The sequence below is a fragment of the Pseudonaja textilis genome, chromosome 11 (genome assembly GCF_049901715.1).
Source record: "Pseudonaja textilis isolate UNSWEBS1 chromosome 11, rPseTex1.2, whole genome shotgun sequence".
In the NCBI taxonomy this organism is placed as follows: Eukaryota; Metazoa; Chordata; class Lepidosauria; order Squamata; family Elapidae; genus Pseudonaja; species Pseudonaja textilis.
Genome location: NC_142000.1, coordinates 6,800,733 through 7,078,023, shown reverse-complemented (window position 1 = coordinate 7,078,023; position 277,291 = coordinate 6,800,733). Strand labels below are relative to the sequence as shown.

At 42.2% G+C, this 277,291-nt stretch overlaps 2 protein-coding genes and 1 long non-coding RNA gene across 5 annotated transcripts; all 3 read left to right on the top strand.

Moving 5' to 3' along the window:
- Nucleotides 1–27,142: 27,142 nt before the first annotated feature.
- On the top strand, nt 27,143–32,454 carry LOC148124825 (uncharacterized). The gene is made up of 2 exons (XR_015744943.1): nt 27,143–27,542; nt 32,268–32,454. It is a non-coding gene; the product is annotated as an uncharacterized LOC148124825 (long non-coding RNA).
- A 4,646-nt stretch (nt 32,455–37,100) lies between these two features.
- Nucleotides 37,101–88,623, top strand: GAN (gigaxonin). 2 transcript variants are annotated; one of them, XM_087940551.1, is made up of 11 exons: nt 37,101–37,402; nt 48,220–48,334; nt 50,077–50,427; nt 52,741–52,958; nt 53,989–54,110; nt 56,276–56,388; nt 56,518–56,667; nt 60,547–60,683; nt 61,842–61,970; nt 65,450–65,559; nt 88,232–88,623. In XM_087940551.1, the coding sequence occupies exons 1-11, from the start codon at nt 37,227–37,229 to the stop codon at nt 88,282–88,284; spliced, it is 1,674 nt and encodes a 557-aa protein (XP_087796677.1). In that variant the 5' UTR covers nt 37,101–37,226; the 3' UTR covers nt 88,285–88,623. The 2 variants fall into 2 exon arrangements, with proteins under 2 accessions (XP_087796677.1, XP_026569926.1); XM_026714141.2 differs by lacking the exon at nt 88,232–88,623 and adding an exon at nt 68,045–69,130.
- A 9,828-nt stretch (nt 88,624–98,451) lies between these two features.
- On the top strand, nt 98,452–264,804 carry CMIP (c-Maf inducing protein). 2 transcript variants are annotated; one of them, XM_026714138.2, is made up of 21 exons: nt 98,452–99,249; nt 191,728–191,853; nt 203,179–203,229; nt 227,078–227,239; nt 229,298–229,339; nt 230,926–230,988; nt 232,013–232,093; nt 237,877–237,980; nt 239,513–239,617; nt 241,376–241,729; nt 242,920–242,985; nt 246,929–246,955; nt 247,958–248,006; nt 249,878–249,985; nt 251,119–251,235; nt 252,588–252,728; nt 254,922–254,969; nt 256,898–257,044; nt 257,931–258,036; nt 260,211–260,281; nt 261,798–264,804. In XM_026714138.2, the coding sequence occupies exons 1-21, from the start codon at nt 98,947–98,949 to the stop codon at nt 261,849–261,851; spliced, it is 2,325 nt and encodes a 774-aa protein (XP_026569923.1). In that variant the 5' UTR covers nt 98,452–98,946; the 3' UTR covers nt 261,852–264,804. The 2 variants fall into 2 exon arrangements, with proteins under 2 accessions (XP_026569923.1, XP_087796675.1); XM_087940549.1 differs by lacking the exon at nt 98,452–99,249 and adding an exon at nt 151,545–151,599.
- The last annotated feature ends 12,487 nt before the right edge of the window (nt 264,805–277,291 follow it).

The following is a 277,291-nucleotide window of genomic DNA, read 5'->3' as shown; positions in this document are numbered from 1 at the left end:
CGGGTTAGTAAGTTTATTTGTGGAAATCCAACACCAGTTAATGGCACCTGTTTGTGAGGGCCTGACCTAAGCATTTATATGCTGGTATTATTTACTACTATCTCTATCCTGGTTTTTATGTTTATGCCAAAGGCTGAATACTGGAGACAAAATACTTGGCTGTATATATGATTGTCTGGACCAGGTTGATCTTGATCTGAGATCAAGATTTAGATCTGGCTTTGGATAAGACTGAAAGTCAACTGTTGAATTTTCAGAAATTCTTTTAATTGCATTTGTTTCTTTTAACCATTCCAGTTATCTGTCAAACCATTTCAATTTTGCTATTATCAATTTTGTTACTATTCTTCTCATCTTTCCTATTATCTTCTATTGATATCTTAAAATTTATCACTTTGCTGTTTGTATGTACGTGGAGAGCTTATGTTTGTATGTACAGTCTATGTTTGTACGTACACAGAGAGTTTATGCACTAGAGACAAATTCCTTGGGTATCCAATCCAATCCAATCTTTATTTGACCAATAAAGAATTCTGTATTATTTTCTTCCAATCCATCCAACTGTATCTATAGAACATATTCAGCCACATTAGTCACATTAGTCACTAACCTAGTAATTATGGGCACCCAATGAGCTGAGTTTATTTAGTTTTAATTTTAATTAATAGAAATAACCTCTCCTCTCCATATTCCATGCAGAAGGCCTATAGTTATAGCTGCCTTTTGCAAGATTGTGCTTTCTATATTGGAATAAACATCTGGAGCCATGTTGGGGATTAACACTTGTAATTAACACTTCAGGTGGAAAAAACAAGAACTCCCAAATTTTCGCTAGACCAACAGTCAAGTAAACAACACCCCAATCAAGAAGAAACTGCCAAAGAAGCCAAGAGTAAACAGCCCAGAGGTGGTATTCAGCAAGTTCCTACCAGTTCTGGAGATTTGGTAGTGGAAATTTTGAGTTCGGAGAACCAGTAAATACCACCTCTGACTGGAGTTTTTACAGTATCCTTCCCCTGCCACGCCCACCAAGCCACGCCCATAGAACTGGTAGTAAAAAAAAATGAATCCCATCACTGAAATAGCCCAACCTTCTAAGACCACTCCCACCAACACTGATAGGGCAAGCCACGAGAACAAGGGTCTCTAATCCCAGGTCCGTGTACCTGCACCGGGCTGTGACATACCAGAAACAGGGCCGTGGAAACAAGCGAAGCCCCATCACACAAAACCAAGCTCCCTCCGGTCTCTTGTGCCCTAAAGGTTGGGGGCTACTGCACTAGAATAACAACTGACAGCAAACCACACTCTATACTAGCACTGATGACATTACCTAGTTTGAGTAATGAAAGGTCTGCAAGAAAACAACAAAGCTCAGAGACCACCAAGAGCCCCTCAAAACCTTTGCTACCCTATATTAGTCTTCATCCCATCTGTTCTAGCTTTATTTCCAAGTCATAAATGATGGTTTAAAGACCAGAATGGGCTGATTATGTACACTCAGCCAAGGCAGAACAAAACGGATCTATTTATGGTTCTGAGTAGCTCATAAAGTCCTCTCAAATTCACCTTATTTTGTATTTACGAAAATACCTCTATTTGTAAAAAACCTTAGGCTGGAATAGAAAGAATTAAAATTAAATCAATTTTTCAGAAGAAACCAAATACGCGAAGACTACTACTCAGGATTGGTATGTTTTCATTCTTTCGGTTGGTTCATTTGGGCAATGTCAGTTTGTTATTGACATCATTGCCTTTCCTTTGGCATTTTTTACTAGCAGGGGATGATTTACATCGGTTCCAGGACTGATTTCAGCAAACGCTCCTTTTCTCTAAGGAAGACTCCAAGGTTTCTGTTTGAAGCCAGGATGAAAAGTAGGCCACTGAGACAAGGAGGCCTGTGGAACAGGTTTTACCCAATTTCTTGGAATGGCCTCGGTTGAGGGCCATAAACAGCTTCAGGATCCGCCTGGGGCAGGAACCTCATGTGATGTTTCCTCTCTTGGTTTATCTCCGAACTTTGCCATAGATTAAAATGCTTGGAAAAGCCTGAGCTTGGCTCTTGGCTTCAACATCTTTCCAAGAGTTTTCTTCACCATGTTTTTCCCCCAGAAAATATATTTTCTGCCTGAAATGGTTTAAGTGATGCAACCTCTGCTTTTGTTGTAGAGTGCTTGGAAAACTCGGAAATATGTGATCTAAGATACAATCCAAGCTGTTATCAGAGCAACAGTTTGAAAAAAACACCCATCCACAATGGAAATATTCAAGAGTAGCCCAGAGCTATTGGATGAGCTGGTCTTTGTCCCTCAACCTCTATAAAAATGGCAAGATTTAAGTTTAGGATATCTGGACTAAGTATTGTGAATTTTCTGCAACTGCTAATTATGGCATTCTTATTTGGTTCTCTGTGTACATAATTATTTACTTGATCATTTCCTTTAAAATCCCATACCCTCTATTTAAATTTTGTGTGTCTACCCTAAATATGATTGTTTACAATTTACAGGGTAGCTCATAAGGATTCGCTAGTGGTTATACCATGCTCTTCCAAGAACTCTTGGCAAAGCAAGTTCACTTTGACCAAAACATGAAATGTTTACTGCTCAGGGTTTGGAAATGTTTGCAGGTCTGTTTTATTGGCCCTAACAAATAGAGTTTCCCTTTTGTTTGTACTGAAACAATCGTTGTGATCAAAGAACCAAAGCAATGTGGCTCAGCTTTTCAATAGCAACAGGAACATGTGGCCTAAACCCACAAGGATTTGGGAGTCAAACTCCAGGTTATTTTAAACTCATAGCTAATTATTGACTTGCTGGCCTTCTGTGACGAGCAAGACTGCCCATGTAAAATCACTGCTGCATTGTATCTAACCCTTGGTCTGAAGATAAGTCCTGCATTGTCTCGTCCTAATGAAGATCAAATGGGGGAAGAAGAAGAAGGAAAACGGAGATTTTTCTGCTGGAAAATATATTTGTGTAAGCAAATTAAACAGAGAAATGGCAAGTTCTGATTTTACAAACAAGTTCTTTGTGTAGATGCTTCTAAATTTTTATGATTCGGTTACAGAACCAGGAAAAAAATATCTTTGCTACTCATTCTGCTTCTGTGTTGGATTACATATGTTTTTTTAGCTCAATCCCCCAGATGACTATTGTTTACATTTACTAGCAAGAACTAGTCTGGTAATTGACAATTAACTATTGTGAGTGCTCCCACAATTTTATAGAAAAGATTGGACAACGATTTGTCTGAAATGGTGTAGGGTCTCCTGGTTAAGCAAGGGGTTGGATTAGAACAGGGGTTGCCAACCTTTTGGACCTCAGGGACCACCAAACTCATAATTTTAAATCCCGTGGACCAGAGACCCTGGGAAAATCCCCCCCAAAAAGTCTGCAGGAAAATTCCCCACCCTGTTTTCCTACCGATCGATCATTCTTTATTTGGGATTGCAGGAAACTGTCTTCAGCTCCATTCTCGGGGGGAGAGAGAGAGAGACTTTTGGCTTCATGCAAGGAAAGCAGCAGAAGTCTTTCTTTCTCTCCCCCAAACTGTGCCAGAATGGCACAGCCTCTTGAAGTAGGATGCCTTGCAGGATCCCAAAGACTCATTTCTGGTGGAGTTTGGGGGAGAAAAAGAAAGGCTTTTGCTGCTTTCTTTGCATGCAGCCAAAAGCAGAAGAAGAAGAAAGGAGAAAGAAGCAGCCCGGTGGCCAGGCGAGGCACCTGGGGTGAGTGGGGCAAGTTCCCTCCTCCGCCCTTTCCTCTCTCCCTTCACTGCCTCGTGTTGTTCGCAATGCAAGCGATGCAAGCCTTGTGTTCCCGCGTAGCCTGGATTAATTGCTTTGGGGGGTGCTTTGGGGGCAACATTTCTCTGAGGACCACCCCAATTTTCTCACAGATCACCAGTGGCCCCTGGCCCACTGGTTGGCAACCACTGAACTAGAAGACTTCCAAGGACCCTTCCAACTTGGTTTTGTATTCTGGTTATTTGGATGTCTTGGTCACTACTCAAGTATATAAAATTATTCCCACCCACCCCCATTCTTAAGTAAATTACATATTGGACTGGGTGTTGTGGCCAGGTTTTGCCGTTTGACATAGACAATTCTATCACTTTGACGTTGAATGAACTTCTTTCTGTTTCTCAGGTAGCCTGCTCTGATGCTTACCTTCCTGTATATTAGATCTAACTCTACTATTATGGATTTTTAAAACTGTTTCTAAACTGAGGATGGGATGTGTAGATAGCGTCATTAATGCATTGAACAAAAATTTGGGCAAACTCTGGGAGGCACTGGAGGACAGGGGACGCTGGCATGCTATGGTCCATGGAGTCATGAAGAGTCACGCTTAGCAACCGAACCACAACACACACAAAAATACAAGTTTCATAAAGCTGTACCATCATAGCCCATTTCACATTCATGATATTGCCTTACCTGTTTTGCACCATTGACCTTCCTGATGACGTCCTTCCCCCTCTCCCATTTTAAACACGTTCCCCAGGAGTAGAATGAGGTTCACCATCTTAGGATGAAGATGCCATTATATCATGGCTCGGGCCTAGCTGAGTTTTGAACCAAGGACTTTCCAATCCTATAAAAAGGGCCACCTGTTATACAAGGTTGGTAGGGTGGGACTCTTTTAACAAAGGTGTCTGATGCAAGTTGAAAGCATTTATGGTTTCGAAGCTGCCCTGTCCTGGCTTATTTTACATTGTCATTGAAAGGGTGGGATTTATTTACCTAGATTTCAGCCTTTTACCCGTCTAACAAGTTTAAGCCTGCCATGCTGCGATGTTTGTCATGCTTTCAAAAATACTGATTTATGAATGCTTTGAATGTCTATGGAGATTCTCAGTAACCCAGGTCATAGTAGTCTCAAAGGTGTGTGTGTTTGTTTTTTTCTTTTTTTTCTTTCAAAAGGCAACTGGACTGTTTTTATTTTATTTGAGGAAGAATAGGAAGACGTTTCTCTTCCTACCCAAGAAGCTTCATCAGTTAAAATTGGATGGTGGGGGGATGGAAGGGTAGGTTGTGACAGTATGAGGTGGGTGGGAAGGAAAGGATTGTATTTCTTTGCGGTCATCTGATCATTAGCTCTCTCTCTGAGGGCTTTTGAGGCCACTTGGAGGTTTATCTGTGTCCTCAGGGTCACCTGAATCAGAGTTCAAATGAGGTGGAATAGCAATAGCAATAGATTTATATACCGTTTTATAGTGCTTTACAACCCTCTCTAAGCCCTCTTGCCTCCAACAATCTGGGTCCTCATTTTATCGACCTTGGAAGGGTGGAAGGCTGAGTCAACCTTGAGTCGGTCAGGATCAAACTGTTGGCAGTGTGGGCAAAGTCAGCCTGCAGTACCGGGTGAATAGATGGGTGGATGGATGGATGGATGGATGGATGGATGGAAGGAAGGAAGGAAGGAAGGAAGGAAAATAGCTATAGCCCCTTGACTTATATACCACTTTACAGTGCTTTTACAACCCTGTCTAAGCATTTTACAGAGTCAGCCTCTTGCCCCCAACAATCTGGATCCTCATTTTACCTACCTCAGAAGGATGGAAGGCTAAGTCAGCCTTGAGCCTGGTGAGATTTGAACTGCTAAACCACAGGCAGACAGCTGTCAGCAGAAGTTACCTGCAGTACTGCACTTTACCACTGCGCCGAGAATCCTCTGCAATATAGACAGGAGATAGGTGTGTCTTAATCCCTCCCTCTCTGTTGAGAGGAGGCTGCTCAGTGTTGACATAAATGGCCTCTTTTACCCTTCTTTCAAACCAATAATCTTCTCTATCCAAAATGTGGACATTGCTTCTCTTCAAAAGAGTGACCTTTGTCTTTCAAGTGCAGATGGACTGCTGAATCTTCTCCTGGTAGATTTGTTCTCCTAGGTTGTGCCATGCATTTGTGAAATGATAGTTTTGTTTCTCCAATATATAGATCTGCATGAGCTGTGCAGCAGTGGTGGGATTCAATTTTTTTTACTACAGGTTCTGTGGGCGTGGCTTGGTGGGCGTGGCAGGGGAAGGATACTGTAAAATCTCCAGTCAGAGGTGGAATTTGCCAGTTTTCTGAACTACTCAAAATTTCTGATACCGGTTCTCCAGAACTGGTCAGAACCTGCTGAATACCCACCTCTGGAGCAGCGGTGGTACAGTGATTAGAGTGCAGTACTGCAGGTTACTTCTGCTGACTACCAGCTGCCTGCAATTTGGCAGTTTAAATCTCACCAGGCTCAAGGTTGACTCAGCTTTTCCATCCTTCCAAGGTGGATAAAATGAGGAGCCAGATTGCTGGGGGCAATATGCTGACTCTGTATACCGCATAGAGAGAGCTGTAAAGCACTGTAAAGCAGCGTATAAGTCTAAGTGCCATTGCTATTGCATACGTCTCAGTGCATTGTACTGCGTCTATCATATTGCTCAGTTTGTGCCTGGGTCTTTTATCCATAAAACGTAATGTAGCTTGGAATGAATTTGCAGAAATTGCACTGATCGGCTCCTCCTCTCCCATTTTTCTCCTTTCCAGATTGAGCAGTTTTAAGAGTTCAGGAGGCATTTTCAAGAAAACAAATGCAATTTTCTGCTTCTCCTACTATGCTTTTAGTCTTGACATTAACAGAAGCTTTCCAGATCAGTGTAGAGTCAGTAAGTCATTGTAAACAAATAGCAGCTATACAAAAGCAATGCAGAACTGGGGGGAAAGGCCCTAACTAACTAAAGTTAGAGGCAGACTACAGTCTGTGAGACTCAAAAGCAGCATAATAGAGGCCTTGTTTATGATGTACCTTATTTGTTATATTACTCACTGGCGCAACAAGCTTGGCAGGTTTGTTATAGGGTTCTGCAAAATCTGACTCTATTGACTGAGTGCTCCGGTGAAATAAGAATTGAGAAGATGTGCAATGACGATCTTACATAATTCTGTATGTGCCAGGGATTTGCATGTGCAGATCAACAACTCAGTTATGTTGAGTTTGAGTTACTTGTGTGTACAGGCTAACAGATAGTCTCTTTCAGGCAGGAGGTAGACAGGCTGTGGACAAGAACATCAACTTTGTGTTGATAGGTTAAGTTAAACCCAGGCAATTTGTAATCCTGTGGTACCCCGTAAGGCTGAAAATTACCATTCTATTTTTCAGATATTAGATGGTTTTATAGGTGGGAATAAGAGCAGTTTTCCTCGGGGCAGGTGGAGCTGCTGCTCTCCATTTTGCCAAGCCAAACATGATTTTTTTCTATAAAAAAAAAATAGCCATACTATCTCTTCCAATGATGATGATGCATCTCTGGCAACCTGCTACAGATGGTCAGAAGGATGGGAGTCTAAGCTTCAGCTGTTGCTTCTCCAGCATTATCCAGTTCTTGCTTAATGGCTTGTTCAGCAACCATGACTTGGAGGGGGAAGGACGGATGGAAGAAGTCAAAATATTAGGATTATGTGGGGTCCTTGTGCTCTCTGAGCTTAGTTTTTTTTTCTTGCAGATGTTTCATTACCCAACTAGTTAACATCATCAGTGCTAGAAAGGAATGGAACTTCTAGCATTGATGGAGTGACCTAGTTAGGTAATGAAACGTTTGCAAAAAAGCAACCAAGCTCACAGAGCACCAAAGGACCCTGCAGTTTAACCCTGAGCAACAAATAAACTCTTGCATTATTAGATTTATGTTAAAGTTGATCAGTAGCTTTCAGGCCAGGAGTTATGTATGGCCCAAATAATATCTCGAATCATGCCAGTGATCAATTAGAATTAATGACCTGCTCTGTCTCTGGTGGCTTACTACTGGGAGGAACAAAGGGGGGGTTGCAATTCAGAGGGGGAGTTGATGACCCTGAGAAAATAGGACTTGGAACCGAAAAGAAATTTGCCTATTCTTAAATAAGAGACAACATGGTGGAACAAACTTAGGGCTGCAATTTGCAATCCAAACTTTTGGCTGTGTATAGTTTTAAACCTGAATATCTGAAGGACCTCATCATGGGGATAAGCCTGGAAACTGGAAATATTAATCAGGAGTCCAGCTTTGCTGAAGACATGTTTCTTGTACTCTAAGCTATATGAAGATACTCGTAGCCCACATCACCCTAAGCCAGGGGTGTCAAACTCAAGAGTCCATGAGGTGCTTAGATCTGGCCCATGCAGCTGCCCTGGAAACAGGGAACCGGTCCACAGTGCCTCTGCAAAAATGGAGCTTGGGAGGGTTGCATGCAGATCTCCCAGGCCCTGTTTTTTGCTACAACGGCCTCCTGCCAACTGTTTTTCCTTCCAGAGGGCTGCAGGAGGCTGTTATGGCTGAAACAGAGGCTTGGAGGGCACGCACAGCCCAACCTAAGTTCCATTTTCGCTTGCAGAGGGATGCAGGAGGCTGTCACGGTTGAAAACAGAGATCGCGGGCCCGTTTTCACCCGCAGAATGCTTGGGCCACCACAAGCGCCCCCAACAAGAGTGATACCAAGCTGGCCACACGCACCCTGGCTACACCCACCCTGGACCCTAAGGTCAAACACAACCCTGGTGCATCCTCAATGAAATAGAGTCTGACACCTCTGTGATGACCCAAAGGGGCGTGGCACAAAGGCAACACAGTCAAATAAGCAAGAAGAGTCCCTTTATTATCTCCAACTTTGCCCCCAATGTCCAGGTTACCTTCAGTTGGAGAAAAACTCTCCCAGGAACAGCCTTTAACTGGAGAAAATTCAGTCCAAAAACAAAGTACATACAAACTGCAACTAAAAATCCAAACAAACAAAGCTGCAGTAATTAACTTGACAGGGCAGGAGAAGGAACTGCAAACTTGAAAGCACAGCAAAACAAACACAGTTGGGAAGACGCCTGGAACGCAGATAAGCCTCCACACCACCAGATAAATTCACGATTTGCTCCCAACAGCTTGCTGCAGGCAGCTTCCCTTTTTAAAACACTGTTCCCAGCTGCAACTAATGAAGGGAATCAGGGCCCTTTCCTCCCCCGTAAGTGATGCAGTTCACGTTGCTCCCTTCTCCGTTCCTCCCTGTGTGCCCTAGGATGAAGAGGGAGTGGGCCTGGGTCTTCCTCCGAATTCCCTCTCCCTTGCTCTACCTCTTCCCTGCTCTGCCCATCCAGACTTTGCCCTTCCCCAGTTTCTTCCACAGCAAACGGAGCTGCACTCCCCTTCCCTGTCAGCTGTTTGCCCCTCCTCCGAATCAGATTCTGACAGGGGCATGACACCCTGCCCTAAGCTATCAATCACTGTTTGTGTTCTATATTAACATACTCCAAATGTTGAAATCTGATTGGTCCACATGGACCGCTTTCCGATTGGTCCACTGAACAGCCGTGATTGGCTTTCTAAGAATCAACCACGATTGGCAGAGCTGATCGCAGGAGATTCAAGGCCCTGTCATTGGCCGGCGAGCCACGAGCAATCCCTATATGAAGGGCTGCCACGGCTCCAAGATTTTGTACAGGTCTTAACTTAAAATAAAGAGCTTGAAGTTCACTGGTCTCGCGTCTCCTCTGTACCCGATCTAACAGTTTGCAAACTCTGGTGGTGGCTACATACTCAAACCAGGCACAGCAATCTTGATGAGGTTTTAGTATAAAGTCAGCATGCATTTGTAATTATACCATCTGGGTTTAGATTACAGCCTCTGTTATCAGCTGATGTGAAAAACCCACCTGTTATTAGCATCGTTGGAAGATAATTTCTGCTGGATTTTTATTGACTAACTTGCTGTCAAGCTTCCTTTGGAAACAGTTGTCAACCAAACATGCAGGCATCACTGTTTGCTAAGTGATAAAGCCAGTCAAAGAACCAAGCAAAGCTACTACTGGTCTTTAGATCTCTTGGTTATCTTCAAAGAGTCTGTACTGGAAATTAAATTGAGCCCTTGAGATGAAGAGATTTATCAAAGGAAAGATGCAGAATCAGCATATTCTACGTTTCAAGATTGGCCACCTGTTTCGTTTTTTTTTTTTTTAAGGTTTGGCAGAGCTACAGAAGTCAAAAGAAGATACAAGTGGTATGATTGGGACTTAATTTAGAAGATGCATTTTAATTGATTTAATAACTACTTTTCAACCTATTGATGGATATCTTTACATTAGGATACATTACCTCAACACAGGTGTGTTCTTAATTGCAAATATGTTGATGGCATCTTGAGATCTTCCACAATTTTAGTATTATTTTAACATGTTGGAAGATCTCAAGATGCCATCTACGTAGTTAGAACAAATAAAGCACCCATGTGAAGTTTCTATTAATATGAACATTATTTTAAAATTGGGGGAAAAACCCCAGAGGTGAAAAAATTGTTGTTTTTACATGGCTGTTTTCACAATGGCCCTCAGGAGCTCAAAAATACGATAAAGTGCCATAGTCCTGGCAATGTTAATGGACAAAACCCTGGTTTTTAGATGCCTTGGATGTTGTAAAATGACAACAAATTGATAGTTTAATTATCATTCCTTGCAGGGAGAAATTTTTGAAAGTTCTGTGTATCTCAGCTGGGAGAAAAGGTGTTTTTTCTTGCTCATTGTAAACTTCAAGATATTTTAGGTCAGGCCAGCTGGCAGTAGTTAGAATATTATTGCAGAATCACAACAGAAGCTTAAGGAAATCAAAAATATCATTTCATTTTTCTCTATTTTCAGCAAAATGACCATCAAAAGTTTTCAGTTTTTTAAAAAAGGATCTTATTGTTTGTCCCTGAACAGGCTTCAGTGCCATTTTATAATGTACTGCGTTGGTAAAATCCATACAGAATATGCCTCCCGTTTTGCCATGATATAAAATATATGTCTCTAAAAAGAATGCAGAGAAGAAAAACAAAGATGATTAGAGGACTGGAGGTTGCTGGAATTGGGTATGTGTAGTCTAATGAAAAGAAGGACTAGGGCTGACATAATAGCAGTATCCCAATATTTGAGACGGAAGAGATGGTCAACCTATTTTCCAAAACACCTGAAGGCAGGACAAGAAGCGATGGATGGAAACTAATCAGAGAGAGATCCAAGCTAGAACTAAGTAGAAATTTCCAAAAATTAACCAATGGAACAGCTTGTGTGATGACCCAGAGTGTCACACAAAAGTAACAAAATCCAAAATGTAAATAAGTGTCCTTTAATGCCTCCAACTTGGCCCCACTGTTCAATAATTCTCAATTGGAGATAAAACATACTCAAAAACAGTCTTCAAAAGAAAGCAGTACAGTCCAAACTTAATGAGCAAATAGAGGTGAAATAAAAAAAACAAACTACAATGAAGAAATTTCCACAACGGACTAGGATAAGTAATTACCAACTTCAAGGAGATAACAAGGCACAGACTGTTGGAAGGACACCAACCAAGACAACTTCACCTCAAAATAAAACACACTTTGCTTCTGGCAACACTGTGTTGTAACAGTCTCTCTTATATACTATTCTCCCAAGTTGCCACCAATGAGGGGGATCATGGCCACTTCCTCTCTCATAAGCCAAGTTGTTTCTTTCTCCATTCCTCCCTGTGTGTCCTAGGCTACAGAGGGGATAGGCCTGATTCTTCTTCTGACTGCCCAGTGGCCTCTGCCCCCCTTCCCCCAGCCTCCTCCACAACCTCCGGAGCCACCCCTCCATTCCCTGCCAGCTGTTCCTCCTCTCCCTCAGAGTCCGACTCTACCAAGGGCATAACAGCTTGTGTCCAGAAGTTGTGAGTGCTCTGTCACTGGAGGTTTTTAAGGAGAGATTGGACAGCCATTTTTCTGAGGTTCTTTTGTCTGAACATGAGATTGGACTGGAAGATCTTCAAATTCCCTTCCAGCTTGTTATTCTGTTAAGTAGCTAATTGGAACTTCCAGCTCCTGATGGGCATTGACAAGATGTCATAGAGTAGGGCTGTCAAACTTGCAGCCCACAGGCTGGATGTGTCACACGCTGGACACGCCCATGCCAGTTTAGTGAAGGGGGGAGAAGTCCCGATATTTTACATGACGTATTGTCATGACATGAGTTTGACACCCCTGTCATAGAGTGTCTATACAGCAAGGTGTATAGATGGAAAACACCATTTTAATAGCACAACAGCTACAGAATCTAACTTGCCTTCACAGATGAAGCAGAGGTGACATCTCAAGAACACAACAGTAGGCGGTGTGGCATTTTTGTGCTGTTGACATGAGGGGAAAGTCCTGAATCTGTTTATAGGCCAGGCCACGTTCTTAGTTCAGGATGTGCATAATCTTTGCACACCTGTGACTGTTCCTTCTTAGTAGCGTGGGTTGGAGGTGTTGCCATCTTTACATTTCATCTTTAGACGTGTGTCACTTTCTTTTGTCACCAAGTCCTGTTGCATCAATTTACCACAACTGTGTCTTAATCTCCTCCTGAAAAAAAAAAGAAAAATTGGGAGGTGTTCCTCAGATCTTCTGTTTTATCTCAGCTATAAAAATTATTTGGGCGATGTAAGTTAGACTATGAAGAGTAAGAATGTCTAAGATTTAGGCAAGAGAAAGTAGGTGGTTTCCTCAATTATAGCTGACGCAGCATAGGACTTTTTAAATAATCCTTTGTAATGCCTTTCTCAAAAAAGGAAGAGCACATGTATAACATTAAGTACCAACCAATAGCACCATCTTTGTATATGAGCCCTTTAGGTATTTTTTTTAGAAAATGCAAAAATGTATTTGGTCAGAAGTTGGTCTGTTGTTTGGAAGTGCACAAAGTGCAGTGGTGGGATTCAAAAATGTTTACTACTGGTTCTCTGGGTGTGGCTTGGTGGGCGAGGCTTGGTGGGTGTGGCAAGGAAAGGATACTGCAAAATCTCCATTCCCTCCCCACTCCAGGGGGAAGGTGGTAACTACTCAAAATATCTCTTACCGGTTCTCCAGAACTGGTCGGAACCTGCTGAAGACCACCTCTGGCGTGAACTTGCTTCCAGTGAAAAATACAGAAGTAAAATGGAAAATATAAGGGACATCTTGAGAGGAGGAGGTGGTGGTGTGCCCCCTCATCTGGATATTTATTTGGTGATCACTCAGGAGTCCTCCAAGCACAGCTATTTTGGATAAAAACAATATGCAATCAGGACAACCGTCTCCAGTCAAATCAAGTTTATTACAGCCTCGAAGACCAAAGACCAGAACAAATAATTCTTTTGATTTGATTCATCTCCAGTCTCAATTGTCCCACCCAGTGTGGCCATGGTCATCCAAGGAAAAAAACCCTGGTTCTTCTACTCCACATCCATGAAGCGAGTGGGGCTGAAGCATAGAGCCACTGTTGCTAGTCCTTGTGGTACAACCACAGCTGGGGCCAGAATCTCCATTGCTAAGCAAGGGAGATGTTATATGAATCATGTCCGATTTTACAGCCTTTTTTGACGGTTGTTAAATGAATCATTGCAGTTAAGTGAGTGACTCCAGCTTCCCCTGTTGACTTTGCTTGTTGTATATGAGTGGGAATCATATTAAGAGCAACTGTGTTCTTTTCGCTGATGATGTAAAGCTGTTCAATACCACAGACAATACTACTGCCCTTCAAAAAGATCTTGACTATGTATCAGAATGGTCAAACAAATGCCAACTTCAAATTTCAACAAATAAACACTCTGTCTTACATATTGGCAAAAATAATAATAATCAGGAAATAAAATACAAGCTGAATAGTCAAGATCTTGTTGATGATCCAAACTCTGTCAAGGATCTTGGAGTACTCATCTCTAATGATCTAAGTGTTAGAGCCCACTGTAACTACATAGCCAAAAAGGCATTAAGAGTTGTTAACCTAATCCTACATAGCTTTTTCTCTGGTAACATCACACTTCTAAACTAGAGCATAGAAAACATTTGCTAGACCAATACTCGAATACAGCTCATCAGTCTGGAACCCACATTACGTATCTGATATTAGCACAGTTGAGAAAGTCCAGAAATATTTCACAAGAAGAGTTCTCCACTCCTCTACTCGTTGTAGAATACCTTATGCCACCAGACTTGAAATTCCAGACCTAGAAAACCTTGAATTACGCCGTCTTCGGTCTGATCTGAGTATGGTATATAAAATCATACATTGCAATGTCCTACCTGTCAATGAATACTTCAGCTTCAACCATAACAACACAAGAGCACACAATAGATACAAACTCAAGGTTAACTGCACCAAACTTGATTGCAGGAAATACGACTTCAGCAACAGAGTGGTCAATGTCTGGAATACTCTACCTGACTCTGTAGTTTCTTCCCCAAACCCCCAAAACTTTAACCTTAGACTGTCTACTATTGACCTCACCCCTTTCCTAAGAGGTCTGTAAAGGGTGTGCATAAGTGCACTAACGTGCCTACCGTCCCTGTCCTATTGTTTCTTTTATTTTTCTTATATGTACCCATTTCATGTATTCATGACTATGTATATACTTATACTTATTATCTTGTAAACAATTGACAAATCAAATAAGTAAATAAATAAAAAAAAGATCACAAATGGTGATCCCAGGATGTTGCAACTGTCATAAATTCACGCTGGTTGCCAAGAGCCCAAATTTTGATCACATGACCATGGGAATGCTGCGATGGTTGTGAAGTGCAAGGACTGGTTGTAGGTCACTTTTTTCGGTGCCATTGTAACTTCGGTGATAAACAAATAGTTGTAAGTGAAGGAATTGCCTGTTCTTTTGAGCATCAATGCATTGAGGTAAGGCTTGTTCTCGCCTTGATTTCATTTAGGGAGATGCTCAAAACTGAGTGGTATAACATGTAGAATTGATCCTCTTTAGTTGGGTGAATGAATGAATGTTTTTGTTCTTAAATAATTATTTTGTTTCTTAGCGTGTCATCTGTACAACACCGTTAATTGTTGGAAATATTTGGGGATTTGGTAACTGCAAATTGAATAAATATTCTAAGACTGTCCACCAAACCACGGGCATAGCCTTGCTCCGATGGGATTGGCCTCTCCAATGGGATCCTGTTGGTCAAGGAATTTTGGCTGGCAGAATCAAGGAGAAGAAGCCCTTCCCTGTCCTCTGGAACACCTTGCCTGCCGAGATGAGATCTCTCTCCACCTTTCTGGTCTTCTAGAAGGGCCTTAAAACCTGGTTCTGCTAGTTGGCTTGGGACCATGATGGGATGTCCTACGTTGGAGGTGGTTGGTTAAATGAGAGTCAAAAGTCCCTCCAATACCATCCATGTACTTGGTTTTAAAATTGTGCTTCATTGTTTACTTTAATGCTTTAATGTATTTTACGTTTTATGCCATTGTAAGTTACTCAGAATGTCTTTGAATAGAGAGATGGGTGACACATACATTTAATAAATAAACAAGCAAACAAATAAATAAATAGGGTTTCCTCTTCCACAAACAACAATAGCTGGGTCATAGATCCCAAATTACATTATGATTTAGGGTAACATATGAAGTGGTGTGGAAGTATTATTAACTCATTTAGTTGCTTTCATCTTGTGTCTGAATGATCTGCAAATGTCTTTTGGTTAATTAGAATTTTTAGGACTGAGCTTTTAACCAGTCAAATATTCTAGATATAATTGCTATCTATTCCTGCAGTGTGTTTAATTAAATAAAGTAGTAAATCAAAATGTCACACTATGCGAAAGATACAAACTTGACATGGATGTATGAAATAATAAAAGCATACTCATCTCAATTATGTTGAGATAAGGGTAAATATAATTTACCAACATAACATTTTGTGTATAAGAAAAGTGGGCGGTCCAGAGAAATCAAGATTTGTTTCTATCAAAAGTTACCTGCATAGAATAACTAAGGGTGCAATCAATTTTGCAATGCGATATGGGCCAGGACAACAGAAGAAAACATGGTGCTGCCCTAAACAATAATTGTTTACATCACTGGGATTTAGTAAATCTCACTGAGCTGACATATAATTAGAGCTAAACTCAAGCAACCAATAAATTCATCACAATCCATGAAAATTTCTCGTTTGTTCTAAATTGGATCTCTCTTTAACAATCTCTTCCCGCTTGCTTCCTATTCTGCCGTCAGGTGCTTTGGATTCTGCCTTCTATCACATTCCCTCAGATATTGGAAGACAGCTCTCATACCACCCCGGTCCATCTCTTCATTAGACTAGACATACCCAATACCCACAACCATTCATCCTATGATTTAGGCTCCACACCAAGGAAGAAACTTTTTTTAAAAAATCATTTTAGTTTAGTTCAGATTTATATCCTGTTTTTCCTCCAAAGCTCTAAGTTCTTCCATGATTCTAGAACAATTCACTTCTAAGCTGCACTGAGGGGAAGAGTTAAAATAAAAAGCATATAATGGCATCCTGTCGTTGAACTCAAATGCCCCATAAACAGTCTTCAATCAGAAACACTTAAAACCAACAGTTGTTTGATGAAGTATCTTTTCAAAAGTGTTGTGGCAGCCAAATTGCTTCTCTTGTGGCCAGAAGTCAACAACTACCCTCAACAACATACAGGAATTGGAGAGGCTTAATAGGTAATCTTGAGCAAGTGTGTTCATCCAGCCTTTGCACAACACTTTATGTAATCAACACAGATGATCACAAAACTGTGTGCAATCAACCAAGCAACCCATATCTTTATATGATCTGTCAGAATTTCAATCAGCATTATCTGTTTATTGTTTTGGTGCTTAACTTCCTAAATCTGATAACCAAAGTGAAACATTAAAAATATTGAAATACTTTTAATGTATGTGTAGCAAACATTTATCAACAGACTTTTATTTAAAAAAATTGTGTTTCATTATGGGACCTCACATTCCCTCAACTCTGTTGTTGTCCTAAAAAGAATTGTTAATTATCATTTCAAATTCAGCAGGATTTTAATTTATTTCCAATGCTATTTTGTTCTTATGATATTTCTAACAAATTTGTTTTCTTTCAACTGGACCTACCTATGTTCAGGAATGCCAAGTATCAGTTCAATTGGATTACAGTCTCAAGAATACATAATATTTGGCTGATTTAACAGAAGTGAGATGGATCAGTTTTCTCCATTTCAATAAACAACCTGCTCAAGTAAAATTCTCATTTAAATACAAGCTTTGCATCTAGTAAATCTGACAATTAGCAGTGGCCAACCAATTTTGATTTGACCCAGAATAAACTAAAAAGTCTCTCACATGATATTCTTTAAGGCAAGTAAGTCAAAATATTTCAATAAAACTACAGTACTCTTCAAAAGGGACGAAGTGGCTCAGTGGCTAAGACGCTGAGCTTGTCGATCAGAAGGAGCAACCGTTAGAATCCCTAGCACCACGGAAAAGAGTGAGCTCCCATTACTTGTCCCAGCTTCTGCCAACCTAGCAGTTCGAAAGCATGTAAAAAATGCAAAAAATAAGGACCACTTTGGTGGGGAGGTAACAGTGTTCTGTGCGCTTTGGCATTTAGTCATGCCAGCCACATGACCACGGAGAAGTCTTCAGACAGCGCTGGCTCTTTGGCTTTGTAACGGAGATGAGCACCGCCCCCTAGAGTCAGAAACGACTAGCACGTATGTATGAGGGGAACCTTTACCTTTACCTTATAGTACTCTTCATTGAAACAGTCATGTTATATATACTGGTAGTCCTTGACATATGACCACAACTGGGCCAGAATTTCCAAGTCATTGCAGTCATCATGTGCCTGGACCTGATTTTATGACGAAGTTGAGCCACTATGTTCATCCAAATGCAATTACGTGAGAGAGGGGACTGTTACAATCGTTGCAAGTGCGAATTTAGATTATGATTTTTGTGGGGAGGCCATTTTAGCTTTGGGCCATAGTTAAATGAAGTTATAAGTCAAGGACTATTTGTATTTTAAGATGTCTAATCCAGCAAGCAGCTGAAAACACAATACTTGGTAAGACGGGAATGCCTAATTAAAGATCAAAGATACTCGTATAATTTTTGCAGTCGCATGGTAAAGTTCAGAAGCAAAGTTATATTGGATAGGTTAGAGTAGCATGCTGTATTCACCAGTATCATCATTGCCTATCTGTTACCAATGAATGGACCCACTGAAATTCATTGCATTTCTATTGCAAGTAAATTGGTTTTTTTTTAAATAAAAAAAATCAGTGGGTTTATCCTAAGTTTTGATTCACAGGAATTAAACCACGATGTAGGTTACCTGTTGCATGGATCTATTTACAATGGTTAAAGTTTAGAAAGGTTTGCTAAAGTAATCTAAGGATGACTCTGATTCATATTAAATGTTTGTTTATTTTGAATGTTGCTTGCTGTATGAGGCCAACTGCCATGCTTTATAAAGCTTCTTTTTATAGCTCATTGCGATATAAAAACCTCTTTTATGACTCTGTCTGAATTCAGCTAATATTTTGATATCATCCTATCCTACAGAGAGAAATCAAACCTGGTTTTCCTTTGACAAGGAACTTGATATAATGCGATTATAATCAGCATGTCATAGCTTAATCCTTCCATTGGATTTTAATTTTGCTTTGTGTTCTGCTTCATCTAGAACATAGATGGTTTTTGACTTAATGCTTGAAGGGAAAGTGTCTGAACTGCTGTCATGTTTATCAATTTAGATTTGCCTAGAATTCTGGGAGTTGAAGTCCACAAGCCTTAAACTTGCCAAGTTTGAAGACCCTTGATCTAGGTTTACCACAAGCCTTCCTGTTTTTTTTAGATCAGCCTCCTCAACTTGATCATCTCCAGATGTTTGGGAGTAGAAGTCCTTCAACCAGTTCGGTCAGGCTGGTTGGGGTTATAGGAGCTGCATACACTTGAAAGGCACCAGATTTGCCTTTGAGATGATCAGCCAACGTAGAATCAACTCTGTCTCTGGTCAACACATGCTCGGTTATGTTTTTAAAGCTTGACCATGGTAACATTGATGAAAACCATCCTTAAACACCACGTTCATTAAACTTGAAGGTTATCAATGGCAACATATGGGGTAGGCTTCCTCATTGCCTAAGCTCTACTTTGTTTAGATATAGTTTTGAATTTTAGAAAACTAGATTTGTATAACTCTAATAAAAGTAAACCATAAACAAAGGACGCATATACCTTTTTTTTCCAGGTCAACTATCTTTGGCCTTTGAGAAGGGGAATGGTTGATGTACTTCAAAAAGTAGATGGGGCTGGATAAATAAGTAAGCAAGCTCAGGAATAAATATACATTTGATTTAACATTAATTAAGGTGGTATTAATTTCACTGAACGTGCTTTCCCACATGTTTAATCATTTCCTTCTTTCATCATTAGAATCAGTTTGCTGGAAACTTCTTCAGTGTTTCTCAAACTTGGGCCACTTTTAAGATTTGTGAGCTCAACTCTTGAGTGGGAAATTCTGGATTTTGAAGCCCGCACAACTTAAAGTGTGAGAAACACTCTTCAACAAAGTTAATCTCACATGTGCTATATAGTAGTATACTGTGGAAAATTACAATGTCAGCTCTCAGCCCAACCTTATTAACATAAACTGATTCAATGCAAGATCCTGTTTTAGGATTATGTTTATCCTGAAGAAAATCCCAGCAACAATCTGAGTCATGTCAAAATGCCTTTATTTCAGGAACACCCTTGTTTCTCCTGGACATTTATGTCTGACCATCTTGATTCGGATCAGTTTGGGCACCTTGTTTCCATTTCCATTGCCCTCTCCTAAGTTTCAGGGCCGAATGCTTAAGCTTCAAAGGATGTGACTCAGGATGTGGCTTGAATTCAAATCAATGAAACCTTCTCCAGAAGTTGTACCAGACACCAATATCCTGGAAGAAATTGACTGCAGATTATAATCAGGGTGAAGTTGGCAATGCATTGTCACTTGTATAAAAGGGTGTAGGTGTGTTTGTGAAGCAAGGCAAGGCTCTCTAATTTCCCTGTTGGGTTAATCTGTTTAACCCCACATCTGTGCTATTGTGATGACTGAGCTGGAGTCAGCCAGTAACACAGCCATTAACCTGCATGAATAAAACAGGAAGATTTGATTCTCCTCCTGACCCAAATACCAGCCTGCCTTCCCATTAGAAGTAATTTTATGTGTGATGTTTTTCTGCTCTGCTCTGCTCTGCTTTGCTCTGCTCTGCTCTGCTTTGCTCTGCTCTGCAAAAACAAAAGCACAACCATCAACCCTTCCCACGTGCGATGCCGGTGGACATTGGCTCTGTTTTGTGGGTAATGATAAACTGGAATTCTTGGCCCTGCTGGCTAAAACTTTGCAAAACGATAACAATGTATTGGTCATCCTTCCAAATTTTTCCCCTGCTTTCTTCACCCAGAAATTTGGGGACATGGAAAAGCAAAGTGTATTTTATTGCAGTTACGGTCTTGTTCATGTCAGAAAACATGCCAGTTACTTCCTACTGTATCCAGTGATAGGATCTGAACAGAGAAGCCACTGGGGGAAAAAAAAAAAGGTTGAGAAACGTTGCTATGAAGTGTGAAAGTCTGAATTCAATTCCCATAGTCACCAAAGCGGTAGTAACACTGGTTGAATCCCACCCCTGCCTAGATGACTGAGAATCTTCATAGAAGAGTAGAAGTTCTAAGCATATCTACCTAGTAGGAAGAATAGGGCTTATGACCATGATGGCAAACTATGACACGCGTGCTACAAGTGGCATTCAGAGCCATTTGTGCCGGCATGCAAGCCTCAGGCAAACTTACCTCCCTGCGCATGTTTACACCTCCCAGCTGATTTTTAACCCGTTTGAGGCCTTTTTCGGCCTTCCAGAGGCTTGAGGAAAGCCTCTGCAGCCTTTGCAGGCTGAAAAATAGACCCGTTTCACCACTTCTTGTATTTCCGGAAATACCGGAAGTGATGAAATGGGCCCATTTTTAGGCCTGCAAAGGCTGCAAAGGCTTTCTTCAAGCCTCTGGGAAGCCGAAAAAGGCCTCAAACAGGCCGAAAAACAGCTGGGAGGTGCAGTGCAGGTAAGGGGTGGTGTGGGGGGAGATTGCATGCCCATGCGTAGGGGGCATGGGGGGGCATGCGGATTGTCTTCTGGGTGCTGGCACAATTTTTGGCACAGGAGCCCAAAAAGGTTAGCCACCACTGGCTTATGACATTTGAAGCATCCATAGATTTTAACCTCGGGAAAAGAATTTTCTGTTAAACACTCCCTTTTTGCAAACAGCTCAATGTCCAATGATCTCCTCAGATTTCACCCTGACTTATACAGGATAAACCAGGCAAGCCAAGATACCTGCTGTTTATACGTTCTCAGAAGTTAAAGCCATTGAACTCAATGGGCCATATTCCAGAGGAGGCAGCCCCATCTTCAGCTGGGACGGGGCTAGATTTCCCTGCAGTCTATTTGTGTCCTTGTGTGTGAATGACTGAATTGTGTGTGTACCTATGCAAATGGAGGAGGAATTAATTTTGCAAATGGGATATTAATTTGGAGAGCCAATTTGAGTCAGTTGTCATTAAAGCAATTAATATTAATTTATGTGTTTCTTGTGGCACTACCCTTTACTGGAATGTAGCCTCTGGCCAGTGCATCTATACATACATAGAATCCATTTGTGCAACTTTGCTTGTCACATGCACACAATTTTCGGAAAACAAAACAAAAAAAATCTCCTGTATTGTTTTCTGTGGGAATTAGCCAATGTAGTTAATAAGGCAGAAAAACATTATATAGAGTACATGTATGTGTTTTTTTAAAAATAAACAACCTTATTTTATTAGTCTAATATTGCAGGGAGAATTTATTTTCAATTCACCTTCCTTTGGGATAAATAGAGATTTGGTAACTGTTATGTCCTGAGAACTCTAGGAGTTCTCACTCAGGTCCACTCACTTTGAGTGGGCGTTCTTCCCCTTTCCTCATTGGCTGTTTCTCCCCAGCAGCCAGCTATATAAGCAGGCTGCGGGGTCCAACCAGTCGCTGATTGCTGCGAGCCAGTTCCTGGCATGGCAAGCACGGTCAGCCCTTTATTGTTATAATAAAGTATTGTTGCACTCATGCTCTGGTTCAGCCTCTCATTGCTCAAACTTAACACTGGCGACGAGGATGGGATGGCTACCAGAAGCACCATGCAACCGCTGAGTCACTAGCCGCCGATCCGCAGCCCAGAGAGAGCAATCGCCGGCGGCGAGAGAAAACGCTGATCCGCAGCCAGAGAGAGCGGTCAGCCAACAAAAAGAGCAAACAAAAAGAGCAAACGCTGATCCGCTGACAGAGAAAGCGGCCAGCAAGCGATAAGAAGCGACGCTGATCCGCAGCCAGAGAGAGCGGTCAGAATCGAGAGTTAGAAGCGTCTGTAGCCGCTTGTTAGCCCAGCTACAGGGAAAGTGAAGCGCTGCGAGCCGCAGCCGCTCAGTATCAGGCGCGAAATTCAAGCGGTTGTCATTTGAATTTCAAACCTAAAAGGTACAGCACAGCGCTGTAGCCAGTCACTGACGCCCACTCAGGCGCGAATCCAAACGCCATCAACGGCTAACAGCCTAACGTGGTTAACCCAGAGAGAAAAGAGAGGATTGCAAACAGCCTCTCCTGAGCTGAAATCACTTGCCCACCACGGGCACTAAAACATTGTCTGCTGCCCCAGAGAGATTTTTTCCTCAGGTTGTTCAACCAGTCCCAGCACCATGAGTTCCAATCCAGTCTTCCCGGCGTTCAAACCAGACGAGGAGAAGTGGGAATCGTATAAGAACCGCTTTAATCATTATATCGATGCAGTTGGCCTGGCGGATGCGGGGAGCATCGGAAAAATCGTATTTCCTAATCTACTGCGGAGCCACCGTCTACAATACTGCCGCAGCGCTCGTGGCTCCTCGTGAGTTGAAAAACGTTCCGTGGTCTGAGTTACTTGAAATTCTCACTAACCACTATTCCCCAGGCCCTCACAGATTGCCAGGAGATTCACCTTCCGTATGAGGAAGCAATCGAGCAAGGAGACCATCAATCAATATATGGCCGCTCTCAGAACAGCAGCACTGCATTGTGGGTTTGGAACCTACCTGGAGGACATGCTCCTTGATCAATTAGTCTGCGGGGTCAAGGACCTCCACCTGCAAAGGCGCCTTCTCGCAAAAAAGACCTCAACCTCGCACAAGCAGTCGAGGAAGCCTTGGCAGCTGAGCTGGCAACAAACTCAGCCACCGAAATCCAGGGCCCAAGTGCCAAGCTGACATCACTTCCAGTCCACTCCGAGGAGGTGGTAGCAGAGGAAACCATCAGTGATGAAAACGAAGTCCACCGCCTATCCAACGACAAATGGCCGCAGGTAGGAGCCAAACAAGAAAACATCGGTCCACCCAAGCACATCACCCTGTGCCTAGCCTGTGGGGGATCTCATCAGAGGGCCACCTGCAAGTTTAAAGGAGCCACCTGCAATAACTGCCATAAAGGGGACACATCGCGAGAGTCTGCCAAGCCCCCAAAGCTCAGCAAAAAGGCACCCTCCTCGCACTCGGGACCACAGAGGCAAGTATTGAACTGTCGCACACATCACCTTGCCAAGCACACTTGCCACACTGTTAGTAAAATTTCTCTTTCCGTCTCCCTAGAAGGTAAACCGTGCCGCATGGAGGTTGACACAGGGTCAGCGCTCTCAATTATCTCGTGGAACACCCTTAAGAGGCTCCAACCAAGCCTATCCACTAGCCGGCTCCAGAGATGCCAGTTTGGCCTGAAGGACTACCAGGGGAAGACCATTCCTGTAATCGGCAGAGGCAAGTTTCTTGTCAGTTTTAAAGCTTTTAAAGGTCACCTACCTCTAGTGGTAGTTAACGGCAATCTACCCACCTTATTGGGGCTCGATTGGTTTCCCCATCTCAGCCTAGGGCTAACAGGAGTCCATGCTGTCTCAACCTCAGACACTGACTCCTTATTCGCTGATTACTCAGATGTATTCAGCGAAGAGCTGGGGTGTTATAACGGTACCCCATCTCATTCTCAGTTGACCCCAAGCAGTCCCAATCAGGCTAAAACCGCGTAGGGTCCCATTTGCTATTCGGCCAAAACTAGATGCAGAATTGGATAAACTATTAAAACAAGGGGTCATTGAGCCAACAGATTTCGCCAAGTGGGAGACGCCCATTGTCACACCCTCAAAAAGACGGTAGCCTGAGAATTTGCTCGGACTACAAGGCGACAATCAATAAATTTCTACAAGTTAGCGCTTATCCTGTGCCCGTCATCCAGCACTTATTACACACATTCGAACCAGGCAGCATTTTTGCTAAATTGGACATGTCTCAAGCATATCAACAGTTCCCTGTAGATAACCAAACAGCGGAACTCCAGACAATTGTCACTCACAGGGGTGCCTTCCGATGCAAGCGTCTCCAATTTGGCGTAAGTGTTGCCCGGTATTTTCAATCCCTCATGGAGCGGATTTTGCAGGGCCTCCTGGTGTAGTACCCTACTTCGACGACATCTTAGTCTCGGCCAGGGACAGACCCCAACTCTTCCAAAGAGTTCGAGCTGTGTTAGAGAGGTTCAGACAGCATGGCCTCAAGTTGAAAAAAAGAAAAATGTGCCATTGCCACTAGACAGGTGGACTTTCTGGGTTATAAAATTGACGCCTCTGGCATTCACCCCCTGGAGTCCAAGGTTAAGGCAATCCACGAGGCACCCACTCCAACCTCCAAAACTGAACTACAGGCGTTCTTGGGCTATTGAACTTTTACACATCCTTTATGCCCCATAAAGCATCAGTAGCTGAACCCCTACACAGATTACTGGATAAAAAGTCACCGTGGCACTGGGGGCACAAGGAAGACCATGCCTTTAACGCCGTCAAATCACTACTCACGTCAGAGGCGGTACTTATTCAATTCGACCCTAACCTCCCTTTGGTACTGGCAGCAGACGCCTCCCCTTTTGGAATTGGGGCGGTACTAAGTCACAGGCTTCCCAATGGCGCCGAGGCTCCCATCACCTTTTTCTCAAGGACGCTCTCTGCTACGGAGCGCAATTACAGCCAGATCGATAAGGAAGCCCTAGCAGTTGTTGCAGCCGTGAAAAAATTTCACGAATTCCTTTTGGCCATTTTTTCGAGCTGGTCACAGACCACAAACCCCTCCTGGGCCTCCTAGCCGGGACAAGCAGACCCCTCAAGTCCTCTCCCCTAGGATGACAAGGTGGACTCTCTTTCTAGCAGCCTACTCCTACAGACTTATACACCGCCCGGGTAAAACACTGTCCCACGCGGACGCCCTCAGTCGCTGCCCCTTACCTGCCCCGCTGAAGACCCTGCTCCTGTCCACGCTATTTTCGAGATCACCCAGTTGGACCTACCCATCACTGCCCTGGACATTGCTGCTAAAACCAAGACAGACCGAACACTCGCCCAGGTGCTCGACTGGGTGAGGAGGGTGGCCGGGTGGCAATGTTGATAACAAATTCACATCTTTAAGACTCGCATGCAGGAATTGTCAAGTCTGCAGGGCTGTCTACTATGGGGCACTCGAGTGGTCATCCCGGCCTCACTGCGTACCCGAGTTCTGGAAGCATTGCACGAGGGACATCCTGGCATCGTGAGAATGAAGGCGTTAGCACGCAGCTACGTGTGGTGGCCGGGTCTCAGACGAGGACATTGTCAATTGGGTAAGTTCCTGCAACATTTGCCAGGAATCCCGTCCTGCTCCCCCATTGCCACCCCTACTAGATGGGAAAACGCCAGCGCTCCTTGGTCCAGAATTCACATCGACCTAGCGGGCCCTCTGCATGGGAAGATGTTCCTGGTGGTTGTGGACGCCTATTCCAAATGGATTGACGTAGCACAGCTATCCACGACCACCACACTAGCAATCACCAACGTGTTAACACGCCTGTTCGTTACGCACAGGCTACCCGACTCCATTGTCTCCGATAATGGCCCACAGTTCGCATCGACTGAGTTCAGCCGCTTCGCTGCCAACCTGGGTATCCGCCACATTTTCACAGCGCCATTTCACCCTGCCAGTAACGGGTTGGCTGAAAGGGCCGTCAGGACCACTAAGGAAGCCCTGGCAAGGTTCAACAAGGATGACTGGCACCACAAACTCGCGGTTCCTGATGAGCCAGCACTCAACTCCTTGTTCAGTCACCAATAAGTCCCCAGCTGAGCTCCTGATGGGCAGGCGTCTGAGGACTGTATTGGACAGACTACACCCACAATACTGCCTGGCTCTCCCCTCGCTTCCTCATCGGGGTTAGACATTTTATCTTACAGGAGCCAGTTTTCGCGAGGAACTTCGCTGGAGACCCCTGTGGATCCCGGGTGAGATCGTAGCCATCACCGGGCCGCAGTCGATCGGGTCAGACTGGAGGATGGCGCGTCTGGAGAAGGCACATAGACCAACTGCGCAGATGCCTCAGCACCATCGCCAGCAGGGACCCAGAGGCACTAGGCGAGGGGAGGCTTCATCCTCAGCCTCACATCCACATCACGCCCGGCGATCAGTTCACACCTACAGCCGGTTCCGAAAGCCCGAACACAGACAGCGGCGCCCAGACAGTTGGCCAGCCCGATCCAGCCTTCGAGAGTACATCCCCAGCGATCAACCCTACGAGCCCGGGGCAGGCCCAAACCGAGGGGCACACTGGTGACACTTTGCCGACTCTGCCTTCCCAGGCAGACCCCGGACGGACAGACGATGTTCCAGAGCTACGCCGCCCGGGCGCCAACATAAACCTCCTGCCTACCTCAAAGACTATGCATGTTCGCATCTGGGGGAAGGGTGTTATGTCCTGAGAACTCTAGGAGTTCTCACTCAGGTCCACTCACTTTGAGTGGGCGTTCTTCCCCTTTCCTCATTGGCTGGTTCTCCCCAGCAGCCAGCTATATAAGCAGGCTGCGGGGTCCAACCAGTCGCTGATTGCTGCGATCCAGTTCCTGGCATGGCAAGCACGGTCAGCCCTTTATTGTTATAATAAAGTATTGTTGCACTCATGCTCTGGTTCAGCCTCTCATTGCTCAAACTTAACAGTAACCAAGATGGATTTTCTATTGCAGTGTTTTTCAAACTTGGCAAGTGGAACCATAGCTGGCTGGGGAATCCTGGGAGTTGAAGTCCACCTATCTTCAAGTTATCATGTTTGAAAAGCACACCTCTGCTGTGTTTAAAATTGGGGATAAGGTTGGAAAAGGTTAAGGAGGATGAGCTTGCTCTTCTGTTTTTCCCGTTGGGACAAGAGCCAGAAGACAGATGGGAAAAGGGAGGTGGTGCCATTTCTTGTTTTAATTTCAGCAGGTGGCTTTCAACTTTTCTGCGTTCAAGCCTGCCCTTCCTGGTTTTGTCTGTTACATCATCTGCTGTTTTGTTGACCTGAAGAGGCTGTTTGCGGAAATGGAGTCATTGTTTGCAAGGCTAAACCAAAAGGACATTTCTCCTCTGTGCCGTATCCATACGCAGATGGCAGCAAAATTAAGCCAATTACTCCTCTTGAAATAATTGAGTTGCTTAATTGGTTGGTTTTCACATGATTTTAGAGTTAAAGAGCATTTCCTTTGGCTACGAAGCCGCTGTAAGAACAGGCAAAAAGTGCTGAGGGCCTTCTTCCAGCACGTTCTCAGCAACCAAGAAAGATACTATAAATCCTTTTTTCACCCCTTCGGATCAGCTGGAAATAGACTATCCTGAAAGTCTGTGTTGGCACAAACACAGTCAACCTGGTGAGTGAGTGAACCCATGTTTCTGGGTTATGCTATATAACAGTGACCTCTAACCAAGCTTTCCAGATTCTAGACTGACTGGATCTATAAAAGATCATAACAGTTGGATTCCGAGCAATAGGGAAATACGCCACCTATGGTTGGACTTAGGCATAGTGCAGGTGTGGGATGCTATTGGTTTGGTCCGGTTCTATAGAACCGGTAGCTCTGAAGAACAGCAGACACCGAACGGGTTCGTTGTGGCAACTTTTTGGTCATCTGTTTTTCCCATTCGCCTGCCCAGGCTCTTGGCTGTCCTTTATTTCCTGCTTTTTCAACCTCAACTGCTTTGCGCGGCACAGCTGAGGTTGAAAAAGCAGGAAAGAAGAGGATTAACCTCAAACTATCCACTATTGACCTCACCCCATTCCTAAGAAATCTGTAAGGGGCGTGCATAAATGCACCATCGTGCCTCCCGTCCCTGTCCCCATTTATTTGTAGCTATTTCCTGTATTCTTACTCATGTTTATTCTTATACCTCTTATCTTGTAAGCCATTGACAAATCAAATAAATAAAAATAAAATAAATAGAATGTTCCTTGCATATGGTTAGCAGATTTCATCTATTGGAGCTGACCTTGAGAATTGTATACCTGTCCTTTAATCAGAATGTGTAAAAACCCATATAAATAGTTCTTGCTTTTGTGATGGACCCATTTTGTTTTTACCACCCTTGGTTCATCGTTCCAACTCCTAGTTCTGCTCAGCTAACCTCTTGACCTCCCAGCCTGGGAGACCTTTCCAGGAGACCAATCAAGTTGGGGATAGTCTAATCTTGGGTGGCATGGTATTCCGAAAGGCCTGGGTCCAGCTAGATGACACTTTTTAATAGATCATGGACCCCAGATATGCCCCTTTTGCCAGATTGGATCAATCTATTATTATGATTGGTCACATAGTCAACTAGATGTTTTGATGGGATTTAGCATTTTTGTCCGCATTATTGAGTCCTTCCCAAAGACCTTAGATAGGCAGACGTTGCTGTTTGATGGTATCAAAGCTATCATTGCTTGACCAATAGACTGATGGGAGGTTTTTTTCCTTCAATATTTTTGTTGTTGTTACTTGCAAAGTCATGTCCAACCCATTGCGACCCCATGGACAACATTCCTCCAGGCCTTCCTGTCCTCTACCATCTTCTGGAGTCCATTTAAGCTCACGCCGACTGCTCCAGTGACTCTATCCAGCCACCTCATTCTCTGCCTTCCCCTTCTTCTTCTATTGCCCTCAATCGTTCCCAGCATTAGGTCCTTCTCTAGTGAGTCCTTCCTTCAATATGGATGAGGTTAAAACGGCAGTCCAGTTGTTTCAGGATTGCACCCAAGGCGTTATTATTATTAGTACCACCTTTGCTTTCTTTTGCCACAGTCATTCCACTCCTGTTCGGAGATCTTTGTATTTTATGATTTTCTCCATTTCTTTTTCTTCTATTCCACTTTCTCCAGGTACTGCCACGACCACGAAGCAGATTTCTCTGTCTTTCTTATTGACAATTGATAAGTCGTATTTATTTAATTGCACAGTCAGCCAGATGTCCAGATTGGATTTGGCATTTTTGTCCTCCCATTGGTTCCTTCCCAGGAACCTGAGGTAGACAGATGTGGATGTTTAACGAAGTTACAGATATCATTGTAGGATGTAAACTGTCCAAGTAAAGCTAATGACAAGTTTTTGATTGAAGATTTTTTTTACAAAGTAAAACAACGCAAGTTTAATGAAAAAAACTAAATAAAAGTGATAAAAGGAAAGAAATGAAAATAAAAACACACACAAAGCAAAAGAAAGAAAAAAGATACAAAGAAGTGGTCCTAAGTTTACAGCAGGTTAAATCTATATATATATATATAAGCGAAATGCCCTTCACGCATCATCACAAAATCTCCAGAACCGTAAACCCTACAGACTTGAAATTTAGCACGTATGTTCCTCTTGGCTTCTAAGCACTCGCTAAAAAAGGATTTTTCAAAATGACCATCAGAGCATTAGTATTTCGTATATTATTATTATTAACACGCTCTGATGCTAAGGAGTTCTACTCTCCCTCCCCACCTGAAAAGAAATCTCTTCCAAATGCAAAACAAGCAGAGGAGTTTCGGTTTCAGTTTTAGTTTCATAGCACCAAGCAGCTTTAGTACAGAACAGTTCAGCTAAGCCACGCCCAGGCTCCTTGCTGTCTCCTTCTTGCTCACACAGCAAATACTGTTTCGGTTTCCATACAGCCTTCAACTCTCTCACACACTGACAGGACACTAGCCAGTTGAATACCGATGGATGCTCGTAGGCAGAATTTTTTTCTCCTTATTTTCCTTCCCAAAAACTAAGCCCGACCATGTAGTTTTGTAGCGAAGCACAGTATTGAGCTAGTACATTTATATTTTATCCCTTCTCACTCTAAGGTTATATCTTGACTCCCTTTTTGCCCAATAGTCTACTCTTTCTAATTACCAAACTCATCGATCATGAGTTATTTCTTGTGTATGTGTCTTCTTCAGCCCGAAGTCCATAAAGACACTGAGCTGAGTTCATTCTTAAAACGAATAGCCACAAGGACTGTGGCTGTTTACAAAGCCCCAAATTTTGTCTTCTGCACTGGATGGCAACAAGTCACAGACTTTGTAATATTGCTTATGGATCCTACACGAGGCCCAGAGGCACTCCAGGAGACAAAATCATTGTTGATTACTGGTGCTTTACTTTGCAACATGGCACTTCCCTGTGTATTAATTAAAAAAGAATACTAGAATTTGTGCCAAGGGAGGTACGTACAAAAATACATTGGGCTCCCTATCCTTCGTCTAGACAATAATCAACACATAGAACAGTGTTTCTCAACCTTGAGCAAACTTTAAGGTGTGTGAACTTCAATTCCCAGAATTCCCTAGCCAGTCCAGGCTGGCTGGAGAATTCTGGGAGTTGAAGTCCACACAGCTTTCAAGTTTGCTCAAGGTTGAGAAACACTGGCTTAGAATGATGTGGCCAACCATACTTTTTACAGAAATGGGTCATGCGACAAATAATTGCAACATCAAAAAAAAATCAGCTTCTGTGTAGCAAATCTGGGCACATTGGACTGAATTCCAGCCATCTTTCACCATCGCTTTCTCTCTTCTCTTCTTGCTGCTGTTCAAAATAACTTCACAGAGTAAACCAGGAAGTGACCAGAGCAACAACAAAATGGTTTTATCAACCTACAGGCAGTCCTTGACCAATGACTACAATGGCGAGCAGTATTGCCACTGCTAAGCAAGACAGTTGTTAGTCACAGCCAATTTTAGGATGTTTTTCCCCACCATTGACTTTACTTGTTGGAAACTGGCAGGGAAAAGTCACAGATAATAATCACGTGACCCTAGGATGCTGCAACTGTTTGTAAATACAGATGCCTGAATTTTGAGCCCGTGACTACAGGGACTACGACAGTCATAAGTGCAAGGATCAGTTGTAAGTCACTTTTTTCAGCAACATCATAACTTTGAAGGTTCATTCAACAAATGATTGTAAGCTAAGGACCACCTATATGCTACTGAACTATGACTGCTGCTTAGGTCTTCATCTTTGCTGTTTATGGCATTTCACTGCCAAAAGAACAACAGGATAATACAGTTATCTTGAAGGGTTCTTGGAGGTTTTCTAGTCCAACCCCCCTGCTCAAGCAGATCTTACATCCAGGGGTGGGATTCTACCAGTTCGCACCTATTCACTAGAACCGGTTGTTAACATTCTAAGCAGTTTGGAGAACCGGTTGTTAGAAGAAATTACTGGTCTAATCCTGTAATGAAGACAGGAAGGAAACATTCTGGTGTTGCTTGCAGAAACTGCCTCTCCGTTAACCCTTATTACATTCTTGGCAGGACTAGACTTCCTGTCTCAGGAACATCTCTGGAGTTTTATTCCCCCTCCTTTGCTGGTACTTTGCTTGTGTGGAGTGACCATTCAAAGTTACAACGGCACTGAAAAAAGTGACTTATGACCATTTTTCATGCTTACGACTGTTGCAGCACCCCACAGTCATGAGAGGCCAGGCGAGGAGATGCATGCCTCGATGTGAGGGATATTGAATTGGCCACACCCAACCAATAACATGACCCCCAAGCCATGTCCACCCAGTCACATGACCCCCAAGCCATGCCCACCACCTAAGCCACGCCCACAGAACCGGTTGTTAAAATTTTTGAATCCCACCCCTGCTTATATCATTCCAGACAAATGGCTGTCCTGTGTCTACTTAAAAACCTCCAGTGTTGGAGCACCCACAACTTCTGGAGGCGAGCTGTTCCACTGATTAATTGTTCTCACTACTGGAAAATTTCTCCTTTAATTCTAGGTTGGATCTCTCTTTGATAAGTGTGTCTTCAAACCCCTACTGGATGGCGAGGTTTGGCTCTGCTCTCTGACAGCAGAAAGACTCAAATCTGCACTCGTTCGGATCTCTTGTTTCTCTTCTAATCCATGTAGTATGGAAATATCCAGATATATTCCACCAGCTGAACACTCTTTTTCCACACCAAGGCAACCTTTCCAGTTTGGGCAGCTCTTTATTAAAGCGAGCAGCTCAAATCCAAGCTAAGTGCTTGAGTATAGCTTTAAGTCAAATCAACATGTAACGCTTGTGCCTGAAGCAGGGGCGCAGAATGGATTACCAAATCTTATTTCTCTTTCCTTTCTTCCCAACTTGTTATTTTCCAGGCTGGCCTTACCATTAGACAGAGAAGAGGATGAATCTGTAACCATTGCTGATGAAGGTGGCGAGGGAGAGAACAGGTGGAAAGGCAGAATGCCCCTCCCCAGGAATTCTCTCTAAATTCTTGGACTATTCCCATTTTCTTGAATAAAGGTGTGTCAAAAAATAAAGATGGTGCCCACGATAATGCTCCACCCTGGTGTTTGCTTATTGCTAGTCCTAGGTTGCATCATCTGGTTCTTTTCTTCCAAAATACCACAAAATCTAGAGCAATGTTTCCCAATGTTTACCATTTTAAAATGGGTCGACTTTAACTCCCAGAATACTTCAGCCAACGACGCTGTCTGGGATATTCTGGGATTTGAAGTCCAGACATCTTAAAATGACTAAGGTTGGGGAAAAACAAACACTGCTTTAATATCGGACCATTATAAAGAATTAATCTATTCTATTCTTGGTCACAAATGGAACTATTGGGGGAAAAAAAATCTCAGGCTAAGAATTTGGCAGAAGGACTAGGAATGGTTCTCACCTTGCACCAAGCCATGAAGTTGGGCTTCTTGTGGTTGAACCATTCAGTGGCGCAGTGTTTACAGTGCTGTATTGCAGGCCACTTCTGCTGACTACCGGCTGCCTGCAATTTGGCAGTTCAAATCCCTCCAGGCTCAAGGTTGATTCAGCCTTTCCATCCTTCCGAGGTGGGTAAAATAAGGAAAATTGTTGGGGGCAAGAGGCCGCCTCTGTAAACCGCCTAGAGCGGGCTGTAAAGCACTGTAAAGTGATATATAAGTTTATGTGCTATTGCTATTGTTGGTAAGTTACGGTAGGAAACTGTAAGTGGTAAATCATAGCTGAATTCACCCAGTGTGCTAAGCTTCACCCATTCTGGCATAATACAAGTGAGCCTCGTCTGACTCAGCAGTTTATTATAGCAGTGGGATGTGGGAGAAGTTGTCAGCCTATCTGATGAAGCCACAACTGGACACCTGGAGGAGGATGTGGAGGTGGTATTAGATCAATTGTGAATTCCCCCTTTGATGCTGAAAACAATTTCTAAGCCAAGCATTGAATCAGACATTCCTTTGTAATTCGAGATTCACTAGAACGTACCTCAAATAGACACTAATAACACAGAGAAGAAAGGCTACAGAGTCTTGCTTCTGGGCAGAGAAGCCAAGATAAAGTCACATGTGCCATGATATCATCATGCAAATTGTGTGATGGTTGACAACCTTTGCATAATTTATGTCCTCTGCAATTATTCCATGCCTACGATACACTTTCCCCTGTTCACTATAGACGCCTGTGTTTTCAAATAGTGTTGATCAACAGACCTTGTAGTTTTAGCTTCACAAATATCACAAGCCACTTTGTCACCTCCAAAATTGTTTTTGTCCTAATATTATTTTCTACAAGGCTCCGGGTGGCCGAGGTTTTCCAAAGAAGCCATTCTTAAAATTAATTCTTGTTTTGTAAAAGCTTGATAACTGGTCACAAATTTATGTAGAAGGTTTACCATGATCTATATTAAGATAATATAGATAAAATAAAATAAAAATCTAAGCCAAAGCCATAAAAGCATGAGGGGGAAAAGACAAGGAAAAGTAGGATTGAAAAAATAAATCTAGAAAAAGAAAGGCAACTCTGCAATCTCTCAAAATTGTTCAAGATTTAGCAGTCCAGAAATGGGCTATATTCTGAAAATTAGGCTTATCTCTCCGGCTTTAGTTTAAATTAATGTTTTATTTTCAAACACTGTTTCAAACACTTTCAAACACAGTTGGCTGGAGAATTCTGGGAATTAAAATCTACACATCTTTAAGTTGCCACGTTTGAAAAAGACTAGTTGAAATTCAATAGTGGATTTTATGCAATGTTTTTTTTCCAGATAGCTTCTGTGTTTTGGTAATGGTTTTATTGTATGACACCTGAAGTCAATCTAGAGTTGGAAAGCCTTACATGTTTAATAAAATAAATACATTTATGATGTCAGCTTTGTTTGGGCTTGGAAAGTAAACATGTGTGCACCTTATGAGAGGCCATTGGCAAATCCAGGGCGTAAATTAGAAGTTGGAGTCAAAAAAACTTCTGGAGAAGAGAATCCTGGCCAACTATCATCATATTGTTGCCAAGAATTGATTGTGTGCTTGTTTGGCTAGAACTAAAGACCACATGGGGAAATGGGGGCTCCTTCCAAATGACAAAGATATTTATTGCAAATATGGCACTATTCCAACAACTATCCATCTTTTACAATGTCCCCTGGGACAAATACCCACACACACAATGACTTGCAGATCAGAAATATCCCTTTCATCAGTGTGACCCAGCTTTGGGATAGAACTATATAAATTTATGTTTTTATTAAAGTTTTTTAATTTTTTTTAAATTTAAATCAATACTTTCCCCCTTTCTAGTTCCTGCATTTATGACACGAGAGAAGACTGCTAAGAAAATCACACCATCCATATAAGCACCAAACTCAAGGATGGTTTTCTCTTTTTTAATCACACTGTTGTTTTTTTCTTTTTTCTTTTAAATAGCCAGTCTTCTTTTGCATTTATTTTAGAATAATTGATTTATTGTTGACAATTTTATTTAAGGACATTCTGTCCGTTCACTTCTAAACCACTCTCGGCTCTTCCAAAAATAAAGAGTCTTATCAAACTAAAATTAGAGAGAATAAAATAGAAAGTTGAAAGAATGGCATACAAATAACCCTAACTGGCTTGGTGGAATCCTGTTTTAGAGGGCTAATTAGTAGATCCCCATCTATGATTGGTTCTTTTTATCTGCCTGAATATTAATGTTTTAACTTTAAGGTCCCAATGCTTTGGTGTTTTTAATCTTTTAATTGTTTTAATATGTTACCATAGCACCGTAAACCACCCAGGAACTTGATAGTGAGATGGATGTTATACAAATTTAATGAATGAATATAACAAAAGCTTTGCTGCAAATTACCAGAAATTGTAGCCAAGTTTATTCCATAAAACAAAAAAAGTCCATGAGTAGCCAATACTTTTCTTAGGAGCAACAAACTTGTTTAGGACCTCTCTCTATTTTCATCAAATAAGAGAAGGGGAAAAGCAATAAAAGATTGGAAGTTTCTGCTATCAGGAAGAGAACAGATTGGCTTAAACAGACTGGCGTTGACTCAGCCAGATGTCATTCAGCTTTTGATGTTTCATCAGGTAGGTGACTGAACATAACAAACATGACTCCTGAAAAGATCTGGAACTTTCCAAACCCAACTAATCTGACCCCAATAAAAGCATTGCCCAATTCTGGATATTGGATGCTTCTCAAGAATACAAATCTGGAAACTTTAGTATCTTATAGGCTGATTATTGTCTGTTGCAATAGTCTGATGCAACTATGCTACCAAAGACTTTTGTGACACTTAGCGATAACAGATTTCTGGACATTTTGTGGAGTGCATGGTGTAATGGTGCTCATTCTGATTTTTGTGGAGACATTTGCAAACATCGATGCTGTCCAAGGCTGTCCTTGGATTAAATGTTCTACATATTAGAATAAATCCGAATGAGGAACAACTCCTGAAAACTCTTCAACTGTTTAATTTGGGCTTAGTGTTGTGACGTATTATTTTCTTCTCGGCCTGTGGTCAAAAGAGTCTTCCCAAAAGTCCTTGCTGTAAGTTAAGTGGCGGTGAAATGCCCATCTTCATGGGCAGAACTCCTGAAGAATAAAAAGTTAAAGGTGTCCCCATCATAGGGCACTGTGCTCATCTCCATTTCTTAGCCAAGGGAGTCAACATTGTCCAAAGACAATGTCCATTGCCAATGTAGCCATCACGGTTATTCCCCAAAGGCACACAGAATACTGTTACCTACCCTTTGAAGTGCTACCTATTTATCTGTTCACATTTTGCTTGCTTGCTTTTTTGGGGTGGGTCAGCCTTTTTTTTTGTTGTTGTTTGCACTCTTTTTTGAACTATTACCATGTGGCAGACGGTACAGGACAATAAAAGCAAGGACAAATAGGCTGAAAAACAGCTTCTGTCCCAGAGCAGTAGCTGTTGAATTCTACCATATAGTGCAATATCAATGCAATATCAGGGGTTTCCAATTCAATTATAAAGAATGCGATGGATGTGCTTGTGTTTTTATTGTTATAGTTTTAATGTAGACTGAAGATGGCATTTAATTTCATTGTAGGAGGTGCAATGCCAATAAAGTAAACTTTCGAACTTGCTAGGTGAGCAGGAATGACCGCGGGATCTTAAAACCCAGGCTGTCCGATCTCCAGCTGACAAAATCAGGATCTTTGCAACATCCCCCTTGAGAAGAATAACCTTCTCAAAAACTCCAACTCTGGGCATTTTTTTAGCCTGAAAAATCCACATTTGGTGCGATTTATCACACCTGTCTCTGCGCACAGAACACCACTGCTCCTTTGCACATTGTCAAATCTTCCTTAATTGGGTGTCCTCCAGAGGAAGTAAAGCCCTAAAACCAGAGACCCTATTTTTTTGGCTGGGAAGCTTGGGAACTGTAGTCCCCATTTGGAAGGCTGGGCTGGAAACTCAACGCGGCAGCCCCTGCCTTCCTTCTGAGCATGTCCAGAAAGCCAGGCCCTTCCAGTCATTATAAACAACGCGAAAGGCGGAAAAGTCACGCCAGCCTCCCGCCTCCCGGCTGGGAACTACGGGCATTGTAGTCAGGGAAAGCGGCTTCTCCCTCCCCCCCCCCGCAGCCGCTCAGCACGTGCTAGGCGCGGCGGGAGCTCCGCCCCCGCGAGGGCGGGGCGCGCCCCCCCCCTCGCGGGGGCGGTGTCACCCTCGCGGCGCCGCCCCCGGGTGGGCGTGACCGTCGCGCAGAGATGAGGTCAGGCGGCGCCGGCGCGGCGCGGCAGGAGGATGGTAGTTCCCGGCCGGCGGTGAGGTCGAGTCGAGTGGAGTCGAGTCGCGGCGGGGTCGTTGGAGCAGCGGCGAGGCCGCCATGTCGAGCGGGGCGCCGGGCAGCTCCGTCTCCGACCCGCAGCACGCGGCGCGGCTGCTGCGGGCGTTGAGCTCCTTCCGGCAGGAGGGCCGCTTCTGCGACGCCAACCTGGTTCTGGACGGGCAGGAGATCCCGGTGCAGACCAACATCCTGGCCGCCGCCAGCCCCTACGTGCGGTGAGCGGAGCCCGGGCCCGGCGGGGAGCGGACCCTCCCGGTGGTTGCCGTTGCTGCTTCTATGGGCGGCGGGGTGGTGGTGGGGCGCTTGGTCTGTTTCCCCTGTGTTGTTTCTCTGGGTCGTATAACATCTGCGGGATTTGGGTTTGTTTTGCCACGTTTATGTCGTGTCAAGGTGACCCTTTGAGAGCTGAAGGCAGCGGGATCTCCTTTTAATGCCCGCCGATGAGTGTCCATTCAAAGTGACAATAAAGTTGATCCATCTCTCTCTATTTCTCTATCATCTATTTCTCTTTCTCTATCAATCATCTATCTCCACTTATATCTGTCTATAATAGCTATCAATTTATCATTTTTATTCTCCATCTCTACGAATGGAATTCTTTTATTAAATAATTTTTATTAATTTTATTTTTATTTTTTCATTGTAAAACATCACGGTTATCAACAACGTTCTTGGCCTCTAGACATGATTTTGATTTAAATATCCTAATACGTTATATTGCGTTTATCTACTATTAAATAATATCTGTAGCTATAATTACTATTCTTATATCTTTATATAGTTTACAGAATTTTATTTCTACTTTCTTAAGGGTTGTTTCAATTAACATTTTTGTCTCCCTTCTTGGTTCTGTTTTTTTTAGCCATTTATGCCAATTGTTCCAAATTGTAAAAGAATTCAGAGAGGAATAGAATTCTTTATTGGCCTTGTTGATTGGACATGCAGGGAATTTGTCTTTGGGGCAGAAGCTCTCAGTGTATATAAAGAAAAAATGAAATACATTCGCCAAGAATCATCAGGTGCAACACTTAATAATAGTCATAGGGTACAATAAACAAATCATACTAGGAAACTGAATATAAATCGTTAGGATACAAGCAATAAGGTTACAGTCATACAATCACAAGTGGGAGGAGATGGGTGAAAGGATGGATGGGAGGATTAATAATAATAGTAATGCAGACTTTGTAAATAGTTTGACAGGGTTGAGGGAATTTGTTTAGCAGCGTGATGGTGTTCATTCTCATTTCCTATCTATATTTTTCCTCACAAAAATGGGGTATCACCTCTTGGTTGTGGTGTGGGGCAGCAACTGGAAGGTCCCCTGAACTGTTGCAGAGCCCCTTCCTCTGAAGGACCCCTTCTCAACTTCTGCCTTTCCTAGACAGGTAGATTGCAGCTCCCAGAATTGCCCCTTCCATCTTGATGGAAGTCTTTGCAATAATGCAAATTATTGCTAAATACATGCATTTAGTCCCTAACTAAATAAAGCCTTCTGGACATCTGGGCTGAGGTTGAGAAATGGGACTTTTAAGCCTGTCTCTCCTTGGTTTGTCTCTTCCGTGCACTGCATTGCCTGGGTTTTCTGTCAGGAGTTGAAGGTAGCTTGTCTCCCTTGTTTCCTGCCACAACAACCCTGTGAGGGAGGCCTGTTGGGCTTAGAGAAGGTTAAAAGCCTAAAGTCTGCCACCGAGTTTCTAATATTTTAGAAGTCAGATTTCCAGCACTTTAACCAGCATCGCACACTGGCTGTCACAGAATGTGATGAAAGGCTGTTTGTTTTTTGCTCCTCCTGCAAAATGGGATATTATTGCATATATTTTTCCATAATTTTTTCCCCATAACCAGAAGATATGAAATATAGGACCAAAAATACAGTAAAATCAGGCAGAGTTAGAAGATAATGAATATGGGAGCAATAGGGTTAGGGTTATGTATAAAACGTTCACTGGCTCATTTGTTTAATATTAAATCTAGCTATATAGGCCATCTATTGCTCTATCTTCTCAGTTGTAATTCAATAAGCTATTTTAGTTACAATGATAATTGTACAATGTGCCTAAATTCTTAATATTCTAGTCATGCTATATTCTATAGTCTTAGAGGATTAAATGGAAGTGAGTTTGATTTTTTATTTATAAGTCATCTATAGCAGCCTATCTTATACACTAATCCTAGGTGACTCACCACAGAGTCAATAAACAATGACATAAAAACATGTCATTCCCTTCTCACCACGGTATCGTGCCAAACCTTGTTCCATTTCCACTGGCTCATCCCCATCAGGATATCTTGATGCAGATGTAACCCAGTGTGCTGAGAGGTTCAGAAATCTAGTCTTTTATGGCTGATCCCAAATTCAGTTCCCAAGAATCCACCATTCAAGATGAATGCAAATTACCCAGTGGAGTAGCTGGTTCTTACACCTAGCAGAATGTGTGTAAGAACCAAATAGCCAACTAGGCTGCCTGGAGCTCCTTGATAGTGGATTAAATAGCCATACGTTAAATTAGTAGCAAAGATGATGCAAGGGACAGGGCAAACCTTTTGTTTCTTTGTGATAGCCTCTTACAAATCCCTATCTAGCTTGTGATAGCCATAAAGAGATGTTGCAGGGATGCCAGTGGAAAAATCAGTATTATTTTTATCATTCAGATTACCTACACACACACAGACACACAGACACAAACACACACACACACATTTTCTGTAGGAGCTTGTGTTTGTTTAAATTCATTTAGGTTTGTGGGATGAGAGTTTTCCGTTAAATCGGCATGATTTTTAAGGGTGCCAGAAGAGTAGCATCATAATACATTACCGGTAAACAGGCCAATCAGATATGTTTGAGAAACTCCCTGAGTGACTTGTTGGTAAATGAGAAGCAGGATTAAATGATCTTGCTTCACGCCCTCCCACAGGATTTGCGGTGTTTCCAGTTGGTCAGTAAAGCCACCGGTGGTTAGAGAGGCTGTGCCAGGATTTAGTTTTCCAGTTCAGATAATCTTTTGTAACTATTATAAAAGGGTTGAGAGAGGCCCAGCGAAGAAGCCTTCAACTCCCTCCTAACAGGATTGGCATGATCTGGGTGTCAACAGAACGGCATTTGGGCAGGAGGATCCTGGAGAAGTCCTCCTCTTTGTGGAACATCCCTTTCATCTAGTTGTGATCCAGTTATCCTTTTAGGACAGATGGCTTCAGGGTGCAGCATTAATGTTGAAATCCAGGGATCAGTTAAAAGTTAGCCATTATTGGACATGGAGTGGAATAATCCTGTGGCCTGCTTAGGCAGGCTATTCAGATATGCTGAGTAAGCTTTGGCTGAACTGGCAGCCTTACAGCAGGCCTTGGATTCTGTGTTTTTTTTTTTTTAAACAAGTTCCTGCCTGTGATTGTGAAAGAGTTGCATGGCTTCTTGACAATTGTTGACAACATTTTTCCATGACTTGCCTGCTAGGTGGTGCCTGGCTTTGCATATAACCTTCACTTGTTGAACTGTATGCTGAACAAGCCAGAACTGCTTGGCTTACTCACACCGCTAAACTATATAAGAAATAATTTTGAAAGTAGGGTGGCTGAATCTATGCTTTCACAGATTTTTAAACCCAGCAAATAAGACAATCATTTTTGATGCTGGTGTAGCCTTTATATAATGTCTTAAATAATTTGCCTAAACTAGGAAGTTGTCTCTGAGCATGTGCGGAATCTCCTCCTCCCTGTAATGCTGCCCTGTCTCTTCTCACTGAAAAATTAAGCCTATTAATGCATCAGTTCTTCAACTAAGGAACTTAGTGAACTCGATGAGAAAGTATGAAGTCATGTCAGGGGAAAGAGATTGTTGAAATTAGCTTTCAGTTCATTTTGTATCTTAGCTTCTAATATGGAACTGATAGTTGCTCACCTGGCCATCTCTGTAGGACCGTTCATCCAGGCCTGATTAACATCAAGAAAATGTTTATCTTGTGTGCCTTCAAACCATGAGATCAGACTAGCTCTAAGAACAACCAGATGAGAAGTCTCATATTGCTTAATTTAAAATTTGTAGCAAAGGTAAAATTATGTATGAGCAACCACATTATGGATTCTGAGGTTTTCTTTTTCTGTTCTTTTGATTTCTTTTTTACTTCTTGCTTGCCCAGCTAGTTACCAACCCCCCTTCTTTTCCTTTGTCCTGCCATTTCCTACTTCTGTACATACTTATTTCTCCAGCACAAGAAAGGCAATACCATAGATTAAAAAGTGTAAACAAACCTCTGGCTGCTCTCAGATTGATAATAGGAGATTCCTATGTTGATCTCTTTTCATGGGCAACCCTTCTGTTAATTGTTGGAGTCTCTTAAAACCAGTCCTTTCCTTGTGCTGTGAACAGAAGGAAATTGCTGGCTTCCTCTTTAAGACAGGTAGGATGAAGTTTAGAATATGCCTCTTGCATCTGGATGAATGGGTGGGGTGGTGGGAAAATTACTGACAAAATCAGATGTATCATTCATGCAAAAAGACGGGGAGCGCCTGTTGTTTACCAAGACTTCAGTGGGTAATATTGGTAATTACAGCTATCAGCTCCTTTGTGAAAATCAAAAAGGTATTCTTCATGGTGAAGAAGAGCGATGAAACTGCTGACTGTCAGGTAATTAAAGAGGCCTTTCTTGGAGGATTTATGGTCTAGAAAGCATGGTAACACTGGGAATAGAGAATGGCAGTAAGCAACTGAGACGGATTTCACAATTGATTACATAAATATTTCTCAGATATGAAGCTGAAGATGTGTCACATATAATTTAAACAGTGTAGTTCTTTTTCCCTTCCTCTAGTCTAAATACATTATTTAAATATGCATTTTAAATCAAGCAACAGAACACTTCAGTCTAAAAGATGCCTGGGTATTTCAAGGTCCTTATTGTAGGATACAATTAGAGTTTTCATAATGTTGTGACACCCTTGGAAAGAGAGCGGTGATTTATTATACTATTTCTTCCATGTGAAGACCTGGTTCTCCACTGTGTAGGATAAGTTCAAAAATCAAGGTAACTTGGAATAACGTGAGATTTTTACAAGCACTGTAATAAATATGTTAAACAGCGGTACAGCTGTCATTTTCCCACCTGGCGATATGTAGATTAATCCTTTTTTTATTAGTTTCTATATAAAATATGCTGAGATATGTGTGTGTGCATACATACATACAAAAAAAACTGCTTAAGAGCTCTGACATGGATTGTCAGCCATAGTTACAATTCAGATGTTTTTAACATCTGTTTTCATGTAGTGTTACATGTCTTGTAAATAGCTGAACTAGTTTTATCATTTTAGCATATAGTTTAGGTCCATTGGATCTTTTTTATATAGTTTAGGTCCATTGGATCTTTTTTATATCCTTGGAACAGGAAGTCTTTAATGGATGGAATGTTTTCAATAATATGAATATTCACATACATTTAATCCATAACAGGTAAAACAAAGAGTTTAGAGGGTAAAATACAGAGTTTGGAGATAGATGCAAACATATATTTCTATCTGTCCTTGAAGATTAACAGTAGATGAAAAATAATTCATTTCTGTATGGAGATGAGAGTGCATGGAACTGACTCATACAATTTTATCAGATGAAAGGTAATTAGAGAAAGAGTGAGAGTGTAGATCTTCATTATTATTATTAAGACTGAATATACTTTCTTCTAAGCTGCTATCTAAGCTACCACTGGTCATGTGGGCATAGTATCCAAATCCTCAATCTTGAATGAATAGAGTAGAAATGGTATTTACAAGCCATTCCACCATTTCTATTTTCTTTCCTGCAGTTGCTATTTCCCTTGAAAAGATATAGCAAATAATTGCAGAGTTGTTCTTTTTTTTTTTTTAGCTCCTAAACATTGTGGGGTTGTTGATGGGTAGAATTAATCTGAAGTCCCCTGTAGCCAACCCTAGATTTGGACTCTTTTTGCTTACATCCCCAAAAGAAAAATCTGAGAACTCAGAACTTAGAATTCAGGAGGTGATTCATTTTTATTCATCTTCCCATCCAATAGTATGTTGGGAATAAAACATGATGATATCACTGGGCTTAGAACGCTTGACTGTCTCTCCTTGTCCATCAACAAGGGATAGCTCTGCAAAACACAACAAAACTTTGATGGGAAGGGAGCAGCAAAGCAAAGAGAGATCGAGCTTGAATTTGGGGCCAGGTGGGATAAAAAGGAAAAACGCTAGGAATAATTCCCACAGGACATTTCTGTCGGAGAGAAAATTGGGCAACAATGCCCCATGGCAGCTTCTCATCTTCTCCTTTCTGGTCACCCGAACCAGAATGGAACTGCAGTTAAGAAGGTTGGAGGAAACTTCAGAAGCCATGCATGCTATCCTAGTTTGCTTACTTTGTGTCCTGCAACATGATTATGTATTTACAATATAGAATATTTGCATACCATCCATGTTAACAACAACAACAAAAATTTACCCTAAGTTCATTTAGATACTATGTTACTGACTTATATGCTGTGTTTGTTTTAATATTTTAAAATCCTCCTTTTGTTACTTTGTAAGTAACTCAGGGAAGCAAATGTACATAATGCTCCTTCTGGCCTCCTGTTTTCCCTGCAATATCAACCCTGTGAAATGGGTTGAGCTGAGAGAGTGACTGGCCCAAAGTCACCCTGGCCAAGGTTCAGTAGTTGACTTACATACACTTTGGAAACCAAGAGAAGAACAGTGCTCCAGATTTCGTTCTGAAAATGGTTTCCCCAAGTAAAGCATGTTCTCAAAGTTACAATGTGTGCATGAGTCCAAAAAGATAAATAAATTATCAGAGAAAGCAAACCAAAACATAGACTTACCATATTTTTCCCGAGTATAAGATGTACTCTTCCCCCCCCCCCCCGAAAAGTGGTGGAAATGTCTGTGCGGTGCGTGTTATACAACAAATGTTGCCAAAGCCCCGCCCACCCACCTGCCTCCACCCTTCAGCCTCTGACTCCCAGCAATTGGCCTCCTTGCAGCAAACAGCCTGATGACTTCAGCACAGCCCGATGAGCACAAGCAGCTGATTGTTGGATCGGCCTCCCAATGATCAGCTGTTTCAGGCTGCAGGGATTGCCATCGCCTATTGCTGCCTCTGCACACCCCATTTTTGGCCTCCACATCCTGTTTTTGGCCACCGCGCGCCCCATTTTCTGCCCATTCCGGGTGGGAAGAACCTGAACAAGTGGAAAACGGGGTGCACGGAGGCCAAAGATGGGGCACAGAGAAGTGGCAATAGGCGATGGCAATCCCTGCAGCCCGAAACAGCTGATCCAACTGACAATCAGCTGCTTGCACTGATCAGGCTGGTCTGAAGCTGAACAGGCTGTTTGCTGCAAGGAGGCAAATTGGTGGGAGGCAGAGGCAGGTTTCTTTCCTCCTCAAAAGCTTGGTGCGTCTTATACTTCAGAGTGTCTTATACTCCAAAAAATACGGTATGTTAAATCTTCCATGTGTGTCTATTGTATATACAAGAGCTGGGTGTTATGTAGTAATTAAGCTGCCAGACCAAATGCAAAGAGGCCCATCTTCTAATCCTCCCCAGGCACAGAAAGTAGCTGGGTGACTTTGGGCTAAGTGCTAACTCTCAGCTGCAGACTGGGAAGTTGAAAAAACATCTATCTACCAACATCTGTCTGTCTGTGGACCAGTATAACTTTCCATAAAGAGGCCTTCACCCTGCAGCTGGTTCAGTTTGGGCTGGTGCACATACAACATTTCATAAATGCAATATGTCTTGCCAGAAATAGGGAGCGTATACCCAGCTATCTTGTGTTGCTACTTCATCTCCTGTTCAGCTGCTATCTCCTAATAGGGATTTTACATCCCCGTTTTCTTACCTCTAAATCAGCTTTGAAGTTCACATAGAAGTTACTTTCCAAGAGAAGATTCTCCTCTGGCAGGCCTTTTAAGAGAACTGGTCCAGTTTTTAGGATACCGCTGACCTACTAATGCACTTAGGAGAGAATATGTGAGCGGATAGGGAAACAGAAATAGTTCATGAAGTTTAAGTATAAATATTGTAGTAGCTCCTTCTGCAAATGGAAGGGTAGAGTCCCTTTGGTTTTTTACACAGAGTGTTTGTTTTTGTTTTAAGTGGTTCTTGTGTAGAGCACCTGAAAAGAAAACATACAACCATAACTTTCAGAAAATTGGCAGTGGGAACAGGGTGTGGTTAAAGCTTACCATATATCTTTTAATTTGTGCTGCCAAAGGGCCTAAGGTATGACATGCAGAAAAAATAATAAACCTTTGTTTGTTTTGTGGGGGACAGGAACTGATCTTAGGGTGGCATGTCTGTTTCAGGGTCTCAACTCTGTAAGATAAAGCCCCCTAAAATGCACTTTAATGAAATCAAATTAGAAAAACAAGGGGATAACATTACAGCTATAGAATGAAAACACACCACATTAAAGCCGCCTTACATATTACATAATTAAGCAAGACTTCATTGGGGTGAACATGGGGAAATCATTCTGGCAGCCCACAAATTTTCATGTAGGATTTAGCTGGGGAAAAAAAAAATACAACTGCTGTGTTGCTTTGGATCAGTAGCTGTAGGTGAGATTTAGGAAGTAATGAAATCCATACGGTTGCTTCCACAGGGCAAAGAGGCTATATGCGCCTCTTTAAACACTGATTCACCCCAGACACATCTCCAGGGAATTATAAAAGGCTGGAAGAATGCATAAGCAGGGAGGAGCATAGACCCTTGGTTCTCCCTGAAGCCCTTTTCCCATTTGAGGATCTTTGCTTTGATGTCAGTTCCCTTCCAGTATGTGGGGGGAAGAGGAAAACAAATAAGGAAGAGCACCTTCCTTCTTATCTACATAATGAGTAACTCGGGGGCAGAGAGACTCAAGGAACTTTCCATTATGTTATGTCTTGAATTTAATAAAATGAGTGCTGGATTGAAACTTCCGTAAACCTGAACAAAAGCTCGCTCTCCCTCCCTCCCTCTCTCTGTCTCTCTCTTCCTGTCTGTCTGTCTGTCTCTCTCTCTTCCTGTCTCTCTCCCTCTCTCTCTCTTGGTCTCTCCCTCCCTCCCTTTCCCCCCCTTGGTCTCTTGGTCTCTCCCTCCTCTGTGTCTCTCTCCCTGTCTCTGTCTCCCCCCACCCTCTCTCTCTTCCTGTCTCTCTCTCTCTCTCCCTCTCTCTCTCTTGGTCTCTCCCTCCTCTGTGTCTCTCTCCCTGTCTCTGTCTTCCTGTCTTTCTCTCTTTCTCCCTCCCTCTCTCGCCCTTCTTGGTCTCTCTCTCTTTCTATCCCCCTGTCTCTCTCTCTGTGTCTGCTATCCATATCAGCAGTGATCCTGACTTTGACTACAGGGAAGGGATTGGAATCAGGCGTTTGCTGGAAAAAAAAAAATTCCCCTTTTCTGCCACCTTTAATAAAAGCTTAATGCTGACTCAGGATTCTGAGAAAGGTGTCCTGAGTTAGATTTGCTGTGTGGTTTCTGTAGATTAAACTCTTTGTGTTTTATGTTTCTCAGTGAATCCGCTATAGATTCATCTACCTGTGCACACAAGTAGATAAATGCATATACAGTACACAAAGAGATAAATTGTCTAAACAAACCTTTTAGCAGCTTACAGCTCTGTATATATAATCAAGTCACCAAATAGTTAACAAGCTGATACATGGGTGCAATAAAAGTCGGAGGTTGAAAGAGGGCCGTTATTGATGGCGAGCAAGCCTTTAAATTCCATTAAACTGATGTCACTGGATGGATTTACGGCTCTCCCTCCGCATCCTGCATAACTGATGCTCAGTGATTTTTTTATGCTTAGGAGCTTATTGCATATCTCATGCATGTAAATGTATACCTCGAAACAAGTCCTGGGAATAGCTATGTTAATCTGCATTTTATTTCTAATAACTTCTCACCAAGGATTCACTTCTAGTTGATAGTTGAGAATCTCTGCAGAGTTTCTAATTGCAAGTTTCTTCGCTGTGTGTAAGTTCAAGTTTTTAAGTGGAAAATTACATAGACTGAATCAGAAAGCTGAACCAGAAAAGGCTAGTCTGTATAAAATACTCATAAGAACTGCTGTGTAACGCGTCCTTTGTAATCTTGCCCACAAAAGCTGTTTCCTGGCTGTGTGTGTGTGCATGTATGTGGCAAAGAGAACAATTCTGCTGGGGCTCCCATCAGGAAGGATTACATGTGCCTGCCCAATCACCCAGGCTTCAAGTCAGCTAGTTGGTTTGCAGGAAGAGATTTTCCCACATGCTGACATGTTTTGCGGAGCATCCTTTTCTTTCAATGAAGGCCACAGCAAAGTTATGTCGAGATTTCATTGACAAGACAGAACAAACAGCATGGCCTTTTGACCAATTCTTAACAGAGACATGACTATGACATTAACCTTGTCTAGCTTAAGTAGTGGCTCTCAAGACCAGACCCAGTCAGTGTCCAGGGTTTCATATGAATCTAGCTGTCAAATAATTCAAATTTTGCTTGATTGATTCTGTTGTTTCTGCCATTGTAATATTTAACAATAGCTTCTACTATTCTTGCGATTCTGACAAATTGAGAGTCCCTGAAGTTTAAAATTTAAACTTTCTTTAATTATGTGGTTTAATTGGACAATTCATGCAATTCCTGATAAAGGGCCACAACGTGTCACCCGGGCCTTGTTTTGCAGTCACAGACTGACTTATATTTGTTGCATTTGGAAAAATGTATCCTTACATAATTTGGAATTATTCTGTACAAATGTTCAGGTATCCATATGGACCTGACAAATGTACAACTTATCTGAGATTTGAGAAATAAAATGAAAAAGAGTGGGGGGTTTTTTTTCATTTAGTGGAGTACTAAAATGCCACGAGACAGCACTGAACATCATGAAGTGTTAACTTAGTTCTAAGGATTTTCTACTTGTGTATTGGAATTTTTGAGAACAACCACAGAAGATTATATAATTGGAAACACTCTGGAGGCTGTTTCTCATGTGTAATTTTGTGAGATGTTTGCCCTCTTCGTGTTGCTTTTTTAAAACTTAAAGTCTGTCTTTTACAGAACAAAGCTGAACTATAACTCTCCCAAGGATGATGGATCTGTGTATAAAATTGAACTTGAAGGGATATCTGTGGATACCATGAAAGAGATTCTGGACTACATCTTCAGTGGCCAGGTATGTGTTACCAATACTATTCCTCCATATATCTTCAGGAATATTGTGTATGCACATATGTGTATCCGGTCACAATTCTGTCCATGTCTGCTCAAAAGTTAGTCTACAGCTGAGTAAGTTAAATCTCTTAGGAAATATGTTCATAAAGCAGAAATATTTCACAATGAATCCTGGCCAGTTTCTGATGGATCTCCTGGTGGATCACTGAAAACTTTGTGAAGCTAAAGTAGACTTGGCCCCAATTTGTCAAATAAATACTCCTTTCGTTCTTAAGCATCAGTATGATCGTTCAAAGAGATCATGCTTTTATCTGTTGAATTCTGCATATACTCTAGCATCCGTTAAGAAAATGCAGCTGGAGGAAATTGGAAGCCCAAGTGGGGAATCTCACTTCTACAACAGCCAACCAAACACTTTGCCGAAAGTTGCAAACCCTATGGGACACCTGCTATGTGTTCTGTGACTCTGAAAGCCAACTTAGAAATAGAATAACAGAGTTGGATGGGACCTTGGAGGTCTTCTAGTCCAACCCCCTGCTTAGGCAGGAAACCCTACACCACTTCAGACAAGTGTTTATCCAACCTCTTCTTTAAAACTTCCAGTGTTGGAGCATTTACAACTAACTTCTGGAGACAAGTTGTTCCACTAATTAATTGTTCTAACTGTCAGGAAATTTCTCCTTAGGTCTTAGTTACGTCTCTCCTTGATTAGTTTGCACCCATTGCTTCTTGTCCTGCCCTCAGGTGCTTTGGAGAATAGCTTGATTCCCTCTTCTTTGTGGCAGCCCCTGAGATATTGGAACATTGCTATCATGTCTCCCCTAATTATTCTCTTCATTAAACTAGACATACCCAGTTCCTGCAACTGTTCTTCCTATGTTTTAGCCTCCAGTCCCCTAATCATTTTCGTTGCTCTTCTCTGCGCCTGTATTTCATGACCTAGCCAGTAAAAATGTGGGTCTACTGGAGAAGAAGAAAGTCTATGGGTCTTGCTACAACAGGTTCACATGTCCTTTTGTATTTTTCTAGCACTCCACTTTTACCTGTTTATTAATCTAAAAGTAAACCTGGAAAAATCAGCTAGGTCAGTGATAGCGAACCTTTTTGTTGTGATGTGCCGAAAGCACACTCCTGCCGGCACCCTCAATGCAGTGCGCTCCGCGCATACGTGTGCAACACCCCTGTCCTGTCCCCTTACCTGCATTGTGTATGCGTGCGCCTCCCAGTTGATTTTTGGCGCATTTGAGTCCGTTTTCGCCCTCCCAGAGGCTCAAGGGAAGCCTCGGCAGCCTCGGGAGGCCAAAAAATGAGGCTTCCAGAAATACCGGAATTGCCCGTTTTCAGTCTCCAGAGAGCCTCTGGAACCTAGGGGAGGCTGTTTTTGCCCTATCGGAGACTCAGGGGAAGCCTTTGGAGCCTTGGGAGGCTGAAAACAGGCCCGTTTTGGCACTTCCGGTATTTCTGGAAGGCCAATTTTTCAGCCTCCCAAGGCTCCAAAGGCTTCCCTCAAGCCTCCAATAGGGCGAAAACAGCCTCAAATGGGCCAAAAATCAGCTGGGAGGTGCGCACATGCGCAGTGCAGGTAAGTTTGGCTGGGGCTCACACAAATGGCTCTGCATGCCACCTGTGGCACACGTGTGATAGGTTCGCCATCACGGAGTTAGGTGCTTATGTAGGAAGCTATCTGGCATTTGACTCAAGCCTTCGTCATAACCGGCCGCACTTTTCTGCCTTGACCCCTAGATCAAGCTAAGCGAAGACACCATCCAGGATGTGGTACAAGCTGCTGACCTGTTGCTGCTTACCGACCTAAAGAAGCTGTGTTGTGAGTTTCTGGAAGGTTGCATTGCTGCGGAAAACTGCATTGGCATTCGGGACTTTGCGCTACACTACTGCCTACTCCACGTTCACTACCTGGCCTCGGAGTACCTTGAAACACACTTCCGGGACGTCAGCAGCACGGAAGAGTTCCTAGAACTCACTCCTCAGAGACTCAAAGAAGTGCTGTCTTTGGAGAAGTTGAACGTTGGGGATGAAAAACATATTTTTGAAGCAGTCATTCGGTGGATTTCCCACGATCCTGAATTAAGAAAGGTACAGGGCTCTTAAAAGTTACCTTTAAGAGGTTTGGATAAAACATACAACATTTGCTCCTGTTGGTTTATTTGGATGCTTCTAATGTGGGGTGTTTGGCTCCCTGTTTTGGAACATGGTCAAGTCATGTTTGCTCGGCTTTGAGTTTCCTTGCTCTTGTAGTTCCGTGGTCGCCAACCGGTAGGCCGGGGGCCACTGGTGGTCCATGAGAAGACTTTGGTGGTCCGCAGAGAAATGTCACCCCCAAAGCAATTAGTCCAGGCTGAGCAGGGACACAAGGCTGCGCTGCCCACATGGCCCATGGGAACACAAGGCATGCGTCGCTTGCATTGTGAACCACATGAAGTAGTGAGGGGAGGGGGGAAAGGCCTCAGTGGGAGAACTTGCCCCACTCACCCCACGTGCCTGGTTTGGCCACCAGGCTGTTTCTTTCCGCTTCTTTCTTCTTCTGCTTTTGGCTGCACGCAAGGAAAGCAGCAAAAGTCTTTCTTTTTCTGCCCCAAACTCCGCCAGGTCTTTGGGACCCTTCAAGGCATCCTGGTCCAAGAGGCTGCGCCATTCTGGCAGAGTTTGGGGGAAAGAAAGAAAGACTTCTGCTGCTTTCCTTGCATGAAGCCAAAAGTCTCTCTCTCTCTCTCCCCCTGAGAACAGAGCTGGAGATGGTATTCTGTGATCCCGAATAAAAGAATGATTGATCGGTAGGAAAATGGGGTGGGGAATTTTCCTGCAGAAGGTTTTTTTTGGATTTTCCCAGCGTCTCTGGTCCGGGAGATTTAAAATTATGAGTTTGGTGGTCACTGAGGTCCAAAAGGTTAGCGACCCCTGCTGTACTTCATACATCATCCTATACAGGTAGTCGACCTATGAACAGAATTGAGCCCAAAATTTCTGTTGCCAAGCGAGACATTTGTGAAGTGAGGCTTGCCCCATTCTGCGACCTTTCTTGCCACAGTCATTAAGTGAATCACTGCAGTTGTGACGTTAGCAGCACAGTGGTTAAGTAAATCTGAGGTCTCCATTGACTTTTCTTGTCAGAAGATTGCAAAAAGGTGATCACATAACCCTGGGACACTCTTAACCGTTATAAGTATGAGTCAGCTGCCAAGCGTCTGAATTTTGATCATGTGACCATGGGGAAGCTGCAGTGGTTGTAAGTGTGAAAAACAGGTGTAAGTCACTTTTTTCAGTGCCATTGTATCTTTGAACTGTCACTAAAACGAACTGTTTTTAAGTTGAGGACTACCTGACCTCCAGGATGTCAGCAGGCTTTATTCACTCACTGTCCAATATATCTTCTTAGCTACAAAACCAAGACTCTTATCTAAAGACTGAACACTAGGAATACAAGAAAGCTGAATTTTGTCATAAAGTCATATTCTCCAGATTAGCAGGATCTGAGATTTTTACAACCATTCAACTCATAAATAGACTCTACTATTTCTTGTCTTCTTTCTTTTTTTTTCTTTTGGCACATCCCTGCCCCCGTTGTCTCCATTCTGTTCTGACCAAGGCTTCCCGAGACTGTAATTAAGCCCACGCTTAGTCCAAACAACTCTTGCTTTATTTCAACACTGGGAATTATGTTCATTCCCAGCCAGTAATGAGTCCCAAACAATCCCTCGAGATAAGCACCCACCTTTCTCTCCTTTGAATTGTTGCCAACAACTAAGGGCCAAATTAACTATAAAAAAACAACCGAAGTTCAAAGTCCACACAGAGCTTCCAGATTTAATCCGAACAGAGCAAATGACTTTGCTTCCTGCAAAGGTTTCTCTACCTTTGCACCTCTTTTAACTCCTTTAGGAGAGGGGCAATCACCTCCAATCCTTACTCCCGAGTCGCCTCTTTTGTCTCCGCTGCTCCTCTAGCAGCTCTGCGCACACACACACTGGGAACAGGCTCCCCTTGTTCCTCTGCCTTGCTGCTGCCAGACTCTGGAGGCTCCAGAGTCAGCACGCCACTCCCAGATGGTCCTGGCCCCATCTCTGCATTGGATGCAGGTCCTCTCCAGACTCCTGGACTGTTCCCTGTTCTTCCCCGTTGCCCGATTCCGCTGCCATCTGCACAGGCTGCTGGCAAACGACAACACATTCATTACAAGAGTTAGTAGTTGGAACCATTTGTTCTCTACTTTGGACAAGGCCCCCGCTTTGGCCTACAATTGCTAAAACTTGGTGTAGAATTTCCTACCATTTTGAGATAGCTCGAAGTTGCCTCTCTTCCTGCGAAAGTCTAATTAACAGGAAATTTTAAGCGCAAACTTTAAAGCTCGGGATCATTTTGTGAACTTCCGTCATCTTTGTGGCTCTCCAGGTTCATATGAAGGATGTTATGTCGGCTGTGTGGGTCACTGGATTGGACTCTACTTACTTGCGTGAACAAATGATGAATGAGCCATTGGTTCGGGAGATTGTCAAAGAATGTAACAACATTCCACTCACCCCACCCCAGCAAGAAGAGGCGATGCTGGCTTCTTTTAAACCCCGAGGATACTCGGAGTGCATCGTGACTGTCGGGGGCGAAGAAAGAGTGTAAGTCATTCAGGGAAGCGGCTGTGGGTCTCATTGGCAAGGGAAGGAGTCAGAAAGACATAAGAAGACATAAATTTGACATAAAGGTCAAACACTCCATCAAAGAAAGGTTTGACATCGATGTAGCAGAGAATAAGCAGATCTTAAGGGTTGCATGGTTGGGTTGTCGCTGAGCTGACCTTACTTTTCCTGCAAAAATGTTTCATTATCAAGCTAAGTCCATCATCGGGTAGACTACTGATGTTTCACCTGGCTTGGTAACCAAACATCTGCAAGAAGAAAAGCAAGGCTGGAAAAGAGCAAGAACCCAATGAGCTTGAGAATTATGGGTTGTTTTGAGACACTTATCACTGAACGCGGGGTTAGCTCCATGTCTACCGTCAAGCCAAAGTCTGGGAAAGTCTTGGCAGCTGCCGGTCAAGCTGACTCGTCTCGCCTTTTATATTGAAATAATGTTTAGAAATGGTGAAATGCCACGTTGTAGCCAAAGTGTCCATATTTTACTTCCAGAAAAGCTTTTGGGTCTAAACCTTTGTAGAAAACTATAAAGGATCATTTGTTGCAGCCTGAATTGGTTCCTTGCTGGGTTATATTTAATGATCAAGATGCATTAGGTGAATTGTAATCTACCATATCCTCCCCCACCCCCCCAAAAATGGTTAATTTTCTAACCAAAATGATAAGGTGGAATAATTTCATATCAAAATAACTGAGTTCTTCTCCTGGATTTTCTTTCTCTATTCCCTCCATCCCAAAATAAAAGTGTTGTGTTCTGATTGAGATTTGTTTTATAGCCAGGAATCAATTATAATTTCCCCCCCTCCAATATATATATATAAAGCTTTATTTGGGAGTGGTTTATCTCAGCTTCTTACTGTCTTTCCCAGTACTGATTAATTTGTGAATCGTATTGGAGGCCAAGTCTTTCTGAAATATTTAAGAGAGAGAGAGAGAGAGCATTTTTAAAATTGTTTAACAATGAATTGTCCAATAAAGATGAGTTAATTTCTGCTTTTTTCTTTCTATTCAGCTCCAGGAAGCCTTCAGCTGCAGTGCGATGCATGTGCCCTTTGTATGACCGTCACAGACAATTATGGATAGAGCTGGCTCCTATGAGTACACCCAGGATAAACCACAGTGTACTTTCTGCAGGTAGGAAATATGGTCCCCTCCTTCCCTTGAATGAAAAAGGGTACAAAAGTTTTAAATATTTGCAGAGTCAAATAATCTTTTAGCTACTGTCAATCAGATCCTGGGCAAGTATTAACCTGTGAATAATTAACTTATCTCTCGTTTAGAGGAAAAACCATAGAGGGAGGGAGGGAGGGAGGAGGAAATGTTAGTTTTGCCAGACACATGTGGTATATCAAATAAATATTTGATGAGGTGACCAGTTTTTGACTAAGAAATACAAGCCACTGTTCAAAAGAGATCAGTGGAAAATGTTATGTATTTATAGCTTTTCTGAAGTTTATCTATCCTTTTGCTATTGCATTCTAACAGGTATGATAGGTTTTCACCAAAATACATTTTTTTGCTTCCATTTCCTCTAGCAGCCTCTCCAGAGGGTGCATACTTGTGGAAGTTAGAACAGGCAAGATTGTAGACGCAGCATCACAATTGGATTCCTGACATTTTGTATGCACATATGATGTAGGTGCAAGTATAAAAAAGGTTGCGGCTTAGAATTGCAATATTGTGGACTGTCTGGCCATTTTGGAGATGCTGTCATTTCCCACTCAGACATTGTATACAAGGAAGTGCTATAAACATGTACATCCTGGTCTTAGAGGAACTCAGTCACATTGTATATATTTTACCATTTTTTTAAATTCTTCGTTGACTATGAATATAGTCAGAATACAGAATAACAAGAGTTGGAAGGGACCTTGGAGGTCTTCTAGTCCAACCCCCTGCTCAAGCAGGAGACCCTAGACCCATTTCAGAAAAATGACTGTCCAGTCTCTTCTTAAAAGCCTCCAGTGATGGAACTCCCACAATTTCTGAAGGCCACTGTTCCACTGGTTAATTATTGTAACTATCAAGAAATTTCTCCTTAATTCTAGGTTGAATCTTTTCTTGATTAATTTCCATCCATTGCTTCTTATCCCACTCTCAGGTACTTTGGAGAATAGGTTAACCCCCTCTTCTTTGCGGCAGCCCCTCAGTTGCAACACTGCTATCTTGTCATTGTCTTTTTCACTAGACTTAGACATACCCAATTATTGCAACTGTTCTTCGTATGTTTTGTAGCCTCCAGTCCCCTAATCATCTTTGTTGCTCTTCTCTGCACTCTTTCTAGAATCTAAATGTCTTTTTAATAACACACACTTTCTTTCCTGCCTTTTTTATATGTAACTCAAGACAGCCAATATCCCTAATACTCCTTGTTCCTCCTATTTTCCTCTGGAGTCGCCCAGCCAGCATTCATGCCTAAGGGAGGCTTAGAACTGAGTTTACTAGGCCAGCTCATCATTACTACACTAAACTGGTTCTTTTACTCTTTTGATGTAATCCTTTTGTCCTTGTACATTTTCTTTACTGCTTAACAGAAACTTGTTAAACATCTTAGAGCCAGTAATTAGATATATATATTATATCCAACCATAGTTTTCTTAACTACGTTTAACAAACTACAGTGGCTGTGTTCACAAAACATACTAAGCCAAACTCAAGAAGATAAATAAATAGTTTAGTCTGATGTTCATTCAGGTGCCCACTACACCTGCTGGGTTATTATTCACTCATGCCTATTGAAATAGTTGCAGATGTAGTCCAGCATACCAATTTTCACGCTCCTGAGAAGATCTGGGCCGAAATGTTCTGGAATGGTGCAACTTGGTTAGGCTGTAAAGTCGGGCTCACTTCTCACACCTATCGTGGTTTGGCTGGGCAGGAATCTTATTGCCAGCTAGGAAGAAGAGCACCTGAAGATAGGACAAGAAGTAATGGGTGGAATCTTACCAAGAGAAATTCAACTTAGAATTAAGGAGAAATTTTCTGTCAGTGAGAACAATTAATTAGTGGAATGACTCACCTCTAAGAGGTTGTAAGTGCTTCATCACTGGTGGTTTTTCAGAAGAGATTGCTCAGCCATTTGTTTCCTGCTGAGCAAGGGGGGTAGGACGAGGAGGTATTTCTTCCAGTTCTGTTATTAAAACCTGAAGATGTAGCCCTTTCATTAGTTTCTGTGATTTAATTCCAACGCTTCTTTCTCTCCCCAGTTGTTGATCGTTCTGATAAAATGCATGTTATAGCTTGATGTGCCACCATTCTGACCTGTGTTTTGAAATATCTCTTTATGGCTTGTTTCTCAGAGGGGTTCCTGTTTGTCCTGGGAGGTCAGGATGAAAACAAAACTACCCTGAATTCGGGCGAAAAGTACGACCCAGATGCAAATACGTGGAGCCCCTTGCCACCGATGACCGAGGTAGCTTGCAGTTTCTACGAACGGTGTACCGTAGCTGCTTAGGCACTCATGTCGCTTGTGTTGGAGCCTAACAAAATTTGCGGAAGTGTATGATTAAGAGTTGGTTCTTACCCCTCGTATTTCCAATAGGCCCGGCACAATTTTGGTCTGGTCGAGATTGATGGGGTGCTGTACGTTTTGGGAGGTGAGGATGGAGAACAGGTGCTCACTTCCATGGAGTCCTACGACATTTACAACAGGACGTGGACAAAGCAACCGGACTTAACAATGATTCGGAAGGTAAGAGGCAGGAAAAAGGAAAAAGCAAGCTGGTTGTATTTCTTTCTGAAATTACTGTATTGTATCTCTCTTTTTTTTCCCCCACTCCTTTTTTCTATGTGTTTTTTTAAATAAAAGAATATTACCAATTGTAAGTGTGAAACAATAAGCTCTGTTTTCCTCAGTTTCCCTTTCTGTGCCGTTCCCCAATCCTCAAGAAAAAAAAAAAGATGCACTTGAATTAAGAGGTTTTAAATTTCTTTGGGGCTTAGTGCCAAATTTCTCTTAAAAGAGACCACAAGGTACTCGTTGCCATTACACAGATTGAAAACCGAATGAAGAAATTGCTTCTGCAGGAATTACAGTATCTAATAAACAAGGGACAAGAGAAGGTAAGTGAGGAAGAAATAAAGGAAAATTAAGCACTGATTTAGGAATTTATAAGTCAGTCATAAAGTTTCCCAGAGTTGTTGTGAGTTGGCTGTCCCCAGAAATACACAAATCCTTAAAGTTGTCTTGCTACAACTTTAGTTCAGCGGCTAGCAATACCAATTGGGGTTTGGTCTCAATCAGGCTCCTCGAATAGAGCAACCTATGGCCATCTAGATGTTATTGGATTTCAATACATCTCACCCATAACCACTAATATTCAAAGATGAAAGTTGACTCAACCTTCCAAGGTCAGTAAAAATGAGGACCCAGATTGTTGGGGGCAATAGGCTGACTCTGCAAGTTGTTTACAGAGGGCTGTAAAAGCACTGTGAAGTGGTATATAAGTCTAAATCCTATTACTGTGATGAGAATAGTTCTCTAGTTGTGTTTTCAAAGGTCTGCAGATTCTCAATTCCTGACAGGACAATTCTCATTCACTTGTCTCAGAAACCCCAGAACTTTCCCTGACTTTACACTGTAAAACTGTGCATATTGGCATCATGTGATGGACTCAGAATAACTAGTATTTTTTTCTTAGCAACCCTTTGAGCTAGCTAGCTGATGGCTTGTCTGTGAGAATCAAGTCAGTGTTGACTCCTGGACTGGTTCCTGCAGTTTTCTTGGCAAGGTTGCAGAAGTGATTTGTTGATGTAGTTGCTGCAGCTGCCAATAGGATTTACACCACGTATTAATATTGTAAAAGGATGTTTCGGTTGTTGGTCGTGGTGCTGAAAACAGTGGGGCCAGATCTTCAGATAACTTCTAGGTAGTTCCTGCTTCAGAAGATGGACTTTCTAAGCAATTTATGCCGTCGCTTATATCGAGATGGTTATCCAAAGCCCAACAGGAGAAATAATTTCAGTATTCAATATTTCAGTATAAATCAAAGGTCCCCAAACTTGACAATTTTAAGACTTATGGACATAGCTGGCTGGAGAATTCTGGTCCACAAGTCTTAGAGTTGCCAAGTTTGGGAACCCCTGATCTAAACAGCCATGTGAGGTTTTATAACATCTTTTGAAAAGCTTCATATGGAAGATCACATCCACAGCCAGTTAGAAAAAAATAAAAAAAATATATTTTGTTCACTTCATGTTGTTCTTCCCTGTTCCTCAACCTCAAAACCAGATCTATGTGCTTCTCAGAAGTGCTTTTAAAAAGTCAGTGAAGATTCTCAGTCTTCCAAGTAAACATAGCTGGAAGTTGAGGCGTGGCAGCTGGACCCCTCTCCCTTTTGGTTTGAAATGTTTCACTGCTTATCTGAGTCGCTTCTTCAGTCAAGAGTGAACTAAAGAAGCTACTTGCATAAGCAGCAGAAGGTTTCAAGCCAAAATTGGGGGGAAAAAAAATCCAGTTGCCAAGACTCAACTTCTGAACTACTTTTAAAAAGCCGCGAAAAGGGCAGTGACACCAAAGAAGCATTCAGGCTCTTAAGAAATGGCCCCATTGCAATTGCAACAAAAAGGTCATCTCAAAAGCTCCTTTGGTGGTTATAGAAGAATCCTTACACATTGATACTAAGATGGATTCCCAGAGAGTAAGCTTCCTCACTGACCACCCTGTCATGTTCTCTCAACAGACAGACAGACACTCTCATGCGTCATCACAAAATCTCCAGAACCGTAAAGCCTACAGACTTGAAATTTGGCACGTATGCTCCTCTTGGTTTCTATGTGCTCACTAAGAAAGGATTTTTGGAAATGACCATTGGAGCATTAGTATTTCCTATATTATTATTAACACGCTCTGATGCTAAGGAGTTCTACTCCCCCTCCCCACCTGAAAAGAAATCTGTCCCAAATGCAAAACACAAACAGAGGAGAGGAGTTTCAATTTCAGTTTCACAGCACCAAGCAGCTTTAGTGCAGAACAGTTGAGTTAAGCCATGCCCAGTATCCTTGCTGTCTCCTCCTTGCTCACACAGCAAATACTGCATCAGTTTCCAAACAGCCCTCAACTCTCTCATACACTGACACTGACGCTAGCCAGATGACTACCGATGGATGCTGGTAGGCAGAGCCAGAAATCCCCCCCCTCCATTTTCCTCCCCCAAAACTAACCCCGACCACATAGTTTCATGGCGAAGCACGAGTACCCAGCAGTCTCATATAAAAAAAACCCAAAACTTTAAAAATTGGGGGAAAAAACTGTATGCAAGGGCTGTCTCCCAAAAGGTAGTCAGGCCAAGAAATCCACTTGATTTCATTGATATTTTAAATTAAACAGTGTCCCTGTTAATGATTCCTGTCTCAAGCCTTTACTAGCCTTGTCCTGCAAAACTTTAAAGCTTTATCTTGGCAACCCATTCTGAAGACCTTTTGAGGCAGCACTTGAGGTCTCTCAATTCAAGGAACTTTGGTTGTTCCCTTTGAATATAAAATGTCTTTAACAGTCAAAAGCAGGAAGTTGAATTGTTCTGGAAAGCTTGAGTGGAGCGTGATGAAGGGGTAATTAAATAACTTTTAATGCTGAGCCGGACCAAGTCTTGCTGACTTTGATGGGCTCCACAGATTGTTACCATCTCTTCAAATATGCAATCTTGGTCTCTATCATCTTGTATCACTCTTAATAAAATAATGTGGGAGGAAAAAAAAGAAGTAATAGAAAGGCCCTTTTTTAATTGGTTGGTTGTCTCAAGATATACTGTTTGAACGGTTTAGGGAATTCTAATTCTTTAGGAGGAAACACCCGCTTGTTTCTTTTATCCAAGCAACACCTGCCTGTTGCTTTCATGTATTTAAAGCAGAAATACTACTTCTACCTCCCTTGCAGGTTTGACAATTGGTTTATGGCACCTTTTTGTCTGATTTCTGCCAACTTGGCTTCAAGGAGGCCTCAGAGTCAGATACAATCAATCCAAAGATCAAGACTGTTCAAAACATTAAAAGATTTTCATTACAAGGAATAAAATTCTGGTCATAATTTAGCATGGTTACGTTCTTTTATGTTGATCACAAGATAATTTTTTCTGCAGTTCTCTTCCCTTTCCACTTCTCCTTCCTGTTCCTCTTCCCGCTCTCTTCTTCCCCCTCCTCCTCTTCCTCCTCCACCTTCCTCTTTTCATGGTATGGGAAGGTAAAATCTTTTGTGAATCTAGCATAATACAAGATGCAAGCGTTAAGGTACAAGTTGCCATTAGAACTGATTAAGAAGAGAAACAATCCTTAAACTCGTGTAGAGAAAAGTTGAATCTCATTAGAGCCATCCTGTTGGAATTGCCTTCCTACGTTCCAAATAGGGATCCAAATTTTAAAGCACTCCGTCTTCTGGACTCTTGTTTTTATTTTGAATTGTATCAGGCATGGGATCTTCTTTTAACCATTGGTCGATTAATGCACGAGGGGACTTCCCCTTTTAAGAGTTCATCATTTGTGTTACTGTTGTGTCGCTGCCTTTCGTCGGGACATTGTGGTGGATCGACTCACGCCTTGCTCTGTGTAACAGATGTTGTGCATTTTCACTTTTAAGATTGGTTGCTATGCAGCTATGAAGAAGAAGATCTATGCGATGGGCGGGGGTTCCTATGGAAAGCTCTTTGAGTCTGTGGAATGTTACGACCCGAGGACTCAGCAGTGGACAGCCATCTGCCCACTGAAAGAGAGGAGGTGAGTGAGATACTAAGATTTATTGGGTGGCGCAGTGGTTAGAATGCAGTACTGCAGGCTACCTCTGCTGACTGCCGGCTGCCTGCAATTTGGCAGTTCAAATCTCACCAGGCTCAGCCTTCCTTCCTTCCGAGGTCGGTAAATGAGGACAATATGCTGACTCTGTAAACTGTTTAGTGAGGGCTGTAAAAGCAATGTGAAGTGGTATATAAGTGTATTGCTATTAAGATTTACTGCCAGATGACTAGATCCATCCACCATTTCCCTACTCTCACAAGCTGTTCAATGTTTCACGGACTAAACCTGGAATCTTCTTTATCAATCTTAGATTTAAGCATTAACCTGGCCGTCATAGGTGCTGAAATTTTTGTTCAGGTGAGAAAGAAGTCTGTTGCAGGTGACCTTAGCAAAAGGTATTTTCACCTCTGGCCAGGCAATAGACTAGCCGCCTGCATTTCTTTTCAGACTATGGAGAGGGAATGAGTGGTATCTAGGCTCTTTGGCTAGGATTTATTTTTGTTCTTTTCCTTTTTAAAAGCCACGTTTCCACGTTTTTTAAAAAAGTAAAGGTTTCCATTCACTCTAATTACTGAATTGTTTTCTTTACCTGCTCTAAGTAATTGTACATAATGATGTTGTTTTAGAGAACAATGAATCCGTTAGCAATTTACATGCACTCAAATGTAAATGGGTCCCTGTTTTGTGGGAAGTAGGATGGGAAAGCCTCTTCTACTGTTTTTAAAGGCTGCCAATGAGTAGAATTAAAGTGTTCGGCCTCTAATGGAAATTGACTTCCATGCCATTGTGAAAGTGTATAAATTAATCCATGGCCAGAAACCTTCTTAACGGACATAAAGAAGAATGGATAGCCTGTTTAGTGAGATTCCTTAAAGTCCTTTGTTTGTGAGATGGTCAGCCATAATAATTTAGCAAAGAAAGAAAGACAATGATGAGCTAGCATCCCCAATAAGCAAAGGATTCTTATCCTTTGAGACTTCACTTGAGCTGTGCAGGGGAATAAGAGGCAGGAATACTAAGGCAGTAGCTTACTCCCAAGAAACATACCTACCTAGGCTAAGACAACATGGGAAGGGGTTAGTAACATGTATGCTGAGTTAATGTACATGCTTACATGTCTCATCTTCCACTATTTTTCAGGTTTGGGGCTGTGGCGTGTGGCGTGGCTTCAGAGCTCTATGTCTTTGGTGGAGTGAGAAGCCGTGATGACAATCAAACCAGTGAGATGGTGACGTGCAAATCGGAATTCTACCACGATGAATTTAAAAGGTAAATCTTTGCTCTCTAACGGAGCCTCATCAACTCTACAATCAGTTGGCTGTTGCCTTGTGTGACCCTTGGCAACTTCACTGAAGAGCATTTATAAGAGCTGCACCTGGGGAATTCTCAACTGCTCTCCCTCTAGCCAATAAAGTCGACTTTGATTGATTATCTCTGCAGATAATCCTTCTCAGTCTTGTCACTTGGTATCTTCGGTTGGCTTGAAACCTGGATCTTGGGGGGAGGGGGTGGGCAAATCATTGCTAAAGCTCTTTCCCTTCAAAGGAAATGCATCTTGCGGCATTCGTGAGTACATTTGAGTGCAGCCTGCCCTTGTAGATAGAAAGTGGGCAGGAGTGTCAATATAGACCAACCGGCTCAATTTTTGGCCTGAATCTACAATGATTTATACATCGCACGGTTTCCAATGCTTACTTCTATAGGGTTGTGCAAAATATTATTCAGTAGCTTCCCAGAACAGCAATCAATCAAATCTTTATTCGGTTGTAGACCAGCATGTAGAATACAGAAATCAGAGTTAATTAAAATGAAATGTAAAAGAAATGTGCAGATAAACAGAGAGATGAATGGGTGGGTGGGTGGATGGATATTCTAAACTAAGGATAGATAGATAGATAGATAGATAGATAGATAGATAGATAGATAGATAGATAGATAGATAGATAGATAGATAGATAGATAGATAGATAGATAGATAGATAGATAGATAGATAGATAGATCGGTCGATAGATAGGTAGGTAGGTAGGTAGGTAGGTAGATAGATAGGTAGATAGATAGATTGATTCTAAACTAAGAAGGATTGAAGTTAATCCTACAGCATAAAGGGCAGAATGTTGAGGAATACATAACTGTAGACAGAGCATGAAGCATGGAAGCTGCTGCAACCTTTGGAGGGCTCATCGCCACTTTGAAAGGTATCCCTAATTTTCTGAGGATGCAAGGACAAGCCTTCTTCTGCATCAGCCAGGTTAAGAAGCAAACCCCACAGGGATCCCTGGAATGCCACCACATTATTGTAAGAACAGTGTTCTTCAACTTGGCTACTTTGTGGATTTCAACTCCCAGAATTCCCCAGCCATGTGGTGAGGTGTAATAGCAGAATCGTAGCCCATCCATGTTTCTTTATGCCCCACCTTATACTGAATAACATCAATGCACAGTTTATTTTGAATGCTTCCTCATCTCCCCTTTTACTTTGGAACACTGCAACCTCCCTATTGCCTTCTGTTTGAGACCCTGTGGTCAGGTCTAAATTCTTTTACACCCTTGAACATGTCACGAGAAATGAAGGTGCGCATCAACACACCCCTGAAGACAGCCAGAGACAGTCTTCAAAGCAGCCAGGTCTCTGCTGCTTTCTATGCTTCTAGAGGAATGCATATCACTTGCTCTAATGCCTTGTGCAAAGAGCTCTTCTGAGTTCTTTGCGCAACCCCTAGTAGGCACAACCCCTGACATGATAAATATTGAATATGGGAGTAGTGGCACTATAAGCATGTAACTGTAGCTTTTTTCTGCTTTGTGTATGTTTGTGATCATTCAGGTAGTGCTTGACTTACAACAGTTCGTTCAGAGACCATTTGAAGTTAGCAATGACGCTTGAAAAAGAGACTTACGACCCTTTCCCCCACTTAACAACCGTTGCAGCAACTCCATGGTCAGATGAGCAATTGACTCACATTTATGACAATTGCATTGTCCCAGGGTCACCTTTTGTGACCTTCTGACAGGCAAAGTCAACGGAGAAACCAGTCACTTAACAACCGTGTTACTAACTTAGCAATGATTCACTTAAGAACCCTGGCAGGAAAGCTAGCAAAACAGGGCAAAACTCACTTCATAAATGCCTCAACTAACAACAGAAATTTTGGGCTCGGTTGTGGTTGCAACTCAAGCGCTACCTGTTATCTGCAGTGCAATATGTCTTATGCTGCTGTTTACCAGAAGAGGGTGCTGTTGGAGTATAAAAAAGGCTGTGAAGGGTTTCAGGAAATGGCTTCTAAGCTTATTAGAAGGGATCTATTCCTGTTGGTTGCCGTGGATTGTTCAGTCGACTTTTTGTGTTGTGACTCTTGTGCTTCACAGTACAGTCGTTGAATTCCACACTTTTGTGTGTGTGTGTCCTTGTGTGTGTAAAACTCCTTAAACTCTGCACCAGGACCATACATTTTCTTCCTTCACAGCGCAGGGTCCCAAATTGAAATATTGAAGAATTGATCTTTGCTGCCTGAAATTGGGGGAGCAGAGAATCGAACCCCTCGCAGTTCCCACCCTTTTAGTTCAAGGCTTGAAATATTCAGGTCCAGACCAACAGAGGCGACAGACGGTGCCAACAAGAACTGCTTCCCATAAAATATATAGCAGCAACAAATAACAATTTGCAGTCATCTGATACCGATCCAAATTCTCGGCCTGGGGTGGTAAGGCCCACCCTAGCTCATGATTGGTCTGGCCTTTGGATGAATATTCTGTTCTTCAAAAGAATCGTATTCAGGCTCTGTAGATACAGCTAGTTCTCTAATTACAGCCATATGTTTAGCAACCACTCAAAGTTAAAATTTGGAAGATCAAAATTTGGACGCTTGGCAGCCAACATGTATTTATCGACGGTTGCCTTGTCCTGGGGTCATAATGATCACCATTTGCAACGAATACACTCATCAAGAATCATAAGAATACAACGCTTAGTGATGTATTCTCAGTTAATCACAACACTTAGTGAATAATAACGGCACGATTCACTTAACAGCTGTGCCCAAAATGTCATAAAGTGGGGGCAAAACTCAACTGCCTTGCTTAGCGAGGTTAAGTTGGGACTCCAATGTGATCGTAAGCCGAGATCTACCCGTAATTGTGGTAAGAAAATAACAACAGCGAATGAAAAAGTAAGGAAAACAAATAACACACCATTCTTGTATTAAACTGCCTTCGTGCTGCTACTGCCAAGCTTGGTCTAGCCCTGTTTATTGTACCTGACGGGGATTCTTTGAGATTCAAACTAGAAGTATTTCCCGGAGATGCTTCCTGGAATACTTAGATGCCAAGTTGAACGCCAAACCCTCTGTGTACAGAACTTGTATTCTGTCACTGATTCACCCAGCATATGAATGTCGGCAGCTATTAAATAAAAAGTCAAGCGCAGCATTGACCAAAACAGGAAGCCTGTCATCTATTTCCGGTGCTTTCGGCTACAAATTCTATAAAAGCCACGCCCACCTGCTTCTGCAGCGTGAAATGACTTTTCCTGCAACACAGAGCATGGCATTTCGAGAATATTGAGAATATCTGAGGACGGGATAGGTCACCTCGGAGGGAAGTATGGCATCAGTTTTAAAATCCTTCAGAGGATTTTAGTGCACTGCGGAAAAGCCATTTGCAAATACATGCTTTCTTTCTAGATCTTTCTTTAAAGACTACTGATTAATGAACAAATTTTCACCCCCTAAAATGTTGCCTTTCTATGCAGATGGATCTATCTGAGCGATCAGAATTTATGCATCCCAGCCAGTTCCTCATTTGTGTACGGAGCTGTGCCCATTGGTGCCAGCATATATGTGATTGGCGATCTGGATACAGGTTAGTGGCTATAAACCACATGATTGTTGTTTTTCTAATGAAACATCGCATTGCTACAAGATAGGCTTGTCAAACTTCTCATCTTGTTTGTTTATTTATTTATCAAGTTTAGAAACTGCCCGTCTTCCTCATAGAGTAACTCTGGGTGGTGTTCAAATAAGACATAAAAACAGTATAAATATTATAACACAAGGCAGATTTAATACAAATATAAAATGTTTAAAATTCAGAATTAAAAAGCGTGGGGGGTGCTTGAGTTTAGTAACACTGCTGGATATGTGAAAAACAAATATTTTCTTGTTTAAAAATGTGAGTTTCTCTTCTGCAATCAAGCTGCAAATATATCCTGGGTCACAAGAAGGTTGTTACTACCCCGACTACTCTGTTTAAGCATCCTTTGGAAAGCTACACTGATCTATGGGTGCTGTCTTTAATATGTTAAATATTCCCCCTTTACAACCAAGTTGGTATATTTTCGTTGGAGACATTACAGTAAGCCACAATCTCATTCACCTGTTCTGGGCTTAGCATACCCATTATGGTTTATATGATATGATAGTGAAGCCACTATGGTTCATTCAGCCATCCCTATCTTCTATAAAACACACACACACACACACAACACAGAGAGAGAGAAAGAGCGCACATTGTGTGTAAATTTACCTTTTGGTAAAGTTAAAGCAAGGAAGCGAATGAAGAAATGTTTAAAATATTTCTATCCTAATGTTTCATCCTGTTGTGGCCTTTCTGGTAATGCACCAAAACTGCTCAATCCGGTTGAAAGCAATATGATTTGGGTTATCAAAAAGCTAAACCAAACCGCTAAAGGAGTTCTTTGTGGAGGAGGAAGCCATGACAGTTCTTGGAAACCAAGCAAAGTCTTTACTTGAGCTTCATTCTGGAAGGAGACAACTAAACGAAAGCTCTTACCCTGATAATCTCATTTGTATCAATTATAGAAGCTGGACCTGCCATTGGACTGGCATACTTTTTTTATGTTCATTATCCTTGTTGGTCCATATCGATTTGCATTCTCAGAGCAGGTATTTCTGCCAATGGATGATGGGTTTCTGGCATTCTTCTTCTGGCTCTTGGCCCAGATTGCTAACAGACTCTTAAAAACCTTTCCCGGAGTCCATGCTGCCTTTACTGAATCATGCAGTGCGTGTTTCTCTTTATCTTCATAAACAGGCTCGTTAGGAATGATGTCATCAAACAGCGCCTCCTAGTCTTCCATTACTAACCATGCAATTTGGCATCTTCCCCAAAAACTGATGCTTCAGATGCTTCAACACCAGTCATTTCACAAGAGACCAAGCATTTCACATCCTGTTCCTTAATTATTCTCTAAACTTTTAAACAGTTTAAAAGCTAATAACATAATTACCAGAGTAACAAGAGTTGGAAGGGACCTTGGAGGTCTTCTAGTCCAGCCCTCTGCTCAAGCAGGAGACCCCGTACGCTTATGAATACTTCACTTGGTAGGAGTTTTTTTTGACTTGCATTTACTTTTATTCAGGCGTCATTACAAAACAAAAATACAGAAAAGAAACAAGAGAACTGAGAGAAGTGCAAAGGAAGACAAATACCGACTTGTGATGTTTTTCAGTACAGTAAAGTACACACACACACACACAAATACAACCTCCACCTTTTGCTTTGACAACATTTCAAGCCATTTCTACAAAAACAAAATCATTCTAATCAGCAAAACCTAAAATCAAAGTTTCATTTTTTTTTTCCCCCCACTTCGAACAAAAAGTCCAGAAGTGGCTTCCAAGCAAAAAACAAAACTCGATAAATTGTCTTTAATTGAAACCGTTCTGCCATCTCCACTAACCCCCATCCACTCTTCCATTGTGAGATTTTAGTGTGTTTTTCCATCTTTGTGCACATAAGATTCTTGCCGGTGTCTCACAGTCCATTTGGTTATAAACTGCTCCCCTTTTTCAAATGTCATTACCTCTTAACGATTACTTCCTTCTGGTGCATAAGTGTTATGACAAATAAAATATTTTTTTTTTAAAAAAAAAAAGCCAAGTTATTTTACAAATGAATAGAATAGCATTCTTTATTGGCCAAGCGCGATTGGGACACACACAAAAAATTTGTCTCTGATGCATAAGCTCTCAGTGTACATACAATCAACAAAGTGATAGGTCATAAATCCTACTTACAATCATTACTGATAAGATACAACAAGCAGTGACAAATCAATACCCATAGGAGAAGGTTTTAGGAAAGATGAGAAAAATGAGAAGATGAGCAGGATAATAGCAATACAGCCTACACACATGTGTAAATAGACAGCGCTGTGGGAATTAGGTGTTCAGCAATGTGACTCATTAATTCCATCGATGGCTTCCTTTTCTAAAAGATGTCAAATGCTTCCTTTGCTACATGCCTTGCTTTTGAATTTGGCTTGGCTTTTTCGTTTTCAAAGTGGCTTCTCCGACTTCCCAAACTAACCTTGCCGTTCGATTAGGTACCAGTTACGATTACGTTCGGGAATTCCGAAGAAGCACCGGGACGTGGCACCCAACGAAACCCCTCTTCCCGTCCTACCTCCGCCACACCGGATGTGCCGCTTTGCGCATCGCCAACTGCAAACTCTTCCGCCTCCAACTCCAGCAGGGGCTGCTCCTCTCCCTCCGCGCCCGCGTCCCTTCTCCTTGACCGTCCCTTCACGCAGCAGCCTGGACGAAGAGCGTCCGAGGAAAGCCCATTGTGTACGGATAACCACTTTCTATAAATGGAGAAGCCCGACATCCTGCAAGCAGACATTTTAAACCATATACTCGGCTTTGGTATGATAACCGTTCTAACTTTTTCTTTCATTGCTCAAACGCTTCGGCCTCGGCTTGTCTCTGGAGGGGCTCACGGTAGGAAAATGAGAGGCAACGAGAAGGCCTGTTACTTACCCATGTTAAGCCCTGTGGCTGGGCTTTCCCTGGGCGTCCAGCGAAGAACAATAGTGTAAAAAGAAAACTTGCGGATGATGGGGCAGCATCTGCAGGATGTGTTTTCACCAAGGGGGAATGGTTGTGAATAGGGAAGCCTGGCTGGCACACAATATACTGAATGAAAATATTTATCTCTCTCTCTCTCTCTCTGTGATGCCAAAAGAGACTTTAAAAGATCCACTGGGAGGAGGAGAAAACGGGCACGTCAACTATTAATTTTCACAGCTTTCTTTGCAATTTGGAGGCCTCTGCCCGAAAAGACAGACTGACATATAAAGCCATCGTTCACACTTTTTTTATTCCTAGGAATTTTTTTTTTAAAACAAAATGGACTAAACTCTCAAACCAAGCTCAGTGTTGTGCCGTTAAAAAAAGGGGGGAACTAGATATATATATATAATCTTTTTTATTATTTGTGGTTCACTCTTGCACTGTTGTGGACTTCAAGGAGCGGATCTCAGTTAATGAGATGGGTGGTGGTGAATTTCAGAAGTGCCATACATTATTAGGAATGGGGCAGAGAGTGCATATTTGGGTTCGGGTTAGGATTTAGAATATTTCCAAACGTTAGGAATAAAAAGATGCTGCAAAGAGTTAAAAAAAAAAAATATTCCTAAACAGTTATATTATGGACTAAAGGCGCATTTTTTAAAAAATCTTCTTTTAAAGTGGGAGAGGGAGCAGTGAAATTATTAATACATTTCAGACACTGTCTGGAGAATTATATAGGGGTCCAACATTGGTGTAAAAAATACCTCTTTCTAAGAAAATTGCGCTGAATATTGTTACAGTGAAGGTTTTATTTTTATTTTCCATTTTATAAGTTTATTTTTGATCATACATATTATTTAATTAGACTACAGATGATTTGCTAGCCACAATACTGTTTACCTTTCTACTTCAGCGTTATTTTGTTACCTTGTTAATGAAGCTCTATAAATGAAAAGCAAAAAAAAAAAAAAAGGCGGGGGGATCCAGACCGTTGAAATATTCCACGTTCTTGTGCTGTAGATTCTGAAAAGGCGTCGTTACGACAATGGGATTGTTTTCCCATTGTACGTGTGTGCTCCATAATGCATATTGTTGGGCCAGGTGTTTACAGTAATCCAGTGGAATTTCTGTGGATGTTTTAGAGCACATCTCAGGGCTGCCAGATGTTCCTGAAATACAGCTTCCCATCATCCTTCCTGACAGAAGCTCGAGGCTTCGGCACTTGTGGTTCCAGAATGTGCAGATCCCCATTCCTCTACATTCTGGAGAAGGAATGTAGACCTCCAGGTTTGTGGGCTTTTCCCCACCTGATCTTAGAAAGTCCATATTTTGACAGGAAGGCTGTCATCGGTACACAACAGTGAGACTATAACACCTGGGGTCAAAAGGATCACATCCTAAAACACATTTTAAAGTTTTGTTTTTGTTGCGAGAAAAGATCTGCTATGCATTCCTTCGTAGGTCTACTCACAGATCTACAACAATCCAATTGTTGAGGGCTTGTTTTCACATCAGAAGCACATGCTTAACATGTTCTCCGTGTGTTCGCAGGATCTTCCTCCTCCTTTAAAAAGTCAACTCATGCAAACATTTAGATTAAAGATGCGTACTTAGGTCACAGTGGCTGCAAATATTGTTCCAAGTTTTGCTTTTTTTCGACGTCAGAAGTATTTTGGAAGGTTTGAGAAGCTGCTCCTTGGAGCTCTCCTCCTCGTCCTACAGCAGGTGAGTCCAACCTTGGTAACTTTAAGGTTCGTGCTGGGAATTCTGGGAGTTGTTTCTAATCCACGAGTCTTAAAAGTTGCCAAGGTTGGATTCCCCTGTGCTCAAGTTTTCTAATGGATCTCTCTGTCTTAGTGGAATAGGGGTCCTTTTTTTCCCTAGTCAGCTATTTCCTTTCCTTAACAATCTCCACCCACTTTACCTGGCGATTTAATGCAAAGGGCACTCTTCAAGGCTTCCATTGAGTTGCTTCTGGCTCTCTTGACCTAAACAGTTGAAGTAAACAATACCCCAATCAAGGAACTGCCAAATAAAAGAACAGTAAACAGCCCGACCAAAGAACCTCTGAGATCAGCCTCACCCACACTTGACAGGGAAAGCCACCAGAATATAACTTGAGAGGGACCACTACTCCCTACTAGCACTGATGATGTTGCTTAGTTGGGTCATGAAACGTCTGCGAGGAAACAGCCAAGCTCAGAGAGCACCAAGGACCTCTCCTTTCAACCCTGAGTTACAAATATCCCCTTTTATCTCTTGATCTTCTAATATCCCAAACCTAGAGAACCATCCAGTTGGATCTTCCTTAATTGTCTTTCCGTGGGATTCCCACCAGACTGATTCCATTCTGATGGGAGCAAAATAAGAACAGTGGATTGGAAAGCATAAATGAGAAAAAGAAAAGGAGAAGCATTTGTCACCTGATAAGTTTGCAGAAATTAGCTAAGTGTTGGCACTCATCGACATGGTGTTCTGTTTCTTCTTCTTCTTTTATTGGCAGTTTCTCTTTTTGGATGGGAAATGTGTGCTTTCAAGTCCACAATTTTAAAATTTATTTTTATAGTCTCCCCTCCATTGGAAGTCCTCCTTAAGAGCACACCGATAAGTTAGTTTTTTATTATTATTCCTTTAATTCAAAGCTCTCGTCTCTTTTCCCCATACAAGCTCTGTCCTAATTCTTGCAAGCGATTGTTGCTCAGGTGTACCTATAAAATGCCAGACCAGACCACTGTCTTCAGAAGTCAGACTCCTTACTTTCTTGGTTTCCCTGAGAATTCAAAGAGCTTGGATTTCATTTCAAAATATTAAATGCAAGTTCCTCGCTAACCAAACAAGCATAGTAAGGAGATGTGCAATTGCAGGGTGTTTTCCTTTTTCTTTTTCTCTTAGAAGCCAGCTTTTGAGTTTTTGCAGGAGAGGTAATTTACAATGCTTAAGCTGCAGTAAAATAACTTAATAATAGCACCGCACTAAGGAGTACAGAGGGCTGGTTGGGAAGAAGTTGAAATACGACTGATAGTTGCTTACAAGAGTAAATAAAGGGCATCCCAAAATGAATTAAATTGGATCCTTTCTAGGAGCTAAACGTCTTTTCATAGAAAACATTCTTTCGGACAAATATATTCAGTTAATCTGATTCATTTGCTGGCCTTGGCTAACATTGCCATTCATAGAGAAAGGTTATGTCATGATTCAGTGTGACTCCCATCAGTCTGTAAGATTACTTTCCTGACTTGTGGTCTTGGGGCCAAATTAGATACCAGTCAATCTGCGTCTCAAAATCACTTTGCTGCTGCCTCACCTTTATACAGCAGCGTTTCCAGGATGATTTAAAAGGAAGAGATTCCCCTCCTTCTCCCAAAATCAATTCTGTATCTGTGTTTCTGCCGGGGAGAAGTAAAGAAAATTAGAAAGGAAAGAAAATTAGAAAATTAGAAGAAGAAAATTAGAAAGGAAAGTTTTCTCCTCAATACTACTTTATAAATGTTTGCTTTGAGAGTTTAGTTTTAACTCTCTGAAAGTCCTGTTTATTATTATTTTGTTGTTGTTGTTCTTTTTTAAAAAAAAAAAATAGTCCATTGTGTATAGCCCAGAATAATATTCCCACACCTGTAAAGTACTGTAATCATATGCCTAAGCTACCGCGAGTAACATGGAGAGCAGCTGTTCATATTTTATTTCAGGGTGTATTGCAATTCACATATTTGACAACACAACTTGCCACTGTTTGTCCACCTTTGGCAAACTGCTTTTTAGAGTTTGGAAAGATTAACGAGGCCTTTTGAAACCGGCTCTCAATGTCTGGTTTACGGTAGTCAAACATTAATTTTGTTTTTAAAAAAACAAGCATTAATGGTGGCGAGAAACACCTCCCTTATTCTGGTTGTGTTTTAGCTCTGAATGATTAAAACAGCATCGCTAGGTGCAAACGCACAGATTTGTTTCTGTAACGTATCTTCTCTCTTCCATAGTTACCTCAATAGTTTTCAAAAATCACAGAGCTGGTGTTTGTCATGCATAAGGCACTTTGCAATAACAAAAACTTGCAGTGAGTGCCAACCTTTTTTTTTCTTTTGTTCTTTTTCAGCGCAGGTGCTGCTAAACTCATCAAAGGGCAGGGGATAGTACAATATTGAGGTCTACTGTAAAACTGTTTAAATGACAGCAGTGTACACTCTTCTCGTTTGTCTTAATTCTGAGTCTAAAATCGCCGCGGACGACAACACAGCCTGGGCAGCCCTGTTCCTTTGCTATAACAGGGCCATCCTTGGAAATGAATAAGGAGTTTAAACTGTCCCTTTCTTATTTCAACAGGCTCTTAGGGCAGGTCAAACGGCATAAGGCTTAGGAAAGATTGCGTCCACGCTCTTAGAATTGCCTCTGCTTAGGAAGGACAACCATTCATGCAATTAGTAATTGGCTGGCTTGGTTCTTAGGAACTGTGTCACAGTTCCCGTTACAAATGGTGGCAGAGAACAGCAGCCCAGAATGACCCAACTGTCAGTACATATATTGCTTGCTGTATTAATCGTTTTTATTCGATTAACAGATGGTTCAATCTCAGGCTGAGAAACTCTTTACGCCTGAGTGTCCCTAAGGACACCAGAATTGGAGATAAGATGCAGTTGGTATGTTATAACCCGTGTGTATCTTTTATTAGCTTCCCTTTCTCCATTTTCACCCCACTTTCAAAGCTTTACGGCTAAAACGGCATTTTTTCCAATGTTTCCGCAGTACTTCTGTATAGACTTGCAACAATATCCACCTCCTTACCTGTGGAAGGATAGCTTTAAAGGCACATCTGTTGAGCCAGCCCTGAGATTTCCCTTGGGATGTTTCATCCTTCTGGTTTAAAATCTGAATGTATCAAATTCTGTTCTCATTTAAGGTCAGAAACATATGTACTGTATTCTGAATGTGAAACTGGCAAAACCAATCTAACGTTACTGCCTTTCTCTTTGTTTTTCCTGAATGGTTCTAGTAGCTCTCCATTACTGTTTATTCCCAATTCAGCACTTAAGACTTGGGTTCTTCCTAATTTCAGCTCTTTGAAACAAGTTTATGAGCTACCAAATTCTGCTACTGTAGAATAAGTTTGAAGTTTCTTTGAGGTCAGGTTTTTTTTTTGTTTGAAGTCTAGTCACTTACTATATGATAAAGAAAATAAGTATTGAACCTGTTAGAATTAATTAAACCACCGAAGTGCCTAATGAATAGTAGGGGGTTCCCCAAGTCAGTGGAGATAAAAATGTCTTCATTGAACTGGAATATAATTGGATTAATTCAATGTATTAGAAATTAGTTTTAATCCTTAAAAGTCCATATTTATTATTGCCATCTTGGATCAGAGAGAATTGTCTACCAACTAATGAAATACAGTAAAAAAAAAACAGTTTGTAAAAAAAGTAGGAAAACAAGAAATTTGACGATTGACTATTATTTTAATTTGTCCCTGGTCATCTGGATGCTAATTCCGTCGTGCAGTCTTTAGCATATAACCCTTTTAGAGAAAGAAAATTACACATTACACAATCAGTTGATTTGAAAACTGATTGAGTATAAATGTAAAACATAGCTTCTATTTTTATGTTCTCGCTAAAGGTTCACAGCTCCCTCTTAAGAAAATATTTTGCTTTTAAGTATGTACAAGCTATAAGTTACAATAGGTATCGGTCTACCACTTTTAATATTACTAATGTTGTTGTAACTGTGCTGTAAGCCTGAGGACATAGATTGAAAACCATGTTGTAAAGAACGACATCTTGACAAAACCAATTCTCTTTGGGATTTAAATATTCCACCAAGTCAGAAGGACCTAATTAGTCACAAAAGTAACTAATTAGCGAACAGAAAAACACGCCAAACCTCTGACCCAGAGTGTTCGGTCTCAGCTATAACAATATCAATGGACTGTGAGGTTTTTTTTCCCCTTGAATTTAAAGTTAACTATGGGAAAAAAAGACACACACACACACACACACACACACACACACACACCTCCAAAAGCATGTAGATTAAAAAGGAAATTTCCATCCGTTTGCTTTTCAGGAAAAGAAGAATCATCAGCACAACTGCAAAGCTAAACTTTGCTTGTTGTGTTTAGTGTCGTTATTTCGTGTTTTGTTCTGCTTGACACTGGGAGCCCTTAATCATCATGGTCATTAAATGCTTCATGTCGTTAAAGCAAATCTGGCTTCCCCCCCCACCCCACCCCAGACTTTGCTTGTTGGAAGCCCCCCTGGAAAGGGCGTAAAACAGAAGTCATGGGACACACACACACACCTGGACACTGATGCATGCTAGTTGCCAAGCGCCCCAAATTTTGCTCACGTGACAGAGAAGGCCAGCCGTAAGTCACTCTTTCCAGCACCATCCTAACTTTAAACGGACATTAAATGAATAGTCATTAAGCTGAGAACTGCCCGTGGTTTATCCCTTAGATTTGGGCTCCCAGTTGGCCCGCTGTCAGGAAGGCCATCAGAAGCGGTGGCCTTTTTGTTCGTTGGGCAACCGCCTCCTTTCCTCCCTCTTGGCCTTCCTTTCCATCAGAACCTCAGCACGTTTTTCAGGTTCCTAATTGCTCCATTCTGATTTCTACCCCAGGAGTAGATTTTATGTCAAATTCAACTCAATATGCCTCCCCCGTTTTTATCAGAACCCGCTACAGGCAAAGCGATTGCAAGAATATGTATTCTGCAACGAAGAAGTGAGTCAATGATTGATGCCTTTCTGCAGCTTCTTTGGCAGACTTGTGTTTGCCTCCACAACTATGCAACCATGGACAGACAGGGTGCTGTTTGGGAAAGGTCTACATAGGAGAGAGGCCAGAATTCCTGGACCGTCTCTTGACTCCTTGCGCTAATTGACCAACTCTCTATGCATATACGAAAGCAGTCAGTGGTGCTTGCATCGTTCCGTTTATTTCTTGCTGCCTATTGTCAAACTCCAGCATCTGATCAAAAAAACCCACTCTTCAAAGAGGGTTAATTTTTATTTATTTAGGCCAGAGGTCTCCAGACGTGGCAACTTTTAAGTTTTGTGGGTTTCAATTCCCAGAATTCTTCAGTCAGCCATGAATTCTGAGAGCTGTTTTACAAATTTTAAACGTTGCCAAGTTTGAAGAGCCCTGACTTAGGCTATTATGACTTTAAAAGGTTTAAAGCTAGGGGGGGAAAAAAGAGGCAGACTAGCTACTTTTTCTGTGTGTAAAAGGTTCTGGTGAGCTTGCTTGCACCATAACTTTTGGGTCAGTCTCCCATGCTGTTGGTCACGTTCATCGATTTTTCCACACAGCGATGGTGAAATGCATTTAATTCTTTCTTAAATTAAAAACTGCACCTGGAGTAATGTGTGCGCATCTGTGATTTGTCCAAATAAATGGGAAGGTGCTGCTTTTAACTGGGTTGTGGAGATACTGCTTTTAATGGGGCTCAAATGCATCTGATCTGAATTGCATTCACAGCCACCTTTAGGAAGGCTCAAGATAAACTGTTTTGTTTTGTTTTGTTTTGTTTTGAAATTAAACGCGAAATGAATTCAGGGCTAGATTTTTAAGCAGTGTATCAACAACGTTTCTCATACTTCCAACATAGCCACAGTGTTTTATTAATAGAATCACATGTTTATTTAAGGAAACATACAATTTTTATACTTTCTCCAAGGGGCCTTTCTTAGAGAAAGCACAGAATATCGATTAGCTTGGTGTAAACAGTGTAATCGCAGAGGGTTTTGTACTCCGGCGTTTATATGTGTTTTTCAAAAAACAATAGTGCTTTTTGGCAAGACCCATGCAGGTATAATGGGCAAAAAAAAAAAAAAAAGGAAAACACAACTATTTTCCAACGCTACAAGCTTTGCCTGGATTGTTGCCTGTTGTGGTCGAGCCTTTTACTCATCCGTTCTGGAGAGTTAATAGCATCAGACTTCTGTGTGAGATATTTTTCCCATTGGGAAAGAGAGATTCATAGCCTAGCCATCTACAAAAGAAAGCAACTGTTAACCGTTCTATCTCTGACTCATCTTCATGGGAAAAGACACTTTCCACCCATTGGAAGTTTTACAGTTGAACTGCTGAATTTCAGAAGATTTTATTTCTCTTATTTGTGTAGCAGTAGATGTTGTTCTAATTGTTAACTGTTAACATGAAATATCCCGAGTCATTATTGACACGGGAATCAGAAACAGAATCAGAACTGGTACACAAAGTGTTAAAGAAAAAAAAATACCACGTACACTGTACATATCGTCTCTTAATTTGTGCACAGTTTAAGTGGGCTTGTGAATTCCACTAGGTTGCTGAAATTGGAAGCCAGATAATCAGATTAACATAGGAATCCGACTGAAACGTGATTTTAAAACACATTGTGCAAATTTACCTGAGATTACTTACTCAGTGCCATGAGAGAGTTCACGATATTAAGACCTGCAAGATTGCCAATAATAAAATACCCTTGTATTCACAGTCTTCTGTAAAACACATGGGACATGCTGAGTTTACTAACTAGACCTCCAAAATCGCTTTTGCATTATAAACTTGGTCAACCGGATTTGTTCAGATGTCATATTTTACCTTAAAGAGAGTTCAGCATGTACTGTTTTGTCATTGAGGTGGTGGGATTAATTTTTATCGACTCGTTTTACATGGTGAGGTAAAGCCTGAGTCGGTTGGAATCAGGCAGCCTCCAAATTCAAATAAATGAAATAAGCCAACCCATCTCCATCCCTTTAAGCTCATTTATAACATCAAGCAGATGTTGCCCAAACGTCAATCCAAGCTAACGCCTAACCATGTTGGCGGGAAATTGTGTTACTCGAAGCAAATCCTGAGGTGGAAGGTATAATCTTGTCTATTTTGATTATCTGCGCTTTCCTAAGATTGAGATTGAAGCTTCCCTCCCTCAATTTTTCCAGTCTTTCATTTTTAAATTTAAGGTACCCAAGACTATATCTAGTGTTGGACTTGGGGAACATCTGTACACAAAATAGAACCATGTGAAAAAAAACATTTCATCAAACCTGTTGGTAGAAAGCTGCAATGTTGTTTCCTTTTTCTATTTATTGTTTATCCTTTGCACTTTAAGTGTCAATCCGTGCTGTTGTATATTTGTTTTTCCCCCTTCTCCATTCCTAGAGTATTACTCTCCACTCACTAATCCTCCATGTGTTGTTGTTTTTTTTGCAAATTTTGTGTTACAGAAACAGAGGTCTCTTTGACTCCCATTTATGGCATCTGAACAAATTTAATACTTGATGTGCAGTATACTTGTTTATCTGTGTTTTAGCATTAAGGGATCCCAGATCTCTTCCTAGTTTGGCATAGATTTTGATTTTAGGAACAGTTAAAAAGCTTGTTTGATTGCCCTGCATGCTAACTTCTGTGGTTGTATTTGAAGAAAAAAAAAGTGCAATTTGAGTAGCACTTTGTGATGGATGAGTGAAAACTGGGCTTTGCAATAAAACAATTGTTATTAATATGTATTAACTTGTGTTCTCAGTGCTCTTTGTATTTCTTTTCCAAGTGTTTAATAGTGGTTGTTAATTTAAAAAGGGGGCAAACTCTGAGAAATCACATTGAATTTTTATTTATTAATTGGTCAAGCAATGGTCTATGGACATTAGAGAAGGTAATAAATCTTAAGGGCTGTCAATTGCATGATTGACAGCACAGAGGAAATGGCCTGATACCATCTTTTCACTTCGCAGAGTAAAGATAGATTCTCTTCAGCCACATAATGTGCTTTCTTTCCTCTCACTTTAAAAGAAAAAAACGAAGCTGAAAAAACAAACGGATAAGCAAATTGGTCCAAGAATTTGGAGTGGGAGTGAGAAATTCCATACTTTAAATCACATTGAAATCTCCCCATTGTGAGAATTGCCAAAGAGAAGAAGTTTGGGTTCTAGATACCTTCCACTGGCATCTCTGCTCTTCATACCTTCTTTAATGTATCCACACTCCAAAGATTTGAGTCTCTCTTCACTTGCAGAAGAGCATAGAACTCACGTGTCCAAATTGGAGCATTCAACTGTCAGACCACTTTAGGATGCTTTAGGATGATTTCACATGCCTTAAGCCTGCCCTTTTCGTGGAAAACGTTGTGTACGGGCAGTTTAAGAACTCCTCTTTCTTTCTCTCATGGGTGTCCTTTTGAAGTTTACATGTTACAAAACGGAGTACAAAAATGGTTCTTGGATTTTAGTGGTACTTTGTTTACATGTTCAATATGATGTTGGGTACATAAAAGGGTGTTTGTGTTTGTTTTAATTTAAAGCACATGCATTGTGTTCTACGGACTTCGTGGCCACAGTGCAAACGCTGGCAAAATACTGTACTAAGGATAACTGAAAGTCTGTTGCCTTTTTTTTTTTTTTTAATGTAGTTTGAATTGACCGGGTTTTATAAAATGTAAGAAAAAGTCTTGTATTTTGGTCTGAAATGTGTGCTGTCGTTTTACTTTGCTGTATGTAATTGGAGGTTTCTTGAAAACTTGAACTCTTTTATAGAAGGATGCAGACCAAACCTGAACTGTCTTACAGATGGTTAATGAACTAACCAAATAAACACTTTATGGTTGCATACATATGCTGTCTCTGGCATGGACGCTTTTCTTATATTTATTTGCTAATAAAAGGGTGGCATGGAAACTAAATAGGGAGTGGAGATAAATGGGATGTTTACAACAGCCTGCCCGATTGTGACTACAAGCAACAGGAGTAATTGAGTGTAGAGATAATCACCATCTCTGTTGTTAAAGGTCAGTCCAGTATTCTCCAAGTGGTAGTTTAGAGCTCAGAAAGTAACCTGTTTCTCAGTCTCCTAAATCAACTGGGCCCTGGTTGTTACCACTTGCTGTGCCAACAGAGGAGAATGTACATATGGCTCAGGGTTGAAATGGTTGTTTTCTTGCAGACGTTTCATCCACCCAGTGAAACATCCACTAGCCCTGATGATGTTACTTAGTTTGGGCAATGAGACGTCTGCAAGAAAACAGCCAAGCTCCGACAGCAGCAAGGACTCACTGTCCTCCACTGCCTTCTACCACTGATGATGTTACCTAGTTTGAGTAGTGAAACATCTACAAAGAAACCAACCAAGCTCCGACAGCAACAAGGACCCCTCAGTTGCTGTGCCTTAAACTCTTAACATTTATTTGCTTCTGAGTTAACTCTCTTGGTTGAACTCAAGTCACCATAGCTATGCAACCGTGGTTTCGTATGCCACTATTCAACAAAATATGCAAACCAATCCAGATTGGTACTACTTGAATGAAACTTTCAGGGAGCAAAGGCAGCCAGGCCTGGCTATGATATATAATACTCAACCCCCTATACAGGTAGTCCTTGACTTGGAATCATTCATTTAGTGAAAACTAAAGTCGTAAGTCGTTTTTTGTAACTTTGGAAGTTACAACAGCCCTGAAAAAAATGACTTACAACCAGTGGTGGGATTCAGATTTTTGTTACTACCAGTTCTGTGGGCGTGGCTTGGTGGGTGTGGCAGGGGAAGGATACTACAAAATTTCCATTCCCTCCCCCTCCTGGGGGAAGGTTATCACCGGTTCTCCAAACTACTCAAAATTTCCGCTTCCGGTTCTCCAGAACTGATCAGAACCTGCTGAATGCCATCTCTGCTTATACGACTGTTTCCACTCTTATAACCGTTGCAGCGTTCCTGTGATCACATGATTGGAATTTGGACACTTGGGCAACTGGCATGCATTTATGACGGTTGCAGTGTCCTGAAGGTCATGTGATCATCTTTTTGTGATCTGACAAGCAAAGTCGATAAGGAGGCCAGATTCACTTAAGAACCATGTTACTAATTTAATAACTGCAGCAATTCACGTTAACTCTGGCAAGAAAATTGTAAAATGGGGCAAAACACCGCTGTACGGCTGTCTTGTTTTACAACCAAGAAGTTTTGGACTCAGTTGTGGTCTTAAGTCCAGGACTTACCCACACATTAATTGTATCTTTAAAAAAAAAAACTGCAATCGGTTGACAGCTCTAATTCAAAATCTTAACACAAGCTTTTTCACGAGCGGAGGAGACAGGAAAAAAACCTTCTGCATCTACAAAAGGGTTTATTGGAAGGTAAGGACAAGTTTTATTTTTATCCGCTCAGGTACACATTATCAGAAGAAATGACTGAATTGTGAATACACTTTTCGGAAAAGGGTCAGACTCTGGCCCTGACCGTTGGGAGAGACGACTAGGAACTAGCTTTTACCCAAATCTGAAATCCTTACTATTGCAACTTCCTCACTCTAGTCCAGAAGGGCAGATTTTACCAGAACAAAATCTTTAGTTAGGGAGTTTTTCCTGTTTTTCTCTCTCTCTTAAACACGCACGTTAACCGTTTGCAACCATTTAATACAGGGGTCCTCAAACTTGGCCACTTTAATTCTGGGAGTTGAAATCCGCAAGTCTTAAAAGCGGCCAAGTTTGGAGACCTCTGAGCTAAGAATAGTTTGTATGTATTGGGAGCCAGAAGGAATTTTGAAAGGATGAGTTTAGCTTTCCTAAGGTTCTTCGCTCCATGATTTAGAGCCTTGGCAACTTTAAGACTTGTGGACTTCAGCTCCCAGAATTCCCCAGCCAGAATGCAGTTGAAGTCCGTAAGTCTTAAAGTTTCCAAGATTGGACACTCCTGATATAGAACTTTTCAGCCACTGATTTTTAATGAACATTCAGAACTAATCTAGATATATTTTCTTGGTAGTGAAAACCGTAAAGCCCAAGGCAGTCTTACTACCATTGTATTCTTTAATCCAAAATTAACCAAGATAAAAAAAGCATATATTTTTTTATTGCTCAAGCCTATAGACAAGAATCTAGTCAGCTAAAATTCAATGCTAAATTGGCGCCAGCTAAGAGTCAACAGAATTCAGGAGGGGTTGGACTTCGACCTTTGTGACAATGTAATTACTCTAGGCCTGTGGTGGCTAATCTTTTTGGGCTCGTGTGTTAAAAATTGTGCATGTGCCAATGTGCACACACTCAATGTGCAATGCGCCCCATCTTCCTACGCCCCCTGCGCATGCACGTGCAATTCCGCCCCCCTTACCAGCACTGGACCTCTCAGCTGATTTTTCGGCTGGATTGAATCTTTTTCAGCCTCTCAGGGGCTTGGAGAAAGCCTCTTCAAGGCTTTTCAGGCCAAATTATAGGCCCGTTTCGTCACTTCCGGTATTACAGGAAGTGACAAAATGGGCCTATAATTCGGCCCAAAAAGCATTGCAGAGGCTTTTTCCAAGACTCGGGAAGGCCGAAAAAGGCCTCAAACCAACCGGAAAAATCAGCTGTGAGGCGCGCATGCTCCATGAGGTAAGTTTGCCTGCGGCTCATGTGCCCGCACAAATGGCTTTGCATTCCACTTGTGGCACGTGTGCCATAGTTTCGCCATCATGGCTCTAGGCTGATGACCCGCTTAACTCTGCCTACTCTTCCCCTACTGCAAGTTCACATACTCCCACGAATTAATAATCCTTAGCTTCCACAGAATTGAACTCTCCCAAACTATGACCCACATTCAAAGCTCTATTTTGCAGAAACCTCTTCCCCTCAATGATTCCCCCACCCTGGAATTCTGGGACAAAACTTGATAAACTGTTTCTCAGAACATTCTATAATTTTTGTGTTAATCATATCTGTGTATTGTTCCAGGTGCTTTTTGAAACAGCACAATGAGTTGAGGAGGAACATTGATAGCCTTAAGCTCAATGTTATCCCTTTTATGTCTGTGTTTTCTTTGGGCCTAGAATAGCTCACCCATCACAAAATAAAGAACAGGGAAAACACCAACCTTAAAAAAACTACGGAACTCAGACAAGTGTTAAAATGTTTCTCAGAAGCTGTGAAGATCAAAACAAGTTCTCCCATGACCAATTGAGAGCCAGCTTTATTTGGGTCTTTCACTTGTAAATAAAAATTACATTATTATTGAGAGCCAGTTTGATATTACAAGAGCCCTGAAAAAAATGACTTCGACCGTTTTTCACACTTAACAACCATTGCAGCATCCCCATGGTCATGTGATCAAAATCTAGACACTTGTCAGCTGACTCATAGGATGGTTGCAGGGGTCATGTGATTTATGTGACCTGACAATCAATAACTATGGGAAGCCAGATTCACTTAACTGAAGTTAGAACTGAAGAAGCTTCTTGGATGAGAAACAAAACATTTTCAAAGAAAAAAAATTCAAGAAAATCCAGTTGCCTATTGGAAGAGCACCTTTGGGATGTTTAAAGTTAGGGTAGACAGCCCCCCCCTCCAAAGGTACTATTTCCAGAGTTCCATGGCCACACGAACATTTCTGTGGTCACGTCAACTCAGGAATGGAAGCTGATACTTGTGGAGGAAACAGGATCTACTTATCATCCTACACCTGTTCTTTGCACGCTTGGATCCCAAGGAGAAGTTGTAAAAATAAAGGTTCCTCTCGCACATATGTGCTTGTTGTTTCCGGCTCTAGGGGGCGCTGCTCATCTCCATCACAAAGCCGAAGAGCCAGCGCTGTCCGAAGACGTCTCTGTGGTCATGTGGCCAGCACGACTAAACACCGAAAGTGCACGGAACTCTGTTCCCACCAAAGGGCTCCCTATTTTTCTACTTGCATTTTTTCCATGCTTTCGATCTGCTAGGTTGGCAGAAGCTGGGACAAGTAACAGGAACTCACTCCGTTATGCAGCGCTAGGGATTTGAACCACCGAACTGCCAATCTTTCCTGATCGACAAGCTCAGCGTCTTAGCCACTGAGCCACCGTGTCCCTTTATTACCTTATTTACCACTTGCTTTATTACCAAGCATTTAACTATAATTTTAAAAAGGGCCCTTTTACAACCTTGTAAATCCTTGAATTTTGGGGAAGAATCAGGGTGACTGAATGGAGCTGAGCATTTACTGGCCAGATGCCCTTCCTGATGCCTACATGGGGTTCGCAGCAGATCTTTTCTCTTTGCGCCCTGAGAGACAAACATCGGGAGCTCCCTCCACGATGCAGCGCTTGGGATTCGAACCGCTGACCTGCCGATCTTTCTGATGGACAAGCTCAGCGTCTTAGCAGCTGAAGTCAAATTAGCAACAAAGGAATGGCCAAATTTATTTTATTTATTTATTTATTTTTATTTATTTATTTGATTTGTCAATCGCTTACAAAATAATAGGTATAAGTATATACATAGTTATGAATACATGAAATGGGTACATGTAAGAAAAAATAAAAGAAACAATAGGACAGGGACCGTAGGCAGGTTGGTGCGCTTATGCACACCCCCTACACCCCTCTTAGGGAAGGGGTGAGGTCAATAATAGACAGTCTAAGGTTAAAGTTTAAAGTTAAGGTTAAAGGACCTGAAGGAGGGATGCGAGAGGCCGGGCTTCAGCTTAAACAAAGAAAGACAGGCCACTGTGTGCGAGAGGTTTAGAGGAAGGAGGTGCATCACCAAAGACGGTCTCCCGTTTGATAATTTAGGAGCCTGTGTCTCTTCGCCTCCAGTCACCAAGGAATTTCAGATCGAGTGAACTCTCTGGAACGTTTCCTTTTGTCTCATGCACGGCCGGCTGATTCCCAGAATCTGGAGGAGGGCGGGGGGACGGACAATGAAGCCCCAAAGGTGATCTTTCCCCTTAGCATCCTTTCCCAGAGGACAGAGCCACGCTGCTTTCTCCGAAGCTTCTATAAATGACAGCCAAAGCTATTTTTAAGCCCCAGGGCAGGGGCTGCAAATGCCAAGGGTGGCTCCTTTAAAATGCTAAATCCCGTGTTCAGGGGAGAGGATTGAGGTCGCTGAGAGTGCAGCCCTGGAGCTGAATGCGCTCTGTATGCGAGAGATGATGCCTTCCTTTCACGTGGCTGAAGAAGGCTCAGCTCCCCTCCTGTCTGTCCTCAGATAACTTCGGCACATCTCTCTCTCTCTCTCTCTCTCATTCACATCAAAAGCTGCCGGCCTCGTTTCTTCCCACGCCTTGAGTTCATTCATGTTACTTCTTGACTTCTCTCAAAGGCAGGACATGGCAGGAGATGGAACGGCTGCCTTCAGCCTCAGAAAGGCTGCTGGTGGTTTTTTTGTTGTTGTTCGGAAGGACCAGACAACCCCTCTTGATTGGGATAAGCCACAGAAACTCACTTTGTTGTCTTGAGCCAACTTTCTAGCCTTCAACCCAACACATTTCACTATACATTTGGGGGAAAGTCGGAGGGAGATAGGAATATTTTGTACAGGGGTGGCTGCTGGGGGTTCACAGAGGTTCAGGAGAGCCCCTAAGTGCAGTTCAGAGAACCCCCAAATCCCACTCCTGGCGGGCCCTGCCCATCCCTCCCCACCCCTCCCAGAGGTCCCCCCGTGGCCCATTTTGGATGCAGGTAAGTGCAGGGCATGCATAGAGACTCAGGGAGGGTGAAAAACGGGCCTCCTGGAAGTTCAGGAAGGCTGGAAATGGGCCTGTTTCCAGCTTCCAGAGAGCCTCCGGAGCCCGGAGAGGCCATTTTTACCCTCCCAGAGGCGCAAGGAAACCCTCCGGAGCCCGGGGAGGGCAAAAACGCACTCCCCCCACCATGGTGCAGGAGGACAACTATGCCCACACCCACCATGGCAGAGAACCCTTTGCTAAAATTTTTGAAGCCCATTCCTGATTTTGTTTGTGGCCTTAAGCTCCGGGAAGACACCCAGACTTGAAATCTAACATCTAAAATCTGTTGGGTGGGGGTGGGGGAGCAATAAAACATTTGAGTTCTTTCATGAAGTCTTTCCTTGGGATTTAGTGGGAGTTGGAAAGACTTACGATGGGGCAAGAGATTGTAAAACCAAGGGATAGACTCTTACAACCCCGATACAAGTTTCAGATGTTGGTTTAGGAATTAAGAAACTAAGATTTAAATCTTGCCTCTGCCACAGAAGCTCACTTAGTTGTCTTGAGCCGCTTTCTAGCTTTCGACCCCAAATATTTCACCATACACTGGGGAAATGGAGGTAGGAATATTTTGTGTGTTGACTTGTGCTCCAAGGAGACACTCAGATTCAAAATCTACCAGATCAATAAATACACGAGCATTTGCGGAGTCTTGGGAGCGTTAATAAATAAATCACACTACATACCACCCCTGAGCATTTCACTGACATTCCCATCTCTTTGAAATAATCTCTAAACAGATGCCTTTTCATCAAATTGAATGAAAACCAGGAGAAAACAATATTCGCTCGGCATCAGATAACTTTCAAGCCCTATTGAATCTTTACCCATTTCATTTTATACACATTCCTAATCTTTCCCTAATTTTGTGAGGTGAGCCAGAGTTATTACCTTAACATTTCCAGAACCCTAACAGTTCTACGGAGGGACTGTTGACCCTGTCATTTGTACCTCAATAACTGCCTGGTTTGGCACAGCAACCAATCAGGACAGATACAGACTTCAACGGATAGTTAGGACTGCAGAAAACACAATTGCAACTGGCCTGCCTTCCATTGAGGACCCGTATACTGCACGGGTCAGAAACAGAGCTGAGAAAATATCTACAGACCCCTCACATCCTGGACATAATCCATTTCAACTCCACCCCTCAGGATGCTGCTGCAGGGCATTGCATGCCAAACAACTAGACACAGTTTTTTCCCTGAACAGTGAATTCCTCCAGCAATGTCTTATGTCTATAAGGATATTTTACTCATGTAGTAGGGCTATAGCACTATTATCCTTCTCATCTTTTCTACTACTTTCACTTATGGGTATCTTATGATTATTTTACTTTGTTGTTTGCATGTATACTGAGAGCTTATACACCAGAGACAAATTCCTTGTGTGTCCAGTCACATTTGGCCAATAAAGAGCCTATCCTATCCTATCCTATCCTTATCCTTATCCTTATCCTTATCCTTATCCTTATTCTATTCTTATTCTATTCTATACTATTCTATAGCAGGTGGTTTTTATCTGAAGCTACAGAATGTGTCTGAAGCAGGATTTTGCAATGAGATATTGGCAGATCCCAGTCTTAGCCAATCTTTTGCCTCGTTTCTTGCAACAAGAGGCAAGGAAACGGTCCTTCTTTAGCATCTCATTTCCAAGTTCCAAATTTTTGTTATCATACCAGGGTAAAGAAATGTATCCACCCCAGTATCTTTGCAGTAAATTTACAAGATGTTTGGTATTAATGTGACTGACTGGCTCATGAATCACTTTCTGTGGAAATTAGTAATAGTTGGGCTGACCTAGCTGATTATGAAAGCTGTCCAGTGCTTAAAGAACCATACTCCATTTTTTTTTAAAAAAGACAAATTATAAAAAAACATCTTTCCCCCCCACTCTTCTTCCTAACTCCCAGTTATTTGTCCACATTGAGTGGGAAAGTCTCAAGCCCTCTCCTTTAGAAACCATACAATGAATCTTGATGTAATTTTCCGCTTTTGTGTTTTTCTTCTATATATTCTGACTTTGTACATCTCACGAAAGCCAGAGAAAGAGGCAGCAAAGGCTGCAAAGAAACATTATCAAACAAAAGTGTACTCCTCTTTTTTTGGTGAAGAAACATAAAGGTCAGATTGTATCAATTAATGAAAGCTGAGGCAAGAAAACCAAACAATACTTATTGTATAATTGCCCTTGTGTTAAGAAATGGGAGCTGTAGCCAAACACGTGGAAATGTTCTTTTTGGGCAGTGTTGGTCCAAAATGGCCTTTCTCACAAGGGTTTTCTCAGAGTGGAGTCCATGAAATCAAGGTCATGACTGCAATGGTCTGACTCAAGCTCCACCTCGTTTAAATGTGCACGGCGTGTGCGTGACGCACATAACAAAACAGGTGGGACTTTGATCACCATCTCTGCCCCCATCTTGACAGGTTTTACCTCACCTTTTGGACACACCTGAATGACCTGGCCTTTCTCTTCATCCCAGTAAGGAGGAGGACTTCAGGAACTCACTGAGGGAAGGACCTCGGCCCTAGAAGTTTCCATGAAGAACCTTCCTTTGGTGAAGGACATTTATATGAGGCCGGTGAACCTTATACTTCATTCTTTCACCTTGTAGCAATCTCATGAAATGCTTAGAGAACATCTCGGGGCATATTTTGATCTAGAAATAGGTTTTATGGCTGTTCTTGTGCATTTTATTGCTGCATTTGAAGACGTAACATGTCTTTATTGCGATTGGGAAGGGCAGAAACCAGATGAAGTGCTTTCCTCTAAAAGAAAAAAACAAACGAACCAGGATCTTTTGGATGGGCTGTGTTCGAGTAACAGGTTGAATGTTGAAGCTGCCCAATCAAAATGGTTGCGTTTGGGGACAATTCAGTTGGAATGGCTTACTTTATTTTTCCACAAAGGCCAGAACATTGGAATAATTGAGTAACTCTGGCTAACCAGGGGTAAATGTATCATACAAGATGCTCTGACATCTTCCTCTAACCCCTTAGATTTAATTGGCTCTAAAGGTCGGATGAGCCAAGAATGCGCCAAGTGGTCATAAAACAGAGAAGCTAATTTGGCTATAGCATATAAGATTGGCCTTCTCCATTTGGGAATTCTTTCCCTTGTTCAGCTTGGGGTTTTTCCAGGTTCCCTCCCCTGGCAGGTCAGCCTGAACTTGAAATAATTCCAGATATTGTAGTTTCCGCAGAAGGGAATGTTTTCACGGGTAAACAAAGTTGAGTAAAATTTGATTAAGCAGTGAAATCCTCCCCGACACTTTTGCATTTAGTGTTTCTTATTTTGATTTCAGCTCATTATCCTTCATCTCCTAGACTAGTCTTTCTCAAACCCCGGCAACTTTGAAGACTGGTGGGCTTCATGACCCTCACGAGTTGTGGGAAAGAATGTACACCTGCAGCTACGGAATAACAGAATAATGGCATTGGAAGGCACCTTGGAATTTTCTAGCTCAATCCCCTGCATTAGCAGGGAGACCCTATACTATTCCAGACTATTCCTGGTCGTCCAGTCTCTTCTTAAAACTCTCCAGTGATGGAGCACAGAATATTAGCAACAGGACTGAATAACATGTTGGCATGATATCTCCAAAATGCAAAGGATATAAACTTCAACTCGGCCAAGGAAAATATTTTTTTAAAAAAATTGGGATTTTCCATACTAAATAAAAGCATTCTGTACATATAAACACAAATGTTGGGTTCATATATTGCCATACACTCTCATAAATCACAATGACTGGTTCAACCATTTTGTTATGTGGAATCTGTTGACTAAATAGTAATTAGAGGAATATGTAGGTCATTCTAAGCTCTAAACTCCGATGTACGAATGACAACAATTTGATTAATACAGCTAAACTCTTAAGTCCACTTTATCTTGACTTGCTGTCTGAATCCAGTCTGGGCCTCCATAAAGTAAGCTGACAGTTCACATAGAATATAGCATCTGGTCAACCATGGCTGATCTAAGAAGCTAAGCTGGGTCAGGCCTGGTTACTACTTCGATGTGTGTATAGAGGGAGGCACCTGGGAATTCTAGATCTGTAACAAGATGGGGAAGTTCAAAACAGGGAAGGAATAGCAAACCACTTCAAAAGTCAATAAATGCACATAGTTATGTCACAGGAAGCTTGACTCAAATACACCTATGCATCTTATGATGATGAAATTATTGAGAGAAATAGGAGCCCAAGAGACTTGGGTCCCCAACAGTGGTATAGTTAAATAATTAAAGATTCTGGGTTAAATACTTTTAAGAGGATTTCCTCTGCCAAGCCATGCTTTTGTTGGAAGAGAGTCTGTTTTCAGGTGTCCTTGTGCTCTTGAGCTTGGTTATTTTCTTGTACATGTTTCGTTACTAGGTAATATTATCAATACTAGAAAAGAGGTGGGGTTAGCATTAATAATGTTACCTAATCAGGTAACGAAACACCTGCAAGAAATTAACCAAGCTCAGAGAGCACCAAGGACCCTTCATTTTAACCCTGAGCTATAAATATTCTTTTACTGAAACATTCTTTTGTTACACAATACCCTTAATACATTTTTTCAATGAAAAATAACTCCATATTTGTAAGAATGTCTTTAGAGAGCCAACAACTTTCTGGCTGCAAAAAGTTTTAGAAATTAGAAGAATAGCCCACTGTGGGAACCAGGGTTCATCCATGTAAGAGAAGATACTGATGTTCGGTCTTTAAATGATGCTCCCTTCCTCCCTGAGCCAATTCTGCCATCCAGACCGATCACTGGGGATCCCAGATGAGCCGTTGTGGCTCCAGATCTCAGCCCTGCTTCAGCGGTCTCACTAAGCCACCATCATGTCATTCTTCAAGTTTGGCTGAACACACATGGGCTTAGCCACTGTGGTTTGGAAGTGATGATTTATGGCTTAGCTTCTTATACAGGTTCAGCCAAATGAGGTTTATTCAATTAAGGAAAAGCAAAGTCGTCTTTGAATCACGCTGTGCTGCTGTTGACTTAATAACACATCCATGCTGTGCTTGTTGGCAACTTCCTACTTCTAAGTTTCGCTTTGTTTTTGTTTTTTTAATCTTCTCATTCTAGCCTGCAGTTCCTGGTCTTCCATCCATATGCTAACGACACTCAATTTTGCTTGGCTTCCAAGTTCAGATAGAGTTGATCAAGATTCTCAAACTTGACAGCTTTACGATGTGTGGATTTCAACACCCCAACCAGTCATTCTCTCTGCTGGGTGGGGAGTTCTGTGAGCTGAAGGCCAGACTTCTTAATAAGTTGCCGATATTGAGAAACATTGGCTTAGGGCAAAGGGTAACACCACCATCATAGTTTCTTTCCCATCTTGCTGTCATGGTTTGTTAAGTCAACCCCGATTCTAGATGACCACCAAAACAAGTCCGTTGGTAACATAACTTATGGACGTGACTTGCATGTACCTAGAAATCTAGTTTCTTAGATTTGGGGCAGAATGATTGACCCAAATCATCCAGCTGGTTTTCATTCCTGACCCAGCACTAGGACTTATGGTCTCCTGCTTCTAAACCCAGCACTTTTAACCACTGCACCAATCTCCTCTTCTCCTCCTTCTCCTCCTCCTCCTCCTCTTCCTCCAAGCAAAACTCTTGGGTTTCTAATAAATGCTATCCCCCAAAGCTGTCAGAATCGGAGGAATAGCAAACATGGTCCAGTTTTTCAAAAGAAGTTACAAAACATTCTACAATGCCCAGGAAAACACCTGTTTCCTGAAACTTCCACATCATCCTGCCTTTTATGAAAAGACAAACAATACACAACACTCAGCTTTCTATGAAAACCTCTTGAGTTTTGGTATCTCCCTACACAAATCTACCTCCAAAGGTAATGGATTCCTTCTCCTTCTTTCTGCTCCCCTCCTCTTTCTTCTCTACCATGGACTGCAGGGAGGCCTTGCTAAGAGATGACAGCACTGGTTGAGTTGATGATGATGTCAATATCCGGGGAAAATTATTAGGCTGTAGAATAGTGATGCTGGATTAGAGAAGGGGACAGAGTTGAAATTGACATCTCTTGTAGCGTTTCCTTTATTCATTTGATTCTGATCTCTGCATCCCAACCATCTAATTGTCTCTTTAGATGTTCTAGGTCCAGGGATTTGAGCTGAATCCCAGCTAACTCAAGGAGGAGGAGCTGAAATACCTAAATCAGGGTTCCACATCCTGAAGCCAGTAGCCCAACCTTCTTCCCACAATAAGGGTATGTTGGGTGAGTCTAGAACTAACTCCTTCTGGATCCGAAGACCTGAACTCCCTAGGAAGTTTTCCAAGGACAGGAGACGAACGGGTCAGACTTTCAACTGAAAAACTAAGAGCCAAAGTATTCATGGCTTCAGCAATCAAATGATATCCATTGCTCCCTGTTTAAACCAGTGGCTCTCAGTCTCAGCTACTTTCATATGCATGAACTTTAACTCTCCGAATCTCCTAGTCAACCATTCAAGTAGGGAAACCTCTCAATCCATGTTCCTTGCATCACAGCTTATGGGATATCAGACAGGTTTAAAGGAAATGGACGGGGACTTTTATATACCAAAGTGAGAATCCTTAACCAGGTTAGTGGTTTTTCTTTTCCCCAGTCAGAACAACAATAAGAGCTTAACGGTGGGTTAGCAGATTGTTTGAGCTACACATGTCATTTTCTTGCTGCAAGAACTGTTAGGATCTTCTGGATTATTACTTTGCTTAAACTTTGAAAACAATGCAGGTCCTATTTCATAGAACAGAAAATGAATAGCAAGTTTATCTCCCAATATGTGCTGTCTGTACGGCATGAGATATTCAGATGGCTCAGTTTTAGTTCCACGTCTGTCCTGACCTCATTGCACAACATTGTTCACATATTACTTTATTTCCTCTTCCTGTTCACTAAACCTCAGCAACAAACTTCAGTTTTGCAGATTTCACCTCACTATTCATACCAGCGTTTCTCCAAATGTTCTGGCCCCACACATTGAAATTCCATATCTAACATCAAAAAAGGAAGCTCTTGCCCTTTGCTGAAAAAGGTCTATAGATCTGTGATGGCGAACCTAGGGCACGTGTGCCACAGGGAACGCGCAGAGCCATTTGGGCAGGCACACAAGCCCCAGTCAAGCTTACCTGCACCACACATGCATGTGCCTCCCAGCTAATTTGGGGCCTGTTTGAGGCCTCCCAGAAGCTCAAGGGAAGCCTCTGCAGCCTCGGAAGGCTGAAAAACGGGCCTTCTGGAAATACCGGAAGTGCCGAAATGGGCCCGTTTTCAGCCTAATGAGGCTGCAGAGGCTTCCTTCGAGCCTCTGGGAGGGCGAAAACGGCCTGAAAACGGGCCAAAAATCAGGTGGGAGGCGCACGCATGCACAGTGCAGGTAAGGGGGCAGGGGTGTTGCACACGCATGCACGGGGGGGAGGATGCACTGCATTGTGGGTGCCAGCACACGCATGCGCTTTCGGCACACCACAACAAAAAGGTTCGCCATCCCTGCTATAGATAGTCCCTGACTTACAACCACAATTGAGCTCTAAATTTCTTTTGCTAAGTGAGACAGTTGTTAAGTGAATTTTGCCCCCATTTTACCGACTTTTCTTGCCACCGTTGTTACGTGAAGCGCTGCCACAGTTAAGTTAGGACCCTGGTTGTAAAGTGAATCTGGCTTCCCCATTGATTTTTGCTGGTCAGAAGGTCAGCAAAAAAGTGATCCCATAACCCAGGGACACCGCGACCGTCATAAATACAAGTCCGTTGCCAAGTGTCCAAATTCTGATCAGAATTTGGGGATGGTGCAATGGTCACAAGGGTGAAAAATGGTCATAAGTCACTCTTTTCAGTGTTGTTGTAACTTTGGATAGTCACTAAAAGAAATGTACATTGAAGGCTACCTGTGCTCATTTCCAGCATTTAAGTGAGTTGTCCTTCCAGGAGAAGAATGGCTCAGCATAGATACCGGCAGCTGGTAAATAGCTTCCTGTTATACTCTTTCACCATGACTGTGACACATACCCACAGCTAGATACAAAAGCTAAGAAAATCAGCATGACACACAAATAGATAGATAGATAGATAGATAGATAGATAGATAGATAGATAGATGATAGAGGATAGATATAGATGACAGATAGATCGATGATGGATGGATGGATGGATAGATAGATAGATTATAGATAGAGGATATATAGAGGATAAATAGATAAGATAAATAGATAGAGGATAGATAGATGAGAGAGAGAGAAAGAGAGACAGAGAGAGAGAGAGAGACAGACAGACAGACAGACAGATAGATATATTTCCCCTTGCTATCCTTGCGTGTCATCTCATAGAACCAGATCTCTTTTTCCCCCTCTGACTGAAACGGTTCTTCTTTCAACCCGAGGGATGAGAACATGGGGACATGCCTGCGGTAGATGTTTAAACTGTTTTGGTTTCACTTGGTTAAACTCCGCTCAACCAAGAGAAAATAAGACTTTAGACTGTGTGTTGTTTTGGAAGTCTTTGAGAGACAGAAAGAAGACTTCAAAAGGAAGAAATCATTGTTGGGTGGTTCCCACCAAATGTTGTCTGCCTAAGAATTCAGGAAGCTGAAATCCACGCTTTTAGAACTTGCTAAGGTTGGACTCGGTGGCTCAATGGCTAAGAACGCTGAGCTTGTCGATCAGAAAGGTTGACAGTTCGGCGGTTCGAATCCCTAGCGCTGTGTAATGGAGTGAGCTCCTGTTCCTTGTCCCAGTTTCTGCCAACCTAGCAGTTCGAAAGGATGTAAAAGTGCAAGTAGAAAAATAGGGACCCCTTTGGTGGGAAGGTAACAGCATTCCGTGCGCCTTCAGCATTTAGTCCTGCTGGCCACATGACCATGGAGGCGTCTTCGGACAGCACTGGCTCTTCGGGTTTGTAACGGAGATGAGCACCGCCCCCAGAGCCAGAAACAACTAGCATGTATGTGCAAGGGGAACCTTTACCTTTTAAGGTTGGGGGCACACTAGGGTCAACTCAACTGTTACCCTTCATCATCATGGTTAAATAAAGCAACTGAACTGTGATCCCAGTCACTGCAAAGTTTCTTAATGGCCTTTTCCTATAGACTTAGCTAAATTATATACTCGTGTGGATGTAGCACCTGTTCTCTGCACCTCCATACAGAGCCGATGGTGGCGCAGTGGTTAGAATGCAGCACTGCAGGCTAATTCTGCCGGCTGCTGGCAGTTCAATTCTCACCAGCTCAAGGTTGACTCAGCCTTTCCATCCTTCCGAGATTGGTAACATAATGACCCAGATTGTTGGGGATAATATGCTGACTTTGTAAAATGCTTAGAAAGGGTTATTAAGTGGTATACAAGTCTAAGTGCTATTGCTATTAAAGCAGGCATGTTCATTCCATAGGCTGCATGCAGCTCTGGACAGCTAGCAATGTAGCTGCCCAAGATTGTAAACTTTAACATTATTATGTGATTTGAATATAATAACTGAAGAACTGAACTGAAGAAGCTTCTTGGATGAGAAGTGAAATGTTCTCAAAGTAAACACCAAGAAAGCCCAGTTGCCTTTTGGAGAAAGAAAAAACACCTTTGGAAAACCATGATATGGATGATCGAGAATCTCCCTTGACATACAATACCCATATTATATATTTTATAGGAGGCCCAAGACAATTCCTGTTAATTTGGCCCAGGCAAGCCAAAAGATTGGACACCCATTCCCTAAAGCATGGAGGTGGGACTACAACTATAAAATGTTGCTCCCATTCCATATTTCTGAGGAACATCTGATGGATAGTTGTGCTGCACCACACTATAGGTGGGACTACAAGTATAAAATGTTTGATGCCAAGAAACTTTGCATTTTGTTAGGAAGGATTGATAATTGTCTCTCATTTAATGGAAATACTTTTGTAGAGCAGTAAGACTTTTGATGTTCTTTGACTATTGCATACGGGGTTGTTTGAATGCCAGAGAAACTGTTGCATTTGGTTAGGAGGATTAAATAATGTTCTCTGCTTGAGTGACACTGTCTTTCCATCTGCTCAGATTCTGTTCCAGATTGTTGAGCGTCCCTGTGTGAGGATCTTGCAGGCAGAGATGTCTGCAGCCATCCCCAATGATGTCCAAAATCAGTGGTGGGATTAAAAAATTTTTTTACTACCGGTTCTGTGGGCATGGCTTGGTGGGCGTTTGTGGCTTGGTGGGCATGGCAGGGGAAGGATACTGCAAAATCCCCCTTCCCTCCTCACCCCACTAACCTGCTTTCCAGCTCCATTCTCCTGTGCAGGGCAACCAAAGAAGACCCAGTCGATCAGCTGGGACTCAGGAGGCAGAGAATAGATGGGGTCAGAGACAGTATTTGCCGGTTCTCTGAACTACTCCAAATTTCCGCTACCGGTTCTCCAGAACTGGTTAGAACCTGCTGAATACCACCCCTGTCCAGAATGTATCCCAGGATTTATGCAAATGATGCCATTAGATACTTGCATTACGAGATAACCAGTCCATCCACTTTATCAATTTTACTCTTTGGTCATGGCCCAGCATACAGTAACATCACAATTACATTAAGATTAGAACTGAAAGTTAAAAAAAAGTTAAACCGTTAGAATAAAATAAAGATAAAATAATTAAAGTATAATTTCAGAGTATTCAAATGCAACAGAATCCTACAAAATTACCTTTACATTTTACATCAAATACCCAATGCTATATAAACGAAGACAGGTCGTTATAAAAAGTTGTAAGCAATACTAACATTTATAAAATACTACAAGAATGTAAGGCTGTGCTAATTTAAGTCTAAGAATTGCTGAAGCTTTGCTAGCCTTCCAGGAATTAAGACTACTCCAGTCAATTATAGGAAAGAAGTAGCAAAACAAAACATGATATAATTACTTCATTTGGATAACCACACTCATTTTATTACTGGCTTCTCCAGGGCTTTTCGGTTGGATATCTACAAACTTGTGCCTAAAAGTCTTTGGTCTTTTTGCAGATCCCTACAGTATCTTGCAAGCTTTGAATGGTTCAGTGTTAAGTCGAAATAAATCTTTCTATGTTCTTATACCCCATTAAATTTCCTGAACTTTATTCCTAAGCAGGTATGTCTAGAAATAGCCTGCTGTGTGCATTCCTCTACATGCCAAATGAGAAATAAATCCTTCAGAGCATAGCAGAATAGATCTTCTTTTTTTCTTGTTTACTTATTTCTATCTAATCACATCAAGATTGCTATATTAATCATAAAAATAAATCATCAGTATATTTCCTGTGTCCATAGGAATTACACAATTGTGTTGGCCCGTATACTTTTTTTTGGTACTTGTATTGATTTATAGGCTTAATAAGTCAGGGACTATCTGTATATGCATTTTAGCAGACAATATTAGTTTTATATTAGTTTTGAATTCGATCATTATTTTTTTTAAAAAAAATAAAATTTTTCTACTCTTCTACTCCTCATTCTTCAATCCTCACATCAGGCCTTTTACTTTTTCAGGCCTTCTTCTGTCATTTCCATACGCAGATTTTTTGTTAAAAATATTTTACTTATCCAAAGCAAGCCCATACTGATTGTGATTCAATCTGAATGATTAAATACTTGCAGCTTGCATAACAGTAATAAAAATGAAAGCAACTTAAAAAGAATTCCTAGTGCACTTTTAGTATTTGGAGCGTGACAAAAATTTTTCCAAAAACAATACAGTTCGAGATATTACATTCTAGTTATGGGTCTTTGAAAAGAGTATTGTTTTCTCTGTAAATATGAGTATTCAATTTGTTTTTATTGTTGCTTCCACTGTTGTTACAAGACTTCAGTCCAATATGATACTTTTTTGTATTGTATTGATCTTTCTAAGAGTATGCTACTTTATAAAGCATTGAAGTGTAACATTGTTACTAGTAAATAAGCTTTTTAATGTCATGTGATCTCCATTATTCATTATTACATTTAATGTCACGTGAGAGTTATTTCAAGGTTTTACTTTTCAATCCATTGAATTTAAACTCAAATTCAATTAAAACACCACTGTTTTACATAAACAGCTGCTATCTCTTTAATTGGAAGATTACTTCACATTTAACTGATACTCCATTTTTGTTTGTTTTGTTTTGCAAAGTTTAAGCTATAAATTCTCAGTATCACAAAGCACGCTGGTTCAAAATGGAATATACAGTAAATCATCTTTATTTTTGGCATGACATTCTGTCTATCCATCACACCTCACACAAGCTGTGTGTGTTTTTGATAAAAAGCTGCTGCGAGCAGATTCATCAGGATAAATCACATCTAGGCAATTGTAGGGCAGGTTTGAAAAACAAGCTAAAATACAAATAATCTTATCAGGGGTGTTACTGGAATCCCATTGGGCCACTTCTTTCGTTGTTCATGGCTCAGCAGGTAGTGTCCATCAAAAAATGGAGGAATTGAGAAAATCCCATTTTAGCTCAGTCTAGTTCACATGCTCTGGCAATCAAGGACCATCAGTTAAAGATTAAAAAAAAATGTACTGGCTTATCAAAAATCAAAAGCCAATGCCCAACTACAAATCTTATTGGGCAACCATTTGATTGACTGGGATAGTATAAGGTCTTTTGCCTTGAGCAAGGCGGGTTGGACTAGAAGACCTCAAAAGTCCCTTCCAGTCCCATGTTCTGTGCTGGCTGGTGAAAAGAGGATTGGTGGTGTGGGAGAAAGGGAGTGGGGAAGGAAGGAAGGAAGGAAGGAAGGAGATGGAAATAAGAACGAAAATAGAAAATTGGATTGAGAAGAAAGAAAAATAAGGAAGAAAGGAAAGGATGAGAATGAAGGTAAGAGATGGGATTGAGAAGAATGGAAGGAAGGAAAGAAAAAAAAGAAAGAAAAAGGAAGGAAGGAAGGAGATAGGAACAAGAACGAAGGTAAAAGATGGAATTGAGAAGAAAGAAAAAGGGAGAAAGGAAGGGAGGGAATGAGAACGAAAATAAGAGATGGGATTGAGAAGAATGGAAGGAAGGAAAGAAAGAAAAGAAAGGAAGGAAGGAGATAGGAACAAGAACGAAGGTAAGAGATGGGATTGAGAAGAATGGAAGGAAGGAAGGAAAGAAAAAGAAGAAGGAAGGAGATGGGGAACGAGAACGAAGGTAAGAGATGGGATTGAGAAGAACGGAAGGAAGGAGAGAAAGAAAGAACGAAAAAGAAAGAAAGAAAGCCCTGTGCTGCAATCTGGTGCCCTCCGGAAGGACGGCGAGGATGGGTGGCATGGACTATGTAGTCCTCCGGCTCCAAAGACCGCCCTCCCTCCTAAAACTCCTCCCCTCTCCATTCTCCTCCCCCCGCCTTCCCCATCCAGCCGCTCCAGCTCCATCCCGGGCCCGTGCGGACGCGGCGCGCTCCCGGGCCGAACGGCGGGCCAGGCGAGCGGAGCCAGCCCGAGCAGGAGCAGCGGCAGCGGCAGCGGCAGCAGCAGCAGCTGGCCGGCTGGGCATTGACGTCAGAGCGGCGGCCGCACATGATCGGGGAAGCCAATCAGAGGCGCTCCGGAGCGGCTCCTGCCAGGCGCTCCCAGCCCCGGCTCGCCTCCTCCTCCTCCGCCTCCTCCTCCTCCTCCGGCGGCAGCGGCGGCGGCTCCTGCGGAGGGTTTGACGCCGCCGCTCCTGGCTCCGGGACACGCGTTCCGCCCGCATCCCGACGTGCCCAAGAGGGAGGACCCGCCGGGCAGAGCCTCCCCGTCCGTCGGCCGGCCCGGTTGGAAGAGCCGCCTTCCTCGGTCTCCCTTCGCCTACGCCCGCCAAGCGGAGCCCCCGCCGTGCCGTCCCTCCGGAGCAGCAGCGCCTTTTGTCTCTCTCTCTCTTTTGGCGGGGTCTGGGCTGCATGGGGGCTCCGCGCTCCTCCGCCCACAGGCTCGGGGGCGGCCGCCGGGGCTGAGACTCCCCCACCCCGTCTTCTCTCTCCTTCTCCCCCCACCCTCTCCCTGCTCCGTCGGCTCCCCGCCCCTCCCTCCCTCTTTCTCTCTCGCCCCCCCGCCCCTCGCTCGCTCCGCCGGGAGGGGGTCGCCATGGATTGCACGAGCGGGGGCTGCGGGGGCGGCGGCGGCGGCGGCGGCGACCCCCGTCCGCTGGAGGAGAGCAAGCCGCTGCTGGGCGAAGCGCCCGAAGGGACCAAGAGCGGGGCCGCCCCGTGCCGGCGAGGCGTCCACTGCAGCGGCATGAGGTACAAGCTGCTCCAGGAAGGGGACATTCAGGTGTGCGTCGTGCGGCACCCGCGGACTTTCCTGAGCAAGATCCTCACCTCCAAATTCCTGCGTCGGTGGGAGCCGCATCACCTGGCCCTCACCGACCACAGCCTGGCCTCCGCGACGGTAAGTGGCTGCTCCAGCCAGGAGCAAAAAAACCCAACAACAACAACAAACCCCCCCCCCAAACCTTGGGCTGAATTGGGAGGGGGGCTTACCTACCTACCTACCTCTCCTTTACCTGGGTTTGTACGTCGGGCTGTTTGGACACCCCCCCCCCCCCAATCAAGCCAGGTCTTGGGGTGTCAGAGCCAAAAGCAGGTACCCCCCTCCGGCTGGTTTTGCCCCCAAGGACCTGGCTCGGTGGGGTTTGAACCCACCTTGGTGTGGGCCGTCGTGCCAATCTGTGGCTTGGGGGTGGGGGTGGAAGCTACCCCACAACCTGCTCAAGGTAGACTTTGCTTGCTTGTTCTGGGCAGGGAGGAGGTCCCCCCCCCCCAAGTTTTGAGCAGGCTACCCTGCACCTTGTCTCTGCTTGGTGGGGGTTCGGGGAGAGTTGTGGTCCAACCCTTGGATGGTGGGGAGTTGGAAAACCTCCCCCCCACCCTGCGGAAATTAATAATAAATTTTTGCAAAACCTGGCATGCATGAAGGGTGGTCTTTGAGGTCAAAATAGGTACTTTAGATTAGAACAAAGCCTCCCACAGAAGCAACGTTTCGACTTTAGGTTGCTTTAAAAACAAAATTATTCTTTAATCTGATTGTCATCTTCTTGTCCTTCGGCAGTTTGGAATCTCTGAAGTTGAAAGGAGAAGGTTAGCAAAAAAAATATTTTTTAGTAATTAAAAAAACCCTGTTTGCTAAGGGCTTGCCTTTCCCCCCATTATTTAGAGGGCGATTGTAATTGAATTATTCATCATGACACCTCATGATGGAAGACTTCGCTTCCTCTTTCTTCAACATTCAGTTGCCTGAACTTGGATTTTAATCATTTCCTTCTTTGGAGATTGAGGTTTCTTTGTTTTTTTTTAATCAGGTTGGCTGGCTCTTAAAATGCTGACTTATAATTAAAGGGAGAAAGAAGAGCAAATCAAACCTGGGACGGAAACCAAACAGGCTTTGTACGCGTGGAGTGTGTTGAATGGTTCAAGAAACAGCATGCATTTTTTTTGTTTGCAGTTGGATTCTGAAAGATACACCCTTTTATGAATTTTGCTTTCTTGAAGACCAGAGCCGGGGTTGACCTTTGTTCCCCTTGCTCTTTTGAAGTGAGGGGTGAGCAAGCTAAGGATTATGGGGAGGGTAGTCCACCCAGTCTAAAAAGCAGAAGGCTGGAAGAAGCTCCTCCCCTTCCTCCTCCTCCTTGGGATTTGAAATGATTGTATTAAATCTCCTGCAACGTCCTTTTCCCTGTTCTAGATTGCAGAAAATGGCAGATGCATTTGCGCTCTCTCCCATCTTAGATAACATCTATTGATGGAATTTAGGCTAGTACAGTGATACTGTAAGTGTTCTTTATGACAGGCATCTCCAACCTTGGCAGCTTTAAGATCTGTGGACTTCAGCTCCCAGAATTCTGGAAATTGAAGTCCACATGTCTTAAAGTTGCCAAGGTTAGAGACCCCTGCTTTCTGAGACTAAATTTCATCTCGGCTCAAGAAACGTGGGTGTTTACTTCTTCTTGTGCATGGAATGAATTTTGGCCTTCTTGCAAAGGTGTCGGCGAGCCAAGCATCTTTTACAGCTCACCATAACCCTGCAAGGTTAGGCTGCCAGAGAGCACCAGGCTCAAGAGTGTATAAGGCTAGCAGAAGAGTTAATGGTTCATGCTTCCTTGCAGCTTTGTTGTGGTTGTACAATCCTACCGGTTGTGTCTTCCGAAGCAGCCATTTTTCCAGTTGGCTATCTGAAGTTGATCCTTGGCAACCACAGGTAGACGTTAGCCGTAGTTAGCTGTGGTTTTTTTTTAGAATTAATTACTGTTCTGGACTTTGGGCCTTTTGATGGAGGTGTTGCTTTTTAGATCCTGCATGACTCACCAGCGTCATATAAATAGTGCAAGGACTATGCTCTTTCCTCTTAACCTGTGGCAGATAGTTCAGAAAGCCACATCTTTAAGACTTCTTGTGGTCTGTCAACTCAGCCCCTGGCTCTTCGTTTTGTGGCTGGAGTGAGAGCAAAGTTTATGCAGGTCTCTCGTATTTACCAGCATCCCTGGGTTTATTGCTAAGTAAGGGTATATGGATTGCAGCTTTCGTTGTTTTTCTCTCTCTTTATTTATCTCCATCTCCCTTTCTGTTCTCTTTTCCTGTTCGTTGACAGAGTGTGGCTTTTGTCTGTGATTGGTTTCAGTGACAAGCCTGCATCTTGTTCACATGATTGAGAGGGGAAAGGATTTCCTAATTCTTTGGGTTTTCAAAGCAAGCCAAGTCAGAACAGCCAAATGAAAATATTTCTGGGCAGAGCATTATAATATTTTTTTTAAAGGAGTGCATTTACCAGGTTCTCATCCGACTTTGGTCTGGCATGCTGTACAAACCCTACCTTGCATTTTTAAAATCAGGGTTATGAAACCCAAAACTATTTTCCAGTGGTAAACAGACCAAGCCATTAGAATATAAATCGAGAGCGAATTCAACTCCCTACCGGCACTAACAGTGTTATCTAGTTTGGTAATGAAGTGTCTTCAAGGAAACCAAGCTCAGAGAACAAAGACCAGTCCTAGCTCTCCTCCTCCATTACAGAACCCCACTCCCTACTCGCACTGATAATGTAACCTAGTTTGGTAATGAAATGTCCGCAAGGAAACGACCAAGTTCAAAGATCACCAAGGAACATTCTTTCCAGTGCTTTAGTTGATCATCCTTATTTAATAGTTGTAGGGCACCATGATACATTAACTTAGCCATAAATCTATTGTGAATTAAAACCGAAATACTGAGTTTGATTCCTCAGTGAAGTTTTATAGCTGTGATTTGATTGGGGATAATAAAAAAGCACAGTTATTTCTGCCATGGTTTTTCTTTTAAAAGCCCTGTGAAAGAAAAGAACAATGAAGTCGCCTAGGTTGGGCTTGGAATGCATTGTGTCCCAGGGCATTTGTTCTAACCCCGGTGTGATTATTTAAGCCCATGGAAAGATGGGTTCATCTTACGTTGCAAACCCAGGTGAATCACGCGTTAAGTGTAATCTGTGACCCAGCTATTGAACCTGTTGATCCAAAGGGAAGGAGAGAAAAGCCAGCCATGAGAACAGCCGTTAATCTCATTGTATTACTTGCTAAAAGTCCCCCCCTCCAACCCCCCCCAGTATTTGTATTTTTAGTCTACTTTTCAGTGGCCGAAATGCCTTCTATATTTCTTTGTGAGCTTTCTGCCCCCTTTCACTCTCCCTTCCTGCCCTACTCCGTCTTCCAGATGCCCACCTCTTTCTCCTGCCCTTTGGTTCCCTGGAGATTTAATAGAAATCAGGTAAGGGGCAGAATCCTGAGCCAGAGGCTTGTATGCTGAAATACCAGATCTTCACTTGACACCTGAGGTCTCGCCCTCTACCCTCCTCCCAAAATGAAACACCACTCCACTCCACCCCTGGGAATTTTTCAGTAATCCTTTTCTCTTTGAAAGATGATCCCAAGCAAATTCCTTATGGAATTGGAGTAGCAGGGTTGTACCGGGTTCCTTTTCTGCACAGCATTAATCCAAAGGGCCGGTCATTTCCTGGTTCATCGTTATTCCATCTCTTCTCCTCTGCTGAGGATCTGTCTACTTCTTTTTTCCTCAAGTCAAGGTGTAGTCCTTGACTTAAGACCGTCAGTCGAGCCCCGAATTGCAGTCGTGGCTCGTGGCTGTTGTTTAAGAGGACACCCCGTGATGGTATCACCTTTTTTGCTGTGATCAAGCAGACACCGTGGACATTAAGAGAACCTACCAGATGTTAGGCGAATCTGTGTATTTTTTCTGGAAACTGGAAGTAAACATTGGGAAACAGCTCAAGTGATTGCAGGATGTTGCAAATGGCCTGGTTGCCAAAAATGCAATTATGTGACAGATGTCATAACTTTGAAAAACATTTGTAAATAGCAATAGCACTTAGACTTATATATTGCTTCACAGTGCTTTACAGCCCTATCTAAGTGGTTTGCAGAGTCAGCCTCTTGCTGACTCTCATTTTACCCACCTCGGAAGGATGGAAGGCTGAGTCAACCTTGAGTTTGGTGAGATTTGAACTGCAAATTGCAGGCAGCAGAAGTAGCCTGCAGTACTGCGTTCTAACCACTGCGCCACCGTGACTGATACAGCTCTGGAGATATCCATTGTTACTTATAAAAATATGCTGACACTGTGTATTGCTCACAGAGGGCTATAAAGTACTATGAAGCGGTATATAAGTCTTAAGTGCTATTGTTAAGGGACCCTGGATGGTTTACAAACAAGCTAATAAAATAATATAAACATATGAATAAAAGTGCTATCGCTTAGAAGAAGACAGTGAGATAGAAGCGTTTTCAAGAAGTTCTGAAGTTTCTTGAGGACTAGAAGTTGGCAGAACTGATGAGTGATGAACTGGACTTTTTAAAGTAGATTGGTAGAAATGAGGAAACAGACTTATTATAAGCTAACTGGACAACAATTGTTTAGAGACATTGTGTTTAAACCTCTAGGTGATTTTTTTTTTTTTTTGAGCAACAAATACTGTGGAGATATCTATCACAGAGGCTTATGATTTTGGGAATGAGATCCAATAGTTGGGAAAGATCCCAGTTAAATTTTTAGAGAAGTTATGACCATCTACATTGCCATTGTCCCCTTTACAGTGCAGCTGTTGGCAGGTGCAAAGAAAGCCTTAACTTCTGCCCCCAGTGTGAAACCTTCAGCCTTTCTTCAGCGCAAAACCAAGTCAGTTCACAGCCAAAAAGCAAGTTAAAAACATAGTCTAATGCTGGCATTGGATAAAACAGTTTAACCAGTAACATATTTAATAAATATGACATAATAATAGACTTGAAATCCTTAACTGTAGAAGCAGAGCAGGCGGAGCCTGGAGGAGGAGTCAAGAGAGGAATCAGCCTAGAATTGTTACGTTCCCATGAAGAGTCTTAAGTCCAACTAGAATTCTGTTGACCCTTATCTAGCACCAATTTAGTTGACTAGTATTCTTGTGTATAAGCACGAGCAATAAATCATTTTGACTGGAAATTAATGCATGGTTCTGGTTCTTTCTGCTTGATATTAAATCATTTATTTGTTTATGACAATCCTTGTTTTTATAGCCATAGATTAAAAAAAATCTGGCTACTGCCTGATTTTAGGATTTTCATCAGCAAGTAAAATGTTCACATATTCAGGAGTATCCTTTTCTGGTTTGGATTTTAAAATAGCTCCAAAACAATTATGTACCCCCATTTTCTGTCTAAAGCAGGGTGTCCGACCTTGGCAACTTTAAGACCTGTGGACCTAAACTCCCAGAATTCCTGAGCTATTTTTTTTTTCATTGTCTCTCTTTGAGGGAGTGCTTGGCAAAAAAAGTAGGGTTTTTTTTCCTCCTGCTATCCAGAAGAGATATTTTAGAAATGAAAGTAGAAGATCAACTGGAACAGGGGCCACCAAACTCATAATTTTAGATCCCAGGGATCACTAACTGGTTCTGTGGGCATGGCCTAATTTGTGGGTGTGGCTTGGTGGTCATGTGACTGGCTGGGCATTGGCTTGTATGTAAATGTTATAAATATTTATATAAATATTGAATTCTTTATAAAAAAAGAGCAACTTTTACCCAAAATCAGGCAAAGCAGGCAGGCAGATTGAGTTGCTCACAGAATCACAGATTCATTCAGAAATCTATCTGCCATTGGCTAGCTCAATCTGTCACATAAAATTTGCTTGCAATCAAACTCACAAAATTAACTCACAACACACCATGTATGTAAATATTGAATTTTTTATTAAAAAAAGTAACTTTTATCCAAAATCAGGCAAAGCGGGCAGGCAGATTGAGTTGCTCACAGAATCATTGAGTGATCTATCTATCTGCCATCGGCTAGCTCGGTCTCTCAAATTTGCTTGCCGTGAGTCTGCACTGAATTTGCTTGCAAGCAAACCTTCAGTCTTAAGGGAGGTTTGGCTGTGCTTAGCTAGAAAGCAAGAAATCTAACCATTTCCTGCTTCCTAGCTAATCTAAACCTCCTGGCACAGCAGAACATCTAGATGATGGTTGGAAAAAGGAAAAATAGCAATTTAGCAGACAAGTTTGCCGGGTAAGGAGTGAGTGGGCGGGGAGGGTTCCCGTGGGCCATGTGGGCGGCGCAGCCTCGTGTTTCTGTGCAGACTGGATTAATTGTTTTGGGGGGGTGCTCTGGGGGTGAGATTTCTCTGCGGCCCACCAAAATTTTCTCACGGCCCACCAGTGGGCTGCAGTCCAGCGATTGGTGACCGCTGAACTGAACTGAAGTGAAAGTGTATCAGTTGTGTTTATTCTTGATACATCAAAGGCCAGATGGCCTTTGTTCTCTGTTTTATATGTATACATGTAAAAGTCTTTGGCTGTATTTTCTTCTTTTAGAAAGGAGTTTCATGAGAGTTTTTCTTTTCCACTTTTAAGACCCAGCTAGAGGACTGATAATTCTGGTTCTTCAACAGTTGCCCCCGTGAGAGGTCCAGGAAGCAACTTTTAGATAAGTGTCCCTCAACCTTGACTACTGCTTGGACAGGGGTTGGACTAGATGACCTACAAGGTCCCTTCCAACTCTGTTAATCTTTTAAACCGGTTTTAAACCTGAGGTATGGACTTCCACTCCCAGAATCCCAAAGCTGTGCTGGATAAAGAATTCTGGGAGTTAAAAGTCCACAAATCTCTCTCTCTTTCCCTTTCTTTCTTTCTTTCTTTCTTTCTTTCTTCCTTCCTTCCTTCCTTCCTTCCTTCCTTCCTTCCTTCCTTCCTTCCTTCCTTCCTTCCTCTCTTTACTTCTCTGTCTTTCTCTTTCTGTCTGTCTTTGCCCTCCTTCCTTCCTTCCTTCCTTTCTTCCTTCCTTCCTTCTTCTCTCTCTCTTTCCTTCTCTCTCTTTCTCTTTTTGTTTGTTTGTTTGTTTGTTTCTCTCTCTCTCTCTCTCTCTCTCTCTCCTGCTCTCGCTCTTTTTCTCTATAAAATCAATTTAATTGGACCTTCACATATGGACCTGGTCCTTTGCACCTGACTTATGGACAAATCTAGGGGGCCTCATCACTATGACTATTGTCAACTCACCAAGGCTGAGAAATCCTACATTGTAGGAATCACAGGGACACAATCTACTTCTGGCTTAGAAGGACGACTCGGGACCTACTTCCCAGATATTGGAACAGTAAAATCCCATGACCATCATTGTATGAACTCAGTTGTGCTAGATGGCTGGGAGTTAAAATCCATTCACCTGAAAGATTCCATGGTCGAGAAACACTGAAACTCGCCCTTATCTACTACCCATTGCCTAAATGTCTGTTTCAGTTATCTATTGGACTGTTTATTTTTTCAAACACTTTTTTTTCCAATTAAAAATTTCCAATTAAAAATAAACTCAGCAAAAGAAAGGTGACATTTTGGCAGGGGTCTCAAAGAAATGTGCCTGGATTCGCCCATCACATGAAGCCAAGATTCATGAATAAGCTACTAGTTACACATAGCACGAAGTTGAAAAACAGGGATTACTGAACAGAAGGGCTGAATTCCCACAGCACCCTTAATCCAAAGCCAAGCAGATCACATTATACCTTAACAAAAAGAAAAAGAAAAGAAAAGAAAGATAAATATCAGATATAGACATTTGTTTATTTGGTGCAACTACCGTAATTTTGGTTAAAATCCAAGTTGATTCCACTACAGATTTTAATCGGTTGAGAATTCCAACAAATACAGTATGTTACGATATATGCAGTTATTAGCTAGCACATTTCGTAACGTATTTTTGTCAAATCAGCTCAGTTGTCCTGCTAGTTTTTCCCCCTCATTGTCCTTTAAATCAGATGCATTTTTGCAGCATGCATGTAGTTTTCCATTGTGCAGGGTTTCATACTTAAAGACTATCCTCATCTTGATCCCCGAGGCTGAATGCATATGGGTTTTACCGCTCAATTTCCCCAAAGAACAATTTTAATATTTACAAACTTTCATCAGATAAGTGCTTGCTCAGGGACATAATCTATTTTGCCTCCTGGGCTTGGTAGTTTTATAAAACAAATGCCAAAGGAGTCTAAATTTTGTTTGCGCGAGAACACCTGAACATGCCAGTCTAATAAAAACTAAACTCTGCCTGTATTAAATAACATCCTTTTAGGTTTGTTGCTGTTATATTGCTCTTCGATCTTTTCACGACGGTGAATTTCTGCAAGACCAGTTGTGAATAATTTAGCTTGGGAGAGAGATTATTTTCCCTCCTGTATTTAAGATATTTATTTTTTATTAAAAAATGTCTTTGATTTAAAGTAGCAACAAATGGGACAATTTTCTAGCTTTCTTTATTGTGGAGATAAAGAACCTAGAAGTTTGCGCTTGTGCTTCTAATTTGATAAAAAGCCAAGTCAGACTTTAGAAGGTCCTCCTTTCAATGCAAAGGACTTTTGTTTTTGTTTGTAGAGAAATTTGCAAAGAAATTCTGTCCTCCTTTTCTAGCTCATTCACTGGATAGACATGTCCTGATAAATAAATACAAAACTGAAATGAGACAAACTTTAACCGAAACATTTGATGCGTATGCTGATCTTTTCTTTTCTTTTCTTTTCGTTTTTCTCCATGCTTTATATTTAGCTGGAACTGTGGTTTGTGGTTAGGAATTCACGTTACATTCTCTTGTTGGCATTTAAATGAATTATAACAACCAGAAGATACGATGAAGTACAACCACAAATATAACAGGGCTAATATAATCAGAAAGGAATAGTAATTACTGTAAATGAGTGACAGTGTTTTATAAAAAAAGAAGTCGGCTTCAGTTCCTGTAACACAGTAACATGATAATATCATCGCTGATACATCTATTTGTTGCTTGATTTTGATCTTCAGATCTTTCTTTTTTAAAATAATATTCTTGCTTTATTAATAAGCACCCTTGCTGCTAATGGAAGGAGGGGGGAAAAACATGAAACAGACTTTTTCTGATCCAGCAAAAACTTAACTCTTGCGCCATCCATTCTTGAAGTGAAAAACAAAACCAAGATTTTTGACCTTGGGAAATTTGAGAATTTTTCCCCCCTCAAATCAAAATCAAACGGGGGTGGGGGGGTGTTTGTGTTATGCTTCTCAAACACCCCATCCCCCCCTTCTCTTTGGCCCATGAAATCCCTGATGTAAACATTGTACAGGTTTGAGCACAGCTACATATAACATGTTTTACGGCCAGCTGTCACATCATTAGTTGAGAAGACCAACCTTAACCGTTAATGTGATAATAGGATGGAAAATTGTTCCCATATATTGTTTTCTCACTGCATCATTCAAGAAGCTGTTTGGAAATTTCAGATAATAGCATTTTGTTGGGTACATGTCACTGGTGACCCTTTTTCTGGAATTCTGAAGGCATCGTCCTGTTTTTATATTGGTTTATCATATAAAAAACCATTGCAAAACACTTATTAAACATGTTTGATTATCATAGCAATAAGAAATGATGCGTGATAGCTCATGTATTGAATTTTGTACTGTTTCTTTCTTCTTCCCTTCCCTCTCCTCCTCTCCTTTCTGTTCATAAAATGATGAGTTCTTCTTTATTGGCTGATTTAAAAGCCCAGTCAACAACTTCCCTTGTTGCCTCTTTTGCATGATGCAGCTCAAGACAACACGCATGAGGTTCTATACGACTTCCCTCCCAGTAAATGTAAGCTGATCTCTGTGCCCAGTGACCTCATAGAGGTAGACACACCTACTGCGATTTACCTTGGTGAAGAGCTCAGTTGTGGTGGGAAAGGAATGCAGTGTGAATGGCCATCTCCCAGGATGTTTTCTGACTTTTTCATAGAGCTTTGGGATTTCCTGTTGGTGCCCCATTCAAGTAATTATTAAGAGCCAGGGTGGGGCAGTGGTGAGAATTCAGTATTGCAGGCTAATTCTCACCAGGCTCAAGGTTGACTCAGCCTTCCATCCTTTCGAAGTCAGTAAAATGAGGATCCAGATTGTTACAAACCACTTAGGTCTGTAAAGCTCTGTGAAGAGATATCTAAGTCTTATCACTTTTGCTATATATCATAAGTATTTCACATTCACTTCCTCAGACGTTGTATGCCTAACTTCCTTCTTGTGTCTAGCTAGCAGAATAAAAGGTTAATTCTGTCCACTGCCAGCAGTTCGAATCTCACCGGCTTAAGGTTGACTCAGCCTCCTTTCAAAGTCGGTAAAATGAGGGTCCAGATTGTTGAGGGCGATAGGCTGACACTGTAAACTGCTTAGAGAAGGCTGTAAAGCACTGTGAAGCAGTATATAGATCTAAGTGCTATTGCTGTTGCTCTTCCTTCTATTGATCATCCATCTCTCCATCCAACCATTCATCCATGATGTGCAGTGGTTAGAATGCAGTATTGCAGGCTAACTCTGCCCACTGCCAGGAGTTCGATTCTCACTGGCTTAAGGTTGATTCAGCCTTCCATTCTTCCAAGGACGGTAAAATGAGGACCCCAGATTGTTGGGGGCAAAATGATGACTCTGTAAACTGCTTAGAGAGGGCTGTAAAGCACAGTGAAGCGGTATATAAGTCTAAGTGCTATTACTATTGTTATTGCTAATTAGGTCCAAAATCAGCCCCTTGCTGTGACATTCCCTGGGGGGGAATAAACCGATCCCAATTTGGAAAGTCTGCTATTCTCTATAGCCTACATATACTGTCTTTTGCAGAATAAAACTGAGGACGAAGTTGACCCTGCCTGCGTAATGATTGCAGGACAGGACAAAATAGTACAATCCCCAAGTTATCTATTAACCTCCCCCAAGGAAGTTAAAAAGGAACACGATTTCATCATTTCTTAGTTTCTCTTTTGCAGCTGGGAAGACAAAGCTGGGAGATGTTTTTTTTTTTTTTTAATTATAACAGAAAGGGAGTCTTGAGCTTTTGGTGTGTGTGCGTGTGTGTTTTTTTACGTCCAGCTTTTATTGTTAGAACATGGGGTGCCAAAGAGATCAAGATGATTTCCCAAAACAAGATAGAACACCTATAAATCTGGCTTTACTGTCGGACTGGAGAAGATAAATAATTCCAAACTTTAAAAGCAGGCCTCTGGGGTCCCTTCCTTAGAAGCTAAAAGAATACCAATGTTCTGTATATTTAGGCTACCCTGTTCCTTTTCTCCTCCCAAATCAATCTAAAGGCTTACAATAAATCCCTTGGGGAAAAAAACGTAAAAAATAAAACCGGAGCAAATAATGAAGCTCATTTTCTACAAATTGTGGTTTGTGTTTGCAACACTGGTTTTCGGGTTGTACACACCCATCTACCTACCCACCTCACAGGGTTGCTGTCTAGGGATTAAATAAAATAAGGGGAGCTTTCCATATGAGCTGACTTCAGCTGCTGGGAGGCAGGACAGCAGGGTAACAGATAGAGTTTGATTTCTTAAAACTGTCTTCCAAGATTCCAGTTAGCTTGCCTTGATTAAAGAGGTTCTAAGGTTGGGGTTTTCAAAATTCATCATTAGTCTTTTGCCTGGGGCCTAATTATAGTTTACCCTAACGAATAAAAGGTAGAAAACACACAAAAAAATCCAACCTCAGAGCCTTAAAAGTAACCCTTTTGCAGGGGTTTTTTAAAAAAAAGTTTCACAAAACAAGTTCCAAGTATAGTGTTTAACAAGACCACCAAGCCAGTTGAGGCATAACTCTGGGGAAGTTAAAAACAAACAGCTCGGCTTGACATTACATTTACTTTTTTTGTGTGTTCCTGATTAGAAAAGAGGAAGGAAAGATTCGATACTGATGGAAAAAAAAAAGGATTGTTTTGTTGATAAGATTTTTCTGGGTGATCATGTGATGGGGTGGTTAGAACGAGATCCAGCTTTAAAGCCCAGGGCAGTTTAAGATATTGAAGGGTGGTTATGATTCAGTCTTCAGCTGATCAAAGGGTTGATTAATGGTGGAACACTTTGCTGAGCAGTAGTTTCTTCCTATCTGGATGCTTTTCAGTTGTTTGACAAGAAGCAATGGGTGGAAATGAATCAAATTGCCAGTCCAGATTTTGGTGCAGCCTGTGAAATATCTTCGAATCTCACCAAGCTCAAGGTTGACTCTGCCTTCCATCTTTCCGAGGTCGGTAAAATGAAGACCCAGATTGTTGGGGCAAGAGGCTGACTCTGTAAAGCGCTCAAAGAGGGCTATAAAGCACTGTGAAGCAGGATATAAGTTGAAAGTGCTATTGCCCTTCCTTCCTTCCTTCCTTCCTTCCTTCCTTCCTTCCTTCCTTCCTTCCTTCCATCCATCCATCCATCCATCCATCCGGTATTTCAGGCTGATTCTGCCCACTGCCAACACTTCAATCCTGATCAGCTCAAGGTTGACTCAGCCTTCCATCCTTCCAAGGGGGGTAAAATGAGGGCTCAGATTCTTGGGGCAAGAGGCTGACTCTGTAAAACTTCTTAGAGAAATGAGCTGTTGTAAGTCGAGGATCACCTGTATACACAAAAGGTCGTGTGGTGCAATTAATTCATATCACTTCTGGAGGGATCATTTTTAAATACCCCATTCTTCCGTTGCTCCTGCCAAGCAGCTGGCTCGATTCTATATCGGTCTTCCCAAAAGCCTGCTTGTTGTCTCCAGATTATCAGACAATGCACTTCCTTGATGCCTGCCACCCAGGAGGGAGCTCCACCCTAGATACACCCCTGTTTGTAATGTCTGCAAGCTCCAATGTAAACACATGCTGGTTATTTGTGGTCTACGATTCTCAACGTAAAGAACCTCCTGTTGGATCAAACTAAGGCCCATGTCAACGTTGTGTTTACCACAATGGCCAACTAGTTGCCTTTGGGATGCTCGCCAGTAACAGGTGGTGACATGTCCTTCTTCTTCCATCAGCAAAGATATCTGAAAGCATACTGGTCCAACTCTGGAGGTCATCTTGGGTTTTTAGGATTAATTATCCTTCATTAGAATTGTACCCCATAAAATTATCCATTCCCTTTGTTTTTATGTTTGAGCTAAACTGGATAATAAGATTATAGCCTTGTCTTGTAAGGAAGGAGTTTGAGCCCTCTGATTATTTTGGTGGTCCATTTTAGGAGAGGAGAGGAGAGGAGAGGAGAGGAGAAGAGAGGAGAAGAGAAGAGAAGAGAAGAGAAGAGAAGAGAAGAGAAGAGAAGAGAAGAGAAGAGAAGAGAAGAGAAGAGAATGTAGAGGAGAATATAGAATAGAAATAGGAATAGAATAGAACAGAACATTACACAGAGGAGAATATAGAATAGGAATAGGAATAGAATAGAATAGAATAGAATAGAATAGAATAGAATAGAATAGAATAGAATAGAATAGAATTCTTTATTGGCCAAGTATGATTGGACACACAAGGAATTTGTCTTTGGTGCATAAGCTCTCAGTGTACATAAAGAAAAAATAAAATACATTCATCAGGAATCATAAGATACAATACTTAGCGATAGTCATAGGTTACTATAAACAATCAAATCATATATAGGTTACTAATATGCAATCAAAACATACTAGGAAAACAAATAAAACAATATAAACTGTAAAGATACAAGCAACACGGTTATAGTCATAAGTGGAAAGAGATAGTAACAGGAAGGATGAGAAGAATAATATAATAGTAATACAGTCTTAGTAAGTAATTTGACAATGTTGTGGGAGTTAGTGATCGCATTCAGGAAAAAGCTGTCCTTGCGTCTAATTGTTCTGGTATGCAGGGCCCTATAGCGTCATTCTGAGGGAAGGAGTGGAAACAATTTTTCCTCTTTACCAGTATAGTTTGAGACATACAAGTGGTCCTCAAGATACGATCCCAATTGAGCTAAAAATTTCTGTTGCTAAGTGAAATGTTTGTTAAGCGAGGTTGCTCCATTTTACAACTTTCCTTGCCCGAGTTGCTAAGTTTCCTTACATTGGTTAAAAGTCAGTAACACGGTTCTTAAGTGAATCTGGATTCCCCATCGACTTCGCTTGTCAGAAGTTCACCGAAGAGAATCCCGGGACTCTGAAACCGTCATAAATAGGAACCACTTGCCAGGCATCTGAATCTTGATCAGGTGACCATGGGGATACTGCAGTGGTCGTGAATGTGAAAAAGGTCATAAGCTCCAGTTTCTTTTCAGTGTCGTCATAACTTTGAGCTGTTGTAAGTCGAGAACTACCCTGTACTGACTTTCTGTTAAGCAGTGGATGGAAATGTGGAATTCTGAGGGTAGAATTGAAGTGGGTGTGATTTTAAATGACTCGAAAACTCGAAGCCTGGCGTTGTTCTGACGCTAAACTTCATCGGAGTTCTCTTTCCAGCTGGACAAAACATTGGAAGAGGGCTGGGGAGGGGGAGGGAAGGGAAGCCAAAGGATTTTCCCTGCATCACTGAATTAAAAGCCGCTTCTCATGATTTCTGTGCCAGGCTCATGTTCATGAATCTTTTTAAGAGCGAGGCAGGAACAGCTGGGCACTCGGTCACTTTGGCTGGCTGAAATACTCAGCTGTGAAAGAGAAACTCTTTGCATGTCTCAGCAAGCCAGGAATTGTTTCCTGAAAATGAGACTCCGCTTGAGGCAGCGTCCCAACGTTTTGAGTTGCTGTTATACCCCGTTTCTCCGAAAATATGACCTACCCCAAAAGTAAATCTAGCTTGATTTTTACACATACACCCAATACAAGCCCTACTCCCAAAATAAGCCCTAATTAAGATCCCGCCCACTCCAGAATGCATGGGTAAAAGTTAAGCTAGGTTGAGGATGGGGGTGTGTGTTGAGCTGCCCTACGACTTACCTTTGGACAGTTGTTAGCCAGGCCTTGCACACCTCGACACCCGCCTTGCTGGTCCATTTCTTCTGCAGCCAGCAAGGCTGGCAAGGCTTTCCCAAAGGCCTCTGGAGCTGAAAGCAAAGCTCTGGATCGATCCAGAGCTCCATTATCGGCTGCAGAAGCCTTCAGAAGAAGAAGTTCCTGAAGGCCTCTTGACAGCGAAAAGGATGCCTTGGGCGATGCGTGCAAGTGAGGTTAGCAAATGGATGACATCCCCCGAAAATATATATATAAAACAGGGTCTTATTTTGGGGGGAACACGGTATCCCTGGGATGAATTTACAGTAGATGTGAAAGCAGGGGAAACCACGTTTTTTTAAGTATGTGTGGCTGCACCCTGGTGTGTTAAGCTTGCTCAGTGCTTTGGACTGAGTTATAAAATCGTGGTAGGCACTCTGCCGAAAACCAAACTTTGCATAGCTCTTTAAAGCAGCCGTGTCTTTTCTTGGGGTTGTATACTAGCTGTAAAGGGCAAGGAATTGTGATTACCCTGTTGACGCAGTGGTTAGAATGTAGTATTACAAGCAAACTCTGCTTACAGCCTAGAGTTCGATCCTGACAGGGTTCAAGGTTGACTCAGCCTTCTATCCTTCTGAGGTCGGTAAAATGGGGAGCTAGATTGTTGGAGGCAATACGCTGACATAGTAAGCCACCCAGAAAGTACTGTAAAGACATATGGGGCAGTATATAAGCCAAAATACTGTTGCTATTGGAGATAAAGACACAGCTGTTTTAAAGAGTTACTGACTAGGGCTCTCTTTATGCCCCATATATGTTTTGAAGCATTGTTTTCGGAATCTCATCCAAAATTCTACATGGCTTTATTATATGGCACTAGGCCGGAGATCAAAACAGTAGAAATAGGCACAATTATTCAGTGCCTTAATCTGGATTAAGGCTGAAGGACAGCAGGAAAGGTTTCACATCTGGTGCTTGCCACTTAATGCTACTCAGAATCCTTTTTCTTTTTTTCGTTTTTAAATCAGCCGCCCAAGTCCTGTTTTTGTGTTGCAAGAATGGTGCGTCTCCGTCTCCGTTTGCCTGCCCAGCAAGCAAATGGAAGTGAGGGTCGGGTTTTGTTGTTGTTTTTCCTTCCTGCTTTTGTTTTGGTAAAATCTGTGTGGCTGAAATCCTAACCTTTTCTCTGTTTCATTTGTTTGGATTGTACAGCCGATTCTGGATTGTTTGCTTTTCTGGTTCAGATGCAAGTATCCTCTGCCCTGAAAACAGTGTGAACGTTTTCTGTGTGGTTACCCAAGCTGGTGTGTACTACAGGAATGCAAAACAAAGCCTACATTGAAAGAAGGAACATCCCATTCGACTATTTCTCTGGGAAGTAGGCTTTGGAAAATCTAAAAAACTAATCTCACACAAAACTGTAAACAGTCCTTGTAGGAACTAAGGGATTGTGAGGTGACACAGTACGTTCCCTACTTAAATATATACTATGGAATTATGTTGTAATTGTCCAAATTCTTTTATCTCTTGCTGATTTTGCCCATTCTACAGGAAAAAAAAAAAATCCTTTTGCTCCTGGAAATGGATCTAGCTCATCCCGAAAGAAATAGATCTGAGCTGTTTTGATCGTAATATTGTAAATAAAACTGGAAGTGGATCTGACTTTCTTTGTTGGAAATGCTACTCAAGTTTTCCTGAGTTGGACATCTTCCCATCTCCCCACCCCGTAAATTCATAGAGGCAGTTCTTTTCTTGGGTCAAATGATGGCTACAAAAAGCTTTGCAAATCTTTTGTGAACCTTCGGATGGCCTAAAAAGGATGACCTGTCTTGAAATGGTTGAATCTGCCAGCTGGCTCGTCAACAGGATTTGAGTATTTATTTAGCACGGGCCATAAAGCACCATGGATAACAGTAATAAAACGATATACAAGGAGCACTCAATACTACGGCATACGTGTGATGGAAATACATAGTCACTTTTGTAAGATTTGAGGAGTTCAAAAAACTAAGCTCCTTATTTCCTGGAATTAAATGCAAAACAATAAACTGTTTCAATTTCTCCCCTCAGGATGCTGCTATAGAGCCTAAACCGTTGGTGGGATTCTACCAGTTTCTCTACCGGTTCAGTGATCACGCACTTCACGCGCGTGTGCACCTAACACACGTGTGCGCGGCTTTCCAAACACCGCACCAATCAGCTAAGAGGATAAAGAGCAGAAAAGTGCAGAGGCAGATGGGAGGGCAGATCTTGCGCTTTTCTTTCTCCTCTCAGCTGATTGTAGGAGCTTTTTTTTACTACCTGTTAGGCCGAGCTACCAGTTTGGTTGAACCGGTCCGAACCAGCAGCATTTCACCACTGGCCTAAACACAAAGACAGTTTTCCCATATGCCATCACTCTGCTAAACACATAATTCCCATAGCATTGTCTTATGCCTAAGGATATCTAACCCCGTACTGGAACTCTGTTGCTATTATCCTTCTCATCTTTCCTATTACCTACTCCTAGTGGTACTGTATCTTATGTCTGTCCTTTGCTGGAATGTATCTTATGATTTATCACTTTGTTGCTTGTATGTACACGGAGAGCTTATGCACCAGAGACAAATTCCTCGTGTGTCCAATCACCCTTGGCCAATAAAGAAAGAATATTCTAAAGGAATTGTTTATAAGTTGTAGGTTACATTTTCAAATACGTCGATTCATAAGAATAGAATAAACGTTCTATATAGCAATGCCCAGAGTTACCGTGTGGCAAGAGGGGCAGCCAATAAATTGGATAAATAAAATAAACATAAATACTACTGTACCTAGGCCATTTGTTGTCGAACTGTTGTATGTCGAAGGACTACCTGTATGTGAACCAGGGTCTGACAAGGGGCACCTCAGTCACACTGAGGGAAGGAGAACCTGCCCCATTTAAACAAAAGGTCTTGGCAGCGGCTACACGAGGTGCAGATAATTGATAAGATAATTTTTCAGCCCCGGCGGGTGGCTTCAAAACCCATTGATTGTTGTGCTGGGTCAGATCTATTTTTTCCTTGAGTAAATTCACTTAGAATAGAATAGAATTACAGAGTTGGGAGGGACCTTGGAGGTCTTCTAGTCCAGCCCCCTGCTTAGGCAGGAGACCCTACACCACTTCAGACAAATGAGACTTTAGCCTGACGGTGTTTGCAGAAGTGGGAGTCTTGAGAGAAAGCGGTTAAGGCCCGTCCCCCAGACATTCGAGGACTGCAACTTTCTGAAGTCCCCGCCAGCACAGAGTGTTGGGATATGTAGTCTCTGGATGCATTTGGAGGGCTGGAGGTTGAAGAAGATCACGCCAGGGATATATATGGTGGCTTCTCCTTCCTTGAATTTATTTGACAACAAAACACTGGGAAAGGGAACAGCCTGCGTCCCTTTTCCCTCGATCTTCCTGCCCTCCCAATTTCCCCCCAGCTATTTTAGTTATGCAAATGTAAGCGGCTCAATTTATCCAGTCAGATGATTACACTGAGCAGTGGTATTTTATTTGGCAATCATTTTCACGCCATTTTGCAGCTTAAAATGCACCCCGCAGCTGTAAAGAGCGAGTAAAAGACGGGATGGACCCTGCTTAAAGCTAACCGCAGCGCAGATTTTATTTCACGGACGGCCCATCAAATGCAGGATGACTCAACGTTCCGATTTTTCTGTCTTAACTTGCTCTAATTTATTTATTTATTTATTTTTGGCATTCAAAATTTAAAAGGTGAAACGCTGCCGTTAAGTTGCTGAAATGCGATAGTAGGTTTTTACCTCTGTGCTGTATTGTTTCCTCCGAGATTTTCTTCAGAAGATGTGCTAATAATTGAGTTATGATTCACAAGCTATTTACGGCCCCAACCTTTAGCAATAATTCAGCAGCAAGTTGGTTTCCTTCAAGAGATCCTGGAAAAAAAAATGTTTTTCTGTCCCACCCCCCCACCCCCCATACCTCCCTCCTGGCACAGAGTCTGTGAATGTAGCAGGAAAAAAACCCAACAACAACCCCCTATTTAATCACTTTGAGCTGTGAGTGTCAAGCCAAGAGTCGGGTCGCAACTGCTGTTTAAAGCCTCCTAGCTGAGAAGTGAGTGATGAAGATCTATGATTCACAGACCTGCTTGTGAAGATTAAACACTAGAAGGGTGTGCAGGCACCAGCAGGCACCTATCTGTAATGCTTGCACATTCCTGTCCTGTGTATGCATCGGAGGATGACGTGCTTAACCACAAGACCAAATCTCTGGTGGAAGGGCAAGTAACCTAGATAAGAGACAGCCACAATCTTTTGAAGACACCATCTTTGTTTTAGAAGAGAGGGCTCTTCAGCCTGACCCAGATAGTTTCCCATGTGGGTCACCGTCTAGGGTAAAAGTGTCCGTTAGGTGTGGAGCCATAATTCACACATCACCTGTCAAAGGGGTGGTATGCTACTGATTCAGACCAGTTCAACTGAACCTGTAGTAAAAAAAAATAGCCTCCAAGGATCAGCTGGTAGGAGAAAGAAGAGAAAAGCGCAGGATCAGCCTTCCCAACCACCCACCCCCTATGCTTTTTCTCTTCTTGATCCTCTCAGCTGATCGGCACGGCAGGCCTCAGCGGGTGTGGGGAAAGTTGTGTGCACGTGTTAGGTGCGTGTGTGTGCATGCATTATCACCCAACCGGTGGTGGAACATGTAGGATCCCCCTGCTGATCTGGTAACACCTTTCCAGAAATTTGGGAGGGTCCCTTCTGATCTCACGGCTTCTGCAAAATTAAGCTGTGGTTTGTCTGACTGCAGGCTTGGACTACGACCACAATTGAGCCCAGAATTAATGCTGCTAAGTGAGACATTGGTTAAATGACCTTTGCCCCATTTTACGACCTCTCTTGCCACAGTTGTTAAGTGGATCACCGCCGTTGTTAAATGTAGTGGTTCGGTGAATCTGGCTGGTCCCTTGACTTTGCTTGTCAGAAGGTCGCAAAAGCAGATCCCATGACTTGGGGATACTGCAACCGTCATAAATATGAGCCAGTTGCCAAACATCCGAATTCTGACCATGTGACTGTGGGGGCAGCTGCAACGGTTTTAAGTGTGATAAAGGGTCTGGAAAATTTACTTCTTTCAGGGTGTTGTACTTTGGGGCGCGACTCATTTAACAACCATCTCGCTTAGCAACAGAAGTTTCAGCCCCAATTGGGATCACAAGTTGAGAACTATCTGTAGCTACAGGCAGTCCTCGACTTGCAACAGTTTTTAGTGACTGTTCAACGTTACGAAGGGACTGAAAAAATATAACGTATTACTATTTTTCACTTTTTTCAGTGCCGTTCCGACTTCTAACGGTCCCCAAATGAACTGTTGTAAGTCAAGAACTACCTGTCTTCCCCTTTCTTCGGTCCCCTTTCTTCGGTCACTTGTTTCAAGCACAGACCCAGCCTTTTTTCGGAGGAAATTTAAAAATTTAAATTGAAGGGATCCTGCGGTGTGGTGTCCTCTCCGTCAGCCAATGTCCTCCTGTGGAACGTGGATGGTGAGACCTTCTGGGCAACTTCCTGCCTGTTTTCTCAGCAGTTGTACGAAACAGGAAGATCGCCGGTTCCCCCAAAAAAGCCGTTTCAACCACTTCCTCCTTTTCCAAAATGGTTGCCTTTCAGGGGAAGGAAAATGTCCGCTTCACATGGAACTCTCTAGAAGGGGGCAGGGAGAGGAGAAGGTGGGTAAGGCAGGAGAGGATTTCAGGCAGGGGTGGGCTTCAAAAATGTTAGCGACGAGTTTTCTGCCCGGTTGCTGGGTGGACGTGGCCATGGTGGGTGTGGCCTAGTTGGCTTCCTGCACTATGGCGGGGTGGGGTGGGAGTTTTTGCTCTCCACGGACTCCGAAGGCTTTCTGCGAGCCTCCGGGAGGGCAAAAACTGCCTCCCCTGGGCTCCGGAGGCTCTCAGGAAGCCAGAAACTGGCCCGTTTCTGGCATTCCTGAACTTCTGGGAGGCCCATTTTTCACCCTCCCCAAGCCTCCACGTGCGCCCTGCACTTACCTGCATCCAAAACAGACCTCGTGGGGACTCCGGGGAGGGGAGGGGTGTTTGGGGCCACCCAAGAGTGGGATTTAGGGTTTCTCCAAACTGAACCGAATCTTAGCTAGAGGTTCTTCTGAACCCCTGCAAACCCCCAGCAGCCGAACCCTGATTTTAAGGTTCTTCTCCCCCGCCATCTTTTATTTTTGTTTTCATCGAGCAACCTTGATGACTTGAGACTGAAACACAAACTCTTGCCAAGTGTTGAAACAACTTAAGTCTTCAGCAAGACCAGGAAAAGACGTTTGTGGGGAGGGGTTGTGAAGCTTGAGAAAACTCGCGCAGGCTTGCTGGCATTGTTCGACAGAAATGTGGCAATCCCCCGTTTGCTTCGTAAGAAAGCAAGTTCCTTTTTCGCAGCTGTGACATGGAGTTGTTCATCACACCTGTGTTCCCTCCGGAAGGGATTTAAAAGGCTGTGAAGTTGTGTGGACAGTGGGAAGTTGTCACCGTGGGTTCTGCTTTGCTTGCCACCCTACATTGGTGGGTTAGGAGGCCAGTTGAATTCGTTCATGTCACTCAATCGTGCATTATGCAAAGCCAGCCGTGGTTGGTTGTAGAACTCGATTTGTGGCTTGGTGTGACTCAGTCACTGATGGCTAAAATGGGTCCTGGGCCTGCTTCACTTGCTATTTGACCTCTTATTTGTGTTGAGACTCCAACCTGAAAAGCTCCAAGTGATTTAACGGAATAACAGACCCGGGAGAGACCTTAGAGGTTTTCTAGTTCAACCCCTTGTTTCAGCATTTTGCGAAATTAGAGGTAATCCTCACCTTACAGTTTTGGGATTGTCATGCCCCTGTTGGAATCTGATTCCAAGGGGGAGGTCGAGCAGCTGACAGGGAGTGGGAGTGTGGCTCCAGTGGCTGTGAAAGAAACGGGAAGGACACAATCCAGCTGGGCATTCAGAGGAAAACCCAGGGCCACCCCTTCTTCATCCTAGGGCATGCAGGGAGGAATGGAGAAGGGAGCAACATGGGTTACAAGGGAGAAAAGGGCCCTGATTCCCTTCATTAGCTGCAGCTGGGAAAACAGGATTTAAAAATGGCGTGGATTTAAGGATTTAAGCAAAGCGTGAATTATCTGTGTTTGTCAAGTCTTATCTGGTTTCTGGCATCCTCCCAACTGTGTGTGTTTCATTATCTTTTGGAAGTCTGCAATTCCTTATACTGACCTGTCTCGTTGCTGCCGCGTGGTTTGGGTTGGTTTTTATTTATAATCTATACGTACTTTGGGTTCGGACTGAATTTCTTCCCTTTAAAAACTGTTCCTGGGAGAGCTTTTCCTCCAGACGATGATAACTGGACATTGGGGGCCAAATTGGAGGAATTAAAGGGACTTTTCCTGCTTTTGTGCCATGCCCCAGGTCATTATAGGGATCAAAATTTCTGTTACTCTAAGCCAGGCAGGCTATTCAGTGAGTTGAGTTTGATTTTACAACCTTTTTTTTTTTTGCAACACTTCTTAAAGGAATCACTGCTGATGTTAAAGTGAATCACATGGACATTAGTTGAGTCTGTCCTCCCCTGTTGCCTTTGCTGGTCAGAAACCGGTAACTAGTGATCACATGACCCCAGGATGCTACAAGGGTCATAAAGATTAGAATAGAATAGAATAGAATAGAATAGAATAGAATAGAGTAGAGTAGAGTAGAGTAGAGTAGAGTAGAGTAGAGTAGAGTAGGAAAGGAAAGGAAAGGAAAGGAAAGGAAAGGAAAGGAAAGGAAAGGAAAGGAAAGGAAAGGAAAGGAAAGGAAAGAATGGAGTGGAGAGTGGAGTGGAGTGGAGTAGAGTAGAGTAGAGTAGAGTAGAGTAGAGTAGGAAAGGAAAGGAAAGGAAAGGAAAGGAAAGGAAAGGAAAGGAAAGGATAGAATAGGAAAGAATGGAATGGAATGGAATGGAATGGAATGGAATAGAAATAGAAATAGAAATAGAAATAGAAATAGAATAGAATAGAATAGAATAGAATAGAATAGAATAGAATAGAATAGAATAGAATAGAATAGAATAGAATACTTTATTGTCCAAGTGTGATTGGACACACAAGGAATTTGTCTTGGTGTAAATACTCTCAGTATACATAAAGAAAAGATACATTTGTTAAGAATCAAGAATCATAATGTACAACACTTAATGATAGTCAAGATGCTGATTGCCAAGCACCCAAATTTGATCATGTGACCATGAGGATGCTACAACCGTCATAAGAATAAGAACAGGTCACAAATCACCTTTTCTTTGTGTGCCTTTGTAACTTTGGTCACTAAACAAAATGGTTCTAAATCAAGGTTGTAAAACAATCATTTTGTTTTTCGAATACATTTTTAAAACAGCAACATCAGGACACACCAAAACTGTACAAGGAAGGCGCATCCTCCTTTTGTGCTGGTGAGGGCACTATGGCCAATATGGGAAAGCTTAGTACTATCTCCTTTTAACGACCCCATAATCCCTTTGCGGGGGTGGAGTCTGGGCAACTGAATGGAGCTAGCAGAGTGTTTTAATGGCCGGATGACTTTCCTGTTGCCAGTGGAGAGTTTTGTTCAGCAGATACATTTTCAGTGTGCCCATGTAAAGAAATATCTGCCTCTATACCTAGGATCGAACTGACTGTGAGGCGAGAGAATATTGGAAAGCTAAGTGTAAGGAGGAAAGTCAAACCAGGTTTGTTGTCTTGGAGACTTTGGGGGAATGGGGGTTGAGGGGGCACTGGAGGGAGAAAAATGTTGGTTGCAGAAAGACACACAACGCTTAGAAGACAGAAGGTTATTTCAGTATAGGTTTATTACAGCAAGATTGTTATTTGTACGCAGATGGAAAGATCTAAAGAGGAATGGTTGATGAAGTTGACAGATTTTGCTGAAAGGGATAAATTGACTTCTTTGATTATAGAAAAAAGATCTGATCTATATTTATTGGTGACTGGAAGACACATATTTTTTTTCCCCATAAAAAGGAAAACGTAAATTTGTAGGAGAGGTCATAGAAAGAACATCAATACAGATGTAACGAGAGAGAGAGAGAGAGAGAGAGAGAGAGAGAGAGAGAGAGAGAGATTAAACTAAATTTATCATAACTGTAGCGGAGAATATTAGAAAGGGTTTTATCTCTTTTTTAAAAAATTTCATTCTTGTTTTTACACCTTTTTTCTTTTTGCACGTTTTGCTTTTTCTTTGACTGCCTTTTTCGATTACATTAGTTTGTCTTAGCTTTTATCTTCCTGTTGAAAAGCTTTCATAAAAATTACTTCTATTAAAAAAAAAAGCAAGAAGACATTCACACAGCAAACCCCCCCCCCACACACACACACACTCAAAGGTTACTAATATTTTGAGCAGGATGCCATCATTAAGAAAGCAAAACAAAATAGAGACAGGTTATTGTGGGTGTCGGGTTTCAGAGTTTTGACTCAAAACAGTAAGAATGAAAGAAGACTGTGGGAGCGGGGCTGAAATTGGGGAAGAGAACCGGAACGAACACTGTGGCTAAAATACAACTTTAAGAGACCTTATGGCTTTGGACTTTTTTCCGCTGCTGATATTCAGCCTATTTAATTAAAAATGTAACATGTATCACGATTCAATCTGACTGACACTTTTCTTTTTTCATTCTGGTTTCTCATTTCTCAGAAGAAACAAAATTCATCTCCTGAAATAAACGGGGTCAGATTTCTTCACTTGATTTTTAATATGCTTGAAAATGTATTTGAAAGTTCTTTGGGTGAAGTTTTCAAGCTGAGTATTTTGCTGCAGGGTGTGTTTGTGTGTGTGTGTGTGTGTTTCTCCTTGAGAATTGGATCTCTAATTTCTGTTCTTTTCTTAATAGATCCTTTCCTTTTACTCATAGATCTGCCTATAGGTCAGTGATGGCGAACCTTTTTGTTGTGGTGTGCCGAAAGCGTGTGCGTGTCAGCACCCACAATGCAATGCGTCCCACCCCCTGCCCCAGCACATGTGTGCACAATACCGCCGCCCCACCCCCTTACGTGCAATGCGCATGCACACGCTTCCCAGCTGATTTTTGGCCCATTTGAGGCCGTTTTCACCCTCCTGGAGGCTCGAGGGAAGCTTTTGGAGCCTTGGGAGGCTGAAAACAGGCCCGTTTCGGCACTACCAGTATTTCCGGAATGTTTTTTGGCCTCCCGAGGCTGCAGAAGCTTCCCTCGAGCCTCTGGAAGGGCAAAAATGGTCTCAAATGGGCCAAAAATCAGCTGGGAGGCTCACGCATGCGCAGTGCAGGTAAGTTTGGCTGGGGCTGACGTGTCCACACAAATGGCTCTGCGTGCCACCTGTGGACCATCACAGCTATAGGTAGTCCTCAATTTACAGCCACCATTGAGCCCAAGATTACTGTTGCTAAATGAGACCATTGTCTGGATTTTCATCACATGACCATGAGAATTCTGCAAAGGTCGTAATTGTGAAAAAACAGTCGTAAGTCCCATTTTTCAGTTCCGTTATAACTTTGAATGGTCACTAAATGGTCTGTTGAAAGTCGAGTTGCCAAGCATCTGAATTTTATCAGGAAGCTGCAATGGTTGTAGGTGTGAAAACGGCCATAAGTCACTTTTCCCAGCATCAAATGGTCACTAAAGGAATTGTTGTTGGTCGAGGACTATCCGTTCTTTTCCGACTGTGAGTTCTTCAGTGGAAAAGCGGGATATAAATTTAATAAGCATGTTTTTAAAACATTGAGCTTTTATTCTAAGGTACAACGGTTCCCCTTTAAAACCTCAATGGCTTCCTGTTACTATGGCGGAGATGCTTTCCTATAAAACCTCTGCCTGTATTTCATTTATTTATTTCTATAGAAGCACTTAAGTTTTTTTCATAATTAAAAGGAAAAATAAGGATGTGTCAGACAGACAAGAATGGAATAACGGAGTTGGAAGGGACCTTGGAGGTCTTCTAGTCCAACCCCCTGCTTAGGCAGGAAACCCTACACTACTTCAGACAAATGGTTGCCCAATCTGTTCTTAAAAACTTCCAATATTGGAGAATTCACAACTTTTGGAGCCAAGTTGTTCCACTGATTAATTGTTCTGTCAGGAAATTTCTCCTTAGTTCTAAGTTGCTTCTCTCTTTTCTTCAGAGGATCAGTTCTTATCTTACATGAGAATGGAAATGGGTACATTGGTTGAAAATATAATGTTTGTGCATGATGCTTAACTGGGCAAACACACACACACACACACACACACACACACTCACACACACACACTTGTGTATCTTCCTGCTAACCTTGTAACACATTTTCCTCTCTTTGTCAGTTGGTTCTCATAGAAATGTGCCAGTCTCTCACAGATGGCTGTGATGATACCCAGGCTAAGAGGGCGTGACATGTCCTTGCGCCAAAGACAATATTTACCCTGGAAATTGGACCAAAATGCCTGAAGAGCAAGAACGCCTACTCCCGCTATTACTAACCCTTTGCCCCGAAACAGGAATGTCAAATTTGGAAGCCATCTCCTTCGACTTTTTTCTCGTTGGACCTCTTAAGGGGAATTTAGTACCATTCAGGCAGTTTTTGACGCATGACCCATTCATTTAAAGGCACTGAAAAAAAGTGACCTATGACCAGTTCTCACATTTATGATGGTTGCAGCATCCCAACAATTGCGTGATCAAATTTTGAGTGCTTTGCAATCAGCATATATTTACAGCAGTTGCAGCGTTCCGGGCTCTTAGTATGCAACCTCCTTAGGGAGCTTCTTCCAACAAGCAAGGCCAGTGGGGGAAGTCAGATTTGCGTAGCAACCACTTAATAATTGTAGTCATTTGCTTAACCACCGTGGTCATAAGATGGAGCCACTTAACTGCCTTGCTTAGTTGTGGAAATTTTGGATTAGTTGTAGCCATAAGCCAAGGAGTACCCATGCAACTCCTTGGTTACTACTTCCCTGTGCCTTTCTTAAATGCTGGGCAGCCTTACATGATGGCCGTTGGGTTTCAGGTCATTCATTAATTCATTTATTGATTAAACCTTTGTGCTGTCCATCTCACGAACCAAAAAGCAACTCTGCCGGATAGCGTCCACACACAGCTGCATAGCCTCAACTCAAACTGAAAGTTGAGTTGATTAATTTGCACAGACTCAAAACAACGTTCAGTTCCTTATTTTCTAAACTAGTAAAATGTCCTTCCCTTCCCCTCCCCGGGCCACAAACGAAATTTGCAGGGTGGGGGTGGGGTGGGGTGTGTATTCTGGAGAAACCAGCAAATTTGTGCATGAAAAAGGCTGAAGATTTTATTACTAATACTATCTTAGGCTCCAATCCTGGAGGCCAACATTTTTCCGTGCCGTAGAACACCTTTGGCCCTGCACCAAATATAGTGGCGAGAGCGTATCATAACCCTTTGGGTTTGTTTAAATTCCCATTGAACTGGGAATTTAACGGGGAAGCTCCCTGTGGTGTATTTAATCATTTTCCCACCCCATTCCCCAATTGCAAAATGGTAGGTGGTCTGCAACCAAGGTTTTGGAGCCTCAGTTGCACACATTAAATTGGGACCGAAGGTTTCCATTTCAACAGAGTTGCGTTGAGGGGTAGGTTTAGCGAGCGCTTAAGCTGTGTGTCCTTTTACCACTTCGCATGCTGGAAAGAGTGGAAGTAATAGGCAGCTGTGTCAGTAACTATAAATACACTCTGGATTATTTGGGTTGGGGGGGGGATGTATTTCATGCCAGATTATAAAGGTGGGGCTTAGATAAATGGACACGCTCTCAGGTTTAAGGAACAGAGTGCAACGAAAGTATGTTCAGTGATGGAAGTTTTGATGCATTGGTAATAAAACCTTCAGCCTTTTTCATGCACAAATATGCCGGTTTCTCCACAGTACAGCGCCACCACCCCGTGAATTTCATTTGTGGCCCGGGGAGGCGAAGGGAAGGACATTTGACTAGTTTATAAAATAAGGACCTGAGCACTGTTTTGAGTCTGTGCAAATTAACGCCACTTTCAGTTTCAACCCCGTGCTCTTTTCCGCCTATCCACTTGGTCAGTCATTTCTGCTGAAATGGGCCATGTCGTCGTTATTCTGTTCCTAAAGGATTCATTTTATTCCTGTTCTAACTTGTTTGTGTTCTTCTGTGCTAAGTTCTTTGCATCAAGGCTTTGGGTCAGTGCCAGAAGAGGCTTCGTGTGTATGTATATGTGTATATATATATGTGTGTGTGTGTGTGTGTGTGTGTGTGTGTGTGTGTGTGTGTGTGTGTGTGTTATATATATATATATATATATATATATATATATATATATATATATATATATATATATATATATATATATATATATATATATATATATATATGTATATGTATTACCTATTTTTCCATCCCGATTGCAAATATAGTGGGAACTTATCCATTTTGTATCATCTTGAGCTTGTGCACAAAACATTTGGGGCTTGCTTTGTCAAGGGTTTTAGTGAAAGGGGTGAAGGGAGATTGACCACCAGGGAACTGTCTGGGCCTATGATAAATCAGGCACATAAGAAACGCTGCTCATTAGATTTTGTTGTTTTATGTAAACAAATGGCTTTAAAACTCACCCAGGTCCATTTTTTAAAATGCAGCTGATCCTCCACATTACCTTCAGAATTAAAACAGTTTTTCTTCCTGTTTTTCTGAGGTTTCCAACTAACTAAAGATGCTATTTAGTAGGAAGATAAGCCTTGAGTGGAAAAACTGAGGAAGAGGAGGAAGGAAGGAGGAAGGGAAGGGAAGGGAAGGGAAGGAAGGAAGAAAGGAAGGAAATAAACAATGTGGTTATATATATGTCAGGAGGGAAGAAAAGAAAGGCAAGAAAAATCTGCTGTATTTCTCATTATTACTTTTTGTTCTACTTTTGCAATGAGACTTTTTTCGAGCTGTGCTTGTTGTTTTCTCTTTGACCCAAAAAAACATTTGGGATGATACGCTTGGCAAAAACATTCCCTCAATGTTCGATTCTCTCTTGGGGAGAAATGAAAAAGGAAAGAGTGGGAGTTTGTAGCTTGACCACTGAAAACTTCCTCTTTTTTTTTTTTCATTTTGGCCGAGAAGTCATTGGAAAGGCAGTGATTTTGGAAAGAGCACGCGTTTAAGTGCGCACAAATGGCTGCTCTTATTAATGCAGAAGTTTTTGCTGGTCGTTGAGAGGAATGGAAACTGCTCAAGTCCCTCCTCTGAGGCTCCAAAGAGCATCCTTGGCACTTTTCCTTGGACTTGGAGAAAGATGCTGGCAGTGATAGCCTAGCAACCGTATGCATGCCTCTTCTTTTCTTAGGATCTCAGGAAGAACTGTTTCCAGCAATTGCTTCTTGAAGTCCTTTCATTGGGGACCACGGAGGTTGACTGGAATAAACGCATGCTGCCTCAAGGAGGAAGAGGAGGAGGAGGAGGTGGTTCTAATCTGGAACCTTCCAGTGTGATTCATGATCTAATGTGGAAACTTTCCAGGAGACTCAAAAGTAGTCTTTCAAAAGGCCAACTGGACTGTTTTTCCCCCTTGAAGAAAAGAATAGAATAGAATAGAATAGAATAGAATAGAATAGAATAGAATAGAATAGAATAGAATAACGGAGTTGGAAGGGACCTTGGAGGTCTTCTAGTCCAACCCCCTGCTTAGGCAGGAAACCCTACACCACTTCAGACAAATGTTTATCCAATCTCTTCTTAAAATCTTCCCGTGTTGGAGCATTCACAACTTCTGGTGGCAAGCAGTTCCACTGGTTAATTGTTCTCCCTGTCAGGAAATTTCTCCTTAGTTCCTGGTTGCTTCTCTCCTTGATCAGTTTCCACCCATTGCTTCTTGTCCTGCCTTCAGGTGCTTTGGAGAATAGCTGGAGTCCCTTCTTCTTTTGGGCAGCACTTGAGATATTGGAAGACTGCCTCCCTTAGTCCTTCTTTTCATTCAACTAGACATGCCCAGTTCCTGCAACCGTTCTTCAGGTTGAAGTTACAACTTCCAACGGTTGCAAGAAGAAGAAGAAGACCTTTTGCTTCTCATCCAAGAAACTTCATCAGTTCTGGCACTTTTCCTCAAGGGGGAAAAAAATAAACAGTTCCAGTTGCCTTTTGAAAACCCACTTTTGAGACAACTATGACCTGGATGACTGAGAATCTCCACAGACATTCCCAGGAGACATGGAAGTCGTCTGCCAACAACAGAGTTTGACCCGTATAAGCAACACTGTCTTGTTTCCTCCTCCAGAGTACTGGAGCGTGCTTCTTGGTTGAACATGATGTCAACCTGCAATTTCAATTCTTGGCCCAGCCTTAATTTATCATTATCTCCCCTTCCAAGTGTATCCTTAAATCTGGATGCCGCTGTTGTGCTTGGCTTCTTACTTTGAATGCATTGCTTCTTGCAAGGAGGAAGAAAACTCAGCCAACGTCTTTATGTGTTTATTTCAATTTTTATTTTATTTTATTTGGAGGGACTGGCTTAAGTAGAGAGTGAAACATCTAGGCACAATTTTGAAATATCTTTAGATGACAACATTGCAATCCCTCCCACCCACCCCCATCTGAACTGTGGCTAGTCTTCTAATAGTCTGTGTAAACTGATAGCTTGTTTTGACTAGTGTGGATCCATGCAGTTTAGCTGGATATTGGGATATAATTTTGAGTCCGTTGCTCTCGCCTCATGTTCTCCAACCGAGCAGGGTTTCTTTCTGAAGTTTAGCCCTTACGTGCCAAAACACTCAAAAAACCAGTAATGGTAAAATATTAGTTCAATTGAGCGGCACTTCGGGGCTTTGTAAAAACCTGGAGAACAGCGATGAGGAAAAAGATTGCTAATTAATTCTAAGTTCTTGATTGAGGTCATGGTAGGACATCCATGCAGGAGGCAAAGTGTATCCTGATGTCAACATACATTGTGAATTATGTCAGTTGGGTGAAGACATCATGACTTGGTTATGGCTTATAATGGATACCTGTTTGGTGTGTGTGAGGAGGTACATCCTGAAGTGTCAAATTTCCCAAGGATAGAGAAATAAAGGAATAGCTAGGAAAGCGTAAATTCTTCATGCTTGTCCCAAAATTAATTTTTTCTTGAAGATGTTTTGTTTCTCATCCAAGAAGCTTCAACAGTTCTGAAGAAGTTTCTTTAATGGGAAGCGAAACGTTTTCAAGGAGAAGCTCAAAAAAGTCCTATTACCTTTTTGAAAAGCCCCTTTGGGACAATCACAACTTGGATGATTGAGAATCTCCATTGACATTCTTCCTGCTTGCTCTCCTATTGAGACCCATGTCTGATTAGTTGTGTGTTATAACCTTGTGTGTGTGTGTGTGTGTGTGTCTGTGTCTGTGTGTGTATTGTATGCGTAGATGCGTAGATGGAGATCAGCGTAGAAATCCTGCTCAGGCCATTCCGTTTGCTTGGAACAGAAAGAAAAGCTGCCCAAATGTAAATCAAAATTTCCTGAAGATGAATTTTATTTCCAAAAGCTCTCCAGATGTTTTCATTTGGAAGATTTTCTTGCGGTCAAAACATCGTTGTGTATTGAACTTTATCCTTTTCAGTCCTGCCAAATTCTGGACGAAAGTAAACCAGCGAGATCCTCTTGAATATTTTTCTTTAATCCAGACTGACCCAAAGTCAAATGTTTGGTCTAACCTCAGGCTGTGAAGCCCAAACACACCGGACTGCTTCTCCGCCTTAGAAGTCCCAGAGGAAAGGAAATAGGCACTTTGTGAGTCCAAAGAGTCAGTTTTGTGTGTCAGCCGGGGTCAATAGCACAAACGGCAACAGACTCTCACTCAGCTTGCAACCTGGAGTCCAGGTGTTCGTTCCCGTTTTAGATTTTATGCATCTTACCCTGGGCCATGATTTATATAAATATAATTTACTGAATGAACCAGGATTGGCTGGGTTCACATACCTTGGGAAGGACCTAGATTGATGTTTTCCAAACTTAACCACTTTATGACTTCAATTCCCAGAATTCCTGGTTGGGGGATTCTAGGAGTCCACATCTTGTAAAGCGGTTAAGTTTGGGAAACACCAGTCTAGTGAGTCAAACTTCCTTGCTCTGTAAGTTATCCTTTCCAGCCTTTTCTTAAAAATATTATTTAAATTCTGTCACTCACATGCTGACGAACGTTAATCGTCATATAACATGGAATTTGCGGCATCCGGGTCAGGCATTCTTTTGCTCACTAGTGAGCGAAAATGCACATTTCTGTTGGAAGACAAAATATTTGCGCTGGGTGCATTTAAATGAAATAGAGGCAGTAGGAAAATAGGTCAGTATCAATGAGATTTAAATATTGCAACGCCCAGTTTCACTCTACACCCTGGTTAAATTATGTAGCCTGTCTGCTTTGGTTCCTGTGCTTGTCTTTGTCCCTTCTATGGAGATCATCCAAACGGCAGGAAGATGTACATTTATTAGAGGGGACAAAATGTAGGTTAATTCCATTTTGTGGCTGCATAGCAAAATAAAAAAAAAGAGTCTTGAAAGGACATGTTTTACTCAGTCCCAGAAAATAACTTCTTCTTTAATCTATTCTGATAGTCCGTGACTTACAGTGACCATTCATAAGTCACAACGGCACTGAAAAAAGTGACTTACGATCAGTTTTCACCCATATGGCCATATTCCCCGTAGATCATGTGATCAAAATTCAGGTGCTTGGCAACTGGCATGTACTTATGACAGTTGCCCTTTCCCTGGGCCGTGGGATCACAATTTGTCACCTTCCCAGCCGGCTTCCGATAAGCAAGGTTATCGGAAGAAAGCCAGATTCGCTCAAATGACTGCATAATTCACTTAACAGCTAGAATGATTTGTTTAACAACCATGGCCCAAAAATGTTACAAAAAGGGAGGGAAAGTCATTTAAGTACCGTTGCTTAGCAGTGGCAAAGCTGGGATTGTGGTTGTAAGTCAAGAACTACGTCTGTGGTGAAAAGAGCCAGAAAAGGTGAGAGTACCTACAGCAGCCAAAAGTCTCTGGATTGAATCACAGAAGACAATACAGAGAGTCCTTGACTTATGATCAATCTTTTAAAAATGTTTGAAAGTTACGACCGTGCTGAAAAAAAGTGACTCACGTTTGTCCTCACCTTTGTGATCATAGCAATGTCTGCCTAGTTATGTGATTAAAATCCAGGTGCCTAACAACTGACACGCATTTATGAGGTGTCATGTATGAGTTATCACCTGGGGGTGGGGTTTCCATTTATGTCCTTCCCGGCTATCTCCTGGCAAGCAAAGTTGTCCCTGGGGAAACTGGATTTGCTTAACAACTGAGTTATTCATTTAATGATTTGCTTAACAACAACTGAGGTTCCAAAGATGGTAAAATCAGATAATTGAACCACCGCCTCGCTTAGCAACGGAAGTTCTGGTCCCAATTCTTGTATGTTAAGGACTACCTGTACATATGTAGCATATGTCCTAGCGGGCTGACCTGGACTATAAGATGCTTGAATTGATAGAAGATGAACCTTAAGTCTTAAACGAGTTTCATACACCCTACAGAAAATTCAAGTGACATTTTTTCTCTGAAGTTGATGTGGTTGCTGCATTTTATTTGTTTGATTTTTCGGATCCAAGTATGCCTAAGGAACGTGGAGGCGAAACTCCTATCCTTGAAGGCCTTGAGCACCTTCTACTTGCTCTGATTTCCACAAACCTGAGATGTTATCTCCAAGCTCGTAAAGACTAGAAATGGTGCTTTTATGTTTAATGATTGACAAAAGGTTGAATCAGGATTTTAAGTCCTGAATTGTTACTTTGGTAAATCAATAAACAAAGGAGAGCCTGATGGCTTAATGTAAACATTAGATGATTAGGAGCCACATAAAATACCGTATTTTGGGTTGAAACATGGGAGTGTGGCTGGATTTTGTTACACTATAAAATAGTACTTGTGCTATTTAGATGTAGATAACCACTTTTAAAGATCACATGGTCATTTCTTGTCTCAAATGGGTGTGAAACCCTGCTGTTAATGTACCCCTTGCACTGTTAAATTCTGAAGACTCTCACAAGGAGTGCAAAAATTCGGGTCCCTATGTCGCTGTTCCATTATAAAGTTCCCAAAATTGTTTTTCTTTTAAAGGTTTTTTTTTTTTTAAGTATTACCCCCTGCCCAAACTTTAGATCACTCCCTTCAAAATGTCTAAGTCTGATTTCCATTTGCAATAATTTTAATAGTAAGGTAAACAACTTCTTCGGTTGAACTCAACCTCTGAAGATTTTCTGGGATGCTTCTTGGCCAACCGTGCAGATGTGGTGTTTTTTTTTTTCTTCTAATCGATGGATTGATTTGATTTGATTTGATTTAGAAGTCATCTGACCCCAGAATGTCTCTGGGTGGCTTACAGTTAAAAAAAAAAAGACAAAAAACAAACAGTGGGAAAATCTGAAGTATGCAGGCAGTGATATCCCATGTGAAAAATAGAGCGTGAAAAATAAAGTTTTGATGGCTATCCTATCCCAAGACGTGGAAGAACAATCCATGCCTGTCCTTCTGGAATATCGTTAGAATAGGTTGTATTTGGAACACTGAGGAGATGACATTTCAGATGGAACTGCTGGAAGAAGAAGGCATACATAGACTCAGATAATACTAGGGCTGGAAAGGTCCTAGTCCAACTTACGGCTCAAGGCAGGAGGTCTTATACATCCTGGACTCTTGGCTGTCCAATTTTTTCTTGAAGACCTCCAGTAGTGAACCACCCAGAAAGATGTCTATCATGTCACCCCTAGTCCTTCTCTTCATTAGCCACTAAACATACCTAGTTCAATTCAATTCAGAATACAGATGGAAGGGACCTTGAAGGTCTTCTAGTCCAGCCCATTGGTCAGTCAGGAGACTCTCTACCATTTCAGACAAATGGCTGTCCAGTCTCTTCTTAAAAACCTCCAGTGATGGAGCACCCACAGCTTCTGAAGGTGAGCCGTTCACTGATTAATTGTTCTCACTGTAAAATAAGTTCTCCTTAATTAAATGGTTCATGGTTCCCGGAATCATTCATCATATGATTTAGCCTCCAGATTCGCTTCCTCAATCTTTGTCGTTCTTCTCTGCAATTTTGCTGCAAGCGTTTTCTGCTTAACACCTTTCTGCCTTCCAAGGTAGGAGTGTTGTGAAAAGCAGATCATAAATTTTACAACCGATCAAGTTTAAAAAGTTTTTTTTTGTTTTAAAGTGAAGTACAGCTACTGTGAAAATCGAACAACCTGCTGGTGTGTAGCTGGTTTTTTTTGGTTTTTTGTTTGTTTTTAAAAAGCAGGTTTAGTGTTATGTGTGTCCTGAAGATTCTCTGGCCTGTTGTATTGTGCCATTTGCAAACCGACTCCGAACAGCCACAAAGGAAACCCTGGTTATCTCTCTGTTCTACTTACTGCTTCCCCTTCATGCTTCACTTCACAGAAGGGGAGAAAGCAGCAACAGAACAAAACCAGGTGCCTGAATAGCCACTTGGATGTTGCACAATTACGCGATCAACTTCGTTGTCATTCAGACGGGTTTGGGTTTCCTGTTGTTTTGAAGTGGTGCTCAAGATATATATATATATATATATATATATATATATATATATATATATATATATATATATATATATATATATATATATATATTTGAATGATTCGCCTTTATCTGCTTCACACTGTTTGCATTCCGACAATGATCCACTTTGGGGGCTGCCCCATGGAGTTGAGGTGTAAAGAAAACGAAGTAGTATTTTACTTCGGTTTCTTTGCTTTTTCATTGTGTTTTTTTTTTCAGATTAAACGGTGTTCTGTAGAGCCAGAAATAATGAGACTGGGGAAAGCCAATAGTTATCAATGAACAAGCAGCAAACTTTGCAATGAAGGACAGGTTGGATCTTCCCATAGATTGCAGCTCCCTCTTGGTTTAAATTATGGCTGTCTATCTGACCACACTTGGAATACTGCATCCAGTTCTGGTTACCACGATACAAAAAAAAAGATGTTGAAACTCTAGAAAGAGTGCAGAGAAGAGTAAGAAAGGCAATTAGTGGGATGGAGGCTAAGACATAACGAAGAACGATTGCAGGAACTGGGCATGGGTTGGACTAGAAGACCTCCAGGGTCCTTTTGAACTCTTATTATTCTGATCTTCTGTAGATCAAAGCAACTGAGATTACTGATGCTACCACCATTTAGCAATTTCACCAGGATTCTTTTGCAACACAGTTGGGCTCTCCACTCTTTTGGTTGTCAGCTTTTCTGTCATTTCCCCAACCCTCCTCCTGTGACTAATTTCCTCATTCCCTTTGGTGGAAAAGGTGTGTAACCTTTTAGTTCCTATTACATTCTGGATTACGTTCTGGATGGGTCATGGCTGACATCACTGAAGTGCCCACAGGCCTGGGTGGAGCTGGTGAAACCCTTAAATAAACACGTGCATTCGAAAAAGCAAGGCTGTGGAGTTGCAACAACTGTGGTACTATGGTTGAAATAAAATTTAAGAATTGGAGATCGAGGAGCGGGGAGTGGAAATGTTTGGGGCATCAGAATTCAATAGGTTGATTAAACTCGGAACTTTGGCTTGGGTATTAAACAGTTAACATTTCCAACGGTGCTCAGATATGGAGCCAGAAGTTGGCAATATGGTATCCTCTGGGTCCGTATACAGTTCTGGTCACCATAACACACACACACACACACACACACACACACACACACACACACACACACACGTTGAGGCCCTAGAAAGTTGCAGAAAAGAGCAACAAAAGTGATAGAAAGTCTGGAAGCTAAACCATACGATGAATGGTTAAAGGAACTAGTATATCTAGACCAGGGGTCTTCAAACTTGACAGCTTTGTGGACTTCAACTCCCAGAATTCGTCCTCCAGTCATGTTAGCTCAGGAATTCTGGGAGTTGAAGGCCATTAGTCTTAAACTTGCCAAGTTTGAAGACTCTTGATCTAGACCACCAAAGAGAAAGTTTATGGGAGACATGATAACTTTCTTCTGATACCTGAGGAATTGTCACAGAGAAAAGGGGATTGACTTTTTCTCCAAAGCACCTGAGGACGGGACAAGAAGTAACGAATGGAAGCTCATTAAAGAAAGATCCAACCTAGAATTAAGGAGAAATTTCTTGACGGTGAGAACTTTTTAATCACTGAAAGAGCTTGCCTTCAGAAGTTGTGTGTGCTCCATCACTGGAGGTTTTCAAGAAAAGATTGGACAACCATTTGACTGGAATGGTCTAAGGGGGTTGGAATAGAAGACTTCCGAGGTCCCTTCCAACTCGATGACTCTATGTTCTAATGCCAACTCTATGATTCTATGTTCTAATGCCTCTTTTGATGTACCCTGTGTCATGAAGAAATTATGGTGGGGAACCAGCCTGTTACGACAAAATGTACCAACCTCTGGCAATATCTGTACTTCCAAGAATGCATGAGACCTCTAAGAATCCTTGAAAAATAAAGGAGACAGTTGCAACCAAGAATTTCATCTCAAACTATGCCTACAAAATGGAAGAGAAGCCAGGATGGTGGGCAGTATTTTAAAATGTCTATAGAGAGGAACAAAGCCATTTTGTGACACCATCAAAACATGCTCTCAAAATTCCAGATGTCCCAAAGCTTGACAACCTTAAATTCATATCCTAATTTTGAGGTGTGGATTTTTAAGAGTATCTTTTAGATCAGGGGTCTTCAAACTTGACAGCTTTAAGACTTGTGGATTTCAACTCCCAGAATTCCTCCTCCAGTCATTTTAGCTCAGGAATTCTGGGAGTTGAAGTCCACAACTCTTAAACTTGGCAAGTTTGAAGACCCTTGTTTTAGATGCTTAATGGTTTGAGATGCTGAAAGCGTTTAGAAAGAACTGTTGATTGTTCCATGTGAGTTTTGGTCAAAGATAGGTCCTCTTAAGCCAGTTTTGAACATATGATCAGTTCTGGAACTGATGGAAGCTGTTATCAGCCTGTTATCATACCCTGTCTCAACTGATGGGCTGGATAGGTTTTTGGAGTTGATTCTCACTTAATTTGAGATGTTACATGGCAAATTGGTGTTGTGTTTTAGCCCTCATGAACGAAGGCAAATATACACGTCCCAGGACAATGTTGGGAGATCCAGTTGGGGTCAGAGGTTTAGACTTTCTCTGTTCCCAGTAACTAACACACATTGGATCTTGTTTTAAAACTCTCTGTGCTGGATCCACTTAAAAAAAAACCCCAAAATCCCATGCATTTGTGTTTTGAGCAGAAAATGATCGTATCACCTTTATTAAAAATACTAGCTCAATACCCATGCTTTGGTACGAAACTATGTGGTTGGGCTTAGTTTTTGGGGAGGAAAATAAAGGGAAAAAAAATCTGCCTCTGCCTACCAGCATCCATCGGTATTCATCTGACTAGCGTCCTGTCAGTGTGTGAGAAAGTTGAGGGCTGTTTGGAAACTGAAAACAGTATTTGCTATGTGAGCAAGGAGGAGACAGCAAGGAGCCTGGGCGTGGCTTAGCTCAACTGTTTTATGTTAAAGCTGCTTGGTGCTGTGAAACTAAAACTGAAACTGAAACTCCTCTGCTTGTGTTTTTGCATTTGGAACAGATTTTCTTCTTAGGTGGGGAGGGGGAGTTGGACTGCTTAGCATCAGAGCGTGTTAATAATAATATAGGAAACACTAATGCTCTGATGGTCATTTTGAAAAATCCTTTCTTAGTGAGCACCTATAAGCCAAGAGGAACATACGTGCCAAATTTCAAGTTTGTAGGCTTTATGGATTTGGAGATTTTGTGATGATGTGCGAGTGCCATCACTTTTATATATAGATAGATTGAGACTTATGCCAAATTTTGCATCCTTTATTAGACTATAGGCCATTCATTTTTCTTCTCATTCTTGCCTTGTCCATCCAGTCAACTGGAGAAGATCTGTGGAAATGCAGATATTACTTTTTTGCATAACCAGTTTGCAAAATGACATTGCTGAGAACTGAAAATTGTCCCTGTAATGTTTGACAACAATAGCGAGGAAAAGGGGAAGTCAGTGACAAGGACGCCGTAATTCTTCAACTTCCTTCCTGCTTCTCGTGTTCTCTGTAAGAAACTTTCGGTGCAGAAAATGCTTTCCTTAAAAAATAAAAACTGAAATGTTTTCTGCAAACCTTTCTAGCCCTCCAAGATAAACTTTTAAACTCGCGTTTGATTCTAAAGGAAATTCAAGATACTACAGATCACAATGTGACACATGAAAAGGCTGGCCTGTGGAAATAATTTAGAATAGGACAGTGTTTCAATAGTGAGATGGACAGCATAGAAAATCCAACCAATACATGAAAATAAAATAAATACGTTTTAAGCTCAACCTGAAAGTGGAAACTCTCGGTTTGTTGTGACCAAAATCACTTTGGTGTGAACTTAAAAGACGCTCCTCAAAAACTCCTTCATCACCTTCTTCTCTTTGGGTTTCTCGCTTCAGTGATAAATTTTGCCAGTCTGTAGTTTACTGGAGTGTAGCTATTGATATTTTCATTATTTATTTATCATTTATTTAATTTAATTATTGCTACATCACAAGTCTTAGCTGGAGTGGCTTAGTCTCAGCAAGGCATGGAGACCTCCTTCCAAAAGTAGGCATAGCCATGACTCTATTGAACGTAATGTTTTGAAGGGTTGGGAGATTTAGTAGACAAAATTCTTAGACAGTGCTTTGCCTCTTAAAAAAAACTGAGTTCCCTAAAAATACAAAAACTGGGGTGACTTTTGGGGCATATGGAGAGAGGTTTTCCTGTGGACCAGTGGTGGGTCATGGTTTTGTGTGCTGCCTGCATCCCCCAGAATGGGGCATCACTTGTTTGCGCGGTCTGGTTTCTGGCATGCGGCAGATCAGTCTTACTCCATGGACCAGGGGTTCGAGACCTCTGGATAGAAGACCTTCAAAATCTCTTCCAACTGTATTATTCTATGTTCTACATCAGGGCTGTCTAACTCGGTTTCATTGAGGGTCGTGTTTGATCTCGGGGGGCCAGTGGAGGCATGGCCAGGGTGGGCGTGGATTAGCATCACTCATTGAGGCTCCGTTTTCAACTGCAATGGCCTCCAGTAACCCTCTGCCAGTAAAAACAGAGCGCAACCTCCCCGGGCCTCCCCTGTTGCTGACAGAGGCATCACAGGGTAGTCCTTTGCTGTTTCCAAGGTGGCCCCCTGGGCCAGATCTAAGCATCCTGCGGGCTGGCTCTGTCCCCAGGCCTTGCGTTTGACACCCCTGTTCTATATTTTAAGCCAGGGAGTCTCCAACCTTGGCAACTTTAAGACTTGTGGACTTCAATTCCCAGAATTCCCCAGCCAGGTGAGGAATTCTGGGAGTTGAAGTCCACCAGACTTAAAAGTTGCCAAGGTTGGAGACCCCCTGTTTTAAGCTACCATGTTGAAAAATACTCTTGGAAAAAAGGCAGCAACCAACTCTTCCATATTATTACTTGGAAAGCCGCCACGGTCAGACCCATTAGAAGACAAACAAGGCCATTTGCTCCTCTTCTGAAACACGTTCCTTAGGGGCATTCCCAAAAATGTCAACTCCCAAACTCCCAAGTCATTTCTTTCACTGACATGGCTACAAATACACCCTTGATAGTACTGTAATCATCCCAAGAACAGGGCAGAAAGCTTTGCAAAAGTAAATAAATGTTGATTGTTTGTGATTACACAGCCACGGGGGTGGGGTGGGGGTGGAATACCATATAGCAGGGAATATCTCCAGTATTTTGATATAGACCACCCTGCTGAGTTTCAGGATCATTGCCTATCCCTGTTTTTAAGGGCTTATGCTTTGAATGTTCCTCAGATGCCAAAATGTCCTGTAATTTTGTCATTATTAACGGTGATGTGGTCATTCTGCTTTTCTTTTCTTTTTCCTGAAAGAAGGGACTCTCATCCACTCAGAAGCCTTTGGGCTTGGAATAGGAGTCCTAGTAAATAAAACGGAACCCGAGCGTGCTCAAAATATGCATCAGTGGGTTTTTTTAAATTATTATTATTATTTTTGTATAATGGGGATGTTCTCCAAGAGCTAGGAACTAGCTCTCACCATCAGCTGGTTGCGTAGCGCGTTACCGATGCCACCGGAAACACTGGCCCTCTGTGGGCTAAGACAACCATCGGTTAAAGGCGGAGAAAATACCTTTTTGGAGATCTTTCTTGGCAGCTCATTTTTATATCCATTGATTGATTGACTGGAGTGCCATCCGTCTTGTCTAGAGGAGATGATGATAAGGTGCAAAAATCTAACTGTTGGACCGCTTTCAGGGCAGATTTGATAGGTTCTGTGCTTGTTGTTTTTTGGCATGTGTTTTCCTTAAAATGGGAGAACCAGAATGATTTAATGGTTTAAAAAAAAAAAAGGTTTTGGTCTAGGAATGAGAAGACGCAGGTTTTAATCCTTCCCTCCAGCCACAGAAGGTGGTTGGGGATTTGGAGCCAATCACCCCTCCTCAACCAAAAAGCCAGTATGAGGAGTGGTATAAGTGCTGGACTGGGGTAGGAAGACTTCCAGATTCTTCTCTTTTCGTGGACACAGAAGCTGGATGGGTGACTATGGTCTCTCTCTCTCTCCCCCCTCTCTCCCGCTCTCTCTCCCTCCCCTCTCCCGCTCTCTCTCCCTCCCCTCTCCGCTCTCTCTCCCTCCCCTCCCTCTTATCTATCTATCTATCTATCTATCTATCTATCTATCTATCTATCTATCTATCTATCTATCTAATCTCTCCCTCCCTCTATGTCTCTCTAGATCTCTCCTCCCTCTCATATCTCTCCTCTCCCTCCCTCCCTTTCCTTCCCCACTCTCACTCTCTCTGCCCTAACTATCAAGTAGAAAAACATCTTGTGCCAACCTGCACTCATCCAGCATGGTAGATTACGGTCCATATCCTGCAGGAGGCTGACTTGGGCTGCTGATAATAAACCTTTAAAAAAAAACCCTAAAAGAATAACAACACTAAATTGAGAGAATTAGAAGATAATTACGATGCTGGCCATCATGCACGTTATATTTTGAACTGAACAACAGCCTTGGAAAAAGCTTCATATTCTAAACGTGTTAGACAATTAGAAGGAAATGTTGAAGGTCATTTATGTAACATCTTTTTAGGGGGCTCGAAAACTCCTGGTGATTGCATCATTTTACCAATGATAGCTGCAGAATAACAGAGTTGGAAGGGACCTTGGAGGTCTTCTAGTCCAGCCCCCTGCTCAAGCAGGAGTCCCTGTACCATTCCAGGCAAGTGACTGTCCATTCTCTTCTTAAAATCTTCCAGTGATGGGACTTCACAGCTTCTGGAGCCAAGCCATCCCGCTGATTAATTGTTCTCCCTGTTAGAAATTTCTCCCTAGTTCTAGGTTGCTTCTCTCCTTGATTAGTTTCCATCCATTGCTTCCTGTCTTGCCTTTTGGTGATTTGGAGAATTCCTTGACCCCACTCTTCTTTGGGGCAACCCCTCAAATATTGGAACCCATAATGTTTGAAGAGGGAACAGCTCTGGATAGCAAATTGCAAACTACAGATTCCTTTCTATTGGTCTTCTTAGGAATTGTTCAGGAACCTATCTAGCTGCTTGCAAAGATGAGCAACCTTGTAGCTTTTCTATTATTATTAATCCAAGTAATCAAATTATTTTCTAATTTGATTACCCATCCTATATATTTTGGCCTGATGCAAGAGTTACTCTTCGCTATATATTCTCACGGTTTTGCCTCTCTTTCCGCAGTGTAAAACAATGACTCATGTTATTCTCCTACTCAGGATGAGGTTAAGCAACAGTTGATGTCTAAAGACTTGAAATTTTCCATTGTTCTTTCACCTGAATGACCCTTGTTTAGGCTGAGAAGTTAAGCAGGAATCCGGCCTGGTTAGAATAAGGTTGGGAACTCATCAGGAATTTCCAGAGCTGTAGGCTAGACTGGGAAGTCAGAAAATATTTGCAAGGCTCTTGACCTCGTGGTAGAAAGACACACCCTGGTGATATTTTAACACTTTGAATGTGGGAACGTGGTGTCTGTTGCCAACCAAGCCAAGAGCTTGGGTTGTGTCTACGTGGTCCATCCCATATTTTTCTCTTCCTCTATGGAAGGGGTGTCCAACCTTGACAACTTTAAGGCTTGTGAATTTCAACTCCCAGACTTCTGCACCCAGTTATGCTGCCGGTTCACTTAACAACCATGGCCAAAAAGGTTGTAAAATTAGACTTACTTAACAACTGCTTTCTTTTAACAACAGAAATTCTGGAGCCAGTTGTGGTTATAACCTGAGGACTGGCTGTACTGGGCTTCTGCCTCTAAGTGTATTTGAGCATTACAGCTACATCTGCTGCAGTCAGCTGCCTACAATTCGGCAGTTCAAATCCCACCAGGCTCAAGGTTGACTCAGCCTTCCATCCTTCCGAGGTCGGTAAAATGAGGACCCAGATTGTTGGGGGCAAGAGGCTGACTCTGTAAACTGCTTAGAGAGAGCTGTAAAGCACTATAAAGCGCTATATAAGTCTTAAGTACTATTGCTGTTACAGAATAAGAAAAAATTAGAGCAAATAGGATGATCTTTTTTTCTCTTTCTCTCAGTGTCTACACCAGAATTTCATCCGAAATTCTAGTTGGGGAACATGATCACGTTGCGCAAAGCATTTTTGTCACGTGCCTTCCCCCCTTACCCCAAAGCTGATGATCATGTTGTTTCATTGAGTTTAATCCTTTTGTGGGCGGGGGGGGTGTTGTTGCTTGCTATCATCTGCTTACGGGCTGCTTCTCAGGCCAGATTGTCAGCCAGATATAAATGCATTCACTTTTTCCATCTGCATCACATTTCCCCTCATTTATAACCAAGATGGCAGACTTTTTGTTCTTATTCACGTTGCAAAGTCTAGTCTGGGCACCTTTGGGCAAGGTGGCTACCCAAAAGATCAAACGGGCTACGTGGTTGTCTCCCGGATGCATAGATTGAAGTTGTCTCTGCAGCAGGCTCAGCATTTAGCAAAAGGCCTGGTAGAATTGTTTAGGCAAAGATGTGTCGGCTTCCGAATCCACAGCTGCAGCTTTTGCAGAGTTGTTTCCTCACTGCAAACTTAGACTTAGAATAACTTCACTGTCACTTTGGATCGCCATACATTAAAATGAATACAGCCTACAGCCCTCAAAGGGTCTCCACCTCTAATATATACTACATAAATGTGACAAAATAAATAAATGCAAATGTATGCTTATGCCCACATATGTTATATGACACGGAGAAACAACATGGTCCCTAATAGTGGCCCCAATTTTTCTACCTGCATTTTTACATGGTTTTGAACTGCTCGGTTGGCAGAAGCGTTATGCGGCACTAGGGATTCGAACTGCAGAACTTTCTGATCAACAAGCTCAGCGTCTTAGCCTCTGAGCCACTGCATCCCTTATCTAGAAGTATAGCACCTACTAATCAAAATAAATGACTATTTTTTTGAGTGTGGCATAGGGAGGTGGTATTTCCAGATGGGCTATGGCAGAATTAGTACAAAATGGATCATCAAAAATCCCATTTATCCAAGCGGGGGACACCTTGCCTTTTAATTTGCTTCAGAACTGCTGACTGCCGGAGTAAATTGACACCCAAAGCTAACACAGTCCTGTCATCTTATCTCCCGTTGTTATTGACACAGTGGTGCCATGTTGCACCGGGGAAGCATGCGGGCAATTAAAACAAACAGCTCTGTCTTCATTGTATAGCCTGAGCTGAAATGCAAAAAAATAAAATAAAAAGGACTAGGGGGTGACATGATAGCAGTATTCCAATATTTGAGGGGCTGCCACACAGAGGAGGGGGGTCAGGCTAGTTTCCAAAGCACCAGAAGGAAGGACAAGAAACAATGGATGGAAACTAGTCAAAGAGAGAGTCAAACTAGGATAAGCCACGGTAGCGCAGTGGTTAGAGTGCAGTACTGCAGGGTACTTCTACTGACTGCCGGCTGCCTGCAATTTGGCAGTTCCAATCTCACCAGGCTCAAGGTTGACTCAGCCTTTCTTTCCGAGATGGGTAAAAGGAGGACCCAGATTGTTGGGGTCAATAGGCTGACTCTGTACACTGCTTAGAGAAAGCTCTAAAAGCACTGTAAAGTGATATATGTCTAAGTACCATTGCTATTTTCCTTCCTTCCTTCCTTCCTTCCTTCCTTCCTTCCTTCCATCCATCCATCCATCCATCCATCCATCCATCCATCCATTCAGTGGTGGGATTCAAATTTTTTTACTACCAGTTCTATGGGCATGGCTTGGTGGGCATGGCAGGGGAAGGATACTGTAAAATCTCCCTCCCCACCCCACTAACCTGCTTTTCAGCTCTGTTCTCCTATGCAGGGCAACAAAAGAAGACACAGATGATCAGCTGGGATTTGGGAGAATAGATGGGGCAGGGCCAGTCATTTGTCAGTTCTCTGAACTACTCAAAATTTCCGCTACCGGTTCTCCGGAACTGGTCAGAACCGGCTGAATACCAATTGTGCATCCATCCGGTATTGCAGGCTGACTCTGCCCACTGCCCACACTTCGATACTAACCAGTTCAAGGTTGACTCAGCCTTCCATCCTTCTGAGGTGGGTAAAATGAGGACCCTTTGCTTTCAGAAGTTGTGGGTGCTCCATCAATGAAGGATTTTAAGAAGAGACTGAAGGACTATTTGTCTGGAATGATAAAGGGGTCCCCAACCAGAACTGGCCATGCAAGCAAGTGAAGCCCCATCTGTGGGATGCAGGCAGCCTATGAAAACACATTCTCTCCAGTCCGTGGAAAAACCTCTCTTTATGAAACTGGTCCCTGGTGCCAAAAAGGTTGGGGGCTTCTGGCATAGGATCTCCTGCTTGAGCAGGGGGGTAGGACTAGAAGACCTCCTGGGTTCCCTCCAACTCTGTTATGTTATTCTATTAATAGCCTTCCCCTTATTCCTATTTCTTTTAATGTAAAGTTTTTAAAGTAAGTTTTTTTTGGGGGGAAACTATAGGCGTGGCAAAATCTCACTATCCAGGTAACAAGTCTGCCTGCCCTTTGGTTGGAAGAAAAAATTAAATGCTAAGACAGTTGTTTGTAACAGACCCAGAAACCTTTACTGACCAATTATGTACCAGGGCACAGGCCAAGAATAACAAGCCTTCAGAATTTCTGAATCATTAGCAAAGCTTAATGACCAATATTTGAACTTGGTGTGCCACGCACGGAAAGGGCATTTAAAACAATTAGGCGTTTTAACGGAGAGGCTTAATAGCAAAGGCCAGGAGCTAACTTTGAGATTATGTTTGAATAAGATGTAGTTACTCACTGCTTTTCACCCAATTAAAACAAAGATACAAAAACATTGCCGGATGCAGTTTCTCTGAACATAACAAAAGTATTTCCCACTGATGTTATTGTTTTTAAATGTTCCAGTTTGCTTTGCACATAATTGCAGAGATGCCGATAAGTCCCATTTAGAGAAACAAATGCATGAGAAAAACCCATTAAATTATAATATTGGGATAGAGAGGAATTCCACCACCTGTTTTTTGCTTTAAAAAAAGTTCTTAACTTTTTCCATTGGGGGGGAAATGGAACACCGAGAGACAAACATAACCTTTTTTTTGGAACAATTGTTTCTGTTTTACTTTTATTTATATTCCGCCTTGATTATTTTTATAATAAAGTTGTTTATTTTTATAAAGAACTGATGGGGGCAAATGTAAACTAGGAGATCTCCATGGTCTAGTCTAGTCTAGTCTAGTCTAGTCTAGTCTAGTCTACTCTACTCTACTCTACTCTACTCTACTCTACTCTACTCCTCCTTCTCCACTCTCACTCCTTCCTCCTTTTTTCGCCATAACACAACTTTTGGGGCTGAGAAAGAGGCACTGGCCCAGAATGACTCAGCTGGCTTTCATGTTTAAGAAAGAGACTAGAACTCCCAATCTCCCAGTTTCTAGCCTAGTGCCTTGACCATTAGACCAGGGGTCACCAACCTTTCATACCTCAGGGGCCACTAAATTCATAATTCTAAATCCAGCGGGCCACTAATACGATCTGCCTAATGGCCGGCTGGGTGGGCGTGGCTAGGTGGCCATGTGACTGGGTGGGTGTGGCCAACTCGATGTCCCTCATGTCAAGGGGTGCCTCGCTGGCCTCTACTCGCCCCTCCCCTCCACTCCTCGCCTGCCCACCTGGGCTCCTTAGGGCCCCCAAAAGGAAGCAGTTGTTGGCGCTAAGCAGCCTCCCCATGAGAGAAAGAGTTTGCAAAACAGCTGGCTCATTTCAAATTGGATCTGACTGAGAAGGAGGCTCAGCGGAAGCACCTCACTGAAGCTTTCTAAGCAGAGGGAAGATCTGCAGAAGTGCAAGGCCAGGTACCGACACCTGGAGGCTCAGTGGGCTGAGCGAGTCAGGCCAGTTCCAGCCATGATGCAGTTGCATTGGAATGAGGCCCTCTGGCTCTTCGCCACCAGTGCAGTGGTGGTATTCAATTTTTTTTTATTACCATTTCTATGGGCATGGTTTGGTGGGCGTGGTTTGGGCGTGGCAGGGGAAGGATACTGCAAAATCCCCAATCCCTCCCCATGCCACTAACCTGCTTTCCAGCTCCGTTCTCATGGGCAGGGCATACAAGAAGGCCCAGCCGATCAGCTAGGACTCAATAGGAGGCAGAGAATAGATGGGGTTGGTGGGGCCAGTCAGAGGTGGGATTTGCTGGTTCTCTGAACTACTCAAAATGTCCGCTACCGGTTCTCCAGAACTGGTCAGAACCTACCGAATACCACTTCTGCACCAGTGGCACTTCCCTCCAACCTTCGCCCCAAGCCCCGCAACAGGTGGCTGAAGCAGACCCCAAATTGGAATTTCGGCCACCCTCCAATCCACACAAAAAGACCCCCAAGGGGGAGAGTCTTTGCAGCAACACAAACGTTCATTGCATGTATCTGGCTCAGGGGGCATCGTTTGAGGAGCCCTGATTTAGAGGAATATTAAAAACGCAAATAATTTTTCTGCGGACCACCAACATTTTCTCACGGACCACTAGATGGACCACCAGTTGGTGACCACTGCACTAGACCAAACTGACTCACTGTTTTACTGGATGGTAGCTCGGTTTTAGTGACTTAAAAATGTGTGCTTGGGTTATTTCTTTGTTTTTTTTCCTCTTCTCCTTTATTGGCACGCAGCGATTTTTGGCAATTGTAGTCCCTACACATCTGGGCAGCGCCAGGTCGAGAAGGAGCTGTTCACAAAGCTTTTGTAGAGTTGTGTGGCCTGGATCTGTCTTTATCTTTCTCTTCTACCTCTTCATTACAGGGAAAGAAAGAAAAAAAAAAGTCCAAAAATAATTTATCTACGGTACTTCTATCCTTATTTGCAAAGAAAAAGAAAGAAAAGGTTACTGCAGCGTTACCATAGCAGCGGCAGAGGATGTGGTTTCTATGGTTACAACTCACAATGACACGGACAAAAAAAAAAAGTCACGGATCCTTTCTTTGGGTACAGTGTGTCTTAAAATCTGTACCTTTCCTTTTCGTGTTGAAAAAAAGAAAAGAAAAATATAGCATATTTTGGTAACAGTAGAATTCTTATTTTTTCCCCCCCATTGTTTCTTGATTTGCTTTCTGTATCTTCTTTTGGGGATTCCTCAACTATCTTCTTGTCTAGAGAAGGCTTAAGTGTTTGTGATGCTAACATCCCATGATTAAACTCAGAGGAAAACGGCCGGAATGATTGTAGAAAGGGGTTTTTATTTTATGATCAAGGCAGTGGTGGGATTCAATTTTTTTTTTTTTTACTACCTGTTCTGTGGGCATGGCTTGGCTTGGTGGGCATCGTAGGAGAAGGATACTGCAAGATCTCCATTCCTTCCCCATTTCTGGGGCAAGGTTACTGCAAAATCCCCATTCCCTCCCCACCCCCACTAACCTGCTTCCCAGCTCCGTTCTCCTGTGCAGGGCAACCAAAGAAGACCCAGCCAATCATCTGGGACTCGGGAGGCGGAAAAGAGATGGGGGCGGGGCCAGTCAGAGGTGGCATTTTCCGGTTCTCCGGATTACTCAAAATTTCCGCTACTGGTTCTCCAGAACTGATCAGAACTGGCTGAATACCACCTCTGGATCAAAGGCTGTACTTGTTTTGGGGCTGGGGGCTGGAAGAAGAGGACACAAGAAAAGGAAGACAGAAGAAGTGAGTTTGGCCAAGACCCAAAGCAAGATTTACAGAAACCACTAATCTGATGCAACTAATGTGTTGATTCCTCCATGCTTCTAATTTTTGTTCTCCTAATCTGGCCATAATTCTTGGAGGGCTCTAGGGCTTGCACCCGAGACCGTAGGAGCTACGTGCAGTCCTGAAATCTTTGAAATATCAGAGTAGAACTTTCTTTGGCTCTGGAGAAACAATTTATAGAAAGCTTCTGAAACTAGGCCAAGAGTTGTCTGAACCCCCCGCCCCCTTCCCGACATTGCCCACCCTCCATCTGAACACTTGTTTATCTTGGAAAGCTTTTAAGTGCTCAGTGGTTACGTTTCCTACCAGCCCCAGCTGAAAGAGCCAGTGATCATGCAGTGGCTCAGCAAAACCTTGGGAGAACTAGCTCTGTGTCTCTGATGGATCCCACAAGGACTCAAGATCAGCAGTTAGGTTGCAACCCGGCAGATTTAGTCAAGCCTTCCCACAAGAATCTGATCGACACTAAATTGACACCGGATACGAGTGAATGGAATTCAAGAGCATGTGTGGCAACGCAATGATTCTAAGCCGATGATACGTTTAACTTCGCCCCCACCCACCCACTTCCACAGCTCTGCCTGCTCTTCTCCTACTTCTGGCCAGGCTTGGTGGTCTTTGACTTCCTGTAAATGATTTCAGATCCATTTCAGACCCATCCATTCCACTTCTGCCAGTCCCCAGGAATGAGAATAACCCCCATCTCAATTGGATTTGGTTTCCTGCTCACTGTGTTAGCGGTCTTCTCTAATCTATTCCCTTTAATAAATTGCACCTCCCTTTTCCTATCTCATGATAATGTGGGTGATGGTTTCCTCCCATTATGTTGTTCCTGCTCAAAATGCTTGCTCCCTCCTCTTCCTCCTCTTTATTCCCCGTCTCTCTCTTTCTTCTTCTTCTTCTTCTTCTTCTTCTTCTTCTTCTTCTTCTTCTTCTTCTTCTTCTTCTTCTTCTTCTTCTGCTTCTTCTTCTTCTTCTTCTTCTTCTTCTTCTTCTTCTTCTTCTTCTCCTCCTCCTCCTCCTCCTCCTCCTCCTCCTCCTCCTCCTCCTCCTCCTCCTCCTTTCAGTATAGGGAACAGTATATAAATAATTGCATAAATAGTGTATTTTTGTAGAGAATTCCCTCAAAAAGTGTTGAAATACAGTTAATCCATGATGTCGATCACCAAAATCCTTTGGAATTAATCTGCCTTATAGCATAACAGAGGGAAATGTGTGTCTGTTAAATACAGGTGTCTGCTAAATCCGAATGGGATTTTGTGGACGTGTGCTTTGCACCGCAGCTGCTTTCCTACACACATCACTCACCAAGGACATGCGCAGTGCAAAGTCTTTAGCCCTGCATTACAAAAAGAGCTGTTTTGAGGGGTGTTTGCAACCTGCAGATCCAATCAGCAGGTTGGGGCACCGATTTCAAACCTTTCTGACGCGACAACAACCATGATGTGGGTGGCAGCTCCAGAGCTTGCAGAATTAGGGGTGGCGGTGCGCCCTGGGGTTCTTGGTGTGCCCAAATGAAGCCTGCGAACATGGCAGGGGTTGTGCGTGCAGTGTTGTTTCCCTTTTTGCAACCTCATCAATCCTCAGCTTTCCCTACCCCAGCCTTTATGGTTATTCCTACCTTGGGTGGGGCGGATAAATATCCTGCTGAGTGTGAATCTATATTGGTTTCTGTTCATATTTCACTCTGAGTAACTCTCTGGGTTGGCCTTTTCATGCCGTACTTTATGGTTGAGAGGTTTGTCCTTTGTGTTCACATTTGGTGTGTGTGTGTGTGTGTGTGTAATTATGAACATGCAGTGCACGTCTGCACAGAAGAAGAGGTGGTGGCTTGTGCCAATTCTAGAAGACTGCACTATATCCACAGCTGATTTGGTTTGTTGTGGCCAATTCATAGTGGCAGAGTCTGGGAAATGAGTGGGAGGGGAGGGAGGGAAGGAAGGAAGGAAGGAAGGAAGGAAGGAAGGAAGGAAGGAAGGACAAGGCCACCTTAACAGCATTATGGGATTATGGGCCCAGAGCAAAGCTAGGAAATTTCTCCTTAATTCCAGGTTGCTTCTCTCCTTGATGAGTTTTCACCCATGGCTTCTTGTCCTGCCTTCTGGTGCTTTGGAGAATAGTTTGACCCCCTCGTCTTTGTAGGAGCCCCTCGGATATTGGAACACTGCTATCCTGTCACCCCTAGTCCTTTTTTTCACTAGACGAGACATACACACTTCCTGCAACCGATCTTCATATATTTTAGCCTGCAGCCTCCTAATCATCCTCGTTGCTCTTCTCTGAACTGTTTCCGGAGTCTCAACATCTCCAAGCACCATACAAGAATAGAATAGAATAGAATAGAATAGAATAGAATAGAATAGAATAGAATAGAATAGAATAGAATAGAATAGAATAGAATAGAATTCTTTATTGGCCAAGTGTGTTGGACACACAAGGAATTTCTTGGTGCATATGCTCTCAGTGTACATAAAAAGAAAAGATGCATTCATCGAGGGACAAGAATCATAAGGTACAACACTTAAGAATAGTCATAGGGTACAATAAGCAATCAAATCATTCTAGGAAACACTCGGTATAAATCTTAAGGATACGAGAGACAAAGTTAGTCATACAGTCACAAGTAGGAGGGGATGTATGATAAGGAGTGATGAGAAAATTAATAGTCATAGTAATGCAGACCTTGTTAATAGTGGGACAGTGTTGAGGGAATTATTTGTTTAGCATAGTGATGGCGTTTGGGAAAAACTATCCTTGTGTCCAGTTGTTCTATGCTCTATAGCGTCATTTTGAGGGAAGGAGTTGAAACAATTTATGTCCAGGATATGAGGAGTCTGTAAATATTTTCACAGTCCTCTTTTTGACTCGTGCAGTATACAGGTCCTCGACTGAAGGCAGGTTGGTAGTAATTGTTTTTTCTGCAGTCCTAATTACTCTCTGAAGTCTGTGTCTGTCCTGTTGGGTTGCAGAACCAAACCAGACACTTACACAGGTGCAGATGATAGTGTGTGGTGGTGGTGGTAAGGGTAGGGGGAGAGACAATACATCTTGTTAACCAAGGCAGGTTAACAAGTGTGAAAATAAATCAAGGTTTCCTCCATCCACACTGTCAACCTGAATCTGTAGTTGTCTATCATGAGCCGCTTTTGCGGGTGAAAGCAAATGAACCCCGAGTCCTTGTGGGCAATCCAGACATTGTACATTAACCAGCCCTGCAATCAAAACCAGCGGCTTATTTCCCTAATCCCTCTGACCCAGTACAGTAATACAGGGAGGGTGCCAGTAAATGGGAACCTGTGTTCCCATCTCCTCCGCTGTTCTGCTCGTAAGTAAACAAGGCTGACCTTCAGCCCGGGTGCTGGAGAGACCACAGCTGCAAATGCATTTTGAACGATATGAAAGTAGAAACCTCACGATGCCACAGCATGGGAAGCGGGAGCCAAAGGTCCCTTTTCTGCCTGGATTCCACTTGATTTGAAAACGTGGGTCCTTCTTTCTTCCCTCCCTCCCTCCCTCCCTCCCTTCCTCCTTCCTTCCTTCCTTCTTCCCATTTCCTTCCCATTTCCTTCCTTCCTTGTCATTCTCATTTCCTCCCTCCCTCCCTTCCCATTTCCTTTCTTCCTTCATTCCTCCCTTCCTTCTTCCCATTTCCTTCCTATTTCCTTCCTTCCTTTTTCTTTCTTTCTTCTTTCCTTGGTCATTCTCATTTCTTTTCTCCCTTCCTTCTTCCCATTTCCTCCCTTCCTCCTTCCTTCCTTCCTTCCTTCCTTCTTTCTTTCTTTCTTTCTTTCTTTCTTTCTTTCTTTCTTTCTTTCTTTCCCTCTTCCTTCCTTCCTTCCTTCCTTCCTTCCTTCCTTCCTTCCTTCCTTCCTTCCTTCCTTTTCATTCTCATTTCCTTTCTTCTTTTCTTCCTTTCTCCCTTCTTCCCATTTCCTTCCTTCCCCCTTCCTTCCTTTTTCTTTCTTTCTTCCTTGTCATTCTCATTTCCTCCTTCCTTCCTTCCTCAAGCATCAAAGCAGTGGTACCTAGCAATTTATCTCATGTTATTCCCATAATTTCTCTGTCAGGTACTATAGTTAGAGAATGACTGGCTCAAAGTGCCATTGTCTGAGGTTGTCTGAAGTATTATTTATGGCACACCTATCTTGCAATTTTTTTCCCTAGACACTCAAGGGAGGGAGGAGGACTCTCCCTCCTCTATTTTATCTCAAGAACAGCAACTCTGTGATAGAAAGAGGAACTCCCCCTCTCACCTGTTCATGGGGCTGCCACGTGGAGCAGAGATTCAAACTGCAGCCTTCCCATCTCTGGTCCAACATTTCAAGAACTACAGCACAGTTGCTCACATTTTTCGAGATGGCCAAGACCAGAAATATGGCGAGAACTTAGCAGAGATTGTCAGCCTTGTGGGTTGCTCTTCCTCGGGTGGTTATGTTGAAAAGCTTTGCTGGAAGTTATGAGAAAAGGTGCTCTCATATTATCAAGCGAGCACAAGCCTCTAAAGGAGACCATCCATGGCTTTGGCGCAATAACTAAAGCTACACCAGTTTCTATTGCAAAGGGCCACCAGTAAGCTTGCGCCTCCTAATCGGAAGACAAATAGTTTTTATACACTATAAATTAATAATTCTATGTTCCTCATAGCATTAAACCCCCATTGCTCCATTGTTGCTGCATCACTGAGAGGATTGTAAGCATTAGGAAACCAAGTCGAGACAGGATGAGAACTAGAAGCTCTCAAACTGTGGTTGGTTGGTTCTTTTTTTTTTTTTTGGAGAACCAGTTTCTTGTGACTCCAGCCAGTTCACTCATTAGGAAAGAAAACTGGTTGATAGGATTCAGTTGATCCAGTTTGAATAAAGTACACATATCCACCGCCATATAATTCCCTCCCCCAATTTTTCCGGTTTATTTTTCAGCCAAATGGTGAGTTCCCATTTTTGATTTCCCAAGCTCCTGTTTTATTTTTTTCTAGGTTAACTATCAGAAAACACGGGCGAGCGAAAACTTTAGAAGACAGTTGATTCTTGGAGAAACACGGTCAGCCGTTTCCCTCTAGGTTTGCCTGACCAAGTCATCTGCCATTATGCGTTTTCCACAGATCTCAGGGTCACATGCTCAGTTGAAATGTGGACAAGGACAGGTTTCTGACATAAAAATTGGATCAGCCCACAAATAGGCTCAAAGATAGCTGCCAGGGTAAAAATCCAACGCACTTTAATTCCTGCTCCAGGAATTTGACAGCATTGAGTTTCCTTGCCCCAGAAGAAAATATCAATAATTTAACCTTAAAAAAAAAAAAAAATTGCAGATCCTGGCTGAGCTTATATATTGCCTTAAGTTGCATTTACCACCTAGTAGGGTTTATGGAAAAAGTCCAAATGTCTAGGTAGGCAGTAAGGCCAAACCTGCAAAATTATGACTTATGTGTGTTTTATGGCTCTCTTTTGTTCAGGATTGCGAGGTTCTTGTTAATTTAGCTTCTTCATTTCCCACTGTTTTTAAGGAAGTGTGGACAGCAGTCCTTCGCATACAAGTGTACATGCGTGTGTGAAAAAGAGGTACTGCAAACTTGTTTTAAAAAAAGGTTGAAGTTTAGAGTTGCTATAGAGCCCTGCACACCAGAACAACTAGACACAAGGACAGTTGTTTCCCCCCAACGCCATCACTCTGCTAAACAAATAATTCCCTCAACACTGCCCAACTATTTACAAAGTCTGCACTACTATTACTATTCATCTTCTCATCACTCCTTATCACCCATCCCCTCCCACTTGTGACTGTAGGACTGTAACTTTGTTGCTTATATCCTTACGATTTATATTGACTGTTTCCTAGTATAATTTGATTGCTTATTGTACCCTATGACTATCATTAAGTGTTGTACCTAATGATTCTTGATTCTTGATGAATGTATCTTTTCTTTTTATGAGCACTGAGAGCATTTGCACCAAGACAAATTCCTTGTGTGTCCAATCACACTTGGCCAATAAAAAGAATTCTATTCTATTCTATTCTATTCTATTCTATTCTATTCTATTCTATTCTATTCTATTCTACAGATAGACTCTCCCTTACCACCATTTGTTTAGTGGCCATTCAAAGTTACAACAACGTTGAAAAAAGCAACTCATGGTGGTTGCAGCATCCTCATAGTCACGACTCACGAGATCAAAATCCAGATGCTTGGCAACTGACTCATATTTATGACGGTTGCAGTGTCCCAGGGTCAATGGGGAAGCTAGATTCACTTAACAACTGGGTTACTAACTTAACAATTCCAATGATTCACTTGACTAAAACAACAAAGAATGGTTGCAGGAACTGGGCTTGGCTAGTCTAGGGAAGAGAAGGACCAGGAAGACCAGAGAACAGTCTTCTAATATTTGAGGGGCTGCCACAGAGAGGAGGAAGGGGTCAAGCTATTCTCCAAAGCATCTGAAGGCCAGACATGGAATAATGGAGGGAAACTGAACAAGGAGAGATTCAACCTGGAAATAAGGAGAAATTTTCTGACTGTGAGAACAATCAACCCATGGAACAGAAGTTGCCTTTGGAAGTTGTGGGAGCTTCATCACTGGAGCCTTTCAAGGGGAGATTGGACTGCCATCTGTCAGAAATGGTGTAGGGTCTCCTGCTTGGGAAGGGGGTTGGACTAGATGACCTATACAAGGTCCCTCCCAACTCTGTTAAGTCTATTAAAGTACTGAATGACTACCTGTATGTCTTTTGCAAGGAAGAAGATTCAGTTCTGACACTTTCTCCTTCTGGTCTCTTATTTGCAGAGCTTAAACATCTAGGGCAAAGTTCCCTGTAAAATATTCCCACCCTCCCTCCTTTTCAATCTTTTGTTTTTAAATGTAAAAGCCCCACCCTTACCTGTTAGTACTTTGTACTCTTTTAAACTCGAAGCGAACATTCTGTGCAGTTGGTGCTAGATACTTTGGCAAAGCTCATGTTGATATACAGGGACCGCCTGTTGGCAGGAGGAGGGTGTCCAGGTTGATCCATGATTCTTAAGCCGTGGTGTTCCCCTTCTCCTGCTGTGTAACACCTTTTCCTCACTGGGTAAACAGAAGAGAACCTGCAGCAGCTTAATTGCCAGGGCCAGATAGGGTCCTGCTTCCTTTTTCGGAATGCAGGGAGGTCAGAAAGATGCTTTTTCTGTAATGCAGGAATTCATGTTTGGGAGTTTGGTCATCCTTTCCCAGAAAAAAAAAATGTGTTTAAATACATATATAATAATAAAATTGTGTGTGTGTGTGTGTGAAAGTCATAATAGTCAAATACAGTTTAATAAATATTTTAAAAGATATAGATAATAGACAATAGATCAATAGATTGATAGATAGACAGACAGACAGACAGACAGACAGATAGATAGATGTAAATAGATAGATAGATAGATAGATAGATAGATAGATAGATAGATGTAGATAGATGATAGACAGAAATAGACAGATGTAGATGGATGATAGATAGAAATAGATCGACATGTAGATAGATAGATGATAGATAGATTATATAGATAGACAGACAGAAATAGACAGATGTAAATAGATGATAGACAGTCAGACAGATAGAAATAGACAGACAGGCAGGTAGTTGATACATAAATAGACGAACAATTATTAAACAAATGGATATTAGTTGAGAACTATCTGCACCTCTTAAAAATCACCATGTATTTTTCAGGCCTTCATGGAAATGTGAAAACTTTACTTAGGGTTGGGGAAACGGCTTAGGTAGCCAGGTTTTTCCAAATAGTTGTGGCATTGTATGATATATCATGAGGTTTTGGGAAAACCATTGTTTATGGCTCTTTTTATCATTTTGGTTCTGTGGGTTTTAATTCCAGAGTTATATCTGCAGCTCGTGGGGTTAGGGGTGGGGGGAAGGAGGATGAGGGAAACTGTATAACTCAAGCAGGCAAACTTTGCCATCAATAAATAATGTACAATTTTGTTTCGTTGGTTTCCAGAGTTACATTTGCAAACGGGGAGGCTGCATAAATCAAGCAAGCAAGCATGTAAATAAATGCATTCTGCAGTCAGCGTTTTACTGTTTAATTGATGAGTTGATTAAACTTTGTGTGCAGTGTTGGCAACCGCAGTGTTGCCTAACCATGCGAAACAATATCGTAGTTAATCCTATCTGGACAACATGGAACTCTTGAAACGTGTCATTCTGCAGTTCTCCCAAGTTTCTCCTGATGTTTTTGGTCTTGAGTTTCTTCCTTGTTGCTGTCCCAGCAGCAATTCCTGAACAGACTGTAGTATTTTGGATGGAACTTCCTGAAAATGTTTGCTTCCAAAGGCACTAGTCCTTATGAAAGACTGCAAGATTGCCTGCAGAACTCTTAGGTTCCAGAAGGAAGGCTGTATAATTCCAGTTATGTTGACTACAAATTATTTTTCTCTCCTTTGCAAGAGGACCTAGATTGGCTCCCCATTCTATATTTCCCCTCGAGTGCCATTCTTCTGGTGCAACAGCTCGTTTTGGTATTAGTTTCATCTCTGGCTTCTTGCAAACGATATTCTGACCCCGAAAATAATAATAATAATAATCTTGCTTCCTCATCCTTTGCCGTCACAGTCCTGCCTACATGCAAATATTTCTGCAGAAGCATTGATGAAGAGCCATGGTGGCACAGTGGTTAGAATGCAGTACTGCAGGCTAACTCTGCCCATTGCCAAGAGTTCAATCCTGACTTGCTCAAGGTTGACTCGGCCTTCCTTCCTTCTGAGGTCGGTAAAATGAGGGCCCAGATTGCTGGGGGGCAATAAGCTGACTCTGTAAACTGCTTGGAGAGGGCTGCAAAGCAGTGGCCCCCATGTTTTTGGGCACCAGGGACTGGTTCTTTGGAGAAGGGTTTAACTGTGGATAGGAGAGGATGTGGTTTCCGTGCTGCCTGCATCCCATGGATGGAGCTTCCCTGGTTTGCACGGCACAGTTTCTGGCATGCTAAGGATTGGTGCCAGTCCCTGGACTGAGGGCTGTGCACTCCTGCTGTAAAGCACTATAAAGGAGTATATAAGACCAAGTGCTATTTTCTTTGTAGCCCATGGGAACTCCTTCAGTTCCCCAGAAGTAGTAACGGTCTGAGGCCTGAAGACGTTGCCTTCCTTTTGCAGATCTTCCAAACCTCATCCTTACTTTTGGTCTTTGATTAGTATAAGATAAGTCCTGTAAGAGTTGTCTGTCCTTTTTTGGTTGAGAATAATGAAACGGAGGAAATGTAAAAAGCCCTCAATAACTTAGTCTCCCTTTTTATTGCTTTAATATCACTTTTATGAGATAAAAAACACTCAGATCGAGATAAAAGAAGGCTTCATATTAATGCTATAAACCAAGAAGGGAAAGTGAGATGCAGGGTATAAAGTAGAACAATGTAACAACGGAGTAATTAAGGTGAAGCTAGAATGATATCCTTATCTATATATATAAAAGTGAAATGCCACTCATACACCATCACAATATCTCCAGAACCGTAAAACCTACCAACTTGAAATTTGGCACGTATGTTCCTCTTGGCTTCTAGGGGCTCACTAAGAAAGGATTTTTTGAATGACCATCAGAGCATTAGTATTTCCTGTATTATTAACATGCTCTGATGCTAAGGAGTTCTACTCCCCTTCCCCACCTGAAAAGAAATCTGTTCCAAATGCAAAACACAAGCAGAGGAGTTTCATTTTCAGTTTTAGTTCCACAGCACCAAGCAGCTTTAGTACAGAACAGTTGAGCTCAGCCACACCCAGGCTCCTTGCTGTCTCCTTGCTCACACAGCAAATACTGTTTCAGTTTCCAAACAGCCCTCAACTCTCTCACACACTGATAGGACGCTAGCCAGATGCATACCAATGGATGCTGGTAGGCAGAGGCAGAATTTTTTTCTCCTTATTTTCCTCCCCCCAAAATAAGCCTGACCCCATAGTTCTGTAGCAAAGCACGGGTATCGAGCTAGTGTAATATGGCAATCCATCTAATATACTTCTTGATTTATGATCATACCTCCTCTGCAACTGTAACAGAAAATGCGAACTCTGATGCAGAGAACATTCATATTCATCTGGGTTATCTGCTGGCAGGTTCTCCCTGCAACCGCACTGAACGTTTGCAACCACAACAGTCACAGCCTCTTGTTCCAATAATTTTCTGCAAGATAGTCTTTTGCATGAGCTTTATCACAGATCTTGTGGAGAGCACCATGGAGGGTTGAGTCAGGAGAAATAAATCTATCTGCACCAGTTTGCTTGCGTTGACTCCAGTGACCTCCTTTTGGTGTAGGTCTACTTCGCTTCAGTGCATAGAATCAAAGGGCTCACAGAAAAAAGCTCATGAGTTAATTAGGGCATCCGTCGGAACCCTGACACACTGCAAAGGGAACTTGGAGGTCTAGTCCACGCCCCCCCTCCCCCGCCCAAGGCAGGACACCTTATACCAGGGGTGTCAAACTCTATTTCATTGAGGGCCGCCTCAGAGTTGTGTTTGACATCGGGCGCCAGGGTGGGCGTGGCCAGCTTGATGTCACTCTTGTCGGGGGGTGCCTGTAGCGGGCTCCCAAGCTCCGTTTTCAGCCTCGATGGCCTCCTGCAGCCCTCTACCAGCGAAAACAGAGCCGCACAGCCCTCCCGAGCTACATTTACATTGGGAGAGATACGTGGGCTGGTCCTTTGCTTTTTCAAAGGTGACCCCGTGGCCAAGATCTAAGCACCCCACGGGCCAGATCTGCCCCCCCAACCTTTAATTTGACACCCCGGCCTTATACCATTCTGGACAAATAGTTATCTAGTCTATTTTTTCAAAACTTCCAGTGTTGGAGCACCCCCAGCTCCTGGAGGCAAAGCTATTTGTTCGATTAATTGTTCTCACTGTCAGAAAAAATCTCCTCCTTTCTACTTTGGGTCTCTCTGTAATAAGTTCGCACCCGTTACTTCTTGCCCTGCCTTCTGGTGCTTTGGAGACCAAGTCCATCTTTGGTTGTGTTCTGTGAGAACAATGACATGATTTGACATTTGAGGTCTTCGATTTCACCTTTGCCTTTTACTTGCTTTGCTGGAAATACATTCTCCATGGATCATTAATTTGCTTTCTACAAGCAGCTGATGGAGCAGAAAACTGTAGGTGGCTTTTTGCCCGGCAGTCCGGAGTCCACCTCTGACTGGTCCTCGAGCAAGTTATTATTTTCTTTCTGTATCCCCACTATACCTTCAGACATGCATGGCATAGTTTAGACCAGGGGTGTCAAACTCAATTTTATTGAGGGCCGCATAAGGGTTGTGTTTGGCCAGAGTGGGTGTGGCCAGAGTGGGTGTGGCCAGCTTGATATCACTCATGTCAGGGGCACCTATGGTGACCCAAGTGATCTGCTAGCAAAAACGGGCTCCCGACGCTCACGGAGCATTTTAGGCTGGGATGGCCTCCTGCATTCCTCTGCCAGCGAAAACAGAGCTTGGGTGGGCCCTACACGGTGCGGGTCCTTCGCTATTTCCATGGCAGCCCCGTGGGCCGGATCTAAGCACCCTAAGGACCGAATCCAGCCTGTGGGCCTTGAGTTTGACACTCCTGTTTAAGATGCACCTTCACCTTCCCGAAAATTAACCTTTGAGCGTTTGGGTAGAAAGACCTCAAGTGCCAATGGTCTGTGGAATGGACTTCAGGTCAGAATTTAAGTGAGTCTGGTCCCATTTTACAACTTTTCTTGCCACAGTTGTAAATGTGAATCGTTGCCATTGATATGTCAGCCACCCGGTTGTTAAGTGAATCTGGCTTCACCCCATTGGCTTTGCTTGTCGGAAAGTCGCAAAAGGGGAAATCATGTGACCTTGGGACACAGCCACGGTCATAAATATGAACCCGTTGCCAATTGTCTGAATTTGGATCCCGTGATCATGGGGATGCTGCAAAGGTGATAACTTTGAAAGGAATGCAATTCAGCTGGGTGACTTTTGGGCCAGTCCCCATCTCTCATCCCAGCCTATCATCTAGGGCTCTTGTGGTGGGGAAAAATAGAAGGAAGAAGTATAAGGTAAGGTGGCTTATTTATAAAAAAACAATAAAGAAGAGATAAAAATAAAATTTAAAAATTCCCAAGGGTAAATTTAAGACCATTGCATTCCATAAAAGTCTCCACGAATATGGGAGAAGTCCCACGTTTGTCTGTTTGCCTGTTTTAGCAAGCATTTATAGTGCCGCAATCCAAAATAAAAACCCTGTTGCTTTGAATAAGTATTGCGTGAATTATTGACTTTGCAACTCATGATCCCAAAACTTCATGGCAAGTAGCCCAATTCTGTTTAGTAGCTCATTGGGTATTGGAGTGTCCCAAGGAGAATCACCAAGTATCGGAGCCAGTGGTCCATTTCAATTTTTTTTTACCATCTGTTCAGTGGTCGTGGCTTGGTTTGCACACTTTGCACAAGTGCACACTCTTTGCACATGAGTACGTACTAAATGCGCACTTTGCACAGGTGCAGAAGCTGTCCAACTCGCCTCTTGCAAGCTTGCACTCTCCCTGTTGCTTCAGCAGCTGCCGCGTGGCACTCAAAGCAAGACATAAAGGTTAGTATGGGATCTCAGGTGGGCAGGTGGGCCCAACAGCAGAGCGATGGTTCAGTCTCTACTGCTCATCGGTGCTACCGGCTCGGCTGAACCGGGCCGAACCAGTAGAATACCACCGATTGGGGCATGCAATCAGCATTGTTTCCTCTTTACGACTGCATATTACTGGATTTTATAAGTCTTTTGTGAAGCTTTATAGCTCCTATATTTTATACCTTGCATCTGAATGACTGTCGTGAATCTTGTCTATGGGGCTGTAATTGTATTAAAGTTGATTCATTGATCAAGTAATCAGTCTGTCACCCCAGCCATTTTAGTGCTCACGACACATTTAGAATTTGAAATATTCTTACTGTCTCTACTATTTTTGGATCATTTTAGAATAGAATAACAAGAGTTGGAATGGACCTTGGAGGTCTTCTAGTCCAACCCCCTGCTTAGGCAGGAAACCCTACACCACTTCAGACAAAGGGTTGTCCAATCTCTTCTTAAAAACTTTCAGTTTTGGAGCATTTACAACTTCTAGAGGCAAGTTGTTCCACTGATTAGTTGTTCTAAGTGTCAGGAAATTTCTCCTTAGTTCTATGCTGTTTCTCTCCTTGATTAGTTTCCACCCATTGCCCATTTTAAACCATTTCAAGAATATTTCAGGCTTTGGGCAACCTGGCGTTGCAAGATGGAGATTGTGTCTCAACAAATGACAATTCAATTACAGATAGTTTTTGACTTAAACCACAATTAGATGATAAATTCTTTTGTTAAGTCAGGTGGCGGTTAAGTAAATCGTGCCCACCGTTTTGGTCTTGGTAGTATTGCTTCTGAATTTCCTGTACTTTCTGTAATTTCATGGATGTAAAACGATGCATTTAATCAGGCTAGACTTATATATATTAAACATTTTTCTCTCCCTGACAGGAATGGATATCGGTTCCATGTAAATCAGCACGTTCATTTCCATATGGATAAGTTTATTATTGTATTCTGGTGCCCTCAGGAATAGCTCCTTGGCTGAGAAAGAGCTGTTTTCCACTGTACCTTTGGCTGAATACCATGCTGAATCAGGTCCTACGATTTCTTAGCTAAGGGGTTACCTTAGGACATTTTCCAAACTGTAGTGAGGTCACTTCAAGCGAAGCACTGTACAGTTATTATCAAATAGGTGTCTAATCTTGTTCCTCCTTCCCTTTTTAAAGCTTCCGTTGCTTGGATATGGGATCCTTTCAGACTTTTATGCAAACAAAAAATGGAATAATGGACAGCCTCAGAGAGAAAGCAATGTTTGCCTAAGCTTGTGTTATGGAAAGTCTACTGATTAGAAGACAGGAAAGTTGGAATGAAGCTGTTTTATTATGTCTTGAGTGTTGCCGTCTTCTGGTTCTTTTATACTACTTCTTTGGTCACCATAGAAATCATGAAGGAACGCAGATAAATTTCATTCATCCATGTCCTGGACTTCCTCCAGGGATATTTGTCAGTTATTGCTACCTTAGATCTTTCGAACTGGAGAGGACAATAATCTACGGTTGGATTTTGTCTGTGTAAACCCCTTACGTTTTTGTGAAGCTAAGAAATGGTCTTTTGCAGAAAGCGGACAGAAGATTAAAGGAAACTCTTGTTCCTCAACCCAACAGAAGGTCTTTTGCGGCATGGTTGCCAGTTGTCTAGACATGTCCAGTGTGGTTTGAATCATTTGGAATAGTAGCTCAGAAGTAGAACTTGAACGGGCCAAAGTAGTGGTTTTGCTTGAGAAACAAGTCTTGAATCTTTTGTCGTATTCAGGAGTTCTTCTTAGACTTTGGGTTTCTGCTACACTTTTATTTTTTGGTAGCAACCATTCATATTCTGAACAGCATTATTCAAGAGCTGAGTTGAATGGTCACCGAATTGTTGTAAGTCAAAAACTATCTGTGACATGGCCGAAATCGACATTTCCCACTCCTTAAAAGAAGCTCGTTTTGCAAGGTTGTTGACTGTGTACAGTAAGAAAAATAGCAAACAATAATTTTCTCTTGCAAGCCTTCTCTTAAATGTATATTGATTCTGTGGTTAGGCCAACACGAACCACGTGTGAGCTTGGGAGAGTATTTTTGATATGACAAATCGTACCTTGCAGGAAATGACAAAGACCTATCGCCACCGTAGCTATTTCCTGTTTAAATTGTGGCATTTGCCAGAAAGGAAGTAAATTCGTGGAATATGGAAATAGCCTTAAGAAGGTGCCCTTTTTCTAAAACACAACGAAGCAAACATCACTTGTCTCTTACTTAGGATCCCTGTTTTTTAGCCCAGTTTCTCACAAACATCTGAACTGTAGCCAGTTTGCTTACAATGCAGTTCGAATAAGTTTTGAGTGAGTTTTGATACCTTAAAAAAAAAAAACAACGCATCCTCCATCTCCTCCTTTATTCTTAAATCCTTCTGGCCCTTCTAGAAGGGGGAAAAACGTTTGTTTTTCCATATGCCGCTTTGCTTCACACACACAAAAAAGTATAATATGGTTTCACTCAATAGCCCAGTTCATATACAGGAAGTCCTCGACTTACAGTCACGGTTGAGGCCACAGGTTCTGTTGCTAAGCGAAACATGTGTTAAGTGACATTCTGCCTCATTTTACAACCTCTCTTGCCACAGCTGTTAAAGTGAATCACTTTAAAATGGTTATTTAACTGAATTGGGTCTCCTCATTGGCTTTGCTTGTCAGAAGGTTGCAAAAAGCAATCACACAATCCTGGGATACTGCCACCATCATAAATATGAGTCAGTTGTCTAAAATGTTGATCCCATGACCATGGGGATGCCTCAGCGGGTTTTAGTGAGGAAAAATGGTCGTAAGTCTTCTTCTTCTTCTTCTTCTTTTTTTTCAGGACCATTGTAACTTTGAAAAGTCACCAAATGAACTAGGCCAAGACATCAGTGTTGCATTCGTCACATCATAACCTGAGCCGGACATTAATCAGTTCTATTTAGGCTTAGTCCAGGGGTGGCCTTCAAAAACTTTAGCAAAAGGTTCTCTGCTTGGTTGCTGGGAGTGGTCATGATGGGCATGGCCTAGTCGTCCTCCTGCACCAAAAACACCAGGGGCGTGTTTTTGCCCTCCCCAGACTCCGAAGGCTTTCCTCAAGCCTCCAGGAGGGCAAAAACAGCCCCCCAGGCTCCGGAGGCTCTCTGGAAGCCGGAAATGGGCCCATTTCTGGCCTTCCTGAACTTCCAGTAGGCCTGTTTTTCGCCCTCCCTGAGCCTCTGTGAACACCCTGCACTTACCTGCATCCAAAACAGGCGCCGTGGGGACTCTTGGGAGGGGCGGGGTAGACGGGGCCAGCCAGGAGTGGGAATTGGGGGGGGGGGGTTCTCTGAACTGCACAGAATCTTAGCTAGGAGCTCTCCCTAACCTCTGTGAACCCCCAGCAGCCCCACCCCTGGCTTAGTCTAACACTGGGGTGTGAACTCAGTTTGTGAGTTGCAAATTCCAAAACGTTTTGATTGGAAAGTGAAACAGCCACCCTTTCCCACTGGAGCTGCTATCAGTCGCTTTTTCTGAGAAGAACTTTACATGGAGTCAGTCCATCGAATGATGGGCCTTCTGAGGCCCTGCAGATGTTTTGAACTGCAGCTCCTATTAGCAACAATCCTCATATGAGTCAACGTCAGAGGTGGGTATTCAGCAGGTTCTGACCAGTTCTGGAGAACCGGTAGGAGAAATTTCGAGGAGTTTGGAGAACCGGCAAACACCACCTCTGACTGGAGATTTTACAATATCCTTCCCCTGCCTTGCGCACCAAGCCACACCGACAGAACCGGTAGTAAAAAAATTTGAATCCCACCACCGGTCAACGGACAACATGTGTGAGAGAGACTTGCCATCATCTGTAACGGTTCCATTTGCTTTCGATTTGTTCGGATTGGCAGTAACTTCTAAATATGGGTAGTCCTTGACTTACAATCACAATTGTGCCCAAAGCTTCTGTTGGTAAATGATCAAGGAGATACAATGGATAGGAAATTTGAGAAGCACATCACCTGCCTTGGTTTGTAATTTAATCCAGAAATGGTAGCTTTGATTTGAATGAAAGAAAACACTGAAAGATAGGATCTACAAACAGAAAATGCATACTACAGGTAGTTCTTGACTTACGACCCCAATCGAGTCCAAAATATGTTGCTAGGCAAAACAATTGTTTAAGAGAGTGTTGGCTTATTTTATGACCTTTCTTGCCATGGTCATTAAGTGAATCGCTGCAGTTCTTAAGTTAGGATCACGCTTGTTAAGTGAGTCTGACCTCTAAACATCATACTTAAAAGCCAAGTCAGACATATTAAGGAAGAAAGCCAAATAATAAGAATGATCGCTCAAAATCATAAGGGTTGGGAAGTATGCCCAACTAAACCGAGCCAGGCCATTCTCGACGATGATTAGAGAAAATATAATGATTTTAAGACCTTGTCTGACAACAAACACAGTCACAGGCAGAAATCTATGTGACTAATTATAGCCCATCGTTATTTTTTTGAATTTTGAAGAACTTTATTGTCATTGTACAAGTAGAACGAAACTGTGGGTGCACCCCAGCAACTGTTCGCAATACAAGAATATAAAAATAAATAAAATATTTATTTACAATACAATAAAGTAAAAAATAAAAGCTAGTTTCCAAGTTAACTTCAGGGTAATGTTGGAGTTATTCATTTCCTAAAATTATTTTTTTATAATTTATTTTATTATAGTTATTATTATTATTTTTTGACATGGATGCACAGTCCCAGAATTTGGCCTGCCAACCCTCTGAAAAAGGAATTGAGTGTAATTTCCACTAGGAAGCCTGAAATGTCTTAGCAGCTTCTTTTCAAAGCCAACTTGGTATACTTCATAGCACTGGGAGGCACACTGATACTTAACATCTGGCAGGAAAGGAAAGTCAAAACTCTTTGTTGTGAACCATTTTTCAAATTTGCTGAGTTTCGTGTTGTTGCTACCTGACATGAAAACCCTGCCACATTATTTATTGTTCAGCATAGTCTATTGTGCAGGGTGTTCCTCTTTTCCTAGTTAATATTTTGCGGAATTTTCATTTTTATGGACATTGACCTGAGATTGCCATCTGTGGAAGAATTTTTAATCCTTTGAGTTTTAATTGGGATGTTTAGTCTATGTATTTTGGTATCTACTTCTCAATGGTCACCAACAGAAGCCAGTGTGCATACAACTTGTGTTGTAACTCTGCACAAATCTGCTAGTTTTTTTTTTTAAAGTAATGTTGCCAGCAATTGTAAATATTGTGCATTTGTCCAGAGGGAACAGAAAGGGACTTGTCTGATATTTCAAGTGTTTCTTCTAAGGCAGTGTTTCTGAAGTTTGGCAACTTTAAGATGTGTGAACTTCAGAACCCAGATTTCTGGGAGTTGAGCTCCACACATCTTCATAGTTGCCAAGATTGAGAAACGGGCAAGATTGAGAAATACACACATCTTCAAAGTTGCCAAGGATCTGTTCTAATGTGATATATAGCACCTCTTCTTTCTATAAGTACAGTGTTTGGTTTTTGTTTTTCTGAAGAAAAAAGAAGTGTGACACTTCAGATTGCTGAGGCAAGAATGTTTTCAAATGGACAAAAATGGGTTTTAATTTTTCAATTTGTCCCAGATTTCTTCAACCTGCGATGCGCTGGACTTCAATGGTGGTCAGCCCAGGTTCCTGGGAGTTTTATCCAGTGCATTTGATGGGCCCCAGAGTCAGATCACTCAGATCTTCTCTAAACCAAACGAAGACACGTTTGGTAACAAGCCCTTCCTTCCCAGGGTGCAATCCCAACTACTTTCAGAGTAGCAAAAAAGCAACAACCTAAAATTATACTTGTGTGAAACCAATATAGTCAATGCAGGTAGTTCTTGACCTGCTACCACATATAAACCCAACATTTCCATTGGTAAGCAAGACAGTTGTTAAATATTAAAAAGCCAGACCACACTTGATTTTAAGGCTATGGTTGCAGGATGAAGGGTATGTCTTCACACAAGACTGTCAAAGATGCTTTTTTTTTTCCTTTCAAAAGGCAACTGGATCATTTTTATTTGAGGAAGAAAAAGATACCGTAACTATTATAATTGATGAAGGTTCTTGGATAAGAAGTAAAATTTCTCCTCCTCTTCCTTCTCCTTCTCCCTCCTCCTCCTCCGTCCTCCTCCCCTCCTCCTCCCCTCCTCCCCTCCTCCTCCCCCCCCCCTCCTTCTTCCTCAAATAAAAAACAGTCCAGTTGCCTTTTGAAAGAAAAATAAGCATCTTTGAGACAATTATGACCTGGATTACTAAGAATCTTTATACTCACTTAGCAACAGGGCCTTAAAGACTAAACACTGAATGAAAAAAAAATTAAAAAGCAGGGATTTAGATCAATGCAGCAACTTAAATTCCTCGTGGTGCAGCTTTTCAGGAAAGCAAACAAGAAAAGGTCAGACAAAGAATGGGCAAGAAAAATTAGATTTGCAAAAGATCTAGATACGGAAACATTCTTTCTCAGATCGTGCCGATAAACCTTACATTTGGACCTTGGTTTTGGGGGAAAGTTTCAGCCAACTTTAAGCATTGTGTACTTCAGAATGTTAATGAGCTTGGTGCCAAGGGTGCAGTATCCTGTTTTGAATTATAACTGGGGGAAAGTACAATTTATGGCGTGGGTGCTGTTGAATTAGATTAACAGTTAACATTGTTTGGGAATAGGTTAAATATCTCCTATTGGATGAAGGGCATTAATTTTTGGCAAGGAGTATGAATCTGCCAGTTGGGAAAGGGAAAAAATGGGCATGGCATATAGAAAAGGTCTCTATTATAACACAACATAGATCAAAGAAAAGAATGGTTCCATATTCCCAGTGGGGATGACATTTAGCTTTCAAAGCAGCCTTTGGGTTACATTAGGCTGATGGGCTTAATTTTGGAAGAACAAAATAGGGTGAGAATTGGATTCTTTTGCCCAGCTGCTAAATGAAAGCAAGCAAAGAAATCTCATAAAAATTCAAAATGGTGAACTGGAAAGGGATGTAGAAATTGCATCAAATGTAGCCTCCAATATTCTAGCTGAAGCTAAAACAACTCAATTCCTCAGACCACGAACACCATTTAACAGACCGTTTAACAGAGTTGGAAGGGACCTTAGAGGTCTTCTAGTCCAACCTCCTGCTCAGGGTGGAACCCCTACGTCACTTCAGACAAATGGTTGCTCAATCTTTTCTTAAAAACCTCCCGTGTTGGAGCACCCACAACTTCTGGAGACAAGTCATTCTACTGGTTAATTAATTAATTAAATTTATTTATTTATTGAATTGATATTGCCGCCTATTCGCCCATGGCGACTCGAGGCGGCTTACAGAACGTAAAATCATATTTAAAATAAAAAAAACAATAAAAACTAACAAGAAGAATCAAATAAATTAATAAAGTACGAAATAAACAAACAAACAAACGAATGAATAAATAGAACAGAACAAAATCTGGGGAGGAAAATAAATTTTAAAAAAAACCACTCCCAACTCCTACCCACCCGAGCCTCAATGGCAGCAGATCACACAATGAGCCATTTAATGGGCTCCTTCCCGCTCTGGGTTCCCCAGACCCGCTGGCAGAACCAGGTCTTTAGTGCCTTCCGGAAGAATATTAGAGAGGGGGCCATTCTAATCTCTGAGGGGAATGATGTTCCAGAGAGAGGGAGCCACCACGGAGAAGGCCCTTCTTCTGGGTCCCACCAGGTGTATCTCCCTCAGGGATGGGACCCACAGCATTCCCTGCCTCACCCCCGCTCTAATGGGTCGGTAGATGTGACCAGCAAGAGATGTAACCCAGTCCCAAGCCATGAAGGCAACTAATTGTTCTCACCGTCAGAAATTTTCTCCTTAGTTCTATGTTGGGTCTCTCTTTAATGATCTTCCATCCATTACTTCTTGTCTCTGTCTTCTGATGCTTTGGAGAATAAGTTGACTCCCTCTTCTTTGTGGCAGCCTCTCAAATATTGGAACACGGCTATCATGTCACTCTAGTCCTCCTTTTCATTAAACTAGACATACCCAAGTCCTGGCTGTTATTTAGAGCAGGTTACCTTGAAGGCTGCCTTGTCTGGACTGTCAAGATGTCTCTTGAGACCCCATGATTGTGGAAAATGTCTGTCTTATGAAGATTTGTCTGGCTTTTTTTCTGGCTGCCATTTAGAAACTGAAGACATGCAACAGAAAACACACATTGATGTCTATTAAAATAGATGGCAATACATGCTGACTGGGGAATTTTGGGAGTTGAAGTCCATACATCTTTAAAGTCCAGTATTTGAAGGTCTGCCACAAAGATGAAAGAAGTCTAACTATTTTCCAAAGCACCTGAAGGCAGGACAAGAAACAGTGGGTGGAAACTAATCAAAGAAAGAAGCAACCTGGAACTAAGGAGAAATTATCTGACAATGAGGACAATCAACTAGTGGAATGGCTTGCCTTCAGAAGTTATGGGTGCTCCATCACTGGAAGTTTTCAAGAAGAGACTGGGCAGCAATTTGTCTGAAATAGTATAGGATCTCCTGCTTGAGCAAGGGGCTGGACTAGTTGACCTCCAAGGTGACTTCCAACTCTGTCATTCTATGTTCTAAAGTTACCACAGTTGATAGTAAACATGGAGTAGGTATTGACCTCCTAATCTCTGCACTTTCTTTTATTAGCTAGGGAAAGTAACTATAAACAAATCAAATGTTGGTGTTTGAACCCCCTGAACAGGAGAAGGCTGACATGATACAGAGGGATTAAGTAACAGAGTAAGAGAATTGCTTAATGGCAATTGCAACTGAATCGCTACTATTGTAAGGCACAAAAGGCTCCTAATATAAATGTCCTGGATTCAGGGTATTGGTTTGGTCCAGCTGTTGATGGATGCCAGCAGGCATTTATTATATTTGAAGTTAAAAAGTGCATTTATTAAGAAATCCACAGGATGGAAAAGCCCTATCCACCTACATTTTGAAGAGAGGGCAGCGGAAGAGAGAGAGAGAGGAAGAGACAGGAAATTCCATTGATGTTTTAGAAGCACAGAAACTCCTTTAATATACAAAGGAACAGATGTGAAGCAGACACTGGGGCAGCATGTGAAGCTCTCCTTATCTATTGATTTCTCCCCTTCTGCGTCATGGATGCAAAGAGATGATGTTGGAGGACTGGATATCTCTGATCTGCCTGGGATCAAGTGATACACAGCCCAGAACCAACTGTTTGTTCTTTTTCATCAAGTAATTTCTGACTTTTGGGGACTCTATGGTTGAACACCATCCAAGCTGTCTTATCTCTTGACATATGGTTCAGTTCTTAGGAGGCTATTCTTCTTTCACTCCTCCATCGATCCACCTCATGCACCGTTAACATTATCTTTTCTCTGCGTGTACCAGCATTGTCATCTTTTCCCATAGATACATCAGTCCTAAAAATGCATCCCACTTTTAGTTTCACAATCCTCGTGTTCATAAATGCCCAGGCTTGATTTCCTCTAGTATTGACTGCTTGGCGGATTTCCAAGGAAGGCCGAGTGACTCTTTCGCTGAGAGAATCAATCTACTTCCTCTCGGTCTTGCACCAGGTCCTTCCATGCATCTGCACATCATAGCAGGGAATGCAGTTGAGTTGACCATTTTGACTTTTGCTTTGTCCCAAAGGTGCTTTTTCAGGACTTTCTTGTTTTTTCTTTGGCAGACGTTTAGCTTCTCATCCAAGAAGCTTCTTCAGCTCTGACAGGATGGTGGGGAATGGAAGGATTTATATTCCTTGCAGAGAGCTGGTCATTTGCATCCTTTTAGAGCAGGAGTCCCCAAACTTGGGAACTTTAAGACTTGTGGACTTCAACTCCTAGAATTCCTCAACCAGCTATGCTGGCTGAGGAATTCTGGGAGTTGAAGTCCGCAACTCCACAACTAGAGGTTTATCTGTGTCCTGTGATTATCCTGTGTCCTTACTTTGGTCCAGCTGTTGGCAGATGCTAGCAGGCATTTTATTGTATTTGAAGCACATTACAAAAAAGAGGTTGAGACTTTGGAAAAAGTGCAAAGAAGAGCAACTAATATGATTAAAGGTGTGGAGACTAAAAGAATGGTTGCAGGCTAATCTAGAGAAAATAAGGACTAGGAGAGACATGATAACAGTGTTCCAGTATTTGAGAGGCTGCTACAAAAAGGAGGTGAACTTATTTTCCAAAGCACTAGAGGGCAAGACAAGAAACAATGGGTGGAAACTAATCAAGGAGAGAAGCAACCTGGAATGAAGGAGAAACTTCCTAAATGTGAAGAAAATTAACCAGTGGAACAGCTTTGCCTTCAGAAGTTGTAGGTGCTCCAACACTGGAGGTTTTAAAGAAGAGACTGGACAGTCACTTGTCTGAAACGGTATAGGCCTCCTGCTTGAGCAGGGGGCTGGACTAGAAGACCTTCAAAGTCCCTTCCAGCTCTCTTCTGATTGATTGAGTTCATTGGGCTCTCAGTTCACAAAGTCCAAGTCGTTCAATCTGCTACTAATAGTAGAGTGATAACATCTTGATTCTTTTTTCTAACACTGCATTGAAGCTCTAATTGCTGCTCCGTTCTTTCAGGGAGTTTCATTTCCTGCTCAGAATATTTTGAATTTGTCTGGTTGGAAATGTCCCATTCCTGTTCATTTTAAAAACATTCTTATTCCTAGAATGTCTGTCCTCGTCCATGGTGTTGTGCAGATGTTATGTGTTTCTATTCAAAACATTCTATGTAAGCTCCAAACTTTTCTTTGCATCAGCAGCTAGACTTCCCAAAAGTTTGATCCAGTCACGTCGTATTGCCTAGACTTACCTAATCCAACTCTTTGCTCCTTCCCACTTGAGACATTGGATGTCTCAAGTTTTGCTGATGTGACATTCTTCCTGTTAATATCAACCTTTTCCTGGCATATCTAGAGAATTAGATTAATTAATTCCTCATGATGCTAAAGTCAACAGAGTGGCTGCAAATCTTATCTGTTTCTACTTGCTCAAAAACCCATCTGATGTACAGTTGGATTAAAGGAGGAGGAGGAGGAGGACTGTGGGGTCCTTGGTGCTCTCTGAGCTTGGTTGTTTTCTTGCAGACGTTTCATTACCCAACTTGGTAACATTAAGGGGGTGCTAGCCAGTGCAATAAAACGTCTGCAAGAAAACCGCCAAGCTCTGAGACCACCAAGGACCTCGCATTTCAACCCTGAGCTACAAATGGTTTTGCTTTATTTCTTTTGGTTTCTGTTTGAAGTTATTAGGAAATATTCATTGCACAATTCTCAGGAAATTGGATGAAAAATGAGCAGCTTAAAGTGAAAAAGGATTCCACAGTTTCTGGGTGGACAAATCATTTTGTTACTCACTATGAGTTAATTGTTCATATCTGAAAAATGAAGATATACCACAATCCCCTTTCCATTGTAATGTTATCACTGGTGGAGGCTAATGTAGCCTTACATATGAATCTCTGGAGAGATGGGAACAAAATTGGAGTTTTCTGTTTCTTCTTTGCTCACTTTTATCTTGGACATCTTGATTAAAGTAAATGATTTAAATAGATAAATACCTGGTACATACCTCCAAACAGGATAGAGGGAGTCCTCAACTTGCGACCACAATTGAGCCAAAAATTTATGTTGCTAAGTTAAGCGAGTTTTGCCTCATTTTGCCATAGTTGTTAAATGAATCATTCCAGTAGTTAAGTATGCAACATACCATTTCAGACAAGTGGCTGTCCAGTATTTCCTTAAAAACCTCCAGTGATGATGTGTATGTAATTACAATAATAAAATCACAAATTTGAAAGTCCAGCAAATGGAAGTGGAACAAGTGTAGCAAAAGAAAGGGAAGATAATACCAATAACGTTAGGTGCCTTAGATATAATCCCAGAACATCTGACGCACCACTTGAACGCTTTTGGCATTGACAAAATCACCATCAAGTGAATTGCGAAAGGCATCTAGACTTGAAACAGCTTACACCCTACTGCAATACCTGTAACACTACCAACCAGCAACATTTGCCTATCCCAGGTCTTTGGGAAGGACTCAAGAAGGGCTCAAACTGCCAAAACCTTCTAAATATCTGGCTGAATGTCCAACAAATCACACTAAAAAAGGATATATTAAATCTATATGCCATTCAACTTCCAGCAACTTTTAATAGAGTGCTGCATGATTTGTGATAAAACACATTTTTCTCACATTCTGTTGATTAATTGTAGTAACAAGATGAAATCTAACCATGGTCGATGAACTATGTCAACTACATAAGAGTTCTTTAAAACTTTTCCTCCAGACCAACTTTCGTGATTTTTGACTGTATCTACAATAAAAGATTGTATTTGTATTTTGGGGAGAAATTTGGGTTAGCAGGAAGGGAGAAAGTTGGCAGGAGAAGATCAAAGAATAAAATCAAAGTTGGTCAGTTTGGCTTAAACCAGACGCAGTTTCTGAGGCCACCGCATCATTTTTTGAATTCCCAGAATTGCAAAACTCAATGTTTGCTGTTAGCTCTGAACAGCATGTTTCAGAAAGATATCCCAGTGCATAGAACTAGACAGCAGTGAAGTTCATCCTCATTTTCCAAATATGTTCCTAAAATCTTTCCTAAAGGTTTGCAAACTGTAGTTCCAATGATCTAAACCAATTCAGAAGCCTGGGAAAAGTCTCACCTCTACGAATTGTGGTTTCTGTTGCAAGAACTGGAAGCTATGACAGATTCCAAATTTGTCTTCCCCGGATTTCTTAGAATTTCCCAGCGTTCCGCAGACATTCCTTTTAACCAGAGGTGTGCAACTTGATAATGCTGTTCACTTCCCTAAAAAAACATGGATGTGGCTTTGAGACCCCTTCAAAACTAAGCCAATTTTTGGACATCACAGGATGAGACAAAGAATCGGTGACTGAACAACAACAACAGGAAGGATGGCTAATTTTAAATGTAATTACATTCAGTGTGGTTTCAGTGTCTGGGTTTTTTTTTTTTTAGAGAGGTTCATCATGTCATTCAAAAAGAAGTAGAACCTGGAAGAGAAAGTATGTCCCTGCTTTTAAGGGTGAATTCAGGGATCAGGTGAAACTGTGATGTGCAGCATTGTGTACCCAGACTTAAAAGTGTGTAATTCTCCAATTGAGGAAGGGATTTATTCGTCTTGCAAATGAATGTTCTCTCAAATCCGAACTAATTCTTCTGGCTTACTTTAGAATAGAATAGAATAACAAGAGTTGAAAGGGACCTTGGAGGTCTTCTAGTCCAACCCCCTGCTTTAGGCAGGAAACCCTATACCATTTCAGTTAAATGGTTATCCAATCTCACCTTAAAAACTTCCAGTGTTTGAAGCATTTACAACTTCTGGAGGCAAGTTGTCCTAACTGTCAGGAAATTCCTCCTTAGTTCTAAGTTGCTTCTCTCCTTGATTAGTTTCCACTCATTGCTTCTTGTCCTGCCCTCAGGTGCTTTGGAGAATAGCTTGGCCATAAGTTGAGAACTACCTGTAGATGGTTTTCAATAACCACAGAAATAACGGTTGCATGAAAAGGATCTAAAGAGCCTTCCGTGCAGTTTTGGAATTTGTATTGGTAGTTTGGTGAGATAGTCTCCAAAGATTGATGGAAGACCTGAGGGATTGGTGCAGTGGCCTAGTGGAGGCTGTGAGTTTGATCCTATGTGGGAGGGGAAAAAAATCTCTCTTTGGGTATAATGAGAATATTACCTGCTGAACAAAATTCCACATTGGCAACAGCAAGGGCATCCGGCCAGTAAACACTCTGCTAGCTTCATTCAGTTACCCAAACTCCACCGTGCAAGGGATTACGTGGTTGTTAAAAGAAGAGGATAGGAACTGGCATGGGGCCAGGTTACCTGAGGAACCACCTTGTCCCAATCACATTGACCTGTCCCACCTGGTCAGGCAGGAAAGGTACGTTGCAGATCCCATTGGTTAAAGAATTTTGATGAGAAGGTCCAGAAAGGGAGCCTGATGTAGTAGAAGGACAAACAAAGCCTAGGGGCACAGTCAAGAGAGTAATCAGCCTAGCATCATTACGTTCCCACAAGCAATCCAAATCCACCTCTTCTTGAATTCTGTCAACTCTCACCTAACTCCAGTCTAATGCTGACCATTAGTTGACTAGATTCCTGTGTATAGGCACGAGCAACAAATCAGCTGATTTAGAACTTAGTACGTGTTGATGATTCTTCGTGTCTTCTGTGTCCTTGCTCTCTGCCCTTTGGAACACCTCCCCACACGTTTCTGAAGCAAATCCACGCTCTTCTGCCCTTCCAGAAGAGTGTCAAGACTCAACTCTTTCAATTGGCACGGGGGTCTATGAGAGACATGCTATCCTGGGGGGCGGGGGGTGGTGTCGGCAAGTTGAGGGTACTCCCTCTTCTCCTCTCTCTTTTTGATAACACCTGTTCTTAATTCTGTTTTTGCTCTGTTTTTAGTTATGCTTTTTATCCTAGGGGTTGTTGTTCTTTTCATAAGCTGTCACTTATCCACTTAGGTGAGATGGGAGGTGTAGAAATGTGATCAATGAAAGAAATAAGCACATAAATCAAATTCTGGGAAGGAAAGTAGAAAAATAACCCAGAAGGCCTATGTGTGTGCTTGGATTTGTGTGTGGGGGGGGCAGATTTGTGAAGCCGGCCATAAGTTATCGTATCAGTGTTTGAATGGGGTCATTTATTTTTAAGTTCTCTTCTGGGATCAGCTGTCCAGTTATTTTCTGTTTTGGTGTAATGGAACAGAATGCTACCGTTTTTGAATTTGCTTTGAGGGAAACAGAATGGTGTCAGTTTGAACGATAAGCAAGAGTGCCCTCCCCCTTTTTTTCTTTTTAGTATTGTTGTGACTAAGAGATCTAAAAGATAATGGTGATTGATTTCTGTCGCTTACACATACAGGCCTCAAGGAACTATGAGGTAAAATTAGAGTCAGGGAAAGAGAAACAAGAGCAAATGAGGCAAAATATGAAGTCTTTGAGAGCCACTTGTCAATGGACCAAATTTGGCCCCCAGGAAAGGGAGGAGAGCAGTGGATATAAGTTGCAAACCACAGGCCTGTCCAAGAAAGTGGATTAGCTCTGTCCAGCTTGGATTCCTTCCAGATGTGTCAGCTTTAACTTGGCAATAATAATAATTCTTGGCATTGCCTATGATGGTTGGGGACTGTGGCCATTTGTGGGACATGCAGGCTGATCAAGAGTAAGGTAGATTGCAGTGCTTTCGTTGAGTAGTGAGCATGTAGGGACAGAGTAAGGCTGTATGTATATTTGTAAGTCCAGCCTGTGTTTCCCAAGTGTGTCTGCTCTACTGTACATAAAACTCCCAACCTATGTGGTCAACCCCTGAGAATTCTGGTTTTTCAACAGGTCAGGAAAGTCCCAGAATTAGAAATTTGATTATAAGGTGTTAGGAAGATCAGTACAATTGATATCAAAATAATGAAGGGCTTTTTTATGGAGGAGGGTACCAAGCATCAGAACCACACATAAGTTCCAGTTAAGATGATTTATTGCTCATGCCTATATACAAGAATTTAGTCAACTAGTGGTCAACTAGATAAAGAATCAATGGAATTCAAGAGAGGTTGGATTTAGACCCTTTTGTAGGAACGTAATGACTCTAGGCTAAGTGCTCACTTGACTCCACCCCAGGTTCTGCCTGCTCTTCTCTTACAGAGGGGACAGAGAATTACTTGAGGACCATCAGAGTTCATTAGTGACAGTAAGCCTGGTTGTCCAACTCATGTAACCGATCAGCATGCTAGTGAATTGGTTCCCAAACCCACTTAAAACTTAGTTTGGGAAAAGAGGCCACCCAAGAGTTTCTCCGTATTATAATATTCCAAGAATTTTCAAGATGAGGTCAATAAATTCTCATGATGGGATTTTGGCCATTTTTAAATTTTTAAACTTGGGTCATTTTGCAGGATTGCACAGTGGTGCCCAGAGCTTGCAAAAGTTTCCAGATTTTGCTTTATTACATAGATGCCCTTGGTGGAACATAATACTCTTCTCCTAGATCAGATTTACTCTCGGGCTGGCTGAATGTCAAGTATGCGGGGTAATGTGCAACACTATAGAGTTTGCTTTGGAGAGTCAATGGGAATTTCAGTGGACTGACATGGAGATTAGGCCAGGACATTTGTGAGCTGGTGGGGCCGAGGCAAAACTGAATAACAAGTCTTTTCATTTCTCTGGTGTGAAATCCAGCCCATGTTTTTCTCTTCTGATCTGAAATATGGAAGAATCTGTTGACTTTTAATATTCTTCCACTTTGCATTCAATTTGTATGTCAAAACAAACACGATCAAACAGAAGGATGACTGCGCTGGCTTGTTTTGGTTTCATGAGGTTGCAGTGATCTGAAGAATGCCTAGGTAATTAGAGAAGTGATGACAAGTGAAGTTATTTACATCTTTATTGGTTCAATTTAAGCTTGGGGAGCTGATCTGCTGAGCTGCACGGCTCTTGAAGTGAAGATTCGGAAAGGTGTTACTACACAAACATTTGCAAGGACAGTTCTTGGGAGTAGGATGAAAATCACATACAGGTTGGATGAGACACGGGGCAAGAATGCAAACGTCAGGCTCCAGATTGGAAGGGGCTGGATTGACACCAATGGCTGGACTCAGGAACTATATTAATAGCCATAGCACTTTGACTTATATACTGTTTCACAGTGCTTTTACAGCCCTCTCTAAGCGGCTTGGAGAGTCAGCCTATTGCCCCCAACAATCTGGATCCTCATTTTACTGACCTTGCAAGGATGGAAGGATGGAGTCAACACTGAGCTAGTCAGGATTGAACTCCTGGCAGTGGGCAGAGTTAGCCTGCAACATTGCCTTCTAACCACTGTGCATCATGGATGGATGGAAGGGAGGGAGGGAGGGAGGGAAGGAAGGAAGGAAGGAAGGAAGGAAGGAAGGAAGGAAGGAAGGAAGGAAGGAAGGAAGGAAGAGCAATAGCACAGACTTATATACTGCTTCACAGTGCTTTACAGCCCTCTCTAAGCAGTTTACAGAGTCACTCTCTTGCCCCCAACAATCCAGGTCCTCGTTTTACCCACCCTGGAAAGGATGGAAGGCTGAGTCAACCTTGAGCCTGGTAAGATTCAAACTGCCAAATTGCAGGCAGACGGCAGTCAGCGGAAGCGGCTTGCAGTACTGCACTCTAACCACTGTGCTATTAAATAATAAAAAACTAGGTTATCCAATCTGTTGACAGAGGAGGAAACGAGAGAAGCAGACAGTTTACAAGGTAACAATTGACATCCGGTCCTCAACTTATAATCCTTCATTTAGTGACCATTTAAAATGGCAACAGCACTGGAAAAAAAAATCCTCATGTCCGTGGGATCAAAGTTTGAGCAAATGGCAAAAGCATCGTATATTTATGATGGTTGCGATATCCCAGGATCATCCTTTGCGAACTTCTCAGATAACTTCCGACAAGTAAAGCCAATGGCGGATTCACCTAACAGCTGCCGGGTTTCTCATATTGTCCATTGCAAAAATAAATAAACAAAAAGATTGTAAAATGGGGTGCGACTCGCTTATACCAGCACCTTGCTTAGCCATGGAAATTCTAGCATTTAGACTTGGTTACCGCTTCACAGTGCTTTACAGCCCTCTCTTAAGTGGTGTGCAGAGTCAGCCTCTTTCCCCCACCAATCTGGGTCCTCATTTTACCCATCTCGGAAGGACGGAAAGCTGAGTCAACCTGGAGCCTGGTGGGATTCGACCTGCCAAATTGCAGGCAGCCGGCAATCAGCAGAAGTAGCCTGCAGTACTACTTGCACTCTAGCCATTGCGCCACTGCGGCTCATAGAAATTCTAGTCCCCATTGTGGTTAGAAGTCTGCTTGTACTTAAAGCTAATCAGTTCCATTATGTTTTGGTTGGCATCTTGTCCTTAGGATTTGCCTGGGATGCTGATAATGATTGCTATGGATTTTAAGAAGCGTGGGCTCGTCAAATTGCTTAACGGAATAAGAGATCTTTGGAGATCTTTTAGTCTGATCTTTGGAGATCTTTTTGGAGATCTTTTAGTCCAACTTGCAGAAGACCGTATACCATTATGCACGAATGGCCGTCCAATCTTTGTTTTAAAAACTTTCTGTGATGTGGCACCCACAAGGCAAGCCCTTCCCCCTGATTAATTGTTCTTACTCTCAGGAAATTTCTCTTTTGTTCTAGATTGGATCTCTCCTTGATAGGTTTCCCATCTGTTACTTCTCATTCTTCCCTCAGGTGCTTTGGAGAATATCTTCCAATGCTTGAAGGGTGACAGCCCTTCAAGCATTGGAAGATATGTTAAACCAGCAAGCTTCTTCTTCCTGAGGATATCTTATGGACTCTGGCTGATCTCCAGCTGTGCTTTGATCTTGATGACTAATTATAAAGTATAAAACAGGACAGAAAGTGGCATTTTTAAAAAATCAGGATTTTCTTTTTACTGATTAATTCCTAACCACAGTATAATTAGGGGGCAGGGGGTTGGAAGGATATTAGATTTGCCTTGCGAAGTCTCATATATGTGCGTGGATGTGAGCGAAAGAATAGACAAGCTGAATGACTGACTGAATTTTTAACCCGAAATTCAGTGGAAAATATTTGTCTTGAGTTTCATCCTAGTTACCAGAAAAGCCAAGAATGTGCTTTGGTTATTGTGGGACTCAAATGCATCTTGACTGTACTGGACCGGAAGCCAAGTGATGGTAATGTGAAAGTTAACGGGAAGTTTATATTCTTAAGAACAGGCTTACTTGTAGCTTCTTCTCAAAAATAAATTCCTTTCTTTTGAGTTTATAATTCCTTCTTTTGCATTTAGGAGAATGTTAAAAATGCTTTAGGAGAATGCTGAAAGAAAAAAGATTCAACAATATCAGCCCAATATGTTACTTTTTCTTTACTTTGCATTACTTTAGGTAGTCCACATCATTGTTTTATATGTTTTATTGTAATTTTTTTTATTATTATTGTAAGTTGCTCAGAATCATTGAGAGTTGGGTGGGGACACACATTTAATTAATGGTATTACGATTGTCTCCCCTTCCTCATTCTGTCCTCATAGCTATTTCACCAGGCTGAACTGTGGCTGGTGGGTTTCCATAGGGTGCTAAGTCAAGATTTAATTGCATCTAAATGTGAATGTCAGGAAGAAAAATGGCTTCCAGGCTGTGAACCAGAGAGTAAGCAGTGAATTATGACTTATAGTTCTGTAAGTCATTAAAACCATACTTTGTAGTAAGGTACTGAATTTTGGATTGCCTTAAGAATGAATTCATCTTGATACAGATTCTTTGCTGGAGTAGCTTGACATGGTAGACCAGTGATGGCTAACCTTTTCAGCTTGGTGTGTCGAAAATCGGGGAAAAAGTGTACCCTTCCTCGGGTCGTGTGTCACTTCAAGAAATATCAATAATTTGGTTTATGACAGACTGGGCTGGGGTGATCACACAGGGCTGTGAAACTCGTCTCCCTGGTCTCAGGGCTGCAGGTGCAGGATGTGGGATCGGAAGGCCACCTTATAGGGCTGTGAACCTCATGGATCTCCTTTCCTCCTGTAGCGTTCCTGAGGTAATGAAACTGACAAACCTTGGTTTATGGCGGTTAAAACTGGTTCTCTGCTGCAAAGATCTTGCGGCAGCGGTGACACCACGCCTCCACGCAACAAGCAGGGAGCAGGGATTGGAGCAGAGCACAGGCAGCCTCTAAATGTGCAGGTTTCCCCCACACCAACAGGTGTGTCAGTCAAAGTGCCTCTGCGTGTCACGAGTGACACGCATGTCACAGGTTAGCCATCACTGTGGTAGACTATAGCAATAGCAACAGCACTTAATACTTGTATACCACTTCACGGTGCTTCACAGCCCTCTCTAAATGGTTTACAATGTCAGCATATTGCTCCCAACAATCTGGGTCCTCATTTCACTGATCCTGGAAGGATGGAAAGCTGAGTCAACGTTGAGCTGGTCATGATTGAACTGCTGGCAGTCGGCAGAGTCAGCCTGCAATTCTGCATTGTACCTCCCAAGGGATTTTTCGCTGTGTTTTTATACTATCGCAGGAAGATCCCCTTATCTTGTGCCTTAAAAGGGACACTCGATCCACTGTCATCGGATGTCATTTCTCTGCTGCGCAGTAAGCACATATTAGAACAGGGATCAATAAAGTGCCATACTTGATTGAGAATGCCGTGGACAGTCAAGGAAACAAACAAATAGATCATGGGTTAAATCATAGTTCCCACATCAAGCACAAAAGACCAGGCTCAAATTACCATGTTTTGAATCTATTATGTCAAAACTTGGCTGTCTGGAGATAACTATAATGTTGCAAAAGGTAGAAAGAAAGGGAAGAGGATAAGCAAGACTTAGTTACAGTGACGAAGAGGATACAATGAAAGACCAGGTTAGGGAGAGATCGTCATCCAGAAAAACCTATGTGGTTGCTAAGAGTCAAGAATGACTCAAGGGCAGGCACATCATCAGTTGAGTCAATGACAATGTGTTAGCAAAGTCGTGAGGTTCTTCTTCTCTTCTGCTGTATGGAGAGCTCAGAAGTCATTTTTGTAGCTGGCTGGACAAGCTGTTCCACTGAAAGTGAGCACCATTTCTAGAACATGGCAATAGCTGCCCACAGTCATGGTATGTGGGATTGAACTTGGGCCCAGGGGACAGTCAGACAAGGAGGGGAGCCCACAGCTGCATGACAGGCAGAGAAAGAAACTCAGAAAGGATCCTCCCTAACTTATTAGGCTGTGAAAAGTACTTGCAAGATTCTGCCATTGTAGCTTTACAATATTTGACAGCTTTCTCATTTGGTCTAAGAGCCTCGGTGGTTAGAGTACAGTACTGCAGGCTACTTCTGCTGCCTGCCGGCTGCCTGCAATATGGCAGATCGAATCTCACCAGGCTTAAGGTTGACTCAGCCTTCCATCCTTCCAAGGTGGGTAAAATGAGGACCCAAATTGTTGGAGGCAAGAGGCTGACTCTGTAAAGCACTTAGAAAGGGCTGTAAAACACTATAAAGCGGTATATAAGTCTAAGTGCTATTGCTATTGCTATTTCTTGTCTAATCTACCTGAGGAAGGCTGACCTTTACCTGCAGTTTCAGCTCATCTCTAGATTGATTTTGCAAAAAATGACGGGAAAAAAAACAGTGCCACATTTCACAAATGTTTGAAGCTGATGGCTATCCAGCTAGCCCGAAACCACCAAGGAATAAGTGATTATTGTTGTCTCTATGGGATTCCAGTCCCAACTGTGTTTATTTTGGTACCTCTTGGTACTGTACAACATGAGTGAAAATCTGAAAAGCTCTTTCTTTCCCCCCTGTGTCTTTTGTCTGTTTGGGGTTTTTTTTGTTTTTCCCTTCCCCTGAAAAGAAGAAGCAGTACCAGAGAACAAAGCATTGGCCTCATTCATGGGTTCCAAGAATTTCTTTAAGCTCTTCTTGCCTTTCTTAGAAAATAACATGTGTAACAATTGTCCACTGGTTGGTTAGGAATTCTGCTCATCTGCGCCCAGAAACACAAACCTCTAAATTGAGATGACCAATAGCATCTTGGAACTGGAGGGAATCCTTTCTTGGTTTGTTCTCTCTTCTATCCTATCAGGAAGCCCCTGTTGTCTGATTGTGCCAAGAACAACATTTAAAATAGAGCCACTTGCTGTTTTTATCCAATCAGGGCATTAAGAATTGTTTTAAGAAATAACTGGAGTGTGTACAATCAGAGTGATACTTATGAAAATCAAGATTTTAATAGGCTACATCAACATATAATAGGAAGTCACAGAAGATTGTCAGAGTATATTCATGAACTGGAATAGAGCTTAGTAACAAGCTCAGCCAATGAGAGCTGAGTTGAGGACTGAAACTTAAAGAAAGAATCTGGGCGTGATTTATCTCTGTTCTGTGCTCAGCTCTAAAGTGAAAGAGATGCTTACTTGCTTGGTTGCTGAAAACTAGAGCTCTTCTCGGAACCTGTAACATGTCTGCTTCTGTTTGAGTTTGCTCCATGTTGGAGAAATCTATAGCTGGTTGCTAAAATTTATTTTATGTGTTTATAAAGAAGTTAAATGAAGCCTCAGCCATCTGTGTTTACTTTTCTGGCACTGAATTTATGCTGCAATACTCTGAACAAAGATGGTGTGTTGGAGAAGACCCTTCTCCAACACACCATCTTCTGTGACTTCCCATTATATGTTGAAGACTCTTGTTGAGAGTCCTTTGGACTGCAAGGTGATCAATCAGTCAATCCTGAAAGAAATCAACCCTGGCTGTTCTTTGGAAGAGAGATCCTGAAGCTGAAGGTCAAAGTGTTGTGGCCTGTCATCTCTGGCCCCTCCAGCAACTGAATCAGAGGAGAAGGAGGAGGAGGTGTGGGAGTCAGGGTCAGCATCAGGCCAACCTGGGACCTCCAAGGGGGAAAAGGGAGTGGAGCTGGCAGAGAGAGAGAGGCGGAGGTAAAGCCTGGGCCATCCATCAGCCCTCAAATGAAGAATCAACAGCCGCTAGGTCCGGAGGTGGCTAATGAGGAAGAGGAGGAACAACTGGGTCCAGTGCCTGACGCACAGATCTGCAGAAGGCAGAGAAGAGGAGAGCTGTGGAAAGCCATACGCTGATCCTGGGGAAGGAAGAGCCACCACTGCTAACAAGGCCCCACCCTAGCTCTGGGGTTAAAAGGCAGGGGATGGAGATGAATAGATGTGGCAGACAACTATTTACCTGCTGGCCGGCTGGACTTGTTAGTTGTGAGAGAAACTTTTTGCTGGAGCTGCTGGCATTCCTAATAAAGGAATTTTTTGAGTTCACACCAGAGCATTTGTCTTGTTTGGGGAGCTGGTTCAGAACACAAATACTTTGGCCACCAAATGAGAAGAGGGAACTCCTTGGAAGAGACGCAAATGTTGAGAAAGATGAAAGTCAAAGAAAGAAGGGGACAGCAAAGGAGGAGATGCTTAGATAGTGTCATCAACCCAAGGAAAATGAATTTGGATAAACTCCAGGAGATAGTGGAAGACAGGGACTTGGTGTGGTATGGAGGTTACAAAGAGTTGGACATGACTTAGCAACTGAACAACAGCAACAACACATCATCAACAACATGGAAGATGATAGAGCTGAAGGTGTTCAGATCGAAGTTAGAAAGCCATGTTCCTGCAGTGGGTTAGACTAAATGGTTTCTGATGTCCCTTCCCACCCTTCGGTAATTCTGTGAAAGCATCATGACACGTTGGGTTTGTCAGTCAGCACTGATGCTACCCAGAAACATCTGAAGAATCAAAGCCTTTCACACTTTCAGGAATTTGCATGCATGACAACAACAGAAATCTCAGTAACATCGGAACAGAGCACAAGTTGTTTTGCCAGCCCTTTTGATGATCTCAAGTATGTGGCATCCATCCTCTTGTCTCCTTCACTTCTGACCATCTGGCTCTCCTTTTTCTTCTCATCCTTTGCTCAAGGCAATATATTTTAATGAAAAACAGCTCATTTTTTGGCGTATTTGGGTTGAAATCCAAGTCCTCTTCTCTCTTCTGAAATGACCCAGCTCAGGAGCTTCATGACAGTTTTCCTTAACCGAATTTAGTTTCTTTGGCCTCTTGAGTTGGGTATATGTTCTGTATTTTGCAACACTCCTTTACATGGTTGAAGAAACAGAACCAGGTTCACTAACATTCCAATAAGTGGTCATGAAACGTGAACAAATAAAATCAGTGGAAAGATAGACTTGGGCAGAGGGAAGCTTCAGGTGAGATTATCGGAGATAACAGAATAACAGAATTGGAAGAGATCAAGATCTCTTCTAGTCCAACTGTTCTGACCTAGGCTTCCCAAAATCACGAAGCCGACTCCTCGTCCTGACAAAACCCCTTTTATTTAAGCAAAATGAATTCCTCTCCAGCAAACTCCCAGCAAACAGTCTTTCAAGAGATTGCACAACTACAGACTTTTATCAGGCTGAGAGAGTTGCCAGGCTGATATCTCCCAAATGCCATGCTGTAGCAGCAATTACTTGGGAAGAAGTGAGGAACATCTTCACCCTAATGAATTGAACTAATTGTCTCCTGCAAACACCCCTCCCCTTTCACTTCTCTTTATTCCCTATGGGGGGGGGCATTCAGCTGGGCCTTTACTCCCAAGTCGACCCTTGTTCCTTAACTGTTCTCTTCTCCTGGCAGCTCTGTGCATGCGCACACTGGGAACAGGCTCCAGCTGTTCTTCTACCCCACTGATCTCTGACTCTGAAGGCAGCTGATAACTGTCAGACAGCCCTTGCCCCGTCTCTGCCTCCAATGCACAGCACTCATCAGAGCCTTCCCCAGACTCCAGGACTGGCCCATGTTCCTCCCCAACCTCCTCACTGTCTGAGTCTACTGCCAGCTCCGCTGACCACTGGTGGGCCATAACATGAACTCCCTGCTCAAGCAGAAGACCCTATAGGTTCTGCAAACTGGAAGATAGTTGGAGGTGGACTTATTTCAGGTTTATGTGACCATGTTTGACTCTTACCTTGAACTGTATTACTTTTTTTCATTTCAACACATACTGTAATTGGGGGCAGTTGCAAGAGAGACGGAAAGCAGGTTAGGGAGCTGGATGTGGTCCTAAATGCATGGATTTATGCGTTCAGGGATTGGGATTGATTCCTGAGAAATATAAACGTGGGAAACCCCTGGAGTTCAAGCTTTCAAAAGGGTCTTCCTTGGTGAAATTCAGCCCCAACATGCGGCAGGATGGTAATCAAAGAGAGGAGTTGTAGAATGAAACATTTTGATGGCACTGGGTTGGGAAACAGATCTCAACTCATTTGTTCTGAGACAACCTCTCCTTAATCCCAGCTGAAGATGGAACAGGCAAACTGTCTGGTTGGGCAATCATCTGGTTACTTATCAACTGCTCATGTTGAATTGATTCAGCTACCAAAAGGCAACTTGTGCTGTGACCAAAAGAAATTCCTTTGGAAAGAAGAGCTTAAAAAAGATATGTTGAGAGTTATGGTAACACTTCTCCAAACAAAAGAGATGGTTAAAAAAAATTAAAAACGTGGGTTGTTGGCTAAGGGTGGAGAGCACACGCTGATCCAGATGTCTACAGAGATTCTCAACCATCCAGATCATGGTTGTCCCAAAGGTGCTTCTCCAAAAGGCAACCGAACTTCCTTGTTTCTGTACATTTCAGTGATTTGGCTTCTGTCTTCCTTAAAGTGTACTGCACAGTCCAGGAAAGCTGAACTATTTTCCTAATATCTTCCTGTGTGAACTTAATGTTCCTGTTCACAACATTGATGTGTTTGGACAAGAAAGTTCAGTTGCCTTTTGGAAAAGCACCTCGGGACACTCATCCAGATGAAAAAAGAAGAACCAGCCAAGGAGAAGTTCTTTCATCATAGATATTCTAGACGGTTTCTTTATCTTAAATCCATCTTCCCGCACTTGTTTCCTGGGACAGCAATTCCCAGAACCCAAGTCATCTTAGATAGGAGGGTGAAGATTCATTATCCGAGCTTGTAGGTTGGTTTCTAGGTAACCAACTAGACTAGGTAATACCTTCAGTGGAGTCCCCTAAACTTCGCTGAAAATGTTACCTAGCCTGGTAAGGAAACATTCGGAAACCAACCCTTGGAGAACAAACTTTCATCCTCATCCAATACCTGACTACAAATATTCGCCACTACTGCAAACCATCTTAGATATTCCTAGGGAGTCGATTGAATTGTGAGGTAGGATGAAACAACAGTCCCCAAAAGTATTGAAAGAAACCCTGTTTTCCAGTTGGCCCTTATTTTTTTCCCCAGGCAATGATTCATAGCATTTTTGGCATTGTAGTTGTCATGGAGCCAGAGTCAGCCTATGACCTCCAAGCGGTGAAGATTTATATGTCAGCAATTTATAAATCTCTCTCTGAAAATGAAAAATAATAATAATAATAATAATGCTGGCTTTTCTTTAGAAAACACAATGCAAAGCAGTCCAGCTAAACAATCTCTGGAAAATATTAAGCTTATTAACAGGAAGAACCGCACAGCTCAGTTGTTTTGCGTAGAGAAGGTCCTGGGTTCAGGTTCTTCTCTGTGGATTGGTTTGTTTTTAAGGATGAGCTAGCAGCCTCTCTCAAGAGTCTAACAGGGCAACTGCAGGCCAGAAGAAACAGTGTCTGTCTTGAGTTTACAGTTTAACTCAGAGGTCCCCAAACTTGGCAATTTTAAGACTTGTGGACTTCAACTCCCAGCTGGCTGGAGAATTCTGGCAGTTGAAGTCCACAAGTCTCAAAGTTGCCAAGTTTGGGGATTCCCGGTTAAACTAAACTGAGTTCAGCAGATAAGACAAAAAGTACCGTAACTGTACTTGCAAAAAGTTTTTTTTTTTTTTGCTCTTTCACCTTGTGCTTCCCCAAAATGACCTTTTCTATAGTATTCCCATTGGAAAAGTGGGAGGAGAACAGCCCATCTTGATGCTTGAAAGTGCCTTTAAGGTCACAGTTTAAATAAAGTAATAAAAGTTCAACAAAATAAGGCCCCATGGTGGTACACTAAGGTGCATTGTGCCATGCCAGGAGAATCAAACTTGCTTGGGAATCAAAAGGAAACGCTGATTCCGGCAGCAGGATTGTTTTGGTTCCATTATGAACCATTTCCTGGCCTTGCAAACCAATTCCACCCTTCTGTGCCAGGACTCGGGAGCGCACGAGCCATGTGGCTAAGCTTGTCAGGAGGACGGGGAGCTCCCAGAATCCTCCTTAGCCTGAAAGAGTTCATTCTTTCATTCGGGGACAGTTGGTGCTGCTGTCTTCTATCGATGCTTCTCTTCCCTCCTGTGAAATTCTTGCACAAATTGGTTGCTTTTTTTAAAGGCCTTGCTTATTCACAGAAGGTCTCTGTCACAATGAGTTGTCACAGTGAGCAACATGTATTAGTTAAGAAACGGATGAGTTTCTTTTTCAGGGCCCCGAGGGTGATCACTGCCTTTTCTTTCCTCCTCCTCCTCCTCCTCCTCCTCCTCCTCTTTTCCTCTTCTTCCTCCTCTTCCTCTTCCTTCCCCTCCTCTTTTCTTCTTCCTCCTCCTCCTCTCTCTCACCTCCTCCTCCTTCCTCAGACTCCTCCTCCTCCTCTTTTCTTCCTCCCCCTCCTCCTGTTCTCCTCTTCCTCCTCCTCCTCTCTCTCACCTCCTCCTCCTCCTTCCTCAGACTCCTCCTCCCCTTTTCTTCGTCCTCCTCCTCTCTTCCACCTCCTCCTCCTTCCTCAGCCTCCTCCTCTTTTCTTCCTCCTCCTCCTCTCTTCCACCTCCTCCTCCTTCCTCAGCCTCCTCCTCCTCTTTCTTCCTCCTCCTCTCTTCCACCTCCTCCTCCTTCCTCAGCCTCCTCCTCCTCTTTTCTTCCTCCTCCTCCTCCTCCTCTCCTCTTCCTCCTCCTCCTCCTCCCACCTCCTCCTCCTTCCTCAGCCTCCTTCTCCTCCTCTTTTCTTCTTCTTCCTCCTCCTCTTCTCCTCTTCTTCCTCCTCCTCTCTCCCACCTCCTCCTCCTCCTCCTTCCTCAGCCTCCCAGGTCCCATTAGGACTTTCTGCTTACTCTTAAAGAGGGCTGAATGAGAGGTCCTTGTGCAGAGGTTCTTAATTTTCCCGAACCTTTAAAAAAAAAGGCAAACTATTCAATATACCCCACAGAAATGAAGTTGGACTACACACACTCCTGGTGGGATCAGCTCGCCTCCCCAAGACCAGGTCACTCAGACGTTTGTCTGTTTAATTTTAAAGAATACAGTTAGCATGACACGCATTACAGAATGGAAAATTTGCCCCCCCCCCCTGTCCACAACTCCCTCCCTCTCCTCCCCCCACCGCTCATTTCTTCCTGTGTTTTTTTAGACTGCATCTCTTGAGCAGAAGAAAATATTTCCCTTGCAGGAGGTTTTTTTTTCTTTTAATACAACTCTTTCAGTGGGAGATCTCAGGTTTCGAATTTCCTGAGTGCAGAAGATAATTGCACTCCAGTAGATACAGGATGACGTAGGGAAGTCAGAAGGAGCCCCAGGGACCTCCATTCAGAAGCGCGAAATAATTGTCTGGGTAAATGGGTAAACAGAAGGTTAACGAGCTTTCTGTATAACTTGGCTCTTGGTTTGAAGGTAAAAGAAGGTTCTTTCTCCACTCCATGAGAAAAGTACGAGACAACAAGCTTTAACCCACAATCAAAGTCCTTTGCAAACCAGAAAGCAATTAGTTGAATGCCAAAGAACACACAAGAGATCCCGAACCCAAAACAACAACAACCCCTTTTTCTTTTGTGTGTGTGGGGGGGACGTAACAATGTAATGTTGCACAAAAGCTGCATTTAGACTACGCTGTGGTTCTTTGCAGGAATGTTGATAACTTTCCAGTCATAGTTTGGGAATTGAGAGGTTACAGTGACATCTTTAATTGTTTATTTCTTTGCTCGTTATAAACTTTTAACAAGGCTGTCCACTTCAAACAATGTAACACAAAATAAGAGGGAGTGCGGGAAGAACGTCCTATAACAATAAATAGACACTACTTAAATGCAAGATGTGAAATGTGAATTTTACAGGCGTCGGCTCTGAAATACTGGAATGGATTCACAAAGGATGAATAGATTCCAGAATTGTCCTTTTGATTTCCAGGATATTTACAAAGTTTTTGTCTGCAATTGACCTCTATTAGATGGAGGTAGCTTCCCACTCTAGTTGCTTCCCTGAGCTGACTGGGTGAAACAAAACTTCAGATACATTTTAGATTCAGCACGTAATCGCTTCCTGGTCTCTTTCCCCCAATTTTAAATCACTTTCTTTGATTGGTTGTTGGAAACTAACATTAGAATCATCACTTTTGGTTTGTTGTTTTTACGCTAATGTCCAGCAAGTGGATAGTTTTGAAGAAAAGGTAATCCAGGAAAATTTTCCCCAGGAAAATTTTAGATTCTCTCTTGTGACATTTATCTGGTTGGTTTATCCGGTTCATCCTTAGCTCTCCCAGGAACAGACTGTGATATTTTACATGCAAGAAATCACATCCCTGATAATTTTCTCTCCCTAAGATACTAGTTCTTATGAAGGACTTCAAGCAGTGCATGCAGAAATCTTAGGTTGCAGAGGGGAGTTTGTATTAGAATTCCAATTATATTGCCTACAAGCTGTTTACTGGCCTTCCTTTGTGTTTGTGTATATGTGCTAGAGCAGGGGTCGCCAATCTTTTGGACCTCAGGGACCACCAAACTCATAATTTTAAATCCTGCAGACCAGAGACCCTGGGAAAATCCCCCAAAAAGTCTGCAGGAAAATCCCCCACCTTGTTTTCTTACCGATTGATCATTCTTTATTTGGGATCGCAGGACACAGTCTCCAGCTCTGTTCTCAGGGGGAGGGAGGGAGGGAAGGAGAGACTTTTGGCTTCATGCAAGGAAAGCAACAGAAGCAGCAGAAGCCTTTCTTTCTCTTCCCCAAACTTCGCCAGAAATGAGCCTTTGTGAGAATTGTCTCACTGACGCAGCCTCTTGGAGCAGGAGGTCTTGCAGGGTCCCAAAGACTCATTTCTGGCGGAGTTTGGAGGAGAGAAAGAAAGACTTTTGCTGCTTTCCTTGCGTGCAGCCAAAAGCAGAAGAAGAAAGAAGCGAAAAGAAGCAGCCCCGTGGCCAGGCCAGGAACGTGGGGTGAGTGGGGCAAGTTCCCCCCTCCACCCTTTCCCCCCCTCCCCTCACTATCTCATGTTGTTCACAATGCAAGTGACGCGAGCCTTGTGTTCCCACGGGCCATGTGGGCGATGCAGCCTCGTGTTCCCGTGCAGCCTGGATTAATTGCTTTGAGGGGTGTTTGCGGGCGTGACATTTCTCTGCAGACCACCAAAATTTTCTCATGGACCACTAGTGGTCCCCGGCCCACTGGTTGGCAACCACTGTGCTTGAGGAGAGTTCCCCAACTTTTCTGTCTTTGCGGACTGTTGGGGGAGGGAGAGGGGATCATTCTGTGTGCGTGGTGGGTGTGTACACACACAGCTCCATTGTGCAAGTGGCGAGCACATGCGCCTGGTCATGCAAACAAGATGTGCATGTGTTTGCCCATTGCTTCCACGAGAGGGGATGTGCGTGTGCACACACACTTCTCCGCCCTCCACCTCTGTGGCCAGGTTCTGGTCAGTTGAATAGCTGATAGTGGGCCACCATGCAGGAGTTGGGGACCCCTATGCTAGAGTACTTCTCTCTTGTCTGTCTCTCTTGCACACCCAAGTGCACACTATGTGTCTGTTTACATTTTCGTAACTGCTTCATTCTGATAAAATTTGCAGCTGTGTAAATCTTTCTTTCTTAGTGCAAACTTTTAAGATGCCTTGGTGCAAAAATTGGTATATTTATTTTGCATCGTACACATGGTTGATGTAACCTTTATGCCAAAATGTAAACACTACTCCACTCCTTGGCGTTCCTCGATTATAATTTTGTTTTTCACAGCATTTTCAATTGTAATGAAACATTTTGATATTGATAAATGGTTAATTCTTGGCAACAGCCTGACTGTTAAGCCTTGTTTCAGAAATAACCACTTGTATTTTGTTCATCGCTTCCTGCTAGTGATACGATAGCTATCTTGTTTTGGATGATATTACATTTTTGCACTATAGATTCTAACAGTTTAGATTTATACTTGCAACATTTATTAGCATACCATCATATTAGCGTAAGTTACAGCATGTTATGATAGAAACTCCTTTTATCTTAGTATTTTATCTTACCCCTTGGATTTTACCTTTGGGTTGTGTATTTTTAAATTTTGACCGAATAAACATTATTAGGAACTCTTGTTAGGTACGTTTAAAAATGTGGCGTTGAATCACATTTTTTTCCTTGTTTTTTTCTCTCTTGCAGCCAACTGGGTACATGGAAAGCTCCATTTCCTACAGTTCAATTGAAGATACTCAGTTGCTCTCTTGGGAAAACGCCCCAAAGTATTGTTTACAGCTCACAATTCCTGGAGGGACAGTCCTGCTGCAGGTATAGTAAACACAACTGAAAACTTGTTTTGCTTTCTTACTGTCAAATCTTTCCCTTTTTCCCTCTTTGCTCAAGTCCTTTTTTTTTTCTCCTTTCAATATTTTATTATATATTTATATTGATTGATTGATTAGCCTGTAGGCCATATCAACATACAGATTCAAACACATATTACCAATAAAATTCTAAACAAACAATTTAAAATGAGAGTAGGATAAAATACGAGAGTTATAGGATAAAATACAAATAATTTAATACATAAATGTGTAAAATAGAATAAAATGACATAAAATTATATTTTCTATCACCCCTACAATCTACCCCAATCAAGCCTGCATATGTCGATCTCAGTCAGACCATTTTAAGCAGAAATGGTGCTGTATTAAATGTTAAATTATTAACTTAATTAAATTAAATTATTCATTTGTCAACAAGTAGGATACAGAAATACAATGAAAAATGAAAATAAGGGAAGGAATTCGGGGGTGGGGAGTGTAGGATAGAGAGGAAAAAGAAAAGTTTGACTTTGGTGCAGTAGAGTAAGGTGGTAACATAAAACTTCAACTTTTTTACTTTTATATAATAATAGATACCAGCCATTTCTATAACAGCAAGCCTATGTAATCAACAAAACCCCAAATCAAGGTTTCATTGTTGATGGAGTTAGCCGAGATGGATGAATTGACTGCTTTGATTAAAGTTTAAAAAAAAGGAACACAATTTATTTTGTTCCTGCTTGGAAAGAGCTTTTGGACTTTGTCCTCTTTGTCTTGAGTCCAATTATAATGTGTAACGGGGAAAATTAACTCCATTAGTTGATGATAGATTTCAGCATCAGGCCAATGCATTCCTAAGTTGCTGCCTCACCCAGAGGGATAGGATCAAAATCACGTGAAGTGTTAGTACCGGTACCACTTTTACACTGCACCCATGAAGCCACACTGCACCCAGTTTTGGTCACCACGATACAAACATTGTTGAGGCTCTAGAACAGGGATGTCAAATTCGATTTCATTGAAGACCGCATCAGGGTTGTGTTTGACCTGAGGGGGCCAGGGTGGGCATGGCAGGATGGGCCTGGTCAGCTCGATCTCACTCATGGTGCCTGGGGTGTGCCTGGGGCGCCCCAAGCATTCTAGCCAGCGAAAACGGGCTCCCAAGCTCCGTTTTTGGCTGCGATGGGCTCCTGCAACCCTCTGCTGGTTGAATATGTAGCTTAGGAGGGCCCTCCCAAGCTCCGTTTTCACTGGCACTGGCACTGTGGGCCGGTCCTTCACTATTTCCAGGGCAGCCCCATGAGCCAGATCTAAGCACTTTGTGGGCACGATCCAGGCTCCAGGCCTTGAAAGAGTGCAGAGGAGAACAATGAAGTTGATAAAGGTCTTAGAGGCATACAATGAGCTGTTGAGAGAACTGGGTATGTTTAACCAAAAAAGAGGAGGACTAGGGATGATATGATAGCAGTCTTCTGGAGTTGGTCATAGAGAAGAGGGGATTCAGAGGTGGGATTCAGCAGGTTCTGACCAGTTCTGAAGAACCAGTAGTGGAAATTTTGAGTAGTTCGGAGAACCAGCAAATATCACCTGTGACTGGAGATTTTACAGTATCCTTCCCCTGCCACGCCCATCAAGCCATGCCCACAGAACCGGTAGTAACAATTTTGAATACCACCACTGGGTTGTTCCCTCTCTCTGGAACCTCATTCCCCCTGTCAAGGCGATAGTTTAAGAGCTGACCAGCTGATGCAACGATGGGAATGAGTCAGAAGGTCTTTGGCTGTTATCCCTTTAAGAGCCTGCGTAATAAGAGGAGGCCCTGCTAGAGTGTTTGTTGGTCCCTTGAGTTTCTTTCCTGCTGTAATTGCTGTTTGTTTAGATATTGCTTGTAGCAGTGTATCAGAGGTGGTAGTCAGCAGGTTCTGACCAGTTCTGGAGAACCGGTAGCGGAAATTTTGAGTAGTTTGGGGAACCAGCAAATACACCCTCTGACTGGAGATTTTACAGTATCCTTCCCCTGCCACGGCCACCAAGCCACGGCCACAGAACCGGTAGTAAAAAAAAATTGAATCCCACCACTGGATTGACTTATTCTCCAAAACACTTGAGGGCAAGAAGCAATGGATGGAAACTAATCAAAAACCAACTTAGAATTAAGGAGAAGTTTCCTGAGAACAATTCATCAGTGGAACAGCCTTCAAAAGTTGTGGGTGCTCCAACACTGGAGGTTCTTAAGAAGAGACTGGACAACCATTTGTATGAAATCGTATAGGCTCGCCTGCTTGACTAGGGAGTTGGACCTTCCCGGTCCCTTCCAACTCGGTTATTCTATTAGTCTGTTATTTGTCAGATTTATGCCATGTTGCCTTCATGGGCTCAAATCTGTTTTCTTTAATGCAGAGGGTCTTTCCGAATATTACCATTGCCTTCTGAGGTTCCTGTTGACGTGGAAGTTTAATCATAGGAAAGCGGTATATAGCTTTCTGAAACTGGTCCCTTGACTTGGAGGAACTGGCTTCTGTAACAACCAAGAGATATTTCCGTATTAAAAGTCCAGGCTGTGTTTTTATGCATGGTTACTTTGCAACAAACTTCATGGAGAGCACCTTAATTGTTTCCTCGTTCCTAAGCAAACACAGATTGGACTGAATGGCAAAAACACACACAAACCAGCAGTACTGAAAGCTTCTGTCGGTCCTATCAGTCCCCTACGTAGCGATCAGGGAAACTGGTTTCCAGTGTTGTGATTGATGAATTAGATGTTTTTGCTCCAGTTTTCCCAAGGGATCAAAGCCATCAGCAACCACCACACCCGTCTCCATAAAATAAACAGGAACATGATTAAGTTATACTTATCAGTGTTCGGTTCATGGCAGAATATGTTTTGAAATCTCTTACTTCAGTTAACAGTGATGTAATACAGTGGTATAATATAAAGAGAGAGGGAGGGAGGGAGGGAAGATGTACCTTTCTTGGGGTTTTTTTTTGAGCCTGATAGTTGATCTAGCAATACCAATAGCACTTAGACCAAGGGTCTTCAAACTCGGCAAGTTTAAGACTTGTGAACTTCAACTCTCAGAATTCCTGAGCTAAGATGACTGGAGGAGAAATTCTTGGAGTTGAAATCCACAAGTCTTAAAGCTGTCCTCATTTTATCCATCTTGGAAGGATGGAAGGCTGAATCAGCCTTGAGCCTGGTGAGATTTGAACTGTCAAACTGCAGGCAGCCGGCAGGCAGCAGAAGTAGCCTGCAGTACCGCACTCTAACCACTGTGCCACCGTGGCTTCTAACTTCATCTGTCCTATTATTGAAGTAATTAACATCCAAAGGTCTCATCAGCTTTGAAGAAACTCTCCAGCACTTTAATATCGGTATATGTACCACTATATCACATTCAGATAGTCCTTGATTTACAACCATTCATTTAATGACCTTTCAAAATTACAACGTCCCTGAAAAGAGGGACTTAAGACCATTTTTCATACTTACAATGTTGTAGCATCCTCATGGTCCTGTGATCAAAATTCAGACCGTTGGCAACTGATGTCGTATTTTCTACGGCTGCGCTGTTCTGGGGTCACATGATCCCATTTTGCGACCTTCTGACAAGCAAGTCCATGGGGAAGCCAGATTCACTTAACAACCATGTTACTAATTTAACAGCTGCAGTGATTCACTTAGCAATTGTGGCAAGAAAGATCGTAAAATGGTGCAAAATTCACTTAATAATTGTCTCGCTTAGCAACAGAAATTTTGAGCTCAGTTGTGGTCGTAAGTCAAGGACTACCTGTATAGGAGTAGGAAAGTACCTTCTGAGGATATCCGAGCCCCAGACAACTGAAATCGTCCGAGTGTTTGCAGCATGACTACTATTGTGAGACAACCCAGGAGCAAAGCACAGCACACACAGAGGGTTTGTGTTTTAACAATGGTTTATATACAGACAGTTATATACATAAATATACATGGTAGAAACATACCAGGCAAGCAGTCAGTCTTCATTACTCTGCACAGAGAACCACAATAGAGATGGAACACGAGGAGAGAGACGTACGCCCTCTCATGGCCTCATGTATATATTTAGACAGCTTCTTAAAGTGGTAAAACCCTGTGGGACCCACCCTCAGTCTTAAAGCAGCAATAACCATGCTGATTCATCCTTATTGCATTCAGCCTTACAAAAGCTGGTCAGCTATTAAATCTCAATACCTTGACAGAAATGATACCCAGCGATCACAGGAAGGCTTTAAAAAAAAAACCATGGGAAAGTCCTTGTGTTTGTGATCCTCTAAGTATCAGGAGATACCATGATTAGTGGCATCAGAAGTCACAGAGAGATTCAAGAGAACTAACTGCATTCACACAAATCTGCCTCCTGGCATATGTCACACACCAAGGCAACCAAAGCCATTTTAATCCAGCTTCCCGCTCCAAATCCTGCAACTGGCATCTTCCCACTAATATCACAAAGGGTGGAGGGAGAGAATATTAGTTTTAGATATGTTTTCTGAAAAAAAATCTAAGCTATCAAACATAAAGCACACAACCATCCATGTTTTTGAATCCTCGTTGCTTTGCCTTCTTGCTTTTATTTCCAGCGTGATTAACCCACAAAAATACGAGGATGACGATTGTTTGTGCTGAACATATAATAATAATGAGTGAAACAGAGTCTGAAGTCCGAGCTCCTGGCTACGTTTCAAGGAAGTTTGGCAGGCCTAGTTGATGTTTATCAGCTGCAGAGGGCCCTAATTTTTTTCTTTCTTTTTTTTTATTTTTGCTGTTATTCCGAGAGCAAATTAATAGTGTTTGTGAGAAATGGGCATTTGAAGAGGGGAGCTTTGCCCGAATGTTTTCCCACTTAAAGGACTGAGATCATAATATTGTTTCCCCAGCATCGATAACGGGGTTTGAATGGAGTCCAGGTTTCCCTGGTTATTTATCTTGGACCTCCCCTGCAGTTTGTAGAGCAAGGCTCCCTTGCGGGCAGACAGCAGCCCAGCCCCAACACAATTGCTCCTGTGCACTTTTAGCTGGAGCTGCTGCGTTGGGACTCCTGATGTGTTATGGGCTGGAGAGAGATGCTCTTAGAAGGCAGATGCAGTTGGATGCAATTCCAGTAAAATAGAATAGAATAACAGAGTTGGAAGGGACCTTGGAGGCCTTCTAGTCCAACCCTCTCTATTTAGGCAGGAAACCCTACACTAATTCAGGCAAATGGTTGTCCAATCTCCTCTTAAAAACTTCCAGCGTTGGAGCATTCACAACTTCTTGAGGCAAGTTGTTCCACTGATTAGTTGTTCTCACTGTCAGGAAATTCCTCCTTAGTTCTAAACTGCTTCTCTTCTGGATTAGTTTCCACCCATTGCTTCTTGTCCTGCCCTCAGGTGCTTTGGAGAATAGCTTGGCTCCCTCTTCTTTGTGGCAGCCTCTGAGATATTGGAACACTGCTATCATGTCTCCCCTAGTTCTTCTTTTCATTAGACTAGACTAGTCATGCCCAGTCCCTGCAACCGTTCTTCATGTGTTTTATCCTCCAAGCCCCTAATCATCTTGGTTGGTCATCTTGGTTGCTCTTCTCTGCACTCTTTCTAGAGTCTCCACATCTTTTTTACATTGTGGCGACCAAAACTGGATGCAGTATTCTAAGTGTGGCCTTACCAAGGCCTTATAAAGTGGTATTAACACTTCTATCCCTCTGCCTAGGCAGCCTAGAACTGTGTTGGCTTTTTTGGCAGCTGTAGCACACTGCTGGCTCATATTCTATTTCAGTGCTTGACAAGCACTGAAATAGAAACCAATTAGCAGGGGAATCCAGATGGAAAAACGGTATTTAAAGTCATGACACAATAAAGGATGTAATTGCACAAGGTGTGCTCCGCAGTGAATGCTGCTGTTTTTCTTCTCTCTCTGCAATAAAATAAAGGCGATAATCTGAAAATCTTAAGTTTTCAGTAGCATAACACTTTTTTTCCCCTCCTGTGTATAGATTTGGCAGAAAGCTGGGGTTTCTTTGATTTTAAAAAAACAACTACCACCACCTAGCAATTCTAGTTGTCTTTGGGAAAAATAAATGGAAAATGGAGGAAATAAAAATAGGTTCCAATTTGCAGGATTGTGAGTACTGAGGGCAGAGGCCTCTTACCTTTTCTAGGGAGATTTAGAATGTAAAGATCCGTGTTTTTTTATTTCAGAGTAGTGCCAACCTGATGTGGAGTTGGGGATATTACCCTAACCTCGTCAGGGACTTGTTCATGTTGGCTTTTACATTCTCTGACAACTGTGCTCCACTATGGGAAGAAAGTCATGTGCAAAGAATCAGGAGCATGCATCAAATTCCAGTTTAAGTAGATTTATTGCTAAAACCTATACACAATAATCTAATCAGCTAATGGTCAGCAATACAAAATAATACTTAGACTTATATACTGCTTCTCAGTGCTTTACAGCCCTCTCTAAGGCAGAGTCAGCATCTTGCCCCAACAACCAGGGTCCTCATTTTACTGACCTTGGAAGGCCGAGTCAACCTTGAGACAGTGAGGATTGAATTCCTGGCAGTCGACAGAATTAGCCTGCAATACTTCATTCTAACCACTGCGCCACCACACTCACGGCAGTAAATTGATGCTTAGATAAGACTCAGTGGGATTCAAGAGGGGCTGGACTTGGAATGTTTGTGGACAGGTAACGATTCTAGGTGGAGTCCTCTCTTGACTCTGCTGCTGCTTCTCCTACAAAGTATAACTTACTTGATTGGTTCACCCTAAGCACCCAATGGATTGGTTGGGATGCAGAGGTGATTTAAGGGTTATGGGGCTCTGACACCCAGTTTGAGTCAGGTTTTGCTGCAGCTTGGAGTGAGAGGATGATGATAGCCTTGAATCAAATTGCACCTATACAGACTATTATTCATATGTATCCCAGAGGACCCCTTCGTTATCAAAGGATTTCTGGGTGATGGAGCATCATAAGAAATGCTTTGTCGTGGAATGTTTGGATGATCTTGGGGAAAGAAGGGAGGAGCTGCTGCCTAGGAAACCATCAGAGAAGAGAGGCTGGAGCCTCCAGTGGCTTAACGGGTGGGAGGAAGAAACTTACGAACAACCCTCCCTAATTGGGTGATTAAAAGTTTGTGGTTAAATTGGCAAGATTCTTTTCAAGTAGATTTGCAGCAAAGTAGAACTAATTCATCTAGTTGTGTTTTGTCTGATTTATCTGGAAGAGCAGACATGTCTTGAGCACTGCTGGAGGAACACAGTGGGTGGACTTAACCAGACATGGTCAAGAGTCTTCCTCACAGCGGCAGAGTTTATTTTCCCATCCTTATTGCATCTTCAGAGAACCAGTTGGAGGTCCTGTTGTGAAGATTCTTCTGGGCATCTATGATGGATTCTAGCTGCATGCTTCTTGTGGACTTACCTGAGGCATGGGTCTTGCCCAGTTCCTTCAGAAGAGTCTGAACTTGTTGGCCCTGATGGAGCAGGCAAGGTCCTTGGAGTTATGAGATCAGCCTTCTGCGTTGTAGATCCATGTCTTTCGTTGATTATGTCCTCCTGGGAGTTGGCATGTGGTTGAGTCAGAGTCATCTTGTTGCACCCAGATGGAGCCTTCTCTGCCACCGGTCCTCCCTTGTGGAAGGGCGTCTCTTCGGAGAACCAGATGGCTGCAACTCTTGTTAGCCTTTCACAAAACCCTAAAGGTCAGGGTGTTTCTTCAGGCACTTGGGCCAGGAGGGTAAGCAAGCTCTGCGAGAGTTGATTGGTTTTTATGGCTCTTTTCCTTCGGTGTGATTCTTTTTTATCCATGGACTTCCTTTTGAGGATTGCCAATTTAATTTTATTGGTGATTTCTTTTTGTCTTCTGCCTTCACTCTTGAATGCCACCCAGATTGTAGACATGGTTAAATAAATAAAAAATAGCATAATGGTATAAATTTCGTGAAAGTGAGTTGATGGGTGTGTTCCATCTCTCTCTTTCTCTGTCTGCCTGCCTATCTCTGTCTCTGTCTCTGTCTCTCTCTCTCTTTCTCTGTCACTTTCTCTCCCCCTCTGACTCTCTCTCTTTTCAGTGCCATTGTAACTTCAAATGGTCACTAAATGAACGGTTGTAAGTCAAGGACTACCTATAGTCCTATCTAATAAATAAGTCCCATCTCTTAGTCCCATGCTCATAAATGTCATCTGTGGCTCAAGGATGCCAATTGCAAAGATCAGTAGATGTTTTCACCCTATGCTCTCCCTCCAGGTGTTCCTTTCCTTCTGCCAACTCAACCATTATATTTTTGAAAACCATAGATTATGTATTTGCTATCCTCCAGAACCAAGCCTTCACTGGTTTTACGGCTTAGCGTGATGTACAAAAGCCACCAGGTTTTGTTTTATTGAGTAGATGAAGCTTAAACCACGCTATGACACAGTATGTAATTCTAATCCATTTATGGTATACACTTTACACAGAGAAGTAGAAGCGTACTGTAGGAAAGTATCTGAGATAGCAGGGTGGTGAGAAAGTCAAATATGAATTAACAGAGTAACAGAGTTGGAAAAGGAGGTCTTCTAGACCAGGGGTCGCCAACCTTTTGGACCTCAGGGACCACCAAACTCATAATTTTAAATCCCGAGGACCCTGGGAAAATCCCCCCAAAAGTCTGCAGGAAAATTCCCCACCCCTTTTTCCTACCGATCGATCGTTCTTTATTTGGGATTACAGGATACCATCTTCCACTCCGTTCTCAGGGGGAGAGAGAGAGAGAGACACTTTTGGCTTCATGCAAGGAAAGCAGCAGAAGTCTTTTTTTCTCTCCCCCAAACTCTTCCAGAAATGAGTCTCTGGGAGACTTGTTGTGCCGGCACAGCCTCTTGGAGCAGGAGGCCTTGCGGGGTCCCAAAGACTCATTTCTGGCAGAGTTTGGGGGAGAGAAAGAACGACCGTTGCTGCTTTCCTTGTGTGCAGCCAAAAGCAGAAGAAGAAAGAAGCAGAAAGAATAGGATAGGATAGGATAGGATAGGATAGGATAGGATAGGATAGGATACTTTTATTGGCCAAGTGTGATTGCATGCACAAGGAATTTGTCTTGGTGTAAATACTCTCAGTATACATAAAGAAAAGATACATTCGTTAAGAATCAAGAATCATAACGTACAACACTTAATGATGATCATAGTGTATAATCAACAATCAAATCATACTAGGAAACAGTCAATATAAATCCTAAGGATACAAGCGACAAAATTACAGTCCTACAATCACAAGTGGGAGGGGATGGGTGATAAAGAGTGATGAGAAGATTAACAATAATACTAGTGCAGACTTTGTAAATAGTTGAACAGTGTTGTCGGAATTATTTGTTTAGCAGAGTGAGGGTGTTCAGGAAAAAACTGTCCTTGTGTCTAGTTGTTCTGGTGTGCAGTGCTCTATAGCGTCGTTTTGAGGGTAGGAGTTAAAACAGTTTATGTCTGGGATGTGAGGGGCCTGTAAATATTTTCACAGCCCTCTTTTTGACTCGTGCAGGATACAGGTCCTCGATTGAAGGCAGGTGGGTAGTAATTGTTTTTTCGAAAGAAGCAGCCTGGTGGCCACATGAGGCGCAGGGGGCGAGAGGGGTAAGTTCCCCTCCTCCCCTCACTACCTCGTGTTGTCCGCAATGCAAGCGACAGAAGCTTTGTGTTCCCACGGGCCGTGTGGGCGATGCAGCCTTGTGTTCCCGTGCAGCCTGGATTAATTGCTTTGGGGGTGACATTTCTCTGCGGACCACCAAAATTTTCTCGCGGACCACCAGTGGTCCCTGGCCCACTGGTTGGCGACTACTGTTCTAGTCCAACACCCTATACCATTTCAGACAAATGGCTGTCCAATATTAAATTAAAACCGCCAGTGATGGACCCACAACTTCTGGAGGAAAGCTGTTCCAATGATTAATTGTTTTTCACTGTCAGGAAATTTCTCCTTAGTTCGAGGTTGGGTCCCTCTTTGATTAGTTTCCGTCTGTTGCTTCTTCTTCTGCCTTCAGGGCCTTTGGAGAATAGCTTGGCTCCCTTTTCTTTGTGGCAGCCCCTCAAATATTGGAAGACTGCTTCTCTTGTAAGAGGTCAGAAAATCCACCTATAGAAACCAAACGTCCTCTTCCCCTACTTTTTTTATGGGATTCTTTCCCATATGTTTACCATACATAAATGGAGTGTACCTTTTTCCTGCATACAACAGGATAACCGAGTCAGGATATGTTCCAGATATGAGAAGTTGCTCCCAGAAATTGGCACAAATCTGGTAATGAGTGACTGTATCAGAGGCATTGAGGTTAGGAGAGACTATATGAAGCTAACAAGTCATTGGGAGGTTTGTACAATGAAATAACGAAGCATTTTGGTCCCCCTGAAAAACAGTGAATAATGGTAAAGATAATTGAGGCAGGAGAAAATTAAATTATGGGTTGTGTTCCACTTACATCTTCTTGCTTAAGGGGTGTTCAGAGAGAAAAAAACTTTCAAAGCAAGTTAGTTATTTTATCTCTGGAAAATTGCAAAAGTTGGCCAAGTTCTAATTTTGACCATAATCTATATTTGGCTCTGCGGTATAGTGTTTTCCCTGCATTTTGAAGGCTATTCCTGGCAATTAGGTGTACTCAAAAGGAAAAAACAAACTTGATAAATCCTAACAATGGGTGCTAGATAAAATGTGATTCATCCTTTTTGTGTGTGAGTAAGCATAGCCTTTTGGTTTTATTCTTATTCTAGCAAAAATATTTCACGGAAAAACTAGGGTAAAGTTTAATAACGGGCTGAAGTTACGAGAAGGCAGAATTCAAATGAATACAGAGAAAAATTTTCCAATCATAAAAACAGGTTTTGCATGCCACAAATGATATAATGATTTTTTTTTTTCTGGATAAGCCCAAACACTGCATTTGACTGAGATTGCTGCACTGAGCAAGGATTTTTTAAGAGCCTATTTAAGCCATTCTGACTCTGTGTACCTATATTGTACAATTGCCCGTGAATTTTCAAAAGTTTTGTAAATGCAACTGAATAACTCTCTTTTTCATCTACTGTAAATGTTCATGGATAAGCCCATTGGCGTAAAAGCCAACCCTTGAATTTTTAACCAGTTATATGAAAAATATGCCACTCCTGGATAAGCCATTTGTGAAACTTAAAATAGAAAAATTTCAAGGGTTGGCTTATTCCAGGTGGCACATTTTTCATGGTATTTAGTTAAGAAAAGGATTTACTTATCCACAAATGGGTTTATCATTTTTACTTCCAAAAAGTATATATAAGCTCATTGGCAAATAAGCAAACCCCGTTTTTTTTCCTCTCATTAAAATTGCAGGCTGCAAACAGTTACCTGAGAGACCAGTGGTTCCATTCCTTGCAGTGGAAGGTAAGTTGTTTATCTGTGTTTCTGCTAAAATCATTGGAAAAAGAAAACAATCTGTGCACTTCGGAGTAGTTATCCTGTAAATAAATATATTAGTTTTTCAGTTTCATTCAAAGAAATGCATCACGCAGGCTGACATGCTGGGTAGGAGATTGTCAAATCGTAGGAAAAGTGCAAATTTGCCACCACCTTGGAAAGCCTTCAACATGTGGGGAGTAACCCCTTTTAACTGTTATTTAATCTCTTTTCAATTCAGTTTAAAGGGAATGAAATCTAGTTTCAACCTTAAATGTACATTGAAATGGAGTTCAGTGAGACTGAATTCAATTCCTTATACCTCCTTATTGGGGTGTGTTCCCACTGGCACTTTGCACAAAAACCCGAGTCAGCCTGACAAAAATGATGTGTTTCCTGCAAAATAATAATGATGATGACGATAATAATAAATAATAATAATAATAATAATAATAATAATAATAATAATAATAATAATAATAATAATAATAATAATAATAATAATGACTCTCAAGATAGACCCTGACAATTTTGATTAGCTCTGAGTCTAAATAAAGGCTAGAATTCTTTGGAGGTGAACCATACTTTGCTGACTGTAATAACTATCTCTAACCAGGGTGGACTGATTCAGATTTTGCTTAATGTGGAATATATATGTATATATAAAAGCAAAATATCACTCATGCATCATCACAAAACCTCCAGAACTGTAAAGCCTACAGACTTGAAATTTGGCATGTAGGTTCCTCTTGGCTTCTAGGGGCTCACTAAGAAAGGATTTTTCGAAATGACCATCAGAGCATTAGTGTTTCCTATTATTATTATTATTAACACACTCTGATGCTAAGAAGTTCTACTCCCACTCCCACCTGAAAAGAAATCTGTTCCAAATGCAAAACACAAGCAGAGGAGTTTCAATTTCAGTTTCACAGCACCAAGCAGCTTTAGTGCAGAACAGTTGAGCTCAGCCATGCCCAGTGCTCCTTGCTGTCTCCTTCTTGCTCACACAACAAATATACTGTTATGGTTTCCAAACACCCCTCAACTTTCTCATACACTGACAGGACACTAGCCAGATGAATACCGATGGATGCTGATAGGCAGACTGAGGCAGATTTTTTTTTTTCTTATATTCCTCCCCAAATCTAAGCCTGACCACATGGTTTCGTAGCGAAGCACGGGTATCGAGCTAGTTTCAAAATATATCTGAAATGATGTTTTGCGTTGCTCGTGGAAATGTAAAAATTGGGTAGACATTCCTCAGCATGATTCTTCCACCTTTGGTGGTAGGAGAGGCCTTCCAAAAGGAATTACAGGTAGACAGACCTTGAGTTACGACCACAATCAAGACTAGGCTTTCCATTGCTAAGCCAGACCATTGTTAAGCAAATCGCATCCAATGTTATGACCTTTATTGTCATGGTTGCTATAATGGGATCACATGGTCGTTCAGCGATTCTGGCTTCTCCCCATTTGTTGGAAGTCAGCTGATCAAGCTGTAAGCGATGATCACATTCCGGGATACGGAAGTCATCCTAAACACATGCCAGTTGCCAATTTTGTCCAGGTGTCTGTAGGGATGCGGCAACAGTCATAAGTGTGATCAAACTGATCAAAAGGCTTTCCCCACCCCCAATCCTATTATAACAGTTGCTAAGCAAATGGCTTTAATTGCAGATAACCTGTATTATATGGGTTCATGCATGTATTTTTCAAATATACCTCCCTAGTATGGATAGTTCTCGATTACGGCCACAATTTTGCCCCAAATTAACAAGCTGTTGATTTTAACCGTAACAAACAGTTGTTCATTTTAACAGTTAATTACAAATTAAGGGACTTTTGCCGCCATTTTACGACTTTCCTTGCCACAGTCATTGAGTGAATCACTACAGTGATACAGGTAATGAGGTTAAGGTAATATCACCTGGTTGTTGAGTGAATCTGGCTTCCCCATTGACTTTGTTGGGAGGTCTCAAAATGTGATCACGTGACCCCCCGGGCCACTGCAGCCGTCCTAAATACATGCCAGTTGCCAAGCGTCTAGATTTTAATCCTGTGAGCAACGGTCGCAAGTGTGAAAAAGGGTCATACGTGACTTCTTGCTCAGTGCCGTTGTTGGCTTTGAATGCTCACTGAGCAATTGGTTGTAAATTGAAGGCTTACCACTTGGGGGAGGGGGAAGAAGACCTGGTGAAAATCCAGGCTCTCCTCTGTTTGTAAAGAACCAAGAAATGAGCGGATTGTTTTTATTCTTTGTGAGACATTCTTGTGTGGCTCTTGATAAAAATAGAATCCCCAACATGATTGCCAATGTCTGATGAATGATTTGGTACAAGGAGGAGGAGGAGGAGGAGGAGGAGGGGGGAGACGTTTTTGTACGCTGTTGATAAAAATAGAATTTCCATCATGATTGCCAATATCCGATGCATGATATGGAAGATGAAGAAGGAGGAGGAGGAGGAGGAGGAGGAGGAGGAGGAGGAGGAGGAGACATTTTCATGCGGCTGTTGATAAAAATAGGATCGCCATCATGATTGCCAATGTCTGATGAATGATATGGCACAGGAAGAAGGAGGAGGAGGAGGAGGAGGAGGAGGGAGACATTTTGGGGAAGTAGAAATTAGAATGCATTCTAACCACTAGGGATGCAGTGGTTAGAATGCAGTATTGCAGGCAAACTCTGCCCACTGCCAGCAATTTGATCCTGACCGACTCAAGATTGACTCAGCCTTCCAAGCTTCGGAGGTTGGTAAAATGAGCGCCCAGATTGTCGGGGGCAATAGGCTGACCTTGTAAACCACTCAGAGGGTGCTTTAAAGCACTGTGGAGGAGTATATAAGTCTTAAGTGCTCTTGTCCTTGCTAACTTAGCCATTTCAGTGAATGGCACCTCAGTGGCTAAGAAGGTGAGCTTGTCGATTAGAAAGGTCAGCAGTTCGAATCCTTAAGTGAGATGGATCAGTTTTCTCCATTTGAATAAACAACCTATTCAAGTAAAGTTCTCACTTAAATACAAGCTTTGCATCTAGTAAACCTGACAATTAGCAGTGGCCGACCAATTTTGATTTGACCCAGAATAAACTAAAAAGTCTCTCACATGATATTCTTTAAGGCAAGTAAGGCAAAATATTTCAATAAAAGTACAGTACTCTTCAAAAGGGACGAAGTGGCTCAGTGGCTAAGACACTGAGCTTGTCGATCAGAAAGGTCGGCAGTTCGGTGGTTTGAATCCCTAGCGCCGCGTCACGGAGTGAGCTCCCATTCCTTGTCCCAGCTTCTGCCAACCTGTCAGTTCAAAAGCATGTAAAAATGCAGGTAGAAAAAGAGGGACCCCTTTGGTGGGAAGGGAACAGCGTTCCATGTGCCTTCAGTATGACTGTGGCCATGGAGACATCGTCAGACAGCGCTGGCTCTTTGGCTTTGTAACGGAGATGAGCACTGCCCCCTAGAGCTGGAAATGAGTACCACATATACAGATAATCAGAGTTGGAAGGGGCCTTGTAGGTCATCTAGTCCAACCCCCCCACCCAAGCAGGAGACCCTACATCATTTCTGACAAATGGCAGTCCAATCTCTTCTTGAAAGTCTCAAGTGATGGCGCTCCCACAAATTCCGAGGGCAGCTTCTGTTCCATTGGTTGATTGTATCTGCTAGGGGAACCTTTATCTTTGCCTGATGCTCTGAATGTGTATATGTTATATGTACATGTGTGCACAGTCTTTTTTTTAACTTTTAGCCAGTATGTTCTATAAGGCTGCTGTTGCCTTGCTTTCAAGGATTTCTTTCTTCTGGCTCTTTCATTTTTTTCCTGACTCCTCCATTTGAGTGTCTGTTTAATGTTAAACTGTTTATCTGGGAGGGAATCTGGCAGTGTTTTGGGGGGCGGGGCTTTATAACAGCATCATAAATCCTTATTCAGGACAGTAGTTGAGCATTTCCAGAGAGGGTGCTTAAGATAGCAGCTACATAGGAATGAGCTATGCCCTTTAATTCTTCTGAAGAGCCTCATTACTCCCTTAAAAAACCAAGTTACTTAGAAATGGTGGAGAGTTGGAAACCTCTCTTGAAAGTTGGGAGAAGAATTGCGCATTGCAAAATCGGTCCATGGATGCAGTTGGAATTAAGAAAGGCAATTAATTCTCTCTCTGGGGATTTATTCATCATAAGCATAGCTGCTCTGCTTTGTCCTATTTCTGTTCACTTTCTACATGCAGAAATCATACACATTGCTAGCAATCTCTTTCTTGAGATGCGATCTTTCTTGAATAGACCCAAAACATTGCTATCCCTGCAAGAAAGAACTGTTTGTAAGTCGAGGGAAAATAGAATATTTCATTCAGTTCTGGTCACCATGATACGAAAAGGATGCTAAGATCCTAGAACAGAGGTCTCCAAACTTGGCAACTTTAAGACTTATGGACTTCAACTCCCAGAATTCTCCAACAGCTGGTTGGAGAATTCTGGGAGTTGAAGTCCACAAGTCTTAAAGTTGCCAAGTTTGGAGAGCCTTGTCCTAGAAAGTATGCAGAGAAGAGCCACAAAACCGATAAAAGATCTGGAGCAGAGGTAGTATTCATCAGGTTCTGGCCAGTTCTGGAGAACCAGTAGCGGAAATTTTGAGTAGTTTGGAGAATCAGCAAATAACACCTCTGACTGGCCCTGCCCCCATCTATTCTCTGCCTCTGGAGTCCCAGCTGATCTGCTGGTTCGTCTTTGGTTGCCCTGCACAGGAGAACGGAGCTGGAAAGCAGGTTAGTGGGGTGGGGAAGGAATGAAGATTTTGCAGTATATCCTTCCCCTGCCATGCAATGCCCATCAACCCATGGCCACAGAACTGGTAGTAAAAACATTTGAATCCCACCATTGATCTGGAGGCTAAATCGTTGTGATGAACAGTTTAGATTCGTCAAACTTATGGTGGAGAAAGATTTAGGGTGACAAATTCCAGTACTTGGTGGGCTGTCATAGAGAAGCGGGGACTGACTTATTCTCTAGGGCAGGGGTCTCCAACCTTGGCAACTTTTAGCCTGGAGGAAGACCCCTGCTCTAGGGCACCAGAGAGCAAGATATGAAGTAATGGATGGAAACTAACCAAGGAGAAAACCAACCTAGAATTAAAGGAGAAATTTGCTAATAGCGAGAATAATTAATCTGTGGAATAGCTTGCCTCTCAGAGTTATAGATGTGCCATCACTGGAGGTTTTCAAAAATGGAGTGGGAAAGGTGTCCTGTCTTGAGTAGGAAAGTGGACTAGAAATCTTCTAAGGTCCCTTCCAACCCTATGATTTTATGTTTTATAATCTTTTTCAGTGATGGCCGCCAGCTGTAGGTGTTTCCTGTTGATGAGTGATTTTCTTATCTGTCCAATATGCCAAACTTTTAATGCCTTGATGTTTTGTTTTAAAACTAATGACTTTGATTGGGTTTCGGTTCTCGGCATTGTTTTTAATTGTAATTTTAGTTAGCTTTGCATATATTGTCTGGTTCCAAGAAAGCTACATGCCAAGGCTTATGTAAGAATCAAACCAGCAAGAAGACTGTCTACCTAGGCTTAAATTGCACTGGGAAAGCTCTTTTCCAGATAATGATCTACACATTCTAGAAATGAATTATCCTAAAATAAATGAGGCCAATTGTCATGTCGGCATAAGAAAATAATATCAGATGAGCAATGCTCATTTCTCCCCCAAACAATCCACTGGAATCAGAACATTGAAAATTACTTGCTTTTCCAGCAACTGGCACTGCGTGAGACATGAATCTCCTCAAGGTTGGAGAAAATTATGAAAAGTAATGTTGATGTAAGTGTTTTTCCTGATACTGCATTAAAATTAATTAGAAGTTCATGGCACACCAATATTTGCTTATGTCTAGATAATATGATTTCATACTGGCATCCTGAGTGCAGGGAAGAGCAACAAAGATGACTAGGGGACTGGAGGATAAAACATATAAACAACAGTTGCTGGAATTGGGTATGTCTAGTTTAATGAAAAGAAGGACTAGGGGTGACATGATAGCAGTGTTCCAGTATCTCAGGGGCTGCCCCAAAGAAGAGGGAGTCAACCTATTCTCCAAAGCACCTGAAGGCAGGACAAGAAGCAACGAGTGGAAACTCATCAAGGAGAGAAGCAACCTACAACTAAGGAGAAATTTTCTGACAGGGAGAACAATTAACCAGTGGAACAACTTGCCTCCAGAAGTCATGAATTCTCCAACACTGGAAGTTTTTAAGAAGAGATCGGACAACCATTTGCCTAAAGTGATGTAGGGTTTCCTTCCTGAGCAAGGGCTGGACTAGAAGGTCCCTTCCAACTCTGTTATTCTGTTATTCCATTATTTTGTAATTTATAACTAAAAGATATGAAACAGTTTGGCATGAGCATATGCCCTTAAAACGGTTGATTGAGTGTTTTAACATGGCCAACTAAGGGCAGAATCCCAGTTTCTGAAGCTTTCTCCCAGCAACAAGATCCCTTGATCTCTTGAGGAATCCACCAAGACTTAATGGGAAGGAATGCCAGGGGTGAACCATTATCCATCCATTTTTATTGCTCCCCCATAAATGTCAGCCTCAGAAATTATTACATGGTCAAGTCAACTGGAACACACAGCGTCAGGCTGACTTAACCTAACTTAGGTAATTAGACACAAATGGGGCTGATTTCGTAGGCAGATAGTAGTAGAAGAGCTTACAACGGCTTAAACTCTGCAGGGTATTGCTCTAAGTGATTTTTTTTTTGGCAAGTCTATTTTTTTCTTCTCTTCCTTTCTTTGCCTCCTCCCTCCGTCTCTGCTTCCTGCAGTCCTGAGCTGAATATTTATTAATTTATATCCGGCCCTTATCATTTTTACAAACAAGGCAAGGCAGTGAACATGCATAATTCTCCTTCCTCCTCCTATTTTCCCCACAATAACAAGATTGTGGAATTTGTGAACAATTATTGCTACCAACCTGCCTTCCATGGAGGACCGGTACACTGCAGGAGTCAAAAAGAGGACTGTGAAAATATCTACAGACCCCTCACATCCCGGACATGTTTCAACTCCTTCCCTCAAAAGGATGCTATGGAGCACTGCACACCAGAACAACTAGACACAAGGACAGTTTTTTCCCCCTCATGCCATCACTCTGCTAAACAAATAATTCCGACAACACTGTCAAATTATTTACTAAGACTGTATTACTATCATTCTTCTCATCCTTCCAAGTACTTATCTCTTCCCACTTATGACTATAACTATGTTACTTGTATCTTTACAATTTATATTGTTTTATTTGTTTTCCTAGTATGTTTTGATTAGTAACCTGCGTATGATTGGATTGCTTATAGTAACCTATGAGTATCACTAAGTGTTGTATCTTATGATTCTTGATGAATGTATTTTATTTTTTCTTTATGTACACTGAGAGCTTATGCACCAAAGACAAATTCCTTGTGTGTCCAATCACACTTGGCCAATAAAGAATTCTATTCTATTCTATTCTATTCTATTCTATTCTATTCTATTCTATTCTATATTCTATTCTATTTTCCTCTACATTCCATTCCATTCCATTCTATTCTATTCTATTCTATTCTATTCTATTCTATTCTGTTCTGTTCAAAAACAATTTTCTTTTCAGCATGCTTTTGAATTGCAAAATTCAAAAATTACTTGCTAGCACAGGTACATTCAGAGTAGAGCCAGAAGGGGCCTTGGAGGTCTTCTAGCCCAATCCCCTGCTCATGCAGCGGATCCTATATCTGTGGTGGTGAACCTATGGCAGACGTGCCAGAGGTGGCACACAGAGCACTCTATGTGGGCACATGCACGACGGCCAGCTGGTCTTCATGAGCAGCGGAGCGCTGGAAAACGACCTGAAAACGGCCTGAAAAACAACTAAAAACGGCCCAAAAAAACAGACAATTTTTCAAGCCGATTTCAGGCTGTTTTTCAGACCAAAAACAGACTGAAAAACAGGCAGAAAAAACAGGAAGACCAGCTGACAATCTTCCGGTTTCCGGCGTTCGCACATGCACAGACTTTCCTATTTGGGCACTCGGTGCCAAAAAGTTTCGCCATCACTGCCTTTATGCCATTCCAGACAAGTGGCTCTCCGGTCTCTCCTTTAAAAACCTCCAGTGTCGAAACACCCACAACGTCTGAAGGGAAGCCGTTTCCAGTGCTTAATTCTCCTCCCTGTTTGGGAAGTTTTCTCCTTCATTCCAGGCAGCATCAGCCGTGATGGCTCGAATTCCCCGGGAATTGAACGTTAGCGTGAACCCGGCAGGGTTTAGAAGCAAAGCTTTGTTGATATTTCTTTTTCTCTTGCACCCTAACCCGCCCCCAGCCTCTCCGGCAAAGGGCGGTTAGGAAGCACATCTGCAGTTGGGTTTCTCACCCATCCTCCAGACATCCTGAAGGAGCAGCAGTGGCAGCAGTTCTTAGTTTTACCAATTCCCCCCCACCCCAAACACCCCCCCCCCACTTCTCCAGCCCGCTGGCTTTGCTCTTTGCTGACGACAGGGAAAAATAGACGGAGGAGCAGCGTCCCTTCCATTTATGGCGAAGCGAGGCTAAAACCACCAGCAGAATAGCACAGTTTTTTTTTTACCCCCAGAGGAGGAGGAGCTGAATAGGTAGGTAAACAGATTTCCTTTTTTTAAAAGGAAGGATGGGAGGAAGGAAGGAAGGAAGGAAGGAAGGAAGGAAGGAAGGAAGGAAGGAAGGAAGGAAGGAAGGAAGGAAAGAAATAAATCCTTTCCGGCTTTGGGAAGAGCTTTTCCCGTCAGAAGGGAGTTGCAAGCGAGGGACTAGGGAAAGATGGTGGCTGCATCAGAAGTATAAAAAGAGAAATCTGCATTCCTTTTAATCCGATTTGCCAAGGATGGCGGGGGTGGGGAGAGGGGGAATATCGGCTTCGGTTAAATCAAAAACTGCCCTGAATATTAAAAGGAAAAGGGGAGGGGGGAAATAAAAAAAAAGCCAGCTTCTCTGCCAAGAGGAGAGTGCCGTCATTCAGCTGATTGAGGGGGGAGAGCTTTGGGGATTTCAGGACCCCCTGTGCCGGGAGTCTGTTTTGCAGAATCGCGTTAGTTTATTTTATTTTATTTTATTTTTTCTTTCTTCCTTGGAGACCTCAGCTCTCCATCATGGCTTGGTGTGTGTGCATGTGTGTGTGCGCGCAACGATGGACACATGCATTTAAATGTTTTGTGGTACCTTTGTCAGGCTGGTTGACTGGAGGCTGGTTACCTGGGCAACCAGCTGATCAGGCCTAATTTCTTTGCAAAGAAGATGTTTTGTGGCACACACACATACACACACACATATTTTTCTTCCTCTGATGCACAGGTCAGAGTCATTCGGATAGAACACAGAGTAACAGAATTGGAAGGGACCTTGAAGGTCAACTAGTCCAACCCCCTCCCCCCCCCCGCTGAAGAAGACTCTATACCCTTTCAGATAAATGGCGCTCCAGTCTCTTCTTGAAAGCATCAAATATTGTTAAAGGCAGAACAACTCAACTCTTCAGACCGCAAACTCCATTGAACAGACCGCCCAACAGAATAACAGAGGTGGAAGGGACCTTGGAGGTCTTCTAGTCCAACCCCTGCCCAGGCAGGAAACCCTATACCACTTCAGATAAACTTCAGACAAACGGTTGCCTAATCTTTTCTTAAAAACCTCCAGAATTCGGAAGGCAAGTCATTCCACTTGGCTGATCATTCTCTCCATTGGGAAATTTCTGCTTAGTTCCGGGTTGCTTCTCTCCTCAATAAAGGGAAGGAGAAGGGGTCCTTGGTGCTCTCTGAGCTCCCTTGTTTTCTTGCAGACGTTTCATGACCCAAACTAGTAACGTCATCAGTGCTAGAAAGGAGAAGGAGGAGAAAGGCAAAAAAGATGAGAAGGAGAAGAACTATGGGGTCCTTAATGCTCTGTAAGCTTCCTTGTTTTCTTGCAGACGTTTCCTTATCCAAACTAGGCAACATCAACAGTGCTAGTAAGGAGTGCTGTTTGTTGTGCCAAACTGCACGACAGCAAACGGCAGCCTTACTAGCCCTGATGATGTTGCCTAGTTTGGTTAAGGAAACGTCTGCCAGAAAACAAGCTAGCTCAAAACGTACCAAGGACCCCTCTTACCTATTAAATGTACATGCTGACTTTCTCTCCAGTAAGGTGACTCCAGGCATCTTACAAACAGGAACAAGATAAATATAAAAAGACTTAAGAGCTCTCAGAATTCTTTACAATTTGGAACAATTGGTATAAATGGCTAGCAAACTGAACCAAGAAGTGAGGCAAAAATGTTAATTGAATCAACCCTTAAGAAAGTAAAATACAATTTTGTAAACTATAAAAAGATATAAGAATAGTAATTATAGCTAAAGTTATTATTTAATAGTAGACAAATGCAATATAATGTATTATGATATTTAAACCAAAATCCTGTATAGAGGCCAAGAACGTTGTTGATACCATGATGTTTTATGATGTAAAAAAAAAGAAAATTAATAAAAATACTTTTTAAAAAAAGACTTAAGAGCTATTTAATGAACCATGAGCATTGCATAGATCTCATTTTCCTATCAACCACCTCCAGCAGTAAGCACCCCCAGTTGGGTCCCAAGCCAAGGTTTTGACACCTTTTCAGAAGGCCAAAAGGGTGGGAGAAGTTCTCATCTCTGCTGATGGAGAAGGCCACAGCGGAAGAGGCTCTTCTCCTTGAGATGCTTTGCATGTGGAAGGACTTAGGTCAAAACCAGACCTACATTCCCCCTATCAAATCTTGGAGGACTGTTCCTAGTGTTGTAGAACCAGCCTTCCCCAATCTAGCGACCTGGGGGGGGGAGGGGAGTGGACTTCCACACCCATGACTTCACAACTAAGGATCACGCTGGACCAACGTTGAACTAAGGGGAAATTTCTTGACAGTGAGGAGAACCATTAATCAATGGAACCACTGATTAAGTTGTAGGTGCTCCATCACTGGAGGTTTTTAAGAAGAGATTGGGCAGCTATTTGTCCAGAATGATGTAGAGTGTTCCCTTTGAGCAGGACGTTGGACTAGAACAGGGGTCTCCAATCTTGACAACTTTAAGACTTATGGACTTCAACTTCCAGAATTTGCTGGCCGAGGAATTCTGGAAATTGAAGTCCACAAGTCTTAAAAGTCTCTAAGGTTGGAGAGCACTGGACCAGAAGATCCCTTCCAACTCTATTATTTTATATAGATATGAGAATTAAGACATATCTTCTCTACTTGGAGGACGTCAGGTTTAGAGAACATAGCACTATGTTAGACCAGTTCTTGGTCGATGAGAGCAAAAACACTGTTTGTGACACATCTTCGCTAAAATGAATGGGGTATCGTGAGTCATGCTGAATTGGCTCACAATTCAGTTGTGAAATCCAGTGAGAAGCTCTGGATAATATCTCTACTTACTTATTTGGATCCAGAGCTGGTATTCAGCAGGTTCTGACCAGTTTTGGAGAACCGGTAGCAGAAATTTGGAGTAGTTCGGAGAACCGGCAAATGCTACCTCTGACTAGCCCCGTCCTCATCTCTTCTCTGCCTCCCATTGAGTCCCAGCAGACAACAGACTCCCTTAAAAGGGACTTAGCAACTATTGGTACTTACAACAGACTCCCCTAAAAGAGACTTAGCAACTATTATGTTGCTATGTTGCATCTGTTATGATTTATAAAATTAAAGGTTACAGGTAGTCCTCGACTCAGGGTCACAATTGAGAATTTCTGTGGGTTGAGGAAGTCAGTTGTTAAGTGAGTCGCACCTCATTTTACATCCTTTTTTGACATGCTTGTTAAGTGAGTCACTGCAGTTGGTAAGTAAACCATGTGTGTCATTAAGACCAGCTGGCTTTCCCAGAATAAGTTTTGCCCCAAATTGGAAATTAGCTATGACCCCCTCAGAAAATATGGTGATCAATAAAATACATGAGATGGATAGAATAATCAAACTTTTAAAAAATAATCAAGACAGTGACTATTACAAACTATGGGATATCTGGTATGATTGGTTAAAGAAAATGTAACATCTGATAACTTGACAATTTATTGAAAACAAGGAAGACGTGTAATTAATTGTAAATTTATCCATATAGAATCAAAGACACTAAAAGGAGAGCAAGTTATCATAACAAGGTAGAATACGTCAAGGATAGAAAAATATAAGAGTAACTATCGCTCAAACTTTGCTGTAAAATGTGTGTATGGATACATACATACATACATACATACATGTTTGTTTGTTTGTTTGTTTTTAATTGAATAAACATTTAATGAATTACTTTTTAAAAAAAAAAAAAAAAGACCAGCTGGTTTTCTCTGCTGGGATGGTTGCAAATAATGATCGCATGATTTCAGGATGCTGCAGCCATCTTAAATATACACCCGGTTGCCAAGCATCTGAATTCTGATCAGGTAAACATGGCGACAGTTGTATGCGCAAGGCCAATCAAAAGTCACTTTTTCGGCGCCGTTGTAACTTCAAACATTCTCTCAACAAATAGTTGTATAAATGTTTAACTTGGAAATGACATTAGGGTACAAAAATGTGATTTTTGGAATAGAGTAAATCAAGGCTCAGCACAGGAGATGACAGATTTGTAGAAAAATGTTGAACGCAATCCAGAATGAAAATAGATATAATGATAAGTCTCTGCGATTTCAACAAACTGGACATTTGTGAATAAGTGCCCTTTGTGCAGAGGCATATATCAGAATAATAATCAATATCGAGTAAGTTGTTTTCATCTCCTCTTTTACTTCAAATATTTAATACCATTTTTAAAGATAATTGCCTGACATGCCTTTTTTTTTCCCCTGGAAACACTCAGGCAAAATTCCAAAGAGTCAACTTCTATTAAAAACAAAATTAAAGCTCATTAAAAAAAAAAAGCTAATGTAACTGTAATGAGGAAAAAAAATGGAACCGATATGGATACAAGAGAGCTGATATTTTTTGTCATAAAGCCAGAATCTGAACAAGGAAAATTTGCCAGAAGGAAATAAAAGTTGCAGCAAAAATTTGGGGAATTCTCTCTGAACTGTTTAGGAATTCATCTGGATGCTTTTCTACACTGGCTGGATTTATATAGGTAGTCTTTGACTTCACAATCGCAATGGGGAACGTTATTGCTGTTGCTAAGCAGGGCAGTTGTTAAATGAGCCACTCCCAGTTTTACAACTTTTTTGCCATGGTTGTCAGGTGAATCAAACTGCAGTTGTGTGTGAGAATTATGTGATCATTACATGAATTTAGCTTCTCCCAATTGAACTGGGTTCAAGACAGAACAAATGCTGCAGTCTGAATGAAAAGTATAAGAACTATACCGTGTGGATTAAATATCAAACAATTAGTAGTTGATATAGTCCTTTTTTGGAAGATCTACTGGTTCCTGTTTAAATCAAAAAGATCTCATGAGTTTGAACTTTAGAACAGTGGTTACTAACCGGTGGGCTGGGGACCACTGGTGGTCTGCGAGAAAATTTTGGTGGTCCGCAGAGAAATGTCCCGTCCCCAGAGCACACACTCCCAAAGCAATTAATCCAGGCTGCGCGGGAATACAAGGCTGCGCCACCCATATGGCCCGCCCACCCGCTGGCCCCCACCCTTTGGCCAAGCACAAACCTTACCTTGAGTAGAGCCACATGAGCTAGAACTGGAAGGTAAGACCAATAGTAGGGGAGAGAAATCTGCCCCGGGATGGCTTGCTGATGGTCGTGGGAAAGTCAGTCCCATATTCCAGAGCTGCAATAGTCACAGGACTACTATTAGTGGTCCGCGGGATTTAAAATTATGAGTTGGGTGGTCCCTGAGGTCCAAAAGGTTGGCGACCCCTGCTTTGGAGGACCACGGGCCACTTACAAACCTTTCCAGGAAAGACGGTGAAGCAGTTTGAAAGGAACGTCATGGAGATTTCTTGGCATGCCTTCCTGTTGCCGGAGTTTGATCTTTGAGAGCCATAATAAATCAGCACTTTCTGCCAGATGCATTCTGTGAAAAATTGAAACATGTTTGGCACATCTGCAAAAAAAACAAACAAAAAACCACTCCAAGCAATTCACTGTCAGGAAATTGGTCTAAGCCCAAATCCTATCGTGGTTGGAAGTTAGATGTGGACAAAGATTTTGTCACCAGAACGAAGATCTGTTGAGATGTCTATATTTAAATCATGGAAAAAATGCTGAAATCTCTTGGGTGAACTTCGTTCAGGATGAAATGGGAAAGTACCAGTGGAAAGAAGGATTTGGGGTCAGAAATAGGAATTTAAAACCCAGCCAAACTGATCTATAATAATTTAGTAAATAATTTGACAACACTGTCGAATTACTTACTAAGACTATGTATTGCTATTATTCTTCTCATCCTTCCTAGTACTTATCTCTTCCCACTTACGACTATAATCATGTTGCTTGTATCTTTATAATTTGTATGGTTTTATTTGTTTCCTAGTATGATTTTATTGCTTATTAGTAACCTATGACTAGGGATGCAGTGGCTCAGTGGCTAAGACGCTGAGCTTGTCAATCAGAAAGGTTGGCAGTTGAGGAGTTCGAATCCCTAGCGCCACGTAACGGAGTGAGCTCCTGTTCCTTGTCCCAGCTTCTGCCAACATAGCAGTTCGAAAACAAGTAAAAATGCAGGTAGAAAAATAGGGACCTCTTTGGTGGGAAGGGAACAGCGTTCCATGCACCTTCGGCATTTAATCATGCCGGCCACATAACCACAGAGACATCTTCGGACAGCACTGGCCCTTCAGTTTTGTAACAGAGATGAGCACTGCCCCCTAGATCCAGGAACAACTAGCACATATGTGCGAGGGGAACCTTTACCTTTACCTTAACCTATGACTATCACCATCTTATGATTCTTGATGAATGTATTTTATTTTTTTCTTTATGTACTCTGAGAGCATATGCACCAAAGACAAATTCCTTGTGTGTCCAGTCACCCTTGGCCAATAAAGAATTCTATTCTATTCTATTCTATTCTATTCTATTCTATTCTATTCTATTCTATTCTATTCTGTTCTGTTCTGTTGGGCCTCCTTAGGGAAAGATCCGGTTGATTCAAGAAGGGAGAGTGCAAATCCCACAATGACAAGTGTTCTTTCCATTTGCGTGCCTTTCCAGTCCCAACTCACTGGGCTGAGATCATGACAAAGTTTTGCTGATGTCATGAAATCCTCTAGTGACTGGGGCTCATGCCTTGGCATGAGAGGTTGGGAAGGAAGGAAAAACAACCATGCGTCATTTCTAGTTTATGTACAGTGTTTAGACATGCCTGATTTATTCATCTTTAATTGGCTGCCTCACCAGAAAACCAGGTCTACACACTATTGCTATCAATAATACAGGTAGTCGTTAACTTACACCCATTCACTTAGTGGCTGTTCAAAGTCACAACAGCACTGAAAAAAAGCGACTTATGACCATTTTTCACACTTACCGTTGCAGCTTCCCCAGGGTCACATAAAAAAAAATTCAGGTGCTTGGCAACTGACTCGTATTTATGACGGTTGCAGTGGCCCAAGGATCTTTTGTGACCTTCTGACAAGCAGAGTCGATGAGAAAGCCAGATTCACTTAATAACTGTGTTACTAAGCTAACAAATGCAGTGATTCACTTAACAACAGTGGCAAGAGAGGTTGTAAAATGGAGCAAAGCTCATTTAACAACTGTCTCACTTTGCAACAGAAATTTTGGGCTCAATTTGGGGTCGTAAATCATAAGGGAGATTCTGGGTTTAATAAACACTGTTCTGAGCCGTTATTTTTTTAAAATTCATTGTGAATTTCAAAAAATTAAATACAGCACAATTTTTTTTAAAGGTAGTGATTATAGAATTAAGGGGGGGGAACCTTAGATACATTATACTGGTTTAAATAAACCAACCATATTAAAAAAAGAAAACTAAAAACTAACAGAAGAAAAAAAAATCTACATAATTACTATATACAGAGATGTAAAATTAACTCAGTCCTTAAATTTGTGATAAGAAAGGCCATGGAAATTAGACCCTTTGATAAAAACAGTAAAACATTCATATTGAATAAAATGCTGAGAAGTGTTATCATTGTCATGTTGCTAGAATAAGTTTAGAAGGACCATGTTACATTTCTTTATTTCAAATCCTGTTGAATTTATTTTGCTACCGCTGTACATGAATTACAGGGACGTGGTGGCTCAGTGGCTAAGATGCTGAGCTTGTTGATCAGAAAGATCAGCAGTTCGGTGGTTCGAATCCCTAGCGTCATGTAACAGAGTGAGCTCCCGTTACTTGTCCCAGCTTCTGCCAACCTAGCAGTTCGAAGGAATGTAAAAAATGCAAGTAGAAAAATAGGGACCTCTTTGGTGGGAAGGTAACAGCATTCTGTGCGCCTTTGCTGTTTTGTCATGCCGGCCACATGAACATGGAGATGTGTACTGCCCCCTAGAGCCAGAAATGACTAGCATGTATGTGCAAGGGGAACCTTTACCTTATACATGAATTGTTTAACTAATGGTCAAAGCTAAGTCAAAGCTAAATTGATGCTAGTTGAGGGTCAATGGAATTCATGGGGGGCTGGGCTTGGGTTTTTTGTGGCAACACAATGACTCCATACTGGTGACACATTTAACCTCACTTTCCAGTTCATCCTGCTCTTCTTCTACAGTAACCCAGGTGGAAAGTTGACCACCAACTTGGTGGCTTTAAAGAATAGTAGAATTACTCATGGGGAGTATAGCTGTTCAATCATAGCTCAGTTCTGATGGCTAAATATTGCCCTTTTGCTCAACTTCCAGAAATAGATTTCTGGCAAAAACTAGAGGAATCTTCTACCGATAGGTATTTGCTTTTAGTTTTGCAAATACTCCATGACGATTTGAAATTAAAAGTGTGCTTCAGGGCCATTATGTTACAGAAATCTTGGTAAATAAAGGAGTTAGGCAGGGTTACACTGCATTGTTCAATGATTATATAAACCCCTTAATTGACAGGGTAGGGGCCATGATGGCTCAGCAGTTAAAGCAAGAAACTGAGCATGTCAGCTCGAAAACTGACAGCCCAAGGTTTGAGACCCAAGCACCATGTAATGGTTGAGTTCTGGTTACTTGCTCCATCTCCTGCCCACCTAGCACTTCAAAAGCATGCAAATGTGAGTAGATAAATAAGTACCCTTTCAGTGGGAAGGTAATCACATTCCATACACTTTGGCATAAAGTCCTGCTGGCCATATGACCACGGAGATGTTGTCAGATAATGCTGGCTCCCTCAGCTAATAAACAGATAAGCATCACTCCTTAAGTCGGACAGGACTGGACAGGAAAAACCTTTATCTTTAATTGACAGATCATCACCACAGTTGGCACCTAAGGATGTTTCAACACTCTAAAAGTGGGGGATGTAAATGATATTGCTGTTAATGCAGGTTGATCTGAGAAGGACCTTGCAATCCTTTGTGGAAATCTGCTCAGAGAAAATACTTGAGATCAATTAGAACAAATTTACAAGTTTTGCAAAGTGCTCTAAAATCCTTAAATTGAAAGGGGCATGAGCCACACCAGGTCAAACAATGTAAGTACTTGGGAATAATATTTAACCTACAGAAAGTTAGAATGCACACTTACAATACTCTGCATAATTTGCAGAAAGATCAACTTTGGCTGCTCAGATCTTCTTTTAAACAATAAATAAATCTCAGGGAACATTATATATTCCAACAGAAGAGAATAGTTGTAGCTGTAGGAGAAGAGCAGCCAGAGCTGGAGGTGGTGGAGTTAAGCATGTCATTGGCTTAGAGTTGTTACATTCCCACAAGTGGTCCAAGTCCAACTCCTCTCTAGACTCCTTATCTGGTGCGAATTTAATACTGAACTTCAGTTGACTAGATTCTTGTATATAGGCCACAACATTGAATCTTCTGATCTGCAACTTAACAACTTATGCTGTAAGCCACCCAGAGTCACTTCAAAATGAGACAGGAATTAACATGTAGCCCTGATCCTTTGTGCCTGACAGAGTTTAGGATTGCAGGGTGGAGCCCTTGGGGCTCTTTGAGCTTGGTTGTTTCCATGCAGACATTTCATTACTTGGCTTAAGTAACATCTTCGGAGAGCACCAAGAAGTCCATTATATAGTCCAGTTACAATTCAATTATTTGTTACCAAAATCTTGAGTACAGTTTCTGAATAGTGCAGAGATAGGATTCATAAACACACTTGGTTGATGGAGTTTAAAGTTTTTGAGAAATACAGCATCTTCCAGATACTACAATGTGTACCCTGTATTGTTCTCCAGCTGGAAGTTTATGTACTCAAAATTGATGTGATGACATGATGCAATACTCTGAATAATTGCTTGAAAAGAATGTTCTGCCCTAGTGGTCTAGTTCCCCTGTTCTCTTTTACTTGGTTTATCAGCAAATGAAAAAACTTTATCCTATAAAAGTTAAATCATTGTGGCTATTCTCCAGAAGAAAAGGTAGAGAAAACCAAAAAACTCAGACCCATCCAGGGAGCTTGGGATCTTCCATATTAGTCCAGGCAAAAATACCTGAGACAGGTAGAAGTTTGCAAGTATAGACGTATTGTGACATTAGCATAATTCTTTTATTATTCCTGCAGCTGCCTTGGCAGGGAGGTATAAAAAATATGCTGAAACCCTTTGTTGGAAGAAATATCTAGGTCCAGTTCCAAACTGGGAGAAAGACACTGGAAATATGGACAGGCTGGTTGGAAAGATGGTTTACTGATGAAGCAGAATCACATGTGATTCTGGGCAGCTGACAAAATGGAGTTGAGAGTGGGTGGGTTTTTATACCTTCTTTGGGCTTTGTATTTGAGCTTCCTGTTCCCGTGCAAGAATATATCCTTTAACATTTTATTGGCTATTGTCAGATTCCTATTGGGTCATGAAGAGGTTATGTAGGGGTCATAGCTGGCTCTATAGGCAAAAGAGAAAATGCAACTCCTAGGTGCTTGTCTGAACTAATCTGGTCAACCTCTGGCTTGTTGTTTATTGAAATTTGGACTGCTCTGGGGGTGGTGCAGTGAAGGGGCTTGTATCCTGAAAGGGTGTTGGGCAATTCCTATTGTGGCTAATGGCTTTCGTCATGTGTTAAATCTTGGGTGAGGGGCTGCTTCTAACCCTACCATTCTGCCTTTGTTTCAAAATATCCTGTCTTGAATAGATGACCAAATCTGCATTTCTAAAAGCTGGCCTCCTCAGTTCCTGCTTGTGGGCAGGGAGACTGGGGCAGATTGAAGAGCATGTTTCTCCATTTCTCCCTTTGGGGGAAATATAATACCTTGCCTTTTTAATATTCCTCAAAGTATTTCATTTTTCTAGGGGTGGGGCGTGGGACTTCCCATGCCTTGAAAGAGTACAGAGGAGAGTAGCAAAGATAAGGGGACTGGAGGCTAAGTCCTACCATGAACAGTTAAGGGGACTAGGTATTGTATGTCTAGTCTAATGAAGAATAGAATAGAATAGAATAGAATAGAATAGAATAGAATAGAATAGAATAGAATAGAATAGAATAGAACTCTTTGTCGGCCAAGTGTGATTGGACACAGAAGGAATTTGTCTTGGTGCAAATGCTCTCAGTATACATAAAAGAAAAGTTACATTCGTCAAGAGTCAAGAATCATCAGGAACAACACTTAATGATAGTCCTAGGGTACATTAAGCAATTAGGGGCGACATGCTGGCTTTCTTTTGCTACTTGAGGGACTGTCACAGAGAAGAAGAGATTGACTGATTCTCCAAAGCACCCGAGGGCAGGACAAGAAGCAATGGGTGGAAGCTCAATAAAGAGATTTCCTACCTGGAATGAAGGAGAAATTTAAGGGAAAGCAATTAATCAATAGAACAGCTTGCCTCTTGGAGTTATGGGTGCTCCATAGCTGAAGATTTTCAAGAAAAAAATATTGTACAGCGGTTTGTCTGGGATATTATAAAATCTCTGCCTTGGGCAAGGATTTGAACTAGAATACCCACAGGGTCCCTTCAGTGCGATGGCTCTATGATTCATTATTCCCCCATAGTTCCCTTGGTAGGAGAAAATCCTTGTAATGATTGACTTTGCCCATATGGAACAATGAAACCCTTGCCTGTTATCTTTTTTTTCACATCATTCCTTTTGTCAGGATATTTGTGCATAGTCTTTGGCGCCATAAATATCAAATTATTCAGGCCATCCAGGTATATTTTGTACTCTGGTATTTGTTTTTTTTTTGATAGGGTTGATGTAGTCTTTCCGAATGTTACTAATTAAGGGGATAATTGTATGATGGTTTTGCAAGAGCAGAATAGCCTAGGTTTTTGTACCCATCAGTTGTTGGAGAATTCTGTATTTTAGTTTTTATCAGTTAGTCATTTCACTCTAGCAAAGCATTCACATCATAATCTTACATTTTTTTTGTTACATCTTAGCATAAATCTAGTTTGTAATGATTAGGATAGCACATTCTTCTTAGGTTTAGTTATTTAGTTAATCGTATTGATTTAGTTAATCTTATTATTTAGTTAATCTTATTGATTTTATGCTATTAATTCTGTATTCATATACTGCATTCATAGCTGTATGGAGGCTTTATTATAGGCTACTGTATCTTATTTTGCTGATCATTGTGCAGAATAAAATTTCAGGTTTTTCCTTCTCTTCATTATCATCACAATCACTCTTCATTACTTTCAATCTCATTTTCTGCATAATGCGAACAGAATATGATATTTAGCCTTGCAGTGGGTGGATTGATTCCTTCCTTCCCTCCCTCCCTCCCTCATTTCTTCCACCCTCCCTCCCTTTCTCCTTCCTTCCTTCCTTCCTTCCTTCCTTCCTTCCTTCCTTCCTTCCTTCCTTCCTTCCTTCCTTCCTTCCTTCTGTCCATCCCTCCCTCCCTCATTTCGTCCACCCTCCCTTTTCTCCTTCCTTTCTTCCGTCCCTCCATCCCTCCCTCATTTCTTCCACCTTCTCTTTCTCCTTCATTTCTTCCAACCCTCCCTCCGTCATTTCTTTCTCCCTCCCTCCCTACTTCTTTTCTTCCTCTCTTCTTCTTTTATTCCACCCTCCCGCCTTCTTTCCATCCTCTCTCCTCCTTTTCTTCCACCCTCCCTCCTGTTTCACTGCACTGAGCAAGCCAGGTCTTCTTGATTTCTTTTGAGATGGGCAGAATCCAGGAACAAATCAAAGATATGCCACAGTATCTCTGGAGGTTTATGAGTATCTTCCCAGCCCCTTCCTGGGCTGGGCTGTAATTTTTACAGTAAGATTTCCTGAAGATAACAGTGCATTATGCAAACAGGTTTAAATCATTCTGGCTCTAAGAGTTGCCAGTAGAAGAAGTGGGGAAGGCAGAGAGAAGGAAAGATTCTTGGGAGGTTTTTTTTTTTCCACTGAGAGGCCAGAGAGAAATTAACTCTGAAGAAGATCGATTTCAAAAGACAGCGTATCTTCTAGACATCCACTCTAATCTTTCCTGGCCCATCTTTAGTGGCAGACAATTTGTTCCGTACTCTCCAGCTCCCTCCTTCAAAAAGTAGCAATCACAGTTTTTTTTTCTGGGGAAAAAAAGTATATACTTCGAAGTCTGTAGCTAAAGAGCTTAGAGAAGCTCGAGGAGAAGAAGGAGCGGTGGAAGAAGAAAAAGAAGGAGAAGGAGTAGAAGGAGGAGGAGAAGGAAAAGGAGGGGGAGAAGGAGGAGAGGAAGAGGAAGAAGAAGAAGAAGAAGAAGAAGAAGAAGAAGAAGAAGAAGAAGAAGAAAGCATCAACCAACTCTAGTTTTTCTTCTAACAAGATTCTTCTGTTACGTTACACTGAAGGCTGACTTTGCACATGGAGTCTGAGGTGGGAGTAAATTAATGGTGGGGAATGTGATGGGGGAAGTAATATTTGAACTACTTTAGCTTGTTGCAATCTGCTTCATGTTTATTTTCAACTTTTTTTTGCATTTCTCCCCTGCTGTTCAGTCTTTATTTGAATGAAGCAAGCAGGCTAAATAATAGGAGAGCACCTAGGCAGTTTTTTTTTCTTGTTAAACTTCTTCAGCCAGGCAGAAATACGTAATCTTCTCCAACTTGAAAACATTTGCTTTTATTTAAAAAACAATTCAGAGATATGTGTTGTGTCTTTTGCCATGCGCTCTTCAGCAAGAAGTTTGCACTGGATTTTCTTGTGAGTGGTTTGTGCGGAATTGCCATTCAAAAGATTTTAATCTAAACAGCATTGTGCAATTGGAAGACCCATCGATTGGTTGAGATTTTTTTTTTTAAGACCAAGTGTCCGCCAATCTTCCATGGTGAAAACCGGGTTTTCAAACGTTATTGGACATTGTTGATTTTGCTGAATAGGTCTTACGTCGTTTCTCTTCTATTTATTTTTAGGTACTATGCGTACTTAGATATTTGAAAAAGTGATCCATAAAAATAGGAGCCAGGATCAATATATCCTTCAAAGTCTTATTGAGATACTTGAGGCTGTTTGAGAATGATTGGTGGAATGATAGGCAGATGAGAAGGGTGCATGAGGAACATCTGAAGATGATCTTGCTGAAGATGGTAGTTGAGAAACAAACTGATAAACTCTGGACATTTCTGTAAATGTTAAATAACTGTTTGGTGTTTGGTTGAACTGAAGTTCCTTTTATTTCAGGCTTCTCTTAACCATTTGACACTGTACCATGGAACACCATAGGAGAGCTTCGTATTAAAATCCCTAGCATTATATTCTGTCCTTGTCAAAACTGAGATGGAGAGAAAAAAAAAATGAGGAAGCTGGATCCTGTTGTAATTACAATCTCCATCTCCACCCATCTCCAAAGCTTTCTGAAAACAAGACACCCACTACTGATAATTGGTGCCAGTGCCCTTTTTGTCTTGTGGCACTGAATCTTGTGGGATTTTCCTGCTGTTTCTAGAGACCTGTTGCTTTCTCCTGGAATTCAGCCATTCTGGGAAAGAGAGGAAAAAGCCATAAACCAGGTTTTCCTCAGTTGGTAGCATTCAGTCAGTGTGATAAAGTCAGCATAAAGAAGTCAGGTGAGAGTTATGGAAGTTGTAGACCAACATATATGGACAGGATCAGGGTGTAGAAGGGTGATACTGGTTCTAATAGCTAGTTGGTTGTTCTATTATTTGGTTGTTGGTTGTTTATACTTTTGATACGTTTTTGCTGTAGATGATGGATGGATGGATGGACGGACAGACAGATAAACAGAGGCATTGACATGTATATTTGGCCTTCATAGTTACGGGTAAATTTAGTAGACCTGTTTATGTGTGTAGTAGTTTATGTGTGTTTGATAATCTAAAAGACATGCTTCCAAGTAGTTGTGCATATAGTTGTTTGTTGACAATGAAATGCTTATAATTTAATATCAAGATAAGGCAATATTTTCCTCAAGCTCATAATCTAGAAAAACAGAAAGCAGAAGAAAAATCGGATAGAAAAAAATACCTTTGCAACTATAGATTGTTTGAGGTGGTTACTCAGCAGGTCAAATCATTTACAAGTACTAAAAAGATCGGCTTCTTAGAAAACCTGGTTTCTCTTTTTTTGTGGCTATTATGCAAATTGTTGAGATGAAATCGAAGCAATTCAACAAATGAGTGTAAGAGGACAAGAGGAGTGATGGAAATCAGGTTCCCAAGTCAGGCTTGATCCTGTGTGTCACTTCTCCATTTGATCTGCCTGCACATGTTTTCCTACAAAACCCAGTGAAGAACATGCTATGCAAATAGTTTCCTTATTTTAAGAAACTGCTAAAAGCAGATGGAACTTGGATGTGATCTTGAAGTAAACCTTAAGTAAAAATCCTATCTATGTTTGTTTTCTTCCTAGAAAAAGATCTACAAGTACAAGAAAGTGCTGAGTAATCCAAGCCGCTTAGAGGTGGTCTTGAAAGAAATCCGGACTTTGGTGGATATGGCATTAACTTCCCCTTTGCAGGATGAATCCATCCATCAAGCCCCTTTAGAAATAGTTTCCAAGTTGCTTTCGGAGGTAAGTCTTTGGCAATGATATTTCTTCATTTCTGTTTTCCATGATCCAACTAGTATGTCCAGTGCAGCAGATTTTTAGGCAGAATCTATTATAGGGTGGTGTAATGGCTAAAACGCTGGGTTTATCGGCTGAAAGCCGGCAGCCCACAGTTGAGATCCAAGCATCGCGCAGTGGGGTGCCTAGTTCCTGTCCACCTAACAGTCCAAAGGCATGTAAATGCGAGTAGATAAATAAGTACCACTTCAGTGGGGAGGAAACAATGTTCTGTAATGTCATGCTAGCCATATGACTGTGGAATCGTCTTCGGACAGTAGTGGCTCAATGGCCTTGAAACAGAGATGAACGCCTCTTCCTATAGTATTGATAATAGATAATCAGAGTTGGAAGGGACCTTGTAGGTCATCTAGTCCAACTCACCCAAGCAGGTGACCCTACACCATTTCTGACAAATGGCAGTCCAATCTGTTCTTGAAAGTCTCAAGTGATGGCGCTCCCACAATTTCTGAGGGCAACTTCTGTTCCACTGATTGACTGTTCTCTCTATCAGAAAGTTTCTCCTTATTTCCAGGTTAAATCTCTCCTTCTTCAGTTTCCATCCATTGTTTCTTGTCTGGCCTACAGGTGCTTTAGCAAATAGCTTGACCCCCCTTCTCTCTGTGACAGCCCCTCAAATATTGGAAGACCTCTATCATGTTTCCCCTGGTCCTTCTCTTCCCTAGACTAGCCAGGCCCAGTTCCTGCAACCGTTCATCATATGTTTTAGCCTCCAGTCCCCTAATCATCCTGGTTGGCCTTCTCTGTACTTTTTCTAGAGTCTCAACATCTTTTTTATAGTGTGGTGACCAAAACTGGATGCAGTACTCTAGGTGTGGCCTTACTAAGGCTTTATAGAGTAGTATTAGTACTTCCCTTGATCTTAATTGTATGCCTCTGTTAATGCAACTTTGGATTGCATTAGCTTTTCTGGCTGCTGCTGCACACGGCTGGCTCATATTTAGCTGGTTGTCCACTAAGACTCCCACAGTTACTGCTATTGAGTCAGCAACAACTATAAACTCTTCAGAGACCCCTTTCCTTCCTATTATAGGGGTGTCCAACCTTGGCAACTGTAGGACTTGTGGACTCCCAGAATTCCCAATATTTCAGTGTAATCACTCTATCCATAAGTTAAGGACTCACCATTTAAAAATCCTGCCTATTAAAAATCCTTCCCCATAATAAAGACACGTGAGAATCTGATTTACACCATCCTAGGTTGGTTGTCCCATCTGGTTTGATAGTTTAATCTCTTGTTTGGAACCTTTATGGTTTATTTTGAATGATTGTAGATGGGAACTCGTGAATGATTATTGTCAAGATGGGAAGTGTTTGAGTCACCATCAGCTATTGAGTTCACTGGTTTGGTGGTTCCAGGATAACTGGAAGAAATGGGAGATGTTGGGAGGGTCATCAGTGTTGCAACATGCTCCCTTTCTCAGCACCTGGATCTTTTGAGCGATGCATGATCCGTTGGAATCATCTAGCCCAGGGGTCTGCAACCTTAAACACTCAAAGAGCCATTTCGACCCATTTCCCACAGAAAGCACCGGGAGCCAATAATTTAACAACCAGTGTGACTGGGTGGGTGTGGCCAACCCAATGTCACTCATGCCCACCCAGTCACCTCCTTCTCTGGAATATGGAGCGAGTCTCCATCCCCCGCCATCACCCTTACCTTCTCGGGCCAGGTGACGGGGGAGGGGAGGGTCCAGCCAGTGGTGGGATCAGCTGACAGGGAGCTGCAGCAGAGAGCCAAAAGTGCCGCATGCGGCTCCAGAGCCACAGGTTGCTGACTCCTGACCTAGCCTAAGGGGTGATTCCCCAGACTGATTGGAAATGGGCCCCTGTGGGAGAACAAACTAGATGATTCTTGAAACCAATGCAGATTGATTGATGGTGATGATGGTGATTGGCCATTGGTTTCTTAATGTAATCTCTCATGTAATGTAATCTCAATTTTATAAATGTAATCTTAACTCAATTTTGTAAACGTAACGTTAATGTAACCTCAATTTTCAGGCGACCAATTTAACTACTCAAGAGCATGAAAATATTATTGTGGTAAGTTACAAAAACTCTTTTTTTGTGGGGGGGGGAATAATCTGTCTTCTTCCTTGAGTTTGACTTTTCTAGGGTATTCTTTCTCCCCGATTTGTCCCTGCCATTATTTTATATTTTTTTTGGGAAACTGCAGATTTAAAGTGGTTTCATTCCAAGCTTACGCAATCAAGAAATAGCTAAGAGCAGCATCTTAAGAGTTTGGGAACATTCTTTTAACCCCCACCCCCCAAAAAAAATATTTGGAGAGAAACAACAGGGTTCCGGAAACTGCAAGAATTAAATGTTATAGCCCATTTGTTGAGTAGCTTGTATTATTTATTTATTTACATTCAGTATTTATTTACATTCAGAGTCTAAAAGGTTTTTAATAGAATGTGAGGATTGAAAGGGATATTCCAACTCTGGATGGCTTACAGTATTAAATTCGTGTTCATTGAGTTAATGGCACCATCTAACCATCTCCTTAGAAGGCCAGATCCTGAAGATGAAACTCAACTACTTTGGTCACCTAATGGAAGGTCTCACTGGAGAAGAGCCTAATGCTGGGAACGATTGAGGGCAACAGAAGAAGAAGGGAACGGCAGAGAAGGAGGTGGCTAGATGGAGTCACAGAAGCAGTAGGCATGAGCTTTAATGGACTCCAGAAGATGATGGAAGACAGGAAGGTCTGGAGGAACGTTGTCCATGGGGTCGCGATGAGTCGGACACGACTTCGCAACGAACAACAGCAAACCATCTCATCCTCTGCCGTCCTCTTCTCCTTTTGGTTGTTTCTTCAAGTCCAAGAGGAAAAGATATTCAAGCAGCTTGGTTCCCAAAGAATTGGTGCTCTGAGAAAGGATTGTCAGAAAGGATTTTGCAGAAGCTCTTCCAGTCTTTAAAAAAACAACAACACACATCTGTTTTTGCAGTCTGGTACATGGAACTCTTTAGCCCCAGGACAGACTAAACCTTGAAGGACCTTCTATTCTGACAATACTTCATAATTTGCAATAGTAGCAGCAGTGACATAACCTGATTATGTGGCTGCTGTTACTCTTGGTGCCGTTACGGCATGCAACTGCATTTGGGTTGCCTAGCAATGGACTGAGAAAGGATGAAGTTAGGCATTGGAAAACAAGAGCTTTGTTGGAAAGGAAGAAGTTTCCACTTGCTTTGGAAAATAAATAGCTGTGTTCCTGGATTTGTTTTTGTTAAATCGGGAAACTCTTCAAAGAGGGTTGTTAACGCCAAGGAGGAAAGAGGGGTCCAAAGGATCAGAGGTGGATAAAGAGGTGATTTTCAGAATGTCTAAGTAATATGCTGCCCAGTGTTTGGGATAGGGCAGTCCAGATTCTTATTAAGAGTCCTGAAAAATCAGGGAAGAAGAAGAATGGTTTGCTCTGATGTTTAGCGATCTCTTGAATGAAATGTGATTCAGGATTCCGAAGAAGACTTTTATCTAATCTTCCGTGGTACCTTTTGGCCTTACTAGAGCTCTTTTGTTCTTCTTATTGGAGATGGAAGAATAATATAGAGCCTATTTCTGATATAATGATCAGAGTATAAATGAATATGAACGCGGTTTCATTCCTTCATCCCTTTAGGCACTTGCTCCGTTGCTGGAAAACAACCACCCACCACCTGACTTGTGTGAATTCTTCTGCAAGGTATTTCTGATGTCTTTGTTTCTTTTCTTAATTTTTGCAACCGATGTCCAAACATTTCTTAGTGGCAGCTCCTTAAACAGGTTAAAATTTTGTTTGCAGAGGATAAGGAAGGTGGAAATATGCAGAAACTGTTATCTAGACAAAAGGGGATAAAACCTTTTTTTAGCCCAGACAAACTTGGTAGCATTCAGAAGTTGCTTAGACAGATGTTTCCCTTACTGGAGCATAAATGGAGGAGATACAATGCAGTCAGTCTAAAGATGCTGCTATTGTAGCCCCTCTCAGTAAAATTTGTTTTAGCTTTCTAAAGAGCTAAAGAGTTGATTTCTTGTCTGATCTACCTAGTGAGGCTGTCCATAACTACAGCCCTCCAAGATTGGCATAGATTATAACTGTCATGGTTGGTTGGTTGGTTGGTTGGTTGGTTGATTGGTTAGTTAGGGAGCGTGGGGTAGGGGGAGAGAGGGGGAGGAAGGGAGGGAGGGAGAAAAGACAGAGAGAGACACAGAGAAAAATGAGCAAGCAAGCCAACTGTTTAGGATAAAAATTCAATTTGAGGGATGCTCCAGTATTTATTAACAACATTGTAGAATGCCTGTTTTGATATGTTTCCAATTATAACATAGGACCTTTCTATGCTATTGAAATAAATCAGTAAAAATGCTGACATCTATTAGAAATTCCCATCTAATATTGGCAATTTTGGGTTGCAAAATATTGTAATCCAGTGGACGAACCATTGGTCGCTATTAGATCTCACTTGCTTTTAACTGAGACGGGTTCCAGGCTAATCCCTGATAGCTTCAGAAAGTAGATGAACAGGCAACATGAGACATTACTTCTGTGGTCCTTACTGAGAAATACTTTTGAAACCCTTCACAAGATCTATCCAGTAGATTTGGGGGAAAGAGCCCTTACAACTGATGGTTAACTTGTTAAGATTAATAGCAACGTTGGGGTAATTCACGGCAGTGGATTGTGCTTTTTCTCACCTCTTTTTAAACATAACAATCTCTTGACGCAGCATTGCCGAGAACGCCCTCGATCTATGGTGGTCATAGAAGTATTCACTCCAGTGGTACAGAGGATCCTAAAACATAACATGGTGAGTTCATCACTTTGTTGCCTTGGTTTCTGTAGAAAATCTTCACAATGCTGCTATTTTATGTGGTCTGTTATGTCCGTGTATTTATGGAACAAAGAAGCAAATACAGGGGTACCTTGGTACTCAAGTGCGTTCAAGCTCATCGAATTTGGTACTCAACGTATTTTGACACAAAAATGTCCCAGCATTCATCCTTTGTTTAGTCCCCAATGCATATACTAGAACTTGTGGATGTAGGCTGCCTTGTGACTCACTACATTATTCCTTATGGGGAAAATTTGTTTGGTAATCATCGTTTTTGGTACTCATTCATCCTCCCGGAACCTGTTAACGATGAGTACAGAGGTATGACGGTAGTCCTAAAATACTTAGCTTCATTCTTCAGTAGAAGCTTATCTCCATGTTTAGCTAAAATGGGAAATCTGGGAAAGTTTGTGGTTCTTTTCCCTCTTTGTCTTTTGAGAAAGATGGAAGACATGGAAAGGAATTGTGGAAAAAAACACCCCTTTTCCAAAAGTGAAACATGGAATGGTTAAGTAAATTCTCCTGCCTTTTTACCTGAAATGTTTTCTAGACACTATTTAATGGGGAGATTTATCTGTAGAACTTTCCTCATTTTGATACTGGTACAAAAAGAACAAGCGATGTATTACAGGTCGACAGGCGAGAACAGAAATGTTATTTCCTCCTTCAGGGGACACTGTGATTTATTTTCACAAGGGCAGGAAGGTCTTAGCCCTTCATCTGCTTCTTTCATCTTTCTTAATTGACTTTTATCCTTGAAGTTGAATCAAGGAGCATGATTGGACTGTAAAAGCTGCTGGAAAAAAAAAATTATGCACTGCACTTTTTTTTTTCCTTCCTAGCATTTACTTGCAACGGCAAGGTCTGTTTCTTTCGGATCAATTGAGTGATGATCCATTGGTAGCGACAGGAATTGACCAACGGGCTTGTCACCCAAGATTGAGATTGTAGGCTGAGAGAGAGAGAGAGTGATTGGCTCAAAGTCACTCAGCAGGCTTTCATTCCTAAGGCAGGACTAGAACTCACCATTTCCTGGTGGTCAGTCCAAAATCACCCAGCTAGTTTTCATGCCTAAGGCAGGACTAGAACTCACCATCTCCTGGCGATTGGTCCAAAATCACCCAGCTAGATTTCATGCCTAAGGCAGGACTAGAACTCACCATCTCCTGGCGATTGGTCCAAAATCACCCAGCCAGTTTTCATGCCTAAGGTAGGACTAGAACTCACCATCTCCTGGTGATTGGTCCAAAATCACGCAGCCTAAGGCAGAACTAGAACTCACAGTTTCCTGGTTTCTAGCCTGATGCCTTCACCTCAAGGCCAAACTGATCTTTGTCAGTCTTGTCTGGGCTGAGAAACAAGACAGGGTCAGGCTTGATTAACATTTTGATGGAGACTGTCTCTCTCCACCAAAACCCTGAAAATTGCTATCAAATGTTAACAAAACTGGATTCAATAGCCTGATTTTATATTCTTATGTCTGCTTCCATTTTCCTATTAAATATAGATCTTAATCCATTGAAAGCAATGTAATTGCCTAAGTAGTATTTTTTTTTAATTCGGCAGTAACCTTCCTCTGAATCAGTTGCCGAAACCCTACAATGAAACAATCACTTTTATGCTTTGCAGCAAATCTTTTGTTTTACAAATAGTACAAACCCCACTTTTAAAAACAAAAAACAAAACCCAGGCTGATTTTGCAGAGTTTTACAAGACGATGGAACATGAAACGGCTTGTGCCAAGAGGCTAGCGTTTCACCTGCAATTTTTCACTTGGCTGGTCATATGTTTGCCTTTTGCAAGAATCTGGTGGCACTGTTTCACATGTGCAAATTTAAAAACAAAAAACTGCACAGCCGTTCAAAAAAGAGGGAACCAACTGTGAGATTATCCCCAAACAGTGTCAGTTCCAGTATGCAAAAGAGAAGTTGACAGTCGGTTGGAGCTCTAGTGGAAGATCCTTTTTAACTGCACAGGGTTCTTTGACTAACCAGGGTAGAACATGAAAAGCTGAGATTGATGGTCTGCCTTTGCAACTTCATTTTCTCCCCAGCCGATGCTCAGCTTTCGCATTGCCCCAGCTCCAAAAAGACTCAATCTTTTTGGTCCTGATGAATTTGGAAAACTGCCATTTGTGATATCATGTAAACATTTGTTATGCTAATGGAATTCTAAGTGGAGGCATAAATCGGTCAAAACATCTCGACTCCTTTTGTGAGTTTGTGCAGTCCTGTTCGCAGGCCAGGCAGGGGGGCTGATAGACACAAGCCTTGGCCAACGGACTGAGGAATTTCACAAAGACTGCACAAGGCAGTCACAGTGGGCAGTCAATCATTTATGTCCAATGCTGCTCGCTCCCTGTCTGAAGCAATCACACATGCAACATGTATCTAAACTGTTCCTGAACTTTTTCGTATCAGTTTTTAAAATACCCTTGCCTTTATTCCGGGATGGGACAGATATTGTGGTGTGGCACCCATAACAACATAAAAGAACATGGATTACCTTCATTTGCCAATATCTGGCAATTTACCTGGGCCCTCTTCCACTCTGAACAGAAGCAATAGCAATAGCACTTAGACTTATATACCGCTTCACAGTGCTTTACAGAGTCAGCCTGTTGCCTCCAACAATCTGGGTCCTCATTTTACTGACCTCAGAAGGATGGAAGGCTGAGTCAACCTTGAGCCCGTGAGACTCGAACTACCAAATTGCCGGCAGCCAGCAGTCAGCAGAAGTAGCCTGCAGTACTGCATTCTAACCATTGCGCTACCACGGCTCACGACTTACATATATATGCTGTTTCGTAGTATTTTACAGCTCTTAGTGGTTTACAGTGTCATTATTATTTTGGTATCATTAGAATTGGGCACATATGGCCAACATCTAGCTTAAGGTGTCTTCTGCACTGTTTGACTTTGGGGATTTGCTCCCAAAGACTCCAGAAGCAACTTAATTCTGGAAAGATAGCAATAGCAATTAGACTTAGATACGGCTTCACAGTGCTTTTATAGCCCTCTCCAAGCGGTTTACAGTGTCAGCCTTCTTGCCCCCAACCATCTGGGTCCTCATTTTACCAATCTTGGAAGGATGGAAGGCTGAGTCATCCTTGAGCCGGTCAGGATCGAACGCCTGGCTGTGTGCAGAATGACCGTGCCATATGGCATTCTAACCACTGCACCATCACACTTTGCAATTCCCCCCCCCCCCCTTGTTTTGGCTGACAAACATGCTTAGTTATTTTTGACTGCTTCCCCTTCCTTCTGCACAGGTATTTTTCTCCCAAAATGTTTGTTCTCTCTGTCCCTTGATCTTATCAACTCCTGGCTCCCTATGGCTCTCATTTGGGCTACATAAGGTTCTGAACAAAAGAATGAGTTCACTATTGGTCTTTAATGTGGACGTGCATCCTGAAGCCTTCCAGATGTTTGTAGTGGCCCATAACTTCCATCCACAATGGAAGATATAGCTTGAAACCGCTGGAGAACATTTGGTGGCAGATTCTGTTGACCAATTTAGACTACTGCATGTCCGCAATCAACCCTTAATTCCAAGTAAAACCGAAGACCCAAATGTTCAAAAGAAAACAAGGATACCTATTGCCTGAAGCTATCCATTTAGCTTGACATCCAAAGCTGTGAAGCTCACCAGTGTTGTAATAACATAACAGCAGCAAATTAAATAACTAGCAAATTTGCTGCTTTTTCGTGACATCTAACATCAGCTGGCTGCCTCACTCTGCCTCAGAATCAGCCTGGCCCTTATTTGGCATATTTATTCTTTTTGCAAACTTTCTTGGAACACGTTTCTTTCAAGCAAGAGAAACCTTTCAACCACCCGATCTTGCAAAAGGCAAACTTCAGAGCTGTGAAAGTTTGCAAGCAATTAAAGAAATGGGTGACAAGTATGAGCACATCTTGGAAAACGACCTCTCTGCATTGGTGGCATTTGAATTTTAGCGATGAAATAGGTGGGCTTATTTTAATCCAGTCTTCTAATCCAGGGGTCTCCAACCTTGGCAACTTTAAGACCTGTGGATTTCAGCAGCTGGCTGAGGAATTCTGGGAGTTGAAGTCCACAGGTCCTAAAGTTGCCAAGGTTGGAAACCCCTGTTCTAATCGGTGGGCAATGCCTCCCACCCAACCCGGTTAGTCAGTCTGGCTGGGGAAGAAGGTTGTTGCACTCAGGGCATTTGTAGGGCACCAAGTTGAGAAAGGTTCTTTCAATTAATTAAGAAAAGGAAAAAAGAATACATCTCGTCCTTGACTTCACAACCATCATTGGGAACCAAAATTTCAGTTGCTAAACAAGGTTAAGTGAATCATGCACAATTTTACAACCATTCCTGCCACGGATATTAAGAGAAACACTGCAAGTAAGCGAATTACATGGGTGTTTAAGGGAATCTGGCTTCTCTCATTGACTTCACTTGTCGGAAACCACCTGAAAAGTTCACAAATGGTGACATGACCCAGGACACTGCAAGTGTTGTAAATACATTTTTTAAGTTTCTTTTATTATTTTTTTACTTTAACTTTTTAACTTTGCACAAAATTGGAAAAATGACGAGATCCCTACGGATGAGAATTGTGATTAGGAAAATATTAGAATGTGCAGGAATGAATAGATTAACGCTTGCTATGAAGGAGGAAGAACAAACTGAATATTGTGTGGTGTGGCAGCTATTTTTACGGATAGCTGGAGAATAAAAACAGAAGTAAGAAATAAATGGAGATTAGTGAAATAAAGAAGAGATGTTAAGATAGAGATGTAAACAATATGATGATGATTAATATGATTGTTAAGCTTATTATACCTATTATAATATTATATTTTCATTAGAAGATATGTTAAGAGGGAGAAATGACTAGAGTCTTAATGCTGATTATTATTGTTGTTACTCTTTGGTGAGATTCACAGCCTTTGAGGCTGGTTGATAACTCAACAGCTCGAGTCCTAACCAAGGACCAAGGAACTGCTCAGGTAACATCGGAGGATATAAGCTGTTCCAAGTAGGGTGGTATTTTATAGAATCAGGGTATTCAAGTCTGATAAATTCAGGATTTCCAAATAGCGAGATAGCCCTTTAGGTATTGCTCCAAAGGCTCCAATTACAATTGGGATAACACACAATTTATTTTTCCAAAGTCACTCAATTGCAATTTGTAAGTCGCGGTACTGTGATTTTTTTCTTGCTGCTTATCTTCAATTTGTGCATCACCAGGTGTTGCAATGTCAATGAACCAACCTTTTTTCTTTTAAACTATTGTTATGTCAGGTATGTTGTGGGCCAAGTGCCTGTCAGCCTGAATTCTGAATTTTTTTATTATTATTATTATTATTATTATTATATTATTATTATTATTATTATTATTATTATTATTATTATTATTATTATTTTAGAGAATTTTTATCAATGTAACTGTAATACTGTAAATTTTGATTGTAATAGCACAGAGACATTTGCACCCAGATGACATACTGTTTAACAGAAGATGATAAGTTAAAAGCCAAGCACCCCAATACTGATCACCTGACCATGGAGATGCTGTGACAGTCAGAAGGGCGAGGACTGGCCCTAAGTCACCTTTTTTAATGCCATTGTAACTCTGAGTGACCATTAAATGAATTAAGTCAAAGAATATCTGTATAAATACCGATTGAAACTTTTCCCTTTCTCAAGACATCCTTATTGAAAGTCCAGACCTTGGCACTTCCGAGTCTTAAATATCTCCTTTTTTTTTTCCTGTTTTGGAAAGGATTTTGGTAAATGTCCTCGGTTGCGGCTCTTTACTCAGGAGTATATTCTGGCCTTGAATGAACTGAATGCAGGCATGGAAGTGGTAAAGAAATTTATCCACAGGTAAATATGCGTGTGTAGTCAAAATCTCTGTCCCTTTGCAGGGCATTTGTCTCATCCGCACTTCAATAGCTTTCCCTGCCAGTAGCTTTGATCGGCAACATTTTGCCATGGGTTTAACTTACCTGCAAAAACAAGGAAGGAAGGGTTGTTTGTCTATGGAGATTTCTCAGTCATCCAGGTCATGGTTGTCCCAAACATGTTTTTTCCAAAGGCAACTGGGACTTTGTTTTTCCTTGAAGAGGTGTCACTTCTCATCCAAGAAGCTTCTTCAGTTCTGATTGAATGGCGGAGGAGGGAAGGATTTAAAAGAGGGGTCTCTTTTAAGGTTTGAAAGAGGCCTTCTGCATTAAGATTGAGTAGCCCTCTCTCTGCAGAGGGGGGAGGGAGACAACACTACCTATCTCCTGTTTACAACACAGCAGCTCCAAGAAGGCCCCACATCCATTGGCACTATTCAGGTGACCCAAGGGCACCGATAAACCTCCCAAGTAGCCTCAATGATTCTCAGAGAGAGTACTAATGACCAGATGACTGCAAGGAATATAGATCCTTCCATTCTCCACCATTCAGTCAGAACTGAAAAAGCTTCTTGGATGAGAAGTGAAACTTCTTCCAGGAAAAGCAAAGTCCAGTTGCCTTTTGCAAAAAGCACCCTTGGGGTAAAGAAGGGTGTTTTATCTCAACATTGGCCTATAATTTAACAAACTTTCTCATCCTAGAAGGTTCCACACCTTTGCTGTGTTTCGTTTCCATTCATCAGTGTATCAATCAATATTTATTTGGTCAACGACCAGCAAAGAGTTAAAAGAACAAAAACAGAATGAAGCAAATAAATGCAATAATATACTAACAGCTGGTAGGATGCATCACAGACCATAACACTCACTTCTTTATTATTATGCTAATACAGTTGTTACCTGGGTGGCAAATCTAATAAGTATAAAATAAAAATAAATGCTATTTCCATTCATCGGAGTTTCCCAGCTAGACCAAAGGAGCTGAGCATTCTGCAACCCCAATGGAATGAAGTTGGGTGAAACTGGATTTAGGATTTGTGAAGTCCTTGGTGGTTTGATGGTTTTCTTGCAGATACATCATTATCCTACAAAATAAACCCCACTCCCTTCTTATATTGATGATGTCACCCAGTTGGGTCATAAAACGTCTCCAAGAAAACCACCAAGCCCAGAGAAAACCAAGGACCCCATAATTATTGTTCTCTTCCTCCTCCTCCTCCTCCTCCTCCTCCTCCTCCTCCTCCTCCTCCTCCTCCTCCTCCTCCTCCTCCTCCTCCTCCTCCTCCTCCTCCTCCTCCTCCTCCCTGCAAACCCGACTCCCGTTTGGCACTGATGATGTTACCTAGTTGGGTCATGAAACATCTGCAAGAAATCAATCAATCTCAGAGGGCAGCAAAGACCTCACAGTTCAACCTGAGCTACGAATGTTCTCTTCCATTAGACTTTATGCTTGCTCCTGCCTTAACAGTGCTCTTTGTGGACACACCATCTTACATCCCTGTCCTGTCATTCCAGTATGCACGGCCCAACCGGCCAGTGTCCACATCCCCGGGTCCTTCCGAATCTCGTTGCCGTCTGTCTAGCAGCCATTTATTCTTGCTATGAAGAATTCATCAACAGGTCAGTCACCTGCACCCCCCACCCATCCCCGGTGAGCCCTTTTGGGGAAGAACCATCAGAGAAGGAAAATGCACTTGCATCAAAATGTGTTAAGCTTTCAGAATCGAAGAGAATGAATGAATGAGCTGGAAGGGACCTTGGAAGTCATCTAGTCCAGCACCCTGCTGAAGTAGGAGAACTTAAACCAGTGATGGCTAACGTTTTCAACACCAAGTGCCCAAAGTCCATGCACGCATGTGCATCCCCAAAATCCAGTGTGGTGCACATCCCTGTGCATACACCCTGTACAAACGTGTGCATGAATGCGTATCCCCCCCCTCATGTGCCCCACCCCCTGCATGCACTCTGCCTGCCCCCAGCATGTGTGGCGGAGATCTGAAGACCAGCTGGCCAGTAGATGCGCATGCATGGGTGGCAGAGCTGGGGTGATGGCTCGTATGCCCACAGAGAGGGCTCTGAATGCGACCTGTGGCATGCGTGCCATAGGTTCACCATCACGGCCTTAAACCATTTTAGAGAAGAGACTGTCCAGTCTCTTCTTAAAAGCCTCCTGTGATGGAGCACCCGCGGTTTCTGGTGGCAAGCTGTTCCACTGGTTAATTGTCCTCCCTGTTAGGAAGTTTCTCCCTAATTCCAGGTCGCACCTCTCCTTGATTAATTTCCATTGTTTTTTTTTATCCTGCCTTCTGGTGGGTTAAAAAATAGGCTGACCCCCCCTCTTCTTCAGGGCAGCTGGAATACTGCTATCATGTCACCCCTAATTCTTCTTTTTTTTAGACTAGCCAAACCCAAATCCTGCAGCTGTTCTCCAGATGTGTTAATCTCCAGGCCTTTTCCCAGCTAGCTCTGCAGCAGAGGTGAAATGCAGCCAGTTTGGCCCAGTTCAAATGAACCGGTCGTTTAAAAAAAAAAATGCTACTGGTTCAGCCAAACCGGTATTTCCAACGATCAGCTGTTCCACGTGATTTAGATTAGCTAGAAAGCAGGAAATCATCAGATTTCTTGCTTTCTAGCTAATCTAAATTGCGTGGCACAGCTGATCCCCTCCCTCGCTGTTGTACTTCCCTCGGAAGGCTTCAAAATGCTTCTTTCTTCAGCACCCAGGAGGCTTCCCTGAGGCCCAGTCGGACAAAAACGGGGCACGGGGGGGTGGGGTGCTGCAAGAGAAAAAGAGGTATTTCTCAATATTGGGGTGAAATCATGAGGAACGGGGCAGATTTGGTATTTTGCAAGCATGATTGGTTGGTACCAGCTCACCAGGATGCTGTTTATTAACTCCCCGTGAAGCCCAAGAAGGCTTCTGGCAAAAAGGCATCTGCTTTGCTTTTCCATCAACCCATTTTCTAGGAAATTGAGTTGACTATCCCGGTGGGCTGTTTATTGAAAGAAACATTGCATCACAATTTTGCATCATCCGGAGGAGAAGGTTGCCTTTCTCCCCAGGATGGCCAAGTTTACAGACTGCCACAAAACGGGGGGCCCCCATTGCAATTCCTTTCGGGAAACATTTGTTTTGTTCTGGTAATATATAAGACAATGTAATTGCAGCTGGCCAAGATTAAAAAAAAAAAAAAAACCAGAGAGAGAGAAAAAGGCACACACAGCAATAAAAAACAAAACGTGGACATGTTGCAAGACTTTGCGAAGTTGTCATGTGGCCTTTCCCCCATTATTTCTGTTATTTATGTCTGGCAACTTCCACTTACTTATTCTTTCCTGTTTGGTTTTTCTTTTTTGTCTCTCCCCTCCTGCGGACAGCCGGGACAATTCTCCAAGCCTGAAGGAAATTCGGAATGGCTGCCAGCAGCCTTGCGACCGCAAGCCCAACCTGCCTCTTCGTCTTCTCCACACCAGCCCTGACCTGATGTCCCGGGAGGCTACACTGGCTGAATCCCGCCTCAAGTCCGTCATTGTCACGTCCAATGAGATCCACGTTGAGGTGGAACGCAACAACATGGCTAACCAGAAGATGACCGCCAGCGTTGGCAACGACAGCGAGCCCAACCTGATTGACTGTTTGATGGTCAGCCCCACTTGCAGTAGCATTAGCATCGAACTCAGTGCTCAGGCGGACCGTATCCTCGGGTGCTATGTGGAAATACTCAAGATGCTGTGAGTTGCTCTTCCCCCATGGCTTTCCAGATATGCGTGAGCACGTGTGTGTGTGTATGCACACCCAGTGGGGTTCTTCTCAACAACAGCAACAATCTCATGAGACAAGCAGATAGCATAGTAGTAAATCTAACTGTTCTTCAAGGTTGGATGTTCAACGCAGCATCTAATTCTGCTGGTGGAACTCCAAAAATATGGAAAAGATGCTCTTCCCAATGGCTTTCCAGATGGTCCACATGGGTTTCTTGGGATTCTTCTTAACAACAGCAAGAATCCCATGAAACAAACAGATAGCATAGTAGTACATCTAACGCTGTTCTTGAAGGGTGGGTGTTCAATGCAGCATCTAATCCTGCTTGTGGAACTCCAAAAATAGTTGAAAAGATGCTCCTCACTAATGACTTTCCAAAGAGTCCAAATGACTTAATCCAAGAAAGTCATTGTGTGCCTATACATGTGTGCCTATGCACGTGTGTGCATTTCCACCTGTCTTCTTCTCAATATCAGCAGGAAACCCATGAAATAAGCAGATGGCATCGCAGTAAATCTAACACGATTCTTGGGTGTTGGAAGAGGTATCTAGTCCTGCTGGTGGAATTCCAAAATTAGCATGAATGATGAAAGGGGTCCTTTTCATTTTCATGTTGACTCCTTAGCACATGTCACAGGTAGGGTAGAAGCTGCGTTTCTGTGCTGTTGACAGAAACTCTTGTTCCATTGGAGGATTATATACAGGAACAAGTTTGTGTTAAGTCAGCACTGCTTTCTTGCAAACAACAACAGAACTGTGGCTTGCAGGTTCAACAACAAGAAGAAATGGAATTAACATAGATAAAACACAGGGTGGACATAGGTGATTCTTAGGATTTCACCATCAGGCCAGTTAAAACATTGGAAGTCAAATAAACAAAGTTGGACTTGGATAGTCTTTTCTGAGTACTCTCTAAGGTGCTGAAACTATGATTTTCAGAATTTCCATCTAGGGTGGTCAACGACCACGAGTGTTGAATTATTGGAAGTCTCATCTGGGTAACTCCAGGGGCATCAAGTTAAAGAAGGCCGCGAAAGACCAAGGTTAAACTCATGCACAAACACAACATCAAACTATGCTTACTAGGGAAAAAAAATAGCCTATTCACAGCAGTAAATTCTGCACAGAGTTTAAGCTAATTGTGCTTTTCTAATTACAGGTCAGATTACGAAGATTGGAGACCGGCTCTGGCCAGTTTGCTCCAGCCCATCCCATTCCCCAAAGAGTAAGTTTTCGTTTTATGGATGTTTTATTCGCTCATTTCCCTGGTAGATAGTTTGCATTAGTCAGAACTAACCAATTACTGACGAACTAAGATTTAATAGAAGACTCTAATAGACGTAGCTTATAGCTGATATTTGTCCATAAGTCAGGGAAAATGGTAGTTAATCAGAACAAGATCACATTTGTTTTCTTTATTTTAAATACATATATTTTGTGGTCCTGGGGCATCCTCACTACTAATATTAGTTAGCAGTGAAAACAACTGTTAATTGTTAAAAATACAGTTTATTTCATCTATCATTTTAAAAAAGGATTTAGGGAGAGTCTTTCTATTTTGTTTTGATGCTGTCGCTGTATAGTCCAGTTTATTATCTACAATTCCATTGAAATCTCCCATCATTTAAACTGCAGCCACTAAGGAATTCTTTTGTTGCAATTTACCTTTTCCTCTTAAAAAAAAAAAAGATACTGCAAAGCTGAAAATTAAAATAATTTTGAAAATGTAAAAACAATGACTAGAGTCTTGGGATAATTGCACGAGGACTTACATGATCATCCCTTGAGCTTCTGCAAGATTTGAAAGCTGGACTCCTAGGCTTTCACAGCAGAGGGGTCATTAACTGAGAATAGCAATAGCATTAAACTTCACAGTACTTTATAGCCCTCTCGAAGCAGTTTACAAAGTCAGCCTCTTGCCCCCAACAATCTGGGTCCTCGCTTTACCCTCCTTGGAAGGATGGAAGGATGAGTCAACCTTGAGTCAGTCAGGATTCAACTGTTGGCAGTGGGCAGAGTCAGCCTACAGGACTGGGTGGATGGACTGATGGATGGGAAGGAAGGAAGGAAGGAAGGGCAATAGTACTTAGACTTATATACCACTTCACAGTGCTTTACAGCCTTCTCTAAGCGGTTTACTCTTGCCCACAACAATCTGGGTCCTCGTTTTACCCTCCTTGGAAGAATGGAAGGATGAATCAACCTTGAGTCAGTCAGGATTGAAGTGTTGGCAGTGGGCAGAGTCAGCCTACAGTACTGGGTGGATAAATTGATGGATGGAAAGGAAGGAAGGAAGGAAGGAAGGAAGGAAGGAAGGAAGGAAGGAAGGAAGGAAGGAAGGAAGGAAGGAAGGAAGGAAGGAAGGAAGGGAGGGCAATAGCACTTAGGCTTATATACCACTTCACAGTGCTTTACAGCCCTCTCTAAGCGGTTTACTCTTGCCCACAACTATCTGGGTCCTCGTTTTACTCACTTCAGAAGGATGGAAGGCCGAGTTAACCTTGAGCCTGGTGAGATTTGAATTGCCAAACTGCAGTCAGTCAGCAGAAGTACCCCGCAGTACTGCACTCTAACCACTGTGCCACCATGGTCTCAGAGAGGGTTGTCAGACCCACCGAAATCTGCAAAAATGGAGTTCCAGCGTCAGATGTAGATGGAAGGGATTTCCCAAAAATCGAAATTAAAAGTATACAGGCACAAGAGGAAAGCAGTTGCCTCAGCAGACGTATTAGGGGCAAGACTAGCCCCACCGAAGGAAGAAGCATCAAACCACATGTCATCCCGCAAACATAGTGTTTGAATCCAGCGAACGAGTTCCTGATGGTCCCTCTGCAGCCTATTAATGACACCAGTGTTTATGAAATGAAGATCTCTCTGCGGGGTGAACATTACGGCCTATAATCATCCAATTTGCCAGCTTAAGCCTCCCTGGGGAGCCTGGCGCCTTGGAAGCCCCCATTTTTTTCCCACCAATGTGCCTGTTCTTCTGAAAGAGAAGGAGAGAGAGGCCCTTGGTGTCATTTCCGCGAGTTTGTTTTTTGTTTTTTCACCAAGGACCCCAGGGCAGACCGAGGATGTGATGCAAGGAGCTCTCTGTGCAAGTGACCATTAATTGCTTTGCTAATGTTAATCAGAGGCAATGGGCCTTAATTGCAGTGCAATTAACAAACACACCTGGGACATGAATCAAGCTGAAAATCCTGTTTACGAATGCGTGGTTTTGGTCTCCTGGACCTAGAAATTTCCATTTGCATCTTTGATGACACACAAGTAGTTTTTCCTTCCTTCCTTCCTTCCTTCCTTCCTTCCTTCCTTCCTTCCTTCCTTCCTTCCTTCCTTCCTTCCTCTCTCTCTCTCCCTCCCTCCCTCCCCCCCCCTCTATATCTTAAGGATGGATCAACTCCCTTTAAGCCTCCAGGGTTGCATGGATTGAGGTATGGGGAAGCTATGGACTTGTTGGAGGAAATTTTGAGGCCATTTCCTGTCTTTTTCAAAAATAACTCATAAATGCATTCAGCACACTTGAGTGTGTAATGCACTTACTCATTTCATCATGAAAATTAGCATGGCATTTCTTGTAGTTTGCTTGAGTCTAGAGGTGAAGCTCTCGCCTCACAATCAGGATTCAATCCTAGGTAGAGGCAGATATTTCTCTCTCTGAGCATATTGCGAATATATCACCTACTGAATATAACTCTGCATTGGGGACAGGAAAGGCATCCGGCCAGCTCCCTTCAAGACTCTCCCCCGCAAGGGATTATGGGCTCGTTAAAAGAAGATGATGATGATGATGATGTCTCTTGTAGTTTGCTCAAATTATTGTAGGATACTTCGTTGCTGCCCAATTGTAGATGTTTCATTTTGCAAGACTCCGAGATGCTCATCCAAAGAACGCCAATTGCCCAGCCTTGCTCTTGATGTTATTAACTTCAATTTAGATCAGGTTGAGTTGACTTTGGGTCACAGGCTCTCTGGGATGATGATAGTCAAGAGGCTACAGCCGGTAATTGAAGCTCATCCTATTAATCTGAATGTTGAGTCACGGCAACTGGACTTATTTCCTTGACATTTTTCTGCCCATCCAAGCAGCTTCTTAAGTCTGAACAAGTTGGCTAATTGAATCTGGAGAAAAAAACCTTGAGGTTGGGGCGGGAATGGCCCTAAGATTTTTAGGAGTTGGACAGTTTAATAACGCTCTTGTTCAGACTGAAGAAGCTACTTGGATAGGCAGCAAAATGTCTTACACAAATAAGAAAGTAAGTCCAGTTGCCATGACAATTCTGCCTGGATGACGGAGAATCTTCATCAACATTCTAATAATGTTTTTCTTACTGAATTCCTCATTTTACTTCCCATCTCCTCACCAATTAGGGGACAGACTCAAAAAAGATGACGATAACCAAAATTCACTGAATTGGCTTACTTCTGGTTCAGTTTCTCACATCTTCATAAACACATACCTGGACTGATCTTTTTGGTGCTCAAACCATAGTTCTCTAAAAGAACAAATTCCTAAGCATGAAAACTCCCATCAGGTCTGCTTTCATCATGAAAAAAGCTGGTGTATCTCAGGATAAATAATATTAGAATAGTGCAAGGCTTCAGATCTTATTAGGAAGTGATCTCTGAAACATGTAAATCATAAATGCAATTTCTGTATGTGGCTCATTAAAGCACCTGGGTAGCTGGGCAGATGCAGCTACTTTAATGAATCTCAAAAAAGTTTCATGTTTGCATTCTTCTGCTTTAAAGTGCTCCTTCTGAATTGAATCCCAAGTATCCTAAAACGTAATCAACAAATTGGAAACCCTTTCTATCAAGGGATTGTTGATCCAAAGGTTGTTTTTGTTCAGATTTACCTTTGTTTTTAGCTTTATTTTGTTTTATTAAAAGATTGTTTCTCCCTCTCCTTCCATTTGTTTTGTTCAGTTTGAAATAATGCCATGTCCTAGCAGTGTCCCCCAAAACATAATGACTCTCCTTAAAGCCAGTGGCCAAAAAAGGCTAGGATGATGGGATTAATAGTCTGAGCTGAGAGGACAAGAGACAGTGTAGCTTCTAAGTCATTTCTTGACATGCATTGGGCCTATGGGTTTTGTATTATTATTATTGTTGATGTTTTGGGGAGGGGAAAACACCTCCATAATAATTCTGTGTTCTTATTTCAGAGCTCTGGCACACGAGAAGTTCACAAAGTAAGTGCTTATTCGCTTGAAATTATCTCCTGTAGTGATGTAAAGGGGTTGATCTAGCCTTTCACAACACAGATGTTTCAAAACTTTGCGATAGACTCTTCGTTGTAAAGGCTAAAAAGAGACCTCAGCCACCCGCCACACCTCTGGGCAACTCAGAATGCAGCTCTGGATCTCAAAAAAGATCACACTTCCCTCAAGGGAAGTTGATGTAGTTTATGATGCAGTAGCATCCAGTCTGGACTGTTACAGCATTTTCTTAGCTTGGACTATTTTGGCTCCCAGTTCAGCAGGATCGAATCTTAGCTGGACTATTTTGGCTCTCAGTCAGGAAGAGAGGTTCTAGACTAGCCATTTAACTTTAATACTTCTACATGCAAGAATTTGTAGAATCATAGGTCTTCACAAGACATTTATAAACGAAGGAGAATAGGACAAGAAAATCCTGCTTATGATGCTACCTAGTCCGGTAACGAAGCTAAATTGAAACAAGCTTGGAGAGCCAACCACTGCCAAATTAGGTCTTCTTGTCCAGCTCTCTGCCCAAGGCAGAAAATCCTCATCCCATCCTGGACAAACGAATCAAGGATTCCAAACATCCTCCTTCCCACGCATAGAATTCCCCCTTGGCTTACACCCAAAGGTTTATGGTCTTGAGAGGTCTCCAGCTGTGGGTTTGTCTGGCTAAAAGAAGCTGCAAAACGGGGAAGGGATCTCCAGGCGTTCGAACGCCAGCGTTTTCCAATCCCCGAGGATTAAAATCCTTACGATCATGGATGATTTCTAGGCTGTTTAGAAGACCTTTTCCCACTGTGAAAAGCCCCAGTTCATTAGAACGTAATCGTCCCCTCTACGGTTCCTTGTAACTTTTCACTTAGCACATAATCAAAATGAAATGCAACAGCTGTACTCTATTTCTTTGGAGATGACCAACTGCATACTTCTGCTTCTCTCTCTCTCTCTCTCTCCCCCCCTCCGTCTTTTTTTTTTTTTGTCTGTTTCCAGGGAGCTGAAGTACGTCATTCAAAGATTTGCAGAAGACCCAAGACAAGAAGTAAGTTTTCCGTCCAGCATGGCCCCAAAAGAAAGGGAGACCGGCTGTTTGTCAAAACATTCAGGCTATAAATTGCTTGGAGTTCCATGATGCAGTCAGCCTCTCGGCTTTGATAATGGTTCCTGAAAAGACTTTTTGGAGCCTGTTGCTGCCTTCTTATAAATGATTTCATGCCTCTTTGTGTCAACATGAAACACGGTTTGGATGTCTCAGAACTTTGGCTGGAATTGCTGCATCTGGAACATTCAGTGTAAAATGAATGCTCCAGACAAATGCTTTGCGTCTCTTGAATAACCGGGACTGAACATTTGAACTCTTGCTTATGTCATAAAAATGCCCGTTATTGTAATGGTGGCATGCACAAATGGAGGGTGGGTAGTTATGTCCACATTGGTTACAGGTGTGGATGGATAGGTGGGTGGGTGGATGCATAGGTAGGTAGGTAGGAGGATGGAGGGTTGGATAGGTGGATGCATAGGTAGGTAGGTAGGCGGATGGATAGGTAGGTAGGTAAGTGGATAGGTGGGTGAGTGGATGTATGGATGCATAGGTTGGTAGGTAGATGGATGGGTAGGTAGGCAGGTAAGTGGATGGATGGATGGATGGATAGGTGGGTGGGTGGATGCATGGATGCATAGGTTGGTAGGCATGTGGATGCATGGATGCATAGGTTGGTAGGTAGATGGATGGATAGGTAGGTCGGTAGGTAGGTAGATGGATAGGTAGATAGGTGGATGGATAGGTAGGTAGGTAGATGGACAGGTGGGTAGGTGGGTGGATGCATGGATGCATAGGTTGGTAGGTAGATGGATGGATAGGTAGGTCGGTAGGTAGATAGATGGATAGGTAGATAGGTGGATGGATAGGTAGGTAGGTAGATGGATAGGTGGGTGGGTGGGTGGATGCGTGGATGCATAGGTTGGTAGGTATGTGGATGGATGGATGGATGGATGGATAGGTGGGTGGGTGGATGGATGGATGGATGGATGGGTAGCAGTGGTGATATTCTACCAGTTCGGCCCAGTTCGTGTGAACCTGTAATAAAGAATGTTACCATTTGGCTGAAACCTGTAGTGAAAAAAAAACAGCTACCAGTTCAGCTGAGCCGGTATTTCTTTTTTTTTTCTTTCCTCCTGATGATCAGCTGTTCCAACAATCAGCTGTGCTGGCATCCCCCTTGCTGTCTTACTGCTTCGCCCAGGAGGCAAAAAAACGGATTGCAGGGGGGGTGGGGTTGCTGGAAGAAGAAGAAAAACCACGCCCACCCATTCACATGGCCACACCCACCCAACCATGCCCACCTAGCCATGCCCACAGAGCTGGTAGTAAAAATATTTGCATCCCACCCCTGATGAGTAGATGGATGGATAATCAACGTAAGAGGGCATATTTGTGTTGAGCATCCAGGACAGAGTGCCAACATTTTAAAACATCTGGATGGAGAACCCGAATTCTTCAGGAACCCCAGACCTAAAATGGTTGGGTAACTGCAACAAATATATAAAACTTTCACTTGCAAGGAGGCAAAGCCGTCTTCTCCCTCTTTCCCATCGGCTCCAGGGTTTTAGACCACATTTTGCAGACTCCTTGCCCTGCTGAAGATTGGTGTTCCAGTGGAACACCTGGTGCCTAATCAGGAGCAAAGAACACCTTTTGTTGCTGAGCTGGGTACCCATCCAATGAGAAGGAATGTCTCTTACTGCAAGGCTGGGGCATCTTATACTGCACCTCCTAGTCGCCTCATCAGCAGGAGCAACAAGGAGGGATGCTGGGAACAGGAATTGAGCAGCATTCTAGAGCTCCACAGGTCTCCTCCTTTCTCTGCAGAATTATTTTGAAGGACGCCTTCTCACCTGTCTTTCTTCTACCAGGTCCATTCCTGTTTGCTGAGCGTGCGGGCCGGCAAGGACGGCTGGTTCCAGCTCTACAGCCCCGGTGGCGTGGCATGTGATGATGATGGGGAACTGTTTGCCAGTATGGTATGTGCCAGTTCTTCACGGTCCCTTTTGCTGTCATGTTGTCAGCTTTGCAAGGTGATCCAGATAGGAAACACAACCAGATCAGCTAATTCTATTTGATTGCAAGGTTACGTTGACAGAATCTTGCAAGTCTCAAAGGACATCTGTCCCCCGCTCCCCTTTACAGCCCAAGAAACTAGTCCCTTCTGAGATATTTGCCTTCTCCCATTCCTTTTGTGGGCTAAGCTGTCCTTTTGTCCTACCATCCCCCTGACTGTGGCTCTTCCTCTTCCTTCCCAAGGCCATTCCCTCTTACCCTTACAGTCTGATTGCATTCACAATATACCAAACTTACAGCTTTCGTACTAGATATAGGATACCCATTCACTCATCTCCTATCTAAAGTCTACATCTTCACAAAGGAGAAAATACACACTCCACATTATGTACAGACACAGATTTCTGCCCCCCCCTGATCTGGAGAAAAAAAAAGTTTTGGTCCTTTTAGAACAAGAGTAGAAGTAGAAGTAGATGAAGGAGTGAAGTAAAAATCTCCTAAGATTGGAAGTCACAAGAAATTGAAAAGAGAAGCAAGTTGACTTTTGTTTTAAGAATTGCCTTGTGTACACCGAGTTACCTATTTTCATAGAGATAGAACAAGAGCCTTGGTGGATAGAACGTAGTATTGCGGGCTAATTCACTGCTCACGGCCAGAAGTTTGATCCTTAGTGGCTCAAGATTCACTTAACCTTCCGTCCTTCCAAGGTCAGTAAAATGAGGACCCAGATTGTTGGGGGCAATAGGCCGACTCTGTAAACCGCTTAGAGAGGGCAGTAAATCACTGTAAAGCGGTATATAAGTCTAAGTGCTGTTGCTGAGTGCAATCAGAAAATTAGAATTTTCAACTTGGAGCATCCCTTCCCTAAAACATTTTCCATAGATGTAACTCCAACTCTTATCATCTCATGTTGAGTTGAGAGCAATAGATAACTCCACATATCCAGAAGACATTAATTTAGAGAAGTCTGGACTGTATTTCAAACATTCTTGCGAGATTTGGCCATTCGCCTTCTTGGCTATGTTGGAAAGAGGGCCAAAATATGTGTTGTGTGTGTTTGTGTTTTTCTCACTTGAACTTTTTTTTTCTCCTGCAGGTCCACATTTTAATGGGCTCCTGCTACAAGACAAAAAAGTTTCTGCTTTCATTGGCTGAGAACAAACTGGGGCCTTGCATGTTGCTGGCACTGAGAGGCAATCAAACCATGGTGGAGGTAAGGCTGCCCTTATCCCTTGGTCAACTTGCCATGCCAGGCGGAAGCAAGGAAGCAGATATTTCATGCCTGCATTTGGTCTGTCCTTCCTTTGAAAAAGAAATATCCTAACCAGCTCTGTGCAATGACCACTCAGGGAGAGAAGCGGTGATCACAAGCTTTTTAAAAGCACAGCAGATCAACAGCGAGTGGTGCAAATGTATCTATCTCCACTCAGAAGTAGTAGATTTGATTGTGTTTTGTGTGATTCTCTTCCAGTGAATGGGAGAGAAAGTGCAATAGGATGGGTTAAAGGCTATCTTGGGTTCAAGCCCTTGGAAGTCAATGGATTTGGGACCACTCACTCAGCCAAGCGTCATTTCGAGAAAAATTGCAAGGGAGAAAAACCAGAGCAAAGGTGGAACATAAATTTAGCAAACCAATGAGGAAATGAAGAATGGGAATTTCAGTGTAGCAAGAAAAGAAACTTTAAAAGAACAGATGCACAATGAAACCCAAGAAATCGGGGGATATAAAGGCATATAAAAATGCCAACGCAAATTGGACTTGCATTTCTTCTTAATAGGACAGTCACAAAAGTTACTCTTTCCCTGGGCGTCTTAACAAGAGAATTCTCCGCCCTCTCTTTGCTCCCATTTTTGAATCTATAATTTCAAGGGTTCCTCTCTTCTATTCTGGTGCTTCCAGGTACTGCCACATCCACTATCCAGACTGTTTTGTACTTTTTATCAACAATGGTTAAATCCACAGTGTTACATGGCAAGTCATTGTCCGTTTGAATTCTTGTTACTATTATTATTTTAAAGAACAAAGTCTATTTATAATTCCTCATAGCAATAAAGGAGAATATTTATAAGTCCTGGGTTGAAATGAAGGGTCCTTGGTGCTCTCTGAGCTTGGTTGTTTTCTTGCAGATGTTTCATTACCCAACTAGGTAACATCATCAGTTCTGGTCACTAGTTACTAGCACTGATGATGTTACCTAGTTTGGGTAATGAAACGTCTGCAAGAAAACCACCAAGCTCAGAGAACACCAAGGACCCCAGACCTCCTCCTCCTCCTGCCCCTCCTACTACTGTTTCCCCTCCTCTTCCTCCCACTTTTCCTTCCTCCTCCTCCACAACCTCACTCCTTTCTAGTACTGATGATGTTACCTAGTTTGGATAATGAAACGTCTGCAAGAAAACCACCAAGTTCAAAGAACACCATGGGCTCCTCCTGGTTCCTAACTTGTGGAATCATGAAGAATTACAGGGTTTGCCCTTTTGAAGAGACGACAAGAAATGAGTCTGGGTCGTGCTGTGAGCCTACCTCCAATGATGGGCCATCCTTTCTCTCTCTTTGTTGCTCAGATCCTGTGCTTGATGCTGGAGTACAACATCATTGAGAACAAGGACACACAGCTTCAGATCATCTCAACCCTTGAGAGCACTGATGTGGGGAAGAAAATGTACGAGCAGCTTTGTGACCGGCAGAGGGAACTCAAAGAGCTGGTGAGCTTCTCGGATTTGTATTCTACCTTTCTACTTTGGAAGGGAAGGTGTTCTCTGGTTTTCTTCATGGGATCCAAACCAGTGGTGGGATTCAAATTTTTTTACTACCAGTTCTGTGGGTATGGCTTGGTGGGTGTAGCTTGGTGGGCTTGACAGGGGAAGGATTCTGCAAAATCCCATTCCCTCCCCACTCCACTCACCTGCTTTTCAGTTCTCCTGTGCAGGGCAACCAAAGAAGACCCAGCCAATCAGCTGGGACTCAATGGGAAGCAGAGAAGAGATGGGGTTGGCAGGGCCAGTCCGAGGTGGTATTGGCCGGTTCTCCAAACTACTCAAAATTTCACTACTGTTTCTCCAGAACTGATCAGAACCTGCCGAATACCACCTCTGATCCAAATATAGGGTATAACACACATGGAAGCCCATTTCAAGACTCCTTTGAGTGAAGACTTGGCTCCTTGCTCACATGTGGTAGCTTTCATGAACGAAAGAAGGACCATTCCTCCAAGACTTGGTTTGACATACAGTTCTGGCCCACAGACTTGTTTCCTGAGGTTCTCCCATCCAAGATTTGGCCAGGTGTGGTCCTGCTTAGCTTTTTCATGATCCACCCAAATTAGCTAGATGTTGCCACCTGCTGGTTGGTCAGAAATTCCACACAATAAAAGAACAGAGACTAGAAATTCAGAGTGGACTCTAAGCCTTAGTTAGTTAGTTAGTTAGTTAGTTAGTTAGTTAGTTAGTTAGTTAGTTATTACTAGTCTTATGTGTCAGCTGACGTGTCTAGAGTAGACTCTGGGTGGTTTACAGATTAGTTTAATTGCTTAAGCTATTGAAGTGTACTCAAAATGGATTCTTAAACAACCACAATTTTTTAATAGAATAAAATAGAACAGAACAGAACAGAACAGAATAGAATAGAATAAAATAGAACAGAACAGAACAGAACAGAATTCTTTTATTGGCCAAGTGTGATTGGACACACAAGGAATTTGTCTTGATGCAAATACTCTCAGTACACATAAAAGAAAAGATACATTCATCAAGAGCCGAGAATCACCAGGTATGACACTTAATAATAGTCATAGAATACAATAAGCAATCAAATCATTCTAGGGAACAGTCAATATAAATCGTAAGGAATAAAAAAAAATACTCCTTTAATACTTTGGCTAGGCATGTCCATGCGCCTTTCCATTTCAACCCTTTATTTATATTTAATATCTTCAATGTGAGGCCATCCAGCTCCACATTATCTCTAGGTGACTCACAGTTTGAAAGGAATGAAAAAGAAAGCAACCAATATCAAAGAAAAGGGAATATTACCAACTGGAAAACTGTCTCCGTAAAAGAGAAAAGACCAAAAGGATAACCCTAAAACCCAAAGGGCCTCTACCACCGTCCTAATCCAAAGCTTAGAAGAATCAAATTTGGGGCAATTTCAAAAAAAATCAGAAATCAGAATCCTGACATTGGGAGCACTGTAGATGCTGGGTGGGGAAACTTATCGTTCCAGAAGGCAGGCAGCATCACGGAGAAGACATTTGATTATAATCCATTGAAGGATGTACTTTTATTTTTTGCTTATACTATCCAGCACTGAGCAATAGCAATAGAGATCATTATATACATCAGGGGGGAGTCCAACCTTGGCAACTTTAAGACCTGGGGACTTCAACTCCCAGAGTTCCCCAGCCAGCCTGGGACTTGAAGACCCCAGGTCTTAAAAGTTGCCAAGGTTGGACACGCATGTAGTAGAGAGAAGATGTGGACTTGAACTCTGGACCTTCTGCAGACTCCAGCCTATGCTTTATTACTCAGTGGTGGGATTCGATTTTTTTTTACTACTGGTTCTGCGGGCGTGGTGTGGCTTGGTGGGCGGGCTTGGTGGGCATGACAAGGGAAGGGTACTGCAAAATCCCCATTCCTTCCCCACCCCCCTCACCTGCTTTCCAGCTCTGTTCTCCTGGGCAGGGCAACCAAAGAAAACCCAGCCAATCAGCTGGGACTCAATGGGAAGCAGAGAATAGATGGGGTTGGCGGGGCCAGTCAGAGGTGGGATTTACCAGTTCTACTCAAAATTTCCACTACTGGTTCTCCAGAACTGGTCAGAACCTGCTGAAGACCACCCCTGTTACTACTGTAGATCCATGGTTGCCACATTTTGTAAGCAATGAATCTGTTCTTTTGCAGCAAAGGAAAGGAGGCCCCACCAGGCTAACACTGCCATCAAAATCCACGGTGAGTTCCCCTTCTGATCTCAGCGTGAGCCTGTGGGACTCAGATTTTCAGAGAGCAGCCGGAGGTTGTTGATGGACAAGAGGAGGAACTGCCTCAGATAGCACCAATCATTTTGGACTCTTCTTAATGGGGCTAGTGGGATTCTGCTCCATCCGAAGGTCCCAGTTTTCCTTCTGATGAAGCACTGGGGGTATTTTTATTTTTATTTTAAAAAAAGGATGGCCCTGATTGGATTGTTTGCCTGTGCTATATGGAAGGCAGTCTTAAGAAAGCTTTCCCCCTAGTTTGCAGGATAGGGCCAAGATACACTAAGATGCTACTAATAGAGGAGAATTATTTGTAGCTCTGAGTTGACATGAGGAGCCCTTGGTGCTCTCTGAGCTTGATTGCTTCCTTGCAAAGGTTTCATTACCCGGAACCAGCTAACATAATTGCTGCTCAGATGAGAAAGAAAACCAGAAAACAAGCAAGCTCAGAACATACCAAAGACCTCTCGCCCTAAGATGGTGTGTGTGAAGAAAGCCCAGCTTTTGTACTGGTGACTGATCTACGTCTCCTTTGAATGGTGGCTTAGATTTAAATGCCCCCATATCTCCACTTAACCTTTGTTTAATCTGTTTGCCGAATTAACCCAGATTTAATCTGGGTTAATCCTACATAGGCTGGGCTTCATAACACACAAGAGTTGCAGAAAAATAGCAAACTCGGGTTAAAACTAACCAAGCTTAGCTAGAGGCGTCTTATGCGGTCTCTAGGTCTTCAGTTGGCCCCGGGTCAACCTGGGATGGGAAGCCAGCCATTGTATTGTTGTGTAAGAGAACCGGGTAGCATGTCCCCACCCACCCCGCCCCACCCAAGGATTGTTAGACAGAGTCATGCGGTGGCACTGCAGAGGCCACCAAGGGCTTTTCAATTAAGTTTGTCCTGATGCAACGGAAGAGCATTCCACGTGGGTGTTTATGGGAAGGGTGGCTCCAAGTTTCTGGATGCCAAAGTCACTGGCACCATTAGGAGAATATGACCTCTTGGTCAGCAGCCTTAGGTGCCTGGGTTAACAGAACTGAGGGCCTTGCCCACTTAGTTGGGAGTTACAGGATCGAGTGTTTCCTTCTGTTTGGTGGGATATGAAAATGGTGGGGATCCAAGCTGCTGAATGCCGTTGGATCCATAAATGTGTGTGTGTGTGTGTGTGTGTGTGACACTCATGTAGAAAACCTTAATATTTCCATTCCCCTTCAGTACAAAGTCATCCTTGCTGCTTGTCATCCTCTTCTTCTCTTCCTTTCCACCTTTCTCATCATCAGATCTTTCTAGGACTTCACATAAAGGGGCAAAGTGGGATAATTTGAGCCTTAGCCAAGTACGCCTTAAGTGGGACCTCTGGGTTAGTTATTCAGTGATCCATTGGTTTCTTTTCCTGCTTGGCCATTCTCAAGAGTCTTTCCTAACGACAAAGTCCAAAAGAGACAATATCTTCCTTCCTCAAACTCCAGCTTTTGCTTCCATGGAGTAAATCACAGGAAATGCCTTGCACAATTCCAGTATCGGGCATTATATAGAAGGCACGTACAGTATAATTTATAGAATTAGAGACTCCTCTGCCAGTCATCATCATCTTCTTTTAACGACTCTCTAATCCCTTGCGGGGTGGAGTCTGAGCAACTGAGTGTTTACTGGCTGGATGCCTTTCCTGTCACCAATGCGGAACTATACTCAAAAACTATATTCTCATCATGCCTAGAGAGAGAAATATCTGCCCCTACCTAGAATCGAACCTACAGCCTCCTGATTGTGAGGCGAAAACTTCACCTCTAGGCCACCTCATCACTCCAGAGGCTCCTCTGTCAATGCCGTGCCCTATTTCTCTGTGGGGAGGGGGAAAGGGGAGAGTTTCCTTGACTGATCTCTGCAATCTTCTCCTTTTTTAGGATGCGGACTTGGCTCGTCTCTTAAGCTCGGGCTCTTTTGGAAATCTGGAGAACCTCAGCCTGGCCTTTACCAACGTCACAAGTGCCTGTGCAGAGCATCTAATTAAACTGCCTTCACTCAAGCAGCTGAACCTGTGGTCCACTCAGGTACGGGCTGTGCAAGCCGCCGCCGTGACGGGCAGGGAGGTTTTTGTGCTAACTCCAACCTGGGACAACCCAGAGTGTGTCGCTGCTTTCATTCAGTGCAAGAAGCCCCCAGCCCTTTTCAAGGAGATTCCTCTCAGGTGCATTCCTTCCTCTTCCAAAGTCCACCTGTTCCGCGCATCTTTTCTTGCACCTCAAATCCCAGGGCTGGGCTGCTGGGGGGTTCGCAGGGGTTTGGGAGAGACCCTAGCTAAGTTTCTGTGCAGTTTGGAGGACCCCTAAATCCCACTTCTGGCTGGGCCTGCCCACCCTGCCCCTCCCCTCCCAGGAGTCCCCACATGGCCCGTTTTGGATGCAGGTAAGTGCAAGGTACGCACAAGGAGGCTGAGGGAGGGCAAAAAAAGAGCCTCTCAGAAGTTTGGGAACTTGACTTGACTTGACTTGACTTGATTTGACTTGACTGTATTGTACTGTACTGTACTGTAGTTTACTTTTACCTTTACCTTCACCTTCACCTTCACCTTTACCTTTACTTTACTTTATTGTCATTGCACCTCGTACAATGAAATCAAACACCATCTTCAGTGCACACCATGACCATGACCATGAAATAAAACAGTTGTTTTAACTAAGCGTCTGCTTAATTATGGTCTCAGGAAGCCTTGGTTAGAACAGAGTCCTTAGTGCTCTCTAAGCTTGCTTGTTTTCTTGCAGACATTTCACGATCTGACTAGGTAACGTCATCAATGCTACTGATGTTACCCAGTTTGGGTTATGAAAGGTCTGCAAGAAAACAAGCAAGCTCAGGTTTAGAGTTCGTTCATTTTCCAGCCACTGACTGCTGCTTATTAACATTCCTTCTTTGTTTTTTGTTTTTTCTTCCCTGGAGTTTGGGGATGCAGGTTTGCGGCTCCTCTCTGAACACCTCACAATGCTTCAAGTGCTCAACTTGTGTGAAACGCCCGTTACCGATGCTGGCTTGCTGGCCCTGAGCTGTAAGTGAAGAAAAACCCTGGTGTGGTGATGGGAAGAGTGGGGACCAATTCAGCGCAGTGCATTAATCAAAGAACAGTATCACTCCTCTTCTTTTGGCTGGATGGGGGGAAAGAGAGAGATTTGTAATAAAAGGAGAGAAAGAGAGAAAATATGTTTGCAGGGAAGGATAAAGGGAATTGCGTGGTAAAGAGACTAACATAGACCTATACATCATCATCTAATGACCGCAGAGTCCTTTGTGGCAACTGAATGGAGCCGAGTGTTTACTGGCCGGATACCTTTTCTGTCGCCAGTGCGGAGTTTTTTTTTTTCAGCAGATATATTTTCATTGTGCCCAGAGAGAGAAATATCTGCCTCTACCTAGGATTAGAACTCACAGCCTCTTGATTGTGAGGTGAGAGCTCCACCTCTAGGTCACCACAGCACTCATTAACATAGCCCACGTATGATCCACATTACAAAATGGAAAGAAAATAAAAATGATCAGTTCGTTGCTCCTTAGAATTAATCATTCCATGTTTGGAATTATCACTTTTGCAACTAATGGTGATAATCTCGCAAGGTAGAGTTTCTAGATTCAAGATTTGAAGTCGTACAAAAAGTAAGAAGGAAATCAGAACCAAAGAAGCTTCTTGAATGAGAAGCAAGATGTCTTCAAGGAAAAACAAAGTCCCCCTCCTTTTTTTTTGGACAAAGCACATTTGGGATAATAATGAAGTCCAACAGGCAGATCCAGAGGATTTATTGTGGGCTTACCTATCTTTTCAAATATAGGAAATCTCATTTCGGATAATAAGTAATATATGTAGATTTAAAAAAAAAACATTTTCCCCATACATTACACAGATTAAAGCTCGAACACATGAGCAGATATTAAATGAACAATATTTTGGTTGTTTAATCCTTTGTACAGCTGCAGTGAAGTCTATTTACATTACTGAAATGGGAGTTGTTGGCTTTTGGGGATTTGTGTGTGTGTTTGTGTCTCTGAATCAGTGTTGACTGCTGGTGACTCTCTGAACTACTCCCTGCAGTTTTCTCGCCACAGTTTTGGAGTAATTCAATGCCTGTGAATTTGATTTCTTGTAATTCTTCAATTTGATAGTTTTTAAAGCAATAATATTGCTTGTTTGTGGCCAAGTGCATTGGATGAATCTAACTTACTATGGTTTGTAAAGCACATGTTACTACTTTTCCTGTTTTACAAACTCAATGAAGTAAGGGATTTTCCTATCAAGGAGCAGCGGATTTTGTCATCTCCAAAGTCATTTTCTAAAAAAAATGTCAAGATTCTATATTATGTGTTTGTGGAGAAAATATTGCTCAGTCAATACTTAAGGTTTGACAGCCTGTGATATACACACTTTAAAATATCCATGAAATTACCATCCAACATCAGAACCAAAAAATCAATTATGTGCATTGCTGTCCCGGTTAATTTTTTCCCCTCACCAAATGCACTATGGAAGAGGATGATTTTTACCAGCTCCAAAATCTTTGTAGTTGTTTGCAAAGAGTCAATTCCAATTTGTTAGCACCTCATCAAATCAGAATAGAAGGGACCTTGGAGGTCTACTAGTCCAACCCCCCTGCTCAAACAAGAAGATATTGGAGAGGATTGGACAAATGGCTGTCCAATCTCTTCTTAAAAACCTCCAGTGATGAAGCCCCTATAACTTCTGGAGGCAACTTCTGTTTCACTGGTTAATTGTCCTCACTGTTAGGAAGCTTCTCCTTAATCCAGGTTGCCTTTCTCCTTGATTAGTTTCCATCCATTGTTTCTTGTCCTGCCTTGAGGTCCTTTGGAGAATAGGTTGACCCCTTTCTCCTTTGTGGCTGCCCCTCAAAATATTGAAATACTGCTATCATGTCACCCAAAAGTCCTTCTTTTCTCTCTACTGGCCATATCCAATTTCTCCAAACGTTCTTCATATGCTTTTGTCTCCGGTCCCTTAATCCTTTAATCAAGGAAAACATAAAATGTTGGATCAGCTTTCTGAAATTAATTTCGGGGACAAGTTGATCCAAAATGAAGGGGTTAAGTGCTCTTTAAAGTCCAGATGTTGATTTTGACTGCAGGATGTCAACTGCCAGTCCTCAACCATTTCCCATTTTTAATGCCATCCTTTGCAATCCACATACAGACCAACATCCTTCTGTGTTTATTTCCTAGCCATGAAAAGCCTCTGTAGTTTAAACATGAACAGCACCAAGCTCTCAGCAGATACCTACGAAGACCTCAAGGTATGTTGCATTTCTAAAGCATCCTTCATGTATCTGTAACCAGGTGTTGGGGGGCAATGTTTTTAGCCAGTGTCAGAAGGACAAGAAGCTAGTTTGCAAAAATTAATTTACATATTCATTGCTGATACAGTTCTATAGAGGAATTGTTGAGCCTGTCATTTGTGCCTCAATAACTGTCTGGTTTGTCGCAGCAACCAAACAGGACAGGTACAGACTTTAAAGGAATAGTTAGGACTGCAGAAAAAACAATTGCAACCAGTCTGCCTTCCATTGTGGACCTGTATACTGCATGAACCAGAAAGATAGCCGAGAAAATACCTACAGACCACTCACATCCTGGACATGAACTGTTTCAACTTCTCCCCTCAGGATGCCACGATAAAACACTGCATGCCAAAATAACCAAACATAAAGATAGTTTATCCCCCATGCCACCACTCTGCTGAACCCTTAATTCCCATAGCACTGACTCATTTCTCATCTTTTCTCATCTTTCTTGCTATCTTCTCCTGTTTGTTTCTTATGACTTATCAATTGTTGTTTGTAACTTATGATTAACGGTTGTAACTATGATTTATGACCTATTACTGCTGTTTATATGTACACCGTGAACTTATGCACTAGAGACAGATTCCTTGGGTTTCCAATCACACTCAGTCAATAAAGAATTGTATTCTATTCCTATTCCATTCTTAGTTCGATCCAATTCTATTTTCTATTCTATTTTCTGTTCTTTTCTTTTCTCTATTCTATTCTATTTTCCATTCTGTTCTATATTCCATTCTATTCCATTCCCATTCCTATTCCATTCTTGAGTTGATTTTCTATTCTATTTTCTATTCCTATTTTCTATTCTGTTCTTTTTTCTCTCTATTCTAATCTGTTCTATATTCTATTCCATTCTATCCCATTCCGATTCCATTCTCAGTTCAATTCAATTCTATTTTCTGTTCTATTTTCTATTATGTTCTATTTTCTATTCTATTTTCTATTCTGTTCTTTACTTTTCTCTATTCTATTTTCCATTCTGTTCTATATTCTATTCCATTCTATTCCATTCCTATTCCCATTCCTATTCCATTCTCAAGTTGATTTTCTATTCTATTTTCTATTCTTTTCTCTATTCTATGCTATGCTATGATACACTACACTACTTCTATTCCACCCCTATCCCATGTTGTCGCAAAGCCATTACAGTCAATCACCGTGTGCCTGGCCAATTAGCAATCACATGACAATGTATAGCTCCTGTTTCTTTACAGTTGCCACCTGCACAGTACATTATAGCAGCTTTAACAAACAGAACTTGTAGAACATGACAAACTTCCTTATCATACAGGCAGTCCTTAATTGAACAATGGAGGATTTTTAAATAATTATTTGAAGTTACAACATTCTCAGGGGAAAAAACGACTTACAAGCAGGCCGAGAGAGCACCCAGGAGCCCTCATGTAATGAATTCTCCATCTTTCTTTCTATCTCATCTCTCGTTTTTCTTTCTTTTCCTCCCCACCAGGCTAAATTGCCCAATTTGAAGGAAGTGGACGTCCGCTATACTGAAGCTTGGTGAAGAAAAAAAAAATCCCCCGTGGCGCATTTGTAGAAATTTTTTTTTCTTTTTGACAGGGAGAGAAGAGAATGATTTCTAAACCATAAAAAAAAAAAGCAGAGAACTTAGACTTTTGGCATTTGCCTCTAGAGAGCAGGTTTCTGAGGACATCCATATTTTTAGGTGCTCCGTGTGTGAAATAGTGAAGTATGATATATTTTTTTTTCCTTTTTCCGGGTGGAAATTCACACACCAGACCTAATTCTTTCAGCTTCGTACTCTCGAATTCAACATTGTTTAAATTAAGGGGCAGGAAGTGAAGAAGGCAAGACTGAATAGCCGGAATAAGATTTTGGGGTGGGGCGGTTTAGGGGAACGGGGAGGGTCATCTCTCGGTTCTGGTTTGCTCTCTCTTTTTTTTTTGTACTTTTTTAAAATTGTGTGTCAATATTTTTTTTTTTGTACACAAGAACATGCACCGTGTTTTTTTTTCCGGTTTTCTTTTAACCTTGGCCTTTTCTGTAGATGCTTTCCCATATCTTTTGTTCTTCAGCGAGAAATAGAAAGGAAAAACGAAAAAGAAGAAGAACATAGGCGGAAAATCAAGAGAAGAAACATTAGCAACAGCTCATCCAATTTCTTTCCTCCCCTTGTTTGTTCGTTCGTTTGGTCCTTTCAATCCTTATGCAAAGTGATGTTCTTTGTAAATACAATTTACATAATACGCCTATTTAAAAGAAAAAAGAAAAAAGGAAGAAAGTTCAGAAAGAACAGGTCTGGGACCTGTCTTTTATTTATGACTTGTTAATTCATTGTTTGTTTCATTATTTTTGTTTTGTTTCGCGAAGAGTACGGTGTAAACAACTTTGGCGTCTTTTGGTTGTTGTTGTTGCGCTTAAAAAGGCAGACCAAAAGAGAATTGCCCCTCCTGTATTCTGTATTATATACATCCTTGGTCCAGCCCATCTTAACTTTTTTTTTTTGTTGTTTATATATGCCTCGAGTTCTTTCGACCAGGGGAAAAGAATATACTTGCATAGATGTGCATATATCTGTGTGTGTATGTGTATAGACAACACACACACACACACACACACATATGCATATACACACATATAAGAGAACACTGGGTGGGCTGTTGGGAATAAATTTTTGAATTCCTAAAGCCGCATTTTCAGATTATGCTAGATGTAGGAATTAGGACGGGTAATTATACCACTTCTGTTTATATATATATGATTGTTTCTAAGGGTAGGGAAAATGCTTAGGTTTTTACCTGGGAGTGAAGATTGAGCGGTCAATCGTTTGAGTTAGGATTTGCCAAGGTTTGGTTTCTGTTTTATGTCCAAAATTTCAAGGGCAAATTTCACCTTTCCGTGCATCCCCTTTTAGGGAGGTGTTTTCCACTGGTTCTCTCCTCAACTATTGGCTCGTGTTTCATGGAAACGCTCCTGCCATATTGGTCTACAGCTGGCCATCAGCCCCGTAGAAAATTCTAGAAGCTGCTAGGCCTATTGGGCTACAGGGAGAGGAAGGTTAGTTCAGAATCAATGTGGCCTTTTAACATCCAGAGATGGGCACTGAATTGTCTTTCCTGTGTTCAGTTTCTCAGAGCCTCTGGTGATTTCGCGATGAAGGCACCGGGCTAGAGATCAGGAGATGGTGAATAGAATAGAATAATAGAGTTGGAAGGGACCTTGGAGGTCTTCTAGTCCAACCCCCTGCCTAGGCAGGAAACCCTACACCACTTCAGACGAATGGTTATCCAACATCTTTTAAAAAACTTCCAGTGTTGGAGCATTCACGACTTCTGGAGACAAGTTGTTCCACTGATTAATTGTTCTAACGGTCAGGAAATGTCTCCTTAGTTCTAGTTCCATCTCAGATATGAGAGCCAGCTGGGCGATTTTGGGCTAGACCTTTTCTCTCAGCTCAGCCTACCTCCCAGGGTTGTTATTTTTGGAGAAAAAAGAGGAGGAAGGAGTATTAAGTACGTTCGCCGGATTAAGACGGGATAAAAATCTAATGAATAAATAAATAAATCCCCCTGAAAGTATGACCACTATCTTAACTTTTCTTCATCCTCCTATGCGATTATTCAGATACGTGATAAAAGTTTTTTTTTTTAAGTGTTTTCTTTTAAAAATACGCTTTTGGTTTTATTTTATTTTTCCATGCTAGGCTTTCTTTCAATGAAACAGTCGCTTCAATCCTTGGGTTGTTGTTTTTTTAAATAATAATAATAAGGCAAAGGTTTTGTCTTATGTTCCTTTTCAAAGTTAATGCAGGTAAATATAAATATTCAGTTCTTTTGGCGATGTAAGAGATTTTAAAAAACCAGGTATGCTTATAAACACACACACAGATGCGCATAAATAAATAAATAAATAAAAATCTTTGGTTTTTTTTCCTCTTGAATGTGGTTGGATCATTCCACATTTCAAATCCCTTGTATTTCTGAACTCTCTGTTTTTATAACCATATCAACAACAACAAAAAACCCACCATTGGTTCGAGTCTTAATTCGTATGTTGTGCCACAAATGTTTCAGGGTGATGTTCATTGTTTGAATTTTTTGGCCGGGGGGGGGAATGGGACGACAGGTGTGTTTAGTCAAGATTGTGCCCCCCTCACTTTTTGTATGGGTCCCAGGCACCTAAAATAAAAAAAAGCTTGAGTGGTTCAATTGTGCAGCCATCTTGATTTCTTTTCTTCTTTTTTAACACAGACACAACCCCACAAATGCTCCTGTTTCTGCCTTATACCCCTTAATCCTGTTCGATAAAACTCAGTGAGGGGAAGAAAGAGACAAAAAAAAAACCAACAACTAATGCCAACATTTTATCCTTAGCTGCTTTTACTGATGGATTGCTACTACTGTTCTGTAGCCATGTTTAAAAGAGAAAATAATTTTAAAAAAAGCGTGGAATAATTTCAGGCGACAAAAATAAATAAACTGTAACTGAATATCTTTTAGGAGTGTTTGCTGCCTTTTCTTTGAGTAGGAGAAGTCTCGACCCAGCCAACCTGTGGCACATGGCCTAGAGTAGAATTTGAGGTTCCAAGACGTTTCCTGAGAAATTTTAAGCAGAAGCTAGTCTTGTTAAGGAGTTAGTCTGAAGTAGAGAATCTGTCATGCCTCTTGTTGGAGTCTGAATCTGAGGAGGAAGATGAACAGCTGACAGGGAGTGGGAGTGTGGCTCCATTGGCTGTGTAGGAGGCTGTGGAAGGGCAAAGTCCAACTGGGCAGAGCAGAGAAAAGGTAGAAGAAGGGAGAGGGGGTTCAGAGGAAGACTCAGGCCCACCCCCTCTTCATCCTAGGGCACGCAGGGAAGAACGGAGAAGAGAGCAACGTGGGTTGCGTGACTTACGGGGGAGGAAAGGGCCCTGATTCCCTTCATTAGCCACACCTGGGAAGACAATTTAAAAGAGATGCAAGCTGAGTGCTGTGCCTGCTGGGAACAAACATGAGTTTATCTTGTGTTGACTTTGGTTATCTGCATTCCTGGCATCCTCCCAACTGGGTTGAATTACTGCCGTTCACGTCTGGAATTCCTTCTCTTGCCCTGCTGGACTAATTACCTCATCTTGCCTTGATTGGACTTATGGTTACAGTTTTTGTTGACCACATTTTGGACTTGATTCTCTGCAGCCAAAGGTTGTTCCTCAAAGAGTTTTTCTCCAGCCCAGAAGGTAATCAGGACATTGGGGGCAAAGTTGGAGCTTATAAAGGGACTCCTACTGATTATCTGATTGTGTTGCCTTTGTGCCACGCCCTGCGTCATCACAGAAGCCTGTATTTCTCATGGGTGGTCTTATCCCTGTATTCTGGATTGTGGAAATAAACCGAATAATTGTAAGTTGTGTTTCCTTGGAGAAAGAAAACTATTGGAAGTGTCGCCACATCCTTCTTGACAACACCAAAATCAAGCCAGATTGTCTCTTGTTTATTTCTGCTCTTTCTCTCCTATAAAATGATTTTTTTAAAAAAAGCTGGGTGGACTCTCCTGTTTTTCTTCCAGGAAGGTTGGGGGAGGGGATGCTGCCTCTACCTTCGTTTGTGTTTGCTCATTCTGTGAATCCAGATACCTACAAAGCTCGGGACACTCAGCCAAGCTGTTCTAACCATGTACTGCTTTGCTTAATATCCTCTGCTTTTGAAGCCAGACAACGTGCATGTAGGTGGGAGGTAAGAGCCTCACCTGCAGTTACCACCACTGTACTTCTGTCAAAGCAATGACATCAGTGTTGCCATAGTGATTGCTTCTTCACCGAGATGCTCAGCTGCCAAGGAGATGGTGGCAAAGGACATGCCAAGCATCATCTTCTGGCGCCAAACTCTGCTTTCAGTGTTCCACCCTTCAAGATGGACTCTTTTCTGAATCTCTTCAAAGGATGTGTAGGGCTCAAAGAATTGGAACCGTACTTTAAGTTGCAGTTCACTAAAAACGTACATTATGCTGCAGGTTTATTGTTCGAGCCTATACACAAGAATCTAGTCAACTAAAGTTCAATACTAGATTGGCACCAGAAAAAAGTCAATAGAATTCAAGAAAGATTTGAGTTGGACCGTTTGTGGAAACATAACAGATGCTAGGCTGATGGCTTGCTTAACTCCCCACTCTCAGGCTCTGTCTGTTGTTCTCCTTACAAGAGGTGAGCTTTTGCTGAACTGTATTGTTGCAGATGTCCTTTACTCATTGGTAGAGGCTTGCTGGACTCCAATTCCCACAAGATTGCCAGGCCCTAAGAAGTAGGAACAACGCATGGAGTTACTTAAAGAGTTATTCCCTTTATTGAATATGCAGCAGTGTGCAACAGCCAGCCAGAGCAATCCTAAATTGCATTAACAGAGGGATACAATCAAGATCAAGTGAGGTACTAATACCACACCTACTGCATCCAGTTTTGGTCACCACATTATAAAAAAGATGTTGAGACTCTAGAAAAAGTGCAGAGAAGAGCAACCAGGATGATGAAGGGACTGGAACTGGGCATGAACAACTGGAACTGGGACTGGCTAGGCTAGTGAAGAGAAGGACCAGGGGAGACATGATAGCAGTCTTCCAATATTTGAGGGACTGCCACAGAGACAAGGAATAATGGATGGAAACTGAACAAGGAGAGATTTAACCTGGAAATAAGGAGAAATTTTCTGACAGAACAATCAACCCATGGAATAGAAGTTGCCTTTGAAAGCTGTGTGAGCTTCATCACTGGAGGCTTTCAAGAAGAAACTGGATTGCCATTTGTCAGAAATGGTGGGGGGAGGGGTCATCTCCTGCTTGGGCAGGGGTTGGACTAGAATCTAGATGATCTACAAGGTCCCTTCCAACTCTGTCAACCTTCCTAGGGTTAAGAGAGAGTGACTGGCTCGGGAACCAGCTGTCTTCATGTCCAAGTTAGAACTAGAGCTCACGGTCTCCTGGTTTCTAGTCTAGTACTTTAATCACTCTACCAAAATGGCTCTTTTAACAGGTTAGATCCTGGATACAGCAGAGCTAGGGGTAGCTATTGGTTGATCTTAGCTGACTGATAAACTGAGCAGTGCCAGATCTGGAGAAATTTTGGATGGAAGACCTCTACCCTGTAGGCTACACTGAGGAGTTAAAAGTAGGTGATAGCAAACAATTTCTATCGTGTTGGCAAACAGAAAAATATGGCCCTCCATGTCCCCATTAAGAAAGCTCCTTATAAGAGACCCTATTTTTTTAGACATGGACCCAGATTTTTGGAGGCAATAGGCTGACTGTAAACCACTTAGGGCTGTAAAGCACTGTGAAGTGCTATATAAGGCTAAGTGCTATTATTATTCTGGATCTTATCCGATTGAAAAGCATCTTCTGCCTGAATCCATGTGGGAATTCCTATTTATTCTTGGTTTACAATTTTATTAGTTCATCAGAATATAAAATAGAAGGAAAATGAAAACCATGAAAAATGAGAGGAAGAAACAGAAAAAGGAGAAAGTGTGAGATAGAAGAGGAAAAAGGGAAAACAAAGGTGTTGACTTCTGACTCTGACACTGTAGAAAGTAGCATTACATCCTCATTTTTTTTTACTTTTACACAATAATATATGTTAGCCGTTTCTGTTACAACAAACCCATCTAATCAACAAAATCAAAGTTTTCTATTTTTCCCCCCGATCAGAAACACAAAATCCAGAAACAATTTTCAAGTGGCAGAAAAAAGAAGGGGTCAACCTATTTTCCAAAGCACCTGAAGGCCAGACAAGGAATAATGGATGGAAACTGATCAAGGAGAGATTCAATCTGGAAATAAGGAAGAATTTTCTGACAGTGAGAAACAACCAATGGAACAGAAGTTGCCTTCAGAAGTTGTGGGAGCTTCATCACTGAAAGCTTTTAAGAAGAGACTGGACTAACCTCTGTCAGAAATGGTGTAGGGTCTTGTGCTTGAGCAAATTATTGGACTAGATCTCCAAGATCTTCAGTTATTCTATTAGTTATGTTTTTTTCTTCAAACAAAGCAATCAATTAAGCCACCTCCACTTTATTTTGTTGTGTGGGAAATAATATATATTTCTGCTTGTAGGGGATTCTTATTTCCTGCAAATGTTTTGCGGAAGAAGTTAGAAGGTGCCCATCTGCTCAGCACTGCTTTCTGGTTTTGCAGTTTTTGACAAAGGAACAAACGTGCATTCTGGGGTTATTTCAAGAGATGGCAGCCAAGGACAAAGTTTTTGTGGAAGGTGACAAGATCTCTTAGAGCTAATCTAGACGACCTTTCAAGGAGATTGGGGATTACCCGGGGATTTTTCACTTTTTAAAACTCCCTGGGACCCCAGAAGGCAGTAAAAAGTACATATCTGTTGGAGGGGAAATGATGACGAAAGAATAAATTGGCAACCAAATCAGTTTTTTTAAAGATGAGATGGAAAAAGGGGAATAAGAAATGTTCTGTTTGGATGAAAGTTTGGTTTTGTTTTATTTATGTTATTCAGACTTTTCTTCCTCGGCTTACTTTCCTTGTGAATTTTGATCTAAAATAAATGTGAAGGATTTTACTGATGTTTTGTTAGGAAAAGGTGTAAGATTCTGATGAAGCTAATGAAGTCATGTTACTCATTTTTTTAAATGGCAATGTATGCTTTTAAGATTATGGAAAGAAAACTTTATATAATCTTTGCCATGACTGACCGTGTGGGTGGGAATGAATTAAAAGGGGTGGGAATTGATCAGTTTTAATTGTTTTTCTGAGTTTATTTTTCTCCTTGTCAACTAGGCATTTTGTGTGTATGTGTGCGTGTGTCTGTGTGTCAGAGAGACAGAGAGAGAGAGAGAGATCAAATAAAATTGTTACAACCACAGTTCCTTCCTTCCCTCCCTCAATCTGTATACCTACTTCTTCCCTTCCCTTCTCTTTTTTCTTTTGTTTCTTTCTCTCTATACTTCTTTTCTTTCTTCTCCCCCTCCCTCCCTCCCTTCCTTGTAGCGCTACCAAATTTGGATTGGAAATACGGTATCCAAATGACCCCTAGATGGCAGCAAAAAATAATCCTGCATCCTGCTGCTACCATCTAATGGTTTGCTTAGGAATTTTCTATTCCCAATCTGACCATCCCACTTTAAAGGAACGTGATTTTTCCATTTACTAGAGCTCAATATCAGCCCGCTTTCACACCTAAGGCAGGACTAGAACTCCCAGTCTCCTGGTGATTGGCCCCAAATCACCCATCCAACTTTCATGGATAAAGTGGAACTAGAAATCCCAGTCTCCTGGTTGTTTTCCCAAAGTCACTCATCCATCTTCCATGCCAAAGACAGGACTAGAACTCACAGTCTCCTGGTTTTTAGCCCAGGATCTTAACCACTAAACCAGAGGTCTCCAAACTTGGCAATTTTAAGACTTGTGGACTTCAACTCCCAGAATTCCTCCCATAGCTGGCTGAGGAATTTTGGGAGTTGAAGTCCACAAGTCTTAAAGTTGCCAAGCGTAGGGACCCCTGCACTAAACCGAACGTGCTTCTCTTACTCACTTCTCAAAACGAAAGAAGACAGATAGAGTAAAATCATTCAAGCATTTTATATATCGATGCATTTCCCCTTCTTCCTTCTTTTTAATATGAGACCATAATTTGCTATTCAAAAGACGAGCTGGCTGCTTAAGCAAATCTCTTCGGTGAAGGACGATGCTTCTTGTGAACATTTGGTATTCAAAATCCCAACAAAGACTGTGTGGGCAGGGGAGCTCATGTTCACTCTTTGGCACGGTTCAGGCTGTCTCAGCTTATTTCCTTTAAGCAAATAAATGAGAGCTTGAATGGGGAAGCATAATAATTTTCCTTCTCATCAGCAAAACCAACATGGCAAGTTTTGCCGAATAACTCTTACAGGTACCTTTACCATCTTGTATATACTGTATACCATTTTGGCATGCTGTGTAATGGTGTGGTATGCTGGATGCTCTGTAGTGGATAAGAAGATGCTCCAGAGAGTTATAAACACAGCACAAAAAATCATCGGTTGCTCTCTTTCTTCTTTGAAAGAGATTGCAAAGACCAGACTCCTCTCTAGAGCACTAAAAATCTCCACAGACCGTTCTCATCCTGGACATTCATATTTTGAACTGTTAACCATCAGGGAGGCATTATAGGTGACTTAAAATGAGGACTAATACACTGAGAAACAGTTTCTTTTCCAAGGCAATAATTGTCTTGAATCAAACAGCTCATTTGTCATCTAGTCCTATGTATACAGTGGCATTTTTTGAACTATTTAACTTACTAAATGATTTAGGTTTTAGACTAAGTTTTTAATTACCATTATTATTTTAATTATTTTAATTTTTAAATACTTGTGGTGTGATTGCGATGTGGTGTTTGGGGCACTGTGCTGGAGTAGCTTTCAAATTTCATTGTATTCGTGGAATGCAATGACAATAAAGGTAAAATTCTAAAAAATTTAAATTCATCATAGTAGCACAAAGGCACCGCTGGTCTGATAGAGGAGTGATCTATAGGATTGGTGGACAATCTGATCCAGTTGAGAGCATCCAATGTCCCACATGGATTTATCTCCAGGTTTTTAAGTCCCTGATAGGATGAGCTCAGAGGTTGGCCTAAAGTTCTGGGAGGAGAAGGAAGGAACTGAATGTCCCAGTAATTAAATGGCAATCAAACCCATATCAAGAGTATTAACACAACCACATTCCAATGGCAGCGATAAATACCTTGAGTCAGTTATCTAGGAGAGCCTTTCTTAACGTGGCATTTTCCAGAAGTCTTGTGACTGAATCTCCTAGAATTTCCCAATAACCTTAGTCAAGTTTGGATTCGGATTTGTTTGGATTTCTGGAATGCTGAGAATGCGTGGAGGCCGAAGGCAAAAGTTTGGTGAGTTTCTGGAGGCCTCTAGAATGTCTACCAAGAGCAGAGGTCTCCAAACTTGGCAACTTTAAGACTTGTGGACTTCAACTCCCAGAATTCCTCAGCCAGCCATACTGGGAGTTGAAGTCTGCAAGTCTCAAACTTGCCAAGTTTGGAGATCCCTGACCAAGAGGGTGAAGGATCACCACGAACTTTGGCCTTCTCTTAATTCTCCTGATCCTACAAATGGAATCCGAGAAACTAAATTAATCTCAAATTAGCCTTGTCCTTTTTTGGTTCCTCCAAAGTCAGAATCTTGCCCCTGCTCCACTTTTCATGTCCTTGGATCAAGTAGGGAGGCAACTGTTCCTCATCAGAAGGGATTTGCTGCCTCTCATCCCCAATGCCCGTCTGCAGCCAATCCTCCCCTGTGTTTGTGAGGATGGGCAGCTCCGCATCTGGTTGACCATTTCCCCTGATGCCAGATGGGCCTGAGACAACATCGTCCTCAACCCTTGGATTTCCAGACATTCCCGGGGATTCAAGTCGTCCCCATCAGATGGTCCCAGTTCCAACTCTTTCCCCTCCTTCAAACTGGGATCCTGTTCTAACCAAGTCGTCCCGAGATTGTAATTAAGCACATGCTTAGTTAAAACAACTCTTGTTTTATTTCAATGCTGGGAATTATGTTCATTCCCAGCTGGTAATGAGTCTCAAACAGTCCCTCGAGATAAGCTTTCTCTCCTTTGAATTGCTGCCAACAACTAGAGTGCCAAATGAACTATAAAAAAACCAACTGAAGTACAAAGTCCACACAGAGCTTCAAGGATTAATCTGAACAGAGTGAACGACATTGCTTCCCGCAAAGGTTTCTTTACCTTTGCCTGTCCTTTATACCTTATGGGAGGGGCAATCACCTCCAAGTTACTCCTGAATTGCCCCTTTTGTCCCAGCTGCTCTCACCTTCTGGCAGCTCTGCGCACATGTGCACTGGGAACAGGCTCCCCTGGATCCTCTGCCTCGCTGCTGCCAGCTTCCAGAGGCTCCAGAGTCAGCACACAACTCCCAGCTGGTCCTGGCCCCATCTCTGCATCGGACGCAGGACCCTTGTCCAAGTCTTCTCCAGATTCCCTGACTGGTCCCCTTTCTTCCCCAATGGCTGCCGTCTGCACAAGCTGCTGGCGAACCACAACAGATCCGATGGGGCCACGACAGTGTGTGTTTGTATGTGTGTAAGAAAATCAAGATAGCTGCAGTGATTGTCACAAGACACATAGAAGAAACATGAGGATTTCAATTTTCATGAAGGTAGCTGTCACATTGATTGTTTAGACATGCACACACACACCTTTGGTGGGGCATCCTTGGGGATTTTTCATCTACCTAAACGCCAGCCGTCTATCACATGAGGCACATGGGGGAAAAAAAGCTGAAAACAGATCATCCTTGACTTAGAATAGTTCGTTTAGTGACCAATTTAAAGTTAAAACAGCACTGGAAAAAAAAGGGACTTGAGCATTTTTCACACTTGTAGCATCCCCCATGGTCACATGATCAAAATTCAGGCGCTTGGCAACTGGTTCATATTCATGATGGTTGCAGGCAGTGTCTTGGGGTCAACGTAAATCATCTTTTGCAACCTCCAGACCAAAAAAGTCAACGGGGAAGGCAGATTCACTTAACAACTGCGGGGACTCACTTAACAACGGTGGCAAGAAAGCTCAAAAAAAATAGAGCAGAACTCCCTTAACAACTCTCTCACTTAGCAACAGAAAATTTGGGCTCCATTGCAGTTGTAAGTTGAGGACTACCTATACCACAGCACGCTAACCTAAATTCTGCATATATCCTGTGTAAGTCTCCCATTGTTGCTTTGGATAGTGAGTTAGGCAGCATATCAATTCAATAAATAAATAAATAAAAGGGAAATATAAAAGTAAAATGACACACTACTAATGAAGCTCACTCATAACTTAAATAACAAATTTTGACCACTCTAGGCTTTTTCAGCTAGAAGGAAATTTCATGCTAACAAAGTCAATGAATGAGTAAATGATTAGCAGGTTTTGCATGATAAGGAATGTTTATAGTACAGGGTTGTCCGGATCGAGATACAGTTAAGCAAATCTATGCAGATTCGAAGCTTCTACTCCCTCAATAGACTCCCCCCGCACCCCAGTTCTGGCTGAAAAAATTGGTGGATGGGAGTTGATTATTAATCCGATTTGAATGGTTAAAAATTTAGCTGGGGTATAAAGCAACCGAAGACTTCAAGCTCCCAAGCTTATCGCAAGACTCTTTATTGCATTTGTATTATTGGTGGGAGAAAAGTAGAAAACAGCAATGTTTTAGCTAAATCTACAGATAGTCATTGACTTTTAACAGGTGGATTAACCATTATTTGCCACAGAGGAGGAAGTGTGCAAACTACACTAACATTCTTCCTCTGTTTTACAGGATTGATTTGAATACTTGTGCAGTTCTAGCAGTTAAAAAAAAAACACAACAAAATTTATCCTGTTTTTTCACCCCTTTAAAAATGTAGGCCTGCTTTCATAAGGCAGACCCATTCCATGTAAAGAGCTGTATTTTTAACAATTTATTGACATCCTCTTTCTTGGTAAGCTAAACATTTATTTTGGGTGAATGTTTTTGATGTTGGAACAAGTGGAACATTGTAAATTATGCATTTGTTTTCCTGGGTTATTTTCAGGCACATGCTTATCTTCTGGCTGGAGAAAAACTCTCCCTGGAACAGCCTTTGACTGCAGAAAATTATGTCTAAAACATGGTCAACACAAACTGTAACTTAAAGTCCAAACAAGCCAAACTGAAGTAATTAATTTGGTAGGGCAGGAGCAAGAATTTCAGACTTGAAGGCATGGCAAAACTCACACAGTTGGGAAGATGCCAGGAACACAGATAAGCAATGACAACACAAGATAAAGTCACATTTGCTCCCAGCAGTCTGCAACATGCAGCCTCCCTTTCTTAGAAACTGTGTCCCCAGCTTTAGCTAATGAAGGGACTCAGGGCCCTTTCTTCCCCTGTAAGCCACATTGCTCTCTTCTCTGTTCCTTCCTGCGTGTCCTAGGATGAAGAGCGGGTGGGCCTGGGTCTTCCTCTGAACTCCCTCTCCCTTGTTCTACCTCTTCCCTGCTCTGCCCAGTCGAACTTTGCCCTTCCACAGCCTCCTCCACAGCCAACGAAGCCACACCCCCATTCCCTGTCAACTGTTCGGCTTCCTCCTCAGATTCAGACTCCAACAGGGGCATGACAGCTTTTGAGTTTGGGAGAAAAATCAGAGATGGTAAAATACCAGGACAATGCTTAACTTCTCTAGAGAGAAAGGAAAGATAAATATTAACGCTTTTGTTCATACACAACTGCCAGCATTTCCTAGCTGCTTCAGATGGGCGGTGTGGCATAATCAAGGTGTGGCACACAAATTAATTAAATCCTGACCTCATTTCCCCGACGCTAGTCATCCAAAGGAAAGGTCTGTGGAGGATTGGTTTTCCTTCTCATTCCAAAATCAAGTTTTTTTCATTAACCGGGATAAGCGTCTCCTATCCTAACATCAGAGATTTGTTTCCTCAGGTATTTGAATCTGAAGTAATTGTTTATTTTTTTCAGAGCATTTCTAAGCAGTCAAACTTCACATGCATTTGGGGGTTGCTTGGAGCAAATGTCGGGAATTCAGATCTGGGTCATAAGTCCTCTTTGTCAGGTTGGTGCTAACTTCAAACGGTCGCTAAGCAACTAGTGTTAAGTTGAGGACTAACTGCAGTGAATCACCCATCCAGAAGATTTAAAATGCTTTCTGGTTCTCCCAGGGAAATCTCTTTGGGGGCAACATCCGTTGCTGGTTGATCCGATCTGCTCACAAATACATCAGCCGGCTCTCCTGTTTGAAAACAAAAAATTAATTGCAGCCAGGGAACATATTTTCACATGTGGTGGACCTGCCCTCAAGCATGGAGATATTGGCTGAAAATTAAATCATGGTTAGAGAAGCTAATGAAACAAAAGATCAAAATCAAACCAGGAACTTTTCTGCTAGGCGTGCTAGAACCTAACTTAAATAAAAATCATCAACATCTAATACTTCATATTATAACTGCTACTAGAATTTCCTTCACCCAAACCTGGAAACAGGCTACGGCCCTCTCAGAAATCGCAGTAATTAATAAAATATTTGAATGTGCCGATGTTACTAAAAAATAAGGAAGAAGGAGAATATGACAAGATATGGGATGTTTGGTACAAATGGTTAAGGAAAAGATGCAAAGACGTCAAATGATAATAAGAAATCACAAAGTAATATTGTTTATGTGTAAATATATGTATATATGTATAAAAATGCCTAGAACAAGAAAAAACCTAATATAGTTATGAATATCAAAGCTATGGATGTTATTAACCAATGTAAGCACTGTTACAATATCGGGTAAAATGTGGAAATTTGTTTTTAATTGTTGAAACGTTGAATAAATAAATTTCTAAAAATTTTTTTTAACTGGCCACAGGTTTTTATGGGTTTCCAAAAGGAATAGAAACGTCTTTATCAGATGCCTACGTTTCCAGGGCTTTAAAATACTTTAAAATAACTTGCACAACCTGTTCCAGGTTTTGCAAGAGCACCTTTTAACTTACAGTGTAGTCCCAAGTCGGAATTCTTCTTGCCCTCTGCCTTTAATTCAAGTTTAATTAGATCCCGATGATTTCCACCATTCGTTACAGGAATAGGAGTCGTCTCATTTTTATCTTTTAATGAGTCCCTAATCCCAGTTCTTCCCAGATCATCTGGCGCTCCCAGGGGTTTAGGATCCTATCCATGAGAAAGGTGAAGCGTATTTACGCTGTCAGTATTGCTGGCAATGCAAAGGGCTTATAAATCTATAAAGTTTATGATTGTTAACTTTGTGATCAGCAATGGTTACCTTTAAGGTGCAATTCTGTGAAAGTCACCTGAACAAGGCACGCTTGAGAATAAGCGCAAATGTATTCAGGCAGGTGATTGGGTGGGCGTGGCACCCATGGCAATCAAAATAAAAGCAGCCCGAATTTTGAGGGTTGGAACCCTGTTTTTCCTGACCCTGTTTTTTTTTTTTTTTTTAAGGTTCTGTGTTGCTGAGCTTGTTCCCGAAAAATCTGCTGCTTCTGCCTGGGTGCATTCTAAAGGCCCTGTTGCTTTTCACCCAGATTTTGCAGGCTGATCTTGCAGCCTAAGAATCTATTGCGTGTTTTGGCAATGGGCCGCGGCCGTTCCCGAGAAACCTGATCGGCTTCATTTTGTTGGGATGAGAAAGGAAGAGTGTGTCTCCTCTTTCTTCCTTTCCCCCCCTTCTTTCCTTTCCTCTCTCCCTCCTCCTTTCGTTTTCTTTCTTTTCCTTCCTTCCCTCCCCTTTTCATCTCTTTCTTTTCCTTCCTTCCCTCCCTTTTTCATCTCTTTCTTTTCCTTCCTTCCTTCCCTCCCTCTTGATTTCTTTCTTTCTTTTCCTTCCTTCCTTCTCTCCCTCTTTCATCTTTCTTTCTCTTTTTTTCTTTCTCTTTTCTTCCTTCATCTCTCCCTCTTTTCTCATGCTGTAATCCCAAAGTGATTTCCTGTCCCAGGATCAACCTGCACCAAAGAAATAAACCAGGGCAGAGATTGTATATATTGGTTAAATTGATTTGCCATCCGTCTCGCCAGGGAGGCTGCTCTTACACTCCAGCACCCATGCGCCTCAGCCACTGTGGCTTATGGAAAACAGACCAGCCTTGCAGAGAACTCTTGTTCAGCCCCAGCTTTCTTCCCCTTACAGTGACCCTAGGAGTTTGGGATACAGCTCCAGCCTCCTTTACCTAGGGACCTACACCGGCTTGGGGCACATGGACGCTGAATGTTGCATTAGCAGAGGGATACAATCAAGAGTAAGGGAGGTACTAATACCACTATATAAAGCCTTGGTAAGACCACACCTAGAGTACTGCATCCAGTTATGGTTACCACACTATAAAAAAGATGTTGAGACTCTAGAAAGAAAGCAGAGAAGAGCAACCAGGATGATGAGGGGACTGGAGACTAAAACATTCGAAGAACAGTTACAGGAACTGGGCCTGGCTAGTCTAGGAAGAGAAGGACCAGG

Bases quoted from the DNA above. Each gene is read 5' to 3' on its own strand.
- GAN (XM_026714141.2), top strand. From the start codon at position 37,227: ATGTCGAGCGGGGCGCCGGGCAGCTCCGTCTCCGACCCGCAGCACGCG. The intron at 37,403-48,219 runs GTGAGCGGAGCC...TGTCTTTTACAG, and splicing joins GCCGCCAGCCCCTACGTGCG to AACAAAGCTGAACTATAACT. The intron at 54,111-56,275 runs GTAGGAAATATG...CTTGTTTCTCAG, and splicing joins CCACAGTGTACTTTCTGCAG to AGGGGTTCCTGTTTGTCCTG.
- CMIP (XM_026714138.2), top strand. From the start codon at position 98,947: ATGGATTGCACGAGCGGGGGCTGCGGGGGCGGCGGCGGCGGCGGCGGC. The intron at 252,729-254,921 runs GTGAGCTTCTCG...GTTCTTTTGCAG, and splicing joins AGAGGGAACTCAAAGAGCTG to CAAAGGAAAGGAGGCCCCAC. The intron at 260,282-261,797 runs GTATGTTGCATT...CCTCCCCACCAG, and splicing joins ATACCTACGAAGACCTCAAG to GCTAAATTGCCCAATTTGAA.